This window comes from Pongo abelii, chromosome 5 (genome assembly GCF_028885655.2).
Source record: "Pongo abelii isolate AG06213 chromosome 5, NHGRI_mPonAbe1-v2.0_pri, whole genome shotgun sequence".
NCBI classification, from domain to species: domain Eukaryota; kingdom Metazoa; phylum Chordata; class Mammalia; order Primates; family Hominidae; genus Pongo; species Pongo abelii.
In genome coordinates this window covers 56,610,760-56,899,117 of record NC_071990.2, presented here as the reverse complement: position 1 = coordinate 56,899,117, position 288,358 = coordinate 56,610,760, and the positions used below count along the sequence as shown (strand labels likewise).

The 288,358-nt window shown below is 36.4% G+C and overlaps 1 protein-coding gene across 2 annotated transcripts; it reads left to right on the top strand.

The window, feature by feature from the left end:
- Positions 1-73,249: 73,249 nt before the first annotated feature.
- Positions 73,250-275,657, top strand: COL21A1 (collagen type XXI alpha 1 chain). Of its 2 annotated transcripts, XM_054557654.2 has the most exons (30): positions 73,250-73,443; positions 145,440-145,565; positions 147,965-148,516; positions 156,985-157,153; positions 157,248-157,464; positions 159,820-159,993; positions 161,138-161,215; positions 163,292-163,300; positions 163,643-163,726; positions 170,980-171,042; positions 185,973-186,026; positions 186,118-186,171; positions 201,906-201,959; positions 202,430-202,481; positions 203,706-203,761; positions 203,885-203,938; positions 225,385-225,438; positions 254,494-254,538; positions 256,526-256,579; positions 257,771-257,824; positions 261,262-261,315; positions 262,951-263,022; positions 264,732-264,767; positions 267,436-267,480; positions 270,397-270,429; positions 271,040-271,186; positions 271,282-271,336; positions 271,859-272,059; positions 272,834-272,911; positions 274,233-275,657. In XM_054557654.2, the coding sequence occupies exons 2-30, from the start codon at positions 145,478-145,480 to the stop codon at positions 274,418-274,420; spliced, it is 2,874 nt and encodes a 957-aa protein (XP_054413629.2). In that variant the 5' UTR covers positions 73,250-73,443; positions 145,440-145,477; the 3' UTR covers positions 274,421-275,657. The 2 variants fall into 2 exon arrangements, with proteins under 2 accessions (XP_054413629.2, XP_063580911.1); XM_063724841.1 differs by lacking the exons at positions 73,250-73,443; positions 145,440-145,565; positions 147,965-148,516; ... (12 more) ...; positions 203,885-203,938; positions 225,385-225,438 and adding an exon at positions 234,342-234,507.
- The last annotated feature ends 12,701 nt before the right edge of the window (positions 275,658-288,358 follow it).

Sequence of the window (288,358 nt, the reverse complement as noted above, 5' to 3'; positions counted from 1 at the left end):
CTGAGGGTTCTGTCTGTTAGAAGGAAAACTAACAGAAAGGACATCCACACCAAAAACCCATCTGTACATCACCATCATCAAAGACCAAAAGTAGATAAAACCACAAAGATGGGGAAAAAACAGAGCAGAAAAACTGGAAACTCTAAAAACCAGAGTACCTCTCCTCCTCCAAAGGAACGCAGTTCCTCACCAGCAATGGAACAAAGCTGGACGGAGAATGACTTTGACGAGCTGAGAGAAGAAGGCTTCAGACGATCAAATTACTCCGAGCTACGGGAGGATATTCAATCCAAAGGCAAAGAAGTTGAAAACTTTGAAAAAAATTTAGAAGAATGTATAACTAGAATAACCAATACAGAGAAGTGCTTAAAGGAGCTGATGGAGCTGAAAACCAAGGCTCGAGAACTACGTGAAGAATGCAGAAGCCTCAGGAGCCGATGCGATCAAATGGAAGAAAGGGTATCAACCCTGGAAGATGAAATGAATGAAATGAAGCGAGAAGGGAAGTTTAGAGAAAAAAGAATAAAAAGAAACGAGCAAAGCCTCCAAGAAATGTGGGACTATGTGAAAAGACCAAATCTACGTCTGATTGGTGTACCTGAAAGTGATGGGGAGAATGGAAACAAGTTGGAAAACACTCTGCAGGATATTATCCAGGAGAACTTCCCCAATCTAGCAAGGCAGGCCAACATTCAGATTCAGGAAATACAGAGAACGCCACAAAGATACTCTTCGAGAAGAGCAACTCCAAGACACATAATTGTCAGATTCACCAAAGTTGAAATGAAGGAAAAAATGTTAAGGGCAGCCAGAGAGAAAGGACGGGTTACCATCAAAGGGAAGCCCATCAGACTAACAGCGGATCTCTCAGCAGAAACCCTACAAGCCAGAAGAGAGTGGGGGCCAATATTCAACATTCTTAAAGAAAAGAATTTTCAACCTAGAATTTCATATCCTGCCAAACTAAGCTTCATAAGTGAAGGAGAAATAAAATACTTTACAGACAAGCAAATGCTGAGAGATTTTGTCACCACCAGGCCTGCCCTAAAAGAGCTCTTGAAGGAAGCGCTAAACATGGAAAGGCACAACCGGTACCAGCCACTGCAAAATCGTACCGAAATGTAAAGACCATTGAGACTAGGAAGAGACTGCATCAACTAACGAGCAAAACATCGAGCTAACATCATAATGACAGGATCAAATTCACACATAACAATATTAACTTTAAATGTAAATGGACTAAATGGTCCAATTAAAAGACACAGACTGGCAAATTGGATAAAGACTCAAGACCCATCAGTGTGCTGTATTCAGGAAACCCATCTCACGTGCAGAGACACACATAGGCTCAAAATAAAAGGATGGAGGAAGATCTACCAAGCAAATGGAAAACAAAAAAAGGCAGGGGTTGCAATCCTAGTCTCTGATAAAACAGACTTTAAACCAACAAAGATCAAAAGAGACAAAGAAGGCCATTACATAATGGTAAAGGGATTAATTCAACAAGAAGAGCTAACTATCCTAAATATATATGCACCCAATACAGGAGCACCCAGATTCATAAAGCAAGTCCTGAGTGACCTACAAAGAGACTTAGACTCCCACACATTAATAATGGGAGACTTTAACACCCCACTGTCAACATTAGACAGATCAACGAGACAGAAAGTCAACAAGGATACCCAGGAATTGAACTCAGCTCTGCACCAAGCAGACCTAATAGACATCTACAGAACTCTCCACCCCAAATCAACAGAATATACATTTTTTTCAGCACCACACCACACCTATTCCAAAATTGACCATATCCTTGGAAGTAAAGCTCTCCTCAATAAATGTAAAAGAACAGAAATTGTAACAAACTGTCTCTCAGATCACAGTGCAATCAAGCTAGAACTCAGGATTAAGAATCTCACTCAAAACCGCTCAACTACGTGGAAACTGAACAACCTGCTCCTGAATGACTACTGGGTACATAACGAAATGAAGGCAGAAATAAAGATGTTCTTTGAAACCAACGAGAACCAAGACACAACATACCAGAATCTCTGGGATGCATTCAAAGCAGTGTGTAGAGGGAAATTTATAGCACTAAATGCCCACAAGAGAAAGCAGGAAAGATCCAAAATTGACACCCTAACATCACAATTAAAAGAACTAGAAAAGCAAGAGCAAACACATTCAAAACCTAGCAGAAGGCAAGAAATAACTAAAATCAGAGCAGAACTGAAGGAAATAGAGACACAAAAAACCCTTCAAAAAATAAATGAATCCAGGAGCTGGTTTTTTGAAAGGATCAACAAAATTGATAGACCGCTAGCAAGATTAATAAAGAAAAAAAGAGAGAAGAATCAAATAGATGCAATAAAAAATGATAAAGGGGATATCACCACCGATCCCACAGAAATACAAACTACCATCAGAGAATATTACAAACACCTCTATGCAAATAAACTAGAAAATCTAGAAGAAATGGATAAATTCCTCAACACATACACCCTCCCAAGACTAAACCAAGAAGAAGTTCAATCTCTGAATAGACCAATAACAGGAGCTGAAATTGTGGCAATAATCAATAGCTTACCAACCAAAAAAAGTCCAGGACCAGATGGGTTCACAGCCGAATTCTACCAGAGGTACAAGGAGGAGCTGGTACCATTCCTTCTGAAACTATTCCAATCAATAGAAAAAGAGGGAATCCTCCCTAACTCATTTTATGAGGCCAGCATCATCCTGATACCAAAGCCTGGCAGAGACACAACAAAAAAAGAGAATTTTAGACCAATATCCTTGATGAACATTGATGCAAAAATCCTCAATAAAATACTGGCAAACAGAATCCAGCAGCACATCAAAAAGCTTATCCACCATGATCAAGTGGGCTTCATCCCTGGGATGCAAGGCTGGTTCAATATACGCAAATCAATAAATGTAATCCAGCATATAAACAGAACCAAAGACAAAAACCACATGATTATCTCAATAGATGCAGAAAAGGCCTTTGACAAAATTCAACAACCCTTCATGCTAAAAACTCTCAATAAATTAGGAATTGATGGGACGTATCTCAAAATAATAAGAGCTATTTATGACAAACCCACAGCCAATATCATACTGAATGGGCAAAAACTGAAAGCATTCCCTTTGAAAACTGGCACAAGACAGGGATGCCCTCTCTCGCCACTTCTATTCAACATAGTGTTGGAAGTTCTGGCCAGGGCAATTAGGCAGGAGAAGGAAATCAAGGGTATTCAATTAGGAAAAGAGGAAGTCAAATTGTCCCTGTTTGCAGATGACATGATAGTATATCTAGAAAACCCCATTGTCTCAGCCCAAAATCTCCTTAAGCTGATAAGCAACTTCAGCAAAGTCTCAGGATACAAAATCAATGTGCAAAAATCACAAGCATTCTTATACATCAATAACAGACAAACAGAGAGCCAAATCATGAGTGAACTCCCATTCACAATTGCTTCAAAGAGAATAAAATACCTAGGAATCCAACTTACAAGGGATGTCAAAGACCTCTTCAAGGAGAACTACAAACCACTGCTCGAGGAAATAAAAGAGGATACAAACAAATGGAAGAACATTCCATGCTCATGGGTAGGAAGAATCAATATCATGAAAATGGCCATCCTTCCCAAGGTAATTTACAGATTCAATGCCATCCCCATCAAGCTACCAATGACTTTCTTCACAGAATTGGAAAAAACTACTTTAAAGTTCATATGGAACCAAAAAAGAGCCCGCATCGCCAAGTCAATCCTAAGCCAAAAGAACAAAGCTGGAGGCATCACGCTACCTGACTTCAAACTATACTACAAGGCTACAGTAACCAAAACAGCATGGTACTGGCACCAAAACAGAGATATAGATCAATGGAACAGAACAGAGCCGTCAGAAATAATGCCACATATCTACAACCATCTGATCTTTGACAAACCTGAGAAAAACAAGAAATGGGGAAAGGATTCCCTATTTAATAAATGGTGCTGGGAAAACTGGCTAGCCATATGTAGAAAGCTGAAACTGGATCCCTTCCTTACACCTTATACAAAAATCAATTCAAGATGGATTAAAGACTTAAATGTTAGACCTAAAACCATAAAAACCCTAGAAGAAAACCTAGGCAATACCATTCAGGACATAGGCATGGGCAAGGACTTCATGTCTAAAACACCAAAAGCAATGGCAACAAAAGCCAAAATTGACAAATGGGATCTAATTAAACTAAAGAGCTTCTGCACAGCAAAGGAAACTACCATCAGAGTGAACAGGCAACCTACAAAATGGGAGAAAATTTTCGCAACCTACTCATCTGACAAAGGGCTAATATCCAGAATCTACAATGAACTCCAACAAATTTACAAGAAAAAAACAAACAACCCCATCAAAAAGTGGGCGAAGGACATGAACAGACACTTCTCAAAAGAAGACATTTATGCAGCCAAAAGACACATGAAAAAATGCTCACCATCACTGGCCATCAGAGAAATGCAAATCAAAACCACAATGAGATACCATCTCACACCAGTTAGAATGGCAATCATTAAAAAGTCAGGAAACAACAGGTGCTGGAGAGGATGTGGAGAAATAGGAACACTTTTACACTGTTGGTGGGACTGTAAACTAGTTCAACCCTTGTGGAAGTCAGTGTGGCGATTCCTCAGGGATCTAGAACTAGAAATTCCATTCGACCCAGCCATCCCATTACTGGGTATATACCCAAAGGACTATAAATCATGCTGCTATAAAGACACATGCACACGTATGTTTATTGCGGCATTATTCACAATAGCAAAGACTTGGAACCAACCCAAATGTCCAACAATGATAGACTGGATTAAGAAAATGTGGCACATCTACACCATGGAATACTATGCAGCCATAAGAAATGATGAGTTCATGTCCTTTGTAGGGACATGGATGAAATTGGAAATCATCATTCTCAGTAAACTATCGCAAGAACAAAAAACCAAACACCGCATATTCTCACTCATAGGTGGGAATTGAACAATGAGAACACATGGACACAGGAAGGGGAACATCACACTTCAGGGACTGTTGTGGGTTGGGGGGAGGGGGGAGGGATAGCATTGGGAGACATACCTAATGCTAGATGACGAGTTGGTGGGTGCAGTGCACCAGCATGGCACATGTATACATATGTAACTTACTGCACATTGGGCACATGTACCATAAAACCTAAAGTATAATAATAATAATAATAATAATAATTACAATAAAAGAAAAAAAAAATTGTATATATTTAAGGTATTCACTGTGATGTTTCAATAGACACATACTTTGTGAAATGATTACTACAGTCAAGCTAATTTAACATATCTATCACTTCACATACTTATCTTTTTTTTGTGGTGAAATTACTTGAGATCCCTCTCAGCAAATTTTGATTATATGATACATTATTATTAACTATGGTATGCTTTTAAGTTCCTTTTCATGGGGAATAGAGAAGAACTTGATTGACCTAACTCAGGCAATTGCAAAGATCTATGTGCAAAAACAGGTAGAGGAGGGGTAGAGGGAGGAGGGGGAGATGAGGAGGAAGAGGGAGAGGAGGAAAGAAGAGGGAGGGAGAGGGAGGGATGGCGGGAGAGAAGGAGAGGAAAGTCTCAAAGGAAGCTAAGAAAAGCCTCTAGGGAAGAATAGAAACTGTAGTTTGGAAATGGGAGATTCAAGATTCAACCCAGATCTAAAGATGGGCCTTTCTGTTGGTCCTTCAGAAGGAATAAGAGATCTTCACTCTCTTCTTTTTACGTATTTCTTCCTGCAATTAAATGACTAATTCTCTCCATACTTCTAAATTTAACTTTCATAATGAGATAATCTTATCGGCGTAGCTGTCATCCTTGGCCATGTTTGTAGAGAACTCTTCAAGCTGCCTCATAGGTGACTGGTCAGCCTATGTGTTCATCTGCCCTGTGGGATCAATCAAAAGGCAGGCATGTAGGCCTGAGGGGCAAGGAAGCTCTCACAGGTGGAGAACACAGTCACCCCGCTCAGGGCCTCTCCATGAGGAGATATTCCTTCAAAGGAAACAGAATATAGCTGTCCTGTGTTTTACAATCAGACATCTGGATGAAAAGAAAAAGTCAATGAGTTATTTGAGTTTACATTCATGTATTTACCTTGTTTCTAGATTGTCAAAATGTTTATAGCATTTATTACACTGGCTTTAAATAATTATCAGTTGCATTGATTTTTGTAAAGTTATGTAGTCTGCGCTTGCGGTAACACCCCATAATACTGCTCGTGCTCAGAGGTTCCAGTGATTCTTGTCTACAGGTGCTCAAATGCCAAGGAACCAAAGAATCTGTGTTGCTGTCCTGCCCTCTAGTGGTTTTTGCTTGGGTTTACAGTTACTGCACTGCAACTTTCTGCGCTAATTCAAAATTACAAGGGAAACTGTGTTTTTTTGTTCCATTTAGAGAATGCACTAAGAACCATAATATCACAATATGTTTCTATTTCTTCTTGTGGGAAAATCACAAATGGTACATAAAACTCTGATAGAAAATCCAAAGTTGGAGACTATGGAAACTGAGTGTTTTGAACTTCAGAAGCTTTTCGTGTTGTTAAAATTATATAATGTTAGGAATGGAATCAAGTTTAAGATCACTGAATTCAACCCAATCACTTTGAAGTTGAGGAAAAAAGCTCCAAGATTTAAATATCTTGGCTGAGGTGGTGCAGACAATTTACATTAGAACTGAGCCTAGAATCTGGGTTTCCTGATTTTAGGAATCTTTCTTTTATACGACCCACATCTTACAATTAGACTTACTCAGTGGGAAGAGGGCTCAAGGTCCAGGCTGTTATCAAGAAAAAAAGTGTGACATCTCCAACAGGAAAATTAATCTCTCTTTTGTTTGAAGGAAGGAGAAGATATGTACCCTTTCTTTGTTGGGAAAATAATACAATTTAAAAGGATACCTTCTGGCCAGGCGCGGTGGCTCACGCCTGTAATCCCAGCACTTTGGGAGGCCAAGGCGGGCAGATCACGAGGTCAGGAGATGGAGATCATCCTGACCAACATGGTGAAACCCTGTCTCTACTAAAATACAAAAAATTAGCCAGGTGTGGTGGTGCGTGCCTGTAGTCCCAGCTACTTGGGAGGCTGAGGCAAAGGAATCACTTGAACCCAGGAGGTGGAGGTTGCAGTGAGCTGAGATCACCCCACTTCATTGCAGCCTGGTGACAGAGTGAGACTATGTCTCTCGCTATATATATACCTCCTTTATTGATTCCAGAGTATTATTTCTTGGCAAAGCAGAAGAGAGCAGAAAACAGACTGAATGGAGCAGATGCAAGTGAAGAGGAACTACAGGAGTCTTTCATGTTTCTGACCTCATGCGCTTTCCCTTACTCAAATAATAGGTCACTAGGCTGATTTGGCTGGGGCATCTGTTCCCTTTCTATCAAGGATCCAAATGGCTATGCTATGGACTGAATTGTGTTTTCCTAATGGTTGTATGTTGAACTCAAGGATCCAAATGGCTATGCTATGGACTGAATTGTGTTTTCCTAATGGTTGTATGTTGAACTCAAACCTCCAATGTAACCGTATTTGGAGACAGGGCCTATAAAAAGGTAATAAGATTAAGGGAGGTCATAAGGGTGGAGTCCTAATCTGATAACACTGTGGCCTTATAAGAAGGGAAAGGGAGACAATAGAGAGATCTCTCTCTGATTTGTGAAGGCAGTGAGAAAGAACTGTCTGTGATCTAGAAGAAGGGCTCTTACCAGAGCCCAACCATGCTGGCACTCTGATCTTGCAATTCCAGCTTCCAGAACTATGAGAAAATAAATTTCTACTGTTTTGGCATGCATCCTATGGTATGTTGTTATGACAGCCCAAGCTGAGATAGGTTACAGCTAGGTAATGTGTTCACTAGTCTAGAGACTAGTGAGCTGTTCTCACTAGAGAACAACTAGTCTGTTCTCTGACTGCTCCATCCCTATCTTTTTTTGGGTAACCCTCACAAATAAGGGAGGACTGTTTTGTGCAGTTATATATGAGGAATTGTGCTCCCCTACTAGAATCTCCAGATACCCTAGATCACTCCACTTGCCCTGTACTTTGGCCATTTTAATTCCTTACTAGCTATCTCTAAACTGCATCCTCCTCCCCTGCCCGACCTTGAATGAGCCCGAGAAACCAGGGGGATTTGCCAAGCATGGATAAGTAGTCACAACAATTAAAGATATGTGCTATGCGGCCAGTCTTCCTAGTGTGGAAGGCTATGGATTCAACTTCCTTACTGACATCTCTGAAACTTTTGCTACCGTGGACTATACCCTCCTTGTAAAAGACATCAATTTCTACTGGCTCTCTTGCTTCCTTTCCAATCCTTCCCTCCTTTTCCCCTCAAGGGCACCATTTCCTCTGTATGCACCTCAGTGGTCTCAGTGGTACTGAGGTGTGCCAGATGGTGTTAGTCCATTGTTCTCATTCTAAATGCTTTCTCTTTTGGCAAGCATTTAGACCTTGTGTCTTATAATGTTTTTCTTTTTCACTACCATTCATATTTTTCGGCCTTCCAAAATAGCTTTTTTCTTTCATTCCTGTCCTAAAATCTCTTCTAGCCTTCAATTCATGTATCCAAACTAATAGCTGTATATTATTCCTGGCTTTTGTGAGCTAAGTTTCTAAGTACCTGCTGGATATTTTTATCTGACCATCTGAGAGATATCTCAAACCAAACGACTTAAATATCTGAACTTACAGTTTTCATTTACTGAATGTTCCTACTCAAACCTCATCATTCACTAACTCAGAAATACCAACATGTTCCCAGTCACATGTGCCTGAAAGCTGGGAGTCAGTCTCAATTCTTTTACCCCTTCTCCCATAGCCAATCAATCATCAAATTCTGTGTTATCACCTAAATAATCACAAACCGCATCCCTCCTCTCCTTCCCTGCTGCTGTTTCTCTAGTTCACACCTTCTTCCTTGCTTGCTTGCATTAACCTTCTAAGTCAACAATCGGCTTCCATTGTGGACCCACTTAAATCTTTTATAGTACAGCTAGATCAAACAATCTTAAGATCAGATGTGACTGGTTGCAAATGACAGAGCTGTCTCCAAAACAAGGCGCATATGGTCCTTATACTCCAGTCACTGCTTTTCCTTCCAGCCTCATCACCAGTCACCTTTTCAGCATGTCATATTCCAGATTTGCTGAATAGTTTTATAGTTCCCTGCTCACACAATTTTGTTGTCAGTTCATTATGCTCTTTTCCTCTGTTTATGACTTACTACCGCAAACCTTCAGTCCTCATCCTCGCTGTCATTTTTTCAAGACTCAGTTGAGGCATCCCCCCCTTCCAGAAAGCCTTCCCAATATTGCATTAGGATAAGTGTTTCCTCTTTGTGCTAACATAGAGTCTTGAACATCCCTCTGCCATTGCAAGGATCATTCTGTAGTTTCATGTATATCTGCCTTCCTCAGTCATTCCTCAAAGGGAGTGACCATGTCAAGGCTCAGCCCAGGGCCTAATGGGTCCCAAGAAGTGTTGCCAGGGCAAGTATTTAAAGTTAAAGCTTTCAGTTTCAACATCTTGTGGGTAACTATTTATTTTTACAGAAATATATGTACACACACACATATATTTACACACACAACTATAACCACCTTAAGTAGCTGTTCTCTTCAAAAGTAAAACCCTGTTTTCTTGTTATAAAAATCTGGAGTGGTACTACAGGTCCATTTAAAGAAAAGTTACTTTGTCACGGTGCAACCCCCTCATAAAAATATAATTATAAAGGGTTCCACTAGCTTTCTTCTCAATGTTCTTCCTCCTTTTCACTGCTTATCTGAAAAGGAACTGGAGCACACATTACAATGATTAGGGTGGTACTGCCTGAGCCCGAGTGACTCTCTGCCAAGGGGCTCTGATCTAGACCACTCCCTCATTATACTAGGAACACATGTTTTCAAACAAATGCTCTGATGTAGCAACTCATATCCTGGAACTAGTTTCTGCACACTAATCCAAGAATTGTAATCTCTGGTTTATGCTATTTACTCACCATCGTTGTGTATTCATTTTGGCCAGGAAAAGGGTCATTGTATTCTGTAGAACTAGTATTTGATGGGCTAATATTAAGAGTTTTGAAAATTTTCTCTTTATGGAAATGGTGCTTTTAAAATACATTGGCATTGCACTGCGAAATACTTGTCATATCTTTTAAAAACTAATAGCTGTATATTATTCCTGGCTTTTGTGAGCTAAGTATCTGCTAATTTGCTACATCTGTGCCAGGGACTAAAATCCATGGTTTACATGTCTACTCCTCAAGTATGCTTATGGGTCAAATAGTCAAATAGATTTCTGGTAGAAGGAAAAAAAAATCTATCAATGTATCTATTAATGTAATATATGTTTATATAATATGTTCTAAATATTGTATAACAATGTTATGGATATTCATATCAAATACATACATATATTAATATGTATTTCTTCATTTGGTCTGTATATATTCCTTAGCATTGGATGGTAAAGCTTTTGAGTAAGACTTACTTAACTAGTTAGACAAGTTATTTGGGCTGCAATCATGTATTTGTAAGAGGCCTCTCAGTAACTTTTATAAAAATAAAAAGAGACTTAATATCAGAATACCTCATTTAAATGAAATTATGGGTCAGTAATAGTCCTATTAAATACTATGGTATACAATATCAGGAGTGGTGAATTTATTTTTACTTTGTAGACCTCCCCACTTTTCAGGCATCAGTATGCCTTTAAGACAGTGGTTCTCAATCTTGGATATTAGCATCATCTGGGGAGTGCTAAAAATAATGATACTCAAACTCTTCTCCTAGAGATTCCAACTCAACTGATTTGGCTGAGGAGTTTGGCATTAGTGTTTTTAAAAACTCCCTAGTAGATTCCAATGTGCCGCTGGTGTTGAGACCCCCAGCTTTAAAACTTCCTCCAGTGGCAGCAAAAAGACAGGCACCCAGGTCTTCCAAAGTAGTCCAAAGTAGCCAGGCTGTATCTACAGGAATCAAGTCTCATTAGCTCAATTTTCTGTCTTATGTCTTCCATTTCTTTTTGTCTTTCTGATTACAGATGTTTGGTGTCTTCTTCCCTAGCTCTTGCTGTGCCTAGTATATTCTCCAACTAACTGATCCTGGATTTTGATACTTGACTTTACCCTTTCACTCATTTATCAATCTTGGACTTTTAAAGCCTGGGTACAAAGAAGAATAAAATACAGCCTTTTGTCTTGGAAAAATTCACCAGTGAATTACGACTACAGTCTCCCTATTAATGACCTTGTTTTTCCCTTATCTATTGTTATAATTAATCAGTGCATCCATCCATCCCTGAATCGATCTGTCCTTTCATTGAAGAAGTAATAATTGAGTGCTTACTATAATATGTGTTAGGCAATATTCTAGGTGCTAGGGATGTCTAATGAACAAAGCAGACAAAAATCCATGCATTTGTAGGCTTATATGTTCTAAAGACTGTTATGATAGGATAAGGTGATGAACTGCTCAGGTCCCTTCAGAGGAGACTTTTCGACTCAACTGTTGGGCGTACTGTCAGTAGACATCTTTCCACTATCAGCCCTTTACAGACATTGCCTAAACTATGAGAGCTACCTGGCTCATAGTCACTGCCCCCCTGGGAGTACCTCACATCCAACAATAGAGGCAGAAATATAAAAATCCTGCTATTAGAGCTCAACATAAGACATGTGATGGCTATTTCTTTCCAGAGCTACTTCTGGGGTTGTCTGAAAAATGTTGGACCTATACTGTTCAAAGACACTCTCTCTAAACTCTCTCATGAACATTCTACACGAGAAGTGCCATCTCAGAGTCTGCTTCTGAAGAACTCAGCCTGCAAAAAGGGTGATCTGAGGAAGCCCAGTATTATTGGCTGGGCATGGTGGCTCATGCCTGTAATCCCAGCACTTTGGGAGGCTGAGGCGGGCAGATCACGAGGTCAGGAGATCAAGACCATCCTAGCCAACATGGTGAAACCCCATCTGTACTAAAATACAAAAAATTGCTCGGTGTGGTGGCATGTGTCTGTAGTCCCAGCTACTCAGGAGGCTGAGGCAGGGGAATCGCTTAACCCGGGAGGCAGAGGTTGCAGTGAGCTGAGATCGCACCACTATACTCCAGCCGGGTGACAGAGCAAGGCTGTCTCGGGGAAAAAAAAAAGATAATTGAGGACTGAGCATGATTAACAAACAGCTGAAGGTCAAATGGAAGTCTCTGAATCTTCTCTATCTTTCTGCCCTCCATCCTGACTATGATAGTAAATCTAAAGCTTATCACATCCAAAGGGAAGGATAAAAATTAGTGCCACTCTTATGGACCTACTGCCCAGTGGAGTTTGCTGTAATGATGGAAATGTTTTATATTTATTTACCCTGTCCTACTGAGTATCCACTAGCCACATGAGGCTACTGAGCACTTGATATGTAGCTAGTACAACTGAGAAATTGAGCTTTAAATCTTATTTAATTTTTTTTTGTAGTAAGAACACTTAACGAGATCTATCCTCTACAAAAATTTTGATGTAAAATATATTATTCTTAACTATAGGTACAATGTTTTATGGTAGATATCTAGAGCTTATTCATCTTGCTTGACTGAAACTTCACATCCTTTGAGTAGCAACTTTGCATTTCCCATTTTCCCCAGTTCCTGGAAACCACTATTCCACTCTGATTCTATGAATTTGACTATTTTATATACCTCGTATTAATAGAATCATGCCATGTTTGTCTTTTGGTGACTGGCTTACGTCACCTAGTATAATGTACTCAAGGTTAATTTATTGTCTTTGTCCTTTTGGGCTAGTTTAACAAAAATATCACAGGCTGAGTCATTTATAAATGATAGAAATTGATTTCTCACAGTCCTGGGGGCTGGGAAGTCCAAGATCAAGGCAATAGTGTTCAATGTCTGATGGGGGCCTCCTTGTTGCATCCTAACATGGCAGAAGATGGAAGAAGATGGAAGCTGGTAAGCTAGTTCTTACCAGTCTTTTTATAAGGCACTAGTCCCATAAAACCATAAGGGATTCTTTATGGGCTGTTACCAGCCCTTTTATAAGGCAGAGCCTTCATGACTTAATCACTCGCCAAAAGTCCTCACCTCTTGATACCACTGCAATAAGGATTTAGTTTCAGCACTTGAGTGTTGTGGGTCATTCATACCATAGCATGCATATTGTTGCATATTGCGGAATTTCCTTCTTTTTAAAGGATTAACAGCATCTCATTGTATTTATGTAGCCAGATTTCTTTATCCATTCATCTGTTGATGGACCCTTAGGTTGTTTCCACATCTTGGCTATTGTGAATATTTATTTTTAATTAAAATTAAAATTAAAATTAAAGAGGGGGTGGAGCCAAGATGGCCAAATAGGAACAGCTCCAGTCTACAGCTCCCAGCGTGAGCGACACAGAAGACGGGTGATTTCTGCATTTCCAACTGAGGTACCGGGTTCATCTCACTGGGGAGTGTCGGAAAGTGGGTGCAGGACAGTGGGTGCAGCACACTGAGCATGAGCTGATGCAGGGCGAGGCATTGCCTCACCCAGGAAAAGCAAGGGGTCAAGGAATTCCCTTTCCTAGTCAAAGAAAGGAGTGACAGATGGCACCTGGAAAATCAGGTCACTCCCACCCTAATACTGTGCTTTTCCAATGGTCTTAGTAAACGGCACATCAGGAGATTATATCCTGCGCCTGGCTCGGAGGGTCCTACGCCCACGGAGCCTTGCTCACTGCTAGCACAGCAGTCTGAGATCAAACTGCAAGGTGGCAGCGAGGCTGGGGGAGGGGTGCCCGCCATTGCTGAGGCTTGAGTAGGTAAACAAAGCAGCTGGGAAGCTCGAACTGGGTGGAGCCCACTGCAGCTTACGGAGGCCTGCCTGCATCTGTAGACTCCACCTCTGGGGGCAGGACATTGCCAAACAAAAGGCAGCAGAATCCTCTGCAGACTTAAATGTCCCTGTCTGACAGCTTTGAAGAGAGTAGTGGTTCTCCCAGCATGTAGCTGGAGATCTCAGAACGGACAGACTGCCTCCTCAAGTGGGTCCCTGACCCCCGAGCTGCTTAACTGGGAGGCACCCCCCAGTAGGGGCAGCCTGACACCTCACACGGCCAGGTACTCCTCTCAGACAAAACTTCCAGAGGAATGATCAGGAAGCAACATTTGCTGTCCACCAATGTCCGCTGTTCTGCAGCCTCTGCTGCTGATACCCAGGTAAACAGGGTGTGGAGTGGACCTCCAGCAAACTCCAACAGACCTGTAGCTGAGGGTCCTGACTGTTAGAAGGAAAACTAACAAACAGGAAGGACATCCACATCAAAACCCCATCTGTATGTCACCATCATCAAAGACAAAAAGTAGATAAAACCACAAAGATGGGGAAAAAAAAGAGCAGAAAACCTGGAAACTCTAAAAATCAGAGAGTCTCTCCTCCTCCAAAGGAATGCAGCTCCTCACCAGCAACAGAACAAAGCTGGATGGAGAATGACTTTGACGAGTTGAGAGAAGAAGGCTTCAGATGATCAAACTACCCTGAGCTAAAGGAGGAACTTCAAACCCATGGTAAAGAAGTTAAAAACCTTGAAAAAAAATTAGATGAATGGCTAACTAGAATAATCAATGCAGAAAAGTCCTTAAAGGACCTGATGGATCTGAAAACCAAGGCACGAGAACTACATGATGAATGCACAAGCCTCAGTAGCCAATTCGATTAACTGGAAGAAAGGGTATCGGTGATGGAAGATCAAATGAATGAAATGAAGTGAGAAGTTTAGAGAAAAAAGAAAAAAAAGAAATGAATAAAGCCTCCAAGAAATGTGGGACTATGTGAAAAGACCAAATCTATGTCTGATCAGTGTACCTGAAAGTGACGGGGAGAATGGAAGCAAATTGGAAAACACTCTGCAGGATATTATCCAGGAGAACTTCCCCAATCTAGCAAGGCAGGCCAACATTCAAATTCAGGAAATATAGAGAACGCCACAAAGATACTCCTTGAGAAGAGCAACTCCAAGACACATAATTGTCAGATTCACCAAAGTTGAAATGAAGGAAAAAATGTTAAGGGCAGCCTGAGAGAAAGATTGGGTTACCCACAAAGGGAAGCCCATCAGACTAACAGCTGATCTCTCGGCAGAAACTCTACAAGCCGGAAGAGAGTGGGGGCCAATATTCAACATTCTTAAAGAAAAGAATTTTCAACCCAGAATTTCATATCCAGCCAAACTAAGCTTCATAAGTGAAGGAGAAATAAAATCCTTTACAGACAAACAAATGCTGAGAGATTTTGTCACCACCAGGCCTGCCCTAAAAGAGCTCCTGAAGGAAGCACTAAACATGGAAAAGAACAACCAGTACGAGCCACTGAAAAAACATGCCAAATTGTAAAGACCATCGAGGCTAGGAAGAAATTGCATTAACTAATGAGCAAAATAACCAGCTAACATCATAATGACAGGATCAAATGCACACATAACAATATTAACCTTAAATGTAAATGGGCTAAATGCTCCAATTAAAAGACACAGACTAGCAAATTGGATAAAGCGTCAAGACCCATCAATGTGCTGTATTCAGGAAACCCATCTCACGTGCAGAGACACAGATAGGCTCAAAATAAAGGGATGGAGGAGGATCTACCAAGCAAATGGAAAACAAAAAAAGTCAGGGGTTGCAATCCTAGTCTTGGATAAAACAGACTTTAAACCAACAAAGATCAAAAGAGATAAAGAAGGCCATTACATAATGGTAAAGGGATCAATTCAACAAGAAGAGCTAACTATCCTAAATATATATGCACCCAATACAGGAGCACCCAGATTCATAAAGCAAGTCCTTCGAGACCTCCAAAGAGACTTAGACTCCCACACAATAATAATGGGAGACTTTAACGCCCCACTGTCAACATTAGACAGATCAGTGAGACAGAAAGTTGACAAGGATACCCAGGAATTGAACTCAGCTCTGCACCAAGCAGACCTAATAGGCATCTACAGAACTCTCCACCCCAAATCAACAGAATATACATTCTTCTCAGCACCACACCACACTTATTCCAAAATTGACCACATAGTTGAAAGTAAAGCATTCCTTAGCAAATGTAAAAGAACAGAAATTATAACAAACTGTCTCTCAGACCACAATGCAATCAAACTAGAAATCAGGATTAAGAAACTCACTCAAAACCACTCAACTACATGGAAACTGAACAACCTACTCCTCAATGACTACCGGGTACATAACGAAATGAAGGCAGAAATAAAGATGTTCTTTAAAACCAATGAGAACAAAGACACAACATAACAGAATCTCGGGGACACATTCAAAGCAGAGGGAAATTTATAGCACTAAATGCCCACAAGAGAAAGCAGGAAAGATCTAAAATTGACACCCTAACATCACAATTAAAAGAACTAGAGAAGCAAGAGCAAACACATTCAAAAGCTAGCAGAAGGCAAGAAATAACTAAGATCAAAGCAGAACGGAAGGAAATAGAGACACAAAAATCCCTTCAAAAAATCAGTGAATCCAGGAGTTGGTTTTTTGAAAAGATCAACAAAATTGATAGACTGCGAGCAAGACTAATAAAGAAGAAAAGAGAGAAGAATCAAATAGACGCAATAAAAAATGATGAAGGGGATATCACCACCGATCCCACAGAAATACAAACTACCATCAGAGAATACTATAAACACCTCTATGCAAATAAACTAGAAAATCTAGAAGAAATGGATAAATTCCTTGATACATACACCCTCCCAAGACTAAACCAGGAAGAAGTTGAATCTCTGAATAGACCAATAACAGGCTCTGAAATTGTGGCAATAATTAATAGCTTACCAACCAAAAAAAGTCCAGGACCAGATGGATTCACAGCCGAATTCTACCAGAGGTACAAGGAGGAGCTGGTACCATTCATTCTGAAATTATTCCAATCAATAGAAAAAGAGGGAATCCTCCCTAACTCATTTTATGAGGCCAGCATCATCCTGATACCAAAGCCGGGCAGAGACACGACAAAAAAAGAGAATTTTAGACCAATATCCGTGATGAACATCGATGCAAAAATCCTCAATAAAATACTGGCAAACCGAATCCAGCAGCACATCAAAAAGCTTATCCACCATGATCAAGTGGGCTTCATCCCTGGGATGCAAGGCTGGTTCAACATATGCAAATCAATAAACGTAATCCAGCATATAAACAGAACCAAAGACAAAAACCACATGATTATCTCAACAGACGCAGAAAAGGCCTTTGACAAAATTCAACAACCCTTCATGCTAAAAACTCTCAATAAATTAGGTATTGATGGGACATATCTCAAAATCATAAGAGCTATCTATGACAAACCCACAGCCAATATCATACTGAATGGGCAAAAACTGGAAGCATTACCTTTGAAAACTGGTGCAAGACAAGGATGCCCTCTCTCACCACTCCTATTCAACATAGTGTTGGAAGTTCTGGCCAGGGCAATCAGGCAGGAGAAGGAAATAAAGGGTATTCAATTAGGAAAAGAGGAAGTCAAATTGTTCCTGTTTGGAGATGACATGATTGTATATCTAGAAAACCCCATCATCTCAGCCCCAAATCTCCTTAAGCTGATAGGCAACTTCAGCAAAGGCAACTTTGCACACTGATACTTTGCATACTGATACAAAATCAATGTGCAAAAATCACAAGCATTCTTATATACCAATAACAGACAAACAGAGCCAAATCATGAGTGAACTCCTATTCACAATTGCTTCAAAGAGAATAAAATACCTAGGAATCCAACTTACAAGGGATGTGAAGGACCTCTTCAAGGAGAACTACAAACCACTACTCAATGAAATAAAAGAGGATACAAACAAATGGAAGAACATTCCATGCTCATGGGTAGGAAGAATCAGTATCATGAAAATGGCCATACTGCCCAAGGTAATTTATAGATTCAATGCCATCCCCATCAAGCTACTTTGTGACTTTCTTCACAGAATTGGAAAAAACTACTTCAAAGTTAATATGGACTGAAAAAAGAGCCCGCATTGCCAAGTCAATCCTAAGCCAAAAGAACAAAGCTGGAGGCATCACGCTACCTGACTTCAAACTATACTACAAGGCTACAGTAACCAAAACAGCATGGTACTGGTACCAAAACAGAGATATAGACCAATGGAACAGAACAGAGCCCTCAGAAATAATGCTGCATATCTACAACTATCTGATCCTTGACAAACCTGACAAAAACAAGAAATGGGGAAAGTATTCCCTATTTAATAAACGGTGCTGGAAAAACTGGCTAGCCATATGTAGAAAGCTGAAAGTGGATCCCTTCCTTACACCTTATACAAATATTAATTCAAGATGGATTAAAGACTTAACTGTTAGACCTAAAACCACAAAAACCCTAGAAGAAAACCTAGGCAATACCATTCAGGACATAGGCATGGGCAAGGACTTCATGTCTAAAACACCAAAAGCAATGGCAACAAAAGCCAAAATTGACAAATGGGATCTAATTAAACTAAAGAGCTTCTGCACAGCAAAAGAAACTACCATCAGAGTGAACAGGCAACCTACAGAATGGGAGAAAATTTTTGCAATCTACTCATCCGACAAAGGGCTAATATCCAGAATCTACAATGAACTCCAACAAATTTACAAGAAAAAAACAACCCCATCAAAAAGTGGGCAAAGGATATGAACAGACACTTCTCAAAAAAAGACATTTATGCAGCCAACAGACACATGAAAAAATGCTCATCATCACTGGCCATCAGAGAAACGCAAATCAAAACCACAATGAGATACCATCTCACACCAGTTAGAATGGCAATCATTAAAAAGTCAGGCAACAACAGGTGCTGGAGAGGATGTGGAGAAATAGGAACACTTTTACACTGTTGGTGGGACTGTAAACTAGTTCAACCATTGTGGAAGTCAGTGTGGCGATTCCTCAGGGATCTAGAACTAGAAATACCATTTGACCCAGCCATCCCATTACTGGGTATATACCCAAAGGATTATAAATCATGCTTCTATAAAGACACATGCACACATATGTTTATTGCGGCACTATTCACAATAGCAAAGACTTGGAACCAAGTCAAATGTCCAACAATGATAGACTGGATTAAGAAAATGTGGCACATATACACCATGGAATACTATGCAGCCATAAAAAATGATGAGTTCATGTCCTTTGTAGGCACATGGATGAAGCTGGAAACCATCATTCTCAGCAAACTATCACAAGGACAAAAAACCAAACACTGCATGTTCTCACTCATAGGTGGGAATTGAACAATGAGAACACATGGATGCAGGAAGGGGAACATCACACACAGGGGCCTGTTGTGGGATTGGGGGAGGGGGGAGGGATAGCATTTAGAGATATACCTAATGTTAAATGATGAGTTACTGGGTGCAGCACACCAACATGGCACATGTATACATATGTAACTAACCTGCATGTTGTGCACATGTACCCTAAAACTTAAAGTATAATAAAAAAAAAAAAGAAAAAAGTTAAAATTAAAATAACCACATGTGGTTAGTGGCTATTGTGTTTAACAGTACATATCTAAAGGATGAAGTGGTAATCTCTGTCATATTTCCAGTTCTTCCCTTCGAGAAAACTGTTTCTGATGTCTCTAGTTAGAAGTAATCTTGTTCCTATCTTTATGTTTCTTGTTCCTGCTCTAAAAAAACTACCACAAACTTAGTGGCTTAAAAGAACAGAAATTTATCATCTTCTGTAGGTCAGAGCCTGAAATAGGTCATATGGGCTAAGACCAAGGTATTGGTAGAAATGTGTTCATGTCTGGAGGCTCCAGAGGAATCCATTTCCTTGCCTTTTCAGCTTCTAGAGAATGCCTGCATTCCTTGGCTTGTGGCGCCTTCTTCCATCTTCAATGCCAGCAGCATAGCATCTTCAAATTTCTTTCTAACTCAGACATTGTGCCTCCTTACAATGATCTTTTTGATTCCATTGGGCCCACTTGGATAATCCAGGGTAATCTCATTTCAAGATCCTTAATTTAGACACATCTTTAGAGTCTCTTTTGCCATGTAAGGCAACATATTCGCAGGTTCCAGAGATTAAGATGTGGACATCTTTGGAAAACCATTATTCCGCTTACCAAACCATTGTAGCCATTCTGCCTTGCCTTAGAGTTTCCCATGTGCTTTTCTCTCCACGTCCTTGAGAGTAACAATTGGGTCTGAATGATTTTTAATTCCTGGGTTAAAACTGTGGCCTTCATACCACAGATGCTCAAAATATGTTTGTCAGAATGAAATAAGATAAATAGAAAGACTATTTGATAGGTTTAGATTGGGTAAATAAAGCCCCTTAAGGTGGGTCCTGGTGTAGGAAATTAATTTTGATTATTTTCATGGATTGAAATCTTCACCAATCAATCAACCAAGCAATCAATAAAATAGATTTTAGAGCAGTATTTATCAATCACCAATTGAATAGAGACTGAATAATTGTACCCTGTTCTATTTATTTTGGGTAATTATGTGTCTTGGGCTAATGAAAGCAATGGAAGCCAAAGCCTGCTTGTATGGTTCTTTGGAAATTAAATCAAGAACAAATAATGGTAGAATGACAGTTAATGGATTATGTCTCAAGAAAACATTTCACAAGGCCACTATGACATCTTAAGATTAAAACATTATTTGATGAAAGAAGTTAATGTATGAAAAAATATATTAAACATTTATATCCAATGAATGAGCAGTTTACCCAGTTTTTTAGAAGACATTCCAGGACAAAAAATGTCTAATTTAAATTTTTAAAATAAATTAAGCGTTTAATAAAAGCTTATTTTTCAAAATTTAAACATATACAAAATCAAAGAGGATTATATAACAAACTCAGGTACCTGTTACTCAGCTTGAACAAGCAACTATCATCCCATGACTGTCTTGTTTTAATCTAATTCCACTCTCCACTCCTTATCCCCATTTCCAGCCTCTACTCTGATTATTTCAAAGCAAATCCCATAAAAATATCATTTTATCTGTACATTTAATCATTATACACACATTTAGAAGGATCTGTTAATGAATTTCCTCATATTCATGTTGGCTTCCGGCACATTTTGGCTACTCCATAATCTTTCTGGTATTTATTGTCTTTTCTTTACCTTATGTGGAATTTTGTACTGAAGGAAAAACATAACAACTAAATATAGAAAACACTAAGCTGGCTAGCCTTGTTTAATTTTCCTATTACTTCAATTCATATTTTAGAAAACAGCTTACAAAGTGGAACTATATGAGATTGCAAGTAGAGTTAAAACAATATTTACATTTTTATTTATCGGGAGAAAGGGGAGCTCTTAACCACAGGGGAAATATGAGTAAAAATATCCAGTTCTACTCCCTTTTATTTTAGGAATATATTAAATAATGTTGAGGTAAGACATATCATTCAGTTGTAGAAGGAACATAGAGACCTTCTGGGATTAGGGAATGTTCTGAGGGAGAATTTCTCAGAATAATAATTAGGGGAAACCAGAATTTTAACTGAGAAATAAGATATTGATGAAGTTGGAAGTCTGATCAGAAAATATGAGGCCATAAAAATGTGATTTCATATAAAATATTTCTTATGGGCATGAAAATGTCTTTTTTTCATATGAGTCTGTATACAGTGATTGTAAATGACTTCTCTCAATATATTAAATATATTAACAAAAGTGCACATTATTAAGGTGTTTGGGCTGGAGAATTACCTTATTGTAAAATTACATAATGTTATCAAATAGTTGTTTCTGTCTTTCTGCCGCTTTTAACTACCAAGAACCACAGCTAATTTGTCCATGCAATGGGCCTGAATCACAGTGCTTTGTTCTTAAAGATATGACTTGAAATTTTTGAGAGAACAAGTAAAATCAATTTTTCAAATCCAATTTGGCATTTGAAAATTCGTTAAGCTGAAACTCTCTGTTATGCCACTTTTCCCCAAAGCAGAAAGGTTCTATGTAGCCATTCCATTCACAGACTCATAAGAATTTTTAGCTGGATAGAATATATGAAGTGATCTAATTCAGCTCTGTGTTTGAACCCTGATGTCTGTGGATTAAATGTATTGCTAAAGGCCACACATCTAAAAAGCAAGTTTGGAGACAAGAAGCCGACTTTCCTGCCTTCCAGGTTTGTGTCCCTGCTCTCTCTCATTACAAAAGATGAGGTTTTTGTTGCAAGTGACACATGAAGAAAATTATTTGATTCTGTTTACTGTGATTGTGTAGAAATTTGTACTTTGATACTATGACTTTGAATATAAGTTGTTTCAAGGAGTTATGAGACTTTTGAGGTCCCCTTAAGCTCTAAGAGGATGATGTATTTGTAATAGTAGGTACTAACTTGCATTTCTTAAATTGAATAAGAAACTTCAAAAAGATTAAATAGAGGGAAAGGAAATTGGAACTCTGCATCTGGTCTCTGTTGCTGTTGCTGTTGATGGGGCTGGCAGTATGTTTATAGCTGCACTGAACAAGAATACTTGCAGCAATCTTCCCGTAAGTCACCTGTTTCTCTGAAGACTCCTTCTAACTCCTCACCTTAATTAGAACTGGCTCTATCCTGAATATACCATCCCTTACCACCAACTCTTTAGACCTTGGGACTGAGAGTTGGGTGGTGTCCTTTTCACTCTTCATTACTATTTTTAGATCATTTCTCCTTCACCCTCAGACCATATGTCTGGCTCCCAACTGCACATTATAGGTTACAGAGACAACAAACTCAACTGTTTCTGATTCCCATCCTCAACCATCCTGCTGCCAAATCTACTCCCCGCTCTTACTGTTTCAGTGAAAGGCACCCCCCAAGTTTGCAACTGCCTGAGACAGACATCTGAGAATGATACTTGACACCACCCTGACTTAACCGCATTCCATTTAAGTCAAATTCTATTGATTTTAATAGTTAAATATATCTAAAATTGTTTTTTGTTCTGCAAACCTGTTGGCTCACATTAATTCTAGTCAATATCACCTCTCATGAACTGTGGCCACATCTTCCGAAGTATTCCCTTCACCATCGGACTTGGCCCCTTCCAACCTGTTCACTTGCTTGGTGAGAACCATGTGTGCAAGGTTTTTTGTTTTTTTGTTTTTTTTTTTAATTTAGCATCCATATTACTATATTGCTTTCATAAAAGAAATTGAACTCCAGGAAAACCAAAAAGCTTGCTCACACTAACTTTAGAGCCAGATATTCTGGTTCCACACCAGTATTTTGTCATCTTCCAGATGCTCCTTCTAAGGTCTAGAGAAATGTGCACCCCCAAAGAATGAACAGTGTAGAATTGAGGCCCCAACCAAAGGATAAAAATGATAGACGGCTACCAGCTTTTAAACCCTAACTGTAACATAATGTTCAGTGGCTTGAAGGCAAAATTCTGAGTCATAATAATGGCATTTAGATGCCATCAGTCCAGAGTGTTGTGACCTTTTGAGAACCATAACTTCATTGTGTATAACTTGTTTCTACTTTCCAATATCTCATTTTATTATTATTGTAAAACATGCTTGTTTTTTAGGGATTTTACTTTTCACATTGCCATCAATAAAAAACCAAGCGATTCTTTGATCAGAGTTAGAACAGCCAGTTGCTCATGAAGCCAAATAAGTTACAGTCAGTAAAAGAGTATAGTAAATATTCTTAACTATTTTTAAGTACACTTTACACACTTGGAATTGTTTCACAATATGCCAGAACATTAAGCAAAGTAAAAATGAGTATGTTGGCTCACATAAAGGGACCTGTCTGTCTTTGTAAGTCCAGAGGACTACTGATTAAATTTTAAGGTAGTGACAAGTAACCTCAAGTTTCACCTGATTTAAGCTGAAGAGAATAAACAAACAATGAAGTAATTTGAAGGGAATTCTGAGATTTGCAGGTTTTTTTGGGGAGGAATTTACTGAGATGACTTCGAAGGACAGGGAATATAGAAACCAGTTTTCACTTGTCCAGGATTTTATTCATGCTGAGTAATTCATGTGCATGGCAACTTAATCTGTGTTGAATCTTTCTTCTATTGAAGTATGTTGTCATTTTGGCCTGCATTTAATTCCCCTCCTTTAAAAATTTAAAAAAGTTTGGGCTCTGTATTGGATCTCTATGGGAGATTGGCAATTTAATATAGCAGAAGACTATTATTATAAAGCTACAACAAAAGTTCTGCTGACTAAAATTTAAATAAGTGGGTAAAGAGTTGAAGGGCCTTCAGACAGCTCATGGATGGTGATAGTAGCCTAGGTTGAGCCTTATTTGGGTTGCTAGTCATGTCATTGATGAAGAATATGAGGTTAGAAAATCATATTGGAAACCCATCTTTGATAAAATGTGGCATATTTCCATTCCTGTAATCCATTTCATATATTTAGTGCCTAGAGTACATGATTTCTCAAGTGTTTTATGGACACTTGTGGGTACTTTTCTAGAAACAAAATGTAAAATGTTGGTGGTTAGTATTATGGGAATTTTACATGAACCCCTCCAATCTCACCATCCCTGAATTTGTATATTCCTTCTGAAATGTTGGTTCACTATAATTCAAGACACAGCCTAAATATTGTCATAGGAAGAAGCCTGGGGTAGCATACAGTGTATATGTTAACAACCCAGAGTGAATGAAACAAATTACAAAATTGCCTTTGGATGTTGATTATAGGTGGTACCTATCTGTGTATCAAGAGAAAATGAGAGGGAACGTAATACTTTGAAGGTATCATTATAGATATGAGGTAATTGGAGATACAGCTAAGTATCATGGACCAAATTTTAAAGTCATTAGTAGATACAATAGTTTAAAGAAGTGATTGTGACCGGGAAGATTGGAGAATTATTTTGCTTAAATATAGTTTTCACTGAAGACTGGAAAATGCCCTTGCTGTTTAACTATACCCATTGCAAGTTATTTGGATTGCCCATTTCTTATCTTCATTTAAAAATATGATATATATTGGATATGTTGTTACTTAAAAATTTTATGTTAGACAAGAAAAGATTACCTACCATGTTTTAAGACAGATTTTGATTACTTTACTGCTGAAATATACTAATATTTACATTAAAATCAACCAATATCTCAACAAACTAAGAATGGAGGGAACTTCCTCAACTTGATAAAGAACATCTGTAAAAAACTTACAGCTAACATCATACTTAATGATGAGAAACTAGATGCTTTCTCACTAAGATCAGGAATTAGGCAAGGATGTCTCCTCTCACTACCCCTATTCAATATCATACTGTAAGTCCTAGATAATGTAAAAAGACATGAAAAGTAAATCAAAGGTATACCAATTGGAAGGGAAGAAATAAAATTGTTTTCAGATGACATGATTGTCTATGTGGAAAATCCCAAGGAATCAACAAAAAAATCCTAATACTAATAAGCAACTTTACTCATAGCAAAGTTGCAGGATATAAGGTTAATAGAAAGTCAATTTTTCCCTATATACCAGCAATGAACAATTGAAATTTAAAATAAAAAATATAATAACATTCAGATTAGCTCCAAAAAGAAATAAATAGGTATAAATTTTACAGAATATGTCCAAAATCTATATGAGGAAAAGTACAAAACTCTGACGAAAGAAATCAAAGAAAATCTAAATAAATGAAAAGATACTCCATATACAAGGAAAGGAGGACTCAATATTAAGATGTCATTTCCTCCTAACTTCATCTATGGATTCAATGGAATCCTAATTAAAATCTCAACAAGTTACTTTGTGGATGTTGACAAACTGATTCTAAAGTTTATTTGAAAAGTCAAAAGACCCAGAATAAAAACATATTGAAGAAGAAAAGCAAAGTCAGCAGGTCGACATAACTGGACTTCAAAACTTACTATGAAGCTACAGTATTCAAAACAGTGTGGTACTGGTGAAAGAACAGGCAAATAGATCAATGGAATGGAATAGGGAGCCCAGAAATAGACTCACATGAATATAGTCAACTGATCTTTGACGAAGGACAAAGGCAATTCAATGGAAAAAACCCAATCTTTTCAACAAATGCTACTGGAATAATTGAATACCCACGAGTAAAAAAAATAAAATAAAATAAAAAAGATTCCAAACACAGACCTTGCACCCTTCACAAAAATTAACTCAAAATGGATCATAGACGTACATGCAAAATGCAAAACTGTAGAACTGCTGGAAGATGACATAGCAGAAACTCTAAGTGACTTTGACTTTGACTTTTTTATATACAATATCGAAAACACTATTCATGAAAGAAAAATTGAGAAGTTGGACTTTATTAAAATTAAAAACTTCTGCTTTGTGAAAGACACTTTTAAGAGACGGAAGAAACAGCCACTGACTGGGAAAAAAACTTCTGCCACCATATCTGATAAAGGGCTAGTATCCAAAATATACAAACAGCTCCTTTTAAAACTCAAAAATACGAAAGCAAATGACCCAACTAAAATATGAACAAAAGATCTGAACAGACGCCTCACCAAAAAATAAACATACAGGAGATACTCAACATCATTTGTCATTTAGAGAACTGTACATTAAAAGAATGAGATACCACTATACACATTATACATTTGTCAAAGCTCATAGAATGTGTAACACAAAGAGTGATCCCTAATGTAAATTATGGGCTATCATTAGTATTGCCGTATCAGTAGTGCATCAGTTGTAGCAAATATACCACACTAATGCAAGATGTTAAAAACAGGTGAAAATGTATGTGTGTATATGGGCAAAGGGAAAAGACAGGAATTCTCAATATTCTCTCATCAGTTTTCTATAAACCTAAAGCCTAACATTATAAACAAAAAAAAGTGAAATTGCTTTTCACTTGAATATACATTGTAGAAATATGCAGTGTATTTTATATGCACCGTAGAGCATTATGCATTATTTCTTGACCCTTTGAAAGTTTTTAATCTATGGAATGTATTGATTGATTTTCAGTTTTGACTGAAAATGGCAAAGTTAAGCCCTCACACAATGCAATAAATTCACAAAGGCAGTAGAGATTTGCTACTTAATTCAATCTTGCCTTTTTGTTTGATTCAGAATCAAAATATAATTGTAAGTGATAGTCCCATTTAGTATAGTAAAGATAGGAGTTTAGTGTGATTATGATTGGTAGAGTAATGTAACAATTTGAGTTCAGTTCTGGTTCAACTAAATTGCCATTTCAAATCAATTTTGTGGTTTTATTTTAATTATGTTTGACTCACCACATGCAGTTTTCACCATATGCACTTTGCAATAAACCAGGATAAATTCCAAAAGGCGCTAGCGCATCTCAGCTGTTATAGTTCAAGGTCAGTTGCAACTTAATACAATAGAAACCTTTCTTCCTTTCATAAAAGTTTCTCATGGCTGAATGCATTTTGTATAATTAGCCAACTGTTTGGAAATTTTCATGTGAGTTTTTCATTTATTTTAATTAAATGTCAAAATCCAAATCATTATCAGCTTTCATGTGTCTTCATCATAAATTTTTCATAGTAATTCTTAGATTTATTTGATAATTTTCATTTTAAATCAGGATTTCCATAAGATATTTTTGGCAACCAAGTCAAAGCTGCCTAAGGAAATGTGAAAGTTAGAAGAGATTTTTATCTATAATCTCGTGTTTTATTTCATTAATGATTAAAATTAACACATTTATAAGACAGTTTAACATTGTGTTTTTCTTTTAATATTGGACACTAGGTCTTCTAGTTTCTACATAGTAAATATGATTATGGTGAGTTACACCTTTTTTGTTGTTGTCTGAAGGCTGTCATAATATCTTTATCTTCATATTTATTCATCAGCTTATTCATCTACACTAAAAGAATCCTTAATGTCATATGTCATGGAAACTTTTAAAAACCTGAAAATTTCAGAATACATGACTCATAAAACGTGAGAAAATGAATCCTATATACAAGACACCGATCGTAGAAAATGACATTGTTTTGGCAAATCTGGAACACAGATGAGAACTTTTGAATCAAAATTATTGACACTTTTTACATTACTTAATTTTATTTCATGTAAAAGTTGAAAGAGAATTAATAATGTGTTTAAAACTAAAAACTGAACATGCACAAATATATGGAAACTTCTGCTTTGACTGTAGATTCAGTGCAAATCCAATCTTCTTAGTGTATTTTGAAATTATGCGGAATCTTCCTAGATTTGAAAAATATCACTTTCTTTTTATTTGCACTTTGATATGAGCTAGTCTAATGATAAAAGCATACTATAAATTTTTAAGCATAAAATTGAATACATATGTATATATACTTTATATTAACACGTACATGAATGCATCCTACTTTAAATGACGTTTTAATACAATTGTTAAAAGGATTGACAATTTTCAGGAATAATTATGCTTAAGATTTAAATTCAAAATACTAGACTTTACAATTACAATCTAAGTTTGAGTTAGAGATCCTCCGCTGGGTGGCAGAAGCGTACCAGAAATATTCATAAATAGACCCTGGCTCAGGGAATGTGTTGTCAGTGTGTGGATGTTACCTAGGAGAATATGCTGATGCCCCTAAGAAGGTCATGCACTGACCAGTTATTTCTTCAGCTGTGTCCATGTGTTGGCACTGAGCTACTATGTTCTCCCACCTGGTATCCCTTGTGGTGAACCAGACACATTTGCCAGATGCCTGGTAGAGGGAGATACTCCAAGCTCTGGCTAACAGGGCTTTCTCTGTGAGAGGCTGAGGCACCTGCATGGGGGAAAAACAAAAAGCAAAACAAAACAAAAAACAAAAACTTAATGCCTGGACTTACTATTTCCCTGGTGAGTTCAAGAATCCAGAGTCTCTTTGACTGGGGGGGGGGGGGGGTCCCTGTTTTGTTGATATTAATTACACCATATATAAATTCAAAGTGTAGTTTTTGAATTTTACTCGGGCAATTAAGGAAGGACTAAGAAAAAGATGTTTGTAATAATTTTAAATAAAAGCAGAGTAACAGGCAAGAAAATATCTAACTTTAGAGATAACACCTTGACTGAACTCATTTCTTCATCCCATTGAAAATACTCTTTATTTTTAATTTTTATTTTTTTGAGACAGAGTCTCATTCTGCAGCCCAGGCTGGAGTGCAGTAGTGTGATCTCAGCTCACTGCAACCTCCACCTCCCGAGTTCAAGCTATTCTCCTGCCTCAGCCTCCCGAGTAGCTCAGATTACAGGCGTGCGCCACCACACCCAGATAATTTTTGTGTTTTTAGCAAAGACAGGGTTTCACTATGTTGGCCAGGCTGGTCTCGAACTCCTAAACCTCAGGTGATCTGCCCACCTTGGCCTCCCAAAGTGCTGGGATTACAGGCACCACACCAGGCCTGAAAATACTCTTTACATGTAAGATGATAAACCACGGTGAAGTAGTGGTTTGTATCTTCAGCATTAGGGAACGAATTGTGATTATTTTAAAATGGGGGTTGCTGCCAAGCTACTGACTAACGGGAGGTAACTTATTTTAGAAGTCAAGATAGAGTGACATCCTCTAACACAGGACTTTTCACATAGTGCAGGTAAGAATACCTTGGGGTTCTTGCTACAATGCAGAGTCTGATTCAGTAGCTGTGCCAGTTACAGCTATTGCCTCTCAACTCCAAACCCACCCTCCTAAGCTCTGCTTTGTGGTGTTGGAGGTAGACTTTGCGACCCACATTTTGGCTCTTAGTCTCCCTCTAGCACCCACTACTTTGTGCTCAGCTTTTGCAGTAGTGAGTGCCAGGGGGAGACTGCAAGGCCAGAAGTGGGAGAAGGCATCTGCCTGTCTGCAGCTTCTGTATCATCCCAGCAATGCTGCTTCAGTCTGGCAGCAGCGGTTCCTTTCTGTGGTAGCAGCTTCCAGTTTGCAGTTTTTTTTTCCAACGCTCTCAAAATGAACTTCACCTTGCCCCTTCAAACACCCTAGCACTGGCCAAGAAACTGCCCCTTTCTCAGGGATCCAATCTCTTTCTTTTTGTTCCCCTAACTCTAGAGTTGGAACGGCTTTCTGCAATTGTTACCTCCGTAATATATTGTTAGAGTTTTACTTTTACTCTATCAATTACCTAGTTAACTTTATCCCTAGTTAACAGTTCTTTATATAAAACTCTCACTGTTCAGATAACTGCTGTGGTTTCTTTCCCTTCCCTTAACCCTGAGTGATGCAGTAGGTCTGAGGTGGGGCCCAAGATTCTGCATTTCTGACAAGCTCCCAGGTAATGCCCAATCGCTGGTCCATGGATCACATTTTTAGTGGCAAGCAGAGGTGCTACTCAAAGGTGTAGAGAAGTGGTTCTCAATATTTGGCTGCACATTTGAATCCCCTGGGAGCTTTAGGCAAATAGGAATGGCCATATGTCACCTCAAGTGAGCTTGATTTAGTTGGTTTGAGGTGTTGCCTAAGCACTGGGTTGTCAGTGGGTTGTTAAAATCTTCCTTGCCAGGAGTGGTGGCTCACGCCTGTAATCCCAGCACTTTTGGAGGCTGAGGCGGGCGGATCACGAGGTCAAGAGATCGAGACCATCCTGGCCAACATGGTGAAACCCCGTCTCTACTGAAAATACAAAAAAATTAACTGGGCATGGTGGCATGTGCTTGTGTGCTTGTAGTCCCAGCTACTCAGGAGGCTGAAGCAGGAGAATCACTTGAACCTGGGAAGTGGAGGTTGCAGTGAGCCGAGATCATGCCACTGCACTCCAACCTGGGCAACAGAATGAGACTTTGTCTCAAAAAAAAAAAAAAAAATCTCCTAAGTGATTCTAATATGCATCTAGAATTGAGAATCTTCGTTCTAGAGCAATGGCTATCAATCTGTGGGCAAATTTGTCCTCCTGAGGGGACACTTGGCAAAGTCTGGAGACATTTTTGGTTGTCAGAATTAGCTGGGGGATGCTACTAGTATCAAGTGGGAAAGGGCCAGGAGTGCTGCTATGCATCCTGTAATACACAGGGCAGTCCTCCACGACAAAGGATGATTCTAACCAAAATATCAATAGTGCTAAGGCTGAGAAACCCTGATCTAGAATATGTGGCAAGGTCAACCCAGCTCATCTCTTTATCTGTTTGCTAATTCATTTATTTATTCGTTCTGTTGTGCCAAACCTCTGTTAACCTCAACAGGGAAGGCACCACATTCAAGAGGCTGAAGAAGGGACCTAGAGCTGGCAAGTGAAACATAGGGTTTTAATAGGGGGTTACTTACAAGGAAAGGAGTCCAGTGGCAGAGGGCTGGATTAGGAACTGCTTTATATTCAGTGGTGGTGGGCTGGACAAGGTATCAGCCTTTCTACAGTCCAATGGTGATGGGCTACACAAGGTAACTGCCCAGCCCAGTGGCTGGGGGCTGGGCAGGAAAACCAAAACCACAACTGGTTGCAAACATCATGCAGTTTATATAGTGTTTTCACATAATATCCTCCCCTTAACGACTTCCATCTGGCAACCTTCATTTAACCTAAAATTCAAGACCTCAATCCCCTGTACGGCCTGTGTTCCAAGAAAGGGGCCAGGGGCTAAGATGTTCCTATCAGGTAATCAGTGACTCTCCAGGTTGGGATTCCTGGATTCCCTAGCTCAACACATATTCAGGTGCATCTGGCTATACAGGGTCATTCTAAGAGTATGGTTAAGTTGTTACTATCAAGGGTGTTTACCCTACACACATATATCTACTGAGCATTTACTATGGGCTTTTCTAGATGCTGGAGACTACATAAAGTTTCAGAGCCAGATATTATCATAAAACCTTAGCAGAGAGAAAATAGTCCCATAATGTGCATTTTAGGTGAAGAAGCATGCTCTGTTTGTTTGCTACTTATTATAGGTGCTGGAAATTAACTGTAGTTCAGTGCTTGCCAACATATGTACAAGCTGCAAGGATTCTGTCAGAACCCTTAGATGTTATGTACTTTGTCTCATTGTATATTGCTGGAAGGAACTCTGGTGTCACAAGAATGACAGTCCCAAAGTGGAGAGAAAGCTGACATGTTTATCAAAACTTTCTTTTAGCTGCTAGCATGGTGCTCAATGCATATCCTTAAGAATTGAGAAATTGGTTAATATCAGTAAGAATGAATGAGTGAACACAGTAATGAATAATTGCAACCAAGTAGGCCTGTACTGTGTCAGGAGCTTTGTTAGGCACACTTTACCTGTGTTGCTTTTAGTCTCTAAAGGGGAAAATTTGTCTCCATTTTAAAGTTAATGTGACCAAGACCTGGAGAGTTTAAATAATATGGCAATTTTACATAGCTTAGGACTCAGAGTTTGTATAATTTTATAAAGTGATAACCCTTTAAGAATACTAAAACTTTTCATCCCAATAGGGAATTTGTGTAATTTACAGGGGCACGGACACTGTGATATACAGGTCAGAACTTTAAAATCATTGCTAATGAGTATTGATAATCCTCTTTCATCACTGTACTGCTATCATTACCTCTGACACTTTTAGCACAGTATTCTCTCTTCCTGTGCATCCCCAGGTTTCAGGAACTGTGAATGGCAGCTGATCATTAAAGTGCTAACTGGTTCTCAGATAGCTGGCCCTCGGGCTTCCTTGGTTTTGGCTTGTATACTCTGAACCCCCAAACAGATACTGAGTGACTATCATAAGCACCTGCCATTTTAGATACTCTTTCTGCTCTTTCACTGGCTCTTGTATCTTGGCTGCCCTTAGGAGGTAAATGTAGTGTGAAAACAGGGAGTGTGACTTCAAAGTCAGCAAACACTGAGTCATTTTAAAATTTATTCATCTCTTGAGCATAATTGCGGAATCATTTTTATGATTTTGCTATAATTGTAACTAATTTTCTTCTTTATTCGTATTTAAAGTGTACCACAGCAATCCTAACCTATATTCCCTAGGGGAGTGTTTTCCATACCAGAGTGCTGTGAAACCCTTTAGTGGGTCATACAGTCAAATAGTCAGCATTTCCTTTTTTTTCTTTTTTTTTTAAATGTAATAAGCTGGAGTAGAATAGAAACTATCAGCATTCCATGCAGAAAGATAAGTGTTATTTCATGTAACTTTTGCTGCATGAATGTTTGTACAGGGACCTGTATTAGCTTCCTATTGCTGCTGGAACAACTTGCCAAACATTTAGTGGTTTAAAACAAACAAATATGTTACCTTAATTTTATAGATTAGAACTCACTCATGGGTCTCACTGGGCTAAAATCAAGATGTTGACTGAGCTGTACTCCTTCTGGTGGCCCTAGGGAAGAATCCTTGTCCTTGCCTTGTTTAGTTTCTAGAGGCTACCTGCATTCCTTAGCTTGTGACCTCTCCCTCCATCTTCAAAGGCGGCAATGATAGGCTGAATCCTTCTCACATCACATCACTCTGACCTCCTCTGCTCTCTCCCTCTTCTACTTTTAAGAACCCTTGTGATTACTTACAGCCCATCTGGATAATCCAGTATAGTCTCCATGTCTCAAAGTCAGTTGATTAGAAATCTTATCTCGTCTGTATTAGTCCATTCTCACATTGCTATAAAGAACTACCTGAGACTGGGTAATTTATGAAGAAAAGAGGTTTAATTGGCTTACGGTTCTGTAGGCTGTACAGGAAGCATGGCTGGGGAGGCCTCAGGAAACTTACAATCATGGTAAAGGTGAAGAGGAAGGAAGCACATCTTCTTCACATGGCAAATCAGGAGAGAAAGAGAGAAGGGGGAGGTGCTACACACTTGTAAATAACCAGATCTCACGAGAACTCACTCAATATCATGAGAACAGCAAGGGGAAAGTCTTCTGCCATGATCCAATCACCTCCTATTGGGCCCCTCCTCCAACAATAAGGATTACAATTCAACATGAGATTTGGATGGGGACACAGAGCCAAACATATCATCCTGTTTGCTGTGTAACCTAACATATTCACAGGTTCTGAAGATTAGGACATGGACATTTTTGGGGAGCCATTATTTTTTCCACCACAGGGCCACAATGTAAAAGAGTTTGAAAAATACAATCCTATGATAAAATATCCTGCTTCAAATATGTCAAGTAGTCTTGAAGCACTTCCATTTAGTAGCAGATCAAGTTCAACATCATGTCTTTCATATCTTTTAGCCTCAATGTGAGGATTGATCATTTTTGATTTCTATTAATATGGAAATCTACTCATAGATCTGAATGTCAGCAGTGATTCTTCCACCTTTTATTTATTGTTTTCTTAGAACAATTAATATGATCAAAGAAAGATTAAAGTCAAATTAGTGTTATCTTCAAATAAAAGCCCAGAAGGTAACAAAATACAGCTACTCTTTTCAGAAAAGAAAATTGAAATTTTGCCTTGGGATAGTTTCATCTCTCTCTCTAGGAACATTCTTTTCATCTCCAGGCTTATTTCTATGGAATGTTAGGAGATTATGGCCCCTTCTCATACTTGTATATCACTTTATAGTGTATATGGTCGAGGATTATCTGCTTTGAGTATCACTATAACCCTGTGAAGTAAGTAGAGGTTATTATCCACAGTTTTCAGTTGGAAAAAACAAGATGTTAAGTTAATGTAAGTAAGACAAAATAATTAGAAATTTAGGCATACCAATTCACAAAACTGTGTAAACATTTTGAGTTAACTTGTACTTGTTCAGTACTTACTACGTGCTCAGCCCCATGCTAAATGCTATGGGAATATAAAAAAAGTAGCTTACATGGTATCAGCCTCATGGAACTTAGAATTTTATTTGGGAAATAAAATGCAAGTGTGCTTAAGTGTGCATGTGTACATGTGCGCATATATGAGTGTATGTGTGTATGCATGGATATTTGTATGTGTACATGTATCTGTATATGAGTGTATTTGTGTATACATGGATATTGGTATGTGTGCGTGTATGTATGCCTGCATGTGTGAGTGTGTTCACATGTGTTTGTATGTGTACAAATTAGTGTGTGTGCATGTGTATTTGTAACTGAATGTCAGTGATAGCACAGTGCTCAGTGCATGCAGCTTAGTATCAAACTGACCTTTCCTCAATTCATTTTATGGATGGTCTCTTCTCTAACAGACTTGTTTTGAATATGCCCTGTTTAAATCTTGCATAAACTATATCATGGCCTAGTTGGTAGCCCAAACACTAAGATGGTTTCTGATTGGCCAGTTTTTAAGAGTTATCAAGGGAGCCTTTAAATATTTTGCTTGTTTTGATTTTTCTGTTTCCTGAAACAGATTGAGCTAATGAAATCCACATTTAATTAACTGCCAGTATAAAAGGCTTAGGGAAAGGCAAAAAAAAAAGTAAATAAAATCAGCATTACTGTTCCCTTTCCATGTGAGAGTCAAAAAGGGACTCATTTGTGGCAGGAAGAAAAGGGTACGCAAGCTGTGTTTGGGAGATTAGCAAAATTTATTGCAAAGACTCTGCCTTCAGGATAGTGAGATGGTGGGCTAACGAGGGAGGGTTGGGGAGGGGTTAGCAGGGTCCTGGAGGAAGGTTTTAACGAGTGGGAAGAGGACTTTGATTTGCTCCATAGAGATAAGGGAGCCTTAGGAGGGTAGTGGCTGCGAAAATTTTCAGTTAAGTATTACATTACATGAGTACTTGAGAAGACTATACCAATTTAATATAATAAATGTCGTGTTTTGGGCATGTTTTCTTCTTCTTGTCCTAACAAAAGAGAAATGAGAAGAGAAATGGGAAATGAACCCCTTTAAAGTATATTTATTCTTATGTGAAGGAATTGTTTTACCTACATTTACCAAGAAGAAAACCATTTTTTGTTGTTTGAGGTAAATTGCTCAGGACAAATGCTACTCCTAGTGTTTTATTCTAAGGGCAATTCTAAGACCCTTGCCAGCCCTAAATTACATGAAGTTAATGTAATAAAAAAGAAGAACCTATCACCTTTACTAACTGATTGCTCTTTAAGAAAAAGCTATTTAAGATATTGATGAAATGCTTGAAAAGCCTAGTGATGGTTTCATTGAAATATAACACATTGTCACTGAGTCTTATTCCGTGCCCAGTTATATGGTAGCTAGGTGGAAGGAAAGAGGAAGGAGCTCAGATATAAAGATGAATAATGCCTGGCACATAGCATCCATTGGATGAAGGAACGTATGAATGGTCAAGTCCCTGCTATTGATTGATTCAGTTTTCTGGGAGGGGTAGGAAGAAGTATTGGGGACATAGACACCAGAATCAATAGAATGCAGGGAGGGAAATGCTTGAATAGAGACTAGATAAGTGGCTCTTAACATTTAGCTGCACATTTGAATCACCTGGGGGCTTAAAAAGTACTAATGCCCAAATGCCATCCTAAATGAGTCTAATTTAGTTGGTTCAAAGGCAAAGAAAACAGAGGAGAGAAAACCATGCCCATGGACCCAGAAAGTCAGAAAAGCAAAGCACATTTTGGAGAAGAGTAAGTTATTTGGAGTAGGGTGAACTAATCATAGCTGGAAGATGAACCTTCTAGACAGGAAATGGGTAGGTCGATGAAGTTCGTCTCATTGCCAACATAATGAGATTGATTTTATTCTGTAGCCATGTGGGAGCTAAGAAAGAATGGTAAGGAAGGGTATAATAAAATTTGTGTCTTAGAATGGTAATTCTGGCATGGGTGGAGGGCGTGGATGGGAAGGGGAAGACACTGCTGTTAGGAGGCTATTGCAGTAGTCCAGGTGAATAACGACATTGGGGATGGAGAGGAAAAGCCATGGTCAGTAGACACTGCTGGGATAGACTCACACAGCCTTGTTAATCAAATGTGGTAGGTTGATGACAGAAAAAACAACAACAACAGGATACCAAGATAACAGTAAGTTTTCCAGATTGTGCTTTCAAGTGTGAAGATCACTTTTTAACATTAATTTAAAAACTACAGGCCAGGTGCTGTGGCTCACACCTGTAAACCCAGCACTTTGGGAGGCTGAGGTAGGCGGATCACTTGAGCTCAGACCTTAGAGACCAGCCTGGGCAACATGGTGAATCCCAACTCTACCAAAAGTAGAGAATACAAAAATTAGCTGGGTGTGGTGGCGTGTGCCTGTAGTCCCAGCTACTTGGAAGGCTGAAGTGGGAGGATCGTTTGAACCCAGGAAGTGGAGGTTGCAATGAACTGAGATGGTGTCACTGCACTCCAGCCTGGGTGACAGAGCCAGACCCTATCTCAAAAAACAACAACACAAAACAAAACTACAAACATCCACATCCTCATAATTACAGTTTTAGTGTCTATTAATTGAGGAAATCACCTCACCCCAAGTAATTGGTTGGCTTGCCCCAGGTCGGCCACCCCTGTTATGTTTACTGTTTGATTGCTCTACTGCTGGAGAGAGAGACAGAGAGAGAGAGTGTGTGAGTGTGTCTACAGATACAATGCTGCCCCTCATCTCTGCCATGCCCTCTGAGACTGCATCCCTTTTGTATTGGAATTTTTGAGTTATGACATACTCTTTCACAAGGTTTATTTAAAAATTTGGTTCCTCCTCCAAATGGCTACTCATAGCTTCGTGAAGTTTGCACATGGTTTTTGTTCACTCATCTCTTGGAAAATGGTCTCATTTTCTTGTTTGTGGTTCTTTCATTTATCACCAGCCATCATTGCTATTTTTTTGTCACTGAGCACCAATTACAGAAATGATTTGCTTTTGATATATGTCTTCCTTTAAAAAATAGTACATATTCATTGTAATTATTTTAAGAATGTAGGAAAGTTGAAGAAGAGAATAAGAAAATTATTCATAATAGTACTCTCTTGTGCTGTTAACTTGGTATATTTTAAGTATGCTTTTGTTCCATGCCTAAATTTATTTGTTAAGTTTGGAGACGGCTTTGTGCTGAATATTTATTCTTTTCCTTTTTTTCTCTTAACCTTTATTATGAGATTTTTTTCTACATGGTTAAATATTTGTCAAAAAACCATTTTGATGACTATATATTATTCGAATACATTTATTTATAATAATTTTTTGGCCACACTTCCTTGTTGGATTTTTTTTTTTTTTGCTTTTACAAATAATGCTACACTGAGAACCTTGCACATAAATCTTTATGCAAGTCTTGATTCCCTTAAGATAGATAGTTAAAAGTGGAATTACTGGGATAAAGTGTCCTTACTTTAGAAAGTCTTTTTATACAGATTGCTAAGTTACTTAAAATTTTTTTGAACATATTTATTGTGTTAGACTGTATTTTGCATACATATTTCTATAACATCTCATTATTGTAATACGAGTTCCTTCAACGTTTCTGTAAATGTGAAGGAGTACTTCAAGTAAGTACATCTATGCTGAGAAGGCCATTGAAACTTAATAGTAATTCAGGAGACTATTGACACAATTTTTACAAACAGGAGTTCATTAACTCAAGTGGCCATACAATAGGTTTGAATGTGATTTTCAGTAGTGGGGAATCTTACATACTGGATAAGAAATGATTGTTTTTGTTGGGGGACAGTCTATCATCCAGGTAACGTGTGTGTAGATAATATGTGTCTTTGCAAGATGATTACAATTGACTTATACATTTCTTGGGAAGCCTTTCTATATTGAAAATTGTGTAAGACAGAGGTGTCTGGATTTGATTTATTTAATAAAACCCTCAAACAATGCATCTGGCAGAAGTTTTCAGGCTGTGCAATGTTCTGCATGCTGTTCTGACCACAGAGGAGCTTTCCCATGGTAAACATATGATAGACAAACTTTGAATTATTTATATGGTGTATCTGGCACCCAGGCCTCTTCATCTGACTGAACATATTTCATAATAATAGAACAATAGTATGTGTGGCTCTAGTCTTTGTACCTTTGTTTGTAATTTTAGTTTTTTTCTGGGAATATTTGCTATAAAATTATTTTTTGTTATTATGAAAAACCATGCACATGAGAAAAAACAAAATCTTACATACAAGAAGAAATTTACTACCATTCCTCAACAGGAACAAATTTCTTGTTTACCCTCTCCAGCTTAAAAATTCCCATTTTTAAAATTCTTTAGAATTCTATTGAAATCCTCATGATACCTACAATTGTAACAAAATTTTGATGGTAATTAATAGAAAGGCTTCCTGAGGTGCTTTTCTAGTCTAGAAATACAGACTTTTGTGTATGACCCCAACCAATAGTTGCTTATTTGACATACGTGAAATTTGAAGTCACCAGTGCTTTTAATATTCCTCCAAAAATGTTTAGAATGAAAACTTACCACGTAGAAAACAGCAATTCTAAAAAACCCACTCTTGATACATCGTCTCACAGCAAAGTTATTTGGTATTGACAAAAATTTCCTAAGTTTTTCTGGAATTCCTTTTCAAGCTTTTTGGAATGTATTTTTCTATATCTTTCTTATGACACAACTTTTTCTTGTGATGATGAGTTATTTAATTACAGGCTTTATCTCTCGTGACCAGATGCCATCTAATATATGCCTGTACTCAGTCTTCTACCTAGTCCATGCTCAATTAATACGAGGATCAGGTATTTCTGTTATTTTTTAATTTTTCAAACTGAGATCTAGAGGCAACCACTCAACTCACAGGCCATGGAAGTGCTGCTTCAGATTAGCAGCACAAAGCTAATGGGGATAAAGAAAGAGATAGACAAATACCGTAATGATAAAACATTCATCCACTATGCAAGGATGAAGAATATCAGCAGAATTTGATATTTTACTTTGTAGGTAAGTAAAATTATAAAAATTCTGGAAGTATTCTTGGCATCTAAATCTCATGGAACATTTTCTGCTTTTTGAGGTTGATGATAATGATGATAGTGGTGGTTGGGGTGATGCCCACTGACTGTTACCTCTTTGCTTTTCCTCGTTGCCATGCTAACTATATGTAAAAAGGACAAAACATGTTCTTAGTACCCTCTCACAGTTTTTACTATTCATGACTTAAATGTGAAATGGCATTGTAAACTCTAACTTTATAACTGTTATTTGATATTATCATTGTTCATTGAAAGGCAATGATCTTCAAAGACATATGAAAGCCCTCATTTTCTTTTATTCTGTCAGCCCAAACATGCTAGGCTGTGGTCCTGTTTCTGATGTCTTTCCAATTAGGAATTAGGAATAGGACTACTTGGGATGTGAAAGCTGGAGGGAAGACAGGGGTTTGAGATGTTGAGCTGTGAGGATCATAGGAAAGTGTGGTGTAGTAGGATGGACATTGACTTTATAGTCAGGCAGATTTGGGTAAATTACTTTTTTTAATCTTTATTTTTTGAGACCGGGTCTCTCTCTGTCGCCCAGGCTGGAGTGCAGTGGCAGAATCATGGCCCACTGCAGCCTTAACCTCTCGGGCTCCAGTGATCCTCCTACCTCAGCCCCTCTAGTATGTGCCGCCACACCCAGCTATTTTGCGTGTGTGTGTTTATTTTTTGTAGAGATAAGGTTTCACCATGTTGCCCAGGGTGGTCTTGAACTCCTGGCTCAAGTAATCTACCCACATTGACCTCCCAAAGTGTTAGGATCATAGTCGTGAGCCACTGTGCCCAGCCAGGGTAAATTGTTTCGACCCTATAAGGCTCAGTTTCCTCATCTGTAAAGTGATGAGAATAAATCTCTTTCATACAAAAGATTGTGTGCTACATTCCTGGCCTGGTCAAGCGGTATGCAAGCCACAAGTGTTTCCATCTTTCTTCCCTTCTTATATGCTCAGAGTCCTTGACTGGGCTTTTCTGGTAGCACTTTACTCACCATAAAGACAGGTGAGCCCCTCAAGGGTAGGAATAGTGTCTTGTTCACTTTTCATCTCCAGCAGGCCAGGTCAGTGCTTGGCTGAGAGTGGAGGCTCCATGAGTGACAGTTACACTGAGCTGTATTCAGTTGTGCAAAGAATCCATAATAATATCAGGAATTTGGAGAAGCATTGAAAAACTTGGAAGGAAGCAGAATCAAGCAATAAAAGCCTGGTCCTGTGCCATCTATCCAAACTTATTTCTTGATAGTTCACGACTTAGTCAATACTTGTTGAAGGAATGATATCAGCAAGAATATCTGTAAAGGAATCCCACAGGAAAAGCTTGTGGAACTGAAATTAGGTGTCCTAGATGAGTCCTTGGTATGAACTGAACACAATAAATATTCATTGAATCAATGAAAAAAATGATTAAATAAATAGGAGATGTACAACTTGTGGATTGTAGGTAAGTAAAACATTATTTCGAAGGTAACGTATGTAGTGAAAGATGGTAGCTTTTTGTGTTCTGTGTGTGTCTGTATGTGTGTATTTATGACAGTGAGGAAGAGAAGGAGGGTAGAGGAGGGGAGGAAGTACATTCAGGTAAGTCACTGGGGGACTAGGTGATTTATCAGGCTTAACTTCCTTGCATTGCTATTAAACATTAACCTAGATTACTGAAGGAGGTTGGTAGTCTTACAGATAAAGGGAAAGTTATCATCTGACTCACATAGTCGAGATGCAAAGCTATCTGACACTGGTAGTCAGAAGAAGAGATGGCATCTCAGTGTTCTCACTAGTGTATCTTTCTGGTTCACCTGCTGACAGACAATGTTGTTAATCAACATGCACAAAAACTCATTTAAGCACCTCACTTGATTTTTTAAGTGATTAAATGAATGCAGCTTTTATTTTGCACCTGAGGTTTCTGAGTCACCCTTAAGTATTTCCAGAATTTTTCCTGCACAATCCTTGAGTTATCAAATCTGACAGTTGGAATTGAATGGGCCTCATGAGAGCTGAATTGGAAAGGAGAGGCTGCTGCTTGATTGCCAAGAGAAAGACATTCTGGCCCCTGCTATTGCTATCAGCAATTCCAGGAACGACAGGAGTCCCAGGCAAAGATGCCTAGCAGCCAACTTCACCGCAAACTGTATTAATCACTTCTCACATTGCTGTAAATAAATACCTGAGACTGGGTAATTTATAAATAAAATATTTAATTGGCTCACAGTTCCACAGGCTGTACAGGAAAAATTATGCTGGCATCTGATTGGCTTCTGGGGAGGCCTCCGAAAACTTACAATCATGGCAGAAGACAAAGTGGGAGCAAGGTGTCAAATATGGCAGGTGCAGCAAGAACAAGAGTGAGGTGGGAGGTGCTACACACTTTTAAACACCCAGATCTCATGAGAACTCACTATAAGGAGATCAGCACCAAGAGGATGGTGCTAAACCATTCATGAGAAACATCTCTGTGATCCAATCACTTCCCACCAGGCCCCACCTCCAACATTGGGGGTTACAATTCAACATGAGCTTTGGGTGGGGACACAGATCCAAACCATATCACAAGCCATTGAATCTATCTCAGCCTCATTCTACCCTCACTAATCCCTAGCTCAGCCTAAGCAACTTCATTCTCATGCATGAGCGTAATTTATCTAAGGACAAGGAAATTAGAGTATCTCATTACTCTTTCAAGAAGGAAGGTGTTTAGAGAGGTGAAGATATTTGCATATTTACTGGGGTGTTTAATGAGGTATGTGGAGGTTCCAACACAGGTTCAATCATTCACCACCAATGGGTGTGACATGGGGAAATTGCTGCCATGAGCCTCATTTTCTTCATCTGATTGTGACCATGATCTGTTCAGCCAAAGAGTTGTTCTAGAGATCAGTGAAAACAGATGTGAAAGAGCTTTGTAAAATATACCATGCTGCATGAATGCACAATATGCTTATTTTATAAAGTGCATATCTAAAGGAAAGGAAAAAAGGGAATGGGGAGAAAGAAGCCTCTTGGGCCATATGAAGAGTTTAGCTCATTTGGGGAATGGTGGGGTATGCAGTGTTTATAGGCCCCTCCACAGGCAACACAGAATGAGAGAATGAGAGGACAAAGAATGAAGCGCTTATACAAAAGAGCTGTTTTTTCTCTCCTCTTCAACCCCCTGCTGTCAAACCTTTTGCTCCCTTCTGGCTTGTACACAGGGATGTGTCAGCTGGAATGTTTTTGGAGATCATTAAGTGTAACCCCCAGGCAGTTATCTCACAGTTGTTTAAACATCCCACCATTTATTTTAGCTTATTCACATAAACTGAATAAAGTGGGTCTAATGCTCAAGGGTGTGGATAATGGTGGTAAGAATTCTTACGGGAAAGGAAAGATGAGCGTCTCTGGCACTTGTTTACTTCTGTGTTTGTCAGAGAGAAAATATACAGAAACAATTCCAATCTAAGTGGCACAAAATATCCAAAGTTGTTTTGAAATAAAGACCAGATTTGCAGGAAAAAACTTGCCACTTTGAACAATATTATTATTTTACGCTTCAACAAATGAAAGATGTTCCAGGAGTCTTTAATGTTGAACAAAATTATATAAAAACATATGAGAATTAACGAATTATGACTTAAGTAGGATTCCCATGCATTTGTGTAATTAGTGCAAATATTGTTCCATTGTCAGAAATATACATGTAAGTCTGTATCTTAATAACCACCTTTCTGTCTCACTTGAATTACAACTATTACTAACATTTTTATAGTTCACATGCTTATCTGTAATTTATTTAGTATTTGCAAATTTCACTGAGAATGTTTAATATCTGAATGACTTACCCAAAATGTGATAAAAATATGTGGATTTCTAAGATCAAGGAGTTAAGGACATTTAAAAAATCTGCTACACAGTTGTAAAATATCTACATGAGTTGGTATATATTTAAATTATGGTGCCATTTTTAACAGGAATGACTAGTGTATTTGGTAGTTATTATGCATACATAGTAGTGCTAATGAAAATACCTCTTGATTAAATGACAATACCTGCTAGAGTGATGTATGCTAGCTGCGGTAACAAACAAGTCTCCAAATGTATAATGGTTCAAGTATTAAAGAATTTGATTTCTCACATAATGATCAAAACCCCACATATTCTCACTCATAGGTGGGAAGTGAACAATGAGAACACCTGGACACAGGAAGGGGAACATCACACACCGGGGCCTGTCTGGGGTGGGGGGAGCGGGGAGGGATAGCATTAGGAGATATACTTAATGTAAATGACAAGTTAATGGGTGCAGCACACCAACATGGCACATGTATACATATGTAACAAACCTGCACGTTCTGCACATGTACCCTAGAACTTAAAGTATAAAACAAAACAAAACAAAACAAAAAAATAAAACTTACTGAACAACCAGCCGGGTGTGGTGTCTCACACCTGTCATCCTAGCACTTTGGGAGGCCGAGGCGGGCAGATCACGAGGTCAGGAGATCGAGACCACCCTGGCTAACACTGTGAAAACCCATCTCTACTAAAAATAAAAATAAAAATAAATTAGCCAGGCGTGGCGGCGTGCGCCTGTAGTCCCAGCTACTCGGGAGGCTGAGGCAGGAGAATGGCGTGAACCCGGGAGGCAGAGCTTGCAGTGAGCCCGACCGCGTCACTGCACTCCAGCCTGGGCGACAGAGTGAGACTCCGTCTCAAAAAAAAAAACAACTTGCTGAACAACCAGAATTAGCAAATAAAGTAGAGATGATTTGGATAGTTGGTGGCAGTTCTGTTTATAAGGAATCCATGAATCACCCAGGCCATCTTAAACTATTTGTGACAAGGATCATGCAGGACTTTGAAAGTGACACGTGTTTTTCCAGAAATTGATTTGGAGAAATATAAACTTCTGCCAGAATACCCAGGTGTTCTCTCTGATGTCCAGGAGGAGAAAGGCATTAAGTACAAATTTGAAGTATATGAGAAAAATGATTAATATGAAGATGTTTTCTGGTTTATTTTAAGTTGTTCCCCCTCCCTCTGAAAAAAGTATGTATTTTTACATTAGAAAGAAAGACTTTTGTTGACTTTAAAAAAAAAGATCAAAACAGGAAACCTTTTTAAAAATTATTTCAACTTTTCTTTGAGATGCAGAGGTACATGTCCAGGTTTGTTGCAGGGGTATATTGAAGCTCTATTGCATGATGCTGAGGTTTGGGGTGTGATTGAACCTATCACCCAAATACTGAGTATAGTACCCAATAGACAGTTTTTCAACCCATACCCCTGTTCCTCCCTCTCCCTTCTGGTAATCCACAGTGTCTATTGTCCCCATCTTTGCCATGTGTACACAATGTTTGTCTCCCACTTATAAGTGAGAACATGTGGTATTTAGCTTTCTGTTCCTGTGTTAATTTGCCTCTGATTATGGTCTCTAGCTGCCTCTATGTTGCTGGAAAGGACATTTCACTCTTTTTTATGGTTGCATAGGATTCTGTGGTGTGTATGTATCACATTTGATTTATCCAATTCACTGTTAATGGGGCACTAGATTGATTCCATGTCTTTGCTATTGTGAATAGTGCAGGGATGAACATACACATACATGTGTATTTTTGGTAGAATGATTTATTTTTCTTTCTTCATGTACCCAATAATGAGATTGCTGGGTCAAATGGTAGCTCTGTTTTAAATTCTTTGACAAATCTCCAACTCCTTTCTACAGTCGCTAAGTAATTTGTATTCCCAACAACAGTGTATAAGCATACCCTTTTCCCATAGCATTGCCAGAATCTGTCATTTTTTGACTTTTTAATAATAGCCATTCTGACTGGTGTGAGATGGTATCTATCTCACTGTAGTTTTGATTTGCATTTCTCTGATGATTAGTGATGTTGAGCATTTTTTTTCATATGGTTCTTGGCTGCTTATACAATTTCATCATTGGAGAAGTATCTGTTCATGTCTTTTATCCATTTTTAATGGGATTATTTGTTTTTTTCTTTGTTGATTTGTTTTAGATCCTTATAAATTCTGGATATTAGACCTTTGTCAGATGCACAATTTGTGAATATTTTCTCCCAGTTTGTAGGTTGTTTGTTTATTCTATTGATCAGTTATTTTGCTGTGCAGAAGCTCTTTAATTTAATTAGGTCCTAGTTGTCAATTTTTGTTTGTGTTACAATTGCTTTTGGGGACTTAGCCAAAAATTCTTTGTCAAGGGCAATGTAGAGAAGGGTATCTCCTGTTTTCTTCTAGGATTTTTATAGTTTGAGGTCTTATCTTTAAATCTTTAATCCATCTTGGGTTAATTTTCATATATGATGAAAGGCAGAGGTCCAGTTTCAGTCTTCTGCATATGGCTAGTCAGTTATCTGAGCACCATTTACTGAATAGGGAGTCCTTTCCTAATTGCTTGTTTTTGTCAGCTTAGACAAAGATCAGGTGGTTGCAGTGTGAGACTTTATTTCTGGGTTCTCTATTCTGTTCCATTTGTCTAAGTGACTGTTTTTGTGCCAGTACCATACTGTTTTGGTTACTGTAGCTTTATAGTATTGTTTTAAGTCAAGTGCTGTGATGCCTCTAGATTTATTCTCTTTGCTTAGGATTGCTTTGGCTCTATGGGCTTTTTCTTTGGTTCCATATGAATTTTAGAATAGTTTTTTCTAATTCTGCAAAAAATGACATAGATAGGAATAGCACTGAATTTATGATTTGCTTTGGACAGTATGGCCGTTTTAATAATACTGATTTTTTTTTAATCCATAGGCATGGAGTATTTTTCCATTTTTTTTTGTTTCATCTCTGATTTCCTTCAACAGTATTTTGTAGTTCTCCTTGTAGAGATCTGTCACCCCTATTGTTAACAGTATTCCTAGGTATTTCATTTTTCTTTTGTGTGTGTAGCTATTGTAAATGATGTTGTTCTCTTGGTTTTACGCTTAGCTTAAATGTAATTGGTGTATAGAAATGCTACTGAAATTTGTACATTGATTTTGTGTCTTGAAACTTTTTTGAAGCCATTTGCCAGTTCTAGGCCTTTTGGCAAAGTCTTTAGAGTTTTCTATGTATAGAATCATATCATCAGCAAAGAGAGATAGTTTCATTTCTTCTTTTCCTGTTTGGATGCCTTTTATTTCTTTCTATTGCCTTATTGCTCTAGTTAGGACTTCCAGTACTATGTTGAATAGGAGTGGTGAGAGCAGGCATTCTTGTCTTGTTCCACTTCTCAAGGGGAATGCTTCCAGCTTTGGCCCATTCTGTATGATGTTGCCTGTGGGTTTGTCATAGATGGCTCATATTATTTTGACATAAGTTCCTTCAATGCCTGCTCTGTTAAGGACTTTTATCATGAAGGGATGTTGGATTTTATTGAAAGCTTTTTCTGTGTCTAATAAGATGGTCATAAGGTTTTTGTTTTTAATTATATTTATTTGGTGAATCATATTTATCAATCAGCCTTGCATCCCAAGAATAAAGCCTACTTGTTTGTGGTGTATTATCTTTTTGATGTGCTACTGGGGTTGGGTTTGACAGTATTTTTTTGAGGATTTTTGCATGTATGTTCGCCAAGGTTATTGGTGTGAAGTTTTTCTTCTTTCATTGTGTCTCTGCCAAATTTTTGTGTCATGCTGATGCTGGCATCATAGAACGAGTTAGGGAGAAGTCCCTCCTCCTCCTTGAATAGAATTCCTTTTTTGGAATAGTTTCAGTATGATTGGTACCAGTTCTTCTTTGTATGCCTGGTAGAATTTGGCTGGGAATCTATCTGGGCCAGGATTGTTTTTGGTTTATTATTACTAATTCAATTTTGGAACCTGTTATTTGTTTGTTCAAGTTTTAACTTTCTCCCTGATTCAATCTTAGGAGGTTGTATATTTCTGGGAATTTATCCATATCCTTTAGGTTTCCTAATTTGTGTGCATGGAGTTGTCTGTAATAGTCTCTGAGGGTCCTTTGTATTTATGTGTGATCAGTTGTAATGTCATTTCTGTCATTCCTGATTGTGCTTATTTGGATCTTCTCTGTTTTCTTTGTTGATATAGCTAGCAGTCTATCAATTTTGTTTGTTCTTTTGAAGTACTAACTTTTGGTTTCATTGATCTTTTATATGAATGCATGCACCTCAATTTCATTCATTTCTTCTCTAATTTTAGTTATTTCTTCTGCTATCTTTGGGGTTAGTTTGTTCTTTTTTTCTAGTTCTTCTAAGTGTGAAGTTAGGTTGTTAATTTGAGATGTTTCTAACTTCTCGATGAAGGTGTTTAGCACTGTGAAGTTTCTTCTTAACACTGCTTTGGCTGAATCCCAGAGATTTTGGTAAGTTGTGTCCCTATTTTAATTAATTTCAAATAACTTTAATTTCTGCCTTAATTTTGATGTTCACCCAGAAATTATTCAGGAGCAAGTTGTTTATTTGCAATGTATTTATGTAGTTTTGAAAGATCTTCTTGATATTGAATTATATTTTTATTGTGCTGTGGTCCAAGGAAGTGGTTGGTATGATTTTGATTTTTTTAAATCTGTTGAGATTTGCTTTATGACCAAGCATGTGTTTGATCTTAGAAAGTGTATTAGTCCATTTTCACACTGCTATAAAATACTACCTGAGACTGGGTAGTTTATGAAGAAAAAAGGTTTAATTGACACACAGTTCCACATGGCTTGGGGAGCCTCAGGAAACTTAAAATTGTGGCAGAAGATGAAGGAGAAGCAAGTACCTTCATCACAAGGCAGCAGGAGAGAGAGAGAGCTCAGGGGAAACTGCGACTTTTAAACCATCAGATCTCATGAGAACTCCCTCATTATCATGAGAACAGCATGGGAAACCACCCCCATGATCCAATCACTTCCCACCAATCCCTCAACACATCGGGATTACAATTGGAGATGAGATTTGGGTGGGGACACAGAGCCAAGCCACATCATTACACCCCTGGCCCTCCCAAATCTCATGTACTTTTCACATTTCAAAACCAATTATGCCTTTGTAACAGTCCTGCAAAGTCTAAACTCATTCCAGCATTAACCTGAAAGTCCAAAGTCTCATTTGAGACAAAGCTAGTCCTTCTGCCTATGAGCCTGCAAAATGAAAATTAAGTTAGTTACTCCCAAGATACAATGGGGGTGCAGGCATTGGGTAAATGTTTCCACTCCAAAACCAAAGGGCCACAGGCTCCATTCAAGTCCAAAACCTGGCAGGGCACTCATTAACTCTTAAAGCTCCAAAATAATCTCCTATGACTCCGGGTCTCACATCCAGGGAATGCTTATGCAAGGGATGAGTTCCCAAGACCATGGTCAGCTCTGCCCCTGTGACTGCTTTACTGGGCTGGTGTTGAGTGCCTGCAGCCTTTCCAGATGCTTGGTGCAAGCTGTCAGTGGATCTACCTTTCTCTGATCTGGAGGATGGTGGCCCTCTTCTCACAGCTCCACTAGGCAGTTCCCCAGTGGGGACTCTGCTTGGGGGTTCCAACCCCACATTTCCCTTCTGCACTGTCCTAGTAGAGGTTCTCCTTGAGGGCTCTGCCCCTGCAGCAGACTTCTGCCTGGACATCCAGTCATTTCCATACATCCTCCAATATCAAAGTGGAGGCTCCCAAAGCTCAACTCTTGTCTCTTGTACACCCACAGTCCTAACACCACGTGGAAGCCACCAAGGTGTGGGGCTTGCACCCTCTGAAGCAATGGCCTAAGCTGTACGTTGGCTGCTTTGAGGCGTGGCTGGAGCTGGAGTGGCTGGGACACAGGACACCAAGTCCTGAAGCTGCACAGAGGAGTGGTGCCCTGGGCCAAGCCCACAGAGCAATTTTTTCCTCCTAGACCTTTGGGCTTGTGTTTGGAGGGGCTGCTGTGAAGGTCTCTGACATGTTCTGGAGACATTTTGCCCATTCTCTTGACTCTTAAAATTCAGCACCTAGTTACTTATGCACATTTCTGCAGCTGGCTTGAATTCCTCCCCAGAAAATGGGTTTTTATTTTCTACCACATGATCGGGCTGCAAATTTTCCGAATCTTTATGCTCTGCTTCCCTTATAAACATAAGTTCTAATTTCAAGTCATGTCTTTGTGAATGCATGTAACTGAATGCTTTCATAATAAGCTAGGTCACCTCTTGAACAATTTGCTGCTTAGAAATTTCTTTGCCAGATACCCTAAATCTGGTTTGCTGCTTAGAAATTTCTTCTGCCAGATACCCTCTCTCAAGTTCAAAATTCCACAGATCTCTAGGGCAGGGGCAAAATTCTGTCAGTCTGTTTGCTAACGCATAACAAGAGTGACCTTTGCTCTACAGTTCCCAATAAGTTCCTCATCTCCATCTGAGACCATCTCAGCCTGGACTTCGTTGTCTATGTCACTATCAGCATTTTGGTCAAAACCATTCAACAGTCTCTAGGAAGTTCCAAACTTTCCCTCATCTTTCTGTCTTCTTCTGTGCCATCCAAACTGTTCCAACCTCTGCCTGTTACCCAGTTCTAAAGTTGCTTCCACATTTTCAGGTTATCTTTATAGCAGTGCCCCACTCCTGGTACAAATTTCCTGTATTAGTCTGTTTTCATACTGCTATGAAGAATACCACCTGAGACGGGGTAATTTATAAACAAAAGAGGTTTAATTGACTCACAGTTCTGCCTGGATGTGGAGGCCTCAGGAAACTTACAATTGTGGCAGAAGGTGAAGGGGAAGCAGGCACCTTCTTCATGAGGTGACAGGACAGAGAGTATGAGGGAGGAAGTGCCACAGTCTTCAACCATCAGATTTCATGAGAACTCCTTCATTATCATGAGAACAGCATTGCGGAAACCACCCCAATGGTTCAGTCACCTCCTACCAGATGTCTTTCGGACATGTGGGGATTACAATTTGAGATGAGTTTAGGGTGAGAGAAACATACCAGAATGTTTCTTGTATATTCTGTGACTGGTGGGTGGAGTGTTCTGTAGATGTCTATTTGGTCCAATTAGTTGAGTGTTGAATTTAATTCCAGAATTCCATTGTTAGTTTTCTGCCTCAATGTTCTGTCTAATACTGTCAGTCAGATGTATAAGTCTCCCATTATTATTGTATGGCTGTCTAAGCCTTTTCATCAGTCAAGAGGAACTTGTTTTATGAATCTGGGTGCTCCGATGTCAGATGCATGTATGTTTACAGCAGTTAAGTGTTCTTGTTGAATTGGATCTTTTATATCATGTAATGCTCTTCTTTGTCCTTATTAATTGTTGTCGGTTTAAAGTCTATTTTAGCTGATATAAGAATAGCAATCTCTGCTCCGTTTTTGTTTTCCATTTGCAGGGTAGATCTTTCTCTGTTTACACTGAGCCTGTGTGTATAATTACATGTGAGATGAGTATCTCGAAGCCAGAGGATGTTTGGGTCTTGTCTTTTTATTTAGCTTGCCACTCTGTGTCTTTTAAGTGGGGCAGGGACATTAAGGGGTAGTATTGATATGTGAAATTTTATTTTGTCATTGTATTGCTAGCTAGTTGTTTTGTAGACTTGATTGTGTAGTTGCTTTATAGTGTTTCTGGGCTATGCATTTAAGTGTGCTTTTGTGGTAGCAGGTGTCGTTCTTTTGTTTCCATGTTTAGCACTCTATTAAGAACCTCTTGTAAGTCTGATTTAGTTGTAATGAATTCCATCAGTGTTTGCTTGTCTGAGAAGGATTTTATTTCTCCTTTGCTTATGAAACTTGGTTTGATAGGATATGAGATTCTTGGTTGGAATTTCTTTTCTTTAAGGATGCTGAAAATAGGCCTGCAACCTCTTCTGGCTTTTATGGTTTCTGCTGAGAGGTCCACTGCTAGCCTGATGGGGTCCCCTTTGTTAGTGACCTGTCACTTCTTTCTAGCTGCCTGTAAGATTTTTTTTCTTTCATGTTGACTTTGGTGAATCTGATGACTATGTGTCTTGGGGATGGTTATCTTGTATAGTATTTAGCAGAGATTCTTTTTATTTCTTGAATTGGCGTGTTAGCTCTCTAGCAATATTAGGGGAATTTTTGTGGACTATGTCCTCAAATATATTTTCCAAGTTGCTTATTCTCTCTCCTTCTCTCTCATGAGTGTCAATAGTTGTAGATTTGTTCTCCTTACATAATCTCATATTTCTCAGATGTTTTGTTCATTTTAGAAGTTTTTGATTTATTTTTATCTGAGTTGATTTGAAGAACTGGTCTTTGAGCTCAGATTCTTTCCTCAGCTTGGTCTATTCTGCTGTTAATACTTCCAATTGTATTATGAAATTCTTGTAGTAAAATTTTTGGTTCAGAAATTCAGTTTTGTTCTTTCTTAAAATGGCTGTTTCATCTTTCAGCTCTTGGATCATCTTACTGGATTCCTTGTATTGAGTTTCAACTTTCTCCTACATCTCAGTGAGCTTCCTCGCCGTCCAGATTCTGAATTCTATGTCTATCATATCATTCTGATTAAGAACCACTGCTGGGTGGCTACTGGGCTTGTTTGGAGGTAAGGGAACACTTTGCGTTTTTGAATTGCCAGAGTTCTTATGCTAATTCTTTCTCATCTGAGAGGGCTGATGTTCCTTTATCTGTGGTGTAAGTTAAGTATAGTCAATTGGCTTCATTTCTGAGTACTTTCAGAGGGCCAAGGCTCAGTACAGGATCTTTATTTGTGTCTGGAGTCTTGCCCTTGGTTTCACAGGCGTGTATATTGACAGAATATTTTTGGTGTTGTGGTTTGAGTTGTAATTCATTAGGTGGTGATTAAGAGTAGTGACGGGAAGATTGGCTCTTACTTAGCCACATGGCTCTTTTGTATTTCCTCGTGTTCACAACCATGCTGTGTAGTGGGGGTTAGAGAGACATGATTCCCTCATCAGGTCTGTTCCTGGGTCTTGGGAAAGCTCATCCTGATCCCTGGAACTGCACCCATGTTTCCTTTATTAGATGTTCTGGGCTGTGGGGCTACTTTGGGTAGAGGCCATAGCAGGGCGATAGCTTACATTCTTTCTGGACTGGACCTATGAATGGAAGCATGCTCTGCTCCCGTGTCATCCCATGAACCCATGCATTTCACCCTTCTTAGTACTCTGAGAGTGGGGGCTCCTCCCCTGCTTTAGTTCTCACCACACATCTCTGCTTGGCACTTCCAGCTCAGCACTGTAGCTTTGGGATACTGGGAACAGCCTCTGGTTCCATCTTCCAGACCCTTGGGATCTAGCTCCAGTTGTGCCGGGGGATCCAAAGTGCTTTCAGGCCACTGGGAAAGTACTCAGGTGGAGCAAAGCACAAAGGCTGGGCAGTGGAGGCTGTGCTCTCAGGTCTGCTCAAAGTATGTTTTCTTACGGTATATTTTGGTCTCTTTCAGTGGGAATGGTGCTTTCTGGCTGCATCTAGTTGGTCATCTTATCCCCTCCCCGCAAATAAGAAATCTTCTTAGATAGGCGGCTCTCTTCTTCTTCTTCTTCTTTTTTTTTTTTTTTTTTGACAGAGTCTCGCTCTGTTGCCCAGGCTGGAGTGCAATGGCATGATGTTGGCTCACTGCAACTTCCGCCTCCTGGGTTCAAGTGATTCTCCCTGCCTCAGCCTCTCGAGTAGCTGGGATTACATGCGCCTGCCACCACGCCTGGCTGTTTTGTATTTTTAGTAGAGATGGGGTTTCGCCATGTTGGCCAGGCTGGTCTCGAACTTTCTGACCTCATATGATCCGCCCACCTCTGCCTCCCAAAGTGCTGGGATTACAGGTGTGAGTCACCGCGCCCGGCCAGGATGCTGTCTTCTAAACTGTGTTTGGGGACCCAGGTTTTTTCCATCTTGGGGCTTACTTATCTTCAACAGTGATTTCTCAAGTTGCTGGGCTCATCTCTGTCAAATCAGTGAAAAGGAGAAAGCGTGGAAGATTATGCAGAAAAAGTTTTTATGCACCAGGAACATTTCATTGGCCAGAATTCAGGCAATGTTTCTAGGAAGAGGAAGCAGGTTTGACGAAGAGCAGGACAGACTCTGCTGTACACTTTTAGAACAGTGCCTGGTACTTTGTTGACTCTCAATGTATGTCGACTATTATTATTAACATATTGAATAACAACTTACAACTTTCATGACACCTTATGTATTTTAAGAAATGTGAAGCATACAACATATTTTGGTGAATGTCTGCCATATAGAGAATTAAGATTAATCATCTAGACTTCTATGTGGAAGAGGAGTTGAAGAGGATGCTCATTGTCTCTTCATTAGGCTAAGGTCAAGCTTAAGTTAACAGGATTTTAAAAATAAATATGTACATTCTGCCCTGAGCTGTTTGCTGGGAATAATATATAGATGTGACTGAGTCAATATGAGCTATTAATAGTTAACTGCACAAAGGAAAGGAATAGTAAAATTATTTTCTTTTCTTGAACATAATTTGAGGTAAGTAATCTTCATTCAATACATTCTTTAAAGAATAAAGTGATTCTTAAAATAGAATTAGAAGAACACCTTTAATGTCCTTTATTTATCTCCTTCAGACACTGAGAATGAAAATATTACTAAAGTGGAGAGTTTATCTGTCTATCTACAGATCTATTTGTTCTATCAATCCATCTAAATGAATCTTACCAGAAAAGGTATGTACTTAGGTACTTTTCTTTCAAAGAACAGCAGTCATTTTAGCAGAGCCGGAGATTTTGCATTGCATCTAGCAGGAGTCAGTAAACATTTTCTGTGAAATGCCAAGTAGTAAATATTTTAAGCTTTGTTGCTCATACAGTCTCTGTTTCTATACAGTCTCTGTCACAACTACCCAGCTATGCTACTACAGTGTGAAAGCAACTGTAGACAATATGCAATATGTTTTTTGTCAAAAAACAAAAAAACAAAAAAAGATCATGGCTGTGTTCCAATGAAACTTTATTTATAAACACAGGTACCAGCCAAGATTTGGTCCAAAGGCTGTAGTTTGCCAGCTCCTTGTCTAGAATATTCAGTACTTTTCTATTTTCTAATTTTATATTAGATGTTTATGACATTCATGAAGCTGATTTATCTCCAGAGTTTCGAATTTTACTTTTGCTTTGATTTTTGGTGGGAAGAATGAACATGGCTAATAATACTAATAACACTAATTTACTGTCTTTTGTCATCAGCATTAATTAAGCTGTAAATCATAATTGTGTTAGCATGTTTTGTTAGATTACAGGCCTATAAAGGCTACTGGTTACCCAGAGTAAAATTGCCTCATTAAAAGCACTGGGACAGAGGCTTTAACAACTGCTGAGGCAAGGTTCATGGGCCTTTTTAAGTTAAACTTAATATTTAATAAACTTTAGTTGTGAATGTGTATTTACTTAATTTTTCTTCTCATAGATAGATGGAATGGAATTTTCTTACTTCTAAAGCTTTTGCTCTGTAAGACTCCAGGTAGCATCAGTCACTTTATTCATTATTTAATATTTTCAAACTATCTAGGAAGATATTTTTTCCTAAAATGTTTCTGTCAACAAGTAGTGTTAAATCCTCCCCCAAACAAACAAAAAAACCTTTTGAACATGGAAAAAGCAAATAAAAAGATCTAACTAAAAGATGTAGGTGGAGGCAGGTCTATTGTCCACTGAATTAAGATGGTGTGATCTGTCACCAGTGGGAACCATGGGATATGGAGTCTTCTTCAGGTAAAGGGGTTTTGAATGATGACACCTACAGCATTTGCTTATGCACTGTGTTTTTGAAATAGACTTTAGACTCACTTTGCAGTGGGGATGGGGAGTATCATTGCCTGCCCTTGAATTGGGCCCTTCTGGTAAGTGGAATAGGAGGAAGGATGGGAAAGGGACAGTTGTCTCCTTAGTTGGCTCTGTTGTAGCCCCTGGGCTATTGTTTCCCATGGTTTTTGGACTAACACTGACCAGACCCTAGTGATTCAAGTGTAAAAGGCATGCAAATTCTGGCTCCTCATAATGAATATGTATGTATTCCATTGCCTGTTCCACTCCCCACTTAGCATCTGTTCTGGACAATCCACCCCAGAGCTTCTTGTGCCTAGGATCCTCATCAAGATTTGTGGGACAGCCACTTGACCCATGGGAAACTCACACAGTCTTAATTTTCCAAGTAGCTTGAAGACTTCCATTTCCAGCCCCTGTCTTAGCCTTGCCATCTCCTTTCAACTGTCCTCTCCTCCTGCTCAAATAAGCACAGTGAGAAAATCCAAAAGATCTCCATGTAAGCAGGCATCTACTGTGAAATGAGATCTTGGTATCTCCTTGTAGGACCCTCTTCTTTCTTATAGGCTTTTTCACAATTGTTTGGGAGAGGCACCTTCTTTTTGCTATTGGTAGAAGAAAGAAAATGCCCTTCATCAGGAATTATGATGACTCCTGAGCAACAGGAAAGCCTCACTCAACACACCACTTCAGTATGTTGGACTTAGTTGATGGTGATGGTGAAGGATAGAAGTGGATAGATTAGAAATATTTAGAAGATAACATTTATAGAACTTGGAGTTTAGATGATATGGATTAAATTTAGGGTGTACAGGAGAATGGTATGAAACAGAAGAACATCAGACTAGTATCGGATTGAGGTATACGCGTAATAAATTCAGTTTTTGATATGTTGAATTATAGGTGGCTTGTAGGCATTTTATTGGAAATATCACACTGGCAATTAGTTAAATGGGTCCCAACTTTAGAGGCCAGGTCCTCAAGTAGGCATAAATTTGTGAGTCATGTAAATAAAATCTTCTAGTGAGACAGGATGAGAGGAGGAGATTGTTTAGGATTGATTTTTGAGTGTCTGGGCTTCTGACATTTATAGGAATAAACGTCCTAAGAGGAATGAGAAGGAGCCATCATAGAAGTAGAAGGAAAGCCAGGGGATAGTATCCAAGGTGGACAAGATGCTTCAGTCTGAGAGAAGTGGTGGGATGAGAGCAGGTTTCTGGAGGGTGATTTGTGATTATTCTATTTATGTTGCTCCTACTGATGTATGAAGACAGTAACCAAATCAAAATGCAAATGGGAATGGACGTGTTATGAAACCCTTTTCTTGTGGATTTATTTGAAATGTTTATGTTGCTAAATAAACATTTATTCCAGCAATTTGCTTCCCATGTGTGATATAAATAGTTCCAAGGAGACTTCATTCATCATAAAGACATATGACAAATATGTCTTATGTGCTATGTATCATAAGGAAAACATTATAAACAGAGGAATTGTCCTATAAAGGAACATAATTTCATTGTTTATAGATATTTTCATCTTTGTGTGTTTGTGTATGAGAGTGGTTCTCTTTATGAAGCTAATATCATCATTTGTTCTTTCTTCTATGATTTTCTTGTGGTATCTTTTTATGTTGTGTGCAGGATTAATGATCAAATATCAGGAAAATGTTTAAATAACCGCATGAATTGTATGAAGCTTATTATAGCAAGAATGTTAAACAGCTGTTTTCCATTTCTCTTGATAGAAAACAAGAACAGAGCTTCATATTAAGCCATAGAGTCTTGGGTAACAACAAAATAGAACTTTTGCCTAAAACAGAATTGTGGGTTCCTAGAATACAGAATAAAACACAGCTTAAGTGAGCTATGATTTGGGAATATTCTGGGGACATGCGCTTAGCTTCCCTGACTGTAGGCATTGTTTTGAGTGGGACTTTCTTTTGTAATGAACAGTTTTTGAGTTCTCTTCAGCTTAGGCATCTTGTTCACCTTGAAGATGGCAAGCTTCCAACGCTTGATACCAAGTGTGCATTTTAAGTCTTATTTCCCACCACACCCTTATTTCCATTCTCCATTCACTACTCCATAGAGTATTTCAATACTCCCCGTAGTAAAATCACAATCTCCAAATATGGCCTTTGTGTCATTGGGTCAGACCTTTCTCTAAATCTTTGGAAAATCTAGCTCATATGTTACTTCTGATGTAGACCCTTCCAGAGTATCCTAATAAAATGGAACCTCTCCTTCATATTAATTTATTTGGCCCTTTATGAAATACCACTGATTTAAAAACTTATTCATTGATTCACTTATTAATTCATTCATTCAACAAGTATCTGTTAAGCATACTATGCGTTAGACTTTGTATTTGTGATAGGTGCTAGGAATAAAGCAGTTATTGCTTTTGTGGAGTCTGCATTCTTGCAGGAGCGGAGTGGTTTAGGGCTAGTATTTTTGGGTTTGCATCCCATGTCACCTTCTAGCTGTGTAACTTTGTTCAAGATTATATATTTTTATGCATTAGTTTCTTCATCCAAAAACTGGAAATAAATTACAAGAACGTGAACCAAATTATTCTGAATTTGGTTGCTGTAGCACACCAGATCTGTGTCCTCACCTTGCTTTCTAGCTGGAGTAGTCCTTATAACATCTTCCCTTGGGAATAGAACCAGGCTGCTGCCACTGCTACAGACCTGGGACCTGCATAGTGGCTGCTTCTGGTATAATTAGAGGGAGGTTGGATTTTTAGACTAATCGTAGTGCTTTTCTACCTCCCTGAATCTCTTGATTTCCTGTAAATTTGTAGGTTGTCACAAAGCTGCAGCCAGCTCTGTATCCCAGTCCCTATTCTAGTATAAAATATACTAGAATATTTTATATTCTAGTATAACTTTGATGAATAAAATACAATTTTAGATCTACAGAGGAAAAACAGACCCAAATCTAATTAAAATACGTTCTCCTTCTTTCCTGACGCATTGTTGTCTTCTTGCCCTCCTGCTTCCTGGGGATTGTCCACTTTCTACAGGGCTAGCATTATGCTTTTGGCTTAGGCTGTGTTTTCTAGGGAGCTCAGACTAAGATACCATGTCATTGGCTTATTGTGAGCATTAAATATAAATATAAAGTGCTCAGAACAGTGCCAGCCATGGATTAGATACTTACAGTATTTACTAGCTAGCTACTGTTATTGTGGAAATAGTAAATGAGAGTACAGAGGATGGTCTAAGTTGAGAGAAGAAGGATTATTTAAGAATTTCAAAGAAATGCTATTTAAGCCAAAAACCTTGAGGTTGGGTAGGATTTTGCAGGTGTGGGATTTAGGGTGGGACACATTTACGGTGACTATCTCAGGCAAAGGAAACATATTTGAAAGCCTAGGGATAAGAAAGATCCCAGCTTTGAGAAATCGAATGCATTAATAACTAAAATTTCTATCTGTTCTATTCAGTTGTTATTTATATATGAGTTTTGCAGAGACAGTAAGCTTATCAACGATTCCATTTTCTTTTCCATATTTCCTAATCCTCTTGCAGTTTTGGATAATAAAATGTGGAGAAAGTGACATGTGTCACTTCAGAGCTGAGGCAGGTAAAGTCCATATTCTTCCTCTGCTGCAGTGATCAGAGACCATATCTTCCACATGAATGGCAGACAACATGATAAAGCTCCCACCACTCAATTCCCCAGGTAGAGCAGAGGTTCCCACTGAACTACCTGTAGTGAGAACAAGAAATAATCCCTTGTTGATTTAAGCCCACCATAATTTTGGGACTGATTTGTTACTGCAGTATTACCTGACTGTATTTGTCCATTCAGAATACTATCACAAAAAAAACCCCTTAGACTGGGCACCTTAAATACAATAAACATTATCTTTTTACAGTTCCAGAGGCTGGGAAATCAATGACCAAGGTGCCTGTAGATGCAGTGTCTGGTGAGGGCTTCCTCTCCGGTCCACAGACGATGTCTTCTTGCTGTATCCTCACAAGGAAGAGCAGGTCTCTTGGGTCTCTTTTAGGTGGGCGCTAATCCCATTCATGAGGGCTCTCGCCCTTACGACCTAATATCCCCCCAAAGACCTTACCTCCTAATACCATAACCATAGAGGTTAAGATTTCAACATGTGAATTTGGGAGGGATACAAACATTCAGCACTGACTTATCCTAACTAATACAATGATTAATCTTGTAATCTGACTATAATGCTAGCTTCTGGACCAGGAGCATGATTCAGGTGAGGCAGGCAAGAGAGGTGCCTAGGGTGCAAAACTGAGGGAGGCGCTCCTTCTCAGGGCTGTGCTAGTGAGTGCCAGGATGACCAAAGCAGAGTGAGGGAGAGGGAGAGGGTGGGGCATGAGATCTGAGAGGTCACGGCTTCACAGACCATTGAAAGATCTTTGGATTTGTAGTAGAATTATAGTCAACCCCTTATTTTCTATAAAAAGTTAAGGCAAAGAAGTGTCAAGAAAACCAAGAACCAGAGGAATTCATTAAGACATTGAAATTTGTCTTTCAAATAAATATATTTATTAGACATGAATATGTAAGAAAAGAATCAAGAAGTTTGTGATTTACTTCTAAGGGTTTTTTAAATGTATAGCTATAGCTATAAAAGGTACACACACACACATACAGTGAATTAAAGCAAATTGTGCTCCAAAATGTGGCTTCTTTGAATACAAAATTGTCTTCCACTTTATTTTCTAAAAAATTTTCCCCCGAGATTGATTACTTCCTTCCTTCCTTCCTTCCTCTCTCTCTCTTTCTTTCTTCTTCTTCTTCTTTTTTTTTTTTTTTTTTTAATAGAGTCTTGTTCTGTCACCCAGGCTGGAGTGCAGATGTTTAGTCTTGGCTCACTGCAACCTCCACCTCCTGGGTTCAAGCGATTCACCTGCCTCAGCCTCCCAAGTAGCTGGGATTACAGGTACATGCGACCACACCTGGCTAATTTTTGTATTTTTTGTAGGGACAGGGTTTCGCCAGGCTGGTCCCAAACTCCTGACCTCAGGTGATCTACCTGCCTCCACCTCCCAAAATGCTGGGATTACAGGCGTGAGCCATTGCACCTGGCCAGATTCCATGTTTTCTGTAATAATATAATAGTACCTCACATCTTTTGTTTAATTATTTTTATCCAAGCCTTTCTTGTGAGTTAAGTTCATGGTTACAGAGTCATTTAGAGTTGTGTCTTGAGGGAGGATAAAAAATAATATAGCTTAAATCTACAATCTCAAGTAATATTCTCCTGTTAAATTGGACTCATTGGTTCCAACTCTCTCTTACTTTTGTTGAGTTTAAAACATGCTATGTGTGTGGTGGGGAGGTAGTGGTTCACACCTACCCTGTGGGTTAGAATCTAAAGGTTAATGTGAGAAAGTATGCTATGCTTTCTTTCCTCAATAATGAGACATCTGAAAATGCCCTGAATGACTCCAGGATATCATATTACAGCATAGAAAGCAAAGGCTGAACTGGCTGTGTGCCATGTGTTTCTTTAAGCTCTAGTTATAAAGAGCACATATTTGAGTCTGAAATAATTGGTTTTATAAAAATATCCTAAGTAGCAGTAATATTGTATGTCCTTTGCAGACTGACTGTAGCATTTTGCTTTTGGGAAAAGTGCATGTTTTTCTAAGAAGCTATTAATTCTATTAAAGTGTAATGCATAACTCTCCCAAGTGATAGGACATTAGAAAGATACTGCCAAAAGAGAAACAATGAGATGCATTCAGAGAAGACTATATTGGATGTGCCCAATTCTTAGAAAAATAAATGCAAGAACATCTAATCTCATCACAGTTGGATACATATGTTTTTGCAGACAGAATGTAATTTTCTAAAAATGTCAGCTGTGTATGTCTCATAAATACTGAAAACATATCCTAATATTTGGAAGCAGCCAAGGGAAGCTATGGTGATTTTAATTCAAATTTAAATACATAATTAGTGAGTGAGCGCTCAGCAATGATGGGAATGTACTAGAATGATAGTACCAGGGGTGTGGAGTCAGAGAGATGGATGGAAGGAAAAGCAACAAGTGGAGATGGAGGGAGTGGAAGGCACTCAGTAGTCTAAGTAGAAATGCAAATGGAAGCATTGAAGGAGCAGTGGGGGAATGCAGTAAACTCCAGGCCAGGATGGTTCTGTCTCAGTGTCTGAGACCATCACAATCCAATGCAAAATGCTTTGAGGGATGCTAGAACTCATTATTCTATTCTTCCCTTCCCAAATCAGCTCTTCTACTGGCCAAGTCAGGGTATCTCCAAGAGGGTTCCTTGAGAACACTGCTTCTGCTGAATGTCTATGCGTTCCTATTAAAACAAAGGGGGAGTGCAAATAAGTTTGGGATACAAGGAATAAAAGTTAAGTGGGTATTTTTAGTTTTGGATTTTGCAGAGCCCTTAATATGTTAATAATGAATTGTGAACCTTAGGAGATGGGATATGGTATGCAGCAGCTCTCAAAATATTCCGAATACAGATCTGGTTTTTTTTTTTTTTTTCTTGAAATATCTCATAGGACATGTGTTTGTGAAACACATTTGAGAAATACTGTCTTGGATGCCTGAAAATTGCCTATCAGCTAATTATTCAACTGAGTTAAGATATGAAGATTCCAAAGCTTCTTTAAAATAAATATAAAAATATTTCTGGAGGTCCTACAAAGTGAGCCATTATCAGTTAAAAACTTGCCAGCACTGACTCAACAAGTGACAGGTAGCTTGTTACCTGTGAGCCAGTAACAGGTCTAGAGATGCGCAAATAGAGTGCATGTGTGTGGGCTTTGACTGGTGAGCCCTTAAGGTTAGAGAGGCAGAGCAGACAGCATCTTTATCTTTTCATAAGGCTGTCACCTTACTCCGAGGCTTCCCTTGTAATAGAGTGCATGTGTGTGGGTTTTGTCTGGTGAGCACCTAAGGTTAGAAGGATGCATTTGAGGTCCTCCGTTGGATGCAGGTAGAGTGGAGTAGTTGGAGGTGTTATAATGCAAGTTCAAGGGAACTTGGCAGCATGCATTTGCTAAGTAGCTGGGCAGAGGCTGAAGGGTACCTAAAAAAAGAGCACAGGGCAGACTCTGACTTTGGGGCTAAATACTCCTGAAAATAAATAAATTATTAGCTCCTGCTTAAAAAAATGGTGCTGTTTAAAAGTTATTGCTAAAAATACATGTGAATGTTGTCAAGAATTTCAGAAACTCCAAAGTTTCTGAGTAATGTTTAAAGAATGAGAAAGAAATGAATATTTTTAGTCAAAAAGGCACCCCTTAAGAATATCATTTTTATCATAAAATAAGATGTACTTATTGTAAAAAACTTCAAGAATATAAAACATTAAGAATAAAAGAAAAATTACCCATGTTATCCATAATCTCAATCCATAAATACCTGTATATTATCTTCTAGTTTCCCTTTGTTTCACTGTATAATTTCTGACTGATTAAATAATGAACATAAATTTTAATGATAATACAATAATTTAATGCAGGGGTTGACAAATCTGACCGGCCACCTGTTTTTGTAAAGCCCATAAGCTAAAAATGGTTTTTACATTTTTAAATTGAAATGTAAATTTTTACATTTTTAAATTGAAAAAAATTAAAAGAATATTTTATGATATTTGAAAATTACATGAATTTAAATTTCACTGTTCATTAATAAAGTTTTATTGGAATATGGTGATATCCACTTATTTATGATTTTCTGTGGCTGCTTTCACAGGACAATGACAGAGTAGTAGTTGTAAAATTGACAGCATAGCCTACAATATTTACTATTTGGGTCTTTACAGAAAATGTTTGCTAAGCCCTGATTTAACCAATCCACAATTTGGGGGCTTTTGGGGTTTTTTCTTCATTTTTTCTTGCCCATTATAAAGAATGTGTTACTATTATATTTATGTGTTAATATATTTATATCTTGCATATAAATATTTGCCTACTTTTGTGATTATTCTATTGGGTATTTTCCTAAAAACAGAATTATTTTGTTAAAGGGTATGAATATTTTAAGGCTTCTGCTGCATAATGCCAAATTTTTTTCCAAAAAGCTCGAACTAAGTTATACTGTCACCAGAACCATATGGGAGCTACAAATATTTTCCTTTGGCAAAATAAGCTCCATAGTACCCTGCCTTAAATTATTTTAAGTTCAATAATAACACAAAGTGTTAATCATGCCCAAACTTGCTAGTAATGGGAATTTTCTGGGGGAATAGGATTCACATGCTTTATGATTTTTATCTTTTTTTTCAACACAGCACTACATTTATTCAGCTTCTGCTTTTGACACATCCTGTTGTGAGACCTCACAGAACTTGGTTACTCCCCAGACATTGTAAATCAGTGTTTAATGGAGAAATCTTTCTTTATATTATGGGAAATATAAGATTCATCTGAGTCTGTACCTGATTTTGTATAAATTTAAATTTAGAGCTCCTCTATGCAATGACATGAATTTACTTGTATTTTGAATGATTGATTATGGATAAATTCTAACTGAACCTGCCCATGCTCATTTCTCCTTTAACTGATAAATTTATTGGCCTCTTGAACAATGAAGCACTGTTCAATTAACAATGAACATGTTAGTTTCACTCACATGTGGGACTGTGAAGAGCATAGCAGTGACCATGAAAGGGGCCTCATAACCCTTTTTTAAAAAAATATTATTTGGCCAGAGAAGGGAGAGAACAGATAATTAGGCTTCAAAATCTTGAGTCTATATTTTACCCTCTTTAATATGAACTATATTGTATAGAGTACAGCTTTGAATCTCTTCTTATTGGAAGCTTTACTTTCGATACTGCACATAAGTTATGCTGATTTTGAGTATTTGCTTATTAAGTTTTCAACGATCTAATTTGATGAAAATTAATTTTTTTTTCCATCCATGGGGAACTTTTTTAAAAATTAAGAAACTGTCACAAAACAAATTTTCACCTAGAATGAAAATGCTGGAATTAAGATACATTCTGTTAGGATTTGAAAGGAAAATACAATGTTGTTTATGAGACAAGTATTTTTCATCTCTGTTCACAACCTGTATCCACCAGAAATAAAGGTGTTGCATCAGAGCCCTGTAAGATCATCTTCAGATTAAGTTTTCCAGATTTGTAAAGAACACAGTGAGAGTAGCTGGAGCTGAGAAGTGTTATGAGACCATTGAATTTAGTAATTAGTAATTTTAGCCTGGTATTTAACCTCGTTGTCATCTAGAGAACCTTATTTCTTTGTTCAGCAACTATTTAATGGGCTAATGTCTCAACTAAAAGTATTCAAAAGCTTCTTAACTTTTCTTTAGGAAAACATCAGAATAATTCATAGGGAGACTCTAGAAGTATCCTCTTATATCCTTAGACTTCAGCAATCACTGAGAACCTTGGGTGAGGGCCTTTCTTCCAGCTAAGCCAAGCAGACCTCCTAAAATTGTTGTGGTTCAGGTTCAGAAGAACCCTGTGGAGCCCATCCTGTGCTGTCCCCTCCTCTCAGACAGCAGCTGGGGTGAGAAGCGGGGCTGGGTCCCTTTTGGACCTTACCAGGTACATTGCGGCTTTCTCGAATTCAGCCCCCGAAGGCTTATCAGACATGAGCTTTTAGAAGCATTGAGGGTGAAGCCACATCTTTCAGTTACACAGGTTCCAGAAGATGACTGTGCCACAGCAGAGGGACTGCTCTGTTTTAATAACTTGGCATCCTTGTAAGTACGACACACAGAGAGCCAAGGCATTCATGCCCACCCATTGCTGCTACATAAGGCTTCCTAAGTATGCTTGTAGCCAGAGAAAAACGTTGGCAGAGCAGGAAGGAGATATTTCCCTCCCTGTTCCTTACAACAGTATGTAATGCAGGCAGCTGGCCTAATTTCTGAAGACAAGTTCTAGAGATAGCATCTGATAAAAAAGGCAGGCATATCATTAAGAAAAGACTCGCTTCACAGTGCTCTATATGATTAGACTGGGGCAAAATCCATATAAACACTAAACACACACACACACACACACACACACACACACACACCCTCTTAACAACAGTGATCACTCTAGAAGGTTAGGAAGAAAGATTTTATACCCAGAATTGAAAAAGAAAGTTATGAATTTAGAAGATCATTTATTCAATTACCTATGGTTTATAGAACATGAGAAATAAGAAAATGCAGGTTGTAATGTATGATTATGATTATGACTTGACTGACCCCACAGCAATTAGAGCTGGAAAGAGCCATAGACATCATTTCATCCATCATCCTAATTTTTCATATGACATATAATGAAATATCTCTTAAATTTAATCAAAGTGACCTGTATAGTACAGTATTTGAAATTAAACAGAATTGAAATTTAAGGGAATGAGGGCTGAGTCATTTACCTGAGGAAAATAATGTGAGTTGGATCATAAATGGCTTATTATGACAGAAAAAAAAATCTAGGGATAATTAATGAGAATTTGTGAAACTAAATAGTACAGGATTCTTTTTCTTTTTTAAAGCAAGCAGCATACTGTGGGATGTCTTCTCCAAGTAGTCTTCACTGATTTTCTTCATGAAAAATTACCCGGAGACCTTTGCAGCACTTGAAGAAATCGAGGACTGCTAAGAGAATGGCTGGAGTAATAAAAATATGACCTTTAAGAAGAAAAGTTAAGGAGCTGGGATTTTTATAGCTTTTAGAAAAACACACCAAATAACTTCAATATTCTCAAATATTTCCCATTTTTTCACACACGCTCATACACATCCAACCAAGGGAGCTTTATAAACAGTTATTTTGTTATGTATTGATAAGTTAACTTCAAAATTAATAGAAATTTAATTCTGTTCTTGATCCCAGCCTGTTACTAACCACGTCTGTAAAGAATTCAAGTACTTACAGAATCCTTGTTGATAAACCTCTATTTTCAAGTTTTAACCATAATTCAAGGGGAAACCAGTACTTACTATGTGCTTTCACTTTAGATACATTTCAATCAAAATAAATTAACTAACAAATAATGTATCTTCCTTCTGCTTTGAGGATGGCTGTATATAAACTATTTCAACATAGAGGCCAACTAACTCTTGTCCTCTCTCTTAACTGGATTACCACAAAGAAGCATCTCTTGAAGAGTTTCTGTAAGAAGAAGCCTAATAGGAAATCATGTCTTAGCTAGTTAGAAATAAGGTAGTTTCTTATTTTTACCTGTGGTTTAATGTGAGGAAAGTTGAATTGGACTGTCAGCCCTAAGATAAAAATATGAGAAATGTGAGCTAAGCCCTAGGAAATATGATTTCACTCAATGTTCTCTTGGCCAGAAGAATTTGGGACTCTGAAATTGAGGATGATAAAATAGAATAATTATCTCCAAGTAGTCTCTGACTACACTTCAGTGTATATTTGTGATTTTTTTCATCTTTACCTGTCAATTTGGGGTGTTACATCTGGATCTAAGAACATGCTTTCCGAAGTAAGACTTGCAGGTTACTTAACCAAATTAGAATCAGTCAAATTTTCTTGGAGTTTTGGACTTTTAAGAGAACTTATTAAAATAGTTATTATTGTTGCCAAGCTCTTTTAAGCATTTATATTTAGCATTTAAAGCAAAATATTTGAACAGAATTTAAGATACAAAAGGATTTCATATGGACATTCTGTTTTCTTAAGAGTCTTTCAGTATCTGAATTGCTTTTGCATGTTCAATTTAGAGCTCTTCTGGTTGAGAGCAACAGAGACTCAATTCAAATTAGCTTAAACAAAAAATGCTCACATAGGGAAAAATACAGAAGTAGGCCTAGTTTCAGTAATGGCTGGATGTAGCTATTCTAATGATGTCAGTAGCTTGTTTTCTGTCTTTCTGGAGTTCTACTTTTCTCTGTGTTGGCTTCATTCTCAGTCAGTGTCTCTCCTAGGAAGATCTAGGCTTACATGGTACTTGGAGTTCACAATCTAAGAAAACAGCTAACTAACTCTCTTTTCTTCCAAAGTCCTGGAGAGACCTCTAACTGGCCCCATTTGGGTCAAAGGTTCATTTGTAAACCAGTCCATGTGGACACTGGCAGGTTGAATGTCCCAGTGATGTTTTCATATGAACCCAAACCAAGGACTACTACAATCACTCCTGTAAAATCATAGGCCTCTGGGCTGTGATGTTTCTGGAAACAGCAGCCCAAGGTCTATAGTTCAGCAGTGAGCATCTGAAATATTTCCCAGTTATTTTCAGGGTAGGGCTATGAATTCATGACCTGTGCAGCACTTAAAGAAATAGCAGAGGTTGCTAAGAGAATGATTGTTGTAGTGAACATATCACTTTCAAGAGAAGTCTGGAAACTGGGATTGTTCTGTTTTCTTAGATAGAATACATAGGTCATATCTTCTTAGAATACAGCTATTGTGTATTAGGCTCTTCAATTTATCCATCAAACTAGAGGTGTTTATAATCCAAGGATATTGTTGTTGAAAGGAGATAGAGGTGGCCCCTGTCATTGGTTCTAAAAAGCCCCAGGGAAATGGTATATCTTTTCTCTCCATGCAGTGGCTGTTTTGTTTCATTTTGTCCGCCCAGCATTCATTCCTCCTTTTTATGGTAACAGCATCCTGATATTCTTTGAGGATATTTTCTTCCCCATTGTGGGCAATTTTAGTAGGGCAGTAGAATTACATGCCCTGCCCTCTCCTAATCTAAAGGGTCAATAGGTGACCCAAGCTAAACCAATGGAACTCACTGTCTTTATACATCTAGTAGATTCATATATGAAAAGGAAAATGTAGCATATTTATACCTTTGTTGGTATCCTTTAAAGATGCTAAGTAGTTCCTGCTACCTGGTCTCTGCAGCTTTGTCTGATGCCTCTTTGTCAAAACTTAATTTTCCAGGCTTTCTGGGAGCTACTCATATATTTCCAAAGGATTCATTTTTTAAAAAATAAATTACACATAAACAGCTTTTGTGCTTGCAACCAGAGAGCACTAACCAATGTAGAAGTTAGGGCTAGAAGCAGGGTACTGCAAGTTACGGAGCTTAACATGCAAAATTACCTAGTCAAAGGAAGATAGAAGGCAGAAAAGACTCCTCCATCCAGGCCGGGAAAGTTGGCCATTATTGTTATGCAATAAGGGAAAAGCTTGTTAAGCTGTAGCTTGTAGTAATTTGGAACTCAGACCACTTGAATCTTTCAGAGATGCAAAAGGAAAATGTGAAGGTATTGAAGTTTCTTGGCTAAATCTTGTAATCTTCAGTAGGATCCTAGAAGAAATTGATACATTTAAGCTGAAGCTCATTCTGAAAGGAGAGAAAGAAGAAAGAAGGCCTTTCTAGAGATATTCTGCAACCTGCAAAAAAGATGGCTTAAAGCCTGATACTATGGAGTCTTGGATAGTTAGAAAAGCCAAATTCTCTGTCTCCTGAGGAAGTTAGTGTGATCAAAAGTAGCACAGTGGAAACTACAGAAGGAAATAAGATGGCAGAGTCCTCTGTTACTTCTCACTCCCTTCACAAATATCCTTGATTTAAGTTTTGCATTTACATAGGATTGCTAGAGGAAAAAGTGAGGACATTATCAGATTTTCTTGGGATAACCCTTCCTGCAAACCTAGAGAGAGCATTTGAGAACTGCTTGTCTTTGTGAATGGCCACTATTTTAGAGTTAGCTATTTATGTCCTGAGTTAAATTTCATTCACTAGACTAGACATTTCATGAGGGAGGACAGGGGCTAGTCCTGTTTATAGGTTTTAGAAAAACTATGCCAAATAACTTTAATATTCTCAAGTAGTTCCCATTTTTTCACATACACACTCACACACATCCAATCAAAGGAGCTTTATGAACAATGAGCTTTTGCTCATAGCTACATCCCAAAAGTCTAGCCTGGTGCCTGGAATAAATAACATCAATTTATTCAATATTATATACATTGACATTTTTCTCTCTTGGACTTGTCACATTAGGTATTCATTCGATAAATATTTGTTTACTGTTCCCATGGGAATATAATGCGAAACAATGTAGATATGACACCTGCTCTTAGTGGTGCTGTGTGGCTTAGGTTCACTGTGGTAGATTGATTAAATATAATTTAGTTGAGAATTTGAGACTTAAAATGCCATAATATAGTAGTCATTTAGGCTTATTCTTTTGAAGAAGAAGAAGAATTATTACCTTAGCAGGGAATTGAGGAGTCCTGAAGAATCAGGATAAATGTATTTCTAAGAGAGCAATATATCAATTACAGCCAATCTTTATGTAACAGCATCTTCTATCTTGATAGCCTGCATTTGAATGAGGCAGAGGTGAGACAGAGGACTGTAAGGGAAATGAAGGGCTTTTTTGATCTCTTGTGTTCTAATTTTGGGGGTCTATGACTTAAATATCTGTTATTGAGGAGGAAGAAACAATATTGTAAATTTGGGCACAATAATATTCTAAAACAAACATTGGGAAGTTTAACTTGGCAAGTATATTCTTTTTCCTAGTTTGTAAATTTAAACATTTAAAGCCATACAAGTATTTAGTAATTAAATAATATTAATCAGATATAAAAAGATACTATCTTTACTAAAATGAATAGCTCAAGAAATTTAGACCTTGCTAGAATATATGGGTTTATGGTAACTGCATTAGTTTTCTGTTGTTGCATAACAAATTACCACAAATTTAGCAGCTTAAAACATCACAAATAGTTCATATCACAGTTTCTATGGGTTAGAAGTCTGAATATGGTGATGCTGGATTGTCTGCTGAGAGTCTCAGTGGGCTGAAATCAAAGTGTTGGCTAGGGCTGAGGCTCTCATCTAAGCTCACGGTCATCTTCTAGGCTCACTAGTTGTTGACAAAATTCATTTCCTTGTGGTTGTACAACTGAAGTCTCTGTTGTTTTTCAAGCTGTCAGCCTGGGATGGTTCTCAGATCCTAGAGGCTGCTCACTGTTCCTTACCATGTGACCTCCGCAGGCAGTTCATTACGTGGATGATAGCTTTCCCCGAGGCCAGCCAAAGCATGCCTCTCTAACTTCCTCTTCTGTGAGGAAACCTCTCTGCTTTAAAGGGTTCAGGTGATCAGATCAAACCCATCCATACAGTCTCTCTGTCCTAATGTTAATTCATTTAAAACCTTGGTTGTATCTGCAAAATGCCGTCACAACAGTTTCCTAGTTTAGGTTAGATTTTTCTTCTTTTCCTTCTTTTCAATTAAAGCAGTTGTCTTAAAGGAACCCTATGAATATTTCCCTAAGTATGTATGTGCCACATGGCATATTTTGGGAATGGGGATGATGAAATCAAGCAACAATTGTGCAGACATGTTTTAAAAAATTGTGAATTCACTTAGGACAAGAATAGTTCTCCAGAGAGCCATGACAAAATTTAGAGGAATATTTTACAGTTCAGTTAAAACCAGTGCATTTTATTTCTTATTTTTAATAACATCTTTATTGACCTACAATTCATACATCATAAAATTTACCCACTAAAAGGGTACAAATCAGTGTTTTAAAACTGATATATAATTCACATACTGTAAAACTGACCATTCTAAAGTCAACAATTCAGTAGTTTTTAGTATATTCAAAATTGTCACTATCAGCACAAACCCCAGAGCATTTTTATCACCCCAAAGCAAACCCCATTCCCATTAACACTCACTCCCATTTTTTCCTTCTACCAGCACTTCATGTATTATAGGTATGGATTTACTACATACTTCAGGTAGCTATGGATTTGCTTATTCTGAACATTTTATATTGACAGAATCATACAATAAGTGTTTTTTGTGTGTGTGTGACTGGCTTCTTTTAGCTAACATGCTCAGGTTCAACCATGCTTTAGCATGTAGCGTTTCATTCCTTTTTATGTCAGAATAATATTCCATTGTAGGGATATAACACTTTTCTTATCCATTCATCCGCTGATAGACATTTGGGTTGTTACCGCCTTTGGCTTTATGAGTAACATGCTTATGAATATTCATATAGAAGTGTTGATGTGGATATACGTTTTTGATTTTCTTGGCTATCTACTGAAGAATGAATTTGTCAGTTCATATGTTAACTCTACACTGAACATTTTAGAGAATGGCAAACTGTTTTCCAAAGTGGCTTAATCATTTTTACAAGCCCACTAGGAATATATGAGTGTTCCAATTTCTCCATATCCTCCCTAACACTTAGTGTTTGTCTTTCTTATTTTAGCCATCCTAGTGGTATAAAGTGTATCTGCTTGTGGTTTTAATTTTCATTTCCCCAATGGCTAATTATGTTTAGCATTCATTCATGTTCTCATTGGCCATTAGTAGATCTTCTTTGGAGAAACGTCTAAATACTTTGTGCATTTTTAAACTGTCTTTTTACTCTTGACTTGTAAGATTTTTATATATCTGGACACAAGAATCTAATTGTATAGATGGTATGCAAATATTTTCTCAGTCTGTGGGCTGTATACCTTCTAGATAGTGTGGTTTGAAGCACAACATTTTAAATTTTGATGGAGTCTAACTTATTTTTTCTTGAATTGCTTGTGCTTTTGGTGTCATATCTAAGAAGATGTTACCAAATCCAAAGCAATGTTCTCCTATCATATTTTCATAACAGTAGAATCTAACATGAATGAATAAGGAAATTCAGGAAATGATCATTTGAAGATGTTTGTATCACACCTGAATTAAGTGAGTATAGTTATTGAAGAAGGCATTTCTTTGTGAACCTGTTCCCACAGGGAGAAATTAATTCACACATTCATTTAGCCAATATTTATTGAGCACCTTGTATATTCCAGGTATTGTTCTAGGCTCAGGGGACACAGCTGGGAACAAGACCAATTTCCTGCCCTCATAGAGCATACCTTGAGTTGGATAGGAAACACACAAGCAACGAAGATATAAAAAACTTCAGATAGCAATAAGTGATCTGTTGAAACCAAAGTGGGGTTGGGCATTCCATTTGGATGGGATGTACAGGAAGGACTCACTCTCAAAGTGTCATTTGAGTGGAGAATTTGATGAACAGAAGCAGGCAACTATGATAAGGTCTGGGACAGAGCTTTGGAGGCAGAAGAAATGCCAAGTGAGATGAGAACACACTGGTGTGTATAAGAAAGGGCAAACAGGTCTTGTGTGTGTTGGGGTAGGAGGGGTGCAGGGTGAGAAAAGAAGAGTGGCAGGTAATAGGGAAAGCATATGAATGTTAAATAACTTTCTGGCTGCTCTGTGAAGAATGGACTCAAAGGGGCAGAGCAGACAGCATCTTTATCTTGTCATAAGGCTGTCACCTTATTCGGAGGCTTCCTTTGTAATCGCTAAACCCTCAAAGGTCACTGCCTACTTGACTTTTTTTTTTTTTTTTTAGGATTTTTTTTTCTTTTATTATTATTATTATTATTATTATTATTATTATTATTATACTTTAGGTTTTATGGTACATGTGCGCAATGTGCAGGTAAGTTACATATGTATACATGTAACTACTTGACTATTTGAAAGTGAGCTTCCCTCAGGTTTTGGAGCAGCTGTTACTTTTGGTTAAAAGCAAGGAACATCAGTCCACTGCAAAGTACCTTGGCGTCCCAGAGGGGAGTTCTTCTTGGGCAAGGGAGGCAGGCCTCCTTCGATCAGTGCAGGCGATGCTCTGGTTTTGCCCAAGTCTTTGCCTCCTTTGGTGCTTGCCCTTTCAACTGAGTTGCCTTTCCTGCTTTCCTGGCAGTCCCTTATTTTGCCTCTCTCCTCGCGCTTCCCTGGTCTTCCTTCACCCTCGTTTTCAATCCTCAATCGTGCATTTTCTGATGCTAGCAGGATTTGAACTGAGTGTTTCCACCAGGGCGACACTAGCAGTTCGCCCTTCAAGATCCAGATCCAAAATCCACCCTCTGGTCTTCGGCCAAGGAAAGGGGGCGGGTGGGGAGCGCGAACCTTATCTCCCGGGCTCCGCCTCCAGGGGGCTGAGAGCGAGTTTCTGAGCCTCTGCGCTCTGCACTGGCCGCTGCAGGGAGAACGGACTCCGGGCGGAGGGCAGCCAATCCGTTTCAGCTCAGGTCTTGCTCGGGTTGGGCTTGCCACTGCCTGGAACCTACCTGTCCCCCTGGCGCAACACTCAGCTGGCTGCGACGGCAACCCCGAGCCTGGACACTGCGCCAGGTAAGGAGACACCTCCTACTCCCCCTCTCGCTGCCAGAATGACATCTCGGGGGGCCTCAGGGCTGGCCCTCCAGGGGCTGCAATTTGGCATTTTGGGTTTCCTGGGGGTTCAGTCTTCTCCCTGCGCCAAAGCAGTTGTTGAACCGTCCGGTGAATTCCGCGCCCAGCTGGAGGCTGAGATGTCAGGATTTGTCTTGCAAAGTTACTTCATGTTAATGAATCTTGGGAGGTTCTCTGGGTGCAGATTCCTGCCTTGGAGTGTTTGGCTTCTGAGTACGATAACGTGCGTTGATTTACTCCCCTGAGCTCAACCCCACCCTCCGCTTTTAGCTTCTTGGAAGGGTCTCCAGCGTCCACACATGGCGCTGAGCGCGCAGAGCTGTGGGTCTGGGGCTGTGTTGGGTGGGCCAGAGGTTCTTTGTGGCTGCTGCATTATGGACTCATTCCGGGACCTTTAAAAAAATCGGTGCTTGAGCAGCACCCCAGACCAATTACTCAGAATCTCTGGGGGTGGGACTTTGAGCATTAACATATTTAAAACTTTTCTCAGGTGATTCCAACGTGCAGTCGAGTATAGAAAGCAGCGAACTACAGCAGTGATTTGCTGTGTGGCATCTGGCCAGCAGCAGCAAGCACCTGGTAACTTTGAGAAATACAAACAAAATCTAGGGCTCTAGCTCCGCCCTAGACCCACTGAACCTAAAACCCTGAGGTGGGGCCCAGAAACCTGTGTTTTAATGAGCCCTCCAGGTGACGCTAGTGCTTGCTCAAGTTTGAAAACTGTTGGGTTGGACCTTATTTAATCAGAGAAGACACCTGCAAATTTCCCTCCACCAAGGGAGGAGGCAACAGACCACTTTTCAGAAAAACCTTAGTTATTTATTAGTAGAGTTTTGCCCATATTGAAAAAAAAAAAGCATACTGGGGACTTTGAAAGATCTTATAAAGGGGAGACTTAACCATCATCAAAATAATTTTTAAGCAGTAGAATTTGCATACTTGCTTTAGGAGAGAATAGGAATTTTTCCTTTTCTAAAAGTTGAAATGAAGCCAAGGAAGAAATATACATGAGTCTTCCAGCTGTAATAACAGGAATCTTTGACCCCTGATGAGATGTTCCTGGATCATCACTGTCATCAGTGCAGGTTACAGAACTCATATGCAGTATTTTTTCTTTTCCTAAAGCAGTTGAGGGTTTAAGGGATTCATGCCAATTCTTTTTAGTGAAAGGGAATTCAGTGTTGCAGGCCTCTGGATTATTGTAGTGGACCATTTTTTTTTTCTTTTTATAGATATCTGAGATTTCAAAATTTTGGCTAAAATAGTTCCAGCTGTTTCTAAGCCATTAGTACAAAAATAGAATGACTTTGCAAATGGGCTTAAATGGATTAGAAATCTGACATTGGATAAGAAAATCTAGAATAGGCATGACTCCAATCCCAGCACATGTGTGCTGTAATGAACACAGGGCTAACTGTACCAAGACTTTCTGTACAGAGAACATTTATTTTCCAAACTGCTTTTTTCTGTGCCAATTTGTGACTGAGGTATATAAGCTTGTTAAGGGTTAGGTACTAAGCTTGTATTTAGAGAATTTGGGGGAAATTTAGATAGTGGTTAGGAACAGGAACTTTGGTCTGAGGCAGACCTGGGTTCAAGACCTGCTCTTCTGCTTCTCTGTGCTCTTGGATAGTTGCATAGCTTCTCCAAGCCTCATTTTCCTCATGTGTGAAATGTGGGGCATACTAGTACACTTACCTCATAATTCACATTGTTGTCAGAGTTAAATAATGCTTCTAAAGTGCCTAGCATGGTAAGTTAAATATTTGTTAGCTCAAAATACAAACTCATGTATACACACCATAAAACAACATAATCCTCAAACACCTTAAAATAAGATCTATGTTGACACATGATTAGATTTTTATTTAAATACCAACTGCACCCTTAGAAGGTGACTATATGGACATCCTCAAATTATCCTTATAATTTTATTACATACTTTATATGGAACTTTCTGGAAAAAGTTTTAGATTAGCTTCAAATCAATAGCCTAGTTTTTCTTTAGTCACTGTGGTGGAGGATTTCACCTTCTGGTAGCCTTTATAATGTATTAACATTCATATTTAAATAGCCGTAAAATCTGGTGCTTCAGAATACTTTTCTTTATAAAAGAAAATCCAAATGAGAGAGCATCTAAAAGTGGCATGGTGTAGTCTCCAGGAGAGCTAGTTTAGAAGTACTATCTGGTGTTTCTTAGGTTCTTAACAGAGTGAATAAAGGAAACCCTATCCAGTTACATCATGATTTGTTCAAGAAAATATAAGAGAAAGCAAAATGAGGACACAGAGCAAGGACAAGCCTAAACTGGCAAAAAGAGTAGGTGAGGTAATGAGTCCTTTTCTTCCTTAGCTGCAATAATTTCAAAATGCTTCAAGTCACACACACACGCATACAATCAATTCCTTTCACATTATTTGATTGGAACTGATCTCTATTATCTTCTTAGGACCAAGTAGATCTAGTGAAAATATTTATGGTATTAATGCCGAAAAAGATGCCAAATGATTCTGTACTTTGAAATTAATTTCCATTCTCTTTTATTTTAGCGATAAGTTGAATAGTGTATTACTGAGAATGCCTTTTATGACTCATCTGGCATCTTTAAATGCAAGAGGTTGTAACCTGCCTATTACCAATCTTATATGCCTTCTATAAGACTAAACATAAAGCAAGTTCCGGCATCTAAGCACTTCAGTAAGTCCTCCATTGAAGAAATCAGATCTTCATTAGGATACTTTAAAAATTATAATTTAATGTTATTAAAATGATTAGAATTAGAATTTAATGTTATTAAACCAAATGTAATTCCAATTTATTATAAATAGGGTTTCCTATTTGACTCACTGTGGAAAGAGGAGTAGCTGTGGGGATGAAAAAGAAGGTCAGAGGCATACCTATTAATGGGAAAAATGGAGACATATAGGAGCAAATTCAGATTCTCAGTAATCAAATGATGTGTTCTGGATAACTTAACTGAAAAGCTAAGAGAGTCTATGATGTTGCAATTCAGAGTGACAGATGGGGCAGCACTGCTTGCAGTGAATGGCCAACTAGGAATGATCAATATTGCAGTGCCCCACAGTGACTTTATGATTCTCCTCTCATAGGTATAGGGTCCAGAGCAGATATAATCGTAAAGAAGTTGTGCTTGGTTTACATAACCTGGCTCACTTAGAAATGTTTTGATGAGGGTTACCTGGCATTCATTTAGGTTCATTTTCAGGGCCCTCTTTGTTCCATAGTGGATGGTTTTACTATTAAGGTCAATCTTGAAACTGTTGTGAGTAAGACCTATCACAGGAAATGGATACGTGTTTTTATTTTGTATTTATTATCTTTGGATTATATTTCTCAGCATGCAATAGTAATTTTTTAGTTTGCTTCATTACTATTCTTGTGAGAAACAAAGTTGAAATGTTTATTTCTGGTACATGGTCCAGTCTCATAGGAAGAAAATGAACCATGAGGCTAAATTCCCCAACTTTCTGCATAGACTCTTGGTTAAAGACAAGGTACTCTGCAGCCAGACTGCCTAGCCCTGAATCCTGACCTCATTACTTTCTAGTTGTTTAAACTTGGACAAGTTACATAATCACTTTTTGCTTCTGTTTCCTCATTGGTAAAATTGGGATAGTAGAACCTACCTCAGTAGGGCTGTTGTGAGGAGTAAATGAGTTAACAAATGTAAAGTTCTTAAAACAGTGCCTGGCTCATAGTAAGTGCTTAATAAGAATTTGCTATTATTTTACTTTGGGCCTTAATGAATGCTTTAAGCTGAAGCTCTCTTTTCTGTTTTCACCTCTGAAAGTGAGATCCTAAAAGGAAATAGTAATTTAGGTTATTAATTTGGTGTTCATTTCATGATTTTTCCGTTTTATTTAATGGGATAATTTGTCTCAGAATAAGTGAAGTACTTAAAGTTTCTCAGAAAATAATAAATTTAGAACAACATTTTTGTAAGGTCCCAGTTGATACTACTGTGGCTGGCCAGAGACCACATCTAGGGAATCACTGCTTTAACCCACTGGTTCCCAAACTTGACTGGACATTTGAATCACCTGAGAACAGTTTTTTAGACTGTGTTCTGTGTTAGAATGTTTGAAATTTATTGTGAAAAGAGTAAAGTAATCATGTCATTTATAAAGAGAGTCCCTGGAACATATCTACACACTAACTATATCCATGGGATTCTCATGTACTCATAGAATTTTTAGAATGGTTAGGGATATTAGAATTTGCTTAATATAAATGAGGGAACAGGTTTGGAGATGTCATTCTTAGCCAAGGGCTCATGAAGAGTTAGTGATGGCACTGGATAACAATTCATATTTTTTTAGTACTTTAATCCTACTTAGTACATTTTTCATTCAACTGTCTTGCATTCCAAAAAATCAGATAATGTTGACAAAGAGACGCGCAATCCAACTTACAGAATACCACTGGAATACTATAGTTATACTTGTTCCATTTATCCCAGTTTAATTTCAGGGACATTTACTTAAAATATTTCTTTAGTTAAAGAGCGCTGAAAGCAATATGTTTACAATGCCAACAAAATAAATCTGAAGTTATCAGTTGTGAAAAGGATAATTTTTTCACCTTTGTCACTTCAAAGAATTCAATATAATTTTTTCTCCTTGTTGTTTCTTGGACATTTTGGTTTTCACCAATGAAATACTCAGATAAATCTTTGAAAATTTCAAGAAACATTGACAATTTTCTGAAGTCCAAGCTTAGTGACCTTCTGGGAATCCTGCCAGATGCTTGTGTTTGATTCACTGCTTAGTTTTTGTTTGGACTTGTCTTGTTTTGATCTAGGTCAATTTAGCCATGATTGCAGTGTTATGCTACCCCTTAACTGTTTGTTTATGTACTCATTGGTGTCGAGAAGAAAAGACTAAGGACCAAGAAAAAAGATTTTTTTAATTCAAAGTAAAATGTTCTAGCGAAGTTTGAGCTTTTTAGAAAGTTCTTTTAAAAAGATTCTTTGGAATTTTAGTCTTTTGCATTAATTATGTAATGGAGTAAATAAAAGCACTCAAAACTTATTTTTATATTTTTATGAGAACCTTTAAATTCATAGGTGATTCAATGGAAACAATTTATTAAAATATTAAATTAATATACTTTAACATTTTTAGACCTTGTTGTATACGTATTTTGCAACTTCATTAGGAAGAGAGAGTTTGGTTCCACTTATAGGGTGTGTATAGGCATGTGTTTTCCAGCAGTACTCAGAAGATGGAATATTAAAGATTAAACAGGGAGGAACATTCCTTGTTAGTGTTCAGCCATTCATCAAATAACTATTAAGTGTCTACCAAGTGGCTGGCTATCTTAGGTAAAGGGGATTCAGACAAAAAGTTGCTAAAGTCTGTTTCAGAGAGTCTATTAATAGCCAATCTGCTGTTTCTTTTTTAAAAATGAAAAACTCCCTTCAATTTATTATTAAAAAATAATATTTTGTAAATACCTTGAACAATGTAGAAGGCAAAATGCTTCTAATTTAAATTTAAAAACCTCAACAAGCATAGCATGATGTATCACTGGATTTCTTAAACCATTTTTGATTGTCGTTTGACATAATACTATTTATTAATCTTTAGAAAGTGTTCAATGTGGTTTGAAGTAATGTCTTGGCAACAAGTAGAGAGATTATCCCAGAGAGAAGCATTGTGGAGAAGGTAAATACCCAGGGTCCTGAGAATCAGGCTGCTCTCCACCGTTTCCCTATTGATCATCACCTGTTCTCCTTGGCAGTTTGCCTTTGGATCATTTTACAGCTCTTTTACTTTTTTTCTCCCTGTTCAGATTCCTCGTTAGCTAGCAACACTAGGCTAAGTTTTGAAATGAGATAAAGAGAAATATCAACTGGGGAAGAGGGATGATATGTGTCTTAGTTAGCCCAGGCTGCTAAAGTAAAATTCCATACAGCAGGTGGCTTAAACAACAGAAATTTATTTCTCATGTTCCTGGAGGCTAGGGAGTCCAAGATCAAGGTGCCGGCCAATTTGGCTTTTGAAAGGGCTCTATTTCTGGCTTACAGAGAGTGATCTTTTTGTTCTTTTCTCATGATGAAAAGAAAACAAGCTCTCTGTCTATTTATAAGGGCCTACCAGTCCTGAGGGCACCAGTCTTGTTATCTAATTACCTCCCAAAGGCCTTGTCTTCAAATATCACCATGTTGGGAGTTAAGGCTTGTACACATGATTTTTGAGAGGGCAGCTTTCAGTTCATAGCAACATGATAATTGTTTTAACCAGAGTGGTATAGGAATGGGCAGAGCTCCTACTTGGGTGCCTATGGAATGGGGAGGGAGCAGGGTTGAAAAGGGAAAGTAAGATGCAGAGCTCTTAATGGAAGCAGAGGCACATGGAACCTAATTCAAACTTTTGTATTTTTGTAACGACAGAAAACATGTGAGTGTGAAGTGTGAGCGATAGGTACCTATAATCTAAATTATGTGTCATTTCTACACTACTATTTAGATAATATTAATATTGACATGTCAAATACTAAATAAAGGCCAAGAAGACCCTGGGCCAGGAAATGGCTTCTCATCCAGCCTGCCACCAACTTACTGAGATGCTGGAAGCTTAGAAAAGCCTGCAGTAAGGAGAGTTAGACAGGTGTGCTTGCAAAGTTCTCTTTCATTTCGCCATTTGTTTATTTTTCTCAGTTAAAAGCACCATTAGAACATCATGGAACATCTAAACATAGAAAGCCATCATGGAACATCTAAAGGGTTGCATCTGAGAGCATCTCTATATAGAGTTTAAGTCAGCATGAAGTCATTGGATCCTTTAGGAAATCGGTCTACTGAGAAATGTAGAGTTTATTTATTCCTAAGATTCCTATTGAGGTATATCTCAGTTCATTTTATGCTGCTATAACAAAATACTTGAGACTGGGTAATTTATAAAGAACAGAAATTTATTTCCTCACAGTTCTGGAGGCTGGAATCTAAGATCAAGGCACTGGCAGTTCTGTTGTCAGGTGGAGGCTGCTTCCAGGGTGGCGCCTCATGGCTGCACCCTCCAGAGGAAACACTGCGTTCTCACATGGTGGAAGACTAAAGGAAAGCCAGCTGAAAGCTGCCTGAAACCTCCTTTATAACAGCTTTGTATTATTCTGTTCTCACACTGCTGATAAAGACATACCTGAGACTGGGTGGTTTATTTAAAAAAAAAAAAAAAAGTGTAATGGACTCACAGTTCCATGTGGCTAGGGAGGTCTTATAATCACGGTGGAAGGCAAATGACACATCTTGCCTGGTGGCAGACAGAGAAAATGAGAGCCAAGCAGAAGGGGTTTCCCCTTATAATACCATCAGATTCGTGAGACTTATTCAACCCCATGAGAACAGTATGGGGGAAATCATCCCCATGATTCAATTATCTCCCACCGGGTCCCTCTCACAACACATTGGAATTATGGGAGCTATAATTCAAGATGAGATTTGGGTGGGACACAAGCAAACCATACCAGGCTTTAATCCCATTCATATTGGAGGAGCTCTTATGGCCTAATCACCTTCTAAAGGCCTCACCCCTTAATACAATCACATTGGCATCTTGTAAATTTTGGAGTGGACACATTGAAACCATAACAACATACTTGAATGTTCACTGAAGATGGATGTTACTGTGAATGGTGAGTAATAACAGCTTTTTCTTCCAAACAAATTGTAAACTCTTTTTCATGATGACTAAACAAATTTATCTTTGACTTCTAATGTGGAAATTATATAAAAAATTTTTTTCATTGGTCTTTCCAACACTTGAAAAAAAATTTTAAATTTGAATTATGGCTTTTTGTTGGAAATCATGTTTATATGAGTAATCAAATTATATTTTTGAGCTCTAAATTATATGTTTCCCAAAATGTTAACAGTTGTGTTTGGGTTGTGAGGTGGTAGCCTTTTTTATGCTTTTCTTTGTTTTCTCATGTGTATTTTTAAATACATGTATTATTTTTATGATGCAAAAATGAATACTTAGATACATGCTTTGTATATGGAAACATTTGGGATTATAATTTCAAATTCCCATACAAGTGAGAGATAATGATTGTTAGAATGTGATTGATTCATGTTCCTATAATTCATAAAGTACACGTTGTGCCAGATGTAGACACTAATTAGAGATGTAACATCTGGTGAAAATGAAATAATTATTTCTAAAAAGCAGAAAATATTATTACTCCTTGTGAATGCAAAAAAATAGTTACATACTCTGATACATTGAGGCCATATAGAGTAATAGCTAAGATTATGAATGTTGTATGGTTGTGGCTCTGACATTTACCACTTGTGTGACTTTGTGCATGGTGCTTGACCTTTTAAAGCTTAATTTGGTATGTGTCAAGTGGGTATTCAGAGGACCTACTTCATAGTATGGTCAGAAGGGTTAAATAAAACAATGCACATAAACCCTTTGGCATAAGGGCTGGCAGATACAAAGTACTCAGATTAGTTCAAATTAGTTATTATCATAAATAATATTCTCCTAAGCTTTTTCACACTTACATTTGAATCCCTATGTTTTGGAAAGCTTGTTGCTTCTTTAGGTGAGAATATTCTTCATGTAACTGAGGACCTAGAGCACAGGCAGATCCAGATTTTAGCCATTATCCACCTTGTACTTGGGAGAGAGAAGTGAGAATGTGGGAGAAAGGTATCTGCTGAAGGTGGCAGGGCAGTGGCAGCTCTAACAGAAGCTTTTGAGGTAAAGCTCTGTGGCCGTAGGTGTTGATTCTGGGGTCCATGAGGCTGTCAGTCTTTGCTGTAATGGCACAGTTGCAGTCACTGTGGTGGTTGGGTGAGACTGAGGGTATCCTCAGGTCTTGCTTGTAACTGCAAGTGGTCTGTGGTGATCTCCTGGATTTAGCAATTGTGGAGTCTTTTTTTTGGAAGACTGCCCCGAGTTTCAGCATCCACTGCCTTCTCAGCAGGTGCCTTCATGCTTCTGCTGTCCAGATTTGCTGTAACAGTATAGATATGCATCATTTTATCCATTCAACAAATATTTATTCAGCCTTTACCATAGATTAGATGAGGGGCTAGGGATGCAGCCCTAAATATGACATGATTGCTGTCCTTGAGCACTCAGTTTGTTAGTCAGTTTCCCCTTAGATTCTCTGGATGCCATGATTGGTTGTCATATCACAAGGCTCCCAGCCCTAATCAATTGCTGCTTATAGTAGAGTACTTTGAGCAGGTTGTTGATTGTTTCATACCCGGTAATGTGAAGGCTTATAATTGGAATATGTGGTTAGATCTATGTTCTCCTCAAAACTGTGGTGAAGTCTGTATATGTAATGTACATAAATTTTTACATGGTATTTAGACTAACCACGTAGTCTATTAAGCTAAAAATAAAACAAAAAAACCATAATTGAATTGAATGAACTGAGGCTTTATAGAATAAAGCTGTGGAGGCACTGGGCGAATCAGAATCAATTACTTTTAGACTATACATCTCAGAATACTAGAAAAAATGTGAATATTTTTGACCTCTGATTCATTCTAAATTAATTAAATGAACGTCCAGTTGCCTCTGTAGAATAGTTAGAGCCATTTATGTATGTATATTTCCTTAACTGTGCCTCTAAATATTTTTAATTTTCAGATGGAGAGTGTAATTTCACATTGGACATTTTTGGCCAGACTTATGACATTATTAAATGCTAAGGTTGACTAATTTAATAAATGTACATTTTAAATTATTCTATGCCATTTTGGATATGGTTGCTAAGTTGAGTTCCAAATCTCCTTTCTAGTAACCTGTCATATTTTTGAGCCTTTGGCCTAAAGAGCCTAAGTGAGATTAGAGAAGCAATTATATTTTTACATTTTCAAACTTGATTTGAACACTAATGACTTCATTTAAAACCTAAATGTGTTTATGCTTTCTACTTTATCTACTCTTGCGTTTTATCCCTAAGGATTATCATTTATCATAAAGTTAACTGAGGAAAACATTTTCCTTTTTAAAAATTTCATTGTTTTAGTATTGCCAATGCTTAGACAGGGCAAACCTGTTTTACTCAAGGGAGTGTCCTCAGGTAATCAGGACGGTATAGAGCTGCAGACTTTTCAAGTTGCAATGAAGAAGACATGTAGCCCTGGTTCTTTAGAGTGCACTACTTTGCTACTGTCTTTTACTGTAGACTCTAGAGAATTTTAAAATTTGGCTTTTTTTTCCTTTCGAATTTTTCTTTTCCTGAGATTTCTGTTTTCTCAGAGCCATCTATTGATAGGTTCTCAAGTAAAAACAGGGAGAAAAAGGCACATTTTGCTCTCATTCTTACATTTTGCTGTAAGAATGGATTTCAGTTTTTATAACCATTGTTTTCAATAGGGAGTTGAGAAGTTTTAAATGGAAAAATATAGAAATTTTAAACTATCAAGATGGAGAGGCACCACCAGGAACTCCCAAATAGCCATTACTGTATATTTCATCACTTTTGCAGCAAGGAGGTATTGTCAGCTGTAAAAACATTGAATATATGCCATATGAAAACAAGAAAAGCAATGAGTAGACAAGTTTAATTTCAGTGGCCATTAGGTACTTAGTAGATCAAGGAAAGCCATAGGCAGATTGCTTATGATACAGTTGTGAGATGGACTATTTTAAATACAATTTTTAGAAAGCAAACTAATACTCTGTTTAATTGAGTTCCATATGGTCTAATGCTAGAGGTAAGCACTGTGGAAGATATGATCTGTTTTTGTCATGATTTGCTTCATGGAGGAGATGGGGCTTGACCCAGCCTTTTGAAGCATGCTTCAGTTTGAACAAATGTTTCTGTTTAGACACACTCTAGTTAATACAAGTCACAGGGCTGGCAGTATCTTACAAATTGTTGTTTGTGATACGAATATTGTTTATCCCAACAATACTTGATGCCATCACCCCTCCCTATAGCATACATATTGAGCCTACTTTCCAATACCAAACACCTCCAATGATGGGAAACTTTCTATTTTAGGGAAATCCCCATCTATTGAAAACTTTTTTCTTAAACTGAAAAACTTCTCCCTGGAATTTCCAGGCTTTGGACCTAGTTGTGTACTCTGGGAGTGACAGAAACAAGCCTTATTTCTTTTTCCATGTTCCTAGCATTTGAAGACAGCTAATATGATGCCCCAAGTGGAACATCATATTCTGAAACCACTTCTTTGAGATGGTTTGTATTTATATCTCCACTCTGGTCAACCTTCCCTAAACACATTCAGTTTTGATATCTCTGGCCATTGATTGCTTAATAGAAAGGATGTAGCCCTGTTCTTTCCTCAATGTAGTTCAAGAGCAAATTAATTCTTGACAGCTAGTTTACACGAATGAATTCAATTTGGCATCAGCTCAGACCATTTAGTCAACTCAGACCTGCTGCTGTTAAGCCACTTTATTCCTAATGAGCATTCTATAATCCAAATTTTAGATCCCAGAAGTTTTGTATTTCTTTTGAATTTTGCCTTGTTGTAGTGGTCTATTATTTATTCCGTTGAGATTTTTTTTGTCCAGTCTTCTATTCCATTAGTTAGTCATCTTTCAAGGTTTGCTTCGTCTAGAAATTTAATTTGCAAGCCATCATCTCCCTCATTCAAATTATGAATAACCAATTAGACAGGGAAAATCATAGAACTCTAAAACATACCACCAGAAACCTCCTACCAGGCTGACATCAGGTGTTATTCTTCATTAGGGGGCCATTTAAATAGTCTTATATCCAACTTACATTAATTCATTTTCGTTTTTGAACTATTATGAACAGTATTCCCCTGATGTCAGCCTAGTACAGCTATCAAAGAAGTACAGGTTAGTTTTATATGATCTATTTTTGGCACTTAGCAAGCACTGCAGAGTGTTCAGTGACTCATTCCTTTTGTAAGTTTTGTAAGTGTTCACAAATAGGAGTGAGGCTTAGAACATTAAACAATCAGAAAAGCCAGAACATCAGCCAATTGGAGTGGGTTCAGATCCAGTCAAAACAGATGTGCATACACAATCTGTACAGCAACCCTGCTTTGTACCAGCTGAATATAGGCCTGGTTCACAATTGTTTTTAACCTTCAGGCTTGTGGGCTTTACCAGAGGCATATATATGCATTGATATTCATAGCTATTTCTGTTCCCTTTTGCCTCCCATTTCTTTATTGCATATACAGATTACTTATACCAAGTTTCTGTAAGTTTATGGTGTTTATTACCTAGACCCTGAACATTAATCTATAAGCCACAAATTAAGGTGTGTTTTGAGATAAGGCTTAGAACTATGAATGGAAATGGCTTATTTAAGGGACTCAATATAACTTGCCTAGTAGGAATGGAAGGTTTAGGTGTAGAGAAGTAGGAAATAAGATATTTCAGTATGCAGGAACTGAAGTCCTTGAGTGGAAGCAATCACTGGAGCAGGGGAAGATGTTGTGTTTTCTGGATGAGGGGCAGTGATCAGTTGGCTAAGAATACATTTGTCAATAGTCTGCCAAAAACAAAAAGGCTAAAAGAAAATGACCAATCAGGAGAAAGGATAGCTTTTAAGAGAAGAATATGAGAAAGCATGAGAAGAGTGATTAAGAGTGTGTGATTTTGTAAGCAGAGGAAGATAAAGGAGAGAAGTATGAGAGTGTGGGTGAGGAAGCTATTGAATTGGGAAATGAGGAGGTCATTACTCTTCAGGTGAGCATTTCCACTGGTGATGGAGATGAAAGTGCAATTTTTTTGTATTTTAGAAAAAAAATCCTAAATGTGTACTATTAGGGAAAACGTTGCCTTTTGTACTGATTATGAAGCAGTGTTAAAAATGATGTTTAACAGTAAATGTGTCTTTAGAGATAATAGAAAATATAGAAAGTAAATAACTATAGAAAATGTTCTTGACAAAATATTAAAAGAAAATGGTTATAGTTTCATAACTTATTTCTTAGGAAATGCATCTTATATAAATATGAAATATTCCTTTTTGATCCTGTTTAATACTTTTGCTTTGAATTCTATTTTTTATACTATATTTATTTTCTTTTATTAGTATTTACCTAGTAAATTATATTTCTGCCCCTTTATATTCAACATATTCTGTCACTGAGTTTTAGGTGGATTTCTTGTAAACAGCATATACAAAGACTTTAAAAAACACAATTTCAAATTTTTCTGGATTCCAAATAGGCAAATTTAACCCATTAAACTTTATTACGATTGCTAATATGTTTGGACTTTTTCCTTGAAGTTTACTTATGTTTTCTGTTTTTACCATGCTGTCTTGTTTTTTATTATAACAATTTTTTCTGTTATTTGGAATTGTTTGCTTTATTTTCCTTCTCTACCAGTTATCTCTGGAAGTTATAATCCTATTTATATCATAATTGTTATAATTACATTTCTACATATTAACTAAAACATATTTTCCTATTAATGGCTGATTGGTATCAATTACCCCCTCATTGTTTTTTAGCTTCACTTTTGTGATAAGAAGTCTCTAGACAAGCTAAACTTTATTTCTTTTTAGGCATCCTGCCCCTCCCCCAAACACTTAGGATTTTTTTGCTCTATTCTTTGAATTATAACTTTTCACAAAAATATGAAATAGGTCTTTTTTTTTGCCTATTCAAGCAGCTTGATATTTGTAATGCTTTTTGTTTGAAGATTCAAATGTTAATTTAGCACTGAAATTTTTTCCTTTACCGTTTCTCTCCTATATTTCTCCATATGTCTCTTTTTAGTTTTTTCTTCTGAATATTCTTCTGAAATATTTTGAAAAATCTGTGTTCTTTTGCATTGTAATCTGGTAGAATTCTTTAACTTGATTTTTCATCTAGTTATTTCCATCTTCAACTATATCCATTATTAAGTTTTTAATTTTCTAAGATACTAATTGATTCTTTCTCTTTTTATTCACTAATATTCTTACATATATATTTGAATATATCAATTAGATTTAAGTGAGTCCTTTTCTTTTTACTGTTATTAACTTTTTCTATGGCTGTTAATGTATTCATTGAGTTCATGGGTTTTTTCCTGTTGATGGTTTTTATTGATATTTGTTCACTCTTATTTGTATGCCTATTTTTGTGTTTGCAATTTTGTATTTAAAACTATCTGGAGCTTGCCACCAATAATTATAAAGTTGGGCAAAGTATTAGTGTCTTATTTATTGGATATGGCTGCTTCTTCTCTTGGGTTTTGTTAGTGGGAAAGCTACCTGGGGCCTGTCTTGTCAATCTAGTCTAAGTGCCCAAACTCTTAGATTACTGTGGGTACAAATACAAAGAGTTGCACAGTGTTCAAGAGGCCATTCTTCCTCATTTGTGTAAAGTATATCCTTCTCCGAAGGGCACCTACCTCTGTCAGAGCACTTTTCTTCCCCCTGCTCTGAGAATTCTTTTACTTCCAGCTCTGAGTATTGTTGTTCTTCTAATTTTCCCAGCAATATAGGCGATGGAGTTGTAGAGGTATGACTTTCAGTGTTAATCTGACAATATTCTAAAGCACCTGTATTTATAGAAAGGAACAAGAGTCATTTTGATATCTGCTTTATTACCTCTACTATGTAGTGAACATTTTGGACCAAGCAATATGTGGCTCTGGGGATCTTGTTTGCAATTTCTTCTGAAAAGCATTTGGATGATGTAGTAAAATAAGAGCATCTCCTTTTGGATAAAGTCTGACATATTGTAATTCTGAGACTGCACTTGGCACATGCTTGAGAAATGTCTGTTTTTCAGGATGAACGAAGTCCCGTGCAGCTGTTTCTGCTTTACACTATTGAATCTGAAAGTCTGTATAACAGAACGTAACTAACTGACTTTGGAGTGAACAGTGAGATAGGAGAGTTTCCCACCTCATGAATCTCCTGCTTTGTAGGAAGCAAACTTGATAACAATACTGTCTTGAGTTTATACAACATGACCCCTTTTAGAGATCTGTTCTGCAAGAATTTTTCGAAATATTTAATGACAGTATCAATGTTTGTAATTCACTTTGTTTGTCACACTAGTCTAACATAGCAGAGTTTAAAATATCTTTTTAAACATTGCATATTGTTCTCGTTTTCTAAGATGTGAGGCAAAATATTTACTAACTAGAATGTTTTTTAGTTCTCTTGAGTTGCTTTTTCCTAGGATGTTTTCATTTTTTACTCAGTTGGAAGTATAGTATTGTCAATTTTCAGAATGCCAGACATAGTTTTATTCAAATATAAGAATAAGACACATTCTAGTGCCCAATTATATGTCTTCCCCAACTCTCCACAATTTAAGGTTGTGTGTACTAGTTCTCTCTTGCCATCCCACTTGGCAGATAGTCAACATTTGACTGTGGTATTCATTTGCTAACTTTTTTTGTGTATGTTGAAAACAATGTCAAATAGTTTAAGAAATCTCATATATTGGAGTCCTAAACCATATACTGCAAGAATTCAGCTGGATTTTTGAAGTGCTTGTTACTCATTTAAAAGGAAGAACATTTTCATGGGATTATTTTTCATCTTGATAGCTTAGCAATCAAAAAACTTATGAAAGGAGAATGATCTGAATGTTACCGTATATATCTTTGGAGCTCTTTAAAAGTAATAGAACTAGGGATAGATATTATAATTTTGATCGTAAAATGTTAATTATAGAAAAGTCATAACATATTAGATCTAGTGGATCCAGTTTGAATAATGAAAACAAATGACTTTTTTTGCAGCTTTAGAAAGCTGATTATTAACCATGTATTTACTAGTATACATAATTAGTAAAATATTTAAGACAATAGAACTATAGCCAATTGTAAATGGAAGAGATTCTCAAATTTGCTTATCTTCTCAGCCCCTGGTTTTACAGAGGAGATACTGAAGTCTAGCCAGGCTTGTTTTCTTGCTCAAATTCCTGCAATGTCTTAGTGGCTTTGGTTGGGATACAGAGAGTCTAGTTCTCAGTACTATCCTCTTTTACCCACACCTAGCTGAATAACGCCAGGAAGGAACTGAATATTGTGACTCATCACTTTTAAAAAAGTTGCTGTTACCGAACTGAATATAATGCTTCCTTTACTAACAAATGCAGGATGTTTATCATTTTTCCATACCAGCGCTTCCTTTTATATGGTAAGAAATTGCACACTAAGTTATTTTTGAGGATAGTCTTTTTATTTTCCGTTCTTTTGAACATAGTCATGTTTTATTTGGGTCTCCTGAATGTCAGGATGGTGTTAATTCACATTGATTGTTTCTTCCTCAGGAAACCTCTTCTGACATCCTTAGTAAATGGCAGTAGAGTCATCTAGGAGGTAAAAGAAGATTGTACCATGTGAGGTGTGTTTTATTCTTGGCTGGTCAGCAAGCATTTTTCCTGTAGAAACAAAAGGCTGGCTTTTGAACTGGTGGTGCTATGAAGGGTAGGTAGGAAAAAGCATGGCAGTTTATTTGAGGGAAGGGTAGAAAACACTGATTGGAGCTCGTATATTTAAGTAAGCAATTATAAACCTTTCACATGGGTGATAGAAACTAAGAGTTAAGATGAATTTATTTTGGAAATGAAAAATTTGAAACTAAATTGATAAATGGCATGTTTCCCATAAACATGTACAGCTAGTGTATTTCAAATTTGTATTTTCTCAGTTGAAAATAAGAAATAAAACATTTAAAATTGTGCAATATTAAGCATGTGATAAGGAGTTAGATACTCATACAGAAGGTATTTTGCAATTGATTATGGTTTTGAAGTGTACTTTCTTCCCTTAAACATCAAAAAATAAGTAAGCCTGATAAAAATCATCACCTTATAAAATATGACAATACTTTATGTTAATAACAATACAAACTAAAAAAAAATTATATTACAATTCATCCTGGTCAAGGATGCCATTTGAATTGATATAAGAAGTATATCTATTCCTTAAAAAAAATAAAATGAGGCTGTATGGAATTAAGAAAAACTTTGGAAACTTGAATTTTTTTATTTTAGGAGAAATAAAATGTAATTATACTCTTAGCACTTGAAGGATGCTAAACATTGAGTTTGCTTTATGATATTTCTCGACTGACTTATCATTGAGAGACCATACTATTAAAAAAGAGTAAAACATTGACTGAGTTCTTTGAGATTGATACAAGTTTCCCCCAGCCTTTCATAGAGTCATAGGACACTGGACTAGAAAAACCTAGTATGCAAATTGTTATGTTTCCATATATCTGGCTTAGTTGGGACTCCCGTAGATAAATGACTTTCAAGTGTTTTTACAGGACCCACAGGAAGAAATAAATTTTACATTGTGACATATCTGTATTTATTCGAAATATGTATACCAAATATATCATAATATTTACCTTTTGTACATGCAATGTGCTCTGACATTTTCTTTTCCCTTCCATTCTATTAAACACTATTGGTCATAGACCACTGAGTTGATTTCAAGATCAACCAACGGATTGTGATTTGCATTTTAAAAAACACTACCATAAAAATCCCTCCAGTTCTTTGTTGCTGCTGGTGGTGGTGGTGGAGGGGATGAATTTGTAGTTATAGGAGATCCTTATTAGTTCTGTTTGTCAAATAAACTTCAGGTACACAGTCAGATTACATTTTCTGGCCCCATGATACTCATGGCCAATGAGTTGAGTGGAAATTAACATATATTTCTGCACTGGAACATTTATTTTCAGTGTGAGAACCTCCAGAGCTCTTTACCCTTACCTTGGAAAATGACTGTACTCCTCAGACTCAATCCTAAAATGAGGAATGTGGAGCAGGGCCACTAGACAGCTCATAGTGGATGTAGAGTATGAGCAAAAAATAAATGTTTGTTGTTATAAGGCACAATAATTTTTGGATATATTTGTTACTCAGCATAATCTATTGTGGTTAGTGTATGATAATTCAATTATGTGTTTTGCTGGTGGAGCAGAGTCTCCTTTTGAGATATTAACTTTATCTAAAACATATGTAAGTTTAAAAATATGTTTATTATTTCTGATTTTAAAATAATGCATATTCTGTTGTTTTTGAGACAGGGTCTCTCTCTATTGGCCAGGCTAAAGTGCAGAAGTGCAATTCAAACTCCTGGGCTCAATGGTTCTGTCCCCTCAGGCTCCTGAGTATCCAGGACTACAGGCATGAGCCACCGTGCTCAGCTAATTAAAAACAACTTTTTTTTTGTAGAGACAGGGTTTCTCTGTATTGCCCAGACTGGGCTTAAACTCCTGATCTCAAGCAATTCTCCTGCCTCAGCCTTCTAAATTTCTGGCTCACACACAATTCCAGGTGTGAGCCATCATACCCAGCCAAAATAATGCATGTTCTTTATAGAAAAGTTGGAAAGCATCAAAAAATAAAAATTACATAACCATAATGCTATTATCTGGAAGTAACAATTTTTGACATTTCTATGAAAGAGATATAATATCACATAATTAGCTTACTATATAGTTTTGCATTTTTTTGTATTTTTTCTTTTATTGATATTTTTAAAATTGTCATTAAGTATTCTTGGAACATTTGAATTTTATGCCTCTGTAGTACTCCATCATATGGATGAACCAGCAATTACTTAGTTATTCTTGTACTTTAGTCATTTGTTTTATTCCATACAAGGAGTTTTAATGGACTAAAAATCTCAGCCCTTGACACTCAAAAGCAAACAGTAAGCCAGACCAGAATCCAAGTCCACTCACTCTGCTTAGTGTCAGTTGCATCTCCCCATTACTCAAATCCTGGCACACAAGGGGTCTATATATTCACCTGTCAAGTAAACATTTTCGTCTGTCCATACTGTTTTAGAAAATTAAGCACAAATTTCATGTATGAACCATTTCATGTCCATACATGAAATTTGTGCTTAATTTTCTAAAAACTAAGATGCTTTATATTTCTTCTTCTCTACCCTCTAGCAAGAAAATTTGGTTTTATTTTTCCTGAATTCTTTCAGGAGAAATCTATCTACAAGATGTTCAAGCCAGAGGCTGGGGTCATTCTCTTTCTCCTGTCCACTCCAATCAAATAGTCACAGGACCTGGCCCGTTTTAACTCCTGAATGCCTCTCAAATCCATTTCTGCTCTCACCATCCTTCAGGCCCTTACTACCTCTCATTTGACTGCTGCCATAAACTTTCCATCTTCCTGTACACCATTCTCCCTACTGTCGCCAATGTGAGCTTTCTAAAATGTGAACCAGAATATGTTTCTCTCTGCTAAAAATCCCTCCTATGGTAAACTTTAAAGACAAAGTCCACTCCTCTTCACTTAATGCAAAAGGCCATGTTCATGCTCTGTTTCCTGAGTACCTGCCCTATCATTCATTTCCTTCACCCCTCACCCCTTTCCCACTCTCCATGGGTGGTTCACTTCATAAATACCTTTTCACTGAGCACATCTTGTTCTTTAGTGTTTTTAAGCATTTTCAGGTACTATCTTCCTGTCTTCTTAAGGTCATTTAGCAAATCCCTCGTTTTCCTTTAATTCACAGATGAACTTTACTTCCTCTCAGAGAATGTACCCATTTCCTCTCAGCCAGCCAGGAACTAGGTATTCACTCCACCAAGCTCCCAATACCTTGCACATACATCCATTAACGTCTCTATTATTGTATTGTAGTTACATATTTGATATCTTTTCACAAAAACCCCTATACTTGCTGAGGCTATCACTAGGCTTTCTCATCTGTGTATCCTCAGTGCTTAGTACATTGCCTGAATAATTGTAGATGACTGTGCATATTGTGGAATGAATGGATAAACAGACAAGTAATAGTGGGAGAATATGTATTAAATTTTATCTCTTGATGATTCTTTTTCTTTTACAATCTAAACAACCAAGCTTCATGTATTTTTCATATCAGAACCAACTGTCAAGACAGGATCTGAAGTTCATTTACTCTGAAGTGTAATAACTGATAATAGTTTATATCTTCCAAGGGGGTTTTTATTTAACAAGGATGGAATGCTTAATCTAAAGAAAGGAACCTTACTTAGTAGAATTTCCCACAGGCTAAACAAGCATATGGGATTAGTTTTAATTGGGGATTGCAGGTGGGACTTAGAGGTTTTCTCTTTACTCCAAATAGTCCATAGGCTTTGTCTAAATATGAGACCAGTTTTCTTGCTTGCTGGCTCACAGAATGAACTAGCATGTCATATTACACAGCACATTCATTTTTGTTTCTATTATACAGCATAGATCATATGAACTTCACATCTGGTAAACATTTGTACATTGAATGTGCAGCTGCCAAGAATTGTGGTTTCTTGGTAACATCCCAGCGACGCTGAGTCAAGGTCACAAAACCGGCATTGCAGAGTTTTCATGATCTGGAACTGTATCCTGCTTTTGCTTATTGAGAAAGTTGCTCTCTTAGTTCCTTTGAGGACCTGTCTTGGCACCATTTTAAGTTTGGAAAATAACTTGGGCGATTCAAAGTCCGTTATACTGTTTGTGGGCTCCCCCTATACGAGCCATCCCACAGAGGTGGGAATCTTATCTACTTAAAAAAAATCCAAAGAAAGTATTTCTTAATTCTTCTCAGTGACCTGTTTTCAAAGTTTGATAGTCTCATCAAAAGTTTCATTGTCATAACAACATAACTCTTCCCTAATTTAATTTTATCACCTTGCACTGTTTTTTATGGAAGTGAGGAACATTGGATTTTCATGTAAACTGCAGTGCTGAAGATACCAGTGCATTGTACCATAAAAGCAAACCAAACAACACCATCACACAAACAATTCAAGATAAATTAAGTTAGGAAAATGGGGTTTCACAGTGTGACTCAAACTAGGGTTGCCAGTTAGCTTTTGCCTCCAAATGGAAGTCTAACATTTTGGTGTGTGGTTTATATTTTCAACATCCTTAGTGAATTCTGTCTTGAAAAGCCAGATACCATTAATATAGTGGAGGAACTGGTTTATTTTATATTGATATAATATATAAAGCTTTTAAAAATGTTTCATGATAGTTACCTTTTCCCTCTGGGATTATGAGGAAGAGGGACAAATATCTATCTCTTGAAAGTTACAGTAGAATCATTAGTAGATGTGTTCATACACATTAAATAATGAGGAACATTTTGTAAAAAGTTACTTTGCTCTTCTTTCTAGAAAGAGATGATATAACATTCCTATATTTCCAGGTGAAGAAAACAAAGTGACTTTTGTTGGTATACACCTGACTGTAAAAGCTACCCTGTAGGTAATTCGGCTATGCCCCATACTTATTTTTCTTCCTGATGTTGGATGAATTAACAATTGGTAACATTTCTAAAATTAGATTTGAAAAGAAAAAGTCAAGATATTTGGATTCTTTAAACAATTCTATGTACTATTTGTACTCTTATTCCTGGGAAGAATATTTGAAATAAGGTGAAAAAAGGACATCATGAAATAGCAGGCATAATACTCTTTGTAACTTCTAGAAACATGTACATCACAATAAAGACAGGATGCTCTGTGATTAATCTATTTAAACACTGTATGCTTCCAGGGATCTCCTACCAGGAAACAAAGCCCACAGGAAGACCTTCACATAGGAATGGTAAAACATCACAGGCACTCAGGTGACTAGCTGTGTCTAATTTTACCTTCTGCCATTCTAGAATTACTCAAACTTAATTTCAAATATTCTTTTTTGTTCCCATAATTGTTGTGTTTCTTGTCTTTTTAAAGTAATTAAATTTTAAAAAGATAAAAAAATTAAAGGCCATGAATATGTTTAAAATTTGGAATCCTTTTGTTTTTATGCCAAAGTTCTCATCAGATTATTTTCTGATGTAGATTATTTTTCATTGAGTACCTGAAAATAGCACATCCTTTGGACAGGAACAAGCTGAAAATTTGCCCAAGTGGCAACCTGTAGGCAGCCAAATACCAGGTGTCTGTTGTCAAGTACCTTTTTGTTGCCTTCATTCCACCAGCTACCGCAGATTCCGTTTGGGCTAGAGTAGAGAACTTAGCTACTTAAGGCTTTCAAGTTTCCTTACTGAGGAGTGAGTAGTAGCCCACTCAAAGTGAATCTCTAAAACAGTTCAGAAATTTTGAGTCATTCTATCACTCAGCAGCAGGTGTTGGAATCAGTGAAGACCAGTTGACCTAGTGGTTAGTTTCTTGATAGCTTGTGGTGGAGGGGGTCTCAAAATGATTTAAAGAAATGATTGTTGAGTACAGGGGCAGTTGTTTGCTTTAGTAGAAATCTTATTGTAACTTGCATAATGTTGAAGGAAAATGAAATGTTTTAAGGCTTTGTGGGGAAAAATTTAAAATTTGTGGCTTTGGAGGAGTCAGTGGTGTTTAAACTAATTTAGTGGTTAAAGTGATCATTTTTTAGAATTTGGGAAAAGAGAAATCTTTTCTGACTTTTTTTTTCCTGGAGGGTCAGAATTTTGTTTTTCTTTCCCTGTTTATTACATTTTAGTTTTATGTTACAATTTACACTGCATGCATGGTATCTTGCTCAACAGCATTGCTGTTCTTTATCACTATCAATTTGATGATGAGAGGTAGGTGGGAAAAGTGGTTGGTGTGATTTGGTTCACTAGTTGTGATAGGTTAAGTAGTACTTTTTATTAAATAACGGAGTTTAATTTAAGTATAATATTTCAGCATATTTGTCCAAATGAAATCCAGTATGTCATTATTTTCATTTAATGGCCCATATTGATGTGCTTTTTCCATTAAGGGACTTGGTAAAACAGAGAAATATCAGAGAAAGGACAGCCCATAATGTCAATGTTTTTGTTTTGATTTAGTTACATCTGCTGATTTTTAGAAACCCAATCCTTTTTCGGTATTAAATATGATTTTGTAAAAATTCGTTTATGTCTCCCATCTTCCAAAAAGACTGTGAATTATTAAGTAGCATCACTTATTGACATAAGGTATATGGGTTTCAGAATGAGAAGCATTAGAATAGTATTTTTGTTTTAATTACATATAAAATAAAGTACAGACTATGACACACTTTTGCTAAAGAAAATTGTAAGCCTCCGTGTTAAGTCATGGAATTCAGCTATACATGGCTATTTGTTCTCTTTATTTAAGAAGTAATTATTGTCTGTCTACTATTTTTCTATCAAGAACTATGAGCCTGAGATTTTACCCTACTTGCAAGCTAACTAGTCTGGTACAGTTTTATAGGTGTTGGCAGAGAGGAGACTGTTGAGTCAGGGACAAAAGACTTTATTACTCACAACTTCATGTTTGCATTGGTTGCTTTTTCCTCTAAGCCCTGTGGGGTGATATGGAAGGACCCAGATAGATGCTATGTACATAGTGGGTGTGTGTCATGGCTGAAGAACTCCAAGCTCAATAAATCCCCAGTCTTATAAAAAGAGTACTAGTAAATCTCTCCAACATTTATACTGGAAAAAATTACCTTTATTATTCCAGTCAGGAAACAAATTTGCCCTTATCCCAGGAGAGAGACACTGTCTCCCAAGGCTGTAGGGGATGTATCTCAACATCTTTGGGAAAATAGGTGGAAATAAGATGCACAGAACACTCCATGAATATCTTCCAATACTTTACAGTTTAAAAAATCAAATAAAATGTAAAATCTTAATTCATGTATCAATTAATTTAGTTCTCATAAGGTGAAAGCCTCTTGGTGACTATCAAGATGAATCATGGTACATTTTGTTACTCTGGCAATAGCTAATGATGTTACACACTTGAGCATCTTTGATTTAAAGGTAGTTTACCATGAATGCATTATGCAAATATCATTCTACATTGCTTACAATTTTTATGTTTTTTTTAAAATGAGTATTATCCCCTTACCCAAAACCCCAATGTAATAGCTGTAATTATCATAAGAAACATTTACTGGTGACTGCCAGAAAATTTTATTATGCTTTGTTTGGCACAATAAACAAATGTGCTAAGCATGTAAAGAAAATTGCATAAACCTAGTACCTAAATTTTTAGAGGAATTTAATATAGTTTTTAAATTTAATGATTCAGTTACTTGGAAAAGCAAATAAATAAGTGTTTCAGTAAGTCATGTTATAGAATGAAGGATATTACTTATGGCATCCAAACAGAGCCTGAATAAAATACGAAATAAGAAAGTACAGCCTTTCCCTTCATATTAGAGGGACACTTTTACTTTTCAGTGGGAAGACAAAAATAAGCTCAAGACAATAAAGAGGAAAATAATATAGAAAAAAATAACATGCTACTGTCCTCTCATCTACTGATGTTACTGTCAGTCATGATCAGCCTGTCTTCAAATGAAAAGACAACAAATACATGAACTGATTATCCCGGAAAGTAATGTTGGAAGAACACGGTTTATCCCAGAAGTGACTGGTAGAGTAACAGCAATAAAAGCTTATCCAGGGATTCCAAATTTTTTTTTGTTCTGAATAGAATGTGGATGTCTCTTCCTTTAATATACACTTTGTCAGCATTTAATAAAAAAAAAATACTGAGTGAGTCACATGATACTCACTGGTATGAGAGCAAAAAATGTAAAAGGATGGTCAAAGTCAAGGACATAGATTAATCCACTCACGCTCCATTGCCAAAGCCACCAAGTAGGCTTTAGTTTTTTGGAAACTGTAAGTACTAATCTGTGTGACTCACTTTGAAATTCTTGCAAACATTCCCTGGGAGTCCCCCTTTTTTTTTTTTTTTAAAGAATAGGAGCTTACACTGAATAAAAAGATATCTGATTGACAACCTCATGAAAATCCTCTAGGCTGAAAGCCAAAGAATCTTTGTGTACATGATTTTTTTCTGAACCTTAAATGTAACCAGATGTATTTTCTTTTGATACTCTCCTACTCAACTGATTTAAATGAATGATTTGTCTCCTAATGGGAAATCTGCGTTTCATCATAGAAATGGATTACATGTCTTAAATTTAATTACTCCCTAGAGAAGCAATGCCTCTTTTGTTTTATATTCTTTAAATGTACTCAAGACTTATATAACAATTTTATTATAGGCATGAAATATTAGAGCTTTTTAGATGAATGGATGGAGAAACATGAAAAATATAACCACCATTATCATGTGAGTGAGTAAAGTATAATAAAAATCCTCACAGACAACATTATTAACCTATTTTACAATTAGTTGCCTGTAAAGCTAAAATAAAATAAAAGGAAAACACTTTAAATTTTTTTTTTGAGACTGAATTTCACTCTTGTTGCCAAGGCTGGAGTGCAATAGCACGATCTCAGCTCACTGCAACCTCCACCTCCCTGGTTCAAGTGATTCTCCTGCCTCAGCCTCCCGAGTAGTTGGGATTACAGGCGTGCACCAGCATGCCTGGCTAATTTTTGTATTTTTAGTAGAGATGGGGTTTCACCATGTTGGTCAGGCTGGTCTCGAATTCCTGACCTCAGGTAATCCATCCGCCTCGGCCTCCCAAAGTGCTGGGATTACAGGCGTGAGCCACCATGCCTGGCCAACACTTTCAATTTTAAATGGACTCTATAGTTCATGGCCAAAGAATAAAAAGCAAATATAAGCCATGAAATTGTGTGTATGTTTAGTAGCTTTCTTGATTTGCTTTTAAATTGTTTTTTGGCAATACTTAATCTATTTCAAAAACATTTTGATTCTGAAATAGAAGCATTACCCTGGAAACACTGATAGTAAAAGAACAGAGCTATGTCAAACCTGATACAGAGAAGAATATCCAATAAATTCAAGTCTTTATAATATTTTATTTTTTATTTTTTAAAGACAGTCTTGTTCTGTCACTCAGTGCAGTGGTGTGGTCATGGCTCACTGCAGCCTGGAACTCCTGGGCTCAAGCAGTTCTCTCACCTTACCTCCTGAGTCACTGGAATTATAGGTGTGTGACACCACAGTCAGCTAACTTTTAAAAATTTTTTATAGAGGCAGGGTCTTGCCATGTTGTCCAGACTGTTTTAAAACTTCTAGGCTCAAGTAATCCTCCTGCTTTGACCTCCCAAAGTTCTGGGATTATAAGCATGAACCACCGTGCCCGACCCTTTTTAATATTTTAAACAAATTGGGCTTTTACCTTACTGCCTTATTTGGGCAGAGGAATGTGAACATGGTGGCTGATTCCTAGTTTGGAACCTAAGACTTACAAACGTCAAAGTCAGTTTCATTAATTAAGGTCCAATTATCGATCCTTGAGGTAAAGCCTCTATTTATTGACTAAATCAGTGATTTCCAATAGAGGGATTTTGTGCCACAGAGAAATTTGGTCATATCTGGGAACATTTGTGGTTGTCACAGCTGGAGGTGATGCTACCAGCATCTGGTAGGAGGAAGGATGCTGCAGATCTCCTAAAATGCATGAGACAGACTCCACAATAAAGAGTTAATGTGGTTTCAAATGCCAGTAGTTGAGAAACTCTGGACTAATGTACATAACAGTACACCTAATGCATAAAGAAGAACTACAAAATATCAATTAACAAGAGGCAGATTTTTCCCTTAAGAATGGAATTGAATTGTGTAGTGGAAAGCAGAGGTCATATGACCTCAAAGGGGCTTTGCTAAAACTGTGGGCTCCACCTTTTTGTGACCAGCTTCCTTTAAATATCTCAGAGCCTCTCTGTGCTCTTGTAAAATTGAGGTAATAGTACAGTTTCTACTTCAAAGTCTTGTAGGATTAAATAAAATAATGTGTGTAATTGCTTAGTCCATTGCCTGGTTCCTATAGGATCTCAATGAAAGTCAGCTATTTTTCAAAGTATGACAATGAAGAAGAGCCTTGTAGCAATTAGAACTGTCTAAAGATAGAATGGTTTGTTTAGAAGGTAGCAAGTTTCCTCTTCTCGGATAAGTTCAAGTACAGTGTGGACATCTTGTGTCCTTCCGGCTCTGTTATGAGTGAATAGCATTCCATCTTTCTTAGTTATACAGAACCATTCTTAAATAAAACATAAAGTTTTTATAAAACATAAAGGTTTTTCACAAGTCTTTAGCAGTTAAGAAATTTTAGGTAAGAATGACACCAAATAAGCATAGACAACACTGATATTGTTCAGCAATTTTAAACTTCCTCTGTGTTTTAATACCAAATGATGACTAACTTTTTTGCAAACATATTCCCTTTGTTCCTTCTACTAATCAGTGTCAGTTATTTGCTTGGACTCCCCCAGGCTATTTTCTCTGTTCTGTAGCATCAGAATTGTTTGTACATCTTTTGTGTGGTTATTGCCTGTTACAAGTCGTGGCTGGCCTGCCATTTATCTCTCCATATAACATGACATTAATTGTGCACTCCTTGTATGCCAGTACTGTGCAATGTGCTGTTTATGTATTATGCCATTTGATAAGCAGGCAATAAATGTTAATTCAGTGAATAAATTAAGCATAAATGCAATATTGATTGAGCTTCAATGCATTATATACCAATACAGTCTATTATTGAAAATTGAAAAAAAGATAAAATACACCTTGAGCCCACCCTCTAAAAACTCTTTTTCTGAAGAAACAGGATAATTTATAGTAAACTTCCTGTACACAGTTAAGTGCCTTGATTGGAAGAATTGTGACTATTATATATTCATAACACCTCGGTGTTTATCGGGCATTTAATAAATAGAGGTATTCAGTAAATCAGGCACTCAATACACATTTGCTTGAAAAATGAATAAAGTGTAAGTCAGTGGATAGATGGGCAAAAATATTCATTGCAACAAGTCAGCTGCTTGACAAAATGCTATCTTAATTGGGTAATAAAATGAAATGTATCCTGATGATATCACAAATGATAGTTGAAGTGTATCATCACATCCATCGTCAGGATATAATAATATGCTTCAGTTATGCAGTAGATGTTTTATTGCAATTTTTTTTGTTAATTACAGTTTTGTAAACCAGATCATGTTTATTTATTTTAAATAACTTGAATTTGCAAAAAGTCGAGACGCTTGAAGAAATGGTAGTTTCTTGGCAAGAGGTCAGGTGAATAAGGCGAATGAAGCAAAAGTTTGTAGCCCAATGCCTTCAACTTCTGAAGTGTTGGTTATATGGTGTGCAGTTGGGCATTCTTGTGGAGAAGAATTGGGCCCTTTCTGTTGATCAATGCTGGCTGCAGGCATTGCAGTTTTCAGTGCATGTCGTCAATTTACTGAGCATACTTCTCAGATGTAATGGTTTCACTGGGATTCAGAAAGCTGTAGTGGATCAGACCGACAGCAGACCACCAAACAGTGATCATGACCTTTTTTCTTTTCTTTTTTTTTTTTTTTTTTGGTGCAAGTTTGGCTTTGGGAAGTGCTTTGGAGCTTCTTCTGGGCTTGGCTCAACCACTGAGCTAGCAGTCGCTGGTTGTTGCATAAAATCCACTTTTCATTGCATGTTACAGTTTGATCGAGAACTGGTTCATTGTTATTGCATAGAATAAGAGATGACATTTCAAAACGATGATATTTTTGATTTTTGCTCAGCTCATGAGGCACCCACTTATTGAACTTTTTCACTTTTCCAATTTGCTTCAAATGCCGAATGATCATAGAATGGTTGACACTGAGTTCTTCAGCAACTTCTCATGTAGTTGTAAGAGGATCAGCTTCAGTGATTGCTCTCAACTGGTCATTGTCAACTTCTGATGGCTGGCCACTATGCTCCTCATCTTCAAGGCTCTTGTCTCCTTTGCAAAACTTGAACTACCACTGCACTGTACATTCGTTAGCAGTTCCTGGGCCAAATGCGTTGTTGATGTTGCAAGTTGTCTCTGCTGCTTTAAGATCCATTTTCAACTCGAATAAGAAAATCGCTCAAATTTGTTTTTTGTCTAACATCATTTCCATAGCCTAAAATAAATGTAAAATGAGCAGTAAGTAATAAGACATTAGTAAAAAAAAAAAAAGCAAGAAATGTGCATTTAAATAGTGTATAACATAACCACATTTATTTAAGAATGTATTCCAATATCAAATGGCAAATTTCAACAAGGCAAAAAAACACAATAACATATGCACCAACCTATTTCCATCTAAGAGGGAGCTGTTGTCTTATAGATTTATAACGATCACAGGCCATGTGGTGATTTTATTATACAGTTAAAGAGCAGCTTTTGATTTTAGGAAGTGTTGGGAAATGTACTAAGAACAAAACAATGATATGGCTAACAACTTTCATGAATTTATTCTGTTGTTTTTCTTATTCTTTTTTTTTACAAAGCCATATACTTTTATGCTAGGAAATAATGTTAGAGGACAGTTCTGAGTATTGAATATTCATGAAGTGCATTTTCTTTACACTTTGAAAACAAGGTAATTCAGCAAAGTTTGACTATCCCCCTAATATTTTGTACCAAGTTTGTGATCTATAAACATTTTTAGTGTATTCCTCTTAAAAGAGGGTACTAAATTGTATTTAGACAACTTTATAGTACAGATTAAGCAATCATCTTCTCATTTAGGGACACAGAATTTTAAGTACTTTGCACAGTGTGTCATAATATGTGAAGCTCTTGAGGTTTCATCATTACATGTCATTCTCATGTGAGACGGATTAGAATTGGCTTGCCATCCCCTTTTACATATGCAACCTCCAGCTCTCAGAGGTGCTTAAGCGATCAGGAGGATCACATACCTGGTGCTTTGCAGTTAGGACTGGAGTTCACTGGAGTTGGAATGGTTTTGCTCTGTGTTGAGAAGTGAGTAAAGTTTTCCTGTTGTTCCTAGGATACCACATGTGGATGGAAGCCTTCTTCATGTTTAAGCCACGCACTGATTCCTATAGGTTGTTTCCAGAGCAATAACATTATGCCGTTTCCCATTTTAAGAGAGACAGTGTGGTAGATTGGAGAGAACACAGTTTGGGGAGTGAATGCACTCAAGTTCTGATATTGGTCTGTCATTATACTTAATATTGGTTAGAATATTTAACCTTATTGTGCTTCAGATTCTATCTGCTAAACAACGAAATTGGGTTGGAAGGACTTTCTGGTACCTTTCAGTCATTTGGTTTATGTTTTTGAGGAAAATTCTCTTTATTTTTCTATTTATAGGGAGTTTCTTATTGAAATGTATTTAATGTGCACTCTTCTGAATTTCTGAGAAAATTCATGGTTGACAGTGCTGTGGAGGGTGAGAGCCACATTTGGGATGGAGTTCTGTTCAGACAGGTAGTTATCTGAGATAAAGCATTGACTTAATTGGTGGTTTTGTTTCAGATGACCCAGGAGTTGGAACCCACCAAGTGGAGTCCTCCTTATTTATTGGTCCAGTTGTTTAGACAGAGGACACCATTCACTGGAACCCATATAGTGTCCATTTACAGAAATTTTAATTAAAAAGCTAGCAATACACTTTTATTACACTTGAGAGTATTACTCTCCAACACTATTTCTTTTTATTTGGAAACTTAATATATTTTATAATGAGTACCCAAACTCTACACCTTAAAAGTTTCTTAAAAATATGGATTGGCCATATTTTGATAAGAATTTTAACATTTGAAGAATATGTGCACAACTGAATGTGTTTGCTTAATGCAGAAAATACTTGTAGGTTGCTTTGGAACATATAATCAGGTCTTACCTTCTAAATATATATTCTCATGTTCTTAATTTTCAGAAAGAAATTATTCTGTAATTGTCTTGTTATTTTAGAAATAAAAGTGATACTGAGATAGATGATCTCATAAGATTTTTCATTGTTTAAAAATGCAAGCAGGTATGGAAAAATCCAGCTTAGTGCCCATATGTTAAGAAGTTTTGGCCTGAGTAAAAAGATATGTCAGGAAAGTATAGCTTCAATATTCTACAGGTGGTCAGAGAAAAGAATTGAACTGGAATCTTCTCTTGGTCAGAGGCTGCGAATAATGTTGACCTAGCATTGGCTGTGTACAACTAGTGAGTCTCACATCTGTATGATGTTGACCCTTATCAAGAATTGCTTTTGATGATTCCCGTGGGAATTATTTGGTTAACAGAGTAAAAAGACATGGGGCAGAATTTTCAGCATGTTTAAAGGTTATCCTAGTATGAATTGGGCTTTAAAAGACTTCTTTGGTCAAAAAAGGAAAGTTAGGTGTGTGTGAGCAGAAGAGGGATAAATTTTTGCTGTTTGTATATTTGGTTGTATCAACTTTTGGCTCTACTTGGTTCATATTTTCAAAGCTAAAATGTGAATTTCCTAAAAATAAATTATCCAAAAATAATAATGTTGGTCCTCTCTGTAGGGTTGGATGTATCTGAGTTGGCTTGGTTGGTTGGAACATGGCCACTAATGCAGCAATAGGTCCCATATCACAGTGGACTATATAGTGTTCCACATGAATTCTGTACACTTTGTCCTAGCCAGTCACTCCACTGATATGTGGCTCCAAGAGAAGCCATCACAGAAAATGTAGGTGGATTAGCATAAATCTATCACCATTGTGAAAAAATGAAACTAAATATCTTACCAGTGACAGGTGAGCTGTTAAAATATTTAATTGATTGCCTGTAACATGTAAGGAATTGTGAGGTTAGAGAATTATTGGCTTTAAACTCTGCCCTCGAGGAACTCACAGGCAACTAGTCAAGGAATTGGAATATATACACATATACACATCAACATGTAATACCTTACAGGAAAATGAGAGATGACTGCTTGCAATTAGCAGATAATGCATTATAAGTATTCAGGAAAAGGGGATTCCTTTCAATCATAACAATCACTTGTTTTTCCACTCATGCTTTTGCAAATTTTGCTGTTAAAAAATTTAAAGGAAGGGAAGAAAAATATTATTTATTTAGTTCTTACAGTTGATTAGAGACTGTGGAAAGTGCTTTTATGCCATTTTACTTAGCATTTTACTTAACAACCCTGCAAGGTAGATGGGGTAGATTTATCCTTGCTTTTAGAGAGGAGGATAGTAAGATTCAGAGAGAATTAAGAAACTTGCTTTAGTCACACAGGGAGTGAAAATTTAAGCTTGTTTTAACTGAAAACCAGTACTATTTCAACTATGCCATAGTTTCTAGCAGTATGTGCAGGAAAATGCAAAAGTGCCTAGATTTGGGCAAATCTCCAGAAACGTTTCCATCTTGATCCATAGTTGCACTGCCAGGTGAGGATGGTGGACGCTTCTGCAAGTAGAGTATGAGTCTGGAGTCGGAAGGGTGTCCAAAGAGAACACAGCTGCAGGATAAGGTGTCCTACACCAGTCTTTGAAAAGCAGATATTTGGGATAATTAAGGATATGGAAGAAGAGAGGTGCTACCCACACTCTCAGAGATATTATTGCAATGGGTTGAAGATTTAGCAGGAGGTGAGAAAATGGAAGGAATCAAATGAAGACTTCTATCTCATCAGGCTTTGCCATGAAGGGATGGAAAGAAAAGAACATGCAAATAAAATAATCAAGGGAAGAACAATACTTCAAGATTAAGTGTCAAATTTCTCAGTTTTGAAATTGCCTGCCACACGTTTATAACATAGGACGTTAAGCATTTGTGAACGTGGTTAGGAGATAGTTACTGGATGTGATGAAGAGCTGACCAAGGTTATGTGACTGGACAGTTTTAATTTAAAGTTGACTGTTCAGCTATGTATTAACCTGCCCTTTGGCTCGTTTTATTTGTTGTGCCTAAAAGCATTGAGTCACGTAAAACAAACTTACATGAAGCAAAGTCAAAGACTGGAGTCAATCCTGGGTTAACAATGAAGTGCTTAAATAAGGGTAAAAACTTTTAATAAATGGAAAACATAAGACAAAAATATTTTTAAAATCATTAATGTAAAATATAACCATTTTGGTTCTTATTTTTGTTTTGCCTAACAACCATATGCCATGATCACGGATTTCTAATTTGCAAAAAATGTTCTAAATGAAAAAAAAAAGGGGTGGCCTTGACTGTTTAGGGTAGAATGTTGAGTCTATTTTGGTTATCATGATTCAGTAAAAGCTATTAAACCCACAGACTCTGCTAGTCTGTAATAGAGGAAGTCCTTGTCCCTGTTCTTTCTCCAACATTGGAATCAGAGGATAACCATACTCTAGATTCTATTTATTCTGGCACAACTTAGTTCATTGGATTTGTTTCCAATTTAAATGATATCTTTGCCAGGTGAAGTTGGTAGTGATTAAAGGAATTTAAAAATATGTATTCAATTCACTGAGATGCTTTTCACATATTTAGCTATCATTTAGAAATTCCATTCATGATAGGATGCATAAATATTTTAAGTTGCCAGATTTATTTTTATAGTTGAAATTAGCCCAAATTGCCAACTTAAGTTGGATTCCAGTTCAGGGTTTCCGTGGAAACATGATTTCATCCCATCTATGAAAACCATTTTGTGTTTTCTCCTTTATCATGGAACTTGAAATTCTGCAATGTTTTTCCTGTGATTCCTGCTCCAAGAAAAAGAAAACAGGTTTCCAATTATACAAATATTCACATTTAGCTTATTAAAGTTTAACTCCAAGGGACATTTTAATTTAGGGAGATAGACAATGGCTATAGCCTAAAATCTTTCCTATTTAGGTACCACTTTGTGTTTTTGTTATTTTTGTTTTTTATTTTTGACTTGTGTCACCCGCCAGTCAAAATTGTTCTAAGCTATGTTAAATTCATACTTCTAATATCCCTATTATTTGGTGTTTAGCTGATTTAGAAATCTTCAGTGAAAGAGCTGTGACATTCTTCATTTTTACTTTCTCCCATGCCTGGCGCAAATAGGTTCTCAGTAAATATTTATTGAATAAATGATGGATCTGACATTTGTGTGCCCTCTGTGGGCTTAGGACTGTTAAGGGTTCTGTAGTACACACACACAAAATGTATATAATATACTTTTTTTTTTTCCATAAAGGAGTGCTCTACGGAGGGAAAATAATGAAATGTATGTGCTTGATACTTACTATTTAACCTCATATATGCCAGAGTTTTACTATTTTGTTTAATCTTTACAACAATCATTGAAGGGCTAGTGGATTATACTGATGTCTTCAGATGAAAATACTGTGGCTAAGCAAGGCTAGGTAAGTTGCCCATGAGAGTGATCGTTGGGCCAACGTTTGAATACCAGCCCACCATTGGCAAGTACACTTGCTAGTTGGAGAGACCAGTCCCTCCACACAAAGCAATTAGTGAGCTAGGAGGTATTATTGGCTCTGAGGAGTTCAGACAAGGAAAGATTATGTGGATGAGGGTAATCATGGATAATGTAAGTGGAAACATCACTACATAATGAGATCTATACCATATGCTAATCAATACAACATATTTGTATTTTATCTATGGAAATAAAATGTCTTGGCTTTTGGACTTGTTTATTAAATGTGTACAATTTTTTTTAAATAAGACTATGAAATGGCATACAGATACTTTTGTCATAGAAACAACCAAAGGAATACATGCAAACTGATTTATCATAGAGTCACAGAATATCAGACTGGTCAGCCCTCTACTTTTTAATAGAAAAGAAAACAGTCTAAGACAGCAGTCACACGTAATTTTTTCTTTTTCTCTTGCTTAAATTCATATGATGGCAGAATCAGACAAAACTCAGTCTTCCAACATCCAGTCTAATATTCTTTAAGCTGTGTGATGCTTTCATTCTTTTATTTGTAGCATAGGTACATATTAATGAATAAAAATAATTGTAAAAATTTTGAGTATATATCATTCATTTTTTCATGCTCCAATAAACTATTATATAAACATGTTGTGGTGAAAACCATGCATTTCACATCCTTGTGCAAACTATTCTTAGAGATCATTGAGATGTTAAGGGCTGTATTAAGTGAGGTGAAAATGATGCTCTGTATCAATTCATTACCTATTTTTCTGCGCCTTTTCCTTGGTTATATTTTGTTTCTTTGCTGACTCCAAGCTATAGTTTTTTTCCTAGATCTTCTCTTGGGTTCCATGTAAGTGTTAAGCACTTTTATTTTTCATGATTAGTTGTTTTCCTTGAAAGGGAAAAGTTTCAAGTTTAGAAAGATAATTATAATCATTCTTAAATGCTAAGTCCTTATCAATACGTCATTAGTCTAACAGTAGAATTTCTCTTATAAACCTAGAATCCCTCAGAGTAGGAATAGGTATTTTACTGGTAGCAAACCTATGCTATAAAATTTCTTATTAAGTAGTGTATATTTACAGTAAGAATAATATTCTTTTGGGCTGTGTTCTTGATTAGCAAATAACATTAAATAATATGTATCAATGGTGATCTCAGAATAGCAATCACAGAACCAGGATAATTCAAAATAGAAAAATAATGATCCAAACTTTAAAAATGAACCAAATTAGAGAGTACAAATCAATTATACAAGGCTCCAAAGAACCATAATGCATTTCTAGGAAACCCTCTATTGTATTACATATACAATTTGAATATAAGAAATGTTAATGAAGTACTTAGCACTAATCTTGCTTGCCCTTCTTAGAATTAAGAATAATTTAGGAGTGAATAATTTAGGTTAGACCAAAATTCTTGAACTTTCCAGGAAATTTGAGTTGATACCATCTTTTTCTCCAGTGCCTATGTTGCAATTTTACAATCTTTCAAACTCATCAAACTTGGTTAGAAAAATTTGAAAAATAATTACTCAACTCTTCCTTAGAATTGCTGACATATGCAATGAACAAATATTCATTGGGTTTTGATAAAAGTGGTATAGATTGATGTATTTTCTTAATTAGGCTGGCTTAAATTAGTTCAACTGGAAACTAGGGACTGGGAGAAGGGGCAATTAAAAAATAAGTAGTTTGAATTTTTAGAGACTGACCCAGTAAAATAGCGTTTGTTTAAAAAAATGGTGACAATCACAGTAATTTAATTATGTGTATCACACATTCGAGTGACATCTTCCTCTCTCCCCCAGTTTGGTAATTCTTCTAGAAACACTGCAAATCAGATGAGTTGTTTTTGCCTTTTGTTTTGCTTTGTTTTGAATTGAGGTAAATAATTCAATATATGACTTTCCTCCCTGCCACGGCTGTTTACATTACTACCCCGCACGTTCTGTGAGAATAATGCTGCTACTGGTTGCACCTAAGAACAGGAAAGAATATTTCTGACATTTTTTTTTGTAACTCCAACTATTAAAAAGGTTTAAAGTAAGAGAAAAACAAGATTAACTGGGTTAATTTTTTTCTAACTCATTTTAGAAACAAATTAAAAATAAATAAAAATTTGTATTCAGAATACAAATTCATTGGTGACTGTGTGCATTACAAATATTTTCTCCCACTGTGTGGCCTATCTTTCATTATATCTATATCTATATCTATCTATACACACACACAAACACACACACACATAAAATTTACACATATATAGAATTTGCTCTCACTATATAAAGATTATACATATTTATAAATAAAACTGTATATATAGAATTCTGTCTACATAAAGCTTATATATCCATTTGAATACTTAAGGACTTAAAGGAAACACAACTACCTTGCTACTGTCACACACATGCATTTTTTTAAATGGTGAATATCATCTAATGTCCTGTCCATGTTCAGTTTTCTCTGATTGACTCAAAAATATCTATTTACGTGAAGAATGCAGAAGCCTCAGGAGCCGATACGATCAACTGGAAGAAAGGGTATCAGTGATGGAAGATGAAATGAATGAAGTGAAGCAAGAAGGGAAGTTTAGAGAAAAAAAGAATAAAAAGAAACTAACAAAGCCTCCAAGAAATATGGGACTATGTGAAAAGATCAAATCTGCATCTGATTTGTGTACCTGAAAGTGACGGGGAGAATGGAACCAAGTTGGAAAACACTCTGCAGGATATTATCCAGGAGAACTTCCCCAATCTAGCAAGGCAGGCCAACATTCAGATTCAGGAAATACAGAGAACAGCACAAAGATACTCCTCAAGAAGAGCAACTCCAAGACACATAATTGTCAGATTCACCAAAGTTGAAATGAAGGAAAAAATGTTAAGGGCAGTCAGAGAGAAAGGTCCGGTTACCCACAAAGGGAAGTCCATCAGACTAACAGCGGATCTCTCCGCAGAAACTCTACAAGCCAGAAGAGAGTGGGGGCCAATATTCAACATTCTTAAAGAAAAGAATTTTCAACCCAGAATTTCATATCCAGCCAAACTAAGCTTCATAAGTGAAGGAGAAATAAAATCCTTTACAGACAAGCAAATGCTGAGAGATTTTGTCACCACCAGGCCTGCCCTAAAAGAGTGCCTGAAGGAAGCACTAAACATGGAAAGGCACAATCGGTACCAGCCGCTGCAAAAACATGCCAAAATGTAAAGACCATCGAGACTAGGAAGAAACTGCATCAACTGATGAGCAAAATAACCAGCTAACATCATAATGACAGGATCAAATTCACACGTAACAATATTAACTTTAAATGTAAATGGACTAAATGCTCCAATTAAAAGACACAGACTGGCAAATGGGATAAAGAGTCAAGACACATCAGTGTGCTGTATTCAGGAAACCCATCTCACATGCAGAGACACACATAGGCTCAAAATAAAGGGATGGAGGAAGATCTACCAAGCAAATGGAAAAGAAAAAAAGGCAGGGGTTGCAATCCTAGTCTCTGATAAAACAGACTTTAAACCAACAAAGATCAAAAGAGATAAAGAAGGCCATTACATAATGGTAAAGGGATCAATTCTACAAGAAGAGCTAACTATCCTAAATATATATGCACCCAATACAGGAGCACCCAGATTGATAAAGCAAGTCCTGAGTGACCTACAAAGAGACTTAGACTCCCACACAATAATAATGGGAGACTTTAACACACCACTGTCAACATTAGACATATCAACGAGACAGAAAGTTAACAAGGATACCTAGGAATTGAACTCAGCTCTGCAGCAAGCGGACCTAATAGACATCTACAGAACTCTCCACCCCAAATCAACAGAATATACATTCTTTTCAGCACCACACCACACCTATTCCAAAATTGACCACATAGCTGGAAGTAAAGCTCTCCTCAGCAAATGTAAAAGAACAGAAATTATAACAAACTGTCTCTCAGACCACAGTGCAATCAAACTAGAAGTCAGGATTAAGAAACTCACTCAAAACCACTCAACTACATGGAAAGTGAACAACCTGCTCCTGAATGACTACTGGGTACATAACGAAATGAAGGCAAAAATAAAGATGTTCTTTGAAACCAACGAGAATAAAGACACAACATACCAGAATCTCTGGGACACATTCAAAGCAGTGTGTAGAGGGAAATTTATAGCACTAAATGCCCACAAGAGAAAGCAGGGAAGATCCAAAACTGACACTCTAACATCATAATTAAAAGAACTAGGGAAGCAAGAGCAAACACATTCAAAAGCTAGCAGAAAGCAAGAAATAACTAAAATCAGAGCAGAACTGAAGGAAATAGAGACAAAAAAAGCCCTTCAAAAAATTAATGAATCCAGGAGCTGGTTTTTTGAAAGGATCAACAAAATTGATAGACTGCCAGCAAGACTAATAAAGAAAAAAAGAGAGAAGAATCAAATAGACGCAATAAAAAATGATAAAGGGGATATCACCACCAATCCCACAGAAATACAAACTACCATCAGAGAATACTACAAACACCCCTATGCAAATAAACTAGAAAATCTAGAAGAAATGGATAAATTCCTCAACACTTACACTCTCCCAAGACTAAACCAGGAAGAAGTTGAATCTCTGAATAGACCAATAACAGGATCTGAAATTGTGGCAATAATCAATAGCTTACCAACCAAAAAGAGTTCAGGACCAGATGGATTCACAGCCAAATTCTACCAGAGGTACAAGGAGGAACTGGTACCATTCCTTCTGAAACTATTCCAATCAATAGAAAAAGAGGGAATCCTCCCTAACTCATTTTATGAGGCCAGCATCATCCTGATACCAAAGCCGGGCAGAGACACAACCAAAAGAGAATTTTAGACCAATATCCTTGATGAACATTGATGTAAAAATCCTCAATAAAATACTGGCAAACCGAATCCAGCAGCACATTGAAAAGCTTATCCACCACGATCAAGTGGGCTTCATCCCTGGGATGCAAGGCTGATTCAATATACCCAAATCAATAAATGTAATCCAGCATATAAACAGAACCAAAGACAAAAACCACATGATTATCTCAATAGATGCAGAAAAGGCCTTTGACAAAATTCAACAACCCTTCATGCTAAAAACTCTCAATAAATTAGGTATTGATGGGACATATCTCAAAATAATAAGAGCTATCTATGACAAACCCACAGCCAATATCATACTGAATGGGCAAAAACTGGAAGCATTCCCTTTGAAAACTGGCACTAGACAGGGATACCCTCTCTCACCACTCCTATTCAACATAGTGTTGGAAGTTTTGGCCAGGGCAATTAGGCAGGAGAAGGAAATAATGGGTATTCAATTAGGAAAAGAGGAAGTCAAATTGTCCCTGTTTGCAGATGACATGATTGTGTATCTAGAAAACCCCATTGTCTCAGCCCAAAATCTCCTTAAGCTCATAAGCAACTTCAGCAAAGTCTCAGGATACAAAATCAATGTACAAAAATCACAAGCATTCTCATACACCAATAACAGACAAACAGAGAGCCAAATCATGAGTGAACTCCCATTCACAATTGCTTCAAAGAGAATAAAATACCTAGGAATCCAACTTACAAGGGACGTGAAGGACCTCTTCAAGGAGAACTACAAACCACTGCTCAAGGAAATAAAAGAGGATACAAACAAATGGAAGAACATTCCATGCTCATGGGTAGGAAGAATCAATATCGTGAAAATGGCCATACTGTCCAAGGTAATTTATAGATTCAATGCCATCCCCATCAAGCTACCGATGACTTTCTTCACAGAATTGGATAAAACTACTTTAAAGTTCATATGGAACCAAAAAAGAGCCCGTATTGCCAAGTCAATCCTAAGCCAAAAGAACAAAGCTGGAGGCACCACGCTACCTGACTTCAAACTATACTACAAGGCTACAGTAACCAAAACAGCATGGTACTGGTACCAAAACAGAGATATAGATCAATGGAACAGAACAGAGCCCTCAGAAATAATGCCACATATCTACAACTATCTGATCTTTGACAAACCTGAGAAAAACAAGCAATGGGGAAAGGATTCACTATTTAATAAATGGTGCTGGGAAAACTGGCTAGCCATATGTAGAAAGCTGAAACTGGATCCCTTCCTTACATGTTATACAAAAATTAATTCAAGATAGATTAAAGACTTAAACATTAGACCTAAAACCATAAAAACCCTAGAAGAAAACCTAGGCATTACCATTCAGGACATAGGCATGGGCAAGGACTTCATGCTAAAACACCAAAAACAATGGCAACAAAAGCCAAAATTGACAAATGGGATCTAATTAAACTCAAGAGCTTCTGCACAGCAAAAGAAACTACCATCAGAGTGAACAGGCAACTTACAGATTGGGAGAAATTTTTCACAACCTACTCATCTGAAAAAGGGCTAATATCCAGAATCTACAATGAACTCCAACAAATTTACAAAAAAAAAAAAAAAAACCCATCAAAAAGTGGGCAAAGGATATGAAGAGACACTTCTCAAAAGAAGACATTTATGCAGCCAAAAGACACATGAAAAAATGCTCATCATCACTGGCCATCAGAGAAATGCAAATCAAAACCACAATGAGATACCATCTCACATCAGTTAGAATGGCAATCATTAAAAAGTCAGGCAACAACAGGTGCTGGAGAGGATGTGGAGAAATAGGAACACTTTTATACTGTTGGTGGGACTGTAAACTAGTTCAACCATTGTGGAAGTCAGTGTGGTGATTCCTCAGGGATCTAGAACTAGAAATTCCATTTGACCCAGCCATCCCATTACTGAGTATATACCCAAAGGACTATAAATCATGCTGCTATAAAGACACATGCACACGTATGTTTATTGTGGCACTATTCACAATAGCAAAGACTTGGAACCAACCCAAATGTCCAACAATGATAGACTGGATTAAGAAAATGTGACACATATACACCATGGAATACTATGCAGCCATAAAAAATGATGAGTTCATGTCCTTTGTAGGGACATGGATGAAATTGGAAATCATCATTCTCAGTAAACTATCACAAGGACAAAAAACCAAACACCGTATGTTCTCACTCATAGATGGGAATCGAACAATGATAACACATGGACACAGGAAGGGGAACATCACACTCTGGGGACTGTTGTGGGGTTGGGGGAGGGGGGAGGGATAGCATTAGGAGATATACCTAATGCTAAATGACGAGTTAATGGGTGCAGCACACCAGCATGGCACATGTATACATATGTAACTAACCTGCACATTGTGCACATGTACCCTAAAACTTAAAGTATAATAATAATAAAAAAAGAAAAAAAAATCTATTTACATTCAGTGGTTTAAATTAGGATCTCAACAAAGTCCACAATTGCATGTAATCGATGCCTCTTAGGTTTACTTACCCTTGTTATACCATTTATTTGTTGAATAATTTTAGAATTTCTAGATTTCACTGATTTTGTCCTCTTGGCGTCATATAACACAGTACTGAATTTCTTTTATTTAGGTAGCTATAGAGACTTGAGTAGTTTCAAGTTTTATTTTTTATTGGCAAAAACAATTCATAGAAGAGGGTGATGTGCTCCTCCTATTATATCTTGTTTGGAGGAATATATGTCTTATTCTACTTTAATGATGTTAAGGTAGATTAGTGGGTTCACATGTAGTACAGCCTAATGCATCTGTCATAAATTTTCTCTCTAACCTTCCTCCTAATAATATTAGCAGCCACTGGTAGTCCTCGCCTAGATTTATTATTCATTAGGGGTTGAAAAACATGAATTTTGAATTCTAGTACTCTAGAATTTATTGTTTCTCCATCATGTTTTATTACCTTGAAATATCATACATGTAGGAAAAGTAGGATAAATGTTTATTCTCTTTATTTGTGTCCATTTATTAGCAGCCTTCAAAGGTGACCCATCGTGTTTTCTTACATTTGTCATTGTAAGCTCATATGTAGTTCAAGCTATTTAAATTATTCTTTTATTATTATTATACTTTAAGTTCGGGGGTACACGTGCAGAACGTGCAGGTTTGTTACATAGGTTTACACATGCCGTGGTGGTTTGCTGCACCCATCAAACCTTCATCTGCATTAGGTATTCCTCCTAATGCTATCCCTCCCCCAGCCCCCCACCGCCCAACAGGCCCCAGTGTGTGAGGCCTCTCACCAGAGTCCACGTGCTCTCATTGTTCAACTCCTACTTATGAGTGAGAACACGTGGTGTTTGGTTTGCTGAGAATGATGGTTTCCAGCTTCATCCGTGTCCCTGCAAAGGACATGAACTCATCCTTCTTTATGGCTGCATAGTATTCCATGGCATATATGTGCCACATTTTCTTAATCCAGTCTATCATTGATGGACGTTTAGGTTGATTCCAAGTCTTTGCTATTGTGAACAGTGCTGCAATAAACATATGTGTGGATGAGTCTTTATAGTGGGATTGCTGGGTCAAATGGTATTTCTAGTTCTAGATCCTTGAGGAATCGCCACACTGTCTTTCACAATGGTTGAACTAATTTACAATCCCACCAAGTGTGAAAGTGTTCCTATTTCTCCACATCCTCTCCAGCATCTGTTGTTTCCTGACTTTTTAATTATTGTCATTCTAAATGGCGTGAGATGGTATCTCATTGTGGTTTTGGGTTACATTTCTCTAAAGACCAGTGATGATGAGCATTTTTTCATATGCTTGTTGATTGCATAAGTGTCTTCTTTTGAGAAGTGTCTGGTCATATCCTTTGCCCACTTTTTGATGGGGTTGCTTATTTTTTTCTTGTAAATTCATTTATGTTCTTTGTAGATTCCAGATATTAGCCCGTTGTCAGATGGATAGATTGCAAAAATTTTCTCCCATTCTGTAGGCTGCCTGTTCATTCTAATGAATTTCTTTTGCTGTGCAGAAGCTCTTTAGTTTAATTAGATCCCATTTGTCAATTTTAGCTTTTGTTGCCATTGCTTTTGGTGTTTTAGTCATAAAGGCTTTGCCCATGTCTATGTCCTGAATGGTATTGCCAAGGTTTTATTCTAGGATTTTTATTGTTTTAGGTCTTAGTTTAAGTCTTTAATCCGTCTTGGGTTAATTTTTGTATAAGATGCCTATGTCCTGAATGGTATTGCCAAGGTTTTATTCTAGGGTTTTTATTGTTTTAGGTCTTAGTTTAAGTCTTTAATCCATCTTGCATTAATTTTTGTATAAGGTGTAAGGAATGTATCCAGTTTCAGCTTTCTGCATATGGCTAGCCAGTTTTCTGAACACCACTTATTAAATAAGGAATCCTTTCCCCGTTGCTTGTTTGTGTCAGGTTTGTCAAAGATAAGATGGTTGTAGATGTGTGGTGTTATTTCTGAGGCCTCTGTTCTGTTCCATTTGTCTGTATACTTGTTTTGGTACCAGTGCCATAATGTTTTGATTACTGTAGCCTTGTAGTATAATTTGAAGTCAGGTAGCATGATGCCTCCAGCTTTGTTCTTTTTACTTAGAATTGTCTTGGCTATGTGGGCTCTTTTTTGGTTTCCATATGAAATTTAACATAGTGTTTTCTAATTCTGTGAAGAAACTCAATGGTAGCTTGGTGGGATAGCATTGAATCTATAAATTACTTTGGGCACTATGGTCATTTTCACGATATTGATTCTTCCTCTCCATGAACGTGGAATGTTTTTCCATTTATTGTGTCCTCTTTTATTTCCTTGAGCAGTGGTTTGTAGTTCTCACTGAAGAATCCTTCACATCCCTTGTAAGTTGTATTTGTAGGTATTTTATTCTCTTTGTAGCAATTGTGAATGGGAGTTCACACATGATTTGGCTCTCTGTTTATCTATTATTGGTGTATAGGAATGCTTGTGATTTTTACACATAGATTTTGTATCCTGAGACTGTTGAAGTTGTTTATCAGCTTGAGGAGATTTTGGGCTGAGACAATGGGGTTTTCTAAATATACAATCATGTCATCTTTCCAAATATACAATCATGTCATCTATTTGAATACCCTTTATTTTTTTCTCTTGCCTGATTGCCCTGACCAGAACTTCCAATACTATGTTGAATAGGAATGGTGAGAGAGGGCATCCTTGTCTTGTGCCAGTTTTCAGAGGGAGTGCTTCCAGTTTTTGCCCATTCAGTATAACATTGGCTGTGGGTTTGTCATAAATAGCTCTTATGATTTTGAGATACATTCCATCGATATCTAGCTTATGGAGAGTTTTTAGCATGAAGGGGTGTTGAGTTTTGTTGAAGGCCTTTTCTGCATCTATTGAGATAATCATGTGATTTTTGTCATTGGTGCTGTTTATGTGATGGATTATGTTTACTGATTTGTGTATGTTGAACCAGCCTTTCATCCCAGGGATGAACCTGACTTGATTGTGGTGGATAAGGTTTTTGATGTGCTGCTGGATTTGGTTTGCCAGTATTTTATTGAGGATTTTTGCATCAATGTTCATCAGGGATATTTGCCTGAAATTTTCTTTTTTTGTTGTGTCTCTGCCAGGTTTTGGTATCAGGATGATGCTGGCCTCATATAATGAGTTAGGGTGGATTCCCCCTTTTTCTATTTTTTGGAATAGTTTCAGCAGGTCCATGGTACCAGCTCCTCTTTGTACCTCTGGCAGAATTTGGCAGTGAATCCATCTGGTCCTGGACTTTTTTGTTGGTAGGCTATTAATTACTGCCTCAATTTCAGAACTTGTTATTGGTCTATTCAGGGACTCGATTTCTTCCTGGTTTAGACTTGGGAGGGTGTTAGTGGCCAGGAATTTATCCATTTATTCTACACTTTCTAGTTTATTTGTGCAGAGGTGTTTATAGTATTCTCTGATGGTAGTTTGTATTTCTGTGGAATCAGTGGTGATATCCCCTATATCATATTTTATTGAATCTATGTGATTCTTCTCTATTTTCTTCTTTATTAGTCTGGTTAGCTGTCTATCTATTTTGTTGATCTTTTCAAAAAACCAGCTCCCGGATTCATGGATTTTTTGAAGGGTTTTTCCTGTCTCTATCTCCTTCAGTTTTGCTCTGACCTTAGTTATTTTTTATCTTCTGCTAGCTTTTCAATTTGTTTGCTGTTGCTTCTCTAGTTCTTTTAATTTTGATGTTAGAGTGTCAATTTTAGATCTTTCCTGCTTTCTCTTGTGGGCATTTAGTGCTATAAATTTCCCTCTACACACTGCTTTAAATGTGTCCCAGAGATTTTGGTATGTTTTGTCTTTGTTCTCATTGGTTTCAAAGAACATCTTTATTTCTGCCTTCATTTTGTTATTTACCCAGTAGTCATTCAGGAGTAGGTTGTTCAGTTTCCATGTAGTTGTGCAGTTTTGAGTGAGTTTCTTAATCCTGAGTTCCATTTTGATTCCACTTTGGTCTGAGAGACTGTTTGTTATGATTTTCGTTCTTTTGCATTTTCTGAGGAGTGTTTTATTTCCAATTATGTGGTCAATTCTAGAATAAGTGTGATGTGGTGCTGATTAGTATATATATATTTATTTTTTTGAATTGGGGTGGAGAGTTCTGTAGATGTCTATTAGGTCCACTTGGTCCAGAGCTGAGTTCAAGTCCTGAATATTCTTGTTAATTTTCTGTCTCGTTGATCTGTCTAATATTGTCAGTGGGATTTTAAAGTCTCCCATTATTATTCTGTGGGAGTCTATGTCTCTTGGTAGGTCTCCAATAACTTGCTTTATGAATCTGGGTGCTCCTGTATTAGTTGAATATATATTTAGGGTAGTTAGCTCTTCTTATTGTATTGATCCCTTTACCATTATGTAATGCCCTTGTCTCTTTTGATCTTTGTTGGTTTAAAGTCTGTTTCATCAAAGACTAGGATTGCAACCCCTGCTTTTTTTTTTTTTGCTTTCCATTTGCTTGGTAAATATTCCTCCATCCCTTTATTTTGAGCCTATGTGTGTCTTTGCATATTAGTTGGGTCTCCTGAATACAGCACACTGATGGGTCTTGACTCTTTATGCAATTTGCCAGTCTTTGTCTTTTAATTGGGGCATTTAGCCCATTTACATTGAAGGTTCATACTGTGATGTGTGAATTTGATCCTGTCATTATAATGCTAGCTGCTGATTTTGCCCGTTAGTTGATGCAGTTTCTTCATAGTGTCGATGGTCTTTATAATTTGGTTTGTTTTTGCAGTGGCTGCTACCAGTTTTTCCTCTCCATGTTTAGTGCTTCCTTCAGGAGCTCTTGTAAGGCAGGCCTGGTGGTGATAAAATCTCTCAGCATTTGCTTTTCTGTAAAGGATTTTATTTCTCCTTCACTTATGAAGCTTAGTTTGGCTGGATATGAAATTCTGCATTGAAAATTCTTTTCTTTACGAATGTTGAGTATTGGTCCCCACTCTCTTCTGGCTTATAGGGTTTCTGCCAAGAGATCTGCTGTTAGTCTGATGGGCTTCTGTTCATGGGTAACCGGACCTTTCTCTCTGGCTGCCCTTAACATTTTTTCCTTTATTTCAACCTTGGTGAATCTGACGATTATGTGTCTTGGAGTTGCTCTTCTCAAGGAGTATCTTTGTGGCGTTCTCTGTATTTCCTGAATTTGAATGTTGGCCTGTTTTGCTAGATTGGGGAAGTTCTCCTGGATAATATCCTGCAGAGTGTTTTCCAACTTGGTTCCATTCTCCCCGTCACTTTCAGGTATGCCAATCAAACATAGATTTGGTCTTTACACATATTCCCATATTTCTTGGAGGCTTTGTTCATCTCTTTTCACTCTTTTTTCTCTAATCTTGTCTTCTCGCTTTATTTCATTAAGTTGACCTTCAGTCTCTGATATCCTTTCTTCCTTTTGATCAATTTGGCTATTGATACTTGTTTATGCCTCATGAAGTTCTCATCCTGTGTTTTTCAGCTCCATCAGGTCATTTATGTTCTTCTCTAAACTGGTTATTCTAGTTATCAATTTGCCTAACCTTTTTTCAACATTCTTAGCTTCCTTGCTTTGGGTAAAACATGCTGCTTTAGCTCGAAGGAGTTTGTTATTACCCACCTTCTGAAGCCTACTTCTGTCAATTTGTCAAACTCATTCTCTGTCCAGTTTTGTTCCCTTGCTCGCAAGGAGTTGTGATCCTTTGAAGGAGAAGAGGTGTTCTGGTTTTTGGAATTTTCAGCCTTTTTGCACTGGTTTCTCCCCATCTTCGTGGATTTGTCTACCTTTGATCTTTGATGTTGGTGACCTTTGGATGGGATCTCTGAATGGACATCCTTTTTGTTGATGTTGATACTATTCCTTTCCATTTGTTAGCTTTCCTTCTAACAGTCAGGCCCCTCTGCTGCAGGTCTGCTGGAGTTTGCCATAGGTTCACTCCAGATCCTGTTTGCCTGGGTATCACCAGCGGACACTACAGAACAGCAAAAATTGCTGCCTGTTCCTTCCTCTGGAAGTTTCATCCCATAGTGGCATCTGCCAGATGCCAGCCAGAGCTCTCCTGTATGAGGTGTCTGTCAGCCACTACTGGGAGGTATCTCCCAGTCAGGATACACGGGGCTCAGGGACCCACTGTGGAGGCAATCTGTCCCTTAGCAGAGCTTGTACACTGTGCTGGGAGATTTGCTGCTGTCTTCAGAGCTGTCAAGTAGGGATGTTTACGTCTGTTGAAGCTGCACCCACAGTCACCCCTTCCCCCTGGTGCTCTGTCCCAGGGAGATGAGAGTTTTATCTATCAGACCCTGGCTGGGGTTGCTGCCTTTTTTTTTCAGAGATACCCTGCCCAGAGAGGAGGAATCTATAGAGGCAGTCTGGCAGCAATGGCCTTGCTGAGCTGTGTTGGGTTCCGCCCAGTTTGAACTTCCCTCTGGCTTTGTTTACACTGTGAGGGTTAAACCGCCTACTCAAGTCTCAGCAATGTTGCATGCCCTTCCCCATACCAAGCTCAAGCATCTCAGACTGCTGTCCTAGCAGCAAGAATTTCAAGCCAGTGAATCTTAGCTTGCTGGGTTCTGTGGGGGCATGACCTGCCGAGCCAGACCACTTGGCTCCCTGGTTTCCGCCCCCTTTCCAGGGGAGTGAACGATTCTGTCTAGCTGGCATTCCAGGTGACACTGGGGTATTAAAAAAACAAAAACAAACAAACAAAAAAACTCCACAGCTAGCTGGGTATCTGCCCAAATGGCCACCCAGTTTTGTGCTTGAAACCCAGGGCCCTGGTGGTGTAGGCACCAGAGGGAATCTCCTGGTTTGCTGGTTGCGAAGACCATGGGAAAAGTGCAGTATCTGGGCCAGAGTGCACTGTTCTTCCCAGTACAGTCTCTCACGGCTTTCCTTGGCTGGGGGAGGGAGATCCCCTGACCCCTTGCACTTCCCAGCTGAGGTGATGCCCCACCATGCTTCAGCTCGCCCTCTGTGAGCTGCACCCACTCTCCAACCAGTCCCAGTGAGATGAACTGAGTACCTCAGTTGGAAATGCAGAAATCACCCACCTTCTGTGTTGATCTTGCTGGGAGCTGCAGACCAGAGCTGTTCCTGTTTGGCCATCTTGCCTGCAAATTAAATAATCAAATGATTTCGTCTTTAGTCAATGCAAGCCTTTCAAATTGGCTCTTGGGTCCCGTTGATCTAATCCCAGTAGATTTTGACAGTTTTCTTGTTTTCAGAATGACAAGGTATCTGTCTTATGTTTCACATGCCCCAGATGTGGAATCTGCTATTTTTCCAAAGAGCTTTGGTTCCTTTAAATGGAAAATGATATTTAGAAACTGCAGTTGGGGTGCTAGAGTTACTTATTGATGATTTTATTCATATCCTTGATGTCTCAAAGAATGCTCATTTCCATTCATTTCCTTTCACTGACTCCTCTTTTGTCTATGCCATTTATTTTGATTTACTATCCTGTATTATTTACCTTGGATATGCTAACACTGTATTTTCTAAGTAGGCAAACCAGGCACATCCAGGACTGGAATTCACATCACTTGACTTGCTATCCAGAATTCTTTTTGGTGTATCATGAATGAATTGGAAGGTTAGATAGTTAGAGAAAAATTTTGATCTGAGTTAGACACTTAAAGTTTTATTAGTTTTCCATTTGGAAACCGGTGTCTTTACTTTTCTAATATTTTATTGTCAAAATTAAAGCTGAGTCAAGAAAAACAAGTAAGAAATTAGGCTAATTAATGTAATGTAAGAGGAATTTAGAGCTAGAGAAAAAGGCTGCATTTATAAGCAGAGTTTAAAATCACCAATAGAATCCTGTGGCCTGTTTTCAGTGCATTTGCTGGCACAGGCAAATAAAATACACTGTACACCATTTCTTGGCTTGTACTGGTCTCATTATATAGACATGTATATTCTTTTGTTGCTTGAATATTTAGAAGTTGCTATGGCTAGATTAGATTTTTAAACTATTCATACAAACTCCAGACAAGCAAGTTACTGCAGTTCTCTCTTTCCTGTGTGGTTTTGATGGATATTATGTAATATAATGTACAACCCAATCAAGAAATAACTCACCTACTCTGCAGTGTGAAAACAGACTCTGAAACTAGCAGTTTAAATTAGATGGGGATGTGATAGCTGTTAAGAGATCACTTAGGTGGATACCACTGTGGACTAAGTGTGAGATGGGGAAGGCATTATCAGTGGGGTCAAATAAGAGGATGATAGAAGAGATGCTGGAAGTAGAAAAAGATCGAATTAAACCAACATTTATTGAGGCTCAGTGATTTGCCAAGCACGATTTGAAGCACTAATCATGCAGTGATGAAAGAGAATGGCAAAGTGGTCCTCCTTATGAGTTATCCATTAAATGTAGGGGAGATAAGGAAGATGGATGTGTGCTCTTGGGTTTTTCGCTTCAAAAATGGCTAGAAGCCAAGCCATTACTGTAGCAATGGGAAATGCTGTGATTTTCCCCTTTGCCTCCGGAAAAACAATACACAGTTTTATTAATTAATTGACACATCTATGATGCCTTTACCCCTGCATTTTTGGTGGTATACTCTTTAGTTACCTTTTCACACTACATTTTTAAAAAATATATCTTTCTTTGGAAAGAGTAAAAACTTCAGTCTTGATCATCTGGATTGAAAGATAGTTTAATCTTTCATCTGTACTATCCTTGATTAGAGTTAATCAAAATCAGTGTTTTAGGGGATTTCCTTTGATCCTGAACTTTTTCCATTGGAAATGGATTATTATTCTGTTCTTATACTTCAAGCCAGGTATTCAAATAATATTAAATAATATTCAGTAACTGAGGGAAGAGTAAACATTTTTATGAAACAAGTTTAAAAATGAATGCTTTAGTTTCTTATTAATTTTTAGTATACTAAAATGTAACAGTTAAATAGTGGGTTGGCTATAAGTCTTTATGCTTCTTATTCAAGCATTTATTGTCATTTTAAAAATTGAAATGTATTTTTCTCTATAATTATGACAATAGCTTCTATTTATTAAGAGCTCACTAATTGTTAGACCCATTTCTTTGTGGTTTCCATACTTTAATTTATTTCTCATAGCCTTATGAGAAATTAATACATATAAAGACACATACAAATGAATTCTTAAATTTTTTTTACAAGTTTCCCAGCATTTTGCCCTTCTAAATTCTATTCTGTTCCAACTGATACTTCCTCCTAATACCTTAATGTCAGAATATAGAACACTATAGATGTCTGTGTAAAAGAGCAGGGACCAGAATTTCAGCCTCCCCACCTTTTCCTGTTTTACAATTTAGTTCAAAGACAGAACCTTTAAATAAGCATGAGTTAGTGTCTCATGAGTGGACTGTATTTAGTCTTTACTTTTATTTGAAGTTTTATAACCAAGCATAGTAAGCACATTTTGAGGGGGCATCTTTCCTGACAGTCCCTCAGTTTGAAAGCTTTTATTACATTCCTGGTGGCTCCTCATGCTAATTCCCATGACTTTCTGGTGATCCATTGAAAGATACATTCATTGTGAGGGACAAGGAACTTGTTCTCATTTGTGTCCACTATTCTGAGAAATTTGTTCACAAATATTTATTTATTTATAAATATAATATAGCAATGATGACACTGGAATATAACATATAACAAAATGGAAGAGATGTGAAAGGCAAAAGAGCACATTAATAGATCAGTTGTGCTCTTGATTTGCTACATCCTAAAATGAAATAATTCTTTTTTTTTTTTTTTTGAAGGTGGAGTTTCACTCTTGTTGCCCAGGCTGGAGTGTGATTGCATGATTTTGGCTCACCAAAACCTCTGCCTCCTGGGTTCAAGCGATTCTCCTGCCTCAGCGTCCCGAGTAGCTGGGATTACAGGCATGTGCCACCATGCCCGGCTAATTTTTTCTATTTTTAGTAGAGACAGGGTTTCTCCATGTTGATCAGGCTGGTCTTGAACTCCTCACCTCAGGTGATCCGCCCGCCTTGGCTTCTCAAACTGCTGGGATTACAGGCGTGAGCCACTGCGCCTGGCCAAAATGAAATAACTCTCAGGTTTTTATGGAGTGTTTTAGTTTTCAAAGTGAGATGACCTACTTAATATGAAAAGCAGATTTGTTACGTTGGTCTATATCTCTGTTTTGGTAGCAGTACCATGCTGTTTTGGTTACTGTAGCCTTGTAGTATAGTTTGAAGTCAGGTAGCATGATGCCTCCAGCTTTGTTCTTTTGGCTTAGGATTGACTTGGCAATGTGGGCTCTTTTTTGGGTCCATATGAACTTTAAAGTAGTTTTTTCCAATTCTGTGAAGAAAGTCATTGGTAGCTTGATGGGGATGGCATTGAATCTACAAATTACCTTGGGCAGTATGGCCATTTTCACGATACTGGTTCTTCCTACCCATGAGCATGAAATGTTCTTCCATTTGTTTGTATCCTCTTTTATTTCATTGAGCAGTGGTTTGTAGTTCTCCTTGAAGAGGTCCTTCACATCCCTTGTAAGTTGGATTCCTAGGTATTTTATTCTCTTTGAAGCAATTGTGAATGGGAGTTCACATATGATTTGGCTCTCTGTTTGTCTGTTATTGGTATATGAGAATGCTTGTGATTTTTGCACATTGATTTTGTATCCTGAGACTTTGCTGAAGTTGCCTCTCAGCTTAAGGAGATTTGGGGCTGAGACGATGGGGTTTTCTAGATAAACAATCATGTCATCTGCAAACAGGGACAATTCGACTTCCTCTTTTCCTAATTGAATACCCTTTATTTCCTTCTCCTGCCTAATTGCCCTGGCCAGAACTTCCAACACTATGTTGAATAGGAATGGTGAGAGAGGGCATCCCTGTCTTGTGCCAGTTTTCAAAGGGAGTGCTTCCAGTTTTTGCCCTTTCAGTATGATATTGGCTGTGGGTTTGTCATAGACAGCTCTTATTATTTTGAGATACAGCCCATCAATACCTAATTTATTGAGAGTTTTTAGCATGAAGGGTTGTTGAATTTTGTCAAAGGCCTTTTCTGCATCTATTGAGATAATCATGTGGTTTTAGTCTTTGGTTCTGTTTATATGCTGGATTATGTTAATTGATTTGGATATGTTGAACCGGCCTTGCATCTCAAGGATGAAGCCCACTTGATCATGGTGGATAAGCTTTTTGATGTGCTGCTGGATTCTGTTTGCCAGTATTTTATTGAGGATTTTTGCATTGATATTCATCAGGGATATTGGTCTAAAATTCTTTTTTTGTTGTGTCTCTGTCCGGCTTTGGTATCAGGATGATGCTGGCCTCATAAAATGAGTTAGGGAGGATTCCCTCTTTTTCTATTGATTGGAATAATTTCAGAAGGAATGGTACCAGCTCCTCCTTGTACCTCTGGTAGAATTCGGCTGTGAATCCATCTGGTCCTGGGCTCTTTTTGGTTGGTAAGCTATTAATTATTGCCTCAATTTCAGAGCCTGTTATTGGTCTATTCAGAGATTCAACTTCTTCCTGGTTTAGTCTTGGGAGGGTGTATGTGTCGAGGAATTTATCCATTTCTTCTAGATTTTCTAGTTTATTTGCATAGAGGTGTTTATAGTATTCTCTGATGGTAGTTTCTATTTCTGTGGGATCAGTGGTGATATCCCCTTTATCATTTTTTATTGCATCTATTTGATTTTTCTCTCTTTTCTTCTTTACTAGTCTTGCTAGCAGTCTATCAATTTTGTTGATCTTTTCAAAAAACCAGCTCCTGGATTCATTGATTTTTTGAAGGGTTTTTTTTTTGTCTCTATTTCCTTCAGTTCTGCTCTGATTTTAGTTATTTCTTGCCATCTGCTAGCTTTTGAATGTGTTTGCTCTTGCTTCTCTAGTTCTTTTAATTGTGATGTTGGGGTGTCACTTTTAGATCTTTCCTGCTTTCTCTTGTGGGCATTTAGTGCAGTGCCGCATATCTACAACCATCTGATCTTTGACAAACCTGGCAAAAACAAGAAATGGGGAAACGACTCCCTATTTAATAAATGGTGCTGGGAAAACTGGCTAGCCATATGTAGAAAGCTGAAACTGGATCCCTTCCTTACCCCTTATACTAAAATTAATTCAAGATGGATTAAAGACTTAAATGTTAGACTTAAAACCATAAAAACCCTAGAAGAAAACCTAGGAAATACCATTCAGGACATAGGCATGGGCAAGGACTTCGTGTCCAAAACACCAAAAGCAATGGCAACGAAAGCCAAAATTGACAAATGGGATCTAATTAAACTCAAGAGCTTCTGCACAGCAAAAGAAACTACCATCAGAGTGAACAGGCAACCTACAGAATGGGAGAAAATTTTTGCAACCTACTTATCTGACAAAGGGCTAGTATCCAGAATCTACAATGAACTCCAACAAATTTACAAAAAAAAACCAAACAACCCCATCAAAAAGTGGGCGAAGGATATGAACAGACACTTCTCAAAAGAAGACATTTATGCAGCCAAAAGACACATGAAAAAATGCTCATCATCACTGGCCATAAGAGAAATGCAAATCAAAACCACAATGAGATACCATCTCACACCCATGAGAATGGCAATCATTAAAATATCAGGCAACAACAGGTGCTGGAGAGGATGTGGAGAAATAGGAACACTTTTACACTGTTGGTGGGACTGTAAACTCGTTCAACCCTTGTGGAAGTCAGTATGACGATTCCTCAAGGATCTAGAACTAGAAGTACCATCTGACCCAGCAATCTCATTACTGGGTATATACCCAAAGGATTATAAATCATGCTGCTATAAAGACACATGCACACATATGTTTATTGCGGCACTATTCACAATAGCAAAGACTTGGAACCAAGCGATATGTCCAACAATGATAGACTGGATTAAGAAAATGTGGCTCATATACACCACGGAATACTATGCAGCCATGAAAAATGATGAGTTCATGTCCTTTGTAGGGACATGAATGAAGGTGGAAACCATCATTCTCAGCAAACTATCACAAGGACAAAAAACCAAACACCACATGTTCTCACTCATAGATGGGAATCGAGCAATGAGAACACATGGACACAGGAAGGGGAACATCACACACCAGGGCCTGTTGTGGGGTTGGGGGAGGGGGGAGGGAGAGCATTAGGAGATATACCTAATGTTAAATGACGAGTTACTGGGTGCAGCACACAAACATGGCACATATATACATATGTAACCAACCTGCACCTTATGCACATATACCCTAAAACTTAAGGTATAATAATAAAAAAAAAAGCAGATCATGATGCGCCCATGCTTCAAACCCTTTAACAGACACACTTCGCATTTAGGAAAAACAATTCTAAACTGAACATAATGCTTGTGAATCATGCTACTTTACTTTAGTCCCTGTCATTCTTCCTCTTGCTCCCACACGCATGACTCACTGACCTTTCTGTTCCTGGAACAAACCAAACTTTCTCCATCAACGAAATGGAAATCTTGTCCCCAGGTCCGATCAAGTGTGGCTCCTTCATGTTGCTTAAGTGTCAGCTCAAGTGTTACCTTTTTAGAGAGGCCTTCTTTGACCTCCAAGTCTAACAGAGCCCTTCCTTTCCTCCTGGCCTCAAGTGATACATTACTGTTTTCATTATACACTTACCAGTATCTGAAATTATCTCATGTATTTATTTAGTCTCTGGCACAAACTGCATGCAAGCAGATTCCTTATTTAGTTTTGTCACCTCTGAATTCCCAGCACCTAAAAAAGTATCTGTCACATAGTAGGCACTTAATAAATGCCTTTTATTTAGGGTAAAAACAACAATTTTATTTAGGGTAACGACAACAACAAATAAATAAATTTGTTGTTGAATGAATGTAATGGAAAGGACTCTGGAGTCAGCAAACTTGGTTTTTGAGTCTGTTGCTTTTGAGTACATGCAGGAGGCAAATCATATGACCTAATCAGGCCTTATTCTCTCAACATTCTCAAGACTAAATAAACCAAAGTTTTCTCAAAGCAGTTTTAAAAGTATAAATTTTAATTATCACAATAATCCTTTGATGACAGATAATATGAACCATTGTTTGTTGAAAAGGAAGATACAGATTACCAAGTTTACCTCTCTTTTTTCTAAGCATTAGAAAACCACTAAGAAGGATATTCTTTAAGTTATAGTTAGTTAATGGCAGTGTTAACTCTATAATCTGGATTTCTTGATGTCTATTTAGCCTACTATATATTCCATATTAACAGGTGAGCTCAGTTTAAATTCCTACATTCTAGTAAAAGTAATTTCTTCTTTTTCTGTCACCCATTAAGAATTATTTATGTACCATTAAAAAGTTGATTTAAAAAAAACAATTCCATGTTTGAGAAGGTAGCATATATATCAATATTCTTTACAGCCCAATTCACTAGAAGTGAGGCAAGTAACCAAGGACTTTCTGCTGTTAAGGATGTAAGCATCATTTAATGGAGACCCTACAACTGTAATAGTTACCATCACAAGCAGGCTTTAAGCAGTTCTGGATACAGGTTAGACCCAATTCTGCAGGTGAATTGCAGCACTGTACCTCTGTCTCTGTGATAGCATTTCTCACAAGGTTTTGTGGGAAGAGCTGGGAAGGGAAAGATTCAACATCTATGCCCAGGATCTCTGACTCCAAATATCATCCTAGTCCTTCTACATCTGTAGAGCCACTTTCAGTTAATAAAAAAGAAAACTCATGTTTTAATTAGTAATGTCATTCTTGAGGGAAACCATTATTTTCCATCTTAGTTCACTCCTGCCACCATAGCTATTCCAAATTCCTATCAAGACAAATTTTAAGCATACATATTCTAAAGCTTTTGGAAAAATAGAATATAGGCAAAGTGTCTAATGACCCATTTAATTTCTTACTGAGAAGGAAGATGAGCTATGATATAGCATTTCCAAATGACATATGAAATAGATCTGAAAGCATGGCCTCCTTACTCTCCCTTTCACTTTTTGTTTCTTAATACAAAATACTTTTTGTTTGCTTAGTATGCCATTCATTGGTCTATGGATTGTGCTGCAGGCCTTGTTGCCCTGTATTCTTTTTTTCTCATTTTAATAGTTATTTATGTGAGGTTAAACAGTTTTACCCCAGCTTTTTGAGGTATGACTGACAAAAATTGTATATATTTTAGGTTGACAACATGATGTGATATAAGTATACATTATGAAATGATTACCACAATCAAGCTAACTAGCATATCGATTACCTCATTAGGTATCGTTTTTTTCTGTGGTAAGGAAACTTGAGATCTATTCTCTCAGCTAATTTCAAGTATAACATAAATTATTAACTGTAGTTACCATGCTGTACATTAGGTCTCCAGAATGTATTCATCATATATCTCAAAATTTGCACCCTTTGACCAACATCTCCTCTCTTCCTCCTCCCCACCCTGGGTTAATCAACATTCTACTCTCTGTTTCTGAGTTTGACTTTTATTTTTTAGATTTCAACATGTGATCATGCAGTATTTGTCTTTCTGCGTATGGCTTATTTCACTTAGCTCACTGTCCTCCAGCTTTATCCATGTTGTTGCAAATGGTAGGATTTCCTTTTTTTGTAAGTCTAAATAGTATTCTCTCCTGTGTGAGTGTGCATATGTGTACACACACCCCAGTTTCTTTATTCATTCTTCAGTTGATGAACACTTAGGTTGTTTCCATATCTCAGCTACTGTAAATAATGTTGCATTGAATATGGGACTGTAGATACCTCTTTGAGATAGTGATTTTATTTCCTTTGGAAACATCTCCAGTAGTAAAATTACTGGTTCATATAGTAGTTCTATTTTTAATTTTTTTGAGAAACCTCTATACTATTTTTCATAATGGCTGTATCAATTTGAAGTTCCACCAACAGTGTACAAGTGTTCCCTTTTCTCCAATCTTCACCAACACTTGCTATCTTTTGACTTTTTGATAATAGCTGTGCTAACAGGTATGAAGTGGTGCTATTTTGATTTGCATTTCCCTGATAACTAGTGATGTAGTGATGTTGAACATTTATATACCTGTTGACCATTTGTATGTCTTCTTTGGAAAGTTGTCTATTTACGTCATTTGCCTATTCTTTAATCAGTTTTTTTATTTGCTATTGAATTGTATGGGTTTCTTATGTATTTTAGATACTAATTCTTTATCAGATATATGGTTTGCGGATATTTTCTTCCATTCTGTAGATTACCATTTTATTTCATCAATTGTTTCCTTTGCTGTGCATAAACTTATTAGTTTGATGTAGTCCCACTTGTTTATTTTTATCTTTGTTGTCTGTGCTTTTGTTGTCAAATACAAAAAGTCATTGCCAAGACCAGTGTTATTAAGCTTTTCCCCCGTGTTTTCTTCTAGGAGTTTTGTGATTTCAGGTCTTTTGTTTGTCTCTAATCCATTTTGAGTTAGTTTTTGTGTATGCTCTAAGGGTCCAATTTCATTCTTTTCCACATGGATATCTAGTTTTCCCAGCACTATTTGTTGAAGAGACTATCCTTTCTCGATGTTTTGTGGAAAATTAGTTAACTATATATGCGTGGATTTATTTCTTGGCTCTCTATTCTGTTCCAGTGGTTTGTGCGTCTGTTTTTATGCCAGTGCCATATTGTTTTAATTACTATAGCTTTATAATATAACTTGAATCAAGAAGTGTGATGCCTCCAGCTTTGTTCTTCTTGTTCAAGATTGCTTTAGACATTTGGGTTTTTTTGTGGTTCCATACAAATTTTAAGACTTAATTTTTCTATTTTTGTGAAAAATGCCATTGGGATCTTGATAATGATTGAACTAAATCTATAGATCCCTTTGGGTGGTATAGACATTTTAACAATATTAATTCCTCCAATTAATGAACATGGATCTCTTTCCATTTATCAGAGTGAAGAATTGTATCTGTGTCTTCTTCAATTTCTTTCATCAGCATTTTAGAGTTTTCAATGTACAGATATTTCATCTCCTTGGTTAAATTTATTCCTGAGTATTTTATTCCTTTTGATGCTATTGTAAATTATATTGCTTTCTTAATTTGTTTTAGGATAGTTCATTATTAATACATAGAAATGGCAACTGACTTTTATATGTTGATTTTGTGTCCCACAAGTTTATTGAATGTACTTGTTTTAATACTTTCTTGGTAGAGTCTTTATGGTCTTCTGTAATAAGATTATGTCACATGCTAATAGAGACAATCTTACTTCTTCCTTTCCAATTTGGATGCCTTCATTTCTTTTTCTTGCCTAATTGGTTTGGCTAGGACTTCCAGTACTATGTTGTAGAGAAGTAGTGAGACTGGGCACCCTCGTTTCTTCCTGATCTTAGAGGAAAAGCTTTCAGCTTTTAACCATTAGTATAATGTTAGCTGTGGATTTGTCATATATGGCTTTTATTATGTTGAAGTTCATTCATTCCATGCCTAATTTGTTGAGTTTTTTAAATTACAAAATGATGGAGAATTTTGTCAGATGCTTTTGTTTTGGCATGTATTTAGATGATCGTATAATTTTATTCTTTGTTTTTAATGTGGTATATCATGTTTATTGATTTACCTATGTTGGACCATGCTTGCATCTCAGGGATAAATCCCACTAGGTTGTGCATATGACACTTTGAATGTACTGTTGAATTTAGTTTACTAGTAGGTTATTGAGAAATTTTACATCCATGTTCATCAGCGCCTGTGATTTTTTTTCTTGTAGTGTTCTTGTCTGGCTTTGTTATTAGGGTAAAGCCAGCCTCATAAAATGAGTTTGAAGTATTTTCTTTAATTTTTTGGAAGAGTTTGGGGAGAATTGGCATTAATTCTCCTTTTAAAGTCTAATAGAATTCATCATGAAGCTGTCTGGTCCTGGACCTTTCTTTGTTGGGAGGTTTTGTTTATTGATTTAATCTTTTTACTAGTTACAGGTCTGTTAGGATTTTGCATTTCATCATCATTCAGTTTTGGTAAGTTTTAAGTTTCTAGAAATTTATTTATGTTATGCAGTTTGTTAGCATGTAATTTTTATAATAGTCTCATAATTTTTTGTGTCTCTGAAGTATCATTTATAATGGCTCCTCTTTAATTATAATTTTATTTATTCAAGTTGTCTCTCTTTTTTTTTTCTTAGTATTTTAAGTTAACTAAAATAGATATGAAAATACTCAACAATTCTGCCCCTCTTTCCCTCCCCCACCACATTTGTTTCAGGAAGACAGAGAGACTGGGGCTCAGATTCTTAAAACCAGGGAGATACTATTCCTGATATTGTAGAAATTTCAACACTATTTTTACTTTTGGGAAAAGAACAACAAAAGACAAAAACTTTTAGCACCTAAATACACAAAATGTGGTCAATGGACCAGCAGAATCAGCATCACCTGGGAGCTTGCTAGAAGTTGTTTTAGTATGTTTTCTATTGCTTGTAAGAGAATACTCAAAACTGCATAATTTATAAAGAAAAAAATTATTTCTTATGGAGGCTGAGAAATCCAAGGTCAAGAGGCCACATCTGGTGAGGCCTCCATGCTTGTGGGGACTCTCTGCAGAGTCACAAGGCTGCAGAGGGCATCACATGGTGAGGGGACTGAGCATGCTAGCTGAGGTCTCTCTTACTTTTTTCATAAAGCCACCAGTCCCATTCCTATGCTAGTCCATTAATTTATTAATTTATTAATCCACTAATCTGTGACTGGATTAACCCATTCAAAAAGGCAGAGCCCTCATGACCCAATCACCTTTTAAAAGCCCTGACTCTCAGTACTGCTGCATTAAGGATTAAGTTTTAACATGAATTTTGGAGGGGACAAACATTCAAACCATAGCCAAAATGAAGACCCTTCATCTACAAACTAAAGCTATGTAATCAGTATCTACATTTTAATAAGATCTCTAAGTGATTTTTATACACCTTAACATTTGAGAAAAGGGAATGCTAAAGGTCACCTGATTACTCTGAGTATCAAGGCTTTATAATTTTTTGCTTGTAGAAATTCTGAGTTATACTACCCTATTTTGGGTTGCTAATTTGCTTCTCTACCAGGGAATAGGGACTTTTTTTCTTATTTATCATTTTGCATTGCCCCATACTAGAATTTATAAAACTTTGGTGCATGTTAGCATATGAGGAGATTCATTTATTTATTTTTAAAGAATAGTTGGTCCCTTCCCCTACAATCTGAAGCTACTGGATTAGGGTTAGGGCATCCATATGCTTAACACACTCCCTATTCAACTAAGTGTTAAAACTTGATAAGCCTAACTTCATTTGAAGTGTACATAAACATATGTATAATGAAATATTTATGAAACACACCAGTTTTAATGATTAAATAACATGGTAATAATATGCATTTAGTATCCTTTTGTATCTTCTACTTTAATGATTGTCAATTTAAATTATAATAACATTAGGGAATTAACTTTACCCAAAAAATCTGAATGAATTACATATACATAGAAATACTGAGATGTTTTCGGTAGAGGAGCTTAATAACTTAATTTTGAAGCTTTTGGGAAGAAAGGTGGTGAAAATTTATTAGGACATGTTGTTACCATAAAACAGGACATCCTGGTGATGACTCATCAAAAATGCCTCTCAGCTGGGCATGGTGGCTCACGCCTGGATTCCCAGCACTTTGGGATCATGAGGTCAAGAAATCAAGACCATCCTGGCCAATATGGTGAAACCCAGTCTCTACTAAAAATACAAAAGTTAACTGGGCATGGTGTCGCACACCTGTAGTCCCAGCTAATCAGGAGGCTGAGGGAGGAGAATCGCTTGAGCCCAGGAGGTGGAGGCTGCAGTGAGCTGAGATACCGCCACTGCAGTCCAGCCTGGTGACAGAGTGAGACTCCTTCTCCAAAAAAAAAAAAAAAAAAAAAAAAAAGCCTCCTTTTGGACCTTTATAACTCTTTATGCAGAGGGGCAGGCCTAATTTGGAAATTGACAGTAATGTACTGATTTTTTTTCATTGAAGTATAATTTATAGACAATAAATTATACAGATATAACACATCTGGTTTAATTGCCTTAGATGAGTTCATATATCTGAATACTGACTTTGCAAATGTAGCCTATATCTGTTACCCAGGAAGTTTACTTGTGCCACTTTCAGGCAAAGGTTTCCGGATTTCTAACACCATAGATTAGTTTTGCCTGTTTTGGGGCTCCATACAACTAGAAACATACTGTATGCATTATTTTGTGTCTGGCTTCTTTAATTAAATACAATGTATTTTAAATTTATTCATGTTGTTTCCTATAACAGTTCATGATTTTTTGATTGCTGATTAGTATTTCTTTTTTTTAATTTTTTAATTTTTATTTTTTATTATACTTTAAGTTCTGGGATATATCAACAGAATGTGCAGTTTTGTTACATAGGTATACAAATGCCAGGGTGGTTTGCTGCACCCATCAACCCGTCACCTACATTGGGAATTTCTCCTAATGCTATCCGTAGGCCCCCACCCCCTGACAGGCCCTGGAGTGTGATATTACCCTCCCTGTATCCATGTATTCTCATTGTTCAACTCCCACTTATGAGTGAGAACATGCGGTGTTTGATTTTCTGTTCTTGGAATAGTTTGCTGATAATGATGATTCCCAGCTTCATCTATGTCCCTGCAAAGGACATGAACTCATCCTTTTTTATGGCTGCATAGTATTCCATGGTGTATATGTGCCACATTTTCTTAATCCAGTCTATCATTGATGGACATTTGGGTTGGTTCCAAGTCTTTGCCATTGTGAATAGTGCTGCAATAAACATACGTGTGCATATGTCCCTACAGTAGAATGATTTATAATCCTGGGATTGCTGGGTCAAATGGTATTTCTAGTTCTAGATCCTTGAGGAATCACCACACTGTCTTCCACAATGGTTGAACTAATTTACAATCCCACAAACAGCGTAAAAGCGTTCCTATTTCTCCACATCCTCTCCAGCATCTGTTGTTTCTTGACTTTTTAATGATTGTCATTCTAAGTGGCATGAGATGGTATCTCATTGTGGTTTTGATTTTTATTTCTCTAATGACCAGTAATGATGAGCTCTTTTCATATGCTTGTTGGCTGCATAAATGTCTTCTTTTGAGAAATGTCTGTTCTTATCCTTTGTCCACTTTTTGATGGGGTTGTTTGTTTTTTTTTTCTTGTAAATTTGTTTAAGTTCTTTGTAGATTCTGGATATTAGCCCTTTGTCAGTTGGATAGATGGATAGATTGCAAAAATTTTCTCCCATTCTGATGGTAGTTTCTTTTTCTATGCAGAAGCTCTTTAGTTTAATTAGATCCCATTTGTCAATTTTAGCATTTGTTGCCATTGCTTTTGGTATTTCAGTCATGAAGTCTTTGCCCATGCCTATGTCCTGAATGGTATTGCCTAGGTTTTCTTCTGGGATTTTTATGGTTTAAGGTCTTATGTTTAAGTCTTTAATCTATCTTGAGTTGATTTTTGTATATGGTGTAAAGAAGGGGTCCAGTTTCACTTTTCTGCATATGGCTAGCTAATTTTCCCAACACCATTTATTAATAGGGAATCTTTTCCCTGTTGCTTGTTTGTGTCAGATTTGTCGAAGATAAGATGATTGTAGATGTGTGGTTTTATTTCTGAGGCCTCTGTTCTGTTCCATTGGTCTATATATCTGTTTTGTTGCCAGTACCATGCTGTTTTGGTTACTGTAGGCTTGTAGTATAGTTTGGAGTCAGGTAGCATGATGCCTCCAACTTTGTTCTTTTTGCTTAGGATTGTCTTGGTTATGCGGGCTTTTTTTTGGTTCTATATGAAGTTTAAAGTAGTTTTTTCCAGTTCTGTGAAGAAAAGCAATGGGCAGTGTGGCCATTTTCATGACACTGATTCTTCCTTTCCATGAGCATGGACTGTTTTTCCATTTGTTTGTTCTCTCTTATTTCCTTGAGCAGTGGTTTGTAGTTCTTCTTGAAAAGGTCCTTCCCTTGTAAGTTGTATTCCTAGGTATTTTATTCTTTTTGTAGCAATAGTGAATGGGAGTTCACTCATGATTTGGCTCTCTGGATTTTTCTTTTTTTTTTTTGAGATAGAGTCCTGCCCTGTCACCCAGGCTGGAGTGCCGTGGTGTGACCTCAGCTCGCTGCAACCTCTGCTTCCCTGGTTCAGGCATTTCTCCTGCCTCAGCCTCCCCAGTAGCTGGGATTACAGGCAACTGCCACCATACCTGACTTTTTTTTTTTTTTTGTATTTTTAGTAGAGATGGGTTTCACCATGTTGGTCAGGCTGGTCTTGAACTCCTGACCTCGTGATCCACCCACCTCTGCCTCCCAAAGTGCTGGGATTATTGGCTTTCTGTTTGTCTGTTATTGGTGTATGGGAATACTTGTGCTTTTTGCACATTGATTTTGTATCCTGAGACTTTGTTGAGGTGCTTACCAGCTTAAGAAGATTTTGAGCTGAGAAAATAGGGTTTTCTAAATATACAATCTTGTCATCTGCAAACCAAGACAATTCAACTTCCCCTCTTCCTATTTGAATACCCAATATTTCTTTCTCTTGCCTGATTGCCCTGGCCAGAAGTTCCAATACTATGTTGAATAGGAATGGTGAGAGAGGGCATCCTTGTCTTGTGCCGGTTTTCAAAGGGAATGCTTCCAGTTTTTGCCCATTCAGTATGATATTGGCTGTGGGTTTGTCATAAATAGCTCTTATTATTTTGAGATACGTTCCATTGATACCTAGCTTATGGAGAGTTTTTAGCATGAAGGGGTGTTGAATTTTGTTGAAGGCCTTTTCTGCACCTATTGAGATAATCATGTGGTTTTTGACATTGGTGCTGTTTCTGTGATGAATCACATTTATTGATTTGCATATGTTGAACCAGTCTTGCATCCCAGGGATGAACCTGACTTGATTGTGGTGGATAAGGTTTTTAATGTGCTGCTGGATTCGGTTTGCCAGTATTTTATTGAGGATTTTTGCGTCGATGTTCATCAGGGATATTTGCCTGAAATTTTCTTTTTTTGTTGTGTCTCTGCCAGGTTTTGGTATCAGGATGATGCTGACCTCATGAAATGAGTTAGGGAGGATTCCCTCTTTTTCTATTGTTTGGAATAGTTTCAGAAGGAATGGTACCAGCTCCTCTTTGTATCTCTGGCAGAATTTGGCTGTGAATCCATCTGGTCCTGTACTTTTTTGGTTGGTAGGCTATTAATTACTGCCTCAATTTCAGAACTTGTTATTGGTCTATTCAGGGATTCGACTTTTTCCTGGTTTAGACGTGGGAGGGTGTATGTGTCCAGGAATTTATCCATTTCTTCTAGATTTTCTAATTTATTTGTGTAGACATGTTTATAGTAGCCTCTGATGGTAGTTTGTATTTCTGTGAGATCAGTGGTGATATCCCCTATATCATTTTTTATTGCATCTATTTGATTCTTCTCTCTTTTCTTCTTTATTAGTCTTGCTAGCAGTCTGTCTATTTTGTTGATCTTTTCAAAAAACCAGCTCCTGGATTCATTAATTTTTTGAAGGGTTTTTCGTGTCTCTATTTCCTTCAGTTCTGCTCTGATCTTAGTTATTCCTTGTCTTCTGCTAGCTTTTGAATTTGTTTCTTCATAGTGTCTATGGTCTTTACAATTTTGTATGTTTTTGCAGTGGCTGCTACCAGTTTTTCCTTGCCATGTTTAGTGCTTCCTTCAGGAGCTCTTGTAAGGCAGACCTGGTGGTGATAAAATCTCTCAGCATTTGCTTGTCTCTAAAGGATTTTATTTCTCCTTAGCTTATGAAGCTTAGTTTGGCTGGACATGAAATTCTGGGTTGAAAATTGTTTTCTTTAAGAATGTTGAATATTGGTCCCCACTCTCTTCTGGCTTATAGGGTTTCTGCTGAGAGATCCACTGTTAGTCTGATGGGCTTCCGTTTATGGGTAACCTGACCTTTCTCTCTGGCTGCCCTTAACATTTTTTCCTTTATTTCAACCTTGGTGAAACTATTATATGTCTTGGGGTTGCTCTTCTCAAGGAGTATCTTTGTGGTGTTCTCTGTATTTCCTGAATTTGAATGTTGGCCTGTCTTGCTAGGTTGGAGAAGTTCTCCTGGAAAATACCCTGAAGTGTGTTTTCCAACTTGGTTCCATTCTCCCTGTCACTTTCAGGTACATCAATCAAATATAGATTTGGTCTTTTCACATATTCCCATATTTCTTGGAGGCTTTATTCATTCCTTTTTATTCTTTTTTCTCTAATCTTGTCTTTTCACTTTATTTCATTAAGTTGATCTTCAATTTCTGATATCCTTACTTCTGCTTGATTGATTCAGCTATTGATACTTGTGTATGCTTCATGAAGTTCTCGTGCTGTGTTTTTCAGCTCCATCAGGTCATTTATATTCTTCTCTAAACTGGTTATTCTAGTTATCAATTCCTCTAACCTTTTTTCAAGGTTCTTAGCTTCCTTACATTGGGTTAGAACATGTTCCTTTAGCTTGAAGGAGTTTGTTATTACCCACCTTCTGAAGCTACTTCTGTCAATTTGTCAAACTCATTCTCTGTCCAGTTTTGTTCCCTTGCTGGCGAGGAGTTGTGATCCTTTGGAGAAGAAGAGATGTTCTGGTTTTTGGAATTTTCAGCCTTTTTGCACTGGTTTCTCCCCATTTTTGTGGATTTATCTACCTTTGGTCTTTGATGTTGGTGACCTTCAGATGGGGTCCTTGAGTGGACGTGCTATTCCTTTCTGTTTGTTAGTTTTCCTTCTGACAGCCAGGCCTGTCTGCTGCAGGTCAGCTGGAGTTTGCAGGAGGTCCATTCCACATCCTGTTTGCCTGGGTATCACCAGTGGAGTCTGCAGAACAGCAAAGATTGCTGCCTGTTCTTTCCCCTTTCCAGGGAGGCTTTGTCCCAGAGGGGCACCTGCCAGATGCCAGCCAGAGCTCTTCTGTATGAGGTGTCTGTCGGTGCCTACTGAGGACCCAGGGTACACGGGCATCAGGGACCCATGTGAGGAGGCAGTCCGACCCTTAGCAGAGCTCAAAGGCTGCGCTGGCAGGTCCACTGATCTCTTCAGAGCCATCAGGCAGGGAAATTTAAGTCTGCTGAAGCTGTGCCCACAGCCGCCCTTCCCCCAGGTGCTCTGTCCAGGGAGATGGGAGTTTTATCTATAAGTTTCTGACTGGCGCTGCTGCCTTATTTTCAGAGATACCCTGCCCAGAGCTGCTGAGTAGTATTTCATTGTATGAATGTATCACACAACTTGTATTTTTATTGTCCTGTTGATAGCATTTGAGTTATTTTTAGTTTGGAATTATTATGAATAAAACTACTGTAAACATTGCTGAAGTCTTTTGCTGTGGACACACAATTTCATTTCTCTAGGCTACATATCTAGTAGAAAAATCATTGGATTTTTCCAATGGTAAAAATCTAGTAAAAAAAACTTTACCTAACAGTTCTCTAAAGTGATTACATCCATTTTCAATCTCACCAACAATGTATGAATTCCAATTTCTTCACATATACTTGTAAACATTGGATATTATCAGTGTTTTAATTTTAGCTATTTTTGTAGGTGTGAAATCATATCTTATTGTGGTTTTACTGTGCATTTCCCTGATGGCTAGTGATGGTGAGTACTATTTTATGTGCTTATAGGCCATTTCTGTATCTTCTTTTGTAATGTGTCTGTTCAAGATCTTTTACTCATTTAAAAAATTGTTTTGTTTTTCTTTTTATTATCCATATGTTTTCTGATATGAGTCATTTGTCAGAAATATTTAATGCAAACATTGGCTTGCATTCTTAAATGGTGTCTTTTAAGGAATGGAAATGTTTAATTTTGATGAAATCTCATGTACTTATTTTAAAACTGCTAGTGGTTTTTGTGTCCTAAGAAATATTCATCTTAATCCTAAAGTTGTGAAGGTACTGTCTTATGTTTTTTCTTTGAAGACTTATAGTTTTAGTTTTTACATTTAGATCTATGTTCCATTTAATTTTCTTATGTGAAATGAGGTAGGAGTCCAGGTTCATTTTATTCCACGTGTTTATTCAGTTGATTCAGCAATGTTTGTTGAAAAGACTTTCCTTTTCTATCCAACTACTTTGACATTTTTGTTGAAAATCAATCAGTTGACCATGTAAGTGTGGGTCTGTTACCGAAACTCTATTGTGTCGTGTTCTATGCATATCTTTATGTCAATATAGTACCATACTTTCTTGATTTCTGTAGCTTATAGTAAATTGCTATGGTTTGGATGTTCGCCCCCTCTGAAACTCATGTTGAAACTTAATCTCCAGTGTAAAGGTACTGGGAGGTGGGTCCTTTAAGAGGTGATTGGGTCATGCGGGTTCTGTTCTCATGGGTAGATACATCTTTTTCATGGGTTAGTTGATTAATGGGTTACCATGGGAGTGGGTTAGTTATCAGGAAAGTAGTTCTGTTATAAAAAGCCAGGTAGGTTCTCTCTCCTGAGCCCTCTCACCATGTGGTACCCTGCACCACATTGACACTCTGGAGAAAACCCCTACCCAGCTGTAAGGCCCTCACCAGATTTCTCCCTTAGACCTTGGACTTTCCAGCCTTCAGAACTATAAAAAATAAATGTATTTTCTTTATAAATTACTCTATCTCAGGTATTCAGTTATAACAACAGAAAGCAGACTGACATAAGTCAGTATCAGATAATATCAGTTCTCCAACTTTGTTATTAAGAGAGTTCTTTTTCAAGACTGTTCCAATTCAAAATCATTTGCATTTTATATCTGTTTTAGAATATTTGTTAATTAAAAAATTGGGATTTTGTTGAATCTATAGACCATTTGTGGAGGGTGGACATGTTAATAATATTGAGTCTTTTAATTCTGAATAGGGATTTCTCCATTTATTTGGTTTCTTTAATTTTGCAATGTTTCAGTACAGAGGTCTTTCCATATTTCATTAGCTTTATTTCCACATTTATAATACTTTTGATACTATTCAAAATGGTATTTTTTCCCAATAAAGAAACCATTAATCTTGTGTCTTGTGACCTTGCTAAATTCACTTTGTTCTACTATTGTTTTTGTAGATTCCACTTTCTGTGTAGATTATCATGGTTTCCATAAATAATGACAGTTTTATTTTTTCCTTTGTAACCTTTACATGTTTTATTTCTCATTTGTGCCCGTGGCTGTAGCTAGAACTCCCTGTACATTTTTGAATAGAGATGGTATGAGAATGTATCCTTAGCTACTTACTGATTTAAGAAGAAAAGAATTTAGTATTTCACAACTCAATGTGATGTTCTATGTAGATTTTTTATAGACAGCATTCATATTCATAGGTTAAGTCCTACTCTTAGTTTGCTGAAAGTTTTATCATAAATTAGTGTTAAATTTTGTTAGGAACTTTTGATCCATAAATTGAGATGTTCATGTGATTTTTTTTCTAGTCTCTTATCATAGTACATTATATAAGTTGAATTTTGAGTGTTAAACCAATCTTGCATCTCTCTAATAAATCCCCCATGGTCATCATATTTTAAATTATATTGCTAGATTTAATTAGCTAGTATTTTGTTATAGATTTTTATATCCTTGTTCATAAAGAATAGTGGAAAATTTACTTGTATGCTAAATCAATGGACTATAATTTTCTTACTTTGTAATATCTTTGTCTAGGTTTTTTTTTAAATTAGGGTTATGTTGGCCTCATAATAAAAATTGGGGGGAGTTCACTTCTCCTTTATTTTCATTTAATTCCACCAAAACAAATAGTTTTATTTTATTTTTTTCCCTTGACTCTTTTGTAGAAATTGTTGGAAGAAATTACTGGTGAAGCTATCTAGACCAGGAGTTTTCTTTGTGGGAATGTTTTTGATTAATAATTTAACTTCTTTAACAAATAATTGGACCAATTTCAATAAATAGTGTTTTTCACAGACTTTGTTCATTTCACCTGTCCACTTACCCTTTTAATGTTTATACGATCTATAGTGGTGCTTTCTATTTGAATAGTGACTTAGGCAATTATTTATGTTTTCTCTGTTGTTTCCTGGTTATAATTACTAAGGCATATCAGTATATTTATTTGTCCAAAGAATTAACTTTTTAATTATTTATTTTTTAATTGTCTTTCAAATTTATATTTCATAGTTTTTTTCTACCTTTTCTACTTTTCTACTTTTTTTCTACTTTTTTATTGTACTTCTTCTAGCTTCTTAAGGTGGAAGCTTAGATATTGGTTTCTTTTTTTTAATATATGCTTTTAAAGCTGAAATTTCTCTGTAAGTGCTGCTTTAGCTGTATCACAAAATATTTGATTTAAAAAATTATTCAGTTTGAAATATTTAAAAACTTTTCCTTTGACTTTTTAAAACTTGTGGATTATTTAGAAGCATGTTGCTTAATTTCAAAGTATTTTAGGACTTTCACTTCTGAAAATCTGTAGGACAACTACAGATCCTACAGATAATAGAAAGATGATAAGTGGACAGGTGAAATAGCCAAAGTCCTAGAAAAATACTATTTATTGAAACTGGTCCAATTATCTATTAATAAGTTACATTTTTAATAAAAAGCTTTTCCACAAAACTTCATATCCAGATGCCATCGCCAATATTTTCTAATTAAATGCCCTTTGGTCAAGGAACATAATCTGTATGGTTTCAATTTTTTGAAATCTGAGACTTGTTTTCTCTCCAGCATATTGTCTTTTTGGTGACTGTTTCATATGCGTTACAAAACAATGTGTCTTCTGTTGTTAGTTGGAGTGTTTCGTAAATATTAACTAGGTGAAGCTGGTTAATAATAGTGTTGTCCAAACCTTCTGTTCCACTACTAATTTTTTTCTGGTCTAATTAAATAATACTGAGGGCTGGATATTAAAACTTCACATTATTTTTAATGTGTCTCTGCTTATTTTTTTCATTTTTTGTTTCATATATTTAGAAGCTTTAATATTAGATGGCTACACATTTAGGATTTCTATCTCTTTCTGATTGAATGCTCAGTTTATTACCAGAAAATTTCTGTCTAAAATTCTTACTGCTGTCCCTCTGTAGGTAATGTATCGCTTTTCCCCTGGCCAGTTTTAAGAATTTTATATTTTATTTTGATTTTCAGTTGATTGAATATGATGTATGTAGGTATGATTTACTTTGTGTCTCGCTTGGGGTTTGCTGAAGTTCTTTGATCTGAGAATTGGCAGCTTTCATTAATTTGGAAAATTTTTGGCCATGTCTTTTCAAATATTTCTTCATTCTCTCCTTTTCACCAGAAAAATTTACTTATATGCTAAATCAAGATCACTTGATATTGTTCCATAAGTTCTAGATGCTCTATTCCTTTTATCATGTTTTTATGCCTTGGGGTTTCATTTTTTGATAATTTCTATTGACTTATCTTCAAGTTTACTTATCTTTTCCTCCAATGGATGCAGGTAAACCCATTGTATAAACCATTTTCTGATGTTTGTTTAATTGCAAGCATTTTTCTTTGTATCTTTTTGTATAGTTTTCATCTGCCTTCTGAAATTTCCCACATCTTTGTACATGTTTTCCATCTTATTCACTAGATCCTTTAATGTATTTATCATTGCCATTTTACAAACACTTTTTGCTACTTCTGATATTTAGATAATCTTTGGATTTGCTTATGCTGTTTATCTCCTGATCAGAAATAAAAATTTCTTGCTTCTTTTCAAGTCTTGGCCACTGTTTTATATTTGAGGAAGTCTCTGGGTACCTGGATAGGAAGAGGGACAGACTCTCTCTAGGCTGTTCTATACTGTTTCCAACTTTCTATGTACTACTTATCTACTCCGTATATTTAGTTAAGGCTCACCAGAAGGAACTGCTGAATGAAGGAATGCTTGTTGTGTAGCAGAGACTCCTCAGATTTCCAATCCGTTACACCAGCTTTGAGTGATTTTTTGCATGCTGTGGCAAATTCCTTTTCATCAGTATTCCCTTTCTGCCAGAGATTAAAGCAGTTGTGAATCACTTCTATATGACGAAGGGTTAATAAATTCTGGAATTTTGTTCTTTTAGGTTTCTTTAAATTATTTCATTTCTGCTGGGCTTAAAAAGCCTATGAATTTGTACTTTATCTGGTATGTACTCATTGTTGTGAATGACAGTCTCTTGCAACTTTCTACATTCTAACCAGAAATGAAGTTCTTGAACTTATTTTAGATGGTGTATGAAAATTATATAACTGAGTGTTTATGAATTAAATAAAACAGGTCTTAATGTTTACAATTACATCTTATTTTAAAAATTAAATTCTATCAGCTGTATCTTAGAAATATTTTCACTAAATACTCTTTGAGTGTCCCTTAAATACAAACCCACATTTAAAAGAAAAATGTTTGCTAATATTCAGATAGTAAAAAGAATGAGATAAGGTTCTACAGGCTGTGCCCAAAGGATAAATTCAAGTAAATATTTTGCAAAAAGCTCAAATTTTAGAAAATGTGTATGCTTTTCTGAAGACAATTATGAATTAAGGTTTATCATGGTCTTTAGCCACTATTCATTGTCCTCCTGCATTAATATATTTAACATTTGGCCATTTTAAACAGATTTAAGTTAATTCTAATAGTCACAAAATTAGCTGTACTTCAATTGGCTCTTGTAATTTCAAAACGTAAATGTATAATGGCTAGATGTTGACTTTAATTAATAAATTTAACTTGACTTTTTTTTTCCCCCAGGAATCCTAAAACCAAAATATTAGAACGAAAACAGAAACATGGCTCACTATATTACCTTTCTCTGCATGGTTTTGGTGCTGCTTCTTCAGAATTCTGTGTTAGCTGAAGATGGGGAAGTAAGATCAAGTAAGAACTATCAGCATTGTCCTTTTTGTTATCAACAAATTAATCTGGAAATTAAACTAGGAGAGTTCAAGTAATGGTTTTAAGGATCTCATTCTTACTGTCTTTGATTCTGTAACTCCCTAAAATAAATGAATTGCTATGTTACTCATTAACTGAGAAGAAAAGCTTCCCTCAGAGATAATTTTGAGATGACTCTATGGCAATAGTTTATTCAATTAACACATCAAGCTTTGGAACAAACAGTCTGGTATCGAGTCCATGTTCAGACACTTTTGAGCTGCATGATTGGAAGATAAAGAAAACCTTCTAGTTTGGTTATCAGGACTGAATGAGATAATGCATGTCAAAGGCTTAGCACAGTACATCTCAGTGAATGTTATTATTGCTTGTAGGAAAGCTTGCCTATAGAGATAAAGAGCTATATTAATTATAGTTCTGTTACCCAGACTATCATTAGAGATAGCACACTTTAAAAAAAAAAAGTTGGCTTATGTTCACATTTTAAAACTCATAAGCATCCTACTATAAATTAACTAAGGTCTCTATGAAAGTTAAATGAGATGGTTTGACAATTTGATTCAACTTGGCTTAAAATTTATTAATACAATAATATTTAAAGCTTGCTTAACACTTTTATAGTTTAATTCATGCAATCACTCTATAATGTGGATACCCTTTCTTTTGTTTTTTCTTGGATGGGAAAAGGGATTTTAATAAGTTAAGGGGCTTACCTAGTATCATGCAGCTTGTGAGGGCAGTAACTAGTATTTGAACCATGTTTTTGCTCTTCAATCCCATTCCTTTTCTATGATGTCATTCATCTCTCTAAGGAAGAGGTTCTCAGGACGGATATTATGTCTAGGGCTTATAAATGGCATTATTTGCTTGTGTGCCCATGCTCTTGACTGACTTTACAGTTATGAAATACATGCTCTGTGGCCCTGTGACAAGGAGAAGGGTAGGAAGGTCCAAGAATAACCCTCTTAGAGTGAAAACCACTGAATCAGGTGGCACACAAACACTAACAGCTTCAGACAACAATGAATCTCAGTATTTAGGGAGGGCCAACATTGAAAAGCTCCACCAACAAGCTTTTCTATCCTTTTGTCTCCCCACAAAGAAAACCCAAAAAACAAAAAACAATAAAAGCATAACCCTTTAATCCTAGTCCATCCAGCTTCCAAGCTTCCAAAAATAACAGAAAAATTGCATTCCCTTGGGTTAGCAAGTTTGACTCTGGACAGAACTCCATTTCTGCTGTCCCTACCTTGACCTCTGGCAGTGGCCACCATGGCAGAGGTTGTTGGAATTGTGTCCCTTACACCTTCTGAGGATACTACCACCTGCAGTAGAGCACTTTAGGAATAATGTCATAATCACAGATACATTTTTGAGACAAATCCATATTTTGTCAATTCTTTTTATTTTTGGAACTTCTTGACTGCTATAAATTTAGGAGGGGATGGCAAACTAACTGTGGAAGGTCAGGAAAGGTTTTATGATAAAGCTGACAGGCAATCAGGGATCTGAAACAAGAGTATTAGTCAGGTGAAGAGGAAGACATTCTAATAAAAGGGAAGAGCAACTGCAAAGGCCCAGAGTTGGGAGACTAACACAGACTAAAAGATAAACTGGTTTGTTGGGGCAATTCCAATAGTTTGGAATGGCTAACAGAATGCGCAGAAAAGAACAGCTATATTTGTCTTCTTCTCTAACTTCTGTACTTAAAGCAGCAATAATAGCTATTATTTATAGCCTGTATGATAATGAGATAATTTTATATTCATGCTTTGTTTTACATTTAGCATGTTAGCGTTTATAACAGGGGAAGTCTTTTTCTTTCCACAACTGCTTATAACTTGTTCAAATGTAACTTGCACCAAAGATGGTATTTTTTTTCCCCCAAAAGGACCTTAGGATGTGTTGACCACATGTGTTTCCTGGTATCTTGAAACAAGAATCTCTGTCTCTACTAAGCAAGGAATAGCTTTATACCTTTAACCATAGATTGTTAGTACAAGCTAATGTTCTGACTACATTATTCACTGAATATGAGACATCAGACCTTTAGAAACTCATCTTGGATATAATGCAAAAGTTGATTCATTGGGTGATCTTGGTTCATTTAACTTTTATCAACTATTAATATATCAAAGATGAAATTTTATTGGCTAGCTAAGTCCTGGAGTTGGTAGAAAATTTGTTTTTAATTTTTTTCTCCCTATTCACTGGCTTATATTTTTGTAATATTTCAGGTTAGCATTAAGCTAAACATATTTCACTGACAATTTAAAATAAGCAATGATATTAGTGTATAGCTGAAACTCATATATTTAAAATCGCTCCCTTTTTGCTTTTTATATAAAAGATGTGCTATGGTGGTTTTCTTTTGCACTTAGGTTGTCGTACTGCTCCGACAGATTTAGTTTTCATCTTAGATGGCTCTTACAGTGTTGGCCCAGAAAACTTTGAAATAGTGAAAAAGTGGCTTGTCAATATCACAAAAAACTTTGACATAGGGCCGAAGTTTATTCAAGTTGGAGTGGTTCAATATAGTGACTACCCTGTTCTGGAGATTCCTCTCGGAAGCTATGATTCAGGAGAACATTTGACGGCAGCAGTGGAATCCATACTATACTTAGGAGGAAACACAAGGACAGGGAAGGCCATCCAGTTTGCACTCGATTACCTTTTTGCCAAGTCCTCACGATTTCTGACTAAGATAGCAGTGGTACTTACGGATGGCAAATCCCAAGATGACGTCAAGGATGCAGCTCAAGCAGCAAGAGATAGTAAGATAACATTATTTGCCATTGGTGTTGGTTCAGAAACAGAAGATGCCGAACTTAGAGCTATTGCCAACAAGCCTTCGTCTACTTATGTGTTTTATGTGGAAGACTATATTGCAATATCCAAAATAAGGGAAGTGATGAAGCAGAAACTTTGTGAAGGTAAGCCTTAAAATGCCTTAATATAATTTGGAAGCAATTAATAATTATGCTTTTTACATTTTGATATAATTTCCTCATTAACACTGGTGTAAATTGTTATATTTAATGTCAATTATAATGTTACAACATTTATAATGTTATAAATGTTATATTTATATTGTGAGCATAAATTTTTTGTGTTATATGTATTTAGGATAAATTTTGGTTTTTAGAAATAATTTACAAATCTATGTATGGAAAATACAATATTTTGTAACATTTATTATTATTCCTTTCAATTATCGCATTTCTATTGTAGAAATTGCAGAAAAAAGGCACAAAGAATAAAAATATATATAAATCACACATAATCATATCACCCCTGTTAATGAGTTTTTCTGTACTTTACGTTCTAGTTTTTTTCCTTTTTTCCCCAGTGTATTTTAGTTTATCCTTCTGCCTAAATAAAGATACTATTGCATATATAATTTCATACTTTATTTTTGTATTATATACTCTTGTGTATACAATTTTTATACTCTATTCACAGGATAGCAGACAATTTCCTACTGTAATTTATTTTAAATTTTTCCTGTTTTTGTACATTTAGTTTATTTCTAAGTTTTGCTAATATAAATGACAAAAATGAATATTCTTGCACATAATTCTGAGCTAGAATTTCATTATTTCTTCAGAAAATAATCTTCAAATTACTGACATTTTTAAAGTTGGGGGAAAACATGTTAAAACTGCACTTTAAAAAGCTTAACTTCCCTTTCACAGAACATTTGAAAATAACAGTTTATTAATTATGTTCATATCATTTCATAAAATCTAACTTCATGTTCATGATAACTGCATGGTATGGGAAGGTCCCAGTTTTGGTAAATATTAATCCTATTAGGGCATAGATATGCTAATATTCAGATTATTTTAGGGGAGAGTAATTTTTTATATCTCTTATTTTTTAATATTATAGGCATTTAGTGTACCATATTAAAGTAATATTCATATAAAGTGAATATTAGTTTGTCTACAAAAACTCCCAAAGTGGGTGGCTTCACATTTGACAGAAAAAATCCTGTGTGTTTATGGGTTAGGAAACAAATTATATCATTAATTCCTCTGTTTTCTTCACATTTGCTTGTGGGATATGGTAGAGAAAAACATTTTTGAATTTTTGTATTTAAGAGACTACAGAAAATTAAACATCTTCTTCCATGAAACTTTAAATAAAGGTACTGTAATAAATACAAATCACCACCACAGTTCTTCTTTTTATGAATCTCTAGTAGTTAGATTTTGTTGACATTTATCATACTGAACAGGCCAATGGCATTTAAATTTTTAATATGTGGTCATATTAGTTAGAATTCTTTGATTTTGAAGCCAGGTATATTTCATTCTTAAAACAGACTTTTCCTGGAGAAATTTCACTTATCATTCATTTTTATCTTTAAATATAAATGTAACTGATAAAATGTTTGTTCAATATTTGCTTCAGAGACTTTTTCTGTGGATCTGTATTTTGGTAAATGCATTCTATTCTAATGATTCTAACTACACATGAAAGAGTAGATGTGCTTTAAAGAGTTAAACATTCTTTTAGCTAAAATATATCATCTATAAACACAATCAAAATTGAAATCTTGCCAAATATATTTTCATCCACACTCAAAAAGATGTAAATAATTTATGTGTCTAATCAGTTCACATATCTGTTGCACAATAGCCATCTTTTAAAATGTTTTTGAAAATGCACTTATGGAATTTATATGGGTGTTCTGCACTTGACTTTTTTTTTTTTTGAGACAGAGTCTCGCTCTGTCACCCAGGCTGGAGTGCAGTGGTGCAATCTCGGCTCACTTCAAGTTCCGCCTCCTGGGTTCATGCCATTCTCCTGCCTCAGCCTCCCGAGTAGCTGCGACTACAGGCGCCCACCACTACGCCCGGCTAATTTTTTCTATTTTTTAGTAGAGAACGGGTTTCACCGTGTTAGCCAGGATGGTCTCGATCTCCTGACCTCATGATCCGCCTGCCTCAGCCTCCCAAAATGCTGGGATTACAGGCGTGAGCCACCGCGCCCAGCCTGCACTTGACTTTTTATACTGTATTAGAGTATGATTAATGCATTAAACTAAAACATTGCTATATTACCATAGCCACAAACCATGTAATCTGTATTTGAATCATTTGACAAATTCACATGCCTTTTCTTTGACACATACTTAACTTCTACGTTGAAGTGTTAACATGTAGGATGACCATTTCCTAATACTGTTTATTTTTATACTCTGCTGTAGTTGAATCACAACAAAATATTATTGAGTTAAATAATATTTACCACAGTTCATTCCATCTTTATGGACCTATTGTTTCTCTGGAAGAGTTGTCTCTGATACTTTCTCTGATAGGTGATGATTCCTTTATTTGTATGAAAGACTTGTGCTGCTGCTGCAGCTACTACTACTAGTACTACTACTACTACTACTACTTCTACTACTACCACTTCCTCTTCTTCTACTACTCCTTTTTCTAACTACTACTTCTACTACTACTACTACTTCCTCCTCCTCCTCCTCCTCTTCTTCTTCCTCCTCCTTCTCCCTCCTCCTTCCTCGTCCTCCCTCATTCCTTCCTCCTCCCTCCTCCTTCCTCCCTCATTCCTTCCTCCTGCCTCCTCCTCCTTCCTCCTCCTCCCGCTTCCTCCCCCTTCCTGCCGCTCCTCCCCCTTCCTCCCCCTTCCTCCCCTTTCCTCCCCCTTCCTCCCTTTTCCTCTCCCTTCCTTCTTCTTCATTTTTCTCTTTCCCCCTCATATAAAACAAATTAACATGAAACCTAGTCTCTTAACAAATTTTTAAGTGTACAGTATTGTGAATCATAAGCACAATGTTGTACAGCATATCTTTGGAACTTTTTCATCTTGCTTGACTGAAACCTCCCTCCTTCCTTCCCTCCCTCCTTCTCTTCCTTCCTTCTTTTCTTCCTCCTTCCCTCCCTCTTTTCCTTCCTCTTTCTTTCTTTTCTTTTCTTTTTTGGTAATGGCCAGCCTAACATGTAGAGGTAACATTTCATTGTATTGATTCGCATTTCTCTGATGATTAGTGATGTTGGACATTTTTTTGTATACCTGTGGCCATTTGTATGTCATTTTTGGAGAAATGTTTATTTAAGTCCTTTGTCCGTTCCTTAATCAGTTTTTTTTGTTGTTGCTGAGTTGGAGTTTATTATTTATTTTGAATGTTAACCCCTTATCAGATATATGGTTTGCAAATATTTTATCCCACTTCATAGATTGCGTTTTTACAGTGTTTTTTTCTCCTTTGCTGCACAGAAGCTTTTTAGTTTGCTGTAATCCCAGTTGTCTATTTTTGCTTTTTTTGTTGCCTGTGATTTTGGAATAAATCCAAGAAATCATTACCAGACTGATGTTATGAAGCTTTTCCTAGTTTTCTTTTAGAAATTTTATAGTTTCAGATCTTATGTTTAAGTCTTTATTTTGAGTTGTTTTTTGTGTATGGTGTAAAATAAGGGTCCAATGTTATTCTTTTGCATGTGGATATCTGGTTTTCCCAGCAGTATTGATTGAAGAGATCCTTTCCCCATCGGGCAGTCTTACCACCCTTGTCAAAGATAATTTCATTGATGCATGCAAGAGTGTTTTCTGGGCTCTCTATTCTGTTCCATTTGTCTATATGTTTGTTTTTATGCCTTTACCATGCTGTTTTGACTACTCTAGCTTTGCAATATATTTTGAAATCAGGAAGTGTGAGGCCTCCAGCTTAGTTTTTGTTTCCCAAGATTGTTTTGACTCTTTGAGGTCTTTTGAGGTTTCATATAAATTTTGGGAATGCTTTTTCTACTTCTATAAAAAAGTTATTGGGATTTTTATAGGGATTGCGTTGAATCTGTAGATCAAGTTAGGTAGTATGGACTTTTTAAATAATATTGTCTACCAATCCATGAACACAAGATGTATTTCCATTTATTCCTTCTTCAGTTTCTTTTATCAATGTTTTGTAGTTTTCAGTGTAAAAGTTTTTGATTCTTTGGTTAAGTTTATTTCTAAGTATTTTACTTTTATGTTTTATAAATGAGATTATTTTCTTAATTTTCTTTTTAAATTATTGTTACTGAATAGAAACACAACGATTTTTATATGTTGAATTTGTATTCTCCAAATTTGCTTAATTGGTTTCTTCTAACCATTTTTTTGGCATGGAATCTTTTATGTATAATCATTAGGGTTTTCTATATTTATGATCATGCTATCTGTGAACAGAGATAATTTTATTTGTTTTGTGATTTGAATGCCTTTTATTTCTTTTCTTGCCTAATTCCTCTGGCTAGTACAATGTTGAATAGAAGTGGTGAAATTAGGTATCTTTGTCTTGTTCCTCATCTTAGAGGAAAAGCTTTTAACATTTTACCATTGAGTGTGATGTTAGCTGTGAACTTTTCAAATATGGTCTTTATTATGTTAAAGTAGTTTCCTTCTATTCCTTACTTGTTGAGTGCTTTTATCATAAAATAGTGCTGATTTTTGCAAATTATTTTTATGCCTCCGTTGAGATGATCATGTTATCTTTTCCTTCATTCTGTCAATGACACATTTATTGATTTTATATGTCAAACTCTTTCATCCTGTGGATAATTCCCATTTGGTCATGGTGTATGATGTTTTTGATGTGCTGTTAAATTCAGTTTGTTAGTATTTTATTGGGGATATTTACATCTATATTCATCAGGGATATTGGCTTGTAGTTTTATTTTATTATGATATCTTTTTCTGGCTTTGGTATCAGGTTAATGCTGGCCTTATAAAAATAGTTTAGAAGTGTTCACTCCCCTTCAATTTTTTGAAAGATCTTAAGAAAGAGAGATATTAATTCTTCTTTAAATGTCTGGTAGAATTCACCACTGCCACCTGGTACTAGGCTTTTATTTTTGGGGTGTTTTTATTACTAATTTAATTTCCTTTAATCTCTAGTTATAGGTATGTTCATATATTCTATTTATTCATGTTTCAGTTTTGGTAGGTTATATGTTCTAGGAATTTATTCATTTCTTCTAGGTTACCAATTTGCTGATATATAGTTGTTCATAGTGGTCTCTTAAAATCCTTTTTATTTCTGTGGCATCAATTGTAATATCTCTTCTTTCACTTCTTGTTTTGAGTTTTCTCTCTTTTTATTAATCTAGTTAAAGGTTTGTCAATTTTGTTGATTTTTCCAAAAAAGCACCTCTTAACTTTGTTGATTTCTTTCCATTTTCTATTTTATTTATTACTGCTTAAATCTAAATTTTTTTTCCTCCTGCTAACTTCGGGCTTAGTTTGTCTTTTTTTTCTGTAGGTCCTTGAAGTGTAAAGTTGTTTATTTGATTATTTGATATTCTTTTTCTTTTTTAATGTAGGCATTTATTGCTATAAACTTCTCTCTTAGTACTGTTTTCCTGCATCTCATAAATTTTGGATGTTGTGTTTTTGTTTGTCATCAGGTATTTTCTAAATTTGTCTCTGATTTCTTCTTTGACCTAATGGCTATTCAAAAGTGTGCTATTTAATTTTTACATATTTGTGAATTTTTCAATTTTCTCCTGTTGTTAATTTTTAGTTTTATTCCATTGTGGTTGGAAAATATACTGGTATGAAGACATGTTTTGTGATTTAACATGTGGTCTGTCCTTGAGAATGTTTCATGTGTAATTGAAGGGAATGTGTATTCTGCTGCTGTTTGGTGGAATATTCTGTATGCATCTGCTAGGTTTATTTGGTCCATAGTATTGTTCAAGTTTTCTATTTCCTTATTGATCTTCTGTTTGAATGTTCTAATCATTATTGACATCCTCTACTATTAGTGTGTTTCTGTCTATTTCTCCCTTCAGTTCTGTATATGTCTGCCTCATATTTTTGTTACTATGATGTTGGCTGCATATATAATCTTAATTATTATATCTTCCTGGTGAATTGACCCTTTTATCATAATAGGATATCTTTATTTGTCTCTTATTATAGTTTTGTACTGTGTGATATAAGTATAGACATCTCTGATGTCTTTTGGCTACCATTTGCATGGAATATCTTTTTTCATTTTTTTACTTACAGCCTATGTGTGTCCTTAAATTTAAAGTGAGTCCTTTTCATTTCTTTTCTCTTTTCTTTTCCTTTCCCTTTTCCCTTTTCCCCCCTTCCCTTCCCTTGCTTTCCCTTCCTTCCCCTTCCCCTTCTCCTTTTCCTTTCTTTGTCTCATTCTGTTGTCCAGGCTGGAGTACAGTGGCATGATCATAGCTCACTGCAGCTTCAACCTCCCAGACTCAGTCAATCCTCCCACCTCAGCCTCCTGAGTAGCTGAGACTACAGGCACATGCCACCATGCATGGCTAATTTTGTTGTTTTTTGTTTGTTTGCTTTTGTTTTTGTTTTTGTAGAGATGGGGTTTTGCCATGTTGCCCAGGCTAGATTCTTTCATAGATAGTATATAGCTGGATCTGTAGCTCTAAACCATTCAGCCTCTCTATGTACTTTGATTAAGGAGTATAATCACTTACATTTAAGGTAATTACTGGTAGGGAAAAATTATTATTGCTATTTTGGTAATTATTTTCTGTCTTTCCTGTAGCTTTTTGTCCCTCTTTTTTTCTTTTACTGCCTTCCTTTGTGTTTTATTGCTTTTTTTGTAGTGTTGTCCTTTATCATTTTATTTATCTTCCATAGGTATTTTCTTTGAGGTTATCATAGGGGTTACATGAAACATCATGTAATTATAACAACTTATTTTAAGTTGGTATGAAATTAAATTACATATAAATATTCTATATTTTTGCTACCTGTCCTTTGTTACTGATGGCACAAATTGCATCTTTTTATATTTTATATCTGTAAACATATTTTTAAAGTTACAGTTTTTAAAAATGCTTTCGTCTTTTAACTTTTACACCAGAATTAAAAGTCATTTATGTACACTATTACAGTATTATAGTATTGTGTGTCTGTCTATATATTTACTTTTATCTGAAAAATTTATACTATCTTATGCTTTTATGTTGCTGTTTAGTATACTTTCGTTTGATCTTGAAGGACTCCTTGAGAATTTCTTATAAGGCAGGTCTGATGGTGATGAACTTTCTCAGCTTGTGTTTATCTAGAAAAGTCTTTATTTCTCCTTCATTTTTGAAGAACAGTTCTGCCAGACATAGCATTCTTGGTTGGCAGGTTTTTTCTTTCCTTTCAGCACTTTGAATATGTCATCCCACTCCTGGCCTACAATGGTGCTATTGAGAAATCTGCTGATAGTCTTATCAAGGTTCCCTTGTACATAACAAATCTCTTTCTTTTCTTGCTGCTTTCAAAATGTGAACTTTGCCTTTAACTTTTGACAATTAGATTATAATGTGTCTCAGTGTGGATTTCTTTGGGTTTAACTTAGCATATATTAGGCTTCTTGAATTTGAGTGTCCATATCCTTTTCCAGATTTGGGAAGTTGTTGACCTCATCTCTTTAAATAAGCTTTTTGTCCCCTTTTCACCCTCTTCTTTTTTTTTTTTCTGGAACTCCCAAAATGCATATATTGGTATGCTTGATGGTGTTGCATAAATCTCTTAGGCTTTCTTCACTCTTTCTCATTCCTTTTTCTTTTTGTTTCTCTAACTGGATAATTTCAAATGACCAATTATTGAGTTGCTGATTCTTTTCCCTCTGCTTGTTAAAGTCTGCTATGAATCATCTTTAGTAAATTTTTTCAGTTATTGTATTCTTCAGCTAAAGTATATCATACTTATTACCTATATAGCTGACTATGTAATGCTAATGATTATTCTTAAGAAAATATTCTTTATAAGTATGATTAATATGTAATTATAGATGAGATAATATGTCCGTCTGAAGAACTTTCATGAATAGATAGGACCCAGGTTAAGTTTTTTCCAGAGAGACAGACAAATGATATTTCAGCTATAGAAATATAAGCTGCTTGAACTGGAAAGAAAATCAAGAACAGAAAATACTTTTTACCCCTTAAATGCTAAGAATGCAAGAAAAGAATTTTAGTGTTCATTTTTGAACTAAATAAATTAAAAGCATTATCCAAAGTTGTATGACTAGTTAATAGGAAATCCTGGGTGAGAATCATAAATCCTGTTCCATTGTTTTTCTTTTCCGTAGGTGTTAGATTGTCTCATATTGCTATTGTCTCAATTTTTTGCTAAAGACAATATATTAACAAATATTTATCTTATATTTTGTTTTACTTTTATCCCTCATTTTTTAGAGAAAAAAGCATATTAAGATCTCACTCTTAAATGTGTAAAATATTTCTAAATTTTCTCAGAAAATGTATTCATACACATTTATATACTATAGATTTGTATACATATGTAGATTTTATAATTCTAATTATAGAATACTATTGTCTAGTATTTCTCCCTTGATTTTTCTTTTATTGTTTGAGTAGTTCATGATTAATCAACTTTTATTTCTTTTGCTTTATAGAATCTGTCTGTCCAACACGAATTCCAGTGGCAGCTCGTGACGAAAGGGGATTTGATATTCTTTTAGGTTTAGATGTAAATAAAAAGGTTAAGAAAAGAATACAGCTTTCACCAAAAAAGATAAAAGGATATGAAGTAACATCAAAAGTTGATTTATCAGAACTCACAAGGTATGCATTATATGTTGACACAACTTTTTTGGGGGGATATGTCTATGGACATGTCAAGAATTCTTTAAGCTTACACTAGCTCTTCTTTTTCTAGCAATGTTTTCCCAGAAGGTCTTCCTCCATCATATGTATTTGTGTCTACTCAAAGATTTAAAGTCAAGAAAATTTGGGATTTATGGAGAATATTAACTATTGATGGAAGGCCACAAATAGCAGTTACCTTAAATGGTGTGGACAAAATCTTATTATTTACAACAACCAGCATAATTAATGGCTCACAAGTGGTTACCTTTGCTAACCCTCAAGTTAAGGTAAAGATGCCTGGGATAATACTATGATTATGATATTCATGGGGAAGCACCATTGGGTTTATGTGTGTTGGGGAAAAGTGGGCTATAATTTTAACATGACTGGAAATATTTTTACTTTAAATTTTAATGTTTCTGTGTTGAAGAAAACTAACAAAGAAAAGAAAATTGTTTCTTGATCAATATGGGGACAAATGCTGAGGTGAACTGACATATTTTGAGTGCCTACTACTAGGTACCAGGCACATTTAATTATAATAGCCATCCAATAAAGAAACCATTGCTCCCATTTTGCAGACAAACTAATATTCAAGGATGTTAAGTTCTCCCTCAAAGTAGAACAGCTAATAAGTGATGACATCAGGAATTAAATTTTGGTCTAGTTGATGTCAAAGTCCATATTGGTCTGTTTTACACTGCCATGTTCTACAGGATATTTACATGAAGACATATCTGTTAGAATATTAAATACCAGATACATAATAGGTATGAAATTTACCTTAATTTAGGAGGACATTTTATTTCCCCAAATGGAATACATATTTAATAGAATATATAAACTTGAAAAAGTTTATTTTCAAAATCATGTTTTCAGAATCCAGATGCAATAATAAAAGTAATTAAGTTTTGCTCATTATTATAATTATGATAGTCTAAAGCCATATTACACAGTTTAGGAAATATATATGGTAATATATATAAAGTATGCAATTTCTTCATTTAGTAAGTATATTACATTAAAAAAATTGTTATTTGCTGTCTTCATTAAAGCCAGTGTGCCAGATTCTGTAAGAAATGACAAATGAATAAGGCATGTTTCTTACCTTCAAAGAGCATGTTTACAATAGGATATTCAAGGCAATTGGTATCAAATAGAAGTACAAAGTGTTAGTGGAGTGTGGATGGGAAAATGTGTTCTAACATAAAATAAGAGGAAATCTGCATAAATGAAATAATTTTTGAACTGGACCTTGAAGGATGTATAGCATTTTGATGGAGATGGATATAAGGGCACATTAAATAAATGATTCAGTATTGAGTTGTCATGTGTGTAATAAAATGCAGGGTTTTTATTTAGAGAACGCAAAGTGACTCTCCTATGTTTAGAGTATAAGATGCATGGAAGTAAAGGCTATCTAGGTGTAAGCCCAATTTATGAGGGGCCTGGAAAGCCATATAATGTGGTTTGGACTTTATTCAGTGAATGTTTCAACAAAAGGTCTTGACCATAGTGTGTCATTGTCAAGGCAATCTTCTCTACTTCTTTTTCTTCTTCTGTCCATAAATAATACTTTCAACTTTATCCTAAAATTAGGCCAGGTCCTGGGGATACAGAAATTAATAAGATGGAACATCTCCCTTAACAGAACTGTAGGGAGAGAGATTAATTCTAGTGGTGATCTGAAGGATGGCTTGGAAATGAAAGGGTCAAAGATCTAGATAGATATGAAAATTATTGAAGTAAAACAAGAGTTCCATGAGCCTAAATTATGGCAGTGACAATGAAAATGAAGAAATGAATTTGAGTCATGTTGAAGAAATATATTGGGTAGAACTCTGCATCTGGTTAGTTACTGCAACTCAAAGAAAGAAACTTATGTTTAGAGGATGCTACTATGTAGGGAAATGGGGTCAAGAAGAAAACTCTGGGGGGTAGTTCAAGTTTATTTTGTTGCATACATTGTTGGGCTAATTGTGAAACATCCTGAAAAATTATTCTACCTAGTATTAGAATTATAGGACCCACGCATAGGAGAGGTACAGGCTGTTATTGTAGACATGGGAGTTATTATATAGCAGTGATAATTGGCCTGGAGGAATGGATGAGTCAAAGAGAGAATGAAAAATGTCCAGAATAGACCTATGAGTAATGCCCTCATTAAAGGGTAGGTTGAGGGAGAAGAACACTCAGAGACAGAGAGAGAATGAGCAACTAGAGAGGAAGAAATGAAAATGATCAAGATGGTTTGAATTCCAGAAGTTGAGTGAGATTATCAAGGAAGATTGATTAGTTATGGGGCCCAAAGTTGCAATGAAATAAACAAGATGAGGAAGGAGAGAAGCCATTTGGATTCAGAGATTATTAAACTCAGTTATGATTTTGATATAGTTGCTTTAGTAAGTTGTTTGACACAATTTCTTTGAAATATGTAATAGGAACTCAGATAAAGATTAATGAAAGAATTGGTGGATAGCATATGAGGTCCACCTTGGATCAGGGTGAGTTAATGTATAATACAGTCAGTCTGTGTGGGACGAAGTTTCTCAGCAATGGTTAGGAACAAGGGAGTACGAACAAAGAAAATAAAATATTGTTAGGAGCTTTATTTATGAATCTTCCACACTTTCTTTTTGTAGACGTTGTTTGATGAAGGCTGGCACCAAATTCGTCTCTTAGTAACAGAGCAAGATGTAACTTTGTATATTGATGACCAACAAATTGAAAACAAGCCCTTACATCCAGTTTTAGGGATCTTGATCAATGGGCAAACCCAAATTGGAAAATATTCTGGAAAAGAAGAAACTGTTCAGGTAGATAAATAACGATTTACTCTTTGAATTATATAGAATGAAACTTTTGCTGTCCTTTGTAATAGTTTTCACCACATTTAATCATATTTAACTTAATTATGAATTCTCTTAAGTTGTTCACCAAAATGTGGTCAGTTCATTAGTGAAATTATGTGTATGTATATGTATTAAAATGCAGAATTGGACTTAATCTATTTCATAAGAATATTTAGAAAAATGTTCCCCTCGGTTCAGGATAGAATTCTACATTTCTAGGAAACATTAATTTCATGTTTCCCAAGAGAAACATAGTTTAAGTAATGAATTTGGAAAAGAAAATATAGTTTCATCTGTAAGTGGGGCTATAAAAATGTCTTTGCAGCTGCAACGATAAAATTAGATTAATTCATGTCAGGGTTCTTCACAAACAAAACTGTTCCTTAAAAATAAAGCAATTGTGGTATGTTCAAATTATACCTACAAAGGTTTTGTTTTGACTTTTTGATACCTCCTTAAACTGGAGTGTCTGTATTCGGATGGAGAAATGTGTCTGTAAATGCCATTTCTAGAAAAATCCTTTATTTGAAAAGGTATGTCCCTCCTGCACTGTTTCTATTAAAGGAAGAGTCTGTCATTTTCATATACGTGTTTACACATGTGGTCTCTATGAATTAATGCTACATGTCAAATTGTAGTAAATATTTAAACATTAACAGGTGCTGGGCCTGCTAATCACACAACACTCCATGCCAGCAACTAAATAGCGAAGACCAAAGATGGCTTCTTGAGTCCACCCTATACCGTCAGGAATGTTGCAGAGATTTAAGATAAACACAGAAAACCTGGGAAAACTTTTAAGTGTCCGACAAAATGCTCTTTAGATTAGCTTTTAATACAGGAGTACTAAAAAAAGCCTCACTGAGTTCTGGAAGAAAATCAGAGACTTGCTCTTGGTGCTAGGGAATTTTTCTTTAGTAGTTATGTTGCATCACATCTTTATAGTATAAAGTATTAAAATTTTGCATTTTCATTGTTTTAGCTAAATGCTGTGGTGTAAACCTTACACAATTACTAACCATAGTGGATGTTTCTATGTATCTCAGTTGCTCTTATAAAACAATTAGCTTGTGCCTCAACTTTAATTCTACTGGGTTTATGTTCTTAGTTTGATGTCCAAAAGTTGCGAATCTACTGTGACCCAGAACAGAACAACCGGGAGACAGCATGTGAGATTCCTGGATTTGTAAGTAGGAGGGATTGTTTTTTTCCCAGATGTTGCTTTAGTACTTTCAAAGCAATAAATAAAAAGCAGATAATATCTGAGTATTAATTTAATATGTAGACTTAATTTTATTTTTTAATGTTAGTGGAAGTGAAGTTACATGAAGCAAAACATATTTTGAGGTTATAATTGAAATGAAATTGTTATGTGTCATTGCACAAGTGTGAATGAAAGACCACAAAGAAATGTTTTCTTGTTTTGTTTTGTTTTGTTTTGAGTTTTTGAGTCGGAGTCTCACTCTTGTCGCCCAGGCTGGAGTGCAGTGGTGTGATCTCGGCTCACTGCAACCTCTGCCTCCTGGGTTCAAGAAATTATCCTGCCTCAGCCTCCAGAGTAGCTGGGATTAGAGATGCCTGCCACCACACGCAGCTAATGTTTATATTTTTAGTAGAGACGGGGTTTCATCATGTTGGCCAGGCTGGTCTCGAACTCCTGACCGCAGGTGATTCGTCGGCCTCAGCCCTCTAAAGTGCTGGGATTACAAGCATGAGCCACCATGGCCCGCCAGTAATGTTTTTTCCCATCATCTATGACTGTGACTATTCCAGTGTTCAGGTAAAGCAAGATGAGACCTGCTCCAGAAAAATGTAGGATGCTTTGAATGTCAGTGTGTGAAATACATTATTATACTTAATATAATCATGTATAATATAATATAACAATATAATAATGTACATTAAACATGTGGACAGAACACCGCAAACAGCACAGTTCTGAAGAGCAAGAAATAATTATTTTTCTTTTTCACTGACACTTTTTCTCAAAGTGTCAGTGAAATAATGAATAGATACTTTTCTTGTTGTTGATACCTAAGTAAAAATTTATTATAGTTCTAGAATATAAGCAGTGTTTCTATTTATTTAGCTATTTTCATTAATGTGTTAGGAGGAAAAAGATTATAAGCTAAAATGTTATAGCATCTCATGGTGTGTGTGTGTGTGTGTGTGTGTGTGTAAAATCAATCCCCTTTCCCCCCGGGCAAAATATTGGTGTATTACTGCAAGTGGAAATATGGTAGAATGTTGTACAACTTTTTGACAATGTGAATTCCCAGTGATATTTGAGTCAACCATAGTTTTTAAAAATGTGTGTAGTTATGTTGTCATCATCTTCTTTTTTCCCATCAAATGGAATAACGTATGGATCCACATGTTCTAAAACCTTGAAGACACAGAACAGCACATTTAAAAGATCTGTAATCAGAGTTTTCTAGAAAGCATTTATTCTGGGTTTTCTAGATAAATAACTGTTTAAGCACTATAGTTTTAGATATTTATAACTTGAAATATAAATCTCTTTTAAAAGTGTTAATAAGCTATGGCATTTGAGAATTCATTGTGCATACTTCATTTATTGATGTCTCTGCGTTGACATATGATCATTACCATTATCCTTCCATATGATGAAGCACAGCTTTAGACAGCTGATTTTGAATTCTCACTTCCACTTTATGTTTTAATGTCTCCTTCCTTACTCTCAGGTGTGACTTTCTGTGGCCTGTTTGCCTTTTGCACCTTCAATCCAACCTTCTCATTTTTGAACTAATTTTTATTGTTTGGAAAGATGATTGTCCTTTTAAAATTGTATGTTATTTAATAAAACACAGACTATTTTAGGAGAAGCTCTCCTGAAGTGCAAGATTTTAATGCATGCAGTTTGTGACTTCCTCAAATGTGTTTCAACATTTTTTTTCTGGTTCTTAAATGATTTCCTGAAATTTCAAGACAGCATATAAATCTCATCTGGAGGTATTTTTTAATCTTGCATGGCTATTATATCAAGCAGCTCTGGTGTTTTAATTCTGTTCTTCTACTCACCTTAAAAAAATACATCCTTTCTGTATTCTCCTATATGAATGGAGTAGTAACGTGTAGATAGGTGACTTTTTAGGATAAATGCAGGGAAATATTTTGTTTTTTGTTGGTTTTCATACTTCATATATCTCTAATCTGGATGGTGAAATATCTGTAAATTAGGCTGATAATTTATAAATTTTATTAAAAACATTTTAAAACACACTTATTGTTTTTCTTTCAGAATGGAGAGGTAGGCTGGGATACTATTGTTCCCCTTAAGGTAATATTTGTATTGTGGGATCACTTAGCTCTTTTCCAACAACTGTAAGTATGTATATTAGACAAATAGAACCCATTTTTATATAACTTCAATGTATTTAATATTTATAGATTTTTGTGATTTGGAATTTCCTATTGGGTTGGGCTAAATAAAATTTGAAAATGAATGTAAGATATTTTTGCCATTTTACACAAATATATAAATGCATAAACATATGTTTATGCATGTATCTATATGTCTTTCCATGCTTGTTGTCTGTTTCCATTTTTGTCTTTCCATGCTCGTTGTCTGTTTCCATTTTTGTCTTTGTAGTGCCTTAATGGTCCCAGTGATGTAGGTTCAACTCCAGCTCCCTGTATTTGTCCTCCGGGAAAACCAGGACTTCAAGGCCCCAAAGTGAGTAACACCTAACTTGCTGTTTTTGTTAAAACACACAAACAAGAGCTGGGTAAACCATACAATTCCTAATCACCATTGATCCTGTTGAGAAATTGCTATCTGGTTTCTTATACAATTTAAAACCTCAGTTTTAGTCATTTTTTTTTCTAGAAAAACAAGTATATTCTAGACTAGATTAGGATACCTTTTGAACCTAAAACTGTATCTGTCATCCACATTAAACTGAGACAGTATTATTTGGTTGTTTTTTTTCCCCAAATACTGCTGCTAGAATCCCAAGAACAATACTTCCTTACAATCTGGTAAAAAATGAAGAAAGGGCATTTGTTAAGACATGGTCTGAATTCTTAAATGTCTCAGTTCTTAATTTGTCAAAATAATTTTCAGATGGAAAAAATGAAGTAAGAAATTTCAAAATGATTTTATTATTGTGAGTTTGATGTCTGATTCAAAAATAGAGCCACATACATTTATTTCACTTAATCATGTACTTTTGGGGAGTATATTCTTTTAGTCATTTCCATATTTCTGTATATGCTCTTGTTCCAGTTACATTTACATATTGATTTGTATACAAATGTACATATACATTTTTATATGATCGGGGCCATTGTGTGTGTACTACTTTATAACCAGTTGTTTTATACATAATATGTTCTGAATATTTTTCCATGCAATTTAATATTAATGACAAATTTTTTTTTTTTTTTTTTTTTGAGACGGAGTCTTGCTCTGTTGCCAGGCTGGAGTGCAGTGGCGCAATCTCGGCTCACTGCAAGCTCTGCCTCCCGGGTTCAAGCGATTTCCCTGCCTCAGCCTTCCGAGTAGCTAGGATTACAGGCGATCACCACTGCACCCGGCTAATTTTTTGTATTTTAGTAGAGACGGGGTTTCACCATGTTGGCAAGGATGGTCTCTATCTCTTGACCTTGTGATCCGCCCGCCTCCACCTCCCAAACTGCTGGGATTACAGGCGTGAGCCACCGCGCCCAGCAAATGGTTGAATTTTTAAGTAAGTTGTGCTTCTTGTGGCATCACTTAGACACAACCTAAGTAAGACACTGAGAAGTGTAGTGGTTTGTCCATGATAGATAAATCTTGTTTACTTAACATTATATTAAAATATCACCTAAATAAAATAATGTGTAACTTGAAAGCAAGTATGTTTCCCTAAGCAAAAAGATAATGTTTATGTGTATTGATCACCTCTTACTTGAAGTGACCACAATCATTTTTGTTAAATATGAATTGTAAGGTTCATTTAGACTGAATTTTTCTGATAAGTGAATTTTCTGAATTTTCTGCTGGTCCAAGATAATTTAATTCTTTCTATCTTCTATGTATATTTCTCTATTCATTTTCAGGCCTAACCATTAAAATAAAGAAAGATATGGAATTTAAGAAGTATACATTTGATCTGTCATTCAAAGTAAATCTCTGTCTGGCTTTAAATTTGAATGCCATACATGATAATCAATGTATTATTGTAAATTATTTTTAGATAGCATTCAGAAGAGTTAATTCAAATCATCTTTAAAGTAACCATCTATTATTTTAGATGCTTGACATAAAGGAGAAATACTTATAAAATTCTCCTGGGAGAATATAACCTGGAAGACACCTTGGTGTGTCCTACCAGTAGATTCTTTTAAAAAATATATATATTCATATAATTTATTCACCTTGGAATATTATACATAAAAGTAATTTTACCTGCATGAGATATAATGTAGAAATTAGAGACCCATGCTGTCTGACCTATCAAAGCCTAGAGTGCTTTTCTGACTCTCAGTGAGGTTGAAGTCACCTCTACCATCTCCAGGGTCTCCAAGGGGCTGTTCACTTTTGGGAGGCACAGCCTCTGCTGTTTTCTGATTGTCATTTGTGGTCCAATAGATGTCTTGTAGTGTCACCTATTTTTACTCATGTACTTTCTACACTAAATTTTTAGCACACCCATTGTCTTATCTGATGAAGCCTCTAATTTTTTAATATTTCCAAGTTTCATGTGTTTCTCATTTTCATTTTCTTTTCTTAGTCATAATCTAGCCCTATTGCCACCTACTACTCTAAGTGAAATTGCAGTTTTCCACCAATCTTCAAGTTGGCGTGCCTTTTTGATCTGCTTTCCATTTTCTTCAGAAAATCTGGCGGGAGGACAGGAACACACACACACTCTTCCATCCATTTAGGGCTCTTTATCCTGGAAGTGGTTCCTTACCCAGAACATGGACCTGTGTGTAAAAAACAGAATCCCTAGCAACCCTCTAAGTTGCACTTCTTTTCTGGCTTTGAAAGTTCATAGGGTTTTAATTAGTTCAACAGAACCTGAATTAAAACAGATGAGACAAGTTTACTTTAGGTTCCACTGAGGCTTATTGGCCATTTTTGTTATATGCTTTCTGGAAAGGTTTGCAGAAGTCCATCAAATATAGTGACCTGTAAAGAACAGATCTAGCTTTTCTATTAACAAGAAATAGAGTTTTAGGAAATGAGTGCGGGGTCAAGACTGAAACAGAGGAGAAATTTTTGTGTTGATAAATGGAGAAGTGCTGATTCTAAGATAGGTATTTTTTTAAAGTTCTTTAGATTTCTGGAAAATATGACAACACTGTTGCAAAACCAGGTAAAAATGACAAGGTACACCACACTTAGACTTATCATTGTCATTGTAACTCTTTATCAGGCATCAAAAAATTATCTGTCACTAGACTGTGATCTCCTGGAAGAATGGCTTATTTTTTATCTCTAATGACAAACATAGGGAATGATTAATGAATCCATTGGAATCATTTGTATATGCAAGCCCTTCTTTTGTTCACAATAAAGGTTAATAAAAAGAAAATTCTCCTTTGGCACTCCAGTCTGGCACAGTGCTTAACAGTAATAATTTTTGTTAAAGGAATTGTGAAATTGTCAAAACAATAAAACCCACCCCTCCTCCCATTTAACCTATATGGAACGTGCTTCTGTTCTGCAAGAAAGATCCAGGTCAACCCCAGCTTGCAAGTAACTTCCTTTCAAATGACCCGTGCATGCAAATAACAGCTTCTTCCTCTGCTTCAGTAGCCAGAGGAACAGTTGTGGTAACAAACTCCTACATTTGCTCTAACCTGAAATGTTAGATGTATTAGGTCAGAAGTGGAAAGAAGACATTTTTGTCTTTTTTAGGTTAGGACAATTTTTTAATAACTTCTTTGCTCCAAGATACCATTTTACTATAGCCATATCTCTGTTGATACCCTTTGTTACACCCTAGTAATTTTGCCAATTAGAGATTCATTGGGACTATCAAGGTACCCTCTGTCTAAAACACAAAAGCCTTTGGAAAATTTCAAGGGCCAAGGTCATTTACATTTTTATGTTAAAATTTTTCAGACTGAGTAGAGTCCTTCTAGATTCAGGGAGTGGTACTTGGGTTCTGAGGGAGGAAAGAGGTTGATTTTGCAGAATGGAATAAGTCTTAGGTCAGATGCTCTTGTGGAGACCAAAGGGGTAGCAAGAAGGCATGTAAGGTTTTTGAAATGAAGGCTTACAAACATCGTATTTGGACCTATATGAAGTATTCCAAAGTTTTGCCTTGGATGAACAACTTAAAATATTAGCTTATTTTTATAAGTATAACTTTTTCTTACTTTATTTATATTTACATTACTTAAGAGACCATATTCAGAGATGTTTTAATTTAGTCCATGACATTTCCACTCCTGTCAACAACTTAAAAATCCTGTGGCACAAATTCAAACAAACATAAATAGATACTGCTTTTCAGCTGAGCACATATTTTTGAAAACTCAAAATGTACAAATGTTTCAACTAAATTAGAATAAGGTGGATTGGGAATTTAGTCACGGTTTTATAATAATAAGTCATGTGTCTAATGTATTGGAGAATTTTTTTCTCCATATTAAATTTTCTAGCATTCTTCAGTCTGGTTCTGATCAGTGTATTATTGTGGACAGGAATGGTAGTGTTTAGGAGCTTGGACCGTGGAGCTCAACTGGTTGGGTTTGAATCCCATCTCTATCACTGCTGTGTGACCTTGGGCAATTTACCTAACTTTCCCGGCCCTCAGTTTTCCTACATAGAAAATGGGAATAATAAAAGTATCTGCTTCATAGGATTATTACGAGAATTTGGTAACTCAATATATGCAAATCTGTTGGACCAGCACATAACAGTCAATAAAGGTTGAGTGTCAGCTTTTATTAACAGTAATAAAATTGGCTTTCTCTCCAGTCAGCTAAATTAATTAGGATTTTACTTTATTCTTCCAGTTTTATAGGAACAATACCAAACCTACCTGAGTTTTTGCAAATAACTTAGTGGCAGCAATAGTCAAAATAACCAGTAAAATCTAACAGCAATAGCGGAACCTACAAGAAATTATTTTCTTCTTGGGGCTATTGAGCAGTGTTATGGTCTTTATGAAGTCACATTGGGTTTATCTTGTGGGTAATTTTTTCATTTGGGAACTCAATTTTGATTAACTGAAAACATTATTATTAAATATCTTTTTTAATAATTGTATGCAGCATAAAAAGCACAAGTCCCTTTTCTGTGCCAAATTTTTATTTCAGCCTGATGATGATAGAGATTAAACCCTCTCAAATCCTTTTGATATCTTAGGTTTTGCTGATAATTGATATTCTACAAATGAGTAGGTCAATGACAGATTGTATTTGAAGCACATCAGACAAAAAGTAGTTATTGAATCTCTACTTGATACCCAGCATTGTACCAAAAAAAAAAAAAAAAAGTAAGGCCAGGCATGGTGGCTCACACCTGTAATCCCAACACTTTGGGAGGCGGAGGGATCATGAGGTCAGGAGTTCAAGACCAGCCTGGCCAACATGGTGAAACCCTGTCTCAGACTTTGCTACAGTCTCAATCCAAGTGATAAATGAAGACTAACCAAGGGAAATCTTTGAGAAAACACTAGTTATGAATAAGTGATTTAAGAGCTGTCATGGCATTTCAGTAGAAAAAGACACCAGGAAAAAATGGAGTAAGAAAGTTGCAGTGAGGATAATTTTCTCTTATTAACTCTAGAGTGGAAAAAGAGGAAAATTTATTCCAGGGAGAAGAAAAAGCTGGAATTTCTTGAAAGGCAGCAAGTCCAATCAGCCAGCACATGGATAAGGAAGGATGGCAGGGAGGCTGGAGATTAATGTGTACCTTCTCAAAATAAGAGAGAAATTCTAACTCCTTAGAGACACAGAAAGTTGTTTCCTAATGCCCAGCCAGCACTGCAAGTCCTTGAATTAGAATTACAAATTACATTTATTCAGCGAGACATTACATGGTTCAGCATTATTTTTCCCCCTTGGATTTACAGCTCTTCTTTCTGTCTTTTAAAAATGGCGTTTCCCTTCTTCTTAGCCTTTCCTCAAGCTAAGCCTCTTGGGGGGCAGCTGCTAAGTGAACAGCTCATCCCTGCTTTATTGGTTCCTTATTAGAGTTCACTTAGTTCTTTCCATTTTTTTTCCTGTTGTTTCAGGAACAAATTTCCCTAGCCAGGAGTCTGAAGTAGTATTTCCACGAAATTTGGCTCTGTAATAGTACCCTCAATCACAGGGTAGGTGATTGATTTCTATGTGAATGATTTCTTGATAAAAAATAGTAAAGAGATCAGGCTCGGTAGTTCGACCCCGTAATACCACCACTTTGGAAGTTTGAGGTGGGAGGATCACTTGAGCCCAGGAGTTCAAGACCAGTCTGGGCAACATATGAGACCCCACCTCTACAAAAAATACAAAAATTAGCTGGGCATGATGGCTTGTACCTGTAACCCCAGCTACTTGGGAGGCTGAGGTGGAAGGATCACTTGAGCCCGGGAGGTTGAAGCTACGGTGAGCTGTGATCACACCACTGCACTCAAGTCTGGGTGACAAAGCAAGACCCCATCTCAAAAAAAAAAAAAAAAAAAAAAAAATAGAAAACACCCACAAGTGAAGAATTAATAGAAATCATGTGCGTCTATATAGGAACACCCTGATACTTATGGCAGTGACTTTATATTTTTCAGCAGGATGCTCCATTTAGACTTCACGAATTCAGAGATAGATACCTATGATATTTTTTAGTATTTTTTAGAATTAAATTATAAAACACCCTCACCTCACAAAAAGTGTTGCTTTCATGTTTTTTTTTCACATGGACGGTGACCATCTGAATGGTCAGTACTGGCCATTGGGCAACATGCAAGAGTTCCATAGAGTGTGACTGAGCTCATTGCCATGTGGTATTAAACAGTGTTGTTTAAAGATCTTAGGTTTTTGAGGATAAAGGTTTTTTTCTTCATTTAAATATTACATGTATTCAAGAATTATGGGACTTGGAGTAGAGTTATTTGGCCTGGGCCTTGCTCTCATAGTGATATTGTGTTAATCTGAGATTGCAAGTATAGACAGAGTAACACAGCAACACACTTACAGGATTGAAAGAAATGATAGTCATGCAGCTTTAAACTTGAATTCTACATGAGAGATCACATGGTCTACAGACTATTTTTAAAATATATATGAGTTAAGTTGTATTATAGGACATCGATATCTATATATGTAGAACCTATAGGATATAATTAAGTCTATAGGCCAGGTGCAGTGGCTCACCTAGCATTTTGGGAGGCTGAGGCAGACAGATCACTTGAAGTCAGGAGTTCAAGACTAGACTGGCAAACATGGTGAAACCCCATCTGTACTAAAAATATAAAAATTAGTTGAATGTGGTGGCACATGCTTGTAGTCCCAGCGACTCGAGTGGCTGAGACAGGAGAATCTCTTTAACCCAGGAGGTGGAGGTTGCAGTGAGCCGAGATCACATCACTGCACTGCAGCCTGGGTGACAGAGCAAGACTCCATCTCAAAAAAAAAAAAAAAAAAGTATTGGTATCACGGAGACCATATTTGCTATGACGCTTTACAGTTTGTTCAGAATTCTAAAAATGTATCCTACCATAAATGTGCATATTTTGCATCAGTGAAAAATACTTGCTATAGTTATACTTGGTGTGGTCACGTAAATAAATCATTGAAAGTTCAATATAATAAAATGCATTATTTATTAAGTAAGCATTTAAAATATGGCTTTTTTGGCTTTTTTTTTTTTTTTTTTTTTTTTTTTTTACTTTTGTTTTTAACATACAAAAAGCCTCAAATAATGGAATTGGTTTTGAACTTTTATTGATCCTGACTGCACCAATGTGGCTGGTTGTTTTGTACTCAAAAGTTTGTTTGCTTCCTGCTTAGGGTGACCCTGGACTGCCTGGGAACCCTGGCTACCCTGGACAACCTGGTCAAGATGGTAAGCCTGTGAGTACTGAAAGCTTAGTCATCTCCGGTATATCTGGGATTATAGTGTCAAAGTAAAAGTTTTGCTGAGCAAAGCTAAACAGACAAGGAAAGCTTTATTCATGACTGCTGCCATAGGAAGGAGAGACTGAACTCAACTCTGTTGGAACAAAAGGAGCTAGGGTGTGTGGGCACTAGAACAAGTTTATGGAAAAGTAGTAGAGGACTTTAGATGGGAGGTTGATCAGTAGGCTTAAGCACATTGAGTTATTCCACAGTTTGCAAATGTTTTCCTCTGTGATCAGGCCATCTCCCTTTACTAATTGGTGCTCATCAAAGTTGGGTATACACCCTCCCTCACAGACTGGAAGATAGTGGGTACACTATCTTCCTTGATGATTACATTTCAAAGGAGTGGCTCTCAGGTCCTTGAGAAAGACATTTCTGGGTTATAAAATTGACAAGTAGCTTTTTAGAGTATTTACATTTCAAAGGAGCAGAGAAGGAATTTACAATTTTAAGTCCTTTAAAGCAAATGCTCTAAGAAAAAGGGAGGTCAGGGATCCACAGTCAGGAAGAAAGCTGCCTAAGTTTAGTCAAGTGGAAGAGAATGTTACAGCCAGCTTGGGAAGAGAGTTAGTGTTCTAGTCAGCTTTCAGTTATCTTACTTCAAAATTGCATACATCTTTGCTACAAAAAAAAATATTGTCCAGTGAGTTCTCAGTATCATGAAGGGCTGGTTTTAGAAATTCTATTGTCTTTTCTCTACACATCTGTGGAAGCTTTCAAATTAAAAACACTTTTAAAGGTAATGTTATTTTCCTAATAATGTATACCCTGGGATATATTTATAGTCTGACTAAAAAATACAATATCCTCTGAGGCTCAAGGAAACTTAGAGATGTAAAGGGAACATAAATCAACTTTAAAGCACTTTAGGCAAATATTTACAGTTGAGTCACTATCAGCATGTTTATAAGAGTAAACATTAAGAATTAGCTTTTGGCTGGGCATGGTGGCTCACGCCTATAATCCCAGCAATTCACAAGGCTTAGGTGGGCGGGTCACTTGAGACCAGGAGTTTGAGACCAGCCTGGCCAACTTGGTGAAACCCCATCTCTATTAAAAAAAAGAAATACAAAAATTAGCTGGGTGTGGTGGCACACACGTATAATCCCAGCTACTTAAGAGGCTGAGGCACAAGAATCACTTGAACATGAGAGGCAGAGGCTGCATGAGCTGAGATCATGCCAGCCTGGGTGACAGCACAGAACTCTGTCTCAAAATAAAATGAAAAGGAATTAGCTTTTGAATGTTTGAATGTCAAATTATAATTGTCACCAAAATGAAGCATTTCCTGAGATTTTCTTTACCATGAGGCATTAATTCTTACTATGAAAGAGTGGGAATGTTTACATTGTGAATCAAAATTGTTCAAGGAATGAAAGAACCATAGATATAATGTGAAATCATCAATACCTTAACCATGAGGATGAAAGAGTTGCTTAAGTTCCTGAGAGAGATTTCCTAAGAAATTAAAAAACAAAAAATAAAACAAACAAACAAAAACACAACTAGCCAGATTTTGAAGAAGTAGTAATGTGCTGAGGCTTTTTATACTAGTGTTGCATGGGAAGAGGATGGATAAACAGGTAAACCTTTCTAGAGAAAGATTATCCAAAAAGGGAGGTTAATTATCCTTAGCAAACTAACACAGAAAATGAGATATCCCATCTTCTCACTTATCAGTGGGAGCTAAATGATGAAAACATATGGACGCATAGAGGAGAACAACACACACTGGAGCTTATTGGAAGGTGGAAGGTGGGAGGGGGGAGAGGGTCAGGAATAATAACTAATGGGTACTAGGCTTAATACCTGGGTGATGAAATTATCTGTGCAACAAATCCCCATGACACAAGTTTACCTATGTAACAAACCTGCACATGTACCCCTGAACTTAAAAAAGAAAAAAGAAAGCAAACTTAGGGAAATTTTTTTTTTCTTAAAAAGTAGGGAGGCTGAAGGGATAAACAAAAGTGGTAGCCACCTAGAAATGCAGAGAGCTAAGGTGATGTTGTGTGGTTGTTGGGGCAGCATTTTTTCAGCTGACACACAGGGATTCAGAGTGTGAGGGCAATCTACTTAGGGACTTTGAGAAAGACAGTGATTTGATCTGTTTTATGATTTAGAAGGATAAATATAAATGCCATTTGGAGAGTAGATTATATGGGGGCAAGAGTAGAAGAAAGGAGAATATGCAGGAGGTTGTTTCATGATTCTGAGTGGTAAGAGTAGTTTGTACTAGGGTGATATGGTGGGAGAATGGAGAAGTAGTCAGATTCTGGGTTATTCTTACTGGAAAGCTGACTAGAATTGCTAGCAAATTTAGATATAGGATATGAAAGGAAGAGAGGAGTCAAAGAAGAATCAAAGGAGTATAGCTTGAGCAACTGGGTGAATTGTGGTGCCATTTACTGTACTGGACAAGACTGGGGGAGACAGAAGTTTTATAGACATGTCTTAGTCCATTTTCTGTTGCATAACAGAATGCCACAGACTAAGTAATTTATAAAGAAAGGTTTATTTGGCTCATGATTCTGCAGGCTGGGAAGTCCAAGAGCATGACACTAGTATTTGGCAAAGTCTTGGCAGAAATTATCACATGATAAGAGTGTGAGTGAGAGGTAGTGGAGTGGGAGTGAGCAGGAGAACAAGGGGGTCAGTCATCCTTTTTATCAAGAATTCACTCCCTTAGTAACTAACCACTCCCACAATAAGTGTCTCCATGACCTAACTACCTCTTAAAGCCCCACATATTATTACTGTTACAATAGCAATTAAATCTCAGTGTGAATTTTCAAGGGGGCAAGCATTCAAACCATAGCAGGGGGGATTGGGACTATATTTTTGGACAGGTTGGAGGTGGCCAGTTGGGACTTATTTTCATGCAGATGTATGCAAAACCATGAGAGTGGATGAGATCACTTAGGAAGTGAATACAGATAAATAGAGAAGAGAAGGTGGCAGGGGACTGACCACAGGGCTCTCTTACAGGGCAAAAGGAGGAAATGGGTCCAGCCCAGGAATTTGGGAAGGACTTATCAGTGAGATGGGAGGAAAACCAGGGGAGTGTCATCCTATTAGGTGTGTTATGTTGTCAAGAGATCCAGAAGAATGAGGCCTAGACTAGACCATGGATTTGCTATATGAGAGTATTTGAGGACCTTGATGAGTAGGATTTCAGGGAGGGTAGTACAAACAACAGATTGAAATGAATTAAGCACAGAGTGGGAGATAAGAAAAATGGTGACAGTGAATATAGATTTTTTTTTTTTTTTTTTTTCTGAGAGATATAAAAGGAAGCAGAGACCCAGAGCAGTAGAATTGGGGCAATGTTTTAGAGGCAGGGTTTTTAAAAAATGGGAGATATTGTAGCATGTTTTTATAATGATGAAAATGAGGCAAAAGAAAAAAATGAAAGTTTGGAAGATAGGGGATATTTTCAGGAGGAAAATCTATAGGCAGGTTGGAGGGCATTGATTCTAGTTAGAAAAGTAGAGCTTGGCCTGGATGGAGAGTGTGGGCAATTAAATCTTTATATGAGACAGAAGTCAAGCTGACAGCACTGAAATAGCTATGTAGGCTATTTTGGGGGAATTTAATTGAGGGAATTATCATAAGAATTGAATGAAATTCTTCTATTTGAATGAAACTGAATTGAAGGAACAGACTCCAAACCTAACCTCTCCTCTTTTCTATTTATCTTCAACCCCCATTATATGCCAACATTTGCCTTATAATTTCCCTTATAACCCATTCCTTTCTCACTTTTCCTTAAGATGTCATATGACTTTTTGCATTTCCTCACTGCAATTCTTTAATCTCACTGAAGATACTTCCCTGAGGTCCTATGTGAGTTTCGCCCTAATTACACTGGGTGAGCTGAGTTTCATAAATGTGAGCCTCCTTGGCCTGCAGACCCCTTTCCTGGGACCTACTTTTTCTGTGACTGGCAGCTGAAGTGTTGTACTGACTCCAGAGCCAATGCAGTTCACACACTGATGTCATCTGCTCATGCCTAATAATGACACAGAGCTCCCAGACAGCACTGCTAAATTATTTAGGTCTTCTTTTTAGTGATAAAAAATCCTGGGTAATGTTTGGAAGTGAGTGCTGAGCAGGCCTTCCACAGGCTTTCAGCCCTTGGTTTTCTTTGTTTAAAAAAAATCTTCCCATGTATGAAGCACTGGAGGTGAATTATTGTTAGCCTGATATAATACTCATGGATATTACTCTATGACTCTAAGTTATAATAGACTTATTTATTGCCTCATCTCATTTAGTACATGTATGTGTTTTGGTGTCTGTGTGTATGATTTTATATATAGATAACTATGGTAGTATCTGATAGTAGTCTCAAAGAAAAACACAACTGTGGTAGGAAGAATAATGGTCCCTCAAAGATGTCCACATCCTAATCTTTAAGACCTGTAAATGTGTTACTTTACATGCAAAAGGAACTTTGCAGATATCATTAATTTAATGATCTTGAGATGGGAGATTGTCCTGGATTATCTGGGCAGCCAGATATAATCACAAAAATCTTTATAAAAGGGAGGCAGGAGTGTCAGAGTCAGAGAAAGAGAGTCTGTGATGGAAGCAGAGAGCACAGTGAGGTAATCATGAGCCCAGGAACAATGGCAGCCTCTAGAAGTTGGAAAAGGGAAGCTCCCCTAGAGCCTCCAGAAGGAATGCAGTCTGGCTGGCACCTGAATTGTATCTAAGATTCCTTTCAGACTTCTGACCACTGACACTGTAAGGTAATGAATTGGTGTTGTTTTAAGCCACTGTGTTTGGGGTAATTTGTTATAGCAGCAGTAGGAAACTGATACATCAGCCCAAATCCTGTCTTCCCAAAGGTATGACTTTTTCTTAAATATCCAGCCCCTCCCCCGCAGTCTGCCTACTTCCCCCACGTTTCTTTTCCTCTGTAGGGGATGTGAGGTTGGGTGGTCAGGCAGGAAGAACAAGCAAGCCTGGGAGCCAAAACAGCTGAGGGTCATTAGTATGTGTTCAAGGCCAGCACCCAGTGGGAGTAGGAAGGTGTGGGTGGGGCCTCTGGCTGGCTATTGGAGCCATCTGGACCAAAGAAACTTGGAAGGAACAATTTGAAGGGAATTCTGCTTTGTTTGGACTTGTTTCTGTGCAACCCCCTTCAATAAGCAATTTGAATCTCTTTCACACATTATAACCAGGCCAAGCCAACTGAAACTTTAAATAGGAAATTATTCCACTCTGGGGAAATACTAATTTTCATAATTGAAAAGTGCCTTCAATCAAAATTAAAGAGCTATTTCAGATCCTTCCATTTCTTTCTCAGTTCTTTGTCAGTTAAATAACCTCTATTATCACAGTGTCTGAATATATTATTGCTTTACAATTTTAACATTACAAAAGAGGTAGGGGAAATATTTATATATCCTGCCAGGTAATTCAGAGGAGTACAGCTACTGAAGGCATTATACAGATTTATACATTGATTTGTTAAAGAAGGCCATATGTGGAAATAGCACTAGCTTATGAGTTTATAGAAGTTTATATTTTTACAGTGCTCATTTCTGTTTTCTGTTATCATTAGTTACTCTTTTTTTGTTTGTTTGTTTTGTTTTGTTTAGTTTGAGACAGAGTCTTACTCTGTCACCCAGGCTGGAGTGCAGCCTAGCGATCTCGGCTCACTGCAAGCTCCGCCTCCTGGGTTCACGCCATTCTCCTGCCTCAGCCTCCCGAGTAGCTGGGACTACAGGCGCCTGCCACCACGCCCGGCTAATTTTTTTTGTATTTTTAGTAGAGATGGGGTTTCACCATGTTAGCCAGGATGGTCTTAATCTCCTGACCTCGTGATCCACCTGCCTCGGCCTCCCAAAATGCTGGGATTACAGGCGTGAGCCACCGCCCCCGGCCGAGTTACTCTTTATGAAGTAAAGTTCTTTGCTAGAGCAAAAGCCCAAGCTGATCATGAGAGAGATCTGGGGTTGTTTTACTCTTTGCTGAGCATAGGCTGCTTTGCTTTTATGGGCCTCAGTTTCTCTGTTTGGAAAATGAGAAGATGGTTCCCGATGAGGCCTAGGTTCTCCCTAATCTGATATTCTAGGATTCCGTGAAGACCATCATATTGGCTAAGAGACAAGTAGACTAAACTGTAGAATTCTAGAGATGATTTTCTATATTAATGGGCTCAGGAAGTGAGTTGGGAAAACTGATAGCTCAGTGCTACCAATAGACAAAAGAGTGGATTGGTCACTGGGTCACAGTTCGCGATTCAGTTCCCTCCACTCTTTTTTTTTTTTTTTTTTGTTAGATGGAGTCTCCTTCTGTTGCCCAGGCTGGAGTGCAGTGGCGTGCTCTCCGCTCACTGCAAACTCCGCCTCCCGGGTTCATGCCATTCTCCTGCCTCAGCCTCCCCAGTAGCTGGGAGTACAGGCACCCGCCACCACGCTCTGCTAATTTTTTGTATTTAGTAGAGACGGGGTTTCACCGTGTTAGCTAGGATGGTCTCGATCTCCTGGCCTCGTGATCCGCCCGCCTCGGCCTCCCAAAGAGCTGGGATTACAGGCGTGAGCCACCGCACCCAGCCGGTTCCCCCAACTCTTTAATGTGCCACTAAGTGAACTAGAGGTACAGACAGGGGCAGCCTTCTATGGAGCATTAAACCTCATAGAAATAGCAGTCATCACAGGTGGGGAATTTCAAAGTTACGTGACTGATCAAACCACAAAAATATAAAGTACTGGTTGGGGGAAGGTTAATAGGAAATCAATTTGGATATGGAGGAAAGAGAAGCAAGGGAAGATGGCATAGAGTTCTTTAGACCATTGTTATGAGTTTGGCTTTCAGTTGGAGTGAGTGATGGAGTACCTGGAGTAGGAGACCGATGTGATTTAACTTATTTTTAAAAGAAATTACTTTGGCTTCTGGGTTGAGAGTAGATTTTAGGAAGATGAGCGCAAACACAGAAGGAGAAGTCAGGAGGCTCTTGTAACAATCCAGGGGTGACAGGATGGCAGCTAGGGTCAGAGTGATAGTGGTGAGGTGAAGAGAACTGCTTACATTTTGGGGATATTTTGAAGTTAGAGCTAACAGGATTTGCTGATCTATTGGATATGGGTTTGAGAGAAAGAGAGAAGTCAAAGGAGACTATGGATTCTTGGGAGAATGGAGGAGATAGAATTGGGTGAGGAAAATCAGGAGTGTGGTTTTGGCAATGTTTAAATTTATATGTTAGTCATTCAAGTAGAAATTTTAGGTAGGCAGATGAATATAGAAGTCTGACATTTAGGATGAGTTCTCTTCTTGTGAAGTATCTTTTCTCGTCCTTTGCCTATTTTCTATAGGAGTGAGGGTATATTTCATATGGACCAATAAGATCTTATGCATTAAGAGAATCAATTCTTTGCTATATATGGTGTAAATGTTTCTTCTGACTACTAATCTGGTTTATAATTTTGTTTTTAATTTTTATAAATATAAAATTTACCCAAAATGTAATGATTTCTTTTTATTAGTTCCAGTGTTATTTTTCTTTAGCATTAGCTACTCATGTATGTTAATTTGTCTTATTATGATTTTTAATGCCTATTAAGTCTTGATTTAATTGGAAATTTATTTTTGCATTTGAGGTAACATGAAGATCCAAAAAGATTTGGAGAACTTAGAAAATGAGCTATTTACAGTGAAATTCAACTGGAATAAATGTATGGGTCTTACTTGTCTTTGAGATGTTCTTTAAGCTTGATGAAAAAGGGATTAATGTATGTAATAGGGCTGCCTAAAAGGCTGATGCAATTTTTTGGCATAGTTTGTAAATGCATAACATCTGTGTTGAGAGAGATGACAGCCCTGCCTCTGGAGTGTTAGATTTGCTTTAGAACTCTATACTTGAGGGACATGAAGGAACTGGAATTCATTCAGAAGTGTATAACTTGGAGTGGGCCAGAACTCAGAAGACAGCCTGTGAGGGAAGATTCACTGAACTTCAGGTATAATCCAAACAAGAGATGCTACTTTGAAATATTCAAGAATGGTGATAGAGAATAAGAGGACGGGGTGGACAAGCAGCTCTTAGGCTTGCAGAGTACACTTGTTGAGGGTGAGTAATTAAAAAAACAAGTAAGACCTATGAGATAAGCTTATTTATTATACTTTCCTTTTTCCAGACCCTTAACTGAACATGGTGCCAGTTGTGGACTCAACAGTTTAAGAGCTGTTGGGAATTTGGGGCTGAGTGCCATGAAGATTAAATAATTGGAAAATGGGATACAGCTGATTAAAGGCCAAAGAAATGGCCATTATTTAGCTTGGAGAAGAGAATTACAAGAGATGGCTTAGTTACAAAGTATATGAAATACATTCTAGATAGAACAGTGTCTACCTGAACTCTCACCTCAGTTTGAACTCCTTGGCAAATAGATTTATTTATTTATTTTATATGTTTCTCTCTCTCTCTCTTTCTCTCTGTCTCTCTGTCTCTCGTCTCACTAATAAGCTAAAATATGAACCATTTACTACAAATGAACTATCGTACACTTGGGCAATTTATCGCTTTTTTAGTTATTTAAAACTATGCCTTCATAAGGCTTTCCTAGAGAAAGCTTTAACCTTGGTGAAAAGGCATTGCTGTATGAAATGTGGCTGCCTAAGAGGCTGACATAATTTTTAGCATAGTTAGTAGATATATGACAACTGTATTGAAAGAGATGACAGTCCTGCCTCTTGGAGTGTTGGATTTGGTTTAGGACTCCACACTTGAGGGGCATGCAGGAACTGGAATTCATTCAGAAGAGCATAACTGGGAGCATTTAAAACTCAGAAGACAGCCTATGAGGGAGGGTTTACTGAACTTTGAGTATAATCCAAACAAGAGATAACTATTTTCAGATATTCAGGAATGATGCTAGAGAAAAAGAGGACAGGGAGGAAAACTAGCTCTCAGGCTTGCATAGTATGCTTGGCAGGGGGTGAATGGTTAGTAAAACAAGTAGGACCCATGAGATGAGCCTGACCAGTTAATTCATTTTTCTTCAACATTCTCCTTCTGTGAAAATCATATGTAGATTATTCCATGTTTATCTCACATGTCTCTTAAATAGATTACTTAGATATATATTATAGGTAGTATATATAATAATGTGTGTAGACATGTATGTATATACACCAATGTTATTGTATACACACCAATGTTATTGGTATATTAAATTCTTCAAAAAATTGGTCACTGACGCATCTAACATCTATGATTTTAAAGATAAGTTTGTGCATGTGAATGTAGGGCTGTTTCTACTATTAGAGTTCTCGGTTGCTGATAACTGGTTGAACTCAGTAATTATTGATTTGTTTGCTTATTTATTCTGTTCCTCACTCAATCATATACCTATACTTGCTGGGTGTTTACTGTATTCCTGGCGCTCTTCTAGGCTAAGGATATATAGCAATGAACAAAACAGAAAAAAAAGCAAAAAACAACTCCCAACCTTGTCATTTTGAAGCTCACATTCTATTGGGGAGAAATAGGTAATAAATACACACGCACAGCATCAGATGGTGTTAAGTACTATGGAAAAAATGTAGCAGGACAGCAAGAGAGGAAATGAGGTTAGCTATTGATCGCCTCTCTTTGAGTATGAAAAGCACAATTACTAGAGATTTATGTTGGGAAGTAAGAATTACTAAAGACGGTTTAAGTTACCTTAAACAGTTGCACATTCTCCTTTCGAAATAAGCTTAGTATAAGTTTAAGTGTAACCTAACTCAGGGAATAAGGCAGTTTACCAAAGTTTAATTAAATTCTGTGAATTTAAGGACCTAGCTCTATCTGCAGAGATTATTGGTCAAAGGTAGGCAATGTTTTTCATTTATGTGCTTAGCTCAAGGGAAATATTATAGGAAACTGGATGATGTTGCTCTATATTTATCTATCCACTATTTACCTTTCCTATATGAGGGAGGATTAGATTTAGGCTAAATCTCATTTATAGTTAATGTAGTTTTCTTTAATTTGAAGTAGAAATGTTGTTGAGTCCTTTGTAAGACCCACGAACTGTGAAGATAACCTCATCTACCATTCCGATATGTTTTTCAGCCTCCTTCCCCTTATTCTCTCTCTTTTGGCTTTGTGGATATGGTATATCTTTTCCTGATGCATGGCATATTAGAGGAATTCCTCTTAGGCATTGTGCTTTCTTTAGTATTCCTTGTCTCTTAGAAAAACTCCCAACTGCTTGCCCTTCACCTCCCATAGCAGTGTAGTTCTTTCATAGCACTTAGCTCAGGTGTAATTTTACATATATTAATGGAACTTATTAATGAAGTAATCTAAGCAATCAGTAAAAATATGTAAACCACTTAACTAATAGTTGGGTTAGGTAGCAAACTAGTTTCTATATTAGTTATACATAGAATGGCAGAGATTTATTAATTTTCTTGAAATTTAATTGCATAGAGCTATAAAGCCTGCCAACAACTAGATGATTCCACCGTGGACATTAAAAATACACACTTGGTTTTGGTTACCTAGTTACATTGGCTGTGTACCCAAGAGTATCTGTTGGAATTTTGGAAATCTTTGAAGAAAATTGTTTAATAGAATAAACTTTAAATCACATTCTTACATTTTTAAAAGGAGGGTGATATCCAAAATTATTTCTTTGGAATTTATTCTTATTTTTAAGTTTAGAGTATTTCAAGGAAACTAATATCTCTACCCTCCTCACTACTTTGAAAAAATGTGTATATTTAGATTGGCAGAATATTTTACGACATGATTAGAATTGAGCACAGAAGAGTTGGTGACCCTTGCAGATTTGGGGATTTTATTTCCTTAATTTCCATTTCAATGCTATACATATTTCCTGAAGCTTTGTAACTGTGAATCATGGAGGAAAATTAAGTTGATTCTGTATTCTTTTCTTCAACCCTACAATTTGGCAGTGAGAATATTTTTTTCCCTAAAAAAAAAATGACTCATTTATAAAGAAGTTTTCTGTGAACATGGAAAAGACTTAAATACTGTCAGAAATCTTGCAGATGGGGGTAGGGTGGATATTTGGACCTGCTAATAAATGCAAAATGGCAAAATTCATGTTGAACAGTATTAACCACTCAAAGATCATAGGAAAGTTACAGTTCTAAAATGAGACATGAAACATGTGTTCTGAAAAATAAGAACTCAGTAAGGTATATAAAAAGCTTATTTTTTCCTGTTTTAAGGCATTTTCCTTTCTTTAAGGTTGACCCTGCTATGAGTCAACCAATGTTTTATTTCTTTTTCCTCTTGGAAATTGTTCTGTGTTGTAATATTCCCCCTTTTAACCTTTATTTTCCTAGTTTTTAGTCCAAAATTTGTTTTTCGGAATTTCATTCTGTTTCTTCTGGTGTTTTGCCCTAGGAGTCCCCCAGCTTGGATGTTGTTTGGTTTTCTTTATTTTGTTACTAAGCATGTTTCCTGTAGCTTCTAAAACAACATTTGAATTTCTTTCTGCAATTAGTATTTTAAGAATGCATCTAATTGTAACCTTAAAAATATACATATCACAACATTCTCAAATTGTGAGAAGCACTTATTATTCCTATATTGTAATTCCTCCAAAGATATAACAAAGAGAGCCATTATAAAATACACTGAGGCCATGTTTGCATGTTTAGCATTAGATTTGTATAATGTTGGAAAAGAGTTAAATCATAAAGATGATGACTGGACCTGCCATTCCCAATGTTCTAATGGTGGCTGATAAGGCTGTCGAGTAACATTCTGCAGAAGTATTCTTGTGGTCTTGTACATAGTCATTGAGTATGAAGAAAAGAAAGAAACGCACATTTATTGAGTTCCTAACGCCTGCCAGAATCTTCACCTGTGACTCCATTTGTTTCTTTTCAAAAGTGAAGTGGATAATAATAACAGTTTATGGTAAGAAACTAGGCCTTTGCTAGGCAAAGTGACTTAGCCAAAATCTCATAGAAAGTAAAAGGAAGGGCAAAAATTCAGCGCAAGCTCTTTTCCAATTTCAAATTCATCGTCTTTCCACTTAACTGTGTTGCCTCCCAGGGTTTGGGGATTGATGACTCTGCCTGAGGTCCCATTATGAGTCAGAGGTAAGCTGGGAACACAGTTAGGGCATCTCCATGTTGTTTTAATCTGTTAAAATGCAATGCGTCCTCTATAACAAACACCACATCAACTTCTTTGAAGAGGAGAGACAGCACAGCAGCATTTGATCTTTTATGAAAGATTAATTTTCCTAGAAAAGTAGTAGGGCAGATATGACATTTGGCTTAACTTTTGAAAAACTGTAAAAGAAAAATAATTCATTAAATGTGAACTTTGCAGATGATCAACCATTTTGATCAATAGCCAATTTCCATGGTAACTTTCTTTTGAGGAATTTTATGAACATTCCTTTCCTCTGGGCACTCAGAATTCTAAACAACTTAAAAATAGTCTTGCAAAATGGATTTCTTTGAATCAGATGAGTCAATCTACAATGATCAGATCTGACCCACCATAAAGCACTTTCTGATAGAGAATGTTCCCGCTGGCTCTATCATTTACTAGCTATGTAACTTTGGGCAAGTTACTTAACTTCTGAGCCTTAGTTTCCTCATCTGAAAAAAAGATAATTTAGAACCTGCATTAAAGAATGGTTGTAAGGAGGAAAGTGAATTCTAGATTTGTAAATTGCTAGCAGTGACAGAGCTGAGAGTGAATTCTAGGCCTATCTGATTCCAAAGTGGTTGAGGGAAGGAGATGCAGTGATAACTAGAGTAGCAGACATACAGGGCTGAGAAAATTCTATGTAGATTGAATTTCTTCTTACTTTTGAGTAATACTGAGAACAGGAAACATGAGATTACTAAACATTTCCATTTTCTACAGAAAGGTGCACAAACATAACATGATTCATTGGAGAAGGAGATTTTTTTTTTACACATTTCGTGTATAGAGTTGATGACTTTAAATTATTCCAATGTTCTATCAACAGAAGTGTGCCAAAGAATGTGTTCAATGCCAAAAATACAGACATGAATTAAACCTGGTCTTTGATCTCAAGGGGGCTCATAATCCAGTGACAGAGACAGTGCTAGTCTAGGGAACAGATGATGGGTTGGAAAAATGCACGTTGTTTTGTCTGGAGTATGGAGAGGTTGATAATCAGACTCATTGTTTCCTGGTGAAGTGCAATGGTTAAGGATTGGGCAAAGACACTCAAGAAAAAAGTTTGAATCTGAGAAGTCATGGAGAAATCATAACAATATATTCTGTGAAGAACTGAATAGAGTATGAAGGAAAGGATGATGGTTGGTGATAAAAAATTGTATAGTCGGCCGGGCGCAGTGGCTCACGCCTGTAATCCTAGCACTTTGGGAGGCCGAGGAGGGCAGATCATGAGGTCAGGATATTCAGACCATCCTGGCTAACATGGCGAAACCCCGTCTCTACTAAAAATACAAAAAATTAGTCGAGACCATCCTGGCTAACATGGTGAAACCCCGTCTCTACTAAAAATACAAAAAATTAGCTGGGTGTGGTGGCGGATGCCTGTAGTCCCAACTACAAGGGAGGCTGAGGCAGGAGAATGGCGTGAACCCGGGAGGCAGAGCTTGTAGTGAGCCGAAATTGCACCACTGCACTCCAGTCTGAGTGACAGAGTGAGACTCTGTCTCAAAAAAAAAAAAAAAAAGAAAAAGAAAAATTGTATAGTCATTGTCATTCTAGAAGTAACTGAGAAGGCAATTTACACAATAGAAAATGTAAATGCATGTAAAAGGAGAAAAACAATAAGACTGATCTTTCAGAGACAACTCATTACTAGAGGTAGCAAAGAATATTAGAAAGGATATTTGAAAATGTGAATAGAAAAACAGGGAATTATGATGTCTCTAAAATTACAGTTAAAAACATATTGACAGGTGAGTGGATGAATATGAAGACCAGTGCAGACACCCATGAATAGCCACATAGAAATGAAGGTTTTAGATTTATGAATGAAGATGTAATTGGAAACATTAATGAGATCTGTGTTAACATAGTTGACAATGGAGACTGGTACCCAAACAGTAAGATCTAAGAAAAATGGAGTCTGAATAAAGAATATGAGAAAGATGGAACTTGATAGTGGTTATTATGTTTGTAGGTGCCAGGTGGTCCATTAACCTGACAATCAGCCCTAAGAAACCTAGATAAATGTTTAGGGCCTACAAGCTAATTTGGAGACTTTAGCTGCCATGTGCTAAACCAACAATAAATAGTTCAACTCTGTCTAAAAAAATTGTGCTATTTTACCAAAGTTCCAGTGTTTGAGGAGGGATGTCTAAGAAGCAGTGGGGATGAGAGTGACTTCTCTCATCCCCCTCCCCTAAGCAAACAGCCCAGCCTTGGGGGACCATGGGGGATATGTCATAACCACCTTCTTACATTTAACATCAGCAGCTTTCTAAAATGAGTAATTTAAAGATTGAAGAATAATATTAATTAAAGGTTAATTTATTCTAGGGACTAACTCAGATGGCCATTAATTAGGTGGTTTATAAATACACATTTGTTTAATCCTCAAATCTCTTGAAATGTTTCTCTCTTGGATATGTTGAATGTATTTCTAATAAATCCAGTACATTTCTTAAGAAACTGTGAACATTAACTCTCCTTTTAATTTAAGATTTTCTAAATATTTTTATTAATTTACAAATATTTAGGGCCCTATATACTTTTAAAAGGATTTCATAAAGATCAAAGGGTATGAATTCCTTATTAAGCATTTAACACTTTATTATTTTGGATTTGTCTCTAAGTGAAGTTTTAGGCGTGAGAAACTTGAGATAAGAGTGAATTCTGAAACGAAGAACTTCTCTTGGTAAATATGGTGAAATATTAATTTTTTTCTTTTTAAATTTTTCTTTAGGGATATCAGGGAATTGCAGGGACACCAGGTGTTCCAGGATCACCAGGAATACAAGTATGTGACCCACTTATATACATTTTATAAATTTTATTTTTAGTGAACTAAAACCGATAATTAACAAAATTTTATTTTGTGGTTAATTTAGGGAGCTCGAGGACTACCAGGTTACAAAGGAGAACCAGGGCGAGATGGTGACAAGGTAAACACACACAAAAATGCAATCAATGGTGTTAGTCCCTCAAAGGATGTTAGCTATGATGGTTTCCATTCAATAGTCTGCGTCTTGGTGAATTCTAAGATTTGTGGGCTCAGAAATTTGTCAGTGGCTATTAGACAATAAAGCTTATAGAAGGCTTTATCACTACATAAACGAAGTTATCATTGATCACTATCAAATGAAACAGAGATTGGCATTGCCCTGTGCCATGTTCTCGCCCTGTGGTTAAACTCCACAGGGAGTTACCTTCTTAGAGGGGAGTGGGTTATGTGAAAGGAAAGTGTTACCATGTTAACCTCAGATAGTCCAATACCCAAGGGACCATCTCCACAATTGGTATCTATCTGGCATGTGGCCTATTGGCTCAGCCACATTTTTTAGATTCCACATATAAGTGAGATGATATGGTATTTGTCTTTCTGTGCCTGACTTATTTCACTTAACAAAAATGTCTTCCAGGTTCATTCATGTTGTTGAAAATGACAGGATTTCCTTCTTTTTTATAGCTGAATAGTATTCCATTATGTATATATACCACAATTTCTTTATCCATTCATCCATTGACAGAACTTAGGTTGAGGCCATGTCCTGGCTACTGTGAATAGTGCTGCAATAAAATGGGAGTGCAAACATCTCCCCAACATACTGATTTCATTCTTTAGTTGTGTTTTACACACTAAACATAAGAAGGGGGATTTTATTTGTACCTCTTAAAATAATTGAACTAAATTTTTGTGGGAATAAATGTTCCTTATTTTAAAATAAAAGAATAACTATAATTCTACTAGTGGCATCTTATGCTGACTACTTTATTGTTTTGGGTCGTTATGTTGTCTTTTAAATATAGGTCTGTGAATTTTACAATGTCATACATCTACTGGATAAGATAAATAAGATGTATATTTATGCAAGGTCTCTGTTTTCAGACCAGTCATAGATTTTATTCAGAGTTGATTGTTTTCTCAAGTTCATTGTTGGGGTTAAACTCTGATTTGACATAGTCATTGTGGGTCTAAAATCACCATGTACTACCTTCCAAGTTTCCGCTTCACATTCCATGTGGCTTCTGAGAGTTCTTTGCCCAGAGCTAAAATAATTTAGTAAGTTAATTGAAGGTTTTTCCTTGATTATTCCTTTATAACATGGTTCCTTGATTTTTGGAAACGAAGGGTTAAAAAACATACCCCTGAGATGACTTTGACTTGTGGCAGTGCAGGATACTTTTCCAGGCATCACGCAGTAGCCTTTGGAAGATTGTTCCACACAATACTGTTCCCCATTAGGATATTTTCCCAGAATAATTTCCATTTTGTGGATTTTCTCCAAAGACTCCTACAGTAGGAATTTCCACTTAAGATAATTGAAATTAGATGTGCTTTCTTTCTGACTTTAACATTTGTTCTTCACATATCACACAATAGAATATACATGGATTTTGCAGGGTGTTTTTTCCTGAATTTGCAAAATCAAAAGGAATACTTACTCAGCAAATAGTCGTCAGTTGGTAACTAATTTTATTACATGCTTTAAAGCTATTCTTTGAAATCTAAAAAATACTTTAAATGCTTTAAAATACTTCCTCAATATTAAAAAACTAATATATTTAAATTGTATGGAGAACTATTTTTTGTTAAAACTTACATTAGGTGATGCTGGTTAATTGATATGTATTTATGAATTTTCAAATTGAGTGTGAAACTTTTCCATGGCAAATTCAATTTTACAGATGTAGGAAGTATGAGTAATTTATTTTTTAACCTATCCAGACTCTGTACAAACTCATTACTTGACTTTTCTAGGCTTAAGAAATAAAATATCATAATTATATCAAGGGTATTATTGGAAGAATTATAGATTTTATTTTCTTTGTTAGTACATTCAACTTTTAAGTGGTCCCTTCAAAGCCTCGCTTTCCCATTGTCCTCAGAATCCAGACCGGAGCACCATGTGATGGGTAAGACTTCCCTACCTGAATAAAGTTCCTTACCTCTGGGCCTCCAACATCGAAAAACTAAGTGGTTTTACAGTGATTTCTGTTATAGAGTCAGTCATAACCAAGGAGCTCCAATATATATTTTGAGAGAACAGGGGTAAAAAAGCTAAAAAATATTAGAGAATACATGTTAAAACAGTATGTTAGTGGTATTACTTCTTTCAGTGTTCCTGAAGACCAAACAAACAAAAATTACCAAAACAGGGAGAGAGTCTACCCATGTGATTTTCTGATAACACCACGCCCAAACACTTGTGTGTGTGTGTGTGTATGTGCACAAGTGTGCATGTGTATGAGATTTGGGGGCTTAAAGCAGTTACAGATTATAGATTATAGGCTTAGTTCTGAATTCAGACTGCTTACCTCCCAAATCACACTTCTTAATGTCTTTAAACTTGATTTTTAGCATCTGGAAAGTGGAAGCCATAGTATTACTTACTGCCTAGGCTTTTTGTGAAGATTAAATGAGGGCATGCATGCGGTTGGCCTAAATTAAGTGCTATAAATTGGTGATGATAGTGATGATGATCATGATTTGTTATTGGTGCCGCCATTCTGCTGATTACTTAAGGCAAAATTTTTGGAACTATCTTTGAGTTGTTATCCTTTATCCTTCCTCTCTCTGTTGAAGTGCTGCGTCTGAAACAATCAGACAGAAATTCCCTAAATGTCTTCCCACTATGTCTACCCTCCTACCCGTATATGTACCTATATTCTGCCTTTCCTCCTCTTATTATGGGCAAAGTGTCCATGTGGAGTCCACAGGCCTCCTCTTGCACTCTGGATCCCATCTTTCTCCATTACTTTGTGTATTAACTAGCCCTTCTCTTCTGTGTCATTAGTCATTTTCTTTTCTAGTTAAATTTTCCCAATAGCCTAAAGGATGATCCATTTGAAACCACCCAAACCTCCCCACTTCATCTACCACATAGCTTCCTTTAGCTACCAGGCCATTTACCTGTTTCTCATTGTAGTACAAGTGCTCCAAAAGGTTTGCCTTTATTTCCTGCACATTTTCACTGCCATTTCTCTCTCTGACCCACTCTAGTAGGACTTCCATCCCAACCTTGTGCTGCATATTCACCAGTCTTCCATCTTTGAAATCCAGTAGTCAGTATTTTTCAGTTATTTCTTCTTGTCTTGCTGTGTGTCTCCACAGTGTTTGACACTGTTGACTATTCCCTCCTTCTTGGGACAATTTCTTCTCTTGGCTTCCGGGATACCACATGCTTCTAGATTTCTCCTTGCCGTCACTACTTACCTTTTCATGTTTTCTTGTTGGCTCTTTTTCTTCCTCCTCCACACATTCTCTAAATGTTGGGGTGCCTCCAGGATTCAGCCCTGTCCTCTTCCCCTTCCTCATTAAGAGGTTTTATTATTGTAATATTAAGAAGTATAAACATATATGGATATAAATGTATCTATAAAATATATATGCATATATTTTATAATTATAGTAATAATAATTACTGATATGATTAACTACTATAGTAAATAATAAGAATATTAAATACAGACATACACATATGCACAATCTCTTTTCTAAAAAATATTTTGCTTCATCTGAATCTGGAGAAACTTGGAGTTGTTACAATCAGGGGTTTTCAGAAAACAAATTTCTCTACTTTTTATGGAAGTGGTGTTACTATTGGGTTGGTGCAAAAGTAATTGTGATTTTTGACATTACTTTCAATGTCAAAAACTGCAATTTCCTTTAAAAAAATCCTTTCCTCAGAGGATTTTCTCCCCAAGCAGCACTAGCTCTGCCCTCCCTAAATATTCTCTGATATTAGGCATTTTTGAGTGTCCTTTCTGTACACATGGTGCTGACTTATGTGTGCTCAGGTTTTAACTAGTTCTGTGGCTGCTTTTGCAATCTGGATTATCTCCTGATCTTTCAACCTTTTTTCTTTTAAAGCTATATAATGGATTTAACATCTTAGTTTATCATGAAGAACCATGAATTCCATGTCTTGCCTTATTTATTGGCTGTTATTCCTCTTCTGTCCTGGTTTTCTCTTTTTTCTATTGGTATTATAAGGAAACTTAAAACTTTTATTGAATTTTTATAGAATGCTTTGTATTTTGTTGGTTCTAAACTCGGTTTTTATCTTCTCTTTGGATGTCTTCTGTTGTATGGTCATTGAGAAACTACTGCAGAGACTCAGCAGTGGAAGTTTGGAAATCTGTTTCTTTTGTAGGCATGAGTAGTTCAATGGTAATCCCAAACCCCAAATGGAATCCCCATCACTGTGTTAGAGACAGGAATTATTTTAGTAGATTAAAATAGTTTCCCATAGGTCATTATTGCCTGAGCTTGTGTAAGACTTAGGATTTGTGTTTTTGTTGTTGTTTTTGCTTTTATTTTTTCTGAGAGGAAAAGAAGCCACAGATCTGTACAAAACTTTGTGTATTGGGTGCTTTCAGGGTTTTTACTGTGGTGTGTACCCTTTTCTATTTTATTCCTGATATGTTTTGCATTGATTTTGTCCATATGTGTTCCCCTTTACATTAAATCCTCACAAAAAGTCCTGTGGGATTAGTACAGTAAGTCATACTGTGCTCATTTTAGATTAATTGTGAAGTAAATTATCCTCATTTTACATTTTGGAGAACTGACAAATGAAGAGCTTAAGTCATTTGTGTAAAGTTATTCAAGGATCTAGGGGGTTGAAATAAAATACCTTGATCCCAATCTGGCTTTCTTTTTCCTGTATTTTTCTGCTTTGGCCAGAGTAGTTTTTCACTGTGTGACTTGTGCTTCTTTTAGTCTACTGCCAGCACTGTGAGAAGAATCCCTGAATGCCTGTCGGGAGCCAAGAAGATAGGCAGGGGAGGGAGCAGATGGATGAGTACCCACGGTCGTGCTGACTGGGTCGTAAGAGTGTTCATGGTCTACATTTCTCTCTAGGGAAGAGGGATAGTTCGTTCTAGATCATAGGTCATCAAACCTTTAGATTGCGAAATGTATTGCAGTAAAAGATTTTTGGACATGTAGCCTCATATATAAAAATTATATATCTGTGCTACTGAGCAAAGTATTATGTGAATTTGAAACACACACAAAAGACATTTTTTAAAATGAATTTTAAAAATAGTAGTTCTCATGTTCTTTTACTAGCCCCAAAATTAATCTTGACCTGACTGAAGACTATGACTCTAGATTGACTTAAAAGATGGACAGGCTCATCAAAGTTATATTCATCAGCCATGAAAGGTTTGGAAAACAGCCTGTGGGAAGTGGAATTATCTTACTATTTTGGATTCTCTTTGACTTTAATCACTTGTAAACTCTGATAGGACCAAGAGTGTGACTCCCCCAAATATTTGTTTTATTGAAATTTTCTTTGAGCACCCGAGAGTGTTGACTGTGTTTTGGGAAATGAAAACATTCTGTATATTCAGCAAATTATTATTAATCATGGGCAAGACAATAGGTAGGCTAGAGTAGCTTATGCTACAATAACAAGCAAACCCCAAATGCTTGTGGCTTAAATCAAAGGTTTATTGCTCCTCAAACTACATATTTATCAGCAGCAGTGAGGAGCTTCCCATTGTCTTCACAGGGAGACTCAGATTAACAGATATTTCCCCATCTAGATCATGACTAATTATGGTGGCAGGTGCAGAGAGAATCAAACATTGGCTTTTAAATCACTACCATTCATGTTTAATTAACTAGAGCAAATTGTGCAAACCCCATGTATTTTAACAGATTAGGTAAGTATGATTTCCCACATGCCAGAGAGTGGAGAGGAATCTGGATATGAGTAAATAGTAGTTGTACCGAGAAAAAAATAGGAATGAGTTAAGGATGAATTGTTTCCTCAAAGAGGTTGGAGTCTGATAAAGGACATAGCACAAAGTAACTGTATTTCAAGATAGTCAATGTTAAGTGCCAAAGAAGAAAGTCAAAAAAATTCTCTAGGAATTTTAAGGAAAGTTAAAAATTGGAAAGGCTTCATGAGAGAAAGTATAAAGAAAAGGTTAATCATAGCTATACAATGTAGGGACTGTTTTTATCAAATTTAAGAAATCTCAAAGATTGCCTTGGTTCTTTATTTATTATTATTATTCTTTAGGTATTACCAATAAGACTGTAAGAAACATCTTTGAATATATTTCTCAGTAGTTTTTCATGAGTTTATCAACAGGAAAAATTCTCAGAAGTGAAATTGATTATTGGATCAAAGGGTTAACTTCATAGTTAAACTTTGACTTAAATTGCTTATTGAGTTCCCAGAAAATTGATTCTCTTTCAACAAGTATATGAAAATATCTTTCCTCACATTCTTATCAGCACTGTTTTTTTTTAATTCTAATTTTCACCAGTGTAATTTAGAAATGATACTGGTTTGATTTTCATTGCTTTATTAGTGAGTTGGGTAAGGTATCTTGACATGCGATTTGGGGGCATTGTGTTACTTCTCTGTAATTTGCCGGTTTTCTCATGTCTTTTATTTTCCTACTGGGCTGTGATCCTTTTAAAGATTGATTTTTATATGCATTTCGTAAGTTGTTGTTTGTATGTGTGAAAATATTTTTTCTGGGTTGTATTATGTGTTTTGACTTGGTTTTTGGAATTTTAGCCATAGAGAAAATTTTCATTTTCATGTAAAGTTGTTTTTTCTTCTTTTTTTCTCCTATCTTTGTATATAAATAGAAAGGTTTCACATTCTAGCATGTTGATTATAATTACTGATGATTTTATTTTTGTAATTTTATTATTTTATTTTTAACCTTTTATTTTTGGTTTTTGGAGTAAAGTTAGATAAGCATTTGTATTAGTGTGTTTCTACACTGCTAATAAAGACATACCTGAGACTGGGCAATTTACAAAAGAAAGAGATTTAATGGACTTAAAGTTCCATGTTACTGGGGAGGCCTCACAATCATGGAGGGGCCTCACAATCATAGTGGAAGGCAAGGAGGAGCAAGTCACGTCTTACATGGATGGCAGCAGGCAAAGAGAAAGAGCTTGTGCAGGGAAACTCTCGTTTTTAAAACGATCAGATCTCATGAGACTTATTCACTATCACGTGAACAGCACAGGAAAGACCCACCTCCGTGATTTAATTACCTCCCATTGGGTTCCTCCCACAAGTGGGAATTACGGAAGTTACAATTCAATTTGAGATTTGGGTGGGGACATAGCCAAACTGTATCATTCCACTCCTGTTCCCTCCCAAATCTTATGTCTTCACATTTCAAAACCAATCATGCCTTCCCAACAGTACCCCAAAGTCTTAACTCATTTCAGCATTAACTTGAAAGTCCATAGTCCAAAGCCTCATTTGAGACAAGGCAAGTCCTTTCCACTTATGAGCCAGCAAAATCAAAAGCAACTTAGTTATTTCCTAGACAAAACAGGGGTACAGGCATTGGATAAATACTCCCATTCCAAATGGGAGAAATTGACCAAAATGAAGGGGGTAAAGGCCCTATGCAAGTCTGAAATCCAGCGGTGCAGTCAAATCTTAAAGCTCCAAAATGCTCTCCTTTGACTCCATGTCTTATATCCAGGTCATGCTGATGCAAGAAGTGGGTTCCCATGGTCTTGGGCATCTCTGCTTCTGTAGCTTTGGAGGGTACAGCCTTCCTCTCGATTGCTTTCACAGGCTGGCGTTGAATGTCTGTGGCTTTTGCAGGTGCATGGTGCAAACTATTGGTAGATATGCCATTCTGGGGTTTGGAGGACAGTGACCTTCTTCTCACAGCTCTGCTAGGCAGTACCCCAGTAGGGACTCTGGGGGCTCCAACCCCACATTTCCCTTCCTCACTGCCCAAGCAGAGGTTTTCCACCAGGACCCTGCCCCTGCAGCAAACTTCTGCCTGGGCATCCAGGCATTTTCATACATCCTCTGAAGTCTAGGTGGAGGTTCCCAAACCTCAATTCTTGACTTCTGTGCATCTGCAGTGTCAACACCACATGGAAGCTGCCAAGGCTTGGGGCCTGCACCCTCTGAAGCAATGGCTCATGCTGTACCTTGGTCCCTTTTAGCCATGGCTGGAGTGGCTGGAACGCAGGGTACCAAGTCCCTAGGCTGCACAGAGCAAGGGGGCCCTGGCCCTGGCCCATGAAACCATTTTTTCCTCATAGGCCTCCAGGCCTGTGATGGGAGGGGCTGCCATGAAGACCTCTGATGTGCCCTGAAGACATTTTTGCCATTTTCTTGGAGATTAACATTCAGCTGCTTGTTACTTATGCAAATTCCTGCAGCCAGCTTAAATTTCTCTTCAGAAAATGGGATTTTCTTTCTATCACATTATCAGGCTGCAAATTTTCCAAACTTTTATACTCTACTTCATTTATAAAATTGAATGCCTTTAACAGCACCCAAGTTACCTCTTGAATGCCTTGCTCCTTAGAAATTTCTTCTGCCAGATACTCTAAATAATCTCAAATTCAAAGTTCTACAAATCTTTAGGGCAGGAGAAAAATGTCACCAGTCTCTGCTAAAACATAACAAGAGTTGCTTTTACTCCAATTCCCAACAAGTTTTTCATCTCCATCTGAGATCACCTGAGCCTGGGTTTCATTGTCCATGTCATTGTCAGCATTTTGGTCAAAGCCATTCAATAAGTCTCTGGGGAGTTCGAAACTGTCTCACATTTTTCTGTGTTCTTCTGAGCCCTCCAAAATGTTCCAACCTCTGCCGGTTACCCAGTTCCAAAGTTGCTTCCACATTTTTGGGTATCTTTTCAGCAGCACCCTACTCTACTGGTACCAATTAATGGATTAGTTCATTTCCACACTGCTGATAAAGACATAGCTGAGACTGGGCAATTTACAAAAGAAAGAGATTTAATGGACTGACAGTTTCATGTGGCTGGGGAGGCCTCACAATCATGGTGGAGGGCAAGGAGGAGCAAGTCAAGTCTTACATGGATGGCAGCAGGCAAACAGCCAGCTTGTGGAGGGAAACTCACATTTTTAAAACCATCAGATCTTATGAGACATATTCATGGTCATGAGAACAGCACGTGAAAGACCTGTCCCTTTGATTCAATTACCTCCCACTGGGTTCGTCCCATGACAAGTGGGAATTGTGGGAGGTACAATTCAAAATGAGATTTGGGTGGGGACACAGCCAAACCATATCAGCATTCTTATTTTATAAAATCGTTTTCCTAAATAAAGAGCCAGTTGCCATAGTATTCATGGAATACCACTTTTTTCTCCATTTATTTCCATTAAATTTCCATTTTCATTTGGGCCTGGTGTTTTGGCTTTTCATTCTGTTCCATTGACCTGTCTACATCTTCTCCACTGCAGAATTGTTTTAATTATTGTCACTTCATGATCTGACTTAATATTGGCAGGGCTAATCCTTCCTCATTATTCTTTATAATCAAAATTTCCTGGCTATTTTTGAATGCTTATTTTTCCAGATAAAGCTCAGTATCTTTCCTTCAATTTTTTAGAAATTGCTATTCACATTTCAGTTAGGATCCCTTTGCACATATGGATTAGTTTTAGAAGCACTAACATCTCTCCAATTGCTATTCAAGATTATGGCTTATTTTTCTTTTTACTTCAATCTTGAATTTTTTGATATTAGTCCTGAACATTATCCAATTTTATTTTAACCTAAAAATTTTTTATCTCTTTTGTTTTTATTATAAATGGAGCCCTTTTAAAATATATTTTATATATAAAAGCTATTTATTTTTTATATTTTTAAAGCACCAAGTGAATTCATTTCTCTTACTAATTTAGGTTATTAGGTCTATAGACATATCAGAGGTATAATCTTAAAAATAATTTTTCTTCCTGTTATTTTTAGCCTTATTTCTATATTTGTCTAAATTTGTTGGTAGTCCAGAAAAAGTATTAAAAATAGTGCAAATACAGGGTAACTTTGTTTTCATGTTAAATCTCAAACAGGCAGAGTCTCTTTTAGTTCAGGTTGGTGGTTCCTGTGGTATTATATAATAACTCTCTCAATAGCATATATTATATGTATATGTGTGTGTGTATTTGCAATTTTATGTTTTTGACTTTTGATTCCAGCCAATAGCAGCATTCACAATCTTGTTTCAATCACATCTCCTTTTCTACACTTAATAATGGGTGACCTAAATTAATCAGGCATCCACTACACTCTTTGTTTACTTTTCATGCGCCACACTGTCCAGCTTGACAGGATTTATTGAACCTCCCCTTAATGGACTCAGAGATTTTAAAGATGGTGTTTATAGCCACATCTTTGATTTCATCCCTCCCAGAGGCTGAGTTTTAACTGGACTTTTATTTTTTAAAAGCATTCACCATTACATTAGAGATGAGAAAAACAATTGTATCTCCCAATCCCAGTGTTTTTACACTTGGTCTATTTCTTTTAATTACTACTTGCAACCTGGCCAATTATTTTGTGGCGCATAGGTTTTTAAAAATAATACCTTGTCAAATACTTCCAATAACAGTCAATTCATAATATATATTTACATTCTGTTTTCTCAGTTCTTTACCTCTAGCTATAAGTTCATTTGATACATTATTTGCCTTTGCAAGTTTTTACAAGCAAGGCTTTTTATCAATTATTTCACCACAATTTTACATAAGACACCATTTTTTCAACCTTCAGTAATTGTTTTTCATTGCTCACTACCTGTCCCCAAAGCCAATGACATATATACATTTTAATATTGTTGTTTTGGCAGCCTCCTATTTCTAATATTCCAACTGTACTAATTAACTTAGGCTAAGCTGCATTATAGTAACAAATGACCCAGTGGCTCAGAGGCCAACACAGGAGCCATTTATCTTTTATGTTACATGCGCATCCTGTATAGGCTTTGGCCCAGCTTTATCCCTTCTTTGCTATCCATTGCTATTAAACCTTATAAATAACTTGATTGAGTATAATGTGTTTGAGCCATACTTTTTTGTGTTCCATATTTTGTACATATTGTTTCAGTATTCCCCAACAGTTTTGCTGACAACTTGTTGCTGCTCACTCTCTCTCTCCTTCTTTCTCTCTCTCTCACACTGATTTATGTTAACATGGATACTACACCTTTTTATTATACTTAAAAATCTTCCTTCTGCACATAAGAGTAGCTTTGTCCAGACCTTGTATTTTTTCTGTCCCAACATGAGTTGATGTTTCTAGTCTTCCTACTTCATCTGAGATCTGTTTGCCATCTCCAGTAAAAGAAAGTTTGGATATTATGTCTTTTATAACCTATAGCCAGAGAATGGAAGTCATAGCTTGGACTTTGTTCAGCCTTAATAGGGAATCTCAGGTTACCTCTTTCTTCTATAGTTTTATTAAGCATTCATTACCCAGCTAAATTCCATCTTATTAATAGTACACCTTAGTCTAGCTCTGCCTTTAACTGGTTATCTCAATTTAGTGTTTTCTAAAGAGTCAACTCAGATTGTTCTCTTAACTCCAGTCCTCTTTCTCTCTCTCAGAACTCTGCCCACTCCTGCTCCAAGCAAAAGGGAAAAATATATATATATATATATATGTATATATATAAAATTTGAAATTTTAATTTCAAATTTTAAATTATAAATATGTAATTTGAAATTTTATATGTATATAAAACCCTGTCGTGAATGCTCTCAGGGAGGCAGAACCCCTGCTACGCCCTGCTTCAGCTGTGTTCCTCAGTGTTGAGTGAGGAGTCTTCAGAACCTGGAAAACACATTCCATCACACCATTGAGCTTAACCAAAAACAAGCAAACCAAAAACAAGCAAACAAAAAACACATTCTGGATCTTAGATATAAAATTTCAAATTATGTATTTATAATTTAAAATTTGAAATTAAAATTTCAAACTATATATATGTGTGTGTATTGAGAGAGAGAGATATATATATATGTATATGCCCTTTGAATGACACACACAAACACACACACACACACACACACACACTTTGAATATATATATTCAAAAGGTGGTTTGGGTTAGGTTCTTGTATTAGGAGTTCATATGGTAGGGGAAAGAATACCCAGTTTTCTTGTGTCATTTGGTCTTCCCCTAAAATTTATTTATTTTTTCTTTTGTCCTCTGTTTGGGTAAATTGTCGAATTTGGGGAATAATTCGTTCTAGGGTGTTATAGGCTTTTATGGGGTCTTTTCTCTCCCTACCTATCTTTCTGTCTGTCTGTCTCTCTGTCTCTCTCTCTCTCTCTCTTGCACACACACACGCACGCACGCACCCACGTGACAGAGGAAGCAATTATTCTTGAGAAAGACATTTAGTATAAGCTAAAAAATATGATTCCTTTTAGACTGGAAACATAGTTATTCTTTGTATTTGTTAGGTGGATGGCAAAGATCTATAACAAATAGACCAAATGCAGTAGTTTAAATGAGAAAGAAGTTTATTTTTCTCATGTAATTGGTTGTCTACAAACTCATTCAGGGACTTGTGTTTTTCCCTCTTGTTGCTCTAGTCTCTCTGAGTGTTGCTCTCGCTTATAAAGTCAAGGTTATATCACCAGTCACTATATTATCTGCATTCTAGTGGGAATTCATACTTTTCTAGTGGGAATTCATTCTAGTGGGAATTCATATTTTAGGATTCATACTGGGAAGCTGAATCCTAAAATTAGAAGAGATCTGATTTATATAACAGAGGCCCCCCTTTTGCCAGTATACACACACACTTATATGTACACATGCACACGTATGCACAGATACTCCACAGGTTCTAGAAATGATAATATCAATGTTTCTAAAGTGGAGGTGAAAGCAGAGCTAAAAATGCAAACATGACTGAATGTCCATTTAAGAAGAGCTAAATCCCACTATCCCTTCCTCAACTCTGTGTAGCCAAGTAAATCTCTCCTCCACCGTAGCAGAAACACAGAAGTTTATTTTCTGGAGAAGAGAAAGCTGAGGGTCTCTAGCCTGGGGAGAAGAGGGAGAGTTGTACTAAAATTAAAACAATAGGAGTAGGCTGAGCATGGTGGCTCACGCCTGTAATCCTAGCGCTTTGGGAGGCCGAGGCGGGCAGATCACCTGAGGTCAGGAGTTTGAGACCACCATGGCCAACATGGTGAAACCCTGTCTCTACTAAAAATACAAAAATTAGCCAGGCATGGTAGTGGGTACCTGTAATCCCAGCTACTCAGGAGGCTGAGGCAGGAGAATCACTTGAACCTGGGGGGCAGAGGTTGCAGTGAGCCGTGATTGCACCACTTCACTCCAGCCTGGGCGAAAGAGCGAAAGTCCATCTCAAAAAACAAAACAAAACGAAAACAATGGGAATTGGTGATAGTTTACTCATGTGGCGACCTCCTTCTCCTCTTCCTCTGCCTGGCCTCCAGAATGCGGTCAACCAGTCCTATAAACTAGAGACATAGAAGATCCTTGTATGGGAAATCTACTGACATCTAGAACAGCATCCAGTGAAATGGCACAACCAGACCACATTACAGTGAAGTTCAGAGTCATTGAACTCTACCCACCGAGAGATTCTCCTATCACCTTCCATATGAGCTGACAATAAAGAATCACCAAATATCACAGGAACGTTAAAGATCAACAAACAAAAAGTCTTGGAAGAAACTGATACAAGACAGGGAGAGGAAGACTTGAAAAAACTCTGTCATGAATGCTCTCAGGGACCAGAACCCCTGCTACACCCTGCTTCAGCTGTGTTCCTCAGTGTTGAGTGAGGAGTCTTCAGAACCTGAAGAACATATTCCATCACACCATTGAGCTTAACCAAAAACAAGCAAACAAAAAACACATTCTGGATCTTAGATTCTGGCAGTCCCTGAACAATCTACCCCAATCCCATTTCCAGGGTTTGTTGTCCCCTTTCCTGCCTTTGTCTTCCTAAAGACCTTCCAGCACAATTGTGTATCTACCCCTATGCTTACAGGTGGCTGAGAGGAGCCTGTTTATGTGACGTATGGATGGGGATGGAGCTTGGAAGTGTAGTCCGGGATGTCCACGTGTATGGGCATGAGATCTCTATAGATGAAAAGACCTATAGAGTACCTAGCATAATGGATGATTATAGACCACACCAGTGTATAATAGCATAATACTTCAAGACACTGGAAACAAGAGGAAGATCTCTAATCTTCTTCCGGGAAAAACTGCACCAGTCGTACCACCCCTACCCTCCCACTCTGGGCCCCAAAAAACACACAAGAAACAAAAGGCTACATACAAATGATCAAGAATCAGAAAGGCTTCACACATCTTATTAGTGACATTGAACTCAAGAACTGAATGAAGCAGAGCCTTCAAAAGTCTGATTTAAAAATTCTGAATTATCATCAATTATATAAATGAATAGAATAAGGACATTTTCAGAGATTTAAGGTATCAGAAAGTAATCTCCCATGTATTCCTTCTCAGGAAGCCATTGGATAGTATATGCCCCTAAACAAGATAATGAACTCAGAGATAAAGAACATCAAATTCATACTGAAATGAGACAGGTCTAGGAGATATTTATTAAAGAAAAAGAAATTTTCAATGCAAATGAATACAATCAGAAGTGATTTTGACAGTTGGAAAGATTTTGGAGTTCAATATAACAATAAGTTTATAGGAAACTAAACGATTAAAATATTTGACTCCAGGAAAGATAAACGTTTGGGCAAGAAAAGGCAAGTAATGAGAATATATTTATAGCTTATCTGCAAATCTTAACAAAATAAACCCTGACTACTGATTTAACCAAAGCTGTAATTGAGGGTTAAGGGGATTTGTGTCTGTTAGAAGTGGAGATGGGGAGGAGGTGTTGGATGCTACGAGAGATTAATCCTCTGTATTCATGGTGGGAAGTCAGTAGATAATGCAGAAAATGGAAAAGGTAGCTATAACCAATGGTTTGGTGATTTGAACTCAAAGAGATGTGGAACTTTGGAATAAAAAAGAGTTGCCTTTGGAGGGTTCTATAAGCCTTGAATAAATATATCACTCTTTAAATCATATGAATCAATAACTTTTATAAAAATTACATCAGTCACAGATGATATAATCTTTAATATGTCTACCAGACAAACTAGGAGTATAATTGATTGCTTGTGTAATCTTAATTTGTCTAGATAAAAGTGAATCTGACCCAAATTTTGCCGTGAAAGTCATTGGTTCTTTATTTACTATGTCTTCACAATTAAGATTTTGAAGCTAAAGCAGTACCATCCAACATATCCCGCTGAACTAAGTACTAAACTTATATCTACTAAATATCAAGTTGTTATGACTTTTCTTCATCTTTTCTCTTTTGGAGAAAACTTAGGGCCTTCATGTTCATAGACACACATGAACAGATACCTTCTATGAGTAATTAGTAAGATAAGCAATTTTTAAAAATTCCACAGAATCCTAGTCTGTGTTTAGATTTTATGCTTAGGGTCTTTCATTACTGAGCTGGGTAGGACCTCAGAGGTTAACTGTTTCCTGAGTGTGTTGGGACTAGATCGTTTCAATTAATTCATGTGTGTTGCCCCTGTAAAAGCCTAAGACTTTTTCAGAATAGGTGGTGGCTAACTAAGGGTGGAGTCAGGATTGCTAGTGAGATTTTCTTAGCTCCAAAATACTTATCTTCTCTGATTATAAATGAAACCCTGAAAAGTAGGGATAATTTTTCATAGAGATAGGCTTGAATGCTGATATGAAATTAACTGTTTGCAGATAGATTTGAAGTGGATTTTGACAAGGGTGAGGTTGAAGAATATATGATGATATTGTTTAGGCTGGAATGGTTTTTCTTTAATTAATGTCAGTTTTATTTTCAGGGTGATCGTGGACTTCCTGGTTTTCCTGGGCTTCATGGCATGCCAGGATCAAAGGTTGAAGAAATCTGTTTCTTTTAAATATAGCAATGCCATTTTTTAATTGAAATATAAAGTACTTTTATATTACAAATGTGTTATAAATAAATGCTCATATATAATTAGAGATAAAGTAAACAATGGGCTAAGATTAATATTAGTTTATACAAAACTTTACAAAATTCCCTTTAAAGTTTCCAGTTATAAATGTATGATTTTATAGTATTAAAAAATGGATGTTATACTGTATGCAAGTTTTCTTAAATATAAGCCTTAAACTATAAGCCTTGTTATAGCGCTAAATGTTATTTTTAAAATTTTTCTTTATAAAGCCTGCAAATAAGGGCTTTTTAAAGCAAACTTTATTTTATTGCTATTTTGTTTTGCTTTTGGCATATTAAACTTTTTTGCTTATAATCTGTATTTTTTCTTTATAAGAAACATATTCATATTTCTTAAATATTCGCTATTTATATTTTGTCTTTTAGGGTGAAATGGGTGCCAAAGGAGACAAAGGATCACCTGGATTTTATGGCAAAAAGGGAAGTATAGATCACACAGCAAAGTATTCATATTGAACTTTTAATGTAATGGAAACAGAAAACTTGAATTGCAGTTCTAACCCAACGTTAGAACAGTTAGCTTTGTTCACCCTTCTTAGGGGATTAATTCAGAACAATGAAAAAAGAAAAAAAAGAAAAAAGAATTGGTGACTGCGGACTGCTATGTATGGTATCCTATAAGATCATGTTGTATTGTTGATCATTCTGAGCTTTTAAAAGATTTACAGGCCAGGCGCGGTGGCTCACGCCTGTAATCCCAGCACTTTGGGAGGCCGAGGCGGGTGGATGATGAAGTCAGGAGTTTGAGACCAGCCTGGCCAACATGGTAAAACGCTGTCTCTACTAAAAATACAAAAAGTAGCTTTGTGTGATGATGTACATCTGTAGTCCCAGCTGCTCGGGAGGCTGAGGCAGGAGAATCACTTGAACCTGGGAGGCAGAGGTTGCAGAGAGCCAAGATCATGCCACTGCACTCCAGGCTGGGTGACAGAGCAAGACTCTGTCTCAAAAAAAAGAAAAAAAAAAAAAAAAAAAAAGATTTACAGATTTACAGTGAGAGATTCCTTAGGAAGCAGTAGCTGCTTAAAAAACGTGTCCACTGAAGGCTGGGCACGGTGGCTCATGCCTGTAATTCCAGCACTTTGGGAGGCTGAGGCGGGCAGATCACGAGGTCAGGAGATCGAGACCATCCTGGCAAAATTAGCCGGGAGTGGTGGTGGGCGCCTGTAGTCCCAGCTACTCAGGAGGCTGAGGCAGGAGAATGGCGTGAACCCGGGAGGCGGAGCTTGCAGTGAGCCAAGATTGCACCACTGCACTCCAGCCTGGGCAATAGAGTGAGACCCCGTCTCAAAAACAAACAAACAAAAAACATGTCCACTGAAATTTGATGTTATGGGCCTTTCTAGTTCCTCACACTGAGGGAAGAATATTTAAAATACCCATTGCTTTTTAATTTTGCCAAGATGTTATTTCTATGTTTAGATGCTTGTAATGATAATTCTGCATCTATCAACATTTTTAATGTCTTGATATTGCATCCACTGGGTTGGTAAAATAGTGCTTTGCAGAGTCAACATGAGTTGTAGTTCCATGAGTTTTTACTACATAATGATGTTAACTTAGTATCTTTTCTATTTAAGTTTTGGTTGGAACTTGAAAACATTATTGTAAAGATTGTGTTTTAAGTGTTTGTTTTCCATACAGGGTGCAAAAGGTGAAAAGGGGAATGCTGGCTTCCCTGGCCTCCCTGGACCTGCTGTGAGTTTGATGGAAAAAAGCTCTTAGTATTTTGCTTTAAATAAAATCTATCTTATAGTATCTGTCTTTAAAGAGAAAAAATTAGTGCAAAAATATATTAAAGCATATGTATTTATTTTTTAGGGAGAACCAGGAAGACATGGAAAGGATGGATTAATGGGTAGTCCTGGTTTCAAGGTATTTCCAAAAAAAAAAAAAAAAAAGGACAAAACAAAAAGAGTTTTGTATCTTGTGAGGAAACATAAGAAAAATGTACCAATATTAAAATTTTACATGTGGCATTGGGATAAAATTCATGAGTTAAAAGTTTTTTTACGTGTAATTTAAAAATGATACTGAATTTCTTTTGACTTTATTGTGGACTCTTAGGTGTCAGAAGTGAATCACAGGATATTACAAGGTTGAGCTTCTTCAATAAGCCCTTCAGATTGGTTTGTTTGGCAGGTTAGAAGCAGAGGTTCTTTGCTGTGTCTCCCAAAGACTGAGGTTTCAGTGGGCTGGGAAACTGTCTTCTTAACCCCAGCTTCTTTATCAGTTGTGTGGTATGGGCATGAGAGCATTAGGGTAAGTGGGGAATTGCAAAGTGTCACTAATTCACTGTCTATGAAAAAACTCAAGGGCACATGCCCTTGGGGTCGTCCGTTAGCACCATCATATTCTTACAGTTAGGATTTAGCTGATTTGGATACCTAAGGAGAAGATTTGTATAAGCCATCAGGGCTGAAAAGGCCATTTGGTCGAGCATTGGACATAGGGATGTTATCTTGTTTTCTAACGGTCAGTTCTTTGAATCCCAAAGTTGCTCAGAAATTCAGTCCAAATTTTCTTGGTCTGCAGGTGTTTTCCAAAGGAAAAATTATTCATTGATTTGCTTCAAGTGCTATGAAGGTTTTTCAAATATCCATGATTCTTCAAAGAATATACTTTGAGACAACACTTCCTAGGACAGTAGTAACCTGACTATAAAATATGGGAACCCATTAAAGTCCTTGGTTCCTTCTTGTTAATTATGCTTCAGTGGTTTTGTATTTTCTCACTTATTTAATTGAACAGATTTTATTGATATTTATTAGAAACTAGACATATAGAGGAGAATAAAGCCATCATGGCTTCTACTCTTACAGAGTTTATAATCTAGACTATGTGAGAGAACACAGACTTTATCTTTGCCTGCAACCTAAGCATTCATTTTAATTAATTTTTTGTCCTCTGTTAGCATAAATCCATATGCCCCAAGAAATGGGACTATTCTTTTTGGGAGGCAGGAGAGCTTAGAGAATAGAATGGAGTTGGATTTCTAGCTTGCAATGACTTTCTCTAACTAGCTGTACGTTCTCTGGCAAATATTTTGACAGTTTCTATTTCGAAAATAGAGTAAATGTTACCTATCTAGAATGGTATGAAAGGGACTTGAGTAAGACAAATCACCCAGCGCAGTTCCTGGCAAAGAATAAGTGTTAAATAAGGAATTAGTTCTTTTATTCATTTCCTGATTTGAACACAGCTTTAAGATTCCCTTTTAGTCTTAATCTGGGTAGTATGTGCGTTCATGTACTGCAAATGTAAACATCAGTTCACTGTTTTCTAGCAGCTATATTGCTATATAATTGAAATACCATAAAATTCACCCATTTAATGTGTAGAATTCAACAGTTTTTGTGTATTTACAGAGTTATGAAACCTCATTAGAGTTAATTTTTAGAACATTTTCATTATCCCATAAAGAAACACCATGCCCTACTAAAAATACAAAAAAATTAGCCGGGCGTGGTGGCGGAAGTCTGTAGTCTCAGCTACTCGGGAGGCTGAGGCAGGAGAATGGCGTGAACCCAGGAGGTGGAGCTTGCAGCTTGCAGTGAGCCGAGATGGTGCCACTGCACTCCAGCCTGGGCAACACAGCCAGACTCCATCTCAAAGAAAAAAAAAAAAAAGAAACACCATGCCCATGTAGTGGTCACTCCTTGTTTCTCAACAAGCTACTACCCATACATTAAACCCTTGGCAACCATTACTCTGTTTTCTGTCTCTGCAGATTTGTGTATTCTGGACATTTCATATAAATGGAAACGTGTAATATATGGCCTTTTGTTCTTTCAATTACCATTACATTTTTGTGGGTCATTCATGCTTTGACTTGTATCGGTAGTACTTCATTCCTTTTTAATGCTAATAGTATTTTATTGTAGGGATATATCACTATGTTCAACATTTTGAGGTCAGTTCACTCTTGATATTTGCCTTCCTTATAGATTCATACCACCCTTCATATTTGACCTTGGTTATGTCTCCTATTTTCTAATTAGCGTGGGTCTCCTAAAAACAATGAAGTTTTTCTGTCTTGTCTGTTTGTAAATTTTTAATGGAAACATTCATTAATTGAAAAAAAAAGCTATTTACTTTTTTTGTTTAAATTACTTTTTTTTTTAACAACAGTTTTAGGTTTGTAGCAAAATTGAATGGAAAGTGCAGCATATTCCCACACACCCCCTGCCACTTCCCAACCCTGGGCAGGCTCTCCCATGATCAGCATCTCCACCAGAGTAGTACATTTGTTACAATTGACACATCACTATTACCCCAGGTTCATAGTTTATGTTAGAGTTAATTCTTGGTATTGTACACTTGACAAATATATATATATATATATTTGACAAAAATAACATTGTAGTATCATAGAGAATAGTTTCACTCCCCTAAAAATCCTATAAGCTCCACCTTTTGATCCTTTCTTCTCTTCAACCACTCACAACCATTGATCTTTTTACTCTCTCCAGAGTTTTTCCTTTTCAGGATATCATATAGTTGGAATCATACATTATGTAGCCTTTTCAGATTGGCTTCTTGTTCTTAACAATATGCATTTAAAGTTCCCGCATGTCTTTTCATGGTTTGATGGCTACCCTTCCCAGCCTCTGGTAACCATCCTTCTACCCTGTATGCCATGAGTTCAATTGTTTTGATTATTAGTTCCCACAAATACATGAGAACATGTGATGTTTGTCTTTGTGTTCCTGGCTTATTTCACTTAACATAATGATCTCTAGTTTGATCCATGTTTTTGCAAATGACTGGATCTCATTGATTTTTATGGCTGAATAGTACTCCATTGTGTATATGTGCCACATTTTCTTTATCCATTCATCTGTTGATGGATACTTAGGTGACTTCCAAATCTTAGCCATTGTAAGTGCTGCCAGGAACATAGAAGTGCAGATATCCCTTTAATATGCTGATTTCCTTTCTTCTTTTGGGTACGTACCCAGCAGTGGGATTGCTGGATCATATTGTAGCTCCATTTTTAGTTTTTTTTTTTTTAAATTGAGACAGAGTTTTGCTCTTGTTGTCCAGGCTGGAGTGCAATGGCATGATCTCAGCTCACTGCAACCTCCACCTCCCGGTGGAGCAATTCTCCTGCCTCAGCTTCCCAAGTAGCAGGGATTACAGGTGCCTGCCACCATACCCGGCTAATTTTTGTATTTTTAGTAGAGACATTTCGCCACGTTGGCAAGGCTGGCCTCGAACTCCTGACCTCAGGCGATCCACCCTCCTTGACCTCCCAAAAGTTCTGGGATTACAGGCATGAGCCACTGCACCTAACCCATTTTCAGGTTTTTTGAGGAATCTTCAAACTGTCCTTCACAGTGGTTGTACTAATTTACATTCCCACCAACAGTGTACAAGGGTTCCCTTTTCTCCACATCCTCACCAGCATTTGTTATTGTTTGCCTTTTTGATAAAAGCCATTTTAACTGGAGTAAGATGATGTCTCATTTTAGTTTTGATTTGCATTTCTTTGATTATCAATGATGAACATCTTTTCATATGCCTGTTTGCCATTTGTATGTCTTCTTTTGAGTAATGTCTATTAAAATATTTTGCCCATCTTTTGATAAGATTATTGGATTTTTTTTCTATAGAGTCCTTTGAAATTTTTGTATTTTCTGGTTACTAATCTCTTGTCAGATGGGTAGTTCGCAAATATTGTCTTGAATTTCATGGATTATCTCTTCACTTTGTTGATTGTATACTTTTCTGTGCAGAAGTTTTTCAACATGATTTGTCCATGTTTACTTGGGTTACCTATGCTTGTAAGGTATTGCTCAAGAAATCTTTTCCGAGATCAATGTCCTGGAGATTTCCCCCAATGTTTTTCTGTAGTAGTTTCATAGTTTGAGGTCTTAGATTTAAGTCTTTAGTCAATTTTGATTTGATTTTTGTATATGCCAAGAGATAGGGGTCTAGTTTCATTATTCTGCATAGGAACATCCAGTGTTCCCAGCACAATTTCTTGAAGAAACTGTCTTTTCCCTAGTGTATGTTCTCAGAACCTTTGTCAAAAATGAGTTCACTGTAGGTATGTAGATTTGTTTCTGGGTTCTCTGTTCTGTTTCATTGGTCTTTGTATCTGTTTGTATGCCAGTACCATGTTGTTTTGGTTAATATAGGTCTGTACTATAATTCGATGTCAGGTAATGTAATTCCTCCACTTTTAGTCCTTTTGCTTAGGATAGCTTTGGCTATTTTGGGTCTTTGGTGATTCCATATAAATTATAGGATTGGTTTTTGTATGTTTCTGAAGAATGCCATTGGTATTTTGATAGGAAGTGCATTGAATCTGTAAATTCCTTTGGTAGTATGGACATTTAAACAATATTGATTCTTCAAACCCATGAACATGAAATTTTTTTTATTTTTTGGTGTCCTCTTCAATTTCTTTCATTAGTGTTTTATAACTTTCATTGTAGAGATCTTTCAATTCTTTGGCTAATTCTTAGATATTTAATTTTATTTGTGACTATTGTAAATGGGATTACTTTTGAAATTTCTTTTTCAGATTGTTCACTATTGGCATATAGAGATGCTACTGATTTTTGTATGTTGACTTTGTATCCTGCAACTTTACCAAATTTATTTATCAGTTTAATAGTTTGTTGGTGGAGTCTTTAGGTTTTTCTAAATAAAAGATTATATCATCAGCAAACAAGGATAATTTTACTTCTCCCTTTCCAATTTGGATGCCCTTTATAACTTTCTCTTGTCTGATTTCTCTAGCTAGGACTTCCAGTACTATGTTGAATAAGAGTGGCGACAGTGGACATCCTGTCATGTTTCAGATCTTACAGGAAAGGCTTTTTTTTTTTTTTGTCGCCATTCAGTATGATGCTAGCTGTGGGTCTGTCATAGATGGCCTTTATTATGTTGAGGTATGTTCCTTCTGTATCTACTTTTTTGAGGGTTTTTATCGTGAAGGGATATTTAATTTTATCAAATGCTTTGTCAGCATCAATTGAAATGATCATATGGTTATCTTTCATTCTGTTGATATGATGTATCATATTGATTGATTTGCATATATTTAACCATTCTTTTATCCCAGTGATGAATCCCACTTGGTTGTGATGAATGATCTTTCTAATATATTGTTGAATTTGGTTTGTTAGTATTTTGTTGAAGATTTTTGCATCAATATTCATCAGAGATATTGGCCTGTAGTTTTGTTTTGTCGTATGTTTTTGTCTGGTTTGGTGTCAGGGTAATACTGGCCTCGTAGAAAGAGTTTGGAAGTATTCCTTCTTCCTCTATTTTTCAGAATAGTTTGAGTAGGATTGGTATTAGTTCTTTAAATGTTGGGTCAAATCCAGCAGTGAAGCCATTAGGTCCCAGGCTTTTCTTTACTGGAAGACTTTTTATGACAGTTTGGGTCTTGTTACTTGTTACTGGTCTTTTCAGGTTTTGGATTTCTTCCTGGTTTAATCTCAGTAGGTTGTATCTATCTAGGAGTTGGTCCATTTCATGTATATTTTCCAATTTATTGGCATATAGTTGCTCATAGTAGCCACTAATGATCCTTTGAATTTCTGCAGTATCATTTATAATGTCTCCTTTCTCATTTCTGACTGTATTTTATTTGGGTATCCTTTTTTATTTTCTTGGTTACACTGGCTAAAAATTTGTCAATTTTGTTTGTCTTTTCAAAAATAACCAACTTTTTGTTTCATCGATCTTTGTGTTTTTAAATTTCAATTTCATTGATTTCTGCTCTGATCTTTATTATTTCTTTTCTTCTACTAATTTTGGGTTTGGTTTGCCCTTGCTTTTCTAATTCTTTAAGATGAATCGTTACATTGCTTATTTGAAGCTTTTTTCTCTTTTTTGATGTAGATGCTTAGAGCTATAAACTTCCATCTTACTACTGTTTTTGCTGTATCCCATAGATTTTGGTATGTTGTGTTTCCATTATTACTTGCTTCAAGAAGTTTTTCAATTTTCTTCTTAATTTCTTCATTGACTCACTGGGCATTCGGGAGCATATTGTTTAATTTCCATGTATTTGTATAGTTTCCAAAATACCTCGTTATTGATTTTTAGCTTTATTATATTGTCGTCAGAGAAGATGCTTGATATTATTCCATTTTTGGAATGTCTGAAGACTTGTTTTGTGACATAACCTATGGTCTGTCTTCGAGAATAATCCACATGCTAAGAAAAGAATTTATATTCTGCAGCTCTTGGATAAAATGTTCTGTAAATATCTATTTGATTCGTTTGGTCTGTAGTGCAGATTAAGTCTAATGTTTCTTTGTTGATTTTCTATCTGGAAAATCTGTCCAATGCTGAAAATGGAATGATGAAGTCTCCAGCTATTATTGTATTGGGGTCTATCACTCTCTTTAGCTCTAATAATATTTCCTTGACATATCTGGATGCTTGGGTTTTAGGTGCATTTAAAAATTGTTATATCCTCTGCTGAATTAACCTTTTTATCATTGTGTAGTGACCCTTTTCTCTTCTGATTGTTTTTGACTTGAAAGCCATTGTGTCTGACATAAATATAGCTACTCCTGTTCTTTTTTGGTTTCTGTTGGCATGGAATATCTTTTTCTATACCTTTATTTTTAGTCTATGTGTGTCTTCATAGGTGAAGTGTGTTTACTGTAGGCAATAGATCAATGGGTCTTGTTTTTTCATCCAGTCAGCCAGTCTATGTCTTTTGATTGGAGAGTTCAGTTCATTTACATTAAATGTTATTATTTATAAGTAAGGACCTACTCCTGTTATGTTGTTATTTGTTTTCTGGTTGTATTTTGGTCTTTCCTTCCTTCTTTCTTTCATTCCTATTGTCCTCTAGTGAAGATGATTTTCTCTGGTGATATAACTTAGTTTCTTGCTTTTTATTTTTTGTGTATTCATTGTATGTATTTATGAGCCTTACAGATATTATTTTATAACCCATTATTTTAAACTGATAACAACTTAATGCTATTTGCATAAACAAACAAACAAGCAAAAAAAACTAATAAAAATTTGCCTTTACTTTACGCCCCTGGTTTTTAACTTTTTATTGTTTCAATTTATATTTTATTGTACTGATTATGTTTTTTAAAGTTGTCATAGTTATTATTTTTGATTGGTTCATTATTTAGTCTTTCTATTTAGGATAAGAGGAGTTTACACACCACAGTAACAGTGTATAGTATTCTGTGTTTTTCTGTGTGCTTATTATTACCAGTAAGTTTTTTACCTTCAGGTGATTATTTATTGCTCATTAATGTTCTTTTCTTTCTGTTTAAAGTACTGCCTTTAGCATTTCTTGTATGGTGGGTCTGGTATTGATGAAATCACTCATCTATTGTTTGTCTGGGAAAGCCTGTCTTTCTCCTTCATGTTTGAAGGATATTTTTGTGGATATACTATACTAGGGTAAAGTTTTTTTTTTTTTTTTTAAACTTTGGCACTTAAAAAATGTCATGCGTCATGCTACTCTCTCCTGGCCTGTAAGCCTTCCACTGAAAAGTCTGCTCTCAGACATATTGGAGCTCCATTGTATGTTATTTATTTATTGTTGTCTTTTGCTGCTTCTAGGATCCTTTCTTTATCCTTGACCTTGTAGAGTTTGATTATTAAATGTCTTCAGGTAGTCTTTGGGTTAAATATGCTTGGTGTTCTATAGCCTTCAAGTACTTGGATATTGATATCTTTCTCTAGGTTTGGGAAGTTCTCTGTTAACCCTTTGAATAAAGTTTCTACCTCCTATCTCTTTCTCTACCTCATCTTTAAGGGCAATAACTCTTAGATTTGCCCTTTTGAGACTATTTTCTAGATCCTGTAGGCATACTCTATCATTTATTATTATTTGTCTCCTCTGACTGTTTCTTTCCAAAGTCTATCTTCAAGCTCACCAATTATTTCTTCTGCTTGATTCATTCTGCTATTAAAGGACTCTGATACATTCTTCAGTATGCTAATTGCATTTTTCAGCTCCAGAATTTCTGCTTTGTTTCTTTGTAATTATTTCAATTTCTTTGTGAAATTTATCTAATATAATTCTGAATTCCTTCTCTGCATATCTTGAATTTTTTACAGTTTTCTCAACATACCTATTTTGAATTCTTTGTCTTAAAGGTCACATATCTCTGTTTCTCTAGAATTGATTCCTGGTGTCTTACTTAGTTGATCTGGTGAGGTCATGTTTTCCTGAATGGTGTTGATGCTAGTAGATGTTCTTCAGTGTCTGGGCATTGAAGAGTTAGGTCTTTATTGTAGTGTTCACTGTCTGGGCTTATTTGTAGTCATCCTTCTTGGGAAGCTTTTCCAGTTATCTGAAAGGACTTGGGTGTTGTGATCTAAGCTGTTTCTGCTTTAGGGTACACCCCAGCCCAGTAACATTGTTGTTCTTGCAGACTTGTAGAGGTACCACCTTGATTGTCTTGAACAAAGTCTGGGAGAATTCTCTGGATTACCAGGCAGAGATTCTTGTTCTCTTCCCTTACTTTCTCCCAAACATACAGAGTCTTTGTCTCTGTTCTGATACACCTAAAGCTGGGGATGGAGTGATACAAGCACCCTTGTAACCACCACCACTATGCTCTGGGTCAGATATGAAGCCAGCACAGCACTGGGTCTCACCCAATGTCTGCTGTGACCACTCTCTGGCTGCTGCCTATGTTCGTTCAAGGCCCTGTGACCTTACAATCAGCAGGTGGCAAAGCCAGCCAGGCCTATGTCTTTCCCTTCAGGGTGGTGAGGTCCACCAACCCCCAAATGGGTCCAGAAGTTCCATCTTGGAGTCAGGGACTAGAGTCAAAAGCCTTAGATGTCTACCTGGTATACTGTTGTATTGAAGCAGAGCTGGCATTTAAACCACAAGACGCAGTCCTTCTCACTTTTTTCTCTCCTTTCAAAGGCAGAGGAGCCTTACCTCATATCCGCCACCACCCCTAGCCCTGAGGAGTACTGCCAGATGACCACTGATGTTTCTTTGAGCCCCAAGGTCTCATAAGTCAGCTTGTGGTAAATGCTGCCTGGTCTGGGACTCACTCTTTAGGGCAGTGGGATCCCCCGTGGCCCAAGGCAGGTCCAGAAATGCTGTCTAAGACTCGAGTCCTGGAATTGGAGACCCCAAGACTCTGCTTGGTGCTCTACTTCCCCATGGCAGTGTTGGTACCTAAGGTGTAAGACAGAGTTTCCTTTACTTTTCCCTTTGCTTGTCTCAAGCAGAAGGAGTTTTACCCCATAGCCACCACAGCTTGAGGCTGAGTCTCACATGAAGCCAACAAGTCTCAGAGGTTTACCAAGGCCTTTGGTGTAGTACGTAGGTATTGCTGCTAGTTATTCAGGGCCCAAGGGCTCTTCAGTTAACAGGTGATGAATGCTGGCAGGACTGCATCCTTTCCTTCAAGGCAGTGGGTTTACTTCTGGCCCAGGCTGTGTCTAGAAATGTCATCTGGGAGCTAGGGCCTGGAAAGGGGGCCTCTTGACTCTGGCCAGTACCCTATCCTGCTGTGCCTGAGCTGGTATCAAAGATACAAGACAAAAGTCCTCTTCACTCTTCCCTCTTCTCTCCTCAAGGATTATAGAAGGAAGGGGTCTCTTTTGGAGCCATGAGCTTTGCAGTTTGGGGTTAGGAGAAGGATGCTGTCAACACTATCTTGGCTGCCCCAATTTGGGTCTCAGCATGTTGTGTGCCTCCCCAGTCTACTGTCTCTGGGCCTAGTTCAGCACTAGGATTCTCTTATGAGTTGCAGACATTATGGCCTAGGCTCCCTTTCAAGTTTACTTGGAGACTGAAGCACTTTGGCCCTTGGTGGTGAGGTTTACAGGCACTCAAGTTCAGACCACTGGAATGGGTAATTCTCCTTTGGCTGGGGCTGGTTTAAATGCTTCCTCTGGGCCTAGCACCGTGACTCATGCCTGTAATCCCAGCACTTTGGGAGGCCAAGGCAGGCAGATCACCTGAGGTCAGGAGTTTGAGACCAGCCTGACCAACATAAAGAAACCCCATCTCTACTAAAAATACAAAATTAGCCGGGCATGGCGGCGCATACCTCTAATCCCAGCTACTTGGGAGGCTGAGGCAGGAGAATCGGTTGAACCTGGGAGGTGGAGGTTGCAGTGAGCCGAGATCATGCCATTGCACTCCAGCCTGGCCAACAAGAGTGAAATGCCGTCTCAAAAAAAAAAAAAAAAAAAAAAAAGAAAAGAAAAGAAAAAAAAGCTTCTTCTGTGGGCAGGCATCAGTTGAGTTTGGTCTGGTTTTCCTTCCTGCTTTAACAGGAGAGCACTGGTTTCAGTGGTTCACAATTGCTGTGTTCTCCCTTCATTAGCACCCAGAAATGCTTTCCACTCCATGCTGCCTCTGCTGGGGAAGGGGGAGGGGTGGCGTCGGTAATTCAGGATTGCTTTTTCTCTCTCTTCAGTGCCTCTTTCAGCAATATGGAGTTAAAACCAGGTACCGTGAGTGCTCCCCTGATTTTTGTTTCTTTGAAGGTGTTTTTTCTTTGTAGATAATTGTTAACTTGGTGTTCTTGCTGGGAGGCGGTGACAATGGGTGGAGCTTTCTACTCCATCTTTCTTGCCTCCCTCCTGATTTATTTTGAATTAATTTCTATGTATGGTATGAGATAAAAATCAGGTCTCATGTTTTTCCCATATGGAGATTCAGTTATTCTAGCACCATTTATTGAAGACTATCATTTCCCTTTGAATTACATTAGCACTTTTGCCAAATTTGAATTGATCAATATGTGGGAAACTATTTTTAGATTCTCAATTCCATTCCACTAATTTATACCCATATTCTTTCCTCAACAACACAGTCTTAATTATTATAGCTTTAAAATACACCTCGAAATTGTGTGGCGTAAATACTCTATTTTTTTTTTTAGAAATCGTAACAGATATTATAGATTTACATAAATTCCATATTATTTTTAGTATCAGTTTTAAAATTTTTACCAAGAGAGCCTGTGGGATGTGTTAAAGTTTTTTCTTTTTCTTTTTTTTTTTTGAGACAGAGTCTCACCCTTGTCACCCAGGCTGAAGTGCAATGGCATGATCTTGGCTCACTGCAACCTCTGCCTTCCAGGTTCAAGCCATTCTCCTGCTTCAGCCTCCTGAGTAGCTGGGATTACAGGCACCTGCCACCATGCATGGCTAATTTCTCTTTTTGTATTTTTAGTAGAGACGGGATTTCACCATGTTGGCCAGGCTGGTCTCAAACTACTGATCTCAGGTGATTCACCCGCCTCAGATTCCCAAAGTGCTGGGATTACAGGCATGAGCCACCATGCCTGGCCAAAGTTTTTAGTGTGGAATAATTGTAGATTGCAGAAAAGTTGCAAATATAGTAGAGAATTCCTCATACCCTTTATCCAACTTCTGTTGAAGTCAACATTTTATATTACTGTGGTATATTTGTCAAAACTAAGAAACCAATATTGGCACATTACTGTCAACTGGACTCCATACTTTATTTGGGTTTCATTAGTTTTTCTACTAATGTAATTTTTCTGTGCCAGGATCCAGTCCAGGATACCACATTACATTTATTTGTCATGCCTTCCTATTTCCCACTGATCTGTGATAGTTTATCAGTCATTTCTTGTCTGTCATGACTTTGATGGTTTTGAAGACTATTGACCAGGTATTTTGTAGAATATCACTCAGTTTGAGTTTGTTTCATGCTTTCCTCATGATTAGATTCGGATTATAGTTTTGGTTTTTTTTTTTGGAAAAGGATAACAGAGGGTTCAAGTGCCCTTTTTATCAAATCAGAATGTACATGCTATCCAGATGAATATTCATTGGTGATATTAATGATGATCACCTGTTTTATAGTATTTACAAGCTTTCTTACTACTTTTTCATCCCATATTCTGTTCTTTGGAAGCAAGTCACCAAATTCAAGCCCTACTCAAGGTGGGGTGTAGACTTAAGCTCCAAATCTTAGAGGGAAGAGCATCTTCATGTCTCTAAATTTATTTGGGGAGAGTTGCCATCTTAATATTGAATTTTTCAATCCATGAACATGGTATGTTGTTTCACTTATGTGAGTTTTCTTTATTTTATCTCAGCAAAGTTTCATAGTTTTCAGATCTTGTAAGTCTTCTGTTAAGTTCAAATCTAAGTATTTTATTGTATTTCTTCATACTCATAAATAGACTTTGAAAAATTTTTCAGTTTGTTGCTAGCATATGGAAATATTAGTTTTGGTATATTGATTGTATATCCGACAATCTTATTAAATTCACTTCTTAGTTCCTGCAACTTTTTTTGTTGATTTCTCAGGTTTTTCTACATAGATGATTATATTGACTACAAATAAAGACAGCTTTCTTCTTCTGTACTAATTTATATGAAATTTATTTATTCTAATAGTTTTATTCACTAAACAAGCCCTCAATACAATAACAAATAGAAGGGATAAAAGTGCATATTTTTGCCTTGCTTCTGACCTTAGGTAGAAACCATCAGTCTTTTAACATTGAATGTTAATTGTTGGTTTTACATAAAAGCCCTGCATCAGGATGAGAAAATTCCCTTTTATTCCTAGTCTATTGAGAATTTTCTTTTAAAATATCATGATTAGATGTTGAACTTTGAAAAAAAAAAAAAAGCTTTTTCTGCCTTCACTGACTTGATTATATAATTTTCCTCTCATATTTTCTTAATATACAACATTGATTTTTGTATGTTACACTCATTTTGCATTATTGGGATAAACCACAATTGGTTATCTTATAATATTCTTTTTATACATTACTGGATTCAATTTGCAAATGTTTTATTTCATATTATTTGTGTCTATGTTCACGGATGATTTTGATCAGCAGTTTTCTTTTTTGTGACATTTTTGTCCAGCTTTAATATCAAAACAATACTGGCTTTTCTTTTCTAAAAGCATTTGTGTAGTGTTAGTGTCATTTCTTCCTTATATGTTTGGTAGAATTCACCAGTGAAATCCTCTGGGCCTGAGCTTTGCAGGTGTGTTGTATGTCTAAAGAACATTTTAATTAATAATACACCTATTTAGATTTTATCTTTCCTTTTGAGCAACTTTCAGCAATTTGTACCTTTCAATGAATTTGTCCATAACATTTAGCTTGCAAATTTCTTGGCATATTTTGTTTACAATATTGCCTTATTCTTGTCCTTTTAATGTCTGTAGGTTTGTAGTAATGTCCTTTATTTCATTCCTGATATTATCTTGTAATGATAATTTCTTATTGATACTTTACAATTGAAATCAAGCACTGCAGAATATTTCCTACTCTTCCCCTCTGTCATTTGAGCCTGGTTCTTTTTTGTTCTTGGATAACTTTCTCTTATTTTTCTCCATGGGAATTTGTCTGTTTAAGCATTCTTTCTCTCATAGGGTCAATAATAATAAGCTTCATTCTCCTAGGGAACTATTATTTCATCTATATTTTTCAAGTGACTTGTATAAAATTGTGCAAGTTCCTCTCATGATTTTTAAAAAGTTTTCTCTGTTTTAATGATTATTCTCCCTTGGTCATCATTTCTTACTTTGAATATTTATGCTTGCACTCTCTACTTTTTTTTTTTTTCACTTTTATGTGTTTCTGGTTTCCCTCCTGTGCTGGATTTTTTCAGAGATCCAACATTGTAATTTAATTTTTGACTTCATTAAATTTTTGTTTTTTACTTTTATCCTATTTTATTTCTTTATTCTTTTTTCCTACATTTTTTCTAGCTTTTGCAATTGAGAATTGATTTACATTCGTTTCTTGTTATTTTTTTATCTAAGTAGTTAAACTGAATATTTTTCTCATCTTTGTTTAAGTTGTATCCCCTTGATTCTGATATGCAATGTTTTCATTAACTTTTTTTAAAAGAAATTTTGTAATTCTAGTTTTTCTCTATTTCCTAAGAGTTGTTTAAAGAGTTAAAAGTCTTTTTAGGGTGAAAATCCTTTTATTTAGATTTTGTTGCTAATTTCTGATATTATTGCGCTGTATCAGAGAATGTTTGTATAATTTCTTCTTTATAAGTTTTAGTGAATTTTTTCTTTGACTTATTGTATGTTTGATTTTCAGGAATGTTACCTGTGCATATGAGAAGGTAAATCTCTATTTTCAGAGTGTAAAACTCAATATACATTCATAAGAACTACCTTATTGAATATCTTATTTAGATCTTCTATAACTTAATTCTTTGTTTGTTTGGCCTGTCTTGAACAGAGTGGTGTATTAGTGTCCTATTATTCGTGCATTTTTGTCTATTTTTTCTTTCACCTTCTGTTTCATGAATGTAGTTTCTACATTATTCATTGTATAGATATTTTTAACTACTACATCTTCATTTTGAATTGTGGCTTTAGCATTATAAAATATATTTTTTGTTTCCTTTCATAATTTTTCACTTGAATTTTACCTTCTCTGGTATCAGGATTACACGTTTTCTTTTTGATTATTTTTATTTGCTTGCTGCACCTTCGCCCATCCTTCTATTGTCTAGCTTTAGCTTTTTGAGTCACTTTGTTTTAGTTGTGTCTCTTGTATCAAGTGTAGAGTTGGTCTTTGCTTCTTAAAGCAGTCTGAATTTTTTTATTTTAATAGATTAAGTCTATTTTCACCCATTGTCTGATAGGTTTGGTCTTATCTCTGTCAAAATACTCACTTTGTAATTTTGTTATTATGTAAATTATGCTATACTGACTATATTTCTTTCTCAATGTGTTTTTGTTGCCTTTTCCTATTCTGCTTTTAATTTCTTTGGGATTTAGGAAAATTTATATTTTTATTTTAGTGGTCTTTATACTATGTTTACTATTCCCTGTAAATATCCGTTTCAGAATTCTGTTATTCTCCTTTTACATACCTTGAGCATCAACTCTTTGTTGTGTTAAATTTAAATTATACCCTATTATCTATGTGGAAATTAATGAATTCTATTTTCTCCTTTTCTTTATCCTTTTCTTCTTGTTTAATTATTTCTACCTTATCAGATTATATAATATGTATAGAATAGTTTTTACACTTTATCTTTGTTTCAGATCTGCAATTAAATATACTCAGTGTTTGTCACCAGCACCTTTACCAATATTCCACGGTCACATTTGGGTTTAATAAAGGTTTTCCTCCTTTGGAAGGGCTTGTGAATACAGTATTCTGAATTCTTGATATTTTAGTATGTTTTTATACACTTTTATTATTTGAATGACAGCTTGGCTAACTATAAAACCCTTGTCTCACCGTTTTTCACTGTTTTTTTTTTTCTGAATTTCTTAGAAATATTGCTTACACTGCCAACATGTATGTTGCTGATGCCAATCTGTCTTTCCTTTGTGACTCTTTTTCCTATGAAGATGAGAGTTTAAAACAAAAACAATTTTGCATTTAAAGTCTAATAGCATATGTTTCAGAATTTAAAATCCCAGTTACTCCAAAAAGCTTTAGAAAGGAAGATTCAGGGATTTTTTTTTTCTGGAATGTTCTTTTGAATTATAGTTTTAAATATAAATTCTGTTACTTTTTTTTGGTTTATATCTCAAGGACTCCAATTACAGATATGTTGAAATTTATTTGTCTTCTATCGTTTCTGATCCTTTAATGTGTTTCAAAAGTCTATTTTTATTGGCTATGCTTGTTTTCTCCTCATTGCCGTTTATAATTTTAAGTTAAATCTATTCTCCCTTGGTTTCTAGTAATTTAATCATCGTTCTCATCTGAGATGATTTTGTCTTTTTGATTCCTGAATAAATTATTATTTCATATCTTCCTTTTATGCATTTTTATTCTGAATTTTTTAACTAATAAAAATACTTGGCCGGGCGCGGTGGCTCACGCCTGTAATCCCAGCACTTTGGGAGGCCAAGGTGGGTGGATCACGAGGTCAGGAGATCGACACCCTTCTGGCTAACACGGTGAAACCCCGTCTCTACTAAAAATACAAAAAAATTAGCCAGACGTGGTGGCGGGCGCCTGTAGTCCCAGCTACTGAGGAGGCTGAGGCAGGAGAATGGCATGAACCCGGGAGGCGGAGCTTGCAGTGAGCCGAGATCGTGCGGCTGCACTCCAGCCTGGGCGACAGAGCGAGACTCCGTCTCAAAAAAAAAACAAAACACTTGTATAATGTTTGTTAATCCAGGTTACAATATTTTGTTTCAGTTTTCTTTATGTTTATTTTTGTGTGAGGAAAATATGAAAAGTTTTAATTATTTTTTTCTTTTTGTTCTCTTTTTTGGATATTATCTGCCAATTCTTTTCAAATTTGAAATATCCTGTATATATTTTGACCTGTAATAATAAATAGGGTTGTACATGTTTAGATAGCTTGCTGGTCTTCTTAGTTGTAGATTGTCTCTTCTTTTATGTATAATGAAGTTAGAAGTTTCTTTAGTTAATGAGATTACTGGGTAGGACTTGGTGTGTTTTCTGCTGGGGATGTGGAGGAGTGAGAAACATAATGTGTTGATTTTAGATTCTTGTGGCACATCCACGGGAAGATGTTGAGTAAGCAGTTATACACAGATAAGAAGCTCCATCTTATTTAGAGAAGGGGAAAGAATGGGATATAGAACAGAGTTATAAGGAACTAGATTGAATGAAGGACTCCTGTTTACTGTAATAAAATAAAAGAGGAATGGATGGGTGCAAATGCAGGTAAGTGTGTTGGTTTGGTGGCAGAATGTTTGTATCCTGTTTTTTCTTAGAATGTTGGGAGAAGGAGAAAAAAGCTTTTGTTGATTGGAGAATATTTTATATAGCGGAAACTTTCTATATACATGAAAAATGTGGCAGAGAAGAGATAAAGGAAATATAGAAGTTGCATTGAAGTCCAGTTGAAGCTGGAAGTTATAATCTGTATGATTATTGTAGTATTTTTCCTCCATAGCTATACTTCGAACGTAAGCATAGGCTGAGGCTATTTTCAGTTTGGTTTACTCAACATTGGAATTTGCATAAACCAGTATGGTGGATGCAGAGTGAGGTAAAGGACAAGAATTTTAGTTAGAAAGTGGTTGAAATAATTAAATGTGATATTTAAGCTGGATATGCAAAGAACCAAAGACAGAAAAGGAGAGATTATAACAAAAGGCGTAACTCATTGGATACTTTCCAAGAGCTTGGCTCTTTTTACAGCACTGTACATGCATTTTCTCATTAATCTCATAAATCATTATGAGTTGTAAGTGGAAAAAATTTATCCTTTCACAGATGAGGAAACAAAGAACTAGAGTAAATAACTTGTCCAAGGTGACATAGCCATAACAACAACCAATGAAAATTCTGCTCACCAACTGGCTGGAAATCATATTATACCCAAATATTCTCTCCTAGTTATAGAAAATAATGATGAAACAATTGACCCTACTGTTTTTGATGATATCTTAACTAGAATAAAGAAGGATTGGCATTATGTTGAAAAATACTCATTTTGCCAAAATTATAATGACAAACTATAGCAGTTCAAGTATTGAAATAACATATATTATTTGAAAATAATATAGCCAAAAATACATCATGAATAAAGGATTGTTAAAACCTCAACTTTTTGGTGGCAGTGGATCTTTCTTTCTGTGCCAAGAGTTGCATCAGGCATTTTCACAAAGGCTCTTATTTTCCTAAAAAACAAATCTATGAAGTTTGGAGTATTAATGGCATTTTATGCATAACATCAGGTTCAAAGAGAGGAAGGGATTTAGTTAAACATGCACAGCTAGTTCCATGGCAGAGTGAGGGTTCCAGGTCTAGTTCGTATGCTCACTGATGTGCGTGATACCTTCCAAATGTCCTGTCTGTTTTCTTGGTCAGCTAGGAGAAGCTTCCTCAGTCTTACATCTTTAATACATCCTCAGGCATGCTAGAGATTTGTTTACAAATGAAGAATAAACTATGCCATAAGATCAAAGTCAAAATAAAGTGTTTCCTTAACAAAGCAAGGATCTTCCTCAAAATTAAACTATATTTTCATGATCAGTAAACCATACCTTCTACCTGATTTTGAGGATTGCTATAAGAAAACTAAATTACTTTCCATCCTTTTATTTTTTTTGGGGTAAATACCAAAGACCACAGCATGAAAGGAAATACACATGGAATGCAAGTTTCACATGCCTGGTTTTAGTTAAATTTCCTTTTTTTAAAGAACTGTTTTGTTGTGGAATAAATCATTTTTGATGTTAGCTGTAGAAATTAGATTGAGAAATAATGTTAAGCATGACATTTTCTTAATTATGTTATATCAAGAAAGGAGTTAATAACAGAATAGAAAAGCAATAAATTGGAGATGGGGCCATGTTTTATACTTTTTCAAATGCCAAACAAACTGAACTGCACCAGGTTATCCAGGTCATAAAAGTAATCAAGTGATCAGGTTAAGTTCTGGTAACAATATTAAATTTCACAGGCTGGTTGTATCTTGCATTTGATTATTTCAAGGAAAATGCCAAGTAGAAATTGTCCTTTCATTTCTTGATGAAACATTATTAAAATCCATTATTAAAAAATGAAGAGAGTGTTCTTAGGTAAAGATGACTGGCCATTATCTTGTAATAACTAACTGCATAATTATCCAACAGTAAATGCTAGCGCTTTATCCACAAATGTTTTTCCCATTTCCTTTATCCCTTTGAAATAGAACATTGAAGAATAAATAGTCTATTCCTCCTTCCTTGATATACTCCAGTGATTGTAAAGAAGGGTACTTGTAGTTTTATATTATGTTTGGCACTAGTCTAAGTATTGTAGGTGATTAAAAAAACTCCTATAAGTTATGTTTTCTACCTTTAAAAGAATGTGCAAGTCAAGCAAATAACACATATAAACAAGACACCTGCTGAACAACTTAGCATGATAAAATTCAGTGCTAAGCGAAAAGCTATACAATGTTGTAGTAGTTCATAGAAGAGAGGGATTCATAAGTGCAGAAAGAGTCTGTAAGTCTGTTTTGAGATCTGGGGTAGAGTAGTGTTTCTCAAAGTGTTGTCCAAGACTAGCAGTCTCACCACCTTCTGTAAACTTATTAGAAACGCAGATTTTGCGGGTTGCCCCAGACCTACCGTATCAGGAACTCTGGGATGGGGCCCACAATCTGCAGTTTAACAAACCTTCTGGGTGATTCAGATGAAGTTAAATTTTGAAAATCACTGCTATAGATAATAAAGAATGTGATATTTTATTCAGTTAATAAGTGTCTAATATAAAGTAGGAAGAACATAATAAGTTAAATCCTCAAATAATTGTGGAACTTCATTATTGATGAACCTTGCTGATGGCTACTTACGTTTTTAAAACTCCTGCTAATTAAAATAAAATGATATTAGGTCAATGGACAGACAGAAAAAAGTAGAGATCTTATAAATCAAAGTAGTCATGATTTTATAAATCAAAGTAGTCATCTAATCATGTATTTTGCCATTACTTTTAATGGCAAAAACTGCAATTACTTTTGCACCAACCTAATAATTTCAAATTAATTGTTTCTACTATTTGGCAAGTGCCTTACCCTCTTTATTTTAAATACAGAAAATTGAACCACAGATTGTTTTATAAGTCACATATGACAGTACCTCGAAGTAGGAGAAGTTAAATGATCTAATGACTTATGCAGTGCTGGTTCTCAAATGGCTGCATTAGAATCACCTGGAAGAATTATTAACATAGATTGCTGGCCCCCACCCAGAGATTCTGGCTTAATATGCTGCAGTATGGCCTGAAATTTTATATTCTGAAGAAGTTCCTATGTTAAATGAAGAGGTTGATCTTGCCTGGTCTGAGGACCATATTTGAGAACTACTAATAGGAGAGATTCCTTCTGACTATTGATATGAATGTTAAGTTCAGATAAAAATATTGCATTATTTCTCCATAGTATTAGGATCTAACATATCCCTTGTCTTGAATTTTTCAGGCTTTTTAAACTAGCTTTCAAACTAAGTGGATCCAACATTTTTTCCTCCAATATTTTTATATGCTTTTCTGTGGAACCATTGGATTAGCAATAACTTCTCTCCCTCTAATTTGGTTAATTTTCAGGAAAGCATTAATCTTTGCTCCTTCTATCCTCAACTAGTGTTTATAAATAAAACTGGTATAGATGAAATATTGGCTTTAGTTGGCATTTCACAGTTCTAATAAAATGCAGGAATTCATACAAGTGGGAGAATTGTTGTTTATATAATGTGATACGGTTGAATTTTTTTCTAAGTACTGATTATGTTTGCCAAATTTTAGAGGCTCTTCTGTGCTTTATTTTCTATAATTTTGGGAAATTCATTAGAATATGAAATTATGGATGACAGTGTTGTAATATGCTTCAGTGCATTGCATTCTGAGACTCTTTCTCCCTTAAACTTATTTCAACTCAGGTATTTGAGACATTTACGGGAAAAAATGCTTTTATTTTACTTCCTATCTTGCCTTCATCTAGGATAAAATGTTCTTTTTGGTATGAAACAAGTGTGGCAAATTGCTTGCAGAGAACTTTGCTTGTTGTGATGCAGCATTTTGCTGGACAGAAACAAACGCATGGCTCATAATGACTGTTAGATTTCAAAAAGTCTGGGGTGTGTACGTGTGTATATGTGTCAACAGGCTCTTCCTTGCTATCCTTTATTTTGCTCAGACAGTTTAATAGTTGTACTAATCTGCAGATATTATACATTTTAGGATTATGTTCAGCTAATGTTTATTGTTTTAGTAGAAGAAGTGTCAGATACATTTGTATTCACTAGCAATTGATTCATTTGGGAAAAAAATTTAGCTTCCAAAATGTAGATGTAAAATAAGATGCTTAACTTGAGCATAGTAATGTAAAGGTATATATCACTAAAAACAATTATAATTTAACAGCTACCTAAAATATGCATTATAGATGTTTATTTTAAATACGTATATACTAAAGTGCCAGATAATTTCAACTAATAACCTATAAATAACTCCATCCCTAATGAAAGTTTTGTTTTTACTTTGAAATGTAACTCTTTGAAGGCAAGGTCAAATTAGGTCCAATATAATGATCAATTTTAAAATAAAAATGAAAAAGTATATATGAATAGGACTGATATAGAATATTGGTCACATTTACCTTGGAGATAAGATGGTCTATTCTCATAAGAATGACTATACAATATCACAGTTATTTTATAACTTAACTCAATTATCTGCCATTATGTACACATTTTTGTTGTTTATATAGTCACTTTATGAATTTCTGAAAAAGTTATTTGATGTCAGCAAAAGTTAATATCAATAGTCCAGAAGTAATTTTAATTTTTCTGTTTGTATCTAAGGTTCTTTAATATGTAATGTTATATATTGTTATTTTGGTAAGCAGACCTCAAAATTGAATTCTCTATTTTTTTATCAAATCATTAAAAGGGAGAAGCAGGATCCCCTGGTGCTCCGGGGCAGGATGGAACACGGGGAGAGCCTGTGAGTACCTTCTCATTTCAGTTCTAAAAGATGAAGTTCTTTTCCTGTTACGAAATCCTTTTTGGTTATTTAAATTCTTCTCTCAGATGCCCTATTATTTGTTCAGTGACTTCCAGATTTTAGATGTTGTAGAAGCTCCTTGTGAAACACCATAAAATATTGAAATGTTGAATCCTCTTTTAGAAACCAGGAAGAATTTTGCAAACAGTGTGAGTCACAAACCACAAGCACCCATGCCCAAACAAATGCGTGGTTAACACAAACATCATGGTCTGTTGCTGAGCCTTTAGTCAATGTCACTTTACCACTCATCTATTGTTTCATAGTATACTCTTTGGGATCTTGTGTTCAATAAAAATCAGGGGTAGAGAAACATGACTAAGAAAGTACTGAATCTGAGTCCTAGATATCTACATTTTTAGCAAGTGTCTCAGGTGATTCTGAACTTCAGGTGAGTTTTGAAAATATAGTTTGCCCCCATATTTTATTCCTACAACTCATGGCCAACATTTAAATACCAGCAGATCTTATTTTATTCATCAAAGGTACCTACCCTCAAGAAATTTGAAATTTGCCTTGTGCGGAGCTAGGTTAAGAATTGAAGTAATAGCTGAGATGTATTTTTATCACATTTATCACAAAGTGTTCAGTTGAGATTTCAGAATTTAAATATTGTACATAAGAGGGAGAGAGGTATCACCAAAGCTTCTTAAATAGGTTAGAGGGATTAAACTACTCTTAAAGTTACTTAATAAAATTTTCATTGAATTTCATCTTGTGTATGATTATGTACTGGGCCAAGTTCTATATAATGCTATTACCTTCCAGAAGCTTATAATTTAATTTGGAAGACTGAAAAAAATGATGCAAATAATTACCAACTCTTTATATTATGTGCCAAATATGAATCTGATACGGAGTCAGAAAGCCAGGGTTTGGAGATGACTACTGCTACATTTCAGCAGTGTGAGCTTGGAGAAGTCACTTCACATCCCTGAATATCTTTCTCTAAGTGTGAATAGTGTAGATGCTTATAATGCTTACTTCATAGGGTTGTTGTGAAGCTTACGTAGGAAATTTTTAAAAATTGTAAAAACATTGCACAAATGCTGGGGCTATTTTAAGTGCTGGAAGAGTATAGGAAGGTAATCCTGTTACTGAGGTGCTTGAAAAAATTTTACCAAGGGTTTGTGCCAGATTTGTTCATGAAAGGATAACTGGGAATCAAAGGAAGACAGGAGAGAGAGAACTCATCTGAATGAAGACACATATGTGAGATGGTTAAAGGTGTGCTCAGGAAATAATGAAATGATCTTAATGAGGTCCTGAATCTGCAGAGAAGGGTCTCTGTTGCGTGTTGGAAAGTGAAGGTAGAAGCTTGGCTAGGGCTACAAAATCGAGAGCCTTGACTGCAAGCTTGAAAAGTAAACCTTATTCATTCATCATTGAAGTTTTGTGAGAAAAAAAGATAACATAGTAAAAAGAACTGTTTTAGAGGCAGTGTATGAGCTCCTGGTGTGTGTGGAATGATTGGAAAGGAGAAGAAAGTGGAAACAGGGCACTAGTTAGCAGGCTGTTTTGACAGACCAGGCATGAAGTAGAAGGCCTCGACTAGGGCATTAATAAGCATGGAGTAAGTTCAATAGGGTAGCATGAGCTCAACATATCTGAGCCATAATTGCTGTTATTTAAGAAAAATTATGAGACTTGGTAACTGGATATAAGACTGGGTGTGATCATTTGTTTATGTTATTGTTTCAGAGTATAAAGTAGGTGTATGTGTGTGTGTGTGTATATGTGGGTGTGCATGTATGAGGGAAAGAGAATAAGAAACACAAAGAGGTGAGAGAAAGAAAGGTGAATGGGAAGAAGAGAAGGAAAAAGAGGAAGAGGGAAATAAGAGATAATAGACATGAGAGCTTGGATATAATTTAGGATGTGAAGGCTGGGTGAGGTGGCTCACGCTTGTAATCCCAGCACTTTGGGAGGCCAAGGCAGCTGGATCACGAGGCCAGGAGATTGAGACCATCCTGGCTAACACGGTGAAACCCCGTCTCTACTAAAAATACAAAAAATTAGCCAGGCGTGGTGGCGAGTGCCTGTAGTCCCAGCTACTCGGAGAGGGGCTGAGGCAGGAGAATGGTGTGAACGCGGGAGGCGGAGCTTGCAGTGAGCCAAGATGGCGCCACTGCACTCCAGCCTGGGCGACAGAGCGAGACTCCCTCTCAAAAACAACAACAACAACAACAACAACAAAAAAAAATTTAGGATGTGACTGTGTTCTAAATGTTTGTGAGTTTAGTTATTTGGAATCTGTAATTCATTCTCCCGTAGAAACAATGTTAGAAAGGGCAGACTGACCAGCAAGTCTGTGTAGATCATAATTCAATGTGAGGAGCACATATTTACTTTGAACATGATACTATTGAAATATCTTCATAAAACCTAAAAAGATAAAAGAAATATTAAACATAGGCTGGGTGCAGTGGCTCACGCCTGTAATCCCACCTCTTTGGGAGGCTGAGGCGGGCGGATCACGAGGGCAGGAGATTGAGACCATCCTGGCTAACACGGTGAAACCCCGTCTCTACTAAAAATACAAAAAATTAGCAGGGCGTGGTGGCACGTGCCTGTAGTCCCAGCTACTCGAAGGCTGAGGCAGGAGAATCGCTTGAACCTGGGAGGTGGGGGTTGCAGTGAGCCAAGATCGTGCTACTGCACTCCAGCCTGGGCGACAGAGCAAGACCCCATCTCTCTCTCTCTATATATATAAAATATAAAATGAGGAGTGCTTAGAAGATGCTTTCCTTTCCCATGGCTGCTTGTTTCTCACTTTTATCCCCAAGCAGACACTGATTTGGGTTTGTTTTTGCCCTGCCTGCTCCCACTTTATTCAAGACTTATTCCTGTCTAGAGTTGTTGCACTAGAATAATTTACCATTCCAGGGAGTGTGGCCCTTTAGATTTTAACCATTTCCTTCTTTTCTTTTTTTCTTTCCTCCCAATATTCCTTCCACCCCTGTAATGTTTAGCTTCAGTGGTGAGGGAAACACAGTGACTGCCTCATGGAGGCTTACAGCCTAGCTGGGGAGATAGATGGTAAAAGGATAAACAAGCAAAAACTAAATTACCAAGTTCAAAAAGATAGACAAACAAGGTGCTGAGGCAAAGAATAATGTGAATGGGGTAGTAGAGGTTATTGAGATGAAATTTTTCCTCCTAAATCTAGTGGGTAAAAAACTGGGAGTTACTGAGTGAGACTCTCCTACTCCAGCCCAATGGATTGGGGAACACAGGAGAGGCTCCTTTACTTCTTTTCTTCCATTCCCCTCTCTTTCTTGATGAATGGCAAAGAGGAAGCCAAGTTTCCTATGCCAGGAAATGCACCCTGTTAGGAAAGCAATTCATAGGTTAAGTGTCTCCAATTTGCTGATGTCTGGAAACAATTCTTTTGGTCTGTATTTTCTTCCAAATAAGAACAGATAGCGTTACAAGCTATTTTTTTTTTTTTTTTTTTTTTTTTTTTTTTTTACAATTAATGAAAACTTGGTTTTTATTATGCTGTGCAAATAGATTCTTATCATTTGTGGAAAAGCTTTGAAAATAGAAAAAAAATCCATAAAGTTTATATATTTTGTGACACAAAGAAATAAACATTCTTCCATTGTGTGGGAATAATGGTTTTAAGTAGTTGTAATAAATGACTTGGCTCTACTATAAAGGGCATATTCACTTTATTCTATAATGTGGCAGCCAAGAAAATTAATGGAGTTTCACATGGAAGGACAGAACCTCTTGGAAAAATGCTTTAAAGCTAATTAAACACAGCTTATGTCAGTCTAATGGTGATTCATCCCCGTAAGCAGATTGATACATATGAACACTAACTCCCAGAATTAAAATTAATGGCTAGCACTATAATTTATTGGGAAATGATTATAGTGCTTCAAAATACAAGTACATTCACATGTCAATACTTTGAATTTGAAAGCTAGTATTTGTCAATCCTAAAAGTAATTCAATCCTAAAAGTAATTTACTTTTTAAGTGGTAAATTATACCTAATTAACTTCAATTCAGGAAACTGTAAACTCAGGTCTAACACCAGATAGATTTATTATAACTTGTTTCAACCATGAATTGCTATGTTTAAAGATTATATTCTTTCAATTATTCAGCAGTATTTACTGAGTGTCTACTTTGTGCCAGACATTGTACTAATTGAGGAGAATGTGAAGATTAATTAATCATGGCCTGGCCATCAAGGAGTCAAATGAGCCAACAGATGGCAACACAGTATGAATGTTATGAACATAGGTATGGGGGGAGCCTGAAAGGCTGTGGAAGATGTGTATAACCTTACATGAGGCTGCAGGCATTGTTGAAAGGTATGCATTGTTTAAAAAAAAAAATGGCAGGCCAGACATGGTGGCCCATGCCTGTAATCCAAGCATTTTGGGAGGCCAAGGCAGGTGGATTACTTGAGGTCAGGAGTTTGAGACCAGCCTGGTAAACGTGGTGAAATCCCATCTCTACTAAAAATACAAAAATCAGCCAGATGTGGTGGTGGGCACCTGTAATCCCAGCTACTCAGGAGGCTGTGGCAGGAGAATTGCTTGAACCTGGAAGGTGGAGACTGCAGTGAGCCAAGATCATGCCACTGCACTCCAGCCTGGGTGACAGAGGGAGACTCTGTCTCAAAAGAAACAAAAACAAAAAAAACCAATATTATGAGATATAATTCATATACAGTTCACCTATTTAAAATGCATAGGGATGGCTTCTTAAAAACACAACTCTCTTGGCCAAATTCTGGATGATAAATATGAGTGGGCTAGTTGTTTGGCCTGGCAAGGCAGGAGTGTGTAGCATGCATGTTCCAAAATATAGAGGCAGAAGAAAGCATATTCTGAGAAGAACTGACAGTAGTTCAGCCTGCCATGCGGTACATGAAAGGGAAGTGACAGAAACAGTAGGTGAGGTTTTAGGGATAGATAGAGGCCAAACTAGGAAGGCCTTAGGTGTCTGTGCTGTTTGCACTTAATTCTGAGAGTAATGGGAGCCCTACTTCCCTACTTAAAACTTTTGACTGGAAGCAGTTAGTGAGCTCTGTCACCTCTAATAACAACTAAAGTGAGAGTGGTCAGAGTTGGGAGGGGGAGAGTGGGACAGATTTGAAATGAACTAAACAGGTACTAGCAGGGCTTGAGGATCCATTGGATGCGGGTAAGATAAGAGATGACTCTTCAAAAGTCTTACTGCATGGATGGATACAGAGGAACGCCAAACAGTAAACAGGGAATACAACACAAAGAACCAGTTTTGGCTAGTGCAAGTGATCCTAAAATATGTTTAAATGGAACATATCTAAATAATAACAAAGGCATTTAAAGAGAAGGTCTATATTTTGGGATAATTAGAAAATAATAGGCTTGTAAAAATAGAAATTAATAAAATTTCAATAAAAAGTTGTGGGTCAGATCCAAGGAAATTTTAGATGAATTTCTGTAAATACTAGTGGTAGTAGATTAAAAAATGCCTCCACCCTCAGAAATATCAGATCTTAACTTCTGAAACCTGTAAATATGGTTTTATTTGGATAAAAAGGTCTTTGTAGAAATGATTAAGTTAAAGATCTTCTGATGGGGAGATTATCTTGGATTTTCTGGTGGGCATGAACCAGTCAGTTGAAAGTTCGGAGCAAAACTGAAGTTTCCTAGAGAAAGAAGAAATTCTCTCCATGGATTACAGTGTCAGCTCCTGTGTGAGGGTTTCCAACTTACACCTCCTAATTGCCTGTCTCATGGATTGGTATTTGCCTAGCCAGTCGCCACTCTTGCATAAACCAATACTTTGCAACAAATCTCTGCCATGTATATGTGTGTATACATACATTCATATATCTCAGCTGGTTCTGTTTCTCTGCTGGAACCCTGACTGATGCAGATTTTGTTTCCGGGAGTAAGTACCTAAGTACCTAAAATGTAGAGTGGCTTGGGAATTGGGTAATGTATAGAGGCTGTAAGAATTTTGAGGCACATGGTAGAAGTAGTCTATATTGCCTTGAACAGACTATTGGTAGAAATATGAATGTTAAAGATTGATAGTGAGGGCTCAGTGAAGAAGTGGAGGTCATGTGGAGAAAGCCTTTCTCATCTTAGAAAAGATGAGAAATATAGCATCATCAACACACTGTTGCTAGATGAATGGACATTAAAGACACTGTTGATAAAGGAGGAAGGAGGAACATGCTGTAGGAAACTGAAAGAATAGTGACACCTTGTCATAAAGTGGCAGAAAATTTAGCTAAATGATGTCCTGCAGTTGTGTGGAAAGTAAGACTTCTAAGTGATGAACTTGTATATTTAGCTGACGAGATTGCCAAGCAAAGTGCTGAAGATAGAGCATGATTTTTTTTCTTACTGTTTATAGTAAAGTGTGAGGAGAAAAAGATATTTGAGGAAAGAACTGTTAAGCAAAAAGGAGCCAGCACTTGATGATTTGGGAAATATCCTGCTTATACAGATTACAAAAGATGTTAAAATTAGCAGATTCACTGTTACACAAGCATGCTGGAAAAAAGGTTAAGGTTGTGGCTGGGCAAAGTTTGCTAGTGCAAAAGAGATTAGGTATAGGACTCATGAATCCATTCAACCAGCCCAGTGGAAGCCACAAATAAAGATATGAGACTATCCAGGAAAAACCTGGGGAGGAGCCTCTTGTCTGATTATGTAAATCCTCATTATATATACAGGAAACTTACAAGGTTTTGATAATGTTATATCAGCAGAAACTCTGCCAGTTTGGAATGAAAGGTACAGAGACAAGACAAAGTGAGGGAAGGCTGTTGGACACTCAAAATTTCTATAGGTAGGAAGCAGGCTGATAAAACTACTCAACTTCAATTATGTACTATCTTTCAAGTAAAAAAGAATAGTGATTCCAAGGCTGACAGGGCCCCAAGCCCAGAGGGGTATTCCTAGGTCATGAAACCTGATGGAATTTTTTCTGCTGGATTCAACATTGCGGAGGGTCAGTGACTCTTTTCTTCTCTTTGAATGGGTATGTTGATAACTTATCCTTTGCCTGTCTTAACATCGTAATTGGGAAATAGATAACTTGCTCTGTAGTCTATAGGTTCACAGATGGAAAGGGATTTTGTCCCAGGATGGATCATACCCATACCTGATTTAGATAACAAGATTTGGGACTTTAGAGCGATTTATTATTTAGATAAGAATTTGAACTTCACTGTAAATAGTTGAGACTTTTGTGGACATGGGATTGGGGTGGATGTAAACTGTATGTGGGATGAATGTGAATCTTTGAAGGCCAGAGGGTAGACTGTGTCAGGCTGAAAATTACCCTTCCCCGAGACATCAGCTCTTAATCCCCGGAATCTGTAAATATTACCTTATTTGAAAAAAAGGTCTTTTGTAGATATGAATGAGTATCTTGTCATAGGGAGATTATCTTGGCTTATCCCAGTGGACCCTAAATGTCACACTAGTGTCTTTGTAAGAGAGAGGCAGAGGAAAATTTCACACAGAGAAGAGGAGGGAGTAATGAGACCATGGTGGCTAAGATTGGAGTGATGTATCCACAGGCCAAAGAATGCTGGCACTGACCAAAAATTGAGAGAGGCAAGTAATGGAATCTTCCCTTGAGCTTCTGGGGGACACACAGCCCTGAAAAAACTTTGACTTCAGACTTGTGCATTCTAGAACTGTGAGGGAATAAAATTCTGTTGTGTAAGCTGAGTTTGTGGTAATTTGTTGCAGTAGCTATTGGAAACTAGTACACTAGGCTTTTCATTTAATCTAATTCTTAATCATTTTATGTAATGAACCTATATAAAAATGTATGTGAGTACATATTGGTGTGTGTTGCAAACTGTTGGTAGCATATGTGTTGATCAAAAATATTTGGGCTTTAGCAAGTCAATAAACAAGTCGGTTTCAGTGACAATTTGAAAGCAAGACTCTTCAGTCAATATTTTCTGTACTATCAATTTTGTTAAATTATCATGTATTTCTAAAAACTTAATTTGTCTATTTCTCATTTTCCTACATTTTTCTTTATTGTATTTAGTAACTTTTAGCCCATATTTCTTCTCTGTGTTATCATATTGCAAATTTGAAGCAATTAAATGGATGATATTTAATGTGCTATATAAAATAGTTAAACAGTATATAAATATGTATGCGTAAAAAAGGATCTGCATGGATACAAATCATATGGTTTAATTATGTTTCAATTACTTCGCTTATTTTTCCCCAGTTGGGTTTTTGATGTCTGTTATGTTGCATTTTTCTTGCCTTTATTTTATGTTCTCCCATGAGCATAAACATGATAAACCTAAACATATGTTCTCCTATGAGCATAAACAAAAATAATTATTGTTTTTGTACTATAACAACAATTGAGGCCTAGATTTTGAGTGCTTTTTAGTGTTTTTTTTCTTTTAAAAGATGCCAACTTTGCTAGACTACATTTTAGTTTTTATTCTAAGAATAAAGGACAAGATTGTTTCAAAGAATCCTTAATATTTTGGAAATTTCTTTTCCTGACTTAATATTTTGGAATTTTCTTTTCCTAAAATCACTCTGATTTTATCTTGGGCTGCTAGGTGGATGGTGAGGACAGAGCAACATGAGGGCAACAGTAGAATAAATTTACCAGTAGTTGAAAAAACCATAACAGAATATATTCATTTTCAACTGAATTCAATTTTAGACCAAGTTATCGTGTTGACGAGTTAGTCTTCTTTGGTCAATTCTTGCCAACCAAATTATCTGCAGAATAGTTTCCACTGCTGCTTTGTCATAGCTATTTTTGTCCTGGTGCTCAATCCTGATGGCATATTGTATTTGGCATTAACGTTTTCATCAGGCAATCTAAATCATTTGCTTTCTAGTTCTCTGCTCACCAGCCAGCCCCATTGTGTACAGGGAGCCTTATGGCTCACAGTGAAAATTTGTAGGCAGGGACTGGGTTCTACTGTGAGCTGAGATCCCTGGAGCTCCATGAAAAGGAGAAAAAGAATGCCGTGTTTCCTAGATCTATGGAGGTGAGTGCATATTTCTTAATGAAGGATGGCCTTAGCAGTTTTATTTTGGAAATGTTTGCTGTCTCATTTTTCCAGGAATACAGACATGGGGATCACTGTAGTGTGGCTGAAACACTGGCTCATAGAGGCTTTTATTGTTTCCTTTCCTCATGCCTTTCGAATTCTTGCTTAACCACATGTTATGCTTGTCTTTATGATGTAATGTTTACTGCTGAGCCAGTCCAAGTTACCATGTACTTAAGAGACCAGCAGATCTTTTGTTTAATCACCTTTTCTGCAGTGTGATTATTTGGCATATCAGTTTTATGCATATACGCAGAAGACATGCATAAAATTATTGGGGAACATTAATGATGAATTGCTGTGATAATTTCCCATGTGGAATTACCAATCTGCTTTGTGATGCTAGTAAAGTGGAGGTATCTTTATTTGCCTGCTTGACTATATTTTTTATTTAGATTGAAAAGAAAGAGGAGGAAAACCCGCTAGTTCTATTATTGTTTTTACTTGATTTGCAATTGTATTGTAAGATGTTTCAGTCTTTTGTACAGATTTGTAGTACTTTTTCTCACCCCTTTTTCAGGCTCCAGGAGTGGTACATACCAAGTATGTGCCGAGTAAACCAACTTTAACTTGAAACTCATATATCTGCTATTACAAATTTCACACAGCAGTTCTTAGTGTGAAGGCAACCCCCATGTAACAATTTGGATAGTACAATTTGAAAATTCAATTGTATTTATTACTGTAATAATGTAATTATGTATATAATTATTATAAAACAATATTACTACATAAAACACTATTACAATAATTTATTGTCATAGTAATTATGTTTTAAAATCTAATTGACAATAACTCTTACAATACAGTTTGAAATAGGCTCTATCTAAAATAATGTAAATGCTCAGTTTACTGTAGGGTTGACTAAATTTGTAAGCAATATCTGTAACTTTTTGGTCTTCTACAATATGACACTTGGCAATGTAGTGAATGTGAAAATATTGTGTCATTAATTTTGACCTCACACACAAATGTTGGCTCATTATCTGTACAAATTAGTTAATAAAGTCCTACCAGGTTAATCGCAGATCTGTTTTATTCTTTCCTATTATAAATGACATAAATATCATTGACATAGCAAAACTGGACTACCATCAAACAATAACATAAAGCAACATTGTTGATTTTAAATTTAGAAGCTCTGTGTCTACGGCACTGATCATTTTTTTGTGTTGTTCTAAGAAATCTTTTTTTTATATTTTTTTTTCGTTGGAGTCTTGCTCTGTTGCCAGGCTGGAGTGCAGTGGCACGATCTTGGCTCCCTGCAACCTCTGCCTCCTGGGTTCAGGTAATTCTCCTGCCTCAGTCTCCTGAGTAGCTGAGACTACAGGCGCGTGTCACCACGCCCAGCTAATTTTTGTATTTTAGTATAGACAGGGTTTCACCATTTTGGCCAGGATGGTCTTGATCTCTTGACATCATGATCCACCCTCCTCAGCCTCCCAAAGGGCTGGGATTACAGGCATGAGCCACCGTGCCTGGACAGAAGTCCTTTAAATTATTGTTATTGTAAGAACCACTGATAAGCATTAAAGTATTTTATTTGATTTTTTCTTTTTTCCATCCATTTCTTTATAATTTGAAAGAGGCTTTATTGAGCCCTGAAATTTCAAGAGGAATAAATGCAATTGCAAATATGAGATGATGTATGATTAATTCTTAGAATGGATAACATATCCTCTAAGTAAATAGAATCTCATTATTGCTTATGTAGGCTCAGTAGTCTCACTGGTATGGGGACTGATTATATTCATCTCTGATTTGAAGAGAATGGATGAGAAGAAACTTACCATGTATACAGGATATGAAGTCTAACTTTTATGGGTTGATGTCATGTAAACAGACTTTGACTTTAACAATATGGATTTGAATTGTTTGGGTCCACTTATATGTGGATTTTTTTCAATACATATAGTGAAAAATTTTTTTGGAGAGTTTTGACAGTTTTAAAAACTTGTGGATGAACCATGTTGCATAGAAATATTTTTTTAAAATAAAAAGTTATGCCATGAGTGCAAAAAATATATATAGATGTTAGTCTGTATTATTTACTATAATAAAAATTTAAAATTTATCACAACTTACATATACAAACATTTACAGAGCATACATAGTGCCATTTCCAGTTGAGATAAATGTAAACAAATGTAAAGATGCAATATTAAATCAAAATTGCCTAAAATTAACTGTAGTGCATATTGTATTACTATAATAATTTCATAGCCACCTCCTGTTGCTATTTTGGTGAGCTCAACTGTTGCAGGTATCAGCTTAAAATGCCATGTGATGCTAATCATCTCAATGGGAGCAGTTTGTCTTTCCAATAAATTGTGTATTACAGTAAAAAGTGATCTCAGCTGGGTGTGGTGGCTCAAGCCTGTAATCCCAGCATTTTGGGAGTTCAAGGTGGGCGGACCACTTGACCAAGCCCAGGAGTTTGAGACTAGCCTGGGTAGCATCGCAAAACCCCATCTCTACAAAACATACAAAAAATTAGCCAGATGTGGTGATGTGTGCCTAGTGCCAGCTACTCGGGAACCTGAGGTGGGGGGATCACCTGAGCCTGGGAGGTCGAGGCCCCATTCAGCAGAGATCACACCACTGTACTCCAGCCTGGGTGATAGAGTGAGTGAGACCATATCTCAAAGAAAAAGATCTCTTGTGGTTTTTGCGTATTTTTCATTGTTTAGTGCAATACTGTAAACTCTGAATAACATCATGAAATACATAGGAAGTGCCACTAGTGATTTTGGAAGTGCTCCCAAAAAGCAGAAAAAAAGTTGTGACATTATAAGAAAAGGTTTTATTGCTTGATATGTATACCATAGATTGAGGTCTGCTGCTGCAATTGCCCACCATTTTGAGATAATACAGTGTAAGGACCATTGTAAAAAAAAGAAAAGGAAATTTGTGAAACTGTTGCTGCAGCTATGCTGGCAGGTGCAAAAACTTTGTACTTTTTGCAAAATTCCTTTTTGTCTCATACTGAAAATTCAGCTTTTATGTGAATGCAGGATTGCTGTAAGAAAGGCATACTAATAGACACAAATATGATTTTTAAAAAGCAAAAATTTTTTTTGAGATGGAGTCTTGCTCTGTTGCCCAGGCTGGAGTGCAGTGGCACAATCTCAGCTCACTGCAACCTCCACCTCCCGGGGTCAAGCAATTCTCCTGCTTCAGCCTCCTGAGTAGCTGAGATTATAGGCATGTGCCACCATGCCTGGCTAATTTTTGTATTTTTAGTAGAGACGGGGTTTCACCATGTTGGCCAGGCTGATCTTGAAGTCCCGACCTCAGGTGATCCACCCACCTCGGCCTCCCAAAGTGCTAGGATTACAGGTGTGAGCCACTGTGCCCGGCCTAAAAAGCAAAATTATTATATGACAAATTAAAGCAAAACAAAGATGAAGAATTTATCAGTTCTCCAGCTTTTTCAAACAAAAGCTGGAGAATGTAATGTCAGCAAAGGATGGTTTGATAATTTTAAAAACAGGTTTGGCTTAAAAATTGTCAAACACAGGAGAAGCAGCTTCTGCCAACAAAGCAGCAGCACAAGCATTTCCAGATGCCACTAAGAATCTCATTGAGGAGAAATGGATATCTTCATGAACAAATTTTTAATGCAGATAGAATTGTCCTACTCTGGAAGAAAGAAATGCCACAAAGGACATTTATTAGTAAGGAAGAGAAACAAGCCCCAGGATTTAAGTCAGGAAAGGATAGGCTCACTGTACTGTTTTGTACAAATGCAATTGGGTTTATAATCAGAACTTCCCTTATCTATAGAGCTGTTAACTCCCAAGCCTTGAAGGGAAGCTATACACACCAGCTGGCAGTCTTTTGGTTGTATAACAAGAAAGCCTGGATGAGAGAATGCTTTTTCTGGATTGGTTCCGTCAATGCTTTGTCCCTGAAATCAGGAAGTACATTGCTAGTAAGGGACTGCATTTTAAAGTTCTTTTGATATTAGACAATGCCTCCAGCCACCCAGAACCCCATGAGTTCAACACTGAAGACATCTGAATGGTCTACTTGCCCCCTAAGACAATGTATCTAATTCAGCCTCTAGATTGTATAATAAGGAGGACCTTTAAAGCTTATTACACATGGTATTGTATGGAAAGGTTGTCAATGCTATAGAAGAGAACCCCAGCAGAGAGAATGTCATGACAGTCTGGAAGAATTACACCACTGAAGATGCTATCATTGTTGTAGAAAAAGCCATGAAGCCTGAAACATAAAATTCTACTGGAGAAAACTGTGTCTAAATGTTGTATGTGATCTTATGACACAACCAATCAGGGAAATCACAAAAGAGATTGTGGATATGGCAAAACAAAACAAAACAAAAGGTGAAGGGACAAGGGTCCCAAGATATGGATCGTGGAAAGATTCAAGAGGTAACAGACACCAAATCAGAGGAATTAACAGAAGACAACTTGATGGTGATGAGTGCCTCCAAACCAGTGCCAGCCTGTGGGAAGAAGACAGAGAAGAAGCAGTGCCAGAAAACAAACTGACATTAGACAAGCTGGCAGAATGGTTCAGATTATTCAAGACTGCTTTTGACTTCTTTTACGGCATGGACACTTCTATGATATGGGTACTGACACTGAAGCAAATAGTGGAAGAAGGATTGCTGCCTTATAGGAACCTTTCTAGATAAATGAAAAGCAAAAAATCAGGCAGAAATTACAGTGTGCTTTCACAAAATTACACCCAGTGTGCCTGCCTTTCCTGCTTCCCCTTTTACCCTTTACATATCTGTCTCTGTCACCCCTTGAGACAGCAAGACCAACCCCTCCTCTTCTTCCTCCTCAGCCTACTTAACATGAAGATGATGAGGGTGAAGACCTTTATGATGATTCACTTCCACTTAATGAATAGTAGATATATTTTCTCTTCCATATTATCTTAATAACATTTGCTTTTCTCTAGTTTCTTTATTGTGATAGTATAGTATACAATACATATAACATGCAAAACACGTGTTAATTGACTGTTTATGTTATTGGTAATGCTTTCAGCCAAAACTAGGCTATTAGTAGTTACATTTTGGGGGAGTCAAAATTTAACCGTGGATTTTCAACTGTGCAACGGTTTGGCACCACTAACCCCTGTGTAGTTCAAGGGTCAACTGTATATAAAAATTGTGTGGTGGGTTAAAACTACTAAAATCTATTAAAGATAAGCAGATTTAATCATGACAGGCAGAGTGTTAAGAATTTTGTTCGGGAGGAGCCAAGATGGCCGAATAGGAACAGCTCCGGTCTACAGCTCCCAGCGTAAGCGACACAGAAGATGGGTGATTTCTGCATTTCCATCTGAGGTACTGTGTTCATCTCACTAGGGAGTGCCAGAGAGTGGGCACAGGTCAGTGGGTGATTGCACCGTGCGCCAGCCGAAGCAGGGGCGAGGCATTGCCTCACTCGGGAAGCGCAAGGGGTCAGGGAGTTCCCTTTCCAGGGGTGACAGACGGCACCTGGAAAATCGGGCCACTCCCACCCGAATACTGTGCTTTTCTGATGGGCTTAGGAAATGGTGCCCCAGGAGATTATAGCCCGCACCTGGCTCAGAGGGTCCTACGCCCACGGAGTCTCGCTGATTGCTAGCACAGCAGTCTGAGATCAAACAGCAAGTTGGCAGCGAGGCTGGGGGAGGGGCGCCCGCCATTGCCCAGGCTCGCTTAGGTAAACAAAGCAGCCTGGAAGTTTGAACTGGGTGGAGCCCACCACAGCTCAAGGAGGCCTGCCTGCCTCTGTAGGCTCCACCTCTGGGGGCAGGGTACAGACAAACAAAAAGACAGCAGTAACCTCTGCAGACTTAAATGTCCCTGTCTGACAGCTTTGAGGAGAGCAGTGGTTCTCCCAGCACGCAGCTGGAGATCTGAGAACGGGCAGACTGCCTCCTCAAGTGGGTCCCTGACCCCTGACCCCCGAGCAGCCTAACTGGTAGGCACCCCCCAGCAGGGGCAGACTGACACCTCACACGGCCGGCCAGGTACTCCAACAGACCTGCAGCTGAGGGTCCTGTCTGTTAGAAGGAAAACTAACAGAAAGGACATCCACACCAAAAACCCATCTGTACATCACCATCATCAAAGACCAAAAGTAGATAAAACCACAAAGATGGGGAAAAAACAGAGCAGAAAAACTGGAAACTCTAAAAAGCAGAGTACCTCTCCTCCTCCAAAGGAACGCAGTTCCTCACCAGCAACAGAACAAAGCTGGACGGAGAATGACTTTGACGAGGTGAGAGAAGAAGGCTTCAGACGATCAAATTGCTCCGAGCTACGGGAGGATATTCAAACCAAAGGCAAAGAAATTGAAAACTTTGAAAAAAATTTAGAAGAATGTATAAGTAGAATAACCAATACAGAGAAGTGCTGAAAGGAGCTGATGGAGCTGAAAACCAAGGCTCGAGAACTACGTGAAGAATGCAGAAGCCTCAGGAGCCGATGCGATCAAATGGAAGAAAGGGTATCAGCCCTGGAAGATGAAATGAATGAAATGAAGCGAGAAGGGAAGTTTAGAGAAAAAAGAATAAAAAGAAACGAGCAAAGCCTCCAAGAAATGTGGGACTATGTGAAAAGACCAAATCTACGTCTGATTGGTGTACCTGAAAGTGACGGGGAGAATGGAACCAAGTTGGAAAACACTCTGCAGGATATTATCCAGGAGAACTTCCCCAATCTAGCAAGGCAGGCCAACATTCAGATTCAGGAAATACAGAGAACCCCACAAAGATACTCCTCGAGAAGAGCAACTCCAAGACACATAATTGTCAGATTCACCAAAGTTGAAATGAAGGAAAAAATGTTAAGGGCAGCCAGAGAGAAAGACCGGGTTACCATCAAAGGGAAGCCCATCAGACTAACAGCGGATCTCTCGGCAGAAACCCTACAAGCCAGAAGAGAGTGGGGGCCAATATTCAACATTCTTAAAGAAAAGAATTTTCAACCCAGAATTTCATATCCAGCCAAACTAAGCTTCATAAGTGAAGGAGAAATAAAATCCTTTACAGACAAGCAAATGCTGAGAGATTTTGTCACCACCATGCCTGCCCTAAAAGACCTCCTGAAGGAAGCGCTAAACATGGAAAGGCACAACCGGTACCAGCCACTGCAAAATCATGCCAAAATGTAAAGACCATCGAGACTAGGAAGAGACTGCATCAACTAACGAGCAAAATAACCAGCTAACATCATAATGACAGGATCAAATTCACACATAACAATACTAACTTTAAATGTAAATGGACTAAATGCTCCAATTAAAAAACACAGACTGGCAAATTGGATAAAGACTCAAGACCCATCAGTGTGCTGTATTCAGGAAACCCATCTCACATGCAGAGACACACATAGGCTCAAAATAAAAGGATGGAGGAAGATCTACCAAGCAAATGGAAAACAAAAAAAGGCAGGGGTTGCAATCCTAGTCTCTGATAAAACAGACTTTAAACCAACAAAGATCAAAAGAGACAAAGAAGGCCATTATGTAATGGTAAAGGGATTAATTTAACAAGAAGAGCTAACTATCCTAAATATATATGCACCCAATACAGGAGCACCCAGATTGATAAAGCAAGTCCTGAGTGACCTACAAAGAGCCTTAGACTCCCACACATTAATAATGGGAGACTTTAACACCCCACTGTCAACATTAGACAGATCAACGAGACAGAAAGTCAACAAGGATACCCAGGAATTGAACTCAGCTCTGCACCAAGCAGACCTAATAGACATCTACAGAACTCTCCAACACAAATCAACAGAATATACATTCTTTTCAGCACCACACCACACCTATTCCAAAATTGACCACATACTTGGAAGTAAAGCTCTCCTCAATAAATGTAAAAGAACAGAAATTATAACAAACTGTCTCTCAGATCACAGTGCAATCAAGCTAGAACTCAGGATTAAGAATCTCAGTCAAAGCCGCTCAACTACGTGGAAACTGAACAACCTGCTCCTGAATGACTACTGGGTACATAACGAAAGGAAGGCAGAAATAAAGATGTTCTTTGAAACCAATGAGAACCAAGACACAACATACCAGAATCTCTGGGATGCATTCAAAGCAGTGTGTAGAGGGAAATTTATAGCACTAAATGCCCAGAAGAGAAAGCAGGAAAGATCCAAAATTGACACCCTAACATCACAATTAAAAGAACTAGAAAAGCAAGAGCAAACACATTCAAAAGCTAGCAGAAGGCAAGAAATAACTAAAATCAGAGCAGAACTGAAGGAAATAGAGACAAAAAAAGCCCTTCAAAAAATTAATGAATCCAGGAGCTGATTTTTTGAAAGGATCAACAAAATTGATAGACTGCTAGCAAGATTAACAAAGAAAAAAAGAGAGAAGAATCAAATAGATGCAATAAAAAATGATAAAGGGGATATCACCACCAATCCCACAGAAATACAAACTACCATCAGAGAATAATACAAACACCTGTACGCAAATAAACTAGAAAATCTAGAAGAAATGGATAAATTCCTCAACACATACACCCTCCCAAGACTAAACCAGGAAGAAGTTGAATCTCTGAATAGACCAAGAACAGGAGCTGAAATTGTGGCAAAAATGAATAGCTTACCAACCAAAAAAAGTCCAGGACCAGATGGGTTCACAGCCGAATTCTACCAGAGGCACAAGGAGGAACTGGTACCATTCCTTCTGAAACTATTCCAATCAATAGAAAAAGAGGGAATCCTCCCTAACTCATTTTATGAGGCCAGCATCATCCTGATACCAAAGCCTGGCAGAGACACAACAAAAAAAGAGAATTTTAGACCAATATCCTTGATGAACATTGATGCAAAAATCCTCAATAAAATACTGGCAAACCGAATCCAGCAGCACATCAAAAAGCTTATCCACCATGATCAAGTGGGCTTCATCCCTGGGATGCAAGGCTGGTTCAATATATGCAAATCAATAAATGTAATCCAGCATATAAACAGAACCAAAGACAAAAACCACATGATTTTCTCAATAGATGCAGAAAAGGCCTTTGACAAAATTCAACAACCCTTCATGCTAAAAACTCTCAATAAATTAGGTATTGATGGGACGTATCTCAAAATAATAAGAGCTATCTATGACAAACCCACAGCCAATATCATACTGAATGGACAAAAACTGGAAGCATTCCCTTTGAAAACTGTCACAAGACAGGGATGCCCTCTCTCACCACTTCTATTCAACATAGTATTGGAAGTTCTGGCCAGGGCAATGAGGCAGGAGAAGGAAATAAAGGGTATTCAATTAGGAAAAGAGGAAGTCAAATTGTCCCTGTTTGCAGATGACATGATTGTGTATCTAGAAAACCCCATTGTCTCAGCCCAAAATCTCCTTAAGCTGATAAGCAACTTCAGCAAAGTCTCAGGATACAAAATCAATGTACAAAAATCACAAGCATTCTTATACATCAATAACAGACAAACAGAGAGCCAAATCATGAGTGAAGTCCCATTCACAATTGCTTCAAAGAGAATAAAATACCTAGGAATCCAACTTACAAGGGATGTGAAGGACCTCTTCAAGGAGAACTACAAACCACTGCTCAAGGAAATAAAAGAGGATACAAACAAATGGAAGAACATTCCATGCTCATGGGTAGGAAGAATCAATATCGTGAAAATGGCCATCCTTCCCAAGGTAATTTACAGATTCAATGCCATCCCCATCAAGCTACCAATGACTTTCTTCACAGAATTGGAAAAAACTACTTTAAAGTTCATATGGAACCAAAAAAGAGCCCGTGTCGCCAAGTCAATCCTAAGCCTAAAGAACAAAGCTGGAGGCATCACACTACCTGACTTCAAACTATACTACAAGGCTACAGTAACCAAAACAGCATGGTACTGGTACCAAAACAGAGATATAGATCAATGGAACAGAACAAAGCCGTCAGAAATAATGCCACATATCTACAACTATCTGATCTTTGACAAACCTGAGAAAAACAAGAAATGGGGAAAGGATTCCCTATTTAATAAATGGTGCTGGGAAAGCTGGCTAGCCATATGTAGAAAGCTGAAAGTGGATCCCTTCCTTACACCTTATACAAAAATCAATTCAAGATGGATTAAAGACTTAAATGTTAGACCTAAAACCATGAAAAGCCTAGAAGAAAACCTAGGCATTACCATTCAGGACATAGGCATGGCAAGGACTTCATGTCTAAAACACCAAAAGCAATGGCAACAAAAGCCAAAATTGACAAATGGGATCTAATTAAACTAAAGAGCTTCTGCACAGCAAAAGAAACTACCATCAGAGTGAACAGGCAACCTACAAAATGGGAGAAAATTTTTGCAACCTACTCATCTGACAAAGGGCTAATATCCAGAATCTATAATGAACTCCAGCAAATTTACAAGAAAAAAACAAACAACCCCATCAAAAAGTGGGCGAAGGACATGAACAGACACTTCTCAAAAGAAGACATTTATGCAGCCAAAAAACACATGAAAAAATGCTCACCATCACTGGCCATCAGAGAAATGCAAATCAAAACCACAATGAGATACCATCTCACACCAGTTAGAATGGCAATCATTAAAAAGTCAGGAAACAATAGGTGCTGGAGAGGATGTGGAGAAATAGGAACACTTTTACACTGTTGGTGGGACTGTAAACTAGTTCAACCCTTGTGGAAGTCAGTGTGGCAACTCCTCAGGGATCTAGAACTAGAAATACCATTTGACCCAGCCATCCCATTACTGGGTATATACCCAAAGGACTATAAATCATGCTGCTATAAAGACACATGCACACGTATGTTTATTGCGGCATTATTCACAATAGCAAAGACTTGGAACCAACCCAAATGTCCAACAATGATAGACTGGATTAAGAAAATGTGGCACATATACACCATGGAATACTATGCAGCCATAAAAAATGATGAGTTCATGTCCTTTGTAGGGACATGGATGAAATTGGAAATCATCATTCTCAGTAAACTATCGCAAGAACAAAAAACCAAACACCGCATATTCTCACTCATAGGTGGGAATTGAACAATGAGAACACATGGACACAGGAAGGGGAACATCACACTTCGGGGACTGTTGTGGGGTGAGGGGAGGGGGGAGGGATAGCATTGGGGGATATACCTAATGCTAGATGACGAGTTAGTGGGTGCAGCGCACCAGCGTGGCACATGTATACATATGTAACTTACCTGCACATTGCACACATGTACCATAAACCCTAAAGTATAATAATAATAATGAGAATAATAATAATAAAAATTTTGTTCAAAGGTTATAGATTGGTGGAAAAATAATGTATATGTAATGATTTTTAAGCAGAGGCATAAAATGGATTATTTTAAAATTTAATTAGTAGATAATTTAAAACCCGGGATGACAATCCAAGCTTAACACCTATAATACAGATAGTTTTTAAGAGAGTCTCACTTATATATAAATAATTTAGATTTTTTATATATAATATAAAATATATGAGACTATGTAAATGAGAGTCTTGAAAATTATCTGTATTATGAATATATATTTATATAGAAATAATTGATATTCTCTTGAAAGGATCTGTATATTTATCTCTTGAAAAAAATATACACAGAACACTATTTCTCAAGCTCTGATCCACAGAGTACCTCAAAATTACTAGAAATGCCTATTAAAATTCAGTTTTCTGGGGGCCATTCTGCTCCTGATAAATCAAAATTTGGGGTCAAATCCCAAGAAACTAGATTTTTAACGGCAACTGCTTGTGAGTCTGATGTAAAGTTTAATAACTACTGATATAGGGACTTTGAGACAGGTAGATCAAAAAGAGGAATATGAACACAGTAGGAAGACAAAAGTTACCTACTGGAGGAGAGCAATTAGTTTTAGTGATATTGGTACAAGAAAATAATTCTGACATTTTAATATTTTTTAGACCATACATGCTTTAATATGTATTTCTCTGGTTAAATAAGCTTTGATGTTGTCATAAATGATAATATGAAATTATATTTCCAAATGGGTTCACTTTCCTTTGCTTATTTATAATATTTTGTGTTTTGTTTATTGACAAAAATAACAAAAACAAATCTATTTTGTAAAACAAAAATACATCTATATGCAATTGAAGAGGACTAAACTTGCTTATATGAGAGAGGCAAATCCTTACAAAGATAGAAATTAGATAACTTAAATTTATGAGTTTTATTATACCTTCAATTTTAATGAAATTTTTAGGTTATTCTTCCAGATTTAAAAAATTTTATGTAATAGACAAAAGTAACAATCTGTAATTATAGATCTAATATATTACCATTTTTTGTTTTAGAAAAGTTCTATGACTGTGGGAAAATGGGGGAAATGGTGCCTGGGAAAGCTGATTTTGCCAAATGTCAAATTCCTAGCTCTCCTGTGAAAGAAAGTGCTCCTTAAACACAGCATTATCTTTCCCTGAGCAATATGAATGCCTTTGTCCAACACAGTGTACTTAGCAATATGTGAAAATTATCTGCAAGAATAACCTCCCAAGACATGAAAACTTAGCAAATATGTTACACAGGGAGGTCGTAGCAGGGAGGTGTATTAAGATCTCCCCAGCATTGATTTCTGAGTCTGCAGTATAATTCTTTCCAGTTGTTCTAGTTCTCTTACCAAATGATAGCCACAACCTTTGATATCTTTACTTTTTTATTTTGAAAGACCAACGCTTAACAGTAATTTCTTGAATGATTTAAATGTGAGGAAAATAACTCTTAGACATTTTTTGAGAACTTTTTAAGATAAGAAATTTGTGTGGGCCAACTTTTCATTTGTTTGTTATTATGTATTGTATATTTGATTACATTTTATTAGTTTTATCTAATCCTTTTATTCATTATTTATCACTTCTTACATGTATTTATTTACTTAGTTTATCTTAAGTACTCAAAAAGTGTAGAAGTTGTGTTGTAAATTTGAGTCTGCTTTCACTTACCCAAATTCCATTCCCATTCCCAGCAGTAACAATTGTTACTCATTTAATGAGATTATGTCTGGACTTTTTCTTTACAAATACATAAGAACATACACGATTTTTTTAAACAACAAATTGGATCCACTGAAACTTTTATTTAACTTTGTAATATGAACATTTACCATAAAAGGTTATAAGACAATATAAAATCTATCTCATTTCATTTATAGCATAGCTATAAATCAATCTAATCTCTCTTATTAATGTTTTTTATATATATATATTTTTTTCTGCATACTTAGGCAATATTTTCCCTGAGGGATATATCCCTGTAAGTGTGACTACTGGTTTAAAATATAAACTATGGTTTATTCCTGAATTTAAGTAGAAATGTCTAGTGTTTCACCAAATCTGATGTTTAAAATGGGTTTCTGATTGATTCAGACTTTGGTTTCAAATATTAGTTCTATTTCTAGATTATTGGGAGTTTTCACAAATATTGCATGATAAATTTTTAATAATGAATCTTTTGAGGTGATTTTGTGTGTTTCTCTTCTAAATTGTTAATATGGGAATGTCATTAGTATAGTATATTATACGGATATATTTCTTTATATTGGACATTTCTTGCATGCTGAGACAAACCCTACTTAGCCATGCTCTACTTTTGTTCTGACACACTGCTATATTTATCTTACTAGCCTTATAGTAAGTCCATTTGCATTTATTTTAACAGATTACATCAGCTTGTAGATTTCTTTTTTAGGTATTATTATTGACTTAGTAGCTTCATAATTTGAATTTAGATGATCATCCTTTTAATGCCTTGGAGGAATTTAAATTACATAGAAACTATTTGGTCCTCAGATATTAGACAATATTTCTGTGGTAGGCAAAATATGACAACTCCATCCTCTCCCCAAAGATAGCCATAATTTAATCCCTGGAACCTGATACTTTCCACAGCAAAGAGATTTTGTGGATGTGATTAAAGTTAATGTCCTTGAGATGGAAATTTTATTCCAGATTATCTAAGGAGGCCCAATCTAATCATGAGTAATTGAAAGTGGAAAAATACAGAGCAGGAATGGGGCAAAAAGATGTGACTGAAGAAGGACCTGACCCATTTGAAGATAGAGAAAATGAAGGATAGATTCCTTGGGGCTGTAAACCAAGGAGTGTAGTCCCCCCTGGAAGCTGGAAATAGACTTCAAGTTTACAGCCAGTAAGAAAATGGCTGCCTTGGTCCTACAGCTGCAAGAAACAGAATTCTGCCAATAACCTGAATGCACAGGAAGCAGATTCTTTCCGAGAGACTCCAGAAAGGAGTGCAGCATTGCTGACTCTTGGAATTTAGCCCTGTGAGACCCATGCTGTACTTCTGACCCACAGAACTGTAAGATAATAAATATGTGTTGCTTTAATGCACTAAATATGTGGTAATTGGTTATGGATCAATAGAAAACATTTAATTTTTTTACTTTAATCAATGCTTATTTGTCTATCAATTGTTTCATTATTTTTATAAGAAAATGGGATTTACATTATATAAACATAAAATTCACAATGGGCTGTGTTATGCAATAACTAGTATAGAGATTTAGATGGAATAGCATACACATTTCAAAAATATGAGGTTATAAATAAGATATGGAAGATATTAGATTAGATACAATTTTAAATACCTAGTTATTTTTATCATATAAATTAAGTTTAAAAATTCACTTATTAGTGCGTTTTCTTTATCAAACTAATTTCATTTTTTATTTGGTGGGGATGGTTAATGGTGCTTTAAAATATTTTGGTATGATTACCTCTATTATATATAAAATTAAAAAAAAATAGTAGAATTTTCCGGTTTCTCTGGAAAAGATTTAACTTCTATTTTAACTTCTATTCAGCACCAAGTTAAAGTTTCTAAAGTTAAAAAGGGTCTTTGAAAAATACACTTTTAGTTTTCTTCTTAATGAGAAATTGACCATAATTTGTTTTGAGTTATGTAGTAACAAAAAGTGTACCCCAAAAATGTGGTAGGTACTTTTCAGGCTTTCAGAGATCACAGCCCATTTTAGAACAACTCTGGTATTATTTTGGAACTTTCTCTTTCAAAATGGAATTGATTTTAAGTTTTACGTATGTCTATCAAAATGGAATTGATTTTAAGTTTTACATATGTCTATACATACATGCTTGTTTGTTTGTTTGTTTGTTTTTTAACACATCCGTATTTCATATGCATTTCACTTACTGATATGAAGGGGCAGGTGGTTTTTCTGGACCTTTGGGCTCTGGTGGCTACATGACTTTCCTACCATGTGACAGGGGTCCCAGATCTCTTAATCCTTTCCCTTCCTCTCCAGATAGTCGTCGTCCTTGTCTGAGTTTTCGGGTTTGTTATTTTAATTTGCTAAGAATTTGTGATTTTGTCTTGTCCTGGAAAAGGATGCTTTTGCAACGTAACATTGTTCAGACTATTTTATTGGTTTTATAAAAATGTAGAAATGCCTTTAGGTGTGGAAAAGAAATGCCAGTTACTGCAGTAGCCTTTAAAATGGCCTCCAAATGGCTTTTCCTTCCTATGATATCTTTGTTCTCTTTTTTTGTAGCCTATAAGGTGAAACTGGTGACACTTTCTGCTTTATTATAAACATGAGTAGCCTATATTTATTGGCTAAAGTATTTTCTACTTAAATTGTTTATCTTTGGGTAATTTGGGTCCAGTCCCAAGTGGGCCCTTGTCTACAGGCCAGGGTGAATAAGTTCATCCAACGTTCTTAGATTTTTTTTTTTCCTTAAAGATTAATTACAGCATAATATGGGAATAGAAAACTAGTCATTTCCTTATCAAGGGTTTATTGCAAGTACTTGTATATTGGTTTCTTTTAGGTCTGGCATCTGTGATTGTAAGTTACTTCTCCCTATAGTTGCCTTACCACAGAATAATCTGTTGTAAATCATTCATAATGGCCTGCCAGTTACTGTGGGAAAAAAAAATAATTGAAAAACATTGCAGAGTTCAACTACAAATATATTTAATACTCTTGGTCATCTTTTTCTGAACAAATAGTGATGAATTATTTAAAATATTTAAAAAGCAAAAGTCATGATAGTATTACTCTGTAATCAAGATCAGCCAAACATGAAAAGGAAAGGTATTGAATGGGGGGCAATGCCGACTTGTTGGCGCCCCCGAATGGGGGACTTTAGATTGCTAGCATCATCCTACATATAATGGACATTTTTGGAAATGCAAGTAGGGAAAGGCAAGGTAGAAAGGCAAAAAGATAAAAAAATAAAAAGAAAAAAGAAAAAGCCTTACAATGGAGAAAGAGGACAAAATGTAGAGACATGGAAAAAAATTGACTTCAAGTATTTCACAACTTTCAAAGGTCAGGGAGGAGCTGTGAAGAGACAGTTATAAAAATTTGTTCATTGTTGTGCCAGCACTGAGCTAAATATTTGTGAAAGCTAATTGATAGAATGTACCAACTCTATGAGATAGGTCTTATTATTTCCCGACAAAGAAAACTGGGATTCAGAGATTTTACAGTTTAAATAACCGGCCTGGAGTGGATCTGCTATTAGGACATGGGCTGGCTGACTCCAGCATCTATTTTTTTAGCTGCTTCATACGGCTTCTACTATGCTCTTTACTGATAATCAGATGGGAATCTTTTTAGTTAATGAGAAAGATACTTTCAACATGTGAATTTTTTCTTCATTGAATCTTTAAGAATGAATAAATCACTTCTTGATATAATGAAGAAAACATGTAATATACTTCTGATATTTTGATAACTGGATATTAAATATCTCTACCATTGTGTAGAAAGGTAGATAATTTGATATAAAAATACCATTAATAGTTTAGATCTTTTTTAGTGAATTGAAAATATAGCATTACTTAAAAGCAAATTTGATCTAAAATGGTCCAATTTCATGGATAAGTAAATACATTCATTACATATGGGGAGTATACTGTGATATTTTGTCTTTTCTAAGTAATATTGTCATAGACACATTCCCTTCATTACAAAATATTCTCTAGGAAATAGAAGTCAAACCCTTTATTCTAAAGTATGTATTTCTATTCTTAACAACTTGTTTGTTGTACAGCAGTGGTTTAAATGGTTACAGAGAAGCTTCTAGAACAATTTTTTTGTGTCAACATTCTTTAACCACAACATTATGCAGGATTTTCTGGTTGACTTTCTGCTCTTCCTCAAACCCAAACTGAAATCACAGAAGTAGATGAAATATGTCCACTTACTGTTACTTGTTTCTGTCTTTACTTGGACATTGTAGCAGTTGCCTGAACCCAAAACCACAGCGAAATAGAAAATAGTCTCCTTGGAAACACATTTGCTCTATAAAATAATTGTCACTAAATACTTTGCAATCAACAAACTGTTAACTTTCAAATGCTTTTGGATAATATTACTGCTAACGTAAAATTAGCAAAGTTTAGTCAATTTCAATACACATATTGGGAGCCCAGGAAAATACTACCTTGGAGAATTTTATTAACTAATATAGCTGTGAATGATTTCAGTTTCCCTGGTTAACCTCTCCCTCAATAAGCTGGTATTCTGTGCATGCTTGTGGTATTATTATATTAGTTTTGCCAAGAATTCCTTAGATAAATCAGGCCTATGTTTTGTTTTTGATATCTTGTAGTTTTTATATATTTTTACTTGGTATTTGTAAAAGAAGTAATAATTCTTGGCATAATTGGACATAGAAAATCTATTAGGACTTCTTGGACATACATATCTATGAAATGTATGTAAATTTTTGGCCAGTTTTAGAGGATGAACAAAAAGAAAAGGAATTTTTTTTATAATCTGGAATCTCCCCCAAATAATCTTAGTATCAGATATATTGAAATAATGTAAGATTTGTGGCTATGTTCTACTACAGACCAAGCTCAGTATTAGAATGTCTCAGATAAGAGGGTGTCAAATCAAATCCAAGGAGTAAACAGTGGGGAAATGGGCTCTCAAGGGCTTTGAGGAGGTAGAAGCCAAGGTGCTGTTCGTGGAAACCTGGGTATAACTGTTTTCTCCAGGGAAAGGATGTGAACTTGCTAACACTGGGATTGTCTTCAGGATATCTGTAACTAATTCTGCTAACATCACAGACTGTGTAAGGGCACAGGGACTTGAATAGTGATGAAAACTTTAAATAATAAAAGACTAGTAAGAAATTCAGATTCTCAGGTCTGACACTGTCACCGGTAATCACATGTGCCCGTTAGGAATTCTGGGGGCCAAGGTTATCACATTGACAGAACTGTACCAGTTTTCCAGCATAGAACAATGTATAGCCACCTTCCTTCTGAGAAGAATTTACACATGTATTTTAGTTAAATTCAGAACTTGATCTCAACTTTTAGTGAATTTTCATATGTGTGTGGGTATTTGAATGGGAGGAGGTCACAGGGTGGTTTCACACCAAATTATGGTTCATTCAAATGGAGGCCCTTATTTTGAATAATGTTTATCTTAATTCATTGCATTAAGAATACACATTTTCTGCCTAAGAAGGTACAATTCATTTTATATTCATAACTCAGTGATTTTACTTTTACTTTATGTTTTAGAGTGCTTATTAGGTGTACTGTGATCGTGTTTTATATTGTTACTTTAAGGTATTTTTGTTGTTTTCATATTATTCTCTACTTATGTTTATAAAGGCTTGTCTTTGCAACTAGATTGTGAGTCCCTTGTTGATAGTCATTGCTCACATACCATTTTTGTTCTCTGCAAAGGGTATAGTGAAGTGGCAAACTGAATTGAGCTGAATAGAACCAAACTGAATTCCAATGTATGATTTAAGTTCAGATTTGAAAACTAGAACTATGTGTTTATGTCTTGCCCTATAATTGTGATTAGCACATTGATCAATAAAGATTGTATTTATAAACTCAGGGTGTGAAAATAAAGATAATGGCAGATTCTCCCTGCAATAGAAGAAGACACTTGATCTCATTGGCAATGGCAGCTCTAGCACCTGCTGTGATTTACTGAAGAGTACTGCTTTCCTTTGGAAGGTCTGCTAGTGCAGAGGATTTTCAAAGTCATACGGATGTGACCCAATTTTCTTGTCTTTCAGTGTCAATACATTTGTATAAATATAAATGTTGTTAACAATTTCAGCTCAAATGTCACCAAAATAGGTGCTAAGAAAATGGAATAAAAAGCAAAAATTGATTAGTACAATCACTGTTTTGCATGATAAATGATCATTTTGGGTAAATGCATCAAAAGGCAGACAATAGAACTGTTCTGCAAGCAATAAATGTGCTAAATTTATTCTTAACTTGATAGAATTAACATTAATTTTTTTCTGAATGTTGCTAGAGATATGTGCATATGAGTTCAGCCATGTGAAAGAGTGACCTGTACTTCTTTATATCTCTTCACAAACTGTGGTCTTCATATTCATGATTGCATCAGTAAGGGAGTTATTAAGAGAAAAGATTGCCATTTTTTATATGAATATTTAGGTTCTTGGGTATTTCAAGGCTCAGGTTGGAGGAAATCATTTAGTTAAATTAATTTTTAACTAAGGTGGTGAGACTGAGGGCTTGCGGAACTGTTGCACTAAATCAGAGCTTATATCATTTAACAGATTTTCTTGTATGATTCATTAGAAGTAATACAAGAATGTGTTCAAATGAAACATCATTTTAATTTTATCACTCATGTGTTGGGGTGCGAGAACTGAGATGAATTTCCTCATAGTTTCTGTTTCAAAAAGCCTTTATTTAAAGCTCTAAATATCAGTAGTATTCATATAATGCTATAGCTCATAAATTGTCTTTTCCATATTGGATTATTACAAATAGCAATATTATAATATGTATACATTTGAAAATATGTGTTATTTACCAGTTAAAATTCCAATTGTGACTGTTTCTTCTTTAATGATAAAGTCTTCAAGTTTTTATAAGTTAAAAATCTATTGTATTTGTTTTTAGGGAATCCCAGGATTTCCTGGAAACCGAGGATTAATGGGCCAAAAGGTAAGTATTCATGAAAATTAGCTTTGGGCCTGGATCTGTTCATTTAATGCATTGTTGTCTACAATAAAATACAGTTTTACATTTGTGGTAACAGTTAATTTTTCAAATATTATATAATTTTAGAAGCCGTTGTTTTGGCTTTACAAATTTGTATATATTGTTTTATGGTTGTTTTATATAGATAATATTAATTTAGATTTACATTATATGCTTCCTCCTTTACTTTGTTACTTTTCAACTTTGTTCTCTAAGATAATCATGGCATAATTTACTTCTTTAGACTTAATTTACTTAACTATATTTTTGAGTGTCTTTTTAGTTTAGTACAGATATCTTGGTAATAAACTTTGTTTTTATTTAATTACAAACTTCTTTATTTTGCTCTTGTTTTGAAGGACAGTTTTGTAGACTATACAACTCAAGGTTGACAATTATTTTCTCTTAGTAAATTGAAGATTTTCTTCTGTGGTTTTTTTGGCTTTCATTGTTAACTTTGAAAAATCTGCTGTCATTCTAATTATCATTCTTTTGTAAGTGATCTGTCTCTTTCTTTTGGAACCTTTTAAGGTATTTTATTTGTTTTTAGTGCTCTTCAAATTCACTACAATATATCTAGATATGGATATCTCTTTATTCATCTTGCTGGAAATTCAGTTTGCTTCTTTGCTCTGTGGAATTATTTCCAGTAGTTCTGGAAAGAATCAGCCATTATCTCCATATGACCTCTGCTCCATTCTCTGTTTCTGGAATTCTGGTTAGGCCTTTTTTTTATTTCTTCTAATTTTATGCTCTACATCTCTTTTTAGCATTACCTACCATATTTCCATATTTTTGGTTGTCTTACATTCTGGTTAAATGTTTTAGATATACCTTATAGTTTACTTATTCTTTATTGTGTCTAATCTGTTAGAATGATCAATTGATATTTTTTTAAAAATGATAAACACTCATAATTTTCACTTTTAGAGTTTATAATTTTTTAAAGCACAACTTTTTGTTCTTGAAGTCTCTTGTTACATTTTCAGTACTAATAGTCTTTCATGATTCTGTTTTTTTAATTTAAAAAAACCTCATATCTAGTTCTAAATTCTGTTTCTAACAATTCTGATATCTGCAGTTTATTATTTATTATTCTCATTCCTGTAGCTTGCTGTCTCTTGTTTCTACATTGTTTATCATGAGCTCATTGCTTCATCTTAATTTAGAGGGTGTCCTGTCAGCCTAACTGGGAAATGAAGACCTGCCTCTTGCTGGTAGCCATGGATACCATTTCAGCCCCCTTTGAAAGTCCTGAGTCATCATAGGTATTGAAGATTCCTGCTTCCTTCCCATGGCTGGCGAGTGTTCAGTTTCCCAAGAGCTGAAGATCCACCCTCAGATACTTCCACTTTTCTTGGCTCCTACAATTCTGTCTCTGGCACGGTTTCTGTATAGTTCAAATTCTCATCATTATAGCCCCAACTCAAAGTATATTTCATTAAAATGAGAGATCTTTGAATACCTCTCCTACTTCTTGGAAGACCAGCACTCTCTCACAGAGGATGTTCCTTCTAGGATTTTTGTTCTGGACTTAGAGGACCTAGTCAGCCGCAACCCTGGAAGTTGAAGTCTAGCGCTGTTATATTTTTACTCTATTTTTCTTTATTAATTTATGTTCACTATCATATTTCTTAAACTCTATGATAAATAGGAAAATTTTTCACCTGATTTTTATTTCTGTTGTTTACCTTACCAACTCCATCTAAGCTGCTAGGTCTTCCTTTGAAAGAATGGCAAATGTCACTACAAATGTCATAATAAAAATATTGACAGTAAATCCTCAGACTCTATGCCAAGGTCTTTAAGGCCTCGCTCCCTTCCTTACAGAAAGCAGAAAAAGTTGAGCTGATTGATATTCAATTGTCATTCCATTGAGCTTTGGCAGAAACTTTCTTGAAATAAATTGATAACTTACAATTTATAATTTCTTTAATATTTGATTTTTTAGGGAGAAATTGGGCCTCCAGGACAGCAAGGAAAAAAAGGAGCCCCAGGGATGCCTGTATGTTGATGTCATTATTATCAAAGTGTTTGCAGTATTGCTACTACCTACTAGGAATTCATATTCAAGAGTTCATAAAAATATAGGGGATATAGCAATAAAATATTTGAGGTCCATGAATTCCATTCAGTTGTATGAAACATATTATGTCTATGTGCATTTTTCTAAAAGAGTAAAGATTTCTTCAGTTTCTCAAAAAGTTGGCCACCCAAAAAAACATCAGGGACCCTAACTGTAGATAAATTAGAAAACATATATTCTAGCTATTAATTCAAAAATACTAAGTACCATTAAGTCTAAATCTCAGTGATTTTTTTGTTTTAAATTAAATTTACAAACATATTACACTAATGGGAAAGAATATGTATAGAAGACATAGTATGGGAAGGTCCTAAAACAGAGTAAATTATTTTAGAATTTTCAAGAGTTCAGATGGCTTATGACACTGATTCAAAATTATGAAAATTCATGTGTGCAAGAATCCCCCCCCAAATTTTAAGTTTATTGCTAGAAGTGATGTCAATTTTAATATATGAATCAAATTGTCTGTTATAGGTTCATATTGAGATTATATTTTCTAATGATATAATGACTTTTTAATCCCTTTTCCTTTGTAAAGTGTGTTAAATTTGTATAATAGTATTTAAAGTAGAATCTAAATTAAATCAAGTCCTAATTGAAAGAGTAGTTATCATTTTTTATTTTGAATCATATGATTAAAGATACAGCCATTTTGTACCTTGAAGAAAGATTATCCAGAGAGTTTGTTAGAATGTAACTCTTTAAAAATATTGTTCAAGATAATAGAATTCTAAGTAATGTTAATCAGGACAACATCTATGAAGACACCTAATTCTTAGCCATCCTAACAAAAGAAAAAGTGTAGAAAAAATTGTTTTGCTTCATATTTTTCTTTTACTAGCTCTCCATTTTCTCTATTTGTAGTTTTTGTAAGCAATAGAATTATAAGCACTCTGGTAGCCTTCATGCTATCTTGCATAGTATGATTTTTTACTTTTATTATCCTTTGTGGATGTATGGTGGAGTAATTTTCTAAATGTTGTATTATATTTTCAGATCTGTATTATAATTTAGTGAATTAATTATGAGAATGTGTAACTTGGAAATTGATTTAATATTTTTTAATAATCTTCTCTAAGTTACTCTTGAAATTCCTTTTTAAAATTGCAGGGTTTAATGGGAAGCAATGGCTCACCAGGTCAGCCTGGAACACCAGGATCTAAGGTAAATATGATAAAATTAACAAGATTGGGAACTTGGTATAATCACAGTGGCCATTTATTACTTTGATGAAAATTTTACTACTACCTTGATTGTATTTGAAATGTGGTTTTTATTCTATGAAAAAAAATCACTTGTAAGAATTAAATCTGCAAAGGCTCAGCATAAGAAACAGGCTAAAGTAAAGCTCATCCTGTTATGTTGGAAAGGGTCCAGAATCTCCTGCTGCTCAGCCCCCTTCTCCCTTTTTGGTATCTTGGTGTCTAGTATTGAGAAATACTAGAGCTCTATGGAGCTCAGTGCCAAAACCACCAGTCTAGAGCATTCATAGTTATGAATAAGAATGTCTCTTACAATATCAGTTTTCTAGTCTTCTTTTTGGTATTTTTATTTAGTGGAATGTATATAGAGTGCCTTGTAAATTATACTAGTTCTGTGAGTAAGAGCATATTATCTTTACTTTTAGATTTTAAATAAGTAAGGCAAGCTTGACAAATATATTTAGGATATGAGGTTGGTTATTCTCAAGGTAGAACTGAAACTCTTTGAATGTCATTATTTGACCATTTTCTGGCTATATATAATCCTGTGGTACGAGAACTATTTTGTTTTCTTGGTTAACCAGAGGATCAGACAAAACACTCAGAAAACTGTTCCCAACTATTTTGCAAATAGATTCTAGGACAACCTTCCAAAAGGAAGTGAGGAATTGCTATTTTGGAAGCATTCAACCTTTGACTAAGCATTGCCTCAGGGGAATAGACCCTGGCGTATGAGTAGATGACCTAATCTATTTTACTTTTAATTTCTAAAGTATTTAGAAAAGAGAGAGAAAAAAAAGACATGGGATCCCAATAATGAGAAAAGGTAGTTGCTCTTCCATCAGTGGTAGACCCTTGTGGATCCTTGGAGTATTGTGGGCTCCAGCAGCTATAGGTACACACAGAGTTGGTATAATATATTGGAATGACTGAGCTTGCTAAGCAGGTCTCCACAGTTTCTCAAGGTCATTTTGTAAGAAAATACCCCTTATTAACTGGTGCACAATGGGCTCTCTCATTGTCTTTTGGATTCTCTAATTCTTAAGAATGCAGCCTAAAATTTCATCACCTTTTTTTTTTTTTATTAGATACACCAAACTGTTGACTCACACTGTGTTGAAGGTCAATTGTATCTGATGAACTTTCCGTAAAAGGTTTTAGAACAATGTGTGCTGTCTACCACTTAAGCAGATTCTGCTTATTTGGCTGGGTAGGCCAGTGAGGATTTCCAGTATCACAGTTTGTTTTATTTTTACATGAATTACTGTAAAGTTGGTTGTCTGCATCTTGTGCTTGTACAATTATTTTGTTAAAAATAGATCTAAGAAGTTAAAATTACACATAATAAAAATATACATAATCTTTTCAATGAAATATTTTAATTTTTTTCTTGCAGTATATTAGGTGTTGGAAACTTTTTCTGAAAAGGGACAGAAAGTAAATATTTCAGGCTTAGAGAGCCATACAAGTCTTTGTTGTAACTACTCAATTTTGCCATCATAGTGCAAAATTGGCTACAGGCAATACCTAATCAAATGGGTATGGGGTGTGGCTGTGTTCTGATTAAACTTTAAGAACTTGCATTGGGCTGGATTTAACCCATGGGTCATAGTGTACTGACCTCTGTATTTGTTTCTTTCTGCTAGTTTTGTCAACTTATGTTTGTGGCTTGTGCTGTCAATATCACTGATAGAAGTTCTAGGGTGAGACAAAAACGTATTCAGTAGGGCAGAGATAAGGCTGAAACTGAGGCAGATCTTTAGAAAACCTCTAATTTATATTATAATACTTAAAAATAGCTGTGGAAACATTTATAAGCCTATTTAACTATACTATGTTTTGGTTTTAAAAAACATTATCTGCCCTTTACTTGTTATGTATCCAAAGGAATATAAATCATTCTATTACAAAGATACAAGCACACATATGTTCATTGCAGCACTATTCACAATAGAAAAGACGTGGAATGAACCCAAATGCCCATCAGTGATAGACTGGAAAAAGAACCATGGAATATTATGCAGCCATAAAAAAGAACGAGATCATGTCCTTTGCAGGGATATGGATACAGCTGGAAGTCATTATCCTCAGCAATCTAATGCAGGAACAGAAAACCAAACACCACACGTTCTCACTTATAAGTGGGAGCTGAACAATGAGAACACATGGACACAGGGAGAGGAACAACACACACTTTGGTACTGTTAGTGGGGGAGGGAGGTTGGGAGTGGAAGAGCATCATAAAAAATAGCTAATGCATGCTGGGCTTAATACCTAGGTGATGGGTTGATAAGTGTAGCAAACCACCGTGGCACATGTTTACCTATGTAACAAACCTGCACGTCCTGCACATATAACCCAGAACTTAAAAAGATAATAATTATCTAAATAATATTAAGATATATTAGCTTTATCGAGTCAGATAACTTTCAACAAATCTCATGTCTGTGAATTTCAGTTTAATAACTTATAAAATTAGAAATTTTAAGGAATGATTCATTATTCTGTGGTTCAATAACAGTTATGTGCTAAATGCTTTAATTAAATCTAATGTGATCTTCACGTGTTTCTTACCATGAGCAGCCTACGAAACTTTTTTAAAAGCTGAAAATGGCATTGGTTTGCTTCACTGATCAGTAAACCCAAGTTGGTTGTGGGTAATTATTGTGTTCTCCTTCTAGGTGTCACACCAACCTGCTTAATTATGGGCTTTTGCCAGACATTGGGTTGTGATTTCAGGTATCAAAGTATTCGAAAACCAGAACTACATTTGACAATCTCTCCTTATTAGCCAGAAGACTTGTTTTCTCTTTCTCTATCCACTTTTCCTTTTCTGTATTACATTCTTTGCCCTGTCAACTTAGCCTTGTACTCCAAGTTTCCATCTGTTAGAAAGAACTGCACTGGAATCCTGAAGAAGCACAAACTAAACATTTTCTGATTCACACTTCTTCAAAAAAAGCCATTGTGCATTTGAAGTTACTTTTCTTTCCTTCAGTTGCATACTGAAGATGAGTCCTACTGAGAAAGTGAGACAGGATAATGATGAGGATCTCAGCCCGGAGGATGCTGTTAAAGTACATGTCTCCCACCTGTGCAATGTGGTGGCTGGACTTATTAGTGCTGGCCACTAAAGATTCGACTCTCCTCCCTTATACTTGAAGCTACCAGCTTTAACACAGGTTTTTAGAGAGGCTTATGAATGTGTGGAACCCCTTCCTTGCCTAAAAGAATTTTTCATTTTTCTTAATACAGAGGTCTAATGTGCAGAGTCTATCAAACAATCGGAAAGTTAAAAATGTAAAAATTATTTTAAATATATTCCCTTAAGTGTCTATATCAGATATATTATGACAGAATTGTTTTTAAAAAACTCCAATGTTTTTGATGTGTTGACAGGGAAGCAAAGGTGAACCTGGAATTCAAGGGATGCCTGGGGCTTCTGGGCTCAAGGTAATTTTGATGCATTTGAAAATATTTTCAAAGAAATTATAATGTAAATTCCCCTCATTATTTAAGAAAATTAACATTTTATATCTCTGAAGAGATACATGAAGTTAAGGATTACCTTTATCATTAAATTAAGGTACCTGAAATGAAATTGTCAATACAGAGTTTCATTTCTGTTTTTTAGATACTTTGTCATTGGATAATAAAGATATAAACTTTGGCTTAATTTTTTGAAAAATGGTAAAATTGTATGCAAACATGAACTTACTTTCTGGTCCAGAGAATAGACTTCTCTTAAACAGCTGAAAACAAGAGTGTGTAGTTCTCACGAATGATACTGTTCTTTGTTTGCTTATGGGAGTTTCATCTTTGATATAGAACTCACAATGGCCTTTACCAGTTTCCTCCAAACCACATGGGTTGATGTTTATTTCAACGGGATTTTTAATACACTTCCAACCTTCAAAAATCTAGAGAATGATTCGATGGCTAGGAAGTAAGTACAGTAAGCAAAGAGAATAAAGCCTCCTTTTCTTTTAAAAAAGAGAGTGATGTTTAGTTGATGTTACAGAGTTTTGGACTAATGGTAAAACACAAAACGAAACAGAACCATAAAGCATGTTCAGGGTTAAGTTGCATCTCTTACAAATATATCCTAAATATGTCAATACATTATTAATACTTGCTTGCAAATAATTTATTTAAGACTTTAAAACAAATAACTTTATTTCAGAAAGGACAATTCCTATAGGATGATGGAGAGTGGAGAAATGGAATTAAGATAACTCATGTAATACACCCTGTACTGAAAAATAGCTCAAGAATTTATTTCTAACAAAATAATATTCCATATGTGTAAATAAATATATATAAATAATTAAATTTAACTACCAGGATGTTCATTCCAATATTTTTTATAAAAACAAAAATTGTGAAAACTGTAATGTTTAACAATAAGAATTTTATTAAATAAAATATAGTTGATAGGTATGGATAAATACTCTTCCATAATTAAAAATTATGTTATGAAAAATATAGCATAATAAGAACTTTATAATATTAATATATTTAGAGATTAAAAGATATACAATTAGCCATGTATATGAGCACATTTTATTAACTATATATGTGTGTTTATGAATTAGAGTTAGAGAAAAAATATATAACAAAATAAAAATATTGGGTTATAAGATTTTTAATAATTTTTATTATTTCTATTATTTTGTAACAAGAAAATAAGCTTTTTTTAAAGTGGCAATTTGAGAAAAAGCAGTTTCAAGGAGAATAAGTGTTAGTAAATAGGTAAACAAAAAAGAGATACTTGTGTTTATTATTTTTACAACTTTATTATTTCATTTATTATTGAAATTATAAAGTATCATAAAAATAATAAATATTTACAGAATTTGAAAATATGAAATGCTGTGAGAATTTTTCAACTGGAAAAGATAGAGAAAAATACAAGAAATTTTACTGGGAGTCTAGTAAACATTTTATTCTTTACTATTTCTGTAGTAGTAACTGTCAATAAATTTTTTTAACCATTCATTTTAAAATTGAGATATGTAGAGGTAAAAACAGTGGTGCTTTTCATAAGCAGTAGATCTGTGACCTTTGTGGAATTTCTGTGTTACATAGGGAGAACCAGGAGCAATGGGTTCCCCAGGAGAACCAGGATACATGGGTTTACCCGGGATTCAAGGAAAAAAGGTATGCATTGGTTAGGAGATACAGTTCGCTTTTAACCAGTTACTTGCAAACAAGTTTTTCTTTTGTGAAATTCTTAAAGTAGGACTTGTTATTAATATATTTTTAATGATAAAGTACCCTATATATTCGATGTATGTATAATGTGTTCAGCCCCATGCTAATAGCTGTGGCATCTTTTATATACCCACATGGGTATTGTCTCCTAGATGAAGACCTTAGAAAAGACATGCAGATCAGAAAATATGAATGTACAATTAAGTAATATCCTGTAAATTCAGGTTTTTTACACAATCCAGGTGAGCTAAGAATTTTTTGAGGAAAATTATCCAATGTCAGGCATTCCTATCAAAATACAAATACCGCTCTTGCCAAAACCGGATCAAATTCTGGAAGGATAAAACTTGCCCAAAATGTTTGACCATGAAGTTCCTATCTATGAAACAATTATGTTACATAGAAGTTTATTGAAAATTAATTGAAGGAGTTTAAAAATACAAGTCAAATATACTAATTTAAAATATTTTGGCAAGGAAAGACAGCAAAACTAGGTTCTCTCTCTCTCATTTTGGTCAAGTAAGGGAACCTTGACTTGTATGTATATAAATAATATATGCTTTTATGTGTTTGGAGGTTTTGAGCAACAATTGATGCCTGTGTGCCTGAGAAGTCCATGCTACTGCAAATACAGACATTTCAGGTTAAAAGTAGATCTATTGGTTTTTATTCTGGAAAAGACACAAACTCTTATGTCTCCATCTTCATGTCCCTTGCTATTTATTTTTCAACATCTTATTTTCTATCCGTCATGTGTTGTCTACATGGTGCCTAGATCATACACAGTATGATCCTTGGGGTTTTTGTTCTGATGATCAGTAGGCAGCACTAGCTGAGACAGAAATGTCCCCACATAACAGCCATCAAGTGTTAGACTCTTAGTAAATGTTAAGTAAATCTATTATGAATATATGTTTGGGATGAAGAGAATTTTCTTGTTCAAAACTTGCCATTTAAAAGAAAATCTGTATTTTTTTGTTGAAGTGCAAAACTGTACTCTATGTTTAGATAGTATGGTGAGGTATTAATAGAAAGGAAATTCAGAAACTGTGTCCAAGTTTAACTTTGGGCAGGTGCTTAACTGGCTGTTTCATTATCTATAAAAACAAGGGCATTGTATAAGTTAGTTTCTAATTTTCCTTCTAGCTGATAATCTATAAAACTTATTTTTATGGAATATAATTTTTCTTCCAAAAGCTTACTTTTGAAATATATGTTTTCTAAAATAGCACTTAAACATTATGCTTTACTTTGTCATTGTTTCCTATAAACTTGTGGCTACTAATAGCTTAATGGAAGATTTTCAGTTTGATTTCATAAAACAACATTTGTCAAAATAAGTCCTCTCTTGTTAGTTTGTCTAACCTAAAACCGTGAACCATGTAGAAGTTTTCTCCTTTCTGGGAAATTAAAGATTGTGGTGCATTTTCTTTCAAATGTAGGAGCATACAAAAGTGTTATTTTACAATATCATTTTGACATAATGTGGTTCTACTCTCTTCCCAAATATTGTGTTAGGAGTCAACTTCTGTGTATACAGGCGCTTGTGGAATTTGCACGAGATGTTGTTTTTCTTCAGCAGAGAAAAATATATGTTTATTTGAAACTGTACAGAATATGCTAGATTATGATAAGATCAAACTGCCTTTTTGTAGGGGGACAAAGGAAGTCAAGGTGAAAAAGGTATTCAGGTATGTTGTTTGCTTTTTTTTAGTAGGCTGAGGAATAAAATCAGAGCTTTTAAAAAATTCTTATTTTACTTTTAAATTCCTTTCTGTTTCAACATTAATATAAAGTTGTTAAATCCTATTTTCTCCTTTGCTATTGAGCTTCTCAGACAAGGCCAAATTTGACTTTAAAATTCCTCGCCACTTTGCTGTTGTAGAAAACTTAGAAACAAAATGATTCAACAAAATAGACATAGATTTTATTATATACTTCTAATATGTATTTATATACATATATACATATATATACCAGATACACACACACATATATATATATACACACACACACACACACACACAGTGTGTTTCCAAAAATGATTTGAAATTGTTTTATGGCAAAAGTTTGATAAAAAACCTTTAACCCTAAATATAAAACATATTCAAATCAATATATGAAAGGAAAATTAAACCAGAAAATTATAACAGGCTAGGGAAATCTAGGGTGATTTAGAAAGACATTTAGTTTTGGGTGTCTTAGCAGCAAAGGCAAAGAGGAGACCTATTTTACTGCTTCAGGAGACAAGGATAGTTTCACCTCAATTAAAGTGTCTATAGAATGGGTTTTTTCATTCACTGAAGACTGACTTTTGAATAGGATGCCACTAGCTGAGTCAATGAAATAGTTATCTGGGATAAATTATATCTGATGGTCTTACAACCTTTTAAGTTTTAGAAATATAAAACTTTTCCAACCATAAATTACCAATCAAGTGTTCAGACAGTATTTTAATGATGTTTTTAAGTTTGTAAGTCTCAGTGATAGTGTCTGAGCTTTGCTATGCAGAATAAGCTGAAAATATAAAGAAAAATACTCTGGACATTTTCACAAATGTAGAATTCTGAATGCTCTAGAATTTCTGGAATCGTAAGAGAAAATTTCAAATTGAAATAGTCATAGGCAAAATTTGCTATATCCACAGTTATAACAGTTCCTATTAATGAACTTATTCTTCATAACATACATAAGATGTTTTAGAGTGGTATGACAAAATTCAGTTGTTTTTTAGACAATTTTTTTTGAAGATCTTCAAGTACTATGATATAGGATTCCTTTAAGTTAATACTGAAGTTGGGAGTGAGGTAAATGTTAAGTAAATGTCTGTGAGCTCTAGACCCATATATTCTAATTTCCTTCTTGGTACTGCATTTAGATGACTCATGGGAACCTCAGGTTCAATATGTCCAAAACTGAACTTGTCATCTTTCCCCATAAACCGCTTCGTACTCACAGATTTCCTGTCATGATAATCAATGCTAAATATCTCTTGAACTTGACACCTTCTACCTCTCCCAACTGTACTACTTATTTCTTGTCAGGGGTCCTGGGCTACTGCAATATCTTCCTAACTGGTCTTCTTGAGTCCAGTCTACTTCCTTCTTCCACACTTTTTACTTGCATAAAATAGCTAAGCTATGTATCTGCTTAGCAATCCTTTACTCGTGCCCCACACATGTTAAGATAAAGCCTGTGCCATCAAGTGCCTTCTGGGCTGACTGAATCTTTTTTAGTGTTATCTCTTGCCACTCCGCCCATTCTTATCCAAGCCTGCTCCGCTGCTACAGTCAAAAGAAACTACCTGCCTTTCACCTGTGTCTTCTCTCCCTGATATACCCTCCTATCCTTTCTCCAATTGGCTGCCTCTTACTCATCCCTCAAGGCTGCACAAAGGGTGAGTCACATTCCCTACCCTTTCTGTCAGATGCCCCTTCCTAAGTTCCAATAATATCCAACCCAGATGTTTAATTATACATTGTAGACTTATCAGCAGTATTTTCATCATTCTAGATTTAATTGCTTATCTCTCTTACCACACAGTAAGTGACTTGAAGGCCACAATGATATCTTTGTTTCAGTGTCCCTAAGTGCCAGCAAATAGGTGCTGCTCAATAAATATTAGGAATTCACTTAATTAAATTGATGAATTCATTACTAGGCAAGGGTGATGTAAAATTGTAGTCACTAGATCTTTCATCGATTACCTTGTCTAGGTGTATGTCTTCCTAGAAACTGCTAATTATTTTGCGCAATAAATATAAGGATGAAGTAGTGCTTCAGAGTCTATCATAATGTCCCATGAATGGTAGATACCCAAAAATATTTATTGAATAGATAAATGTGTTTCTACCTTTATTAATTTTTCTGTTCTCTTATTTATGCTGATTTAAAGCTCTTCATTTAAATGGCTTTTTTACTAAAATGTGACAGTATATTTTAATTTTTAAAAATAAAATTTTAAAGAGGTCTTCTTGTCGTCACAAGTCCATGGTCAACAATGAACATAATTGCCACTGAAATTAATAAAATATCCATATCCAATGACTTTTTAAACTATTTTCCCACTATTAATATGGACTTAGAAGAACATCCTCATTGTCTAGAATTATTTACATGTTTCACCCAAATCAATAATTTGTTCCTTATCTCTGTCCATTTTAACTATAAGATTAGGATGACTTTTCTTCTTCTTTTTCTCTGAGTAACTGACTTTCCCATCTTTCACATAATTTATATATTTGTATCACTGCTTTTGTTACATTTCTTCTGGAACTCAAGGTAATACATAGTTTGTATTGTATATGTGATTGCATCATAAGTGTGTAAACTAATCAATAATGTTTATTGATTTTAAAGGGTCAAAAGGGAGAAAATGGAAGACAGGGAATTCCAGGGCAACAGGTATTTTTTGGTTTTCTTCTGATAAAAAATAAAATAACAAGTCACATAACTGGACAATGTTGAGAGAGGATTACTTGCAAATAAAAATGGGTGGGGAGAAGGATACATATAGTATGCATTCTAAGCATATAAGGTTGAGCATGTAGGTAGAGTGGCGATAATGAGTTTCTTTCATTATTTGTTTTGTATTTTCACTTTCCCATACTGATAACATTGGTGGCTCTGAATTTTGTTTTTTAATGCATCCAAGCAAATGACTGCAGGTAGAAAATTCCACCCATTTCTTGGGGGTAGTTATTGGCCAGAGACAGCCAGTCACACAATGGCAGCTTGTTCATCCCTGCTGGTTTGTCTTGCTTTTCTTCTTGAAAATCAGTTGGGACCACGTGTGGTGGAGAAATGTACTTGTTTCCCTTTAGTTTGTTCAGAGAGACAATTTACTGCTCTGGAGATATATTAAAATGCTATCCTGGGAGGCAGTGTTGTAGAACAGACGCACAGTAAGATGGCTTTGCTTCTTTCTTGACTAAACTGTTCTCATTAGGTGGTGTTTCAGTGAGATTGCCATGTGACTGTAAGTTCAGTCAGAGCCAAAGTGGACGGACAAAGGCATAAAGGAGATTGGTACTTAGGTAGCATGTTTGCTGCTGTGTTGCTTGTAGCTGCAGAATGCTGGACATGGTTCCAACTTGATCAGGTCTGAAAGGGCAAGCTGGATATGTGAGTCCTCCCATGGGGTGGACCTCTTTCTCTGAGGGTGAGTGGGAGAAAGATTCTGCAATTACACCAACTCTGGAGAGAGTGGGATAAAACTGGGTAGTGATGTTTCCAAGGACAGGGGTCTCTGTGTCCCTTACTTGGAGAAGTCTGAGAGACCATTGGGAAGAGTGTAAGCATAGGGCCCCAAGGTTATCTGCAATATGGGATGGAAGGTGAGTGCCAGATGTTAAGAAAAATTGAGAATTTAGAAGCTAACAATAAAAGTAAAAGTAAAATTAACCAAGAGGAGGAATGATTGGAATTGCCTGAGTACAATTATGTTCAATAAAATGTCTTTCAGTTTTCGTGATCCTCCACTTGACTCAGACCCACTTGATGACACAAACAACTCCATCCCTATTCCCCAACCTGGCAACACAGATCAACTCTCTGAGTTTCCTTAAGTCAATCACAAAACATCTATAAACTGCTGTTCCCATAGGACCTTCTTCCCTTCATTTAACCTCCACAGCCCAGACCTTTTATCAAAAAATGTTACTCACAATAACTCTCAGAAAAGAAGGATATTTCCTTTAGAATTTGAACTCACAACTTAGCTAGCTCACTGGCTAATGGATCACACTTTCTCTAAGTTTCCACTAACTTTTTCACTTCTCAAGGAAAAGAGTGTGTGTGCTCTCCTAAGGCAGGATTTGGGTTCCCTAGAAAGCTTCTGCCCTAGATTGGTTGGAAGCTACATTTCTCACCACCAGGAGCTTAGCCTACATGGAGTACCCAGGGCCAGTGCAGCTGTTGCTTTTCAGCAGCTGAATAGTCATCCCAAACTCTTCATGTAAACACAGTCTTAGTTACCTGTCACTCTACCAGGCACAGTACATGTGTATTTTTTGGCCCTTGTTTTGTGAATGGAGTCAAAGTGAATATTTCTCTCAAGGAATCATCTTAATGGGTTCTCAGATGACAGCTGTTTTTAGTTTTAGCTCTAATTCAATTCCCATATCGAGAACTTAACTGTTTCGTCTCTCTTATGTTGGTCCTAGTTGTTGGATTGTATCTTGTAAGGATCACTCCCGCATTTCTTCAGAAACAAAATTCAAGTATGACCATACAAAGTTTGTTTTACTTACTAAAAGATTCATATATAAAAACTAAATATTTGGTGTTTTATGATGATTTTTATCTAATTCTTTTCTTTGTCTAATTTGGATAGCCATGTTTGAGGAGCCTGAAAATTTATCAATTTTCAGGCTGAGATATACCCCAACTCAGACTTCATTGTGTGCAACATTATACATTAAATTTCATATTAAATTGCAGAACACTGATTTTTTATTTTAAAGTTGAATACTGAAAACCTACCTGTTATTAAAGTTTTATCTTTTTTCTTGAGTGAATATTAGGATATTTTGGAGCCCAGGTGTACAGTGAATTTCAAAAATGGAAAATGTTAATACCTTTCCTGAGAGCTTTTTTCCTCTATAATACACCACTGAAATAAATATGGAAAAGAGGAGTGGGAAAGACTTTAATGGAGCCATCCAGATGTAGCTAGTAATTATAGTTGAATGAGCTTCATGCTTGGGCTCCCCAGTGTTTACATCACTGTGAAAAATACCATCTTTTACATGACATTGCTTCTCTGGTCTCTCAATTACTAGCAGTGAGTGGTTTAAGCACAGGACAGCTGGGGTTTTCTCTCTTACTAGTCACTTTTAATGGTATCTTTGCTTTAACCCATCCTTTGTCAATAGCACCCAGTCAAAATTTAATTTTAAGAACATAAACTTGGGAAAATAAACTATTCATCTTAATCACTGAATACAAGATAAAATATACCTAATAATCTGATTTGAGTTTTTATTTTTATTAAAATAGTAATATATTTTAAATTCAGTAGAATCCCATTCTTACCCACATGATTCGACCCGCAGCATTTGAAAATATTAATATCTAAGAAGGAAACAGTTAAGCAAATTAAAATTTTTATATTATTCAGTTAACATATTTCCTAGTCATTTGCCTTCTCTAAAAGGCAAAAAGGGTCTCTTTTACATGTAATTCTGTCACTAATGCTATCAATATTTTCCAAATTGAAATTTTAAATTTGATTAAGTATGTGGTAAAACGTGGATGCCACATTACAGTACTGTAGCTTGCACATTTATTATAGTTTTTTTTTCCTATTAATTTTCAAAGGGAATTCAAGGTCATCATGGCGCAAAAGGAGAGGTATGTTTCTTCATATATTATGCTCTCTTGCTCTCTTTCTTCAGTCCTTTTTGCTTGGGTTTCAATACTATATAAATCTAGCTTTTGAGTAAAAACCAGAAAACGAAACGTTTTTCATCTTCTTCAGTAGAAGTTCCCAATTAGTTGTTTTCAGAATATGTACATTTATACTGAATTTGATATGAAATGTGAATTGTCAATATTACTGGTTTTTCTTCCAGACTTGGAGCTGAATTTTTCTCCATATTTTTGAATAAAGAATATTGTGCATTTCTGTATCTACCGGACCCACTAAAATGCAAGCTCCTTGTGAATAGGACTGTGTTATGCCCATTGTTTTATCTCTGGCAGTGTGCATATTACCTATACAATATACTCAATCAGTAGTGGATACTTGTAGGTCTGGCTGGTTGGATGGATGGATAAATGACAGTTTAATGTGATATGAAATTTCCCTTCTGGTCAATGACAATATTTCCAGCTCTTCCTTACATACCTTACATATTTACGTATGTATACATGCATATTCACATCCTTAACGAGTTTCATGATGCAATTATACCTTCTGAAATATTTAAATAGAACTTGTAAAGATTTCTTTTGCTTTTAGAGAGGTGAAAAGGGAGAACCTGGTGTCCGAGGTGCCATTGGATCAAAAGGAGAATCTGGGGTGGATGGCTTGATGGGGCCCGCAGGTCCTAAGGGGCAACCTGGGGATCCAGGTCCTCAGGGACCCCCAGGTTTGGATGGGAAGCCCGTATGTATTCTGCTTCTTTCACAGTTATTATATTTTCATTGACTTTTGCTCATGTTCTTTATGTGCATGTTATAACCCCTAATACTTTGATGCAGGGAAGAGAGTTTTCAGAACAATTTATTCGACAAGTTTGCACAGATGTAATAAGAGGTAGGTATCAAATATAGCATTTTAATAACTTTTCTCAAATTACAAAAGTAATACAAATTTTTAGGACAAATTGTAGAGGATATAAGTGAGGTGAAGAAGAAAACATAACATTTATAAGCCTCATCTACTTTTCTTCAATGAGTATTTTTATAAAGATTTATCATATATACTCTTTTATAATCTTTTTAATAAAGACATTTATTATTTTGCCATTATTTGAATTTTCTTTTGTAGCATATTTTTTGATAATTTAGTTCATAAATATGAATATATTCCACCAATTTCTTTTGGGGGCACTTTCACTTTTTCCCCTATTTTAAGCAATTGCTCTAATAAAATTACCGCACAGAGCAATGAATATTTCCATAGTCAAATTCCTAGAAGTGAAATTATTGGCCAAGAAATAGGCACATATTCAATGCTCATAGTTTTTTTCTCTGTAAACTGAAAAAAAATTAAAAATATAATTAACACCAACTCACCATTTAAACATAAGGGATGGGGTTTCTTTGTTTTTAAAAGCCCAGCTACCGGTCTTACTTCAGAGTGGAAGAATTAGAAATTGTGATCATTGCCAGTCCCAACATGGCTCCCCGGGTATTCCTGGGCCACCTGGTCCGATAGGCCCAGAGGGTCCCAGAGGATTACCTGGTTTGCCAGGAAGAGATGGTGTTCCTGGATTAGTGGGTGTCCCTGGACGTCCAGGCGTCAGAGGATTAAAAGGTATGCAGTTAGTTTGAACAAGAAAAAGAATTTTAAAAAGTCTTTTTTTAAAAATTCATACCCTATATCCATTTAATAGTCAAGAGTTAACTTTGTTTTCATGATAAAAAAATCTGTAAATGCTCGTCTTTAAATAATTTGCCAACTTAATTAAAGAGAAATTATTTTCTTAATGCAATATTCTCAAATAGAGAAGTCAAATTTATGAACACATAAACTTAAAAATTAGAAAATGTTGCCAATGTACTGAGAAATTTTGCTTGAGTCTAGAAAAGTTTTTAAATAGAAAATCACAGATGCCATTTCCTTTATTTTGACTTTGGTAACTTTCTGCACTGTTACCTTATTTTTTTTCTATTATAGGAAAAAATAAGTTTTGCGATAAAACTTCCTAATAACCCAGAATTTCTCCTTGCCTTTGAATGTTTATGTGAAATGTTGATTGATAATTCTTTCCTTTTTGTTTAATAGTATATAAACAATTTAGATGTTTCATAAAGTAATTTTAAAAAACTATGATTAACACAAAGGGCTAATAATTCCAAACCATTTTCTTTTCTAAATATTTGATTCCCATTAAGTCTTGGATCTAAACCACTGATCATTTTAGAAATTATTGCTTCAAAACTCATTTTCCATTAGTAAGAAAAAATAGATGGCAAGCTGGTTTTTAAAAGACATTTTTCTTTCATGTGTATATTAACAGCTTTGAATGAAACAATCTAGAAGGCAGTGATTTTAAGTAAACTTACTCAGATGTTTGACACCCTGCAGGCCTACCAGGAAGAAATGGGGAAAAAGGGAGCCAAGGGTTTGGGCATCCTGGAGAACAAGGCCCTCCTGGTCCCCCAGGTGAGAATTGCTATCTGCTCATAAGTGTTACTGCTCATTTTGCCTTAAGAAAAGTCACCATAGATCTATGTGAAATAAATTGAAACCAAGACATCCGTTTTCTTTTTTGAGTGATTCACATTTAACACACTGAAGTCTAACTTTTAGAATATTTTTTCATATATTATCCTCAATTTATGAATCCTTCAATATTATCTCTTGCTTATCATTTAGATTGTTTAATATCTATTCCTTAGAAGAGTTCTAGAATCGTTTTAGTCACCCCTGCTTATCTGGTGTATAACATTGTTAAGTCTTTATGACTCTCAGGGAACAGAGAAATGCTGAAGCGGTTAAGTAATCTCTGCTAGCTGTGCAATTTAACTCTGCCATGTCTCAGTTTCCTCATTGGTAAAATGGTGATGATAATGTTATCTCCATCATGACATTATTGGGAGATTAAATACTTTCTATATGTAGTGCTTTCAGAACAGTGCAGGACAATCAGTTATATTTTCAATAAATGTTTGCTATGATTAGATGTTATTAAGAGGCTTTGGAGTTGATCAAATGACTTAATACTATTTATGTAAAATACTTTGAACAATACTTACAATTGCAGTTAAGTGCTAAATAGATGTTTATTATTAGTAGTAGCAGGGAGTAGAGGAGTAAGAAGTGGCCCAAACCACTGTGCTCCTTCCCAAAATCTGAATATTTTTTGTTATTTTGAATCAACTTTAAAAGGCCAGTATCCTAAGCTAGCTTTTGTTTCCTTGAGCATGCTAATTGAACTAATCAGGCTATGTTTGACAAATTAGGGCTTTAATACCTATGTGTATTGATGATATTGATGACTATAATACTAAAGTAATAAGAATAATGCATTTAGATATGGAAACTAAAAATATATATAATAGAAACAGTCTTTTTTTGTTGCAAATATGGCACAAAAATGACTCAGCTTTGGCTTACGTATATATCACCTGTTAATTTATAATAATATTGGTAAAAGATAGGCTGAAAGGAAGAAATAAGATTGGACAATACACAAAATGGAATATTATAATGTTAGCTAAATGTTTTAATCAGTAGCATGGTTACCATGTTAATATGCTTAGCCTAGTTTTCAAAAATTACTGATAACTTTAACTTTTGGATGGTTCTTTTCAAAGCAGAAGACATGTAGAATTATCAAGAAAATGCCTCTACTTTATAATTAGTGCAAATATATAAAATATTCAAGGTTTTTTTTTTTCAGTTTAAGTTTCTTGCAGAATTGGCTATTTCACTATAAAAAACTAAAGTCCTCTGTTTACGTCTTGCCAATGTCCCATCTTAGGTCCAGAGGGCCCTCCTGGAATAAGTAAAGAAGGTCCTCCAGGAGACCCAGGTCTCCCTGGCAAAGATGGAGATCATGGAAAACCTGGAATCCAAGGGCAACCAGGCCCCCCAGGCATTTGCGACCCATCACTATGTTTTAGTGTAATTGCCAGAAGAGATCCGTTCAGAAAAGGACCAAACTATTAGTGTCTGATGCCTCATTCAGCAGCCTAGGCATGGTGCTTTTTCTGTGGTCTTTTGCATCTCAGGAAGATAACCAACAGTAATCCCTTGAAAAGAAACTTAAGTACCTCGGTGTTTTTATTTTTTTTTCTTATGGAAAAAAATATAAAAGGTCACATACTGATTTTAAAGGCTCCTCAGTCATTTGGAGCCCTTGGATTAGCAGCATTAATTAAATCTCAAGGGTTTCTTGTAAAGTCCATTTATGTTAATCAAAGTTGAATATAAAAATCCACCATTGCCTGTTAGCCAGTCAATTTTAGTCACTGTGAAATATTTCACATTCAGCCTCCATGCAATGAGATTTGAGTTTAATTTCATGTCCATGTGACTTCCATGTTTCATATCTCATAGCTCATGCTACTACATAAGCCAAAACATGTATCTCATCATTGGAAGTAAGATTAGGGCTGATATTCACCTGGGATAGACAGTATTGGTGAACTACTCATTTACTACAGTGTCTCAGCCTTGATAAGGGGCAGTGGATTGCCTATTGTTCAGTGTTGTGAATAGCACCTCTGAATATGATTAGTGTGTTTCTTAATTCATTTCAAACTCTAAAATTAGATTAATGGTGGTGCTAAGAAAGAGTATTAATTACTTTGGGAATGGTCAAAATTAACATTAAAAACATTTTAGACAAAAAGTTTCATTGTACATTCGAAGAAAATGTAAGTTCAGAAGTACTAAAAGACTGTATTTTATACTTGTTGATTAATCAGAATGTTTGTTGTATGCCTTCATTTTCCATTTCACTTATATGTGTATGTCCATATATGTTAATTTTCATTGTAGCAAAGCTAATGGAAATAAAGCTAATGCTCTAGTTGAAAGAAAAGGAAAACTCCTGAAATCCTAGAATGTCTTGTTATTTTTAGCTGACTGTAAAATATTATGAACAGTCTTTGTGTATTGTTCTTAATGCTTTTGTAAGAAACAGAATTTGAAATATTTCATCCTTGTCATGCTCAAAATTTTGTTACATGCTTGTTATTCAGAGTATAATAAAATTTTGTACAAGCCTGATTACAATGTCTTTTTTTATACCTAATTTTAACTGATTGTTGAGTATGGTATGTATGTTACAAGGTCATTTATTCAATGGATATAATTTATTAAATCATTCACCCTATTCTTAAAAAATGTGTTCACCTGAAATAAGAAATTACAAATTGAATTGGTGTGCTACACACCTGAACAGTTGAAACACTTGCTTCCTAGGCACAGTCATGGCTGTTGCCCAATGTTTAACTTTATTGTCGTGCAGATTCTACTATTTTGATGAGGACTCTGGAGGAGACTAAAATTCATGACGTTTAGTGGCTGAATGATCATAAGGCTTGTTCTGATGTTTTATCTCCAGTAAAGGCCCAGGTATCTGCTTAAGCCAACAAACCTATTACCCCCGCTTTAATTATGACATTTGCTTCTAAGAGCTGGTAAGGAATCAGAATAAAGCCATTTGGTATCATTGATTTATTCATCCAACAGTACTTACCACATGGATAGGTTCTGTGCCTGGGATACAATGGCAATATAGTTAGAATTTGGCCTGAGGGAACACATGTATAACGAGACACAGGTAAGTATACAGGTGATTCCAATACATTAATTCTAAGAAAGGAGAAAATGCAATTGAAATGTAAAAGATGATGTTATGGACTGAATTGTATGCCCCCGATTCATATATGGAAGTCCTTACCCCCAATGTGACTATATTTGAATATAGGACTTTCAGGAGGTAACCAAGATAAATGAGGTCATAAGGGTGGAGTCCTAATCCCATACAATTGGTGGCTTTATAAGAAGAGGAAGAGGTTGCTCTCCCCTACTACCCTTCCTCCCTTCATCTGCTTCATCTACTTCATGGCCTTCCAGCTCTCACACCCAGGGAAGACTATGTGAGTACATTGTGAAAGGTGACTCTCTGCAACCTGGAAAAGGGACCTCACCAGAACCCGACTATACTGGCACCCTAATTTCGAACTTCCAGCCTTTCGAACTGTATGAACAAAAATTTCTGTTGCTTAAGCCAGCAAGTCAATGATATTTTGTTATGGCATTCCAAACAGAGTAGTGCAGATTATAGTAGGCTAGGAGGTATTGGCATAACTAAGTCACGTAAAGATAATGAAAATGAGCAAAGGGTGGAGGGTTAGAAAAAGCATGAAGAATTCCAAGAACAACAAAATCTATGGAATGTAAACTATATTTACTTTCAGTATTTCTGCTTTAAAATTTGGCATCTCAAGATGAAATATTTCCATAATTTAGCATGGCTACGTTGCGTCATAGTTTTGCCTTGGAGAAATTTAAGACTAACTCATAACACACTGATTTTCAAGAATGAATAGGTGAATAATCTTGCTCTGCAAGTACATTTTTGCAACATAACTATGTTACGTGCTCAGCACCATGTTACATGAAAGGCCTTTTAGTGTGGTTGCTGAGAGCATGGCTTCTGTCCTGAGATTTCCTGCATCCAAATTCCTACGTTTTGTTTCTAGCTGCGAGGCTTCAGAAAATTCATTTACATTTTCGTGCTTAAATTCTTTCATATGATAAGTTGGGGATATTAATAATACTTACTTCATAGTATTAAAAAGATTAAATGAGACAAAACAAAAGAAATTCATCAGTAAAATAAAGTCATACAATTTACTAGAACTAGACAGAAAATATGGGGTTACCAAATCTTTTTTTTTTTTTGGAGACAGAGTTTGGCTCTTGTTACCGAGGCTGGAGTGCAATGGCATGATCTCGGCTCACTGCAATCTCTGCTTCTCAGGTTCAAGTGATTTTCCTGCCTCAGCCTCTGGAGTAGCTGGGATTACAGGCATGTGCCACCATGCCTGGCTGATTTTGTTTTTTAGTAGAGATGGGTTTCTCCATGTTCGTTAGGCTGGTCTTGAACTCCTGACCTCAGGTGATCTGCCCGCCTAGGCCTGCCAAAGTGCTGGGATTACAGATGTGAGACATCGTGCCCAGCCTTTTTTTTTTTTTTTTTTCTTCGAGATAGAATCTTGCTCTGTCACCCAGGCTGGAGTGCAGTGGCGCAATCGTGGCTCACTGCAACCTCCACTTCCCAGGTTCAAGTGATTCTCCTGCCTCAGGCTCCTGAGTAGCTGAGATTACGGACACCCAACACCATGCCTGGCTGATTTTTGTATTTTTAGTAGAGACGGGGTTTCACCATGTTGGCCTCAAGTGTTGGTCTCAAACTCCTGGCCTCAAGTGATCTGTCTGCCCCAGCCTCCCAAAGTGTTGGGATTATAGGCGTGAGCTGCCGTGCCCGGCCAAGGTTACCAAATCTTGAGAGTGAAAAAATTTTTAAAGTACTAAAATCATTTTATATGTGTGTAACTGATACTGAATAAAGCTGATCTGACTCATTGGCATTCATCCTGAATGTCAATTCAGAATGAAACTCTCAGTCCTAAAGGTAAAAATCATTCTCAGTAAAGGCTGTCTTTGCATGATTTCAACAATTTTCCTCTAAAATGTAAAGTAGGGTAAATTTAGAAAAAAAAAACCAAAAACCTTTAGGTTTTATAGTCTTGTGGTACTATACTTTGTCTCTGGTACTTAGAACTTTGCTAGGTGCTTGATTTAATTTTTGTCATGAAGAGATTTTCAACTGGAATTGAGCTGGGAGAACTCAATTGAGAACTCGTCCTTTGGTCTCCAGTAGAGGGCAGCACACACACACACACACACACACACACACACACACACACACACACACACACACACACACACACACACACACACACACACACACACACACACACACACTCACTATGATAATCTCTTCTTCATTATATTAATCTTGTAAGTCTTATAAGTCATAACTATATATCTTTAGCCTTAACATTTTCTCATTTTTTAAAGTATGGCTAGATTTATTTTCTTACAACTTAATTATTCCAAAGAAGAAAAAAATTGTTTTCATAAGTTGAATACCTAAATCACAATTAAGCCTTTTATATTTTGATGTGTTGCCTATCTGCTTTACCTTTGCATAGTTCCATTTGTTAAAGTCCCCAGCTAGGAGGTTTGGTTAATTCTTCTGATTGATAACGTTATTGCCAAAGGCAAGGTTCAAAGCTCACTCCTGGTAGTCCTAAATTATAGATCTGGCCTATTGGCTGTGCCTCACCTTGGGGAGGCAGAAACTTGCTCTTATCATTATCTAAAGATTGCAATTAATAGTCAAAGGACATGTCACCATAATCCAGGCACAATAGGTTGTATGAAATAACACGAAAAGTTAGCACCTCTGTGCCTAAAGCACTGAGAGCTCATCTTTGAGGACTGGGAAACAGAATGGGGAACACAGAGGGATGCCTCAGATTCAGATTCACTTCTGTAGTTTTAAGGCGAAAGACCAGAAATCAACTCATAGTTTAAATTTAGCTGCAAAGATTTATCTTTGGAATATCTTAACCAAAGTTTTATTTTGCCCCTAATGACACATTTGAAATAAGGAGCATAAATGATAACCCACTGCGTTATTCCTGGGTTATGCCTTCTCAAAAGGAGGTTTTCACAGAGAAATTTTACAGATTCCAAAATTCTCATGTTAATATCTGTTTTAGCTTACTTTAAGTTCAGGGGTGCCTGTACAGGTTTGTTACATAGGTCAACTTGTGTCATGGGGGTTTGTCATACAGGTTATTTCATCACCCAGATATTAAGTCTAGTGCCCATTAGTTATTTTTCCTGATCTTCTCCCGCCTCCCAAGTTCCACCCTCCACCCTCCACCTTCCAGTAGGCCCCAGTGCGTATTGTTCTCCTCCGTGTGTCTATGTGTTCTCATCATTTAGCTCCCACTTATAAGTGAGAACATGCAGTATTTGGTTTTTTGTTCCTGGGTTAGTTTGCTGAGTTTAATGGCCTCCAGCTCCATCCATCCCTGCGAAGAACATGATTTCACTGGTGAGGTTGTGAAGCAAAATGAATGCTTATACACCATTGGTAAGAATGTAAATTAGTTCAGTGTGGAAGACAGTATGATGATTTCTCAAAGACCTAAAACCAAAAATACCATTAGACCTAGCAATCCCGTTACTGGGTATATACCCAAAGAAATATAAACCGTTCTATTATAAAGTTGCATGCACACATTATGTTCAGCATAGCACTATTCACAATAACAAATACATGGGATCAACCCAAATGCACATCAATGATAGACTGGATGAAGAAAATGTGGTACATATACACCATGGAATACTAAGCAGCCATATTGATATCTTAACTAAAAATGACAACCTGAAATAGCTGACTGTAGGATCATTTTGAAGAAGGTAAGAACTGACATGCAGTGCAAGTGTTTTTCCATTGCACCCCTTGTTCAGTTGCTACTTCAAAATAATATTTAAAAATCAAATTTAGAAGGTGTCTATAGCTTTGATTGACATTCAAAGAATCATTAATTATGAGATACATTATTTTGGGGAAACAAAGGTAAAAAGAATCCTGTTTCATGTGATCTTGGATAAACTTGATAACTTCTCTGAATTTGTTTTTTTAGTAAAGCAGGGGTTTAAATTGCTATGTTTTCCAACACTGGCTGTACATTAGAAGCACCTAGGGAGCTTTAAAAGAATACCCTTGCTTGTACCCCACCCAGAGGTTCTAGTGTAATTGGATTGGCTTCCAGGTGGGCAAACAGTTTGTATAAAGGCCTTGAGCCTGAGAACGTAGCTCAATGGGAGGGAAAGTATAAAGGCCTTGAGCCTGAGTTTGTATAAAGGCCTTGAGCCTGAGAACATAGCTCAATGGGAGGGAAAGTAATTCTACATTTTGGGATTTCAGGAGACTGATGGTGGAGAGAGGTAAAAGATAAGGGTAGAGATGCTGGGAGTAGGAGAAGGGATGAAGAGGGAAGGAAGAGATATCAAAAATCTCGCAAAATTTTAAGGAGGAAGTAGCATGAAGAGATTTGCATTTGAAATAGATCACTCTGGTCACAGAAAAAATACAGTAGTCCCCCCTTATTTGAGTGGGTTATGTTTCAAGACCCCTCGGTGGGTGCCTGAAACCACAGACAGCACTAAATCCTATATACACTGTTGTTTTTCTGTAAGTACATACTTATGATAAAATTTAATTTATAAATTAGTCCCAGTAAGAGATTAACAATAATAGCCTATAATAAAACAGAACGCTTAAAACAATATACTCTAATAAAAGTTATGTGACTGTGGTCTGTCTCTTAGAAACACACACACACAATATTTTATTGCATGTAAAATTTTCCATCCAAGGCTGGTGGTAGGCAACTGAAACTTTGACAATTGAAACTGCATGTAAGGGGGTGACTACTGCTGATGAAACCAAGCAAGAATGCAAGGGGAGAAGCTAATTAAAAGTCATTTCAGTGGCACTGAGGATGATGGTGAAAATAAGAGTATGAGACAGAAGCAGAGGGTTTAGAAAAAAAAAAAAAGACCATCAATTTATTAGTTCTACTATAATCATGGTGAACTTCCAGAATGTACACACAGCCCCCTCAGTGACTTGAGGAAGTTGGAGGCTTACCATTAAATAGTGTGAAATAAATGCCTGAACAAAATGTTTTAGGCTTTGGATCTTGTTGTCGGACATAGAATAAGCTTGTTTGCAGGGATAAAGGCCTCATCTTAGGGGCCTCTCTTGAAATGTTGGCAGGGTCAGAGTGACGACTGTGGTCTGAAATGTGAATGCAGAAATATTCCTTTCAACTTCAACTGGGACAAAATGCACCAGTCTGTTTTTTTCTCTACCTCTGATAGTGACCAGAAGTCTCCACCCGCAAGTCTTATTGACAACAAGGTTTTACTGATTACAACAGTGAAATTTATCTGTTTCTCTCTGATGCTTAAGGATTCAGGAGAATATTATCTTGCTGGTGCTGGCATCCTTTTGGAACATCTAATTGTTAAAGTGCAGTGGCATGTGTCACAACCACAGGTGTCAGAATGTGATGAATGAACTTTGTTTTTATGAAGTGACACTACAGTAAAATGAACTATATTTTATGAGGAAATGAAAGTATATGTAATGGGTGTCATTTTGGATGGAAATTCTCTGTTAATCTAATTAGCTGTTTAAGATAAAAGAATACACTTTAGTCTCCCCAGATCACGTGCAGTTCGTCTAAATTCTGGGAAGAAACACCAGAGCCCTTCAACCAGAATCGGTAAGTAGAAGCTTTTAGAGACATATCCTAGCAATTGTTTAGTGGTTGCTTGGAAGAATGCAAAATCTAATTTAGATGTGATTTTCCTTGCCTTAAGGATGAAGCAGTGAGATTAAAGGAGTTGAGGAGTAGAGGAGTAAATGAGGATCTCTGTGTGTGGGTTGGATTTAGAGGAAAATCTGTTTGAAACTGATTTTTCCATCTGTGACCTCTCCCAGGGGTTTTGGAGCAACAAACTTGAATTTGTAACTTTAATAATGCTTTCATTTATCTTGGAATTGACTGTATAAAGTATGCACATTTTATTCATTTTAGATATTAAAGAACCTCAGGTGCAGATTTTTCATGGTTACATAGGAGTTAAAGAGAACAGCAAGGATTCAAATCTAAGTCTTGTCTCCAAAGATAGGGTCGACTTCTTTCATACTGTCTTCTCCTATGAGAATTGAAAACGAGGTGATGTAAGCCCCTTGTATCCCTGGTTTAATTTAAGCGGTTTTCACCTGCTTCTCCTCATGGTGAATTTAGTGATTAAAAAAATTCTTAAAAAAGCTCTGAGCTCACCTTAAGGATTATTAAAAAGCGGAGAAACTTGTGAAACAGTGTCCAACTCATTTGCCAGTCATTTGTGGTCACTCTATAAGGCTCTTACTGGAAATGTCTTTGTCTGGCAATAGCTAAAATAAAAATATTTCTAGATGCAGAGATTAAGAAATACATTTAATAACTCATCCTAAATGAGAAGTCAAGAAGTGATAAAAACTAAGAAAATCAGAAGTATTAGATGTAATTACAGAAATGCTGCCAGAAATGTATTGTCTTAAGGTTCATTAAACTTTTGAATTAGAAAGAATTCATTGGACAATTGAGCTTTGAGGATTGCTCAGTGCTTTGAAAAAGTAAAGGATTGTTTCTTTCACAATTGAGGGGCAAAAAGGAGAGGGGGAAGCTTGTTTGGTATGAAGTGGCTCACTGGAAAGAGAACATCTTCAAGGTTAACTTGGAGAGGCTTAACCCTAGTCAATAAATAGACTTCAGATAGTATTTAGAAAGGAATGAGTGGGAACATAGAAGAGTAGTGATTGGTGCTTGTATGGTTTTCATGGAAAAAACCATGGAGAGTAGGTTTTCATGATAGCAGTGAACTTACATGTATTCAAAGATGAATTTCCTTATGCTTACATAATGAAAGACTGAAATAGAGTCATATTTCCCCATGTTTTATTTCTATAATTATGAGTCCAGGGAAACAAAGGGCCTAGTTAAAAAAAAAATTGAGAGAATAGTGGAGAGTAAGGAGCAGGGTGTAATGGCTGAAGATGGCTTTTATCACAGATCTTGCGAGTTAACTTTTCATTTTTAGATGCAAAGTTTTAAGTTTAATTAATATTTTGTTTCTACCAAAGAGTAATGTGGAAGAAACAGAAAATATTTGGTTAAAGATGATGGTCGCTGTGGATAAAAAGAAAGAATGTTAAGAACCAAGCAAACATTTTCTAAAATTTTTCTTTAAAAGTTTAGAAACATCTAAAATTATTTCCCATTTACCTGAAGGAGGATTATCAGGATGCCTGTAATCCTAGGATGGTGCTGAGGAGTTCTTTTGATAATAACATATTTAATTCCACTTAAGACAACCTACTTTTCAGCTTCTCTAAATTTAAGTGACAGCAGCTATTCTGGCTTTCCTTTAACTGACAAGGACTCTCTCACACCTTGTGCAGACTTGGGAAGAGGGGAAGATCTCATTATAGGAATAAGTGGCACCCACGTAGGAAAAAGAGGGAAAAAGAGAGCTGGCGCTGACTAGTTTTACCCCACACCATCCCATGATTCTGTTGTTCATTTTAAGGCAAACTAGTAAAATTTTAGAGGCATAAGCTCACATAGGAAATGATCGCTATCTCCAATAACACCCAGAGAGTAAAAGAGATGAGCCTGTCCCCATGAAATGTTAATGGGCCCTTGCAGGTTTTAAGAGTCCTAAGAGCCTGGAGGAAAGAAATTAGTGCTGAGCTCTCTAAAGGAGAAAGTTATATTAGGAAGCCACAAGAGAGACACTCACAACAGTTACTATTGATTCAGTGATTTCAAAAACATTCCACCCTGAGTCTTCACAGCTTCCTTAGGAGTAGGTAATGTTTTCATTTCATAAAGGAAAACACTGAGCTTCACACTAATAAGCAGTGACAAGTCTAGAATGCAAACTCAGATCTGCCAGTCTCCAAAGCTCCTGTTTTCAGTTTTACTATAACTAAAGCGTGTTCTCTCTGTAGTTCCTGTTGCAATACAATACTTAGTTGGCAATTGGAGGCCAATTAATTATTCCATCACTGTGTTGGGCAGAATTTTTCACTGCACTGAATTTTTTCTACCTTTTGGAATGTTATTTGCAGGTTTCATTCCGAGTGACTATTCCAGGTCCTTTTTTGGACCTCTCCCAAGTGTTCTTACTAAAATCCTATATAATGCCCCATGATAACATTTTTTGTTTTTAATCCTATATTGCAATTGTTCTTTGTAATTGCAATTGTCCCTATGAGACAGTGTGCTTGTTAAAGGCAAGCCTCATGCAGTGTTTAAAAATATGTTTTGAAGTACACCTTTTGCCAAGGTTGATTTGAAATTCTTTTTGAACCATATTTGTTAGTATAAAGATCACATAAAGGAGAATTATGATGGGGCCTGTAGTGCTAGGATTTGGGTGAATTAATAGAGTAAAATTCTTAGATGAGTAACTGGAACATAATAAGTACCTAATAATTGTTAGCTATTATTATTAGAACTTTCTGATGATTGGCTTATTTTATTAGGTTCCCCAGTAATGTGAAGAACACAAAATGCGAACCAGAAGTTCTTTAATATCCCAGGTTTGGGACAGAGCTTCTAACATTTCCTACCTGTGCGGCCTTGAAATTTGTTGTGATAAGCCTCAGTATTTGAAAGGGAATCGTTGTGATAAACCAAATTAGTTGTGATAAGCCTCATCTTTGAAAGGGAATAGCCATAATATCTCAGGATTGTTTTCAAATGTGATAATTAAAAATACATAACAATTGTTCAACACACAGTAGGCTGTTGTTATATGATTACCAGTGGAGACAGCGGTTTTACATTAGCCTCTATATTGTCCTCTGTGGCTAATTGCATACATATTGAAACAAATTTGAGCCACACAGACAATGATCAGGTCTCATCTCTTTGATCCTAAACGTCTCTCTAGTCCTCCATATAACAGAATTAATGCAGTCTCTTCACAGAATGTCCTACCATCAGTTAACTGTGAATGTGTAAAGCAGAATTCAATATTTTCACCCTTGCTACTTAAATGCTGTTGTCACTGTTGGTAGCACCACTATTACCCTAGATTAGCCAGGGAACTGCTTTCTTCTTCTTTTTTTTTTTTTGAGGTGGAGTTTCACTCTCGTTTCCCAGGCTGGAGTGCAGTGGCGTGATCTTGGCTCAACGCAACCTCCGCCTCCCAGGTTCAAATGATTCTCCTGCCTCAGCCTCCCGAGTAGCTGGAATTGCAGGTGTGCACCACCACACCCAGGGTATTTGTAAAATACAAGTTTGTATTTGTAAAAATACAAAAAGAATTTTTTTTGTATTTTTAGTAGAGACAGGTTTTCACCATGCTGGCCAGGCTTGTCTCAAACTCCTGACCTCAGGGGATCCACTCGCCTCAGGCTCCCAAAGTTCTGGGATTACAGGCATGAGCCACCATGCCCAGCCCACTGCTTTCTTTATACAGTGACCGAACAGGCTGCCTGCCGTCTAGCTGTGGCTTCTGTAGTCACTGTTGGCAGGGCAACAACTTGTTGTTCTGTTCCTCTGCTTCCTGAAATATGTGATAACTTTTTTTCCTGAATAAATCTATTCAACTTGATTAGGATTGTTTAGAATCAAGCCTCACTGTTGCTGAGGATTGCAGCTAACTGCGAATTTTTAGGACATTTTGGGGTACACTTTGTAAGTTACTACTCCTATTTCATGTAGTCACTCATTAACTCATTAAATAACTCCATAGAGAAAAATAAAAGTATTTGCTTTCTTCCGTGATTTTGGAAAAAAAAATGATTTGTATTATTTCAATGAAACTTACTACATCTATATAAAAATGATGCGTTCAAACTTTTTTCCATTTTAAAATTTGCGCAAAACAATAAGCAATGTGGTGTCCCTTTTGTTAACACTGCAAAACCCTATATTGCTTTATAGGAAATGGGAAAATAAGGCTTTAAATTTTAAGCACTTGGGCTAATTTAATGCTCTAAAAACACTGAACATTAGATAGAAAATTAGTCAGTTTGGGGAAAAAGTGGGGAAGTGGGAAACAGGAAAAAAAGATACATATGTTGCTAAGGAAAATTATAATTCACAGTTTCATTTTTTTCTGATGTTCCAGTAATTTAATATTGGTGCTCTAAAGACATGGCCATGTTATCTAATTGTCAGTGGAATAATGTGATTTTCTGGCACCAAATTCTGTATTCCACAAGAGTAACTGCTAATAAAATTAAAAGAGTTTGTTGAATATTAGAGATTCTGGTCTTTTGGCATGGAAATTAAAGAAAAGGATTCAACCACATAACTTTTTATGCCTAGTATTTATCTAATTTCTACATTGGAAATTGGCAAAGAAACATTCTTTCCCAAATATGTATTTATATGAAAATCTGTCTAAATGCCTATGTAATGAAATTTGTACATAATGTTACTCAGAGGAAAGAAAATTCTGAGGACAAAAATAATTGCAATGGTTTTGTAGTTTTGATTACACAAAAAACACTTCAAATAAAAATAAATAGACAAATCCAAATAAATCAAGTAACTATTCCACCTCCTCATTTTACAATTTTGAAAGAACCTGAAATTGACCTATATTCTAGTTTTTCTGCGTCTTGCCTTTCTCTTTTTTCTCCTTTTGTTCTTTTTGCTTATAAAAAGCTTCAAATAGAAACTGAAACTTAATTTTGTTTACTGTGTATATTTAATAAATATAATTAGTAACTTAAAAATAAATTTTATTGGGGTACAAAATTTACATACAATAAAATGCATCCATTTTTAAGTCTGTATTTTGATGGGGTTTGACAAACATATGCACCCATGAAACCATCACCACAATTAAGATATAGAACATTTCCATCACCCTTAAAAAGTTTCCTTGTGCCTTTCCCCAGGTAATTAACCCCTCCTCCAGGTCCAGGCAATCCCTGCTCTGCTTCATTCATTATAATGTTTTTGAGATTCATCTATGATGTGGTATCGATAGTTTATTCCTGTTTTGTTACTTGGTAGTATTCCTTTGTATGACTGTATTTCTGATTATTTATTCACCTGTTTATGGACAACTGGGCTATGTCCAGTGTGGGGTTACTCTGAATAACACTGTTATGAACATGCATTTACAAGTCTTTGTGTGGAAATATGTTTTTATTCTTCTTAAGTGGAGTTATTGGGATATATTGTAAGTATATTCTAAACTTTGTCAGCAACTGTATTTTCTGGATACAAGTCCTTTGTTACATATTGCAATTTTTCTTTCATGTCTGTGGCTTGCATTTTTATTTTTTAATGTAGTCCATCAAAGAGTAGAAGTTATAAGATTTTTATAAAGTACAATTTTATCAATTTTTTCTTTTATAATTTGTACTTTTTAATGTTCTATTTAAGAAATCTTTACCTATTCAGAGATTGCAAATATTACTTATTTTGTTTTCTGCTAGAATAGCACTGTCCAATGGAAGCTTATCCAATGGAATTTTGATTGGGATTTTAGTAAATATTTTGGTCATTTTAAGGAGAATTGACATTTTAAAAATATTTAGTCTTTCCTTCCCTGAGCATGATATATCTCTTCATTTACTTATCTCTCCATTTTATTTTTCTCAGAAATGTTTTATAATTTTCATTGTATAGGTTTGTGCACATTATTTAACAAAATTTATCTGAAAATCATGTTTGTGGATGCCATTATAAATGTCATGTTTTAGACATCATTTTCCATTTGTTCTTTGCTAGTTTATCAAAATACTGTTGATCTTTTGTATATTGACTTTTATCCTTGGACCTTGCTAATAAATGCACTTGTTATTACTAGTTCAAGTAGCTTTTTGTAGAATTTCAAAGAATCAGATAGATATTAGTTATATAAATTTTCTACATTTCCCCCATTTTCTCTTTCATTACTTTCAGCTCTTATATTTATTGCTTTACTCTCTGACTTACTTTGGATTTAATTTGCTCTTTTATTCTAGCTGCTTAAGGTAGATATTGTTTAATTGAATTTCCTTAGATCTTTCTAATTTTAAGAAATAAGAAAATCAATTTTACTGTAAGCATCATTTTAGTGAAATTTTAAAATCTTGATATACTGCTTTTTTATTTTCATGAAGCTCAAAATATTTTCTAATTCCTCTTGTGATTCCTTCTTTGACAGATGGTGCCTTAGTCAGTTTCCTGTTGCTTATAACAGAATATGTGAAACTGGGAAATTTATAAAGAAAAAGAATTTATTTCTCATAGTGGAGGCTGGAAAGTCCAAGGTTGAGGGGCACATCTGGTGAGGGCATTCTTTCTGGTGGGACCTCTGCACAGACCCAAGGTGGTACAGGGTATCACATGGCAAGAGGGCTGAGAGTGCTAACGTGGTTGCTCAGGTTTTTATTTTTCTCCCTATGAAGCCACCAGTACTCCCATGGTAGCC

Excerpts from the sequence above, each read along its gene's own strand:
- COL21A1 (XM_054557654.2), top strand. The coding sequence starts at position 145,478 with ATGGCTCACTATATTACCTTTCTCTGCATGGTTTTGGTGCTGCTTCTT. Across the intron at positions 171,043-185,972 it reads CTGGTCAAGATGGTAAGCCT|GGATATCAGGGAATTGCAGG; the intron begins GTGAGTACTGAA and ends ATTTTTCTTTAG. Across the intron at positions 271,187-271,281 it reads CAGGTTTGGATGGGAAGCCC|GGAAGAGAGTTTTCAGAACA; the intron begins GTATGTATTCTG and ends ACTTTGATGCAG.